Source organism: Bos indicus x Bos taurus, chromosome 5, assembly GCF_003369695.1.
Source record: "Bos indicus x Bos taurus breed Angus x Brahman F1 hybrid chromosome 5, Bos_hybrid_MaternalHap_v2.0, whole genome shotgun sequence".
NCBI lineage: Eukaryota > Metazoa > Chordata > Mammalia > Artiodactyla > Bovidae > Bos > Bos indicus x Bos taurus.
Genome location: NC_040080.1, coordinates 109,699,734 through 109,906,971, shown reverse-complemented (window position 1 = coordinate 109,906,971; position 207,238 = coordinate 109,699,734). Strand labels below are relative to the sequence as shown.

Sequence of the window (207,238 nt, the reverse complement as noted above, 5' to 3'; positions counted from 1 at the left end):
TTTTCCAAGTCTTCTAAATAGACACTTTAATAAAGAAACCATACCAGTGCATAACAACCTATATAAACTCTTCTTATATCAATATTACCCAATCTGTTATTAGATCTGACCCAAAGAAGGAAGGGTTGGGATGGATTGGGAGAGCAGGAAGGTGTATATGAAGGATACTTAGCAGACTTACTAAAAACCCATCAAGTTCATACAGCACTCTGACAAAGGGCTTCGTGAAGGCTAATTGGAGTATACATCTTTCCCTACTGCCTCAGTGATCATTTAGAGTGCCCCTATAAAACTGACACTTCCCACATATTATTCATACTCAAGACATCTTTGAGGAAGACCATGGTAAAGACACATGAATATAATGATTTCAATCCAAGAGCTTATTCCAAGTTTATTTCAAGGCCAAGAATAGGTGCTCATAATTTGCAACTCCACTATCTCTGACTCTCAATATTTAGCCTTTAGCAATCATTAGTTTTAGCTTACTGAAGCATGATAGTTTATGCCCATCCCTCTGCATAATTTGTATTAATTTTTATAATTAAAGACAAGCTTCATTCCTCCAGCCATACTTTAACATTTAGATGTACATTTATTACAACTTTATCCCTCCCTCATGTATTTTTTTTTCAGTAGAGAGTCATCTCCCCCTGAAAAACATAGATGGTCAGAGATATTTGGAGAATATTCCAGAAGTCCTAGGAAAATATTAGTCTTCGCTGAAGACTGGAAATGAAGGGCATGTAAACCTTTAACAAAATTCTAAAGCAATATGAAGATGCACACTTTATGTTACTTTCCATAACACATTTACAGAAGTTTTTCTAATAAAAATGATGGGCTGGCTATAAATTAGTGATAAAGAAGAGAAACTCAATGATGAAAAATTTTTCCATGGGAATTGCTGAAGTGAAATACAGGGGATTATCAGAGATGAAATAGCATGGCTTCATAGAAAGTCTGACCAGAGGAGGGAAGAGACATGGAGCCACCTGGAACACATTTCTTCGTTGTTCTTCTCCTCTACCAAATCCCTTCCTATGTTTTTGCTCTTGATTTTACTGTAGCGGCATATACCCTCACATTTCAAACATTCTCTCAGTGAATTATGAACCCTACAGGGCTCTCAGTAATATCTCTAATGCTTGCCTTCTAAAGGACTTAAGCTGGGCTGCATAGTTTACAGCTGATAAACTGGGAGTCAATCTTTCACTGCAATGATGTATTCACCGTACGAAGAACTATTTCCATTGTAAATTAATTCTCAAAATGTTGGACCATAAATGTCATCAGCATCATTACCCAATCTGCTCCCAGAAGCAGTGGCTCTGTCAGCCCGGTGCAGGTGCTGGCCTCTAAAAGCAAGGTGCTCCAAACCAAACACATTAAACCATGACTCCATTCTTAAGGGCAACTGCTTTCAAAGGCCCCTTTGCTTCATGCTACTTGGCAAAGAGATTAATGGATGCCATTTCTGATATGCAACTGGCTTCAGGGTTTTTTGTGGGTTTTTTTTTTCGCCCTTTTAGAAGGAGGTACCTTTGAGTGTCTCTTTAACAAATATATTTCCCAAATGTTCCTTCTTTAGAAGGCTATGCTTGTTCAGTCAGAAGTTTTTCTAATAAAATGCCTCTTTATGCCTCTGCTTGGAATATACGAACCTAAAATATAACCAGTTGTCAGGTCTTTATTGAGTCATCAATGTGCAGAAAACTTATGTGGAGGCATAAAAGAATCAGGCAATATAGGGCTGCCCATGAGGAGGTTAGGTTTTTGTAGGATGAGAAGCAATCTGACCACAATGAATCAGGCAACGAATAATATATAAAAACAATCTCAGGTTATTAGTTACTCTTTGTACATTTTTGCAGCATTTACTAGGGGAAAAGGAACTGTTCTTGGAGAAACCAGAGTAGCATGAAGGTTCAACTTTGGACGTACATCTTCTTGAATAGTACATCTTCAGAATATTAAACTGATTCCACAATGGCTAGGCAGAGTTGAGAGAATTTAAAGGTAGTTTTCTTGTTTGTCTTTAGAAGACAGTCTTTCTTTTCAAACTGTTCAGACTAATTCAGTGAAGTGTGCATGAAACCTAAAGCTCAGGATGTATCAGTCTGGTGGAAAGCCTTAGGAGCTAAAGAAGAAAACTGTTACTTCTTTTAACTATCTTCTGATTCTATATCCCAAGGAAGGACTAAAGAAGTGTTCTGTTCCTTTAAGAAGTTTAGTCGCTAGGTCGTGTCCTTCTCTTGCAACCCCACAGACTGTAGCCTCCCAGGCTCCTCTGTCCATGGGATTTTCCAGGCAAGAGTACTGGAGTAGGGTACCTTTCCCTTCTCCAGGGGTTTCTTTAAGAATTTGGTTGGGAAATGTTAAAAACCTGAAAGCAAGTCTGATTGAATAATTCTAAATTGGTGTTCAATAACTTCAGTAATAAGTGGACAATTGGACCCCTTAACTTCTGACATCTATTTATACACCTACATCCTGTAGGACTTTAATGCTCTGCCTTGTTTTAATTTGTTGTTCAGTCGCTCAGTCATGTCCCAGTCCTTGTGACCCAATGGACTGCAGCACATCAGGCTTCCCTGTCCTTCACCATCTCCTGAAGTTTGCTCAAACTCATGTCCACTGAGTCAGTAATGACATGCAACCATCTCATCCTCTGTCATCCCCTTCTCCTCCTGCCTTCAATCTTTCCCAGCATCAGGGTCTTTTCCAATGAGTCAGTTCTTCACATCATGTGGCCAAAGTATTGGAACTACAGCTCAGCATCAGTCCTTCCAATGAATATTCAGGACTGATTTCCTTTAGGATTGACTGGTTGGATATCCTTGCAGTCCAAAGGACTTCCAAGAGTCTTCTCCAACACCACAGTTCAAAAGCATCAATTCTTCCATGCTCAGCCTTTTTTATTGTCCAGATTTAATATCCATAGATGACTACTGGAAAAACCATAGTTTTGACTATATGGACCTTTGTAGGCAAAGTAATGTCTCTGATTTTAAATACACTATCTAGGTTTATCATTGTTTTTCTTCCAAGAAGCAAGTGTCTTTTAATTCCATGGCTGCAGTCACCATCTTCAGTGATTTTGGAGCCCAAGAAAATAAAGTCTATCACTATTTCCACTGTTTCCCCATTTATTTGCCATGAAGTGATGGGACCGGATGTCATGATATTCTTTTTCTGAACGTTGACTTTTAAGCCAGCTTTTCCACTCTCCTCTTTCATCTTCATCAAGAGGTTCTTTAGTTCCTCTTAGCTTTCTGCCAGAAGGGTGGTATCATCTAGATATCCGAGGTTATTGATATTTCTCCCAGCAATCTTGATTCCAGCTTGTGCTTCTTCCAGCCCAGCGTTTCTCATGATGTACTCTGCATATAAGTTAAATAAGCAGGGTGACATATACAGCCTTAATGTACTCCTTTCCCGATTTGGAACAAGTCTGTTGTTTCATGTTCGGTTCTAACTGTTGCTTCTTGACCTGAATACAGGTTTCTCAAGAGGCAGGTTAAGGTGGTCTGGTATTCCCATCTCTTCAAGCATATTCCAGTTTGTTGTGATCCACACAGTCAAAGGCTTTCACGTAGTCAATGAAGCAGAATAGATGTTTTTCTGGAACTCTCTTGCTTTTTCAATATTTATTGACAATTTTCCTAAGGAGAGTCACTGCCATCATTCCTCTACATGCATTATTTTACACATTATAAAGCTAGTTAGATTAAGAAATTTACTCAAATATCAGACTAGCATTCAAGCTCAAGGTGTTTGACAAAATCCCTTCCTTTTTTCCTATAGTAAGATTATTTACATTCAAAAGAAGGCAGAGTAAATCTAATTATATCTTATCTGAATAATCTACATGTTGATCTTTTTTTTTCTTTCCATTTTCCAAGTTCTGACCGCCTCCTCTTCATTATCTCCACCCAATCTCATCAATTCATAATTTTAAGGCCAACATAAATGTGATGTCAGTGCTACTTGACTTGTGCACATCAATAAACAGGTAAAATAAGTGCAAAGGCAGAGTCAGTTATTCTGGGCACTTTTTTCCCCTAACAAATTAACATTATTCAAGTGTTAAAAAACATGTTATGAGCCCTTTAAGAATGAAAAAATTGTGGTATCTACTGTATTTTCAAGATGTGTACAATCACATGTGGAGGAAAGAAGCCTTTTTTTTTTTTTTTTGCCTTTGAGCTTCATCCTGACTCTAACAATGATCTTCAAGCACTAGTTACTAAGCTCACTGATTAATAACACTGTAGGAAAAAGAAGCTCAGAACACTCTTTGATCACTCCATCAATCAAAAATATTTACTGATGTTTCTTAAAAATTCAATGATGAAATGATGAAAGGCAATTGGATCTATATGTTTAAAGTTTTAAAAAAGGACTACGATGGAAGTAAAATTTTGAGATTTTAAATTAGCTGAATATTCACTGAAGTGATGAAGATACCAAAAGGAGTGTAGCTTAAAGAGAAAATGATTATGAAGGATCCTTTTAAGGATCTTAAGACTGCCAATATTTCAAGGAAAGGAAGAGAAACTGATGAAGGAGGCTGGGAAAGAGCAGTCTGAGAAGTTTAAGAAAACTGGTAAAGTGTTGTATGAAAGCCATGGGTACAGATATAATACATGAGGTTGTTGTACTTTGTTTGGTTTTGTGGCAAGTTAGAGTATCAGTTGATCTTGATTTGATGGTGCAGTCAACGTGAGCTTATTGCCAAGCCTGTGCTCCATGATGCCTTTCGCTCTCATGCTCAGTCGCCAAGTCGTTCCCAACTCTTCTGTGGCCCCATGGACTGTGACCTGTCAGGCTCCTCGTTCATGGAATTCTCCAGGCAAGAATACTGGAGTGGGTAGCCATTCCTTCTCTTGGGGATCTTCCTGACTCAGGGATTGAATCTGGGTCTCCTGTATTGCAAGCAGATTCTTTACTGTCTGAGCCACCAGGGAAGCCCTCAAAATGCCTCTAAGTAGATAGCATTTGGGAGTGGATCCCTTATAAAATGGGTGGCAGGGGAGTGAGCAGCACAGGGCTCTAAGAAAGAGCTGAACTTCTGGTTTTAACTCTGACATGGAAAAACCTGGGAAGTCACATACCTGTCCTTTGTTTGCAGAGAGACGATGACTGTATATAAAACTTAAATATACAAATTATTAAAGTTCAGGTAGGTGGCTAACTGTAAGATCAATATCTAACAATTCCTTACTGCTTGGCATAAACCTATAAAACTGTCCTATAAGACGTGCAGACGTATCTGACTAAAAATAAAGGTATACAATATTCAAAAATAGGGGACTATGATTTTTTAATGTCAATTTTTATCAAATTTAACCTCTAGAGTTAATATAAGAAGGCAATGGCACCCTACTCCAGTACTCTTGCCTGGAAAATCCCATGGATGGAGGAGCCTGGTAGGCAGCAGTCCATGGGGTTGCACAGAGTCGGACACGACTGAGCGACTTCTCTTTCAATTTTCACTTTCATGCATTGGAGAAGGAAATGGCAACCCACTTCAGTGTTCTTACCTGGAGAATCCCAGGGATAGGGGAGCCTGGTGGGCTGCTGTCTATGGGTCACACAGAGTCGGACACGACTGAAGTGACTTAGCAGCAGCAGCAGAGTTAATATAATTTCATTGGGAAATAATATGACATAACTTTAACATTTATGCTGAATGACCAGGATACAAGTGAAGAAGCCAAAGGTGGGGTTACATGCTCTACTTGATATTAATATTTACTATGAAAGTTATAGTAATTAGACAGTTTGGTATTGATTCAGAAGCAAATAGAGCAGGGAGGCAGAGGAAGTGTCATACCGTTAATGTATAAAAGTGGTGGTATCATAAATTCAGTGGTGAAATGGCTCTTCGACAAATTGTGCCTGGACATTTTATTATCCCAGGAGAAAAAGAAAGAGATAGAGGAAGGAAAGAAAGGAGGGAGAAAGGAAGGGAGGGAGGAAGGAGGAAGGAATGCTTCTAGGTAGAATATAAATGTGAAAAGTAAAGCTTTTAGAAGAACATATAGAAGAATATCTTTATGATGTTCAGATAACAATGGATTTCTTACAAAAGGCCCATAGCACAAAAAGACAAAGTGATACATTTTTCTACATTAAAATTTTAAGTACTGTTCATCAAAAAACTTGATATGAAAGTGAAAATATAAGCCACAAATAAGAATGTTTTATAACACATCAACCAATAAAGGATTGCACGTAATATACTTACATAAAAGTATACTATAGATTTTTATATATTCATGTGAAAATATTTCAAATAAATAATGAAAAAGACAACCAAACACTGGACAAAATATATAACCCTGAAAAATCATTAAAAAAGGAAACTGATAACTTGAATGGCCAATAAACATAGAAAGCTGCTCAACTTAATTTGTAATCAAAGAAATACAAAATGAAACTATAATTGGCTCTCATTTTATGCATACCAGATTGACAAATGTTGAAAAACCTGACAGTCTCAGGTGTTGATAAGGATGTGGGCTATTGGGAGCTCTTAAATGCTGTTGATGGGAGTATAAATTAGAATAACTATTTGACAATCACTTGTCCCTCAAATAATTATCTTAATCATGCACATTGTTATGATAAAACAATCTCATTCCTAAGTATACAAACCCTAGGGCAGAAGTCTTCAGGCTGAGTCACTCATGTAGCTCAAAGTATATGAAGATTTTTCAAGATAATTTCAAAGGAATAGATTTTCGGGTACTTAATTCCCATATGCCCACTTGTTTAAACCATGTGTGCATAAGAACACATCTCAGCAAGTTTCTGACGTGTTCTTCTCCATCTCTCCTCTCACAACAATCTGTCTTCCATTTTATGAGCCAAAGATATCCTCTCATCCATCCTGAATCTTACTAGGGTACATTGACCCCCAGGTATAAAAATCATCAGGATGCCAAACAATGGAACAAATTTAAATACTGTTGTATATTCAGTGAATGACTGTAATGACTGACTTAGACAGCCTTATGATGACAGGTGGTTTCTAATTGTCCCCTTTCACTTATTTAATGGAGGATTTAATTAAGGCACTTATTGATAGGTCATTAAAAATAGTGTTTTATTATAGATCACTGTGTGATTTTGATATATAACTTAGAAACAATTCAATGAACTAAAATACATTAGTTATTAGTTACCTTCTTCCATTCATACTTAAGTGAATAAAATGTCTTAGTGCTTATTTTTATTAAAAAATGGATCTGAATCCCATTTTATTTAGTGATAAATCATAGTCATTCTTGGATATATGAATTGACAAGAATGACTGCCTCAAAACAAATATGTACTTCATTAAGGGATACTTAGGCTTCCCTGGTGGCTCAGACTTTCACTTAAGGGATATTTACAATATAATTTTACTTTTTATGTTTAAGAATTATCAAAATATGTAAACATTAGCTATTTTCATCAATTATGCATTACTACTAGTTGTAAAATCATAACTTAATCCCACATAAAAATTTTAAAGGGATTTTATAGTCAGAGGAAGTCTCATTTTTTAAATTTAAATTTTATATGTACCTTTATTGCAGAAAATTGTAAAAGTAAATCAATAAAGCACACTGAATCATAACAATTACAATGCATTAAGATTATATGAGCAAAATAAATAGAAACAGGAAGTTTGAGAACAAAGGGATGCTTTAATGTTAATGTATTTTAAAGTGGAGTCAAAATACGAAGTAAAATGCAATACTACTTCATAGCATTTTAAAGAAAGCAATACTTACTCTTATTACATATAATCAGATCATACTATATGTAATGAGAATAAGTACTGTTTTCTTTAAAACACTACTTCAGTTATATGTGTGTGTATACATCTATGGGCTTCCCTGGTGGCTCTGAGCTAAAGAATCCACCTGCAAGGCAGGAGACCCAGGTTCGATCCCTGGGTTGGGAAGATCCTGTAGGAATGTGTGGGTATCTATGTGTATAATGAATCATGATGTAAAATAATTTTCATGTGAGAGTAACAGCAAAAATCACCCCGATTCAGGTCATTCTGATGCACCAATCCACATAGTCAGAAATAGTAACCTAGGAGCAGAAAGAGTGAAAGATTAAAGGACTTTGTCCTACCAAACAGACATTTTAACACACATGCACTGGTATGTGTATGCATGCATAAAATTATTTAAGATCTCAAAATATTTATTTGGGAATCAATCTGAACTCTTGAGGAAGAATTGATAGTGAATAATACAGTTTTTAGGAGGCTCTGGAGTGCAAGACACAGTCAGTAGCAAGAAGAACCCTAAATTTTAGAAATAAATTTCAAGAAAAAGAAACAAAAACACAAACATACCACCATAGTATGAATTAAGTTGATGGGGAGAAAAATCCTACTAAAGCAAACAGATCTAGCTCATTCAAAAACACAGACACTTAGGTGAACATTGAGTTTGAGAAGACTCTTGTAAGAGTCTTATAACTCTGGTGGTCCAGCGATTGGAAGTCTGCCCGCAAATGCAGGAGACACGGGTTGGATCCCTGGTCCAGGAAGATCCCACGTGCAGTGGGGCAACTAAGCCTGTGCCACAATTACTGAGCCTGTGCTCTAGAGCTTTCGAGAGGCGACTGCTGAGCCCACTGCTGCAACTACCGAGCCTGTGTACCTAGAGCCCGCTCTCCACAATGAGCAGCCACCTCAGTGAGAAGCCCAAGTACTGCAGCTAGACAGGAGTCATCACAACTAGACAAAGTCATACAGCAAGGAAGACCCCGCGCAGACAAAAATGAATGTCAAATTAAAAAAAAAAAAAATTAGCCCGATGAAGATCTGTTCTTTCATGTCTTAGGTTAGGAAGTTGGCATCTCCAGAAGTAGATCTCAAAATAGGGCTTCATGTACAAGTAGTTTATTGAAGAAGTGTTCCCAGAAAAATGTGGATGGAGCGAGAGAATCAGAACAGGGAAGGGGAAGAAGCCAAGAAAGGGTGTGATTTCAGACAAAGCTCCAGTCGTGCCTGAGCTCATCGGGATCTCTGGAATGTAAATTCTATCTCGGAATTTGTCCTCACTGCAGGCAGAGGATCTGGGCTTTCATATAACAAGTCAGTCATTGCCTAACGGCCCTGCTGGTGACTTCCCAGGAACCTCCTGCTCTCTGCATTTGCAGGGAAAGTCGTTCTAGACAGGGCACGCACTTTGCGTGGAAAGGCACATAGAACCTGGAGATGGACGCACAGATCAGGAATGTGAGGGGGCCTGGGTAGAGCTAGAGTACCACTGATGATGCCCACTATCCTTTGAAACAGTTTTCTCTCAGTAGGAGACAATGCTATAGAAAGGGGTAGTTAGGGTCTATCAGAAGGGTAAACTAGACCACAGACAGGAGGGTTCCCAGGGGCTTCTAGGGAAAATGAATAAAATTAAAATCAACCATCTACCTGTCCCTTTCATAAAATAATTTTTTTAAATACGAGAATGGGAACTGAGCTAGACTGTTGTTATTTAGTTACTCAGTCATGTCTGACTCTGCAACCCCATGGACTGTGTAACCCATCAGGCTCCTCTGTCCATGGGATTTCCCAGGCAAGAAGATTGGAGTGAGTTGCCATTTCCTTCTCCAAGGGATCTTCCCAACCCAGGGATCAAACTCACATCTCCTGCATTGTAGGCAGATTCTTTACTGCTGAGCCACCAGGGAAGCCCCCTAGCTAGAGTGTTTAAGAATATATTATTCTAATCTTCTATATTTTCTTTAATGTTGTAGGAATGAAATAAATTTGGCATGCCAGTCATAATATATAAATATGAGTTAATTAAAACTATGGTCAATGGGGTTGCAAAGAGTCGGACAGAACTTAGTGACTAAACAATGGTGCACTTTATAAGCTTTAAAAAGCAGTGTTTGGCTTAATTCAGAGGGCTAGGAGAGGGTATGCAGGAGAATCCATCTCCTAAGCCTAGCCTGAACTCATGCTATGATGAATCTGTCAGTTTGCCGACTGTATCTCTAGCTACAGAAAAGAAGACATTAGGAAAAGTACAGAAGTACAAAGGAAGGTATTTTTCAGGTTTATTGAGATAAAATTGCCAATAAAGATTGTTTATATTTAAGGTGTACTGCTTAATGGTTTGATATATGTATACATTATAAAGTGATCACCACAATCAAGATAATTTAACATATTTGTCAATCCATTACCTCACATGGTTACCTTTTTTTTTTCTTGTGGTGAAAATCTACCTCTTAGATTTCAAGTTTACAAATATTTCTTGGCTGCTTCCAGCACCAGGTGAGAAAAATGCAAGTCTGGAATCTATGACTTTATAAGGATGCAGATATAAAAATGAAATACCAATAGGAGTTGTAATCTAACAGAGGAAGATATGAGTAATGGTGCATATTAAATAGCAGTTTGATGAAAAGGTTTAAAAACTCACTTTCTTTGGAATGTGCTCAGTTGCTTCAGTCATGTCCAATTCTGCAACCCCGTGGACTAAAGCCTGCTGGGCTTCTCTGTCCATGGGATTTTACAGGTAAGACTACTAGAAAAGGTTGCCATTTTCTCCTCCAATTTCTCTGGGATAAGCAACTATAATTTTTAACTATAACTTTAAAGTGATCAAGGTTGGCTCTTCCAACCATATACTAGCTAGCAATGCTTTGGGCTGAAAGAATGGTTAAAAAAATGGATACTATAGTGGTCAAAGAACAGGCTATGAACATGAATCTTTTAGATTCAAACCTTAGGTAATAAATTTACGCAGACTAGTTAATTTCTCTGTGTCTCTCACTGATGTAGAGAACAGTCTTATGGACTCTGTGGGAGAGGGAGAGGGTGGGAAGATTTGGGAGAATGGCAATGAAACATGTAAAATATCATGTAGGAAACGAGTTGCCAGTCCAGGTTCGATGCACAATGCTGGATGCTTGGGGCTGGTGCACTGGGACGGCCCAGAGGGATGGTATGGGGATGGAGGAGGGAGGAGGGTTCGGGATGGGGAACACATGTATACCTGTGGCGGATTCATTTTGATATTTGGCAAAACTAATACAATTATGTAAAGTTTAAAAATAAAATAAGAAAAAAAAAATTTCTCTGTGTCTCAGAATCCTCTTCTAGAAATGCAGACAATAATGGTGAGAATTGCATTAAAGTGAATACTTGTAAAGTACTTGAAGGACACATGTACATAAAAGGGTACCTGAAATACAGTGAGTAATATATAAAGAAATAACTTAAAATTTGTCTTACATAAATAAGAAAATGGTTTTATTGATATATATTTTTTTATTGATTCCTAGAATAAATTTTATTTTAATAAGTTTTATTAATTCCTATAATAAGGTACCAAAGGAGGTAGAGACTGTGTTCCCTCCACCTCTGACAACAACCTGGGCTTTATTTGTATGAATGGGATAATAAATTCTGTGCCTATTCATTTTTTATACAAGTAGAATACCACCTATTTTTTTGTTTGTTTGTTTCACACCTTGCTTAAAACGAAATTCAGACATCTTTCCATATCAGCACACGTAGGTCTTCCTCATGCTCTTTAAAATCAGTACAGTGTCCCATTATATGACTATACCATCATTTACTTTACATTTTACAAACTAATGGGCACTTGCTTGTTTACAAAGCAAGTGCAATGTATACTGTAATGTATACCATTTTGTATATAGATCTTTGGATATTTATATGAATATACTTGCATAGTAAAATTGAGATGAAGCACTTGATGTGACCCCACTTTGTGTAGACTATTATGGTAAGCATTAAGAGGAATTCAGGAAGATGGGAAAAATGATTGAACATGTTAAAATGAGAAATTTAAATATATTCCACATGACATAGAACATTCTGTGGTTAAATTAAGTAAATGAGAGTCCCAGGGACGGGGGAGCCTGGTGGGCTGCCATCTGGGGTCGCACAGAGTCAGACATGACTGAAGTCAGCAGCAGCATGCTAAAAACTATGACTGAATATTTTAAATTCGATTTGACTAATCCTATAAGGAAATCTACCATCAACAAGTTCTTATGTCCATGGACAATCATTAAACAGCTATCTCAGTGCCTTCTATGTGTCAGGCACTATGAATTCAGTACTAAGTAGAACAGACAAAAGGTTCAACCTCTGTGATTCTTAGAAATTAGTATACCATGAAATATAAATAGTCCTACAAAAAAGGAATGTTTGGACAGCAAAAGAGATCATGGAAATATAAAACATAACAATGAAATTTTTAAGAGAAGGACTGAATGATCAAATTAAAGATAGTGGAAAAGAGAGAAAATAGCATAGAAAAGATTAGACATTTTTTTGAACCAAGTGTTTTAACATGCAAATAATAAGAATTCTAAAAATGGAGAATAAAGAAAGCAGTAGAAAGAAAAATATGAAAAAAATTCCTCAGAAATAAAGAACAGGGTTTGTCAAGTTGAACTGACATTGGTACACGATGGGGAGTATTAGCCCAAATCAAATAACATCAGTATTACAGTTTGAGAAGATGGAGGGCAAGAGAAGGTTCTAAGACCTTCCAACAGAACAGAGATTTATTCACATGATCGATATCTAAAAGGCAATAAACATCTTAAGAGTAATATTGAAATCTAGAAGACAGCAGAAGAATACTTCCAAAATTCTGTACAATTATTTTTAATCTAGATTTTTTTTTCAATTAAGTGGGAAGGTAGGAAAAGGGCATTTTTAATAGACATGCATGGCTTCCAAATTTCACCATCTTGCAAAAAGTTTCTAAAGGATGCATTTCCCTAGTAGGAGGGAGTTTTCTAAGAAAAAGATAATATCCATGAAGGGGAGAAACAAACACAAGAATGGGTTAAGGGGAAATTTCAAGGGGACAGCCATTCTTCTGACCAATCAGATTGGAGCAAGTCAGAATTCACCAGAGTAAATACCTTCAGGAAGAGAAAACTGGAGAATACCTTCTGTTTTTAAATGTATCGAGAAAAAATAATGTGGGAGAGTGGGGATGGATGAACTTAATATAAACTACGTACCAAAAAAATCACACAAGAATAAAAGAAAACAGAAATGAATTCTATGGAAAACAAATATTGTACAGAGGGGAGAAAATAATTTATGTGGTATGGGGCCTCTCTGTGAGCAGCATTTACAGAACCCCAAGACTTAAGTCTAGGAAGATGACATCATAGGCTGGTAGGTGGATTTTAATTCAGATACTGGAGGTCAGTTCTCAACTGATTTTGACCACAAAATGTCAACAGTTTATTAGCTGATTGGATGGACTGAAAATATGGCCACAATATTTTGCATCATCCGTGGGCTGATCTTGTAGCTTGTTTTGGCAAATAAAATGTCATGTAAGTGATGTTGTACAGGTTCTTGAACCTAGGACTCATGAGACCTTGTAGCTGTGCCCCCTCACACTTGGAAATCCAAGACTGTGTAAAGAAGCTCTATCAAGCCTTTTTGAGATAAGAGTAAATGGAGAGAAAGTGCCTGTCATTCCAGATGCGTCAGCTAAGCACAATCCCCAAGCAGTCCATCAATTGAATACAGTCCCGTGAGGAAGCTCCAGTGAGGCCAGCAGAAGTCACCCACCCAACTCACAGAATCATAGAGTAATAAACTTCTGTAGTTTTAATCTACTACATTTGGGGGGCACACTGATCTGCAGCAGCAGACAACAGACACAGCAGACTATATGTATTTGCCACTTCCAGTAACACCTCTTCCCTTCCCAGCTCAGTTTTATCAATCTTACTGTGAATATTGCTAACTGCCGCTTTTCCCAAGACATTTCACCAAGAAGAAAATATTTCCATTATTAAAACTTTATGTTAAAAAATGTTTATTTTTTGGTTTCATATTCCCTTCTAACATACACTCAGTATGTTGTACTGAGTGTAAATACTGTAGATCAGGCTTTTTTTTTTTCTTTTTTAACATGAGATCTAGCCTCTGACTTCATTTCTGGTTATTACTTTATTCCATCACTTGATCTAGTTGCAATCTTCCAATTGTGACATTTATCTCATGCCTCTTAGTCTTGAAGACACTGTTCCCTCTCTCTGGAAAAATTTTCCTTCCTAATTAACCTGGCAAATGCTTGGCTAAACACACTGATACTGCTATTTCCTTGCAAAGTCAAAAAATTTGCAATGTGGGATTCCCAGTGATCAGGTCTAATTTGTTTTTGCTCAGCATATTCAAAAGTTCCTTATTTCCATCTCCCACTGGAATCTGTGCTTCTCATGTTGTGATTCTACACTAAGTCTCCACTTCCTCCTGGGTCCAAGCGCAGTGGCTGCTCTCACTGTTTTTCATTGTATTATATTTTAGGCTTGTGAAACCAGCATGCTTGGGAAGGTTATCACCTTTGATCTCCACATTTGCTCAACCACAGACTCTCCTTCAGCAGATTCCTGAACTGATGCTGCTGTCGAAATTTTGAAGCTCACGGCTCAAGGTCCAGTAAAGGCCAATACCTCGGCCATGTGCTCCCCAAAACGTTGTCTTCTTGAAGCTTTTGAAAGTTCCAGATATTTCTCATGCATACTTTTCTACATAGCTATTCATTTTATTTTCCCTTTGATATTCTCCTACTCTGCTTAGTCCAGCTTTTGTAATTTACCTGACTCTTTCCCAGTTTAGAGAGGTGGAGCTAGCACTATCGGCCTAATTTGAACGCGTTGTTCTTTGTTTTCCCATCTTTGTTTCCTGGCTCAAACTTTATCTTTCATCGATATTTTTCTAGATTTTGTTTTCCTGGTGTCTGCTTTAGACAAAAACATCAAGTTTATGGGGCTGCTAAAAAAACTCCCATAATTCAAACAAATTATATCCACCTTTATTTTCCCCAAGTCGGTTAATCTCACCTAGGAGATGCTCTTCTATCAGGCAAACACTCAGAGCAGTCATGGACTCTATTCTCATTCTGCCCAACTTCCCTGAGTCTATCATTCTGTCTGTGTCTTCCTTTGGATTCGTGATGTTCTATCCTTTAAGACAAAGGCAATATACGCAGGCTTGGTGACAATAGCTGTCACCTTGAAAGCTAACCAAGTAATTCTGGAGTTTCTATATCAGTGTCCCTAGTTTTCTCTTCTCAATAGGTTCAAATCCTCTATATTAAAACTGTTTGATACAGCTATTCAGGGGTGTGTGTGTCCAGGTGGGCTCACTTTGTGTAGCTTTACTTGAGTAACTGTGCTGATCAGCGTCAGCAATTTACTGGATCCTTCACTTGGTGTAGCGTTTTAACCTGCTCGTTAAGATCTTGCCTCTCTTCCTCTATTAGACGTTACCTGATCCCAGTTACTCCTTGTGAGTAACAGAAATAATTCCTTTTATTTTATACTTTCTCAAGAAATGAGACCAGGAAGCATTTTCTTTTATTTTTTAAAATATGTTTATTTTAGCCTTGAAGATCTAATGCCATTTTTCTCTTCCTGTCTAAAATATCACCTATGATTGTAAAATTAAAGAATGTTTTCTCTTTCTCAAGTATACTTGTCTTTCTTCTTTATTTGTATTCTTCTCTTGCTCCTTTCTGAGTATATATCTGAAACCTATTTTTCCAAACCATTTCTTGATTTCTTGGGAACTGTGATTCCAAGATATGCTGTTTCAGGCACAGGCCTCTTTAATTACTTTCATAACTTTTGGTTTTGCAATGTTTCTTTGGGTTCTTTTCTGCCTCCAACAAAGAAGAAGGAATATTCTCTTTAAGTTAAAAAAAAAAAAAAACTACTTAATTTTACTTTTTATTCCATAAGTTCCAAAACTGACCAACCTAATATACATAAAATCAGCTTGGGCCTCTGAAATTTAAACTAAGCTCAGAACGTCTGTAATGAATAAAGGCCAAGCCATTTTGAGACCATGTAGTGATGGTAGTGAAGGGTGTATGTGCAGGAACATGTGGATAAGCAACATGAATCAAAAATGTTAGCTCTTCCTCTTCCAGGAATGCAGTTAAGGCCACAAAAAGAAGGATGGAATTTCAGGCAGCTGATCTAGCACTGTCTGTTCAGGCCTGACACTAATAATTTAAAGTTTGAAATTCATTAGTGTAGTTCATTTAGAACTCAAGAGCCTCTACTATTCAAAGTCCCAATCTGAAGGCCTGGCTGAAAAAGCAGAATATAAGCGGCAAACGTTCTCTCCTTATTGAAGTGCAGAAAATAACAAAGGCATTCTCCATGTCTTTTGCAGTGCCATGGCGGCATTCTGCTTACAGTCAAGCTACGCGGCAGCTTGCATTCTAGAGCCCAAGCAGTCAACATGTGACAAGGCCATCGTGGCCCATTTTTGCTGAGATACAGTCAACTGACTGCGGATAAAGCCACCTTATGCTGCGATGACCTGTCAAGATCAAAACAACACTGGAGTCTGCGCTCACAAAATCCCGAGTCCTAAAGCCACTTGCCTAAATCATGCCAGTTTAAAATAAAGTCAACTGTGTGTGCATGTGTGCAGCTCAGTCATGTCTGACTCTTCACCACCCCATGGACTGTAGCCCACCAGGCTCTTCTGCCTACAGCATTTTCCAGGCAAGAATACTGGAGTGGACTCCATTTCCTCCTCCAGGGGATCTCCAACCCAGAGACTGAACTCAGGTCTCTTGCGTCTCCTGCATTGCCAGGTGGATTCTTTATCACTGGTGCCACCTGGGAAGCCAGTGTGACCTTTAGAGCATGCCATGGTAGTACAGATTTGACTACTAGCTAGCTCTGACAAAATGAACACTTGATTAAGTAAATCGCCACCAAAATTGCAAGCTCCAGCTGGAGTACCAGAAGTAAGAGCAGACCATGGTTATGTTCTCTGGCGGCAAACAGATCCCAAAGGGAATCCAGAAGATGCAGGCCACGCATGCTCCATTCCTTCCCTCCAAGTCTCCGCACAGCCAGGCCACTCCCCCTTTATCAGAGGCCTGGGATTCTACTGCAGCACAGTCACACGGTACCGCTAGTTCTCACCCGAGGGTAATTTTGCCCCCGTGACAGTACGAGGAGAAATTTTCAGTTGTCAAAATTGGAGGGTGTTACTGGCATCTAGTGGGCAAAAGCCAGGGATGCCGCTTGTCATCCTACAAACCACATCCTCCTATGACAAAGAGTGTTCAGGCTCAAAATGTCAGTGGTGCTGAGGAAGACGGCTCCATACAGAAATACAAAAGTTGGGAAATGATTTTTCTCTCTAATATCAAATTTGCCATCTCACCGACATTACACACAGGGGAGTCAGACGTGACGCTCCACAGACAGCCATGCTGAGAGGAAGGGGAAAGACACTAGAGGAAAACACGGCAAATACCCTTTTCACACTTATGTGTGCACTTGAAAATTATTAAAAGGAGCTATATAATGGCAAAATTTTAGTCGATTTTAATTCTAAAATTTCTGTTTACAAAAATATGAAGCTTTATTTATATTAAAAATGTCCACAATGGATTTCTACAGTGATAAATTTTAAGGAAGATGTCACTTCCTCTACTTGAGACATCAGTCTGAGGCCAAGTCAGGGAAAACAGAATAAATCCTGACACGATTCTGAGCCTCCCCAAAACACCAGGGAGCCTGTATCCCTCATTGCAAGATTGTAAAAGGTACTGTTCAGATTCTGACAGCCCTGCTGGGGATAAAGAAGAACTTACTACAATTATTATTATTTATCTTCCAAATGGCAACAGAATTCTCTCTGCCCTGCAGAACATAAAGGAACACATGACTCGGCGTATTCTTCATCATGAGTTCTCTGGTGCCTGTATTTTACCCTTTTGTGTGGCATAACTGGGAAGACAGAATTGCTTGATTCCTACCATATTATTAACTCTAAATCACATCTGAAATGAAAGCCCTGCAAGGAGGATTTAGATAACGGCACATCAAAGAATAAATGCAGTCTAAAAATATTTGGTTTAAAAGCTCATTCACAATGTGCCAAGTATTATTTTCCTTGACATGCTCTCTTGCTTGCCTTTGCAAAACTATAATCAGAATAATTCCTCACTCATATTTAATGGCGAAGAGGGTGGGGATTTTTTGACCCAGCTGGAAAATTTGTAGAAACTAAGGAAAGTCCAGTTCAAAGAACTCCTGAGTCATAAAAGTCTAGAGCAAAGAGAAAGTTATGGTCATCTAAACTAAATTTCCTATTTTTAAAAACACAGGAACTGAGACCCCAGATGGAGATGCATCGTGCTGAAGATCACGGTTCATTAACAGAAGAGCCAAATGTTTTAACCAGTCCTTTCTTCACTCCATGCCACTTTCTAATCTACTGTATTAACTTTTCATCAAATATTCATTGAACCTCATTATAGGCCCTTTGGAAATCAAAAAATGAAGCAGAGATCTCATAGAGCTAACAGTTGAATGAGAGGAAGGACTCGTATACTGACAACTACAAGAGCAGGCACTGTGATACATGAGAGATACGGGGACTAAAAGAGAAAATCAGAGAAAAGAAATTCAAACTCCTATAGAAACAAAACATAATGTAAACATGTAAAAGAGTCTGTGTGTGATTGAAGGGATTAGTGAGGATCGGGGCAAAAACAGAATCCAGGGAGTTTACACTGTCAGCTCTAACTATCACCAAGTAAGAATGAAGGCCTGTTTTTTTTCAAGAGAAACTAAGAATCTCAATTGTTGTGTAAAACTGTCACATTTTTAAATGGTGTCAACTAAATGAAATTGTGTTAAAGTTTCTAGTTTTGTATGTGCATTGTCAGGAAAAGGGAGGGAATGCTAAGGAAAAGAGAGGAAAGGGATAAACTAGACATGATTAAAGGCTGTGGGGCTGAGATGGCCATTCAGGTAGGATGTTAAATGTTACGCAAGTTCACGGCTGACCTTTGCCTGGCAGCCCCTTTCCTCGGGATCCTGTTATATGCCGTATGATTTTGGTGGTTTTGTTTTAGAGTGAAGTAATTACTGAACTATCTATTTTGAATGTCTTTTCATTATCTCAATAATAACACACATTTTCTGACTCTAACAGGCTTCATATGTACCCTGGGTACAAGCATTCGCATTTTTCTTGCAGATTGAGATGTGAAACATCTCTCTGCAGCTTTCGTGACAACTCCTTTAAATCTTAGGTGGGCAGTGAATCTCTTCTATGACAAGTTCCTACTGAAACTACAAAACAGATGGGACTTGGCTAGAAATCATAAAGAACAGAGAGAAGCCAGCCATGAATTACATTTGCCAAGAAATCCTCCAAAGTTATTCTGCATTAACTAGCATGGAATATACTGAAGACCCAGAAGACTGAAAGAATAATCGAGTAGTTGTTTTTGCCAAAGATTAGTGAAAGCTTTTTGATAGATATGAAGCACCTGCTCTCCTTCTCCCAAGATAGAGGTGGATGAAGCTTTCCCTTTAGACATAGGGTAGGTTAGGGTACAGCGCTTCCCTTGCGGCGCAGCAGTAAGGAATATCCTGTCAATGTAGAAGACTCAGGTTCAGTCCCTGGCTCTGGAAGAACAAACAGTTAGGGTCTAGGATGGGGAAATGGTTGGTACTCATGTCCTTTTTCGGAGAAGGCAATGGCACCCCACTCCAGTACTTTGCCTGGAAAATCCCATGGATGGAGGAGCCTGGTAGGCTGCAGTCCATGGGGTCGCGAAGAGTCAGACACGACTGAGCGACTTCCCTTTCACTTTTCACTTTCATGCATTGGAGAAGGAAATGGCAACCCACTCCAGTGTTCTTGCCTGGAGAGTCCCAGGGACGGGTGAGCCTGGTGGGCTGCCGTCTATGGGGTTGCACAGAGTCGGACATGACTGAAGTGACTTAGCAGCAGCAGCAGCATGTCCTTTCTGCCACCCACGACAGCAGGTGCAGTGCCATTCAAATGTGAAGTGTGGTGCAATAATGGTTCCACATCGAAGACACAGATTCTGTCCTTCGTGACATTTAAAATAGAATATGGGTAGGAATTAATGCTATTTCAGCCGTGTATTGATGTAGCAGGAGACAGAAATGATACTGATTTTAAATCAAGGTAAGGAAAGCACAGCATAACTCAAATTATGGATGATTTTTTATTTTCCCTAACTATTAAGTTTTTCAATGAAGAAACCATACAACCGCTGGGGTAAACCTTTACTGAGTACTTACTGGATGCACGGTATTGTCTCTCTGCTGGGATCTGTCAGATGAAAAATGCAGCTCTTAACATCTGCCATGCTCCTCTTCAGCCTCTCAACCTTACAAATGATGTTTCTTCTTTCTGTAATATGATTCCCTTCTACTCGTTCTTTAGACCTCAGCTTAAAAGATCTCTTCTCCTGAAGGCCTTTCCTGCCCCTGCAAGGCTGGATTAATAGCTCTTTCCTATGCACCCTCATAAATGTCTGTGCACATCTCTACTACAGGCCTGCACTTCCTGTGTCCTCTCTAAACGGTAACTGCAGCCAGTGTTATTCAACCATAGAGCCTTCTTACTTCTCACAGTGCTGAGTATACCCTCACACAATCAATGAATGATTGTTACAAGAATGAGTACACGAAAGAACAAAGGAATGAATAAATATATGAATGAATGACTGCATGGGTGAATGAAACATGCTTAAGAATATACTTAGGAGCAAATGACTTACTTCCTCTAAAGGAATCAGGAAAGACTTTACAGAGAAGAAAGAAATATTTGTGGGGACTTTAATCACTATTTAATTCATTTAGAAAAGTTTTCTTGAGAGTCTACTCAGTACTGTATGCCTCTCTGGGTGATGGGCATACAGTCCAGCACAAAACCATCAAGGTCTCTGCTATCAGAGCTTACAGAGTAGGACTAAAGAGACTATAAACAACAAACTGATAAGCAAATAAATGATAAATAATAAGAACATTTTTGATAGTGATACATACTATGATGAAAATAAAATAGCATATGTGAGAGGGCATGAATAAAGGCAAAAATGGGTACAACTTTTCCAGAGTTTAACAAATCAAAACTATAATTTTGTTAAATGATTCTGTTCAACTCAAGCCTGTAGCTTACTCGATGTTACAGCTGTCTTCTGGAAGGCATGCTGCTCTAGCTGGGCAACGTCTTCAGTCTTTTGCTGCCCCATCCTCTGCTTGCTTTAACGTTTCTTCCCTTTTCTACCCTCAATCAACAAGATCCCTTCTTCCTACTCATTGGAGCCTAAAATCAAGCTCCAAATTTCTTATCATAGAAGCTGTACCCTCTTTTGTCTCTCGAATCAAATGATGCAAGGAGAAGACAAGAAAATGAAGAAAAAGTGTGTTATGATTGGGTTTGCTGCTACTGCTGTCACTTCAGTCGTGTCCAACTCTGTGTGACCCCATAGACGGCAGCCCACCAGGCTCCCCTGTCCCTGGGATTCTCCAGGCAAGAATACTGGAGTGGGTTGCCATTTCCTTCTCCAATGCATGAAAGTGAAAAGTGAAAGTGAAGTCGCTGGGTCGCGTCCAACCCTCAGCGACCCCATGGACTGCAGCCTACCAGGCTCCTCCATCCATGGGATTTTCCAGGCAGGAGTACTGGAGTGGGGTTAGAGTTAAAAAAAATAGGTTGTGGGGGTGGGCAGTCAGCAGGCACTGAAGCAACAGTGTCGTCTTCTTAGATGGGAAAAACAATACTGTGGCTTTCGACATGGACATGTAATAAATCTTTGGGTAGCATGAGATGGATGGCAGTCTGAAGTTCTTCTTCAAACCTATTTAACAATAATCAAGGAATGTGGATGCTAGTCAACCCAGAATACATATTATAATCTAAAAACATCGAGTGGAAGCATTGAAGTGTCAACAGAGTTGTCAAAATTCTTTGATTGAATGTGAGCATATTCAATTCAGGCATTTCATGACTCATACCCACAGGCATTGTGGTTATGTTCTATAAAAATCCCAAAACTTATTATAAGAACTATGGATGAGTCAAATTCCACTCACATTTATTTCTTAGTAAGCTGTGCTTTTCCAAAAAGTAATGTATAGATTTTAGATACTCAGACAAACAACAGGTCACATTTGTTGTCTGAAGCATCACTGAGCATGAATTATAATATCCATTATTCTAGCTTCTGCATCTCTAAGGCAAAAAATTCAGTTTCATGGTAAATTTAAGATGCCCATATTACATGCGGAATCTCTTAATATAACATGCTGCTTCCAACTTGGATTTTTTTAAGTGGAAAAAATAAGCACTTTAAGAATGCCGTGCCAAGAGAATAGATCTTAAAAGTTCTCATCACTAGGAAAAAATAATTGCAACCATGTATGCGGATGGATGTTAGGCTTACTGTGGTGATGAGACATGGGTTTGATCCCTGATCTGAGAAGATCCCGTATGCCATTTGCCACAAATATTGAGCGTGTGCTCTAGAGCCCCAGGGTGTAACTACCAAAGCCCATGCGCCCTACGGCCCATACTCCACACGAGAAGCCACTGCAGTGAGAAGCCACGGCAGTGAGAAGCCCACCCTAAAACCAGAGAACAGCCCCTACTTGCCACAACTGGGGAAAAGCCTGAGCAGCAATGCAGACCTAGCAGACAAAAATAAGTAAATAAATAAAGTTATTTTTAAAAAGGGAAGAAAAGAATAAATGCAAAAAGAGGAGGAAAAGAAAGCTGTTTTCTGTTCCACTAAAACACAATGACAAGTACTTTCTATTTACTGATTCACTCAACAAATATTAATACAAACCTGCTATGTAAACTGTCATTATGCTCATTGCTGGAATGAAATGGGACGTACTTTCTAAGTAGGAAGATATTGCTCAAATAATGATTCAGATAAAAATTAAATTACAAAGGATACAATGGTTAAAAAGGAAAACCATATGGTGCTTTAAGAGTAAATGACAAAAGTCAGGGAAGGCTTCTCTGAGGAAGAAATAAACGCTGTGAGATTTATGGGAGTTAGCTGGGTGAATGGAGGGTAGCTGGGGCGTGGGGTCACAGAAGAGATTTCCAAGCAGAGGAACTGCATAAGGTTCCATCAAAAGGGGCAGGATGGATGAAAAGGATCATTGTGAGGTAAAGGTGTGTTGAAGCCAGACCTTGTAGGACCCTGGTACCCACTTTAGATATTTCGGTCTTTGTCTTAAGAAGAGCAGTACACCCTTGAAGAATCTGAAGCAGAAGAATGATAATATGGTCAGTCATGTGTCATGTTTGAAATAATGTTTTGTTAAGTATGCCTCATCCTTCATTTTAATCAAATGAATAAAAATCTCTTGCTGTGCTTAAAGTGGTAAACAAACTTCCCCACCAAAAGTGTTCTTTGCTTATAAAAATGTTTTTCTCACTAGTTGTTAAAGTTGTAAACATGTTTACCTCATTTTGGGTGAGCATAGAGCACCTCAGTTAAAGAAGATAAACATCTGCTGTGCCTCAAAGATGTAAACATATTTTGAAAAGTAAAGAAAGCTCTGGAATATCATTATAAGGGGTGATATAACTTGCAAAAACATTATACAATCAATGATGTAATGGCTCGTGTAACCTTGGGTCTAACCAATCAAAATGAGGTTGATACAACTGCAAACTAATCAAATATGAGGCCCTTCCAGAGTGCCTAGTTCCCCCAGTTAACATATAGGTCTTCTGTCCAGACTAGGAAGCACATTGACTCCCTGAGGCCTCCAGAATGTGCAGAGCCACCTACAAATTACCACATGCAGACCATCAGGTGAGCCTTGCAATAAGACCAGGAGACAAATCTGCTGGAAGTGAGCAATGGCTGAGCTACTGAGAAAGACTGTCAATCACTGGACAGGTATCTTGTGCCCTCTACCCCATTCCACTTTGCTTGCTTGTGGATGTTGCTTAGCTTCTTTACCAAATTTTTAAAAAGTGACAGCTTTTTGAGCTCAGTGGTGTTTATCTGCAATTTCTCTTGGTCTTTTCAACTCATCAAATCCCCAAACCTAGGTCCTTGTTTTGACCTGAGGTGTATTTCCATAGACTAAAAAATGACATGCCTTTAGAAAATCTCTTTTAGACTAGATGAAGAACTGCCTCCCAGGACACCCTTTACTTTTTTTTTTTTTTTTGCTGGTTTTTCTTCATCTCTCTGATCTAAAAATGTTAGAGCAACTCAGGCATCAGTGTCTTTTTTTATTGATATAATTACTCCCTCAGTGAAATCATTCAATCTCATGGCTTAACTCATTATCAAACGGTGAAGGCTCCCAAACTTCTCTTTCTAGTCTAGCTTTTTCCCTCTGAACTATAAGTTCATAAATCCAACTGTCTGATGGACCATTCTACTTAGATGCTTAATAGGCATCTCAAACTACACATGGACAGACACAATTTTTTATCTTCCTCATGCAGTAAATGACAATTCATTACTTCAGTTACTCAGGGAAAAAAAGAAAAATAAACTCTTTGTGTAATCTTTGACTCTTATTTCATACACTATAATGACTTATCAAAATACCCTGTTGGCTCCACATTCTAAATATAACAAAACCCAAAGAACTTCTTATCATCTCTATTGGTACCATGTTGGTTTAAATTACCATTTTCTCACACAAGATTATTGCAACACTTGCCAACCTAGTCTCCTTGCTCCTGCCTTGCCTCTTTCAGTCTATTCTCAACGTATTAATCGGAAAGTTCCTGATGAAGCATACAGCTGATCGTGTTATTCCTCTGCTTAAATAATTCAATAGTTTCTCATATAATTCAGCACAAAGATTAAATTCCTTAAAGTGATCTACAATGTCCTTGAAGAGGCATTTCCATGTTATTTCTTTTACCTGTACTGTTCTTTCCCCTCCTTGCTGTTTATTGCACACATTTGTTCACTCCTACCTTGGGACTTGAACTTAAGTTTTTCTGTACCTAGAATAATCTTCCTCCAATTACCCGTGTGGCTCACACCTTCATTTCCTTTAGGCCTTAACTCAGATGTCACCTTCTCTGAACACAGAGGTGCTTGACATCCCTAATCCTTGCACACATCTTACCCCTCATTTCCTGCTTTATTTTTCTCCAATATTTATCACCATCCAACATCATCTATATTTTACTTATCTTTTTTTGTTACCACTGGTATAATCTTGATTATTTTAATTACTTCACAAAAACTTACAAAGCAATTTCTATATGTCAAACACTATATTATATAAACACTAAGTTCTTTACATATTTTAATGTCTTTAATATGATTATTATGCTGCTGCTGCTGCTAATGTCTTTAATATGATTATTATGAGATAGGGACTATTATTATCCCCATTTTACAGTTGAGGAAATGGAGGCATAGAAACGTTATTTACTTATTTATCTTGTTCATTATCTGTCTCTGCCACTAGAATGGGCCTTCCCCAGTGGCTCAGCGGTAAAGAATCTGCCTGCAATGCAGGAGACATGGGTTCAATCCCTGGGTCAGGAAGATTCCCTGGAGGAGGAAATGGCAACCGACTTCTGTATTCTTGCCTGGCAAATCCCATGGACAAAGGAGGCTGGTGGGCTACAGTCCATAAGGTTGCAAACATTTGGACATTACTGAACACATAATACCACTAAAATATAAGCTCTTGAGGACATTTTTTGTCCACTATATTTCCTCTTATTATCTCCAGCAGCCTAGAAAATTGCCTGACCCTTAGCTGTTGCTCAATAAATTGATGCTGAACAAAAGAATTTGGATTCAGGGCATGGAATAGGGCAGTGTGATGTTTATACACTTTTTAAACTCATTGCATTGAAATAATATCATATTTATTAACAAGTATATCCACCTACATGAATTAGCAGAATGAGGGAAGAAAAGAAGGTAATGGGAAGTACAGGGGGAAGATAATAAGATATGAAATAAGAGAAGCACATTACAGGGACTGATGCTGACAGTGTGCCATCAACTGAGAAATATGAGCCACCCGATTCTCCACACCCGGGGTCCCAAAATAACCACACACACCATCAGGAACCACTCTTACCACAGAGTGGAGGATGACTTGTTGGGGAAGGAGTCAATGTAAAATATCCAGGTATGAATCCATAGAGATTGTCCAAACGAGATATGGTAGATGGGACTAGAATAACAGTAGAGATGGAGATAAGTGGATGCATTTAAAAGACACTCTGGAGGTAAAAGTCTATGGGATCTGATGCTTGATTGGCTACTGGATGAGGGGAAAGATAGAGAGAGGTCAAAGAAAATTTTAGGTTTCTGATCTGATGTTATCATTCACCAAAAAAGTGAATATTAGCATCGGAATTTCTTCATCATTTTTGACCCGGTTATATATTTATAATATTTATTATCTATATAAAATGCATTCAGACAGCAATGTTTAATGTTAACACTCTAGTATTTTTTATCAGTAGATGCTTGAATTATGTCTTATATGGAATTCACATTCTATATTTTCTCATTCATTTCAACTTCACATAAAATGATGAATTAAATTGAGTCCAGTTAGCACTTTAGATTATGGAAAGTTACTAGATTAAAAAAATAATCTTTAAAGCTCCAAGATTCAGGGCTTTGGACTTTGTAAAGCATTACTTAAATAAATTGAGGTAGTGACAAATGAAGAGTATAGAGTCTGATAACATAATATAAAACCCACAGCAATTATTGGTAGTTGGCAGAGGTCAATTTAGTTGAAGCATCTTGCAAGTATCTTGTGATAAACACATACACAAATTTAAACTGAAATTTAAAAGTGAATATCTCTAAGTATTTAATCATTCCTATCCCTATCTTTCTATTGTATGCTGTACCTTTATGATAGCACTTATCACTTTCTGCAGTGAATTATAATTATCAGTGTTACATGTCTTGTGTCTCCTACTCAATTATAACCTCTTACTGAGAAAAGACAATGCCTCATTGTTTTTATCCTACTTGTCACCCACACATTGCTTATACATAATGTCCACTCAATACAGACTCAATGTTTTGTAGAATTCAGTTATCTTTTAAATTATCAAGCTTAACTTCTGCTGTGACATTTTTAAATAATCTGGATCCAAACCAGTTTTCCTAAGGAAATGAAAATGACTTTATAAGCACGAGCTTGGATTTGACAAACCTAACTGCTAGACTCTGAAGCATTGTAAGGCTATACTAATGCACACCCCTTTCAATAATTTTTCATCTTCTTTTCTTTTTTATTTCTCCCCCCATTCTTGTTACTGTTACTGTTCTGTCCCAGCTACATATAAAACATGACTACTGTATTTCAGCATCTGAAAAGCAGCTCCTTGGCAAGAAATGATAATAAGAATATGTGTTAACAGAAGTTTGACTTTTGCCAATCTCACATAAAAGAGGAAGCCAAGGGAATTTGTATATGGAAGTGCTTAGAACGATGATCAATAAATCTTCAATGTATCTTAATTCCTCTCTACATACTACTTTTCCCCCTAAACTCCAGTTTAGTTTCGGGAAATAATGAGTATTGGAGGTAGTTGGACACATCAATAAACAAAACAAAAAGAAAAATACCTTCCTCTGTGAAACTTACAGTCAAGTGGAGGGAAATAGACAAAAGAAAATAAGCAGCATAAAAGATGGAGAGAGAAACAGAGGGAGAGACAGAATATAGACGCAAACGTATGATACCAAGGAACAAACGATTAAGTAAAACCGGGAAATAGGGGCTGAGGATGTGAGGGGTGTGGACAGGCAAGTGGCAATATTAAATCAAGTGGTTAGAGTGAACCACACTGTGAAAATAAGATCTGAACGCAGTTTTGAAAGAAAGATCTGCAGGAATAGGTCAAAGAGGGGAGAATGTTTTGGGTAGAGAGTATAGCTAGCTCAAAGGCCTGGAGGTGGCCATGCCTGATATTATTGAGGAACAGCACAGAAGCCAATGTGATCAAAGAGGGGTGAGCTAACGGTAGGTCTTAAGGCAGAGAAGTGAGAGCTGGGTCACAGGAAGCCTTGAAAGACATTTTAAGAACCTTGGCTTCAATTCTAGGTGAAGAGTCATCACAGAGTTCTCAGCAGAGGAATGACACAGTCAGATTTGGATATTTAAAGAATCTGGCTGCTGTGATGAGAATAGACTGGGGTTGGCAATGCAGAATCAGAGAGACTGGTTAGGAAGTTATTACAGTAATTCAAGTGAGAGATGGTGGCAGGGACCAGGATGATGGGAATATAATTAGTGAAAAGTGGTCAGCTTTAGGATATACTTTGAAGGTCCAGGCAACAGAATTACCTAACACACTGAATGTAAGATGTGAGAGAAAGAAGGAAGTTAGGGGGGTCCCTCCAATGCATATGGCTTACAAAACTGGCAGGTTGGAGCTGCCATAAATTATGATGTGAGGGTGCTGAATGGGGGTGAGGTGGTCAGTTCAGTCTGGATGTGCTGGGTTTGAGATGTCCATCTGAGAATTTACTTTTGAACTTCTTAATTGAAAAACAGCTTTGAGATTACAATAAATAGAATATTTGTCTGTCTAATCAATAACATGTATTCACAAAGTAAGAGGTTCATTTGTAGAAAGGATTAGATGGCTTGTGCAGGGTTCCAAAGCATGACGATTGTTGTCATGAACAGTTGTTCTTTCAAACTGCAATCTAGGCATTAAGTCATAGCTTTGGTCCGAATCCTCTGACCTATTTAAGGGAAAACCTGTCAGGGGTAATGATTCCAGTCACCGGAGAAGGGGCTTATGAAAAGCCCCTTGTAATGAAGACATACAACTAGCACTCATTAAGAGTTTGCATCATGCCAGACACACTGTCCCATGATCTCAGTCAAAGCTCACAGCCGTCCTGTGACGAGGTCCTGGAACTATTTCCCAGCTTACATAAAAGGAAAAGAAATCACATAGAAGTTAAGCATTTTGCTAGTAAGGCACAGAGCTGGGATTTAAGTCCAACATTCTGACTTTTGAGTCTAAAAGTTTTGCACCTTCTCCTTGCAGCTCAAGTGTTCAAGACCTGTAAAAATACAGTCAGCACTCAGAAGGTAACTTTGAAAGCCAGTCACCATGTCTTTTATGGCAACTGAGGTTAGAACAACAGGTGTTGCGAGGGCGGGAGGAGCAAGCATGTGACCAGTTGGCACTCAGGGAAGATGGGGGTGGGGTTACAGAGAGTATAAGAGTTAAAGACCTGGGAGGGGGAAGATTAGAACTCCCAGATATCAAAGACAAGTTTTTCAGCTTGATTCTACCTAAGATTAATTGTCCTCTGGAGAAAGCCTGTTTCAGTAAAAACCCAGGGGAGGTTTTTATGACATTAAGTGATTGTAATCGTACCTTGGATAGATTGCAGGTTCAGCTCCACCCCACCTCAAGTCACAGAATTTTTAAAGCAACTCACAAATTCTTTTGATTTCCCAGTGCATATAAAAGTTATGTTTATACTACTGAGTGTACAATAGCATTATATCTAAAAAAAACAACATATCTTAATCAAAAAATACAATTGATTGCTAAAAATTACTAACCATCATCTGAGCCTTTTGTGAGTCATAATCTTTTTGCAATAGCAACATCAAAGATCACTGATTACAGAGCACCATAACAAATATACTAATAACAGTGGTCAAAAAGTTTGAAATTTCAGAATTACTGAAAAGTGACACAGAGGCATGATGTGAGCAAATGCTGTTGGAAAAACGGTGCCAACAGACTTGCTCATCTCAGGGTTGCCTCGGATTTTCAATCTGTAAAGAAAGCAGTATCCACAAAGTACAATAAAATGAAACACAGTGAAATGAGGTATGCCTGTCCTTTAAGTTAATGAAAAGTACATACATGGTGAACTTGTGTATAAAAGGATAATTTGTTTAAAGTTACCTAGAAAGAAGAATTTTATACTGAAATTCTATTTATTTTACAGTTGGTGAATTGGAGTCTAATTTAAAATCTGCCGATGGCTAAACCCTTTATTAGCACTTACACACTAGGTTTAATTGAGAATTCCCTTTTTCTCTTTTTACAGCTAGCTTTATTATGACTTCCCTGGTGGCTCAGATGGCAAAGAATCTGCCTGCAAAGGGGGAGACCTGGGTTCGATCTCTGGGTCAGGAAGATCCCTGGAGAAGGGAATGGCAACCTACTCCAGGATTCTTCCCTGGGAAATCCCAGGACAGAGGAGCCTGGTGGGCTACAGTCTGACTACAGTCCATTGGGGTTGTAAAGACTTGGACATGACTGAGCAACTAACGCTTTCATTTTTCACTTTATTATGACTAAAGAGAACTTCTAGGGCAGTCTCTGTCAATAGATTAACTATGGTGACATCCACAGTGTTCCAGGAAGCAGGCAGGGAACACAGGACGTCATTCCTTTTATTAGTACTTGCTCACCTTCAGAGAGAGGAAATCTCACTTCTTTAACCCAGACCCACAGAGTAAATGACAGTTGATAAAATCTTTAAATATATTTAAGATGGAAAATGGCTGAGGTGTTTTGTTGTAGCATATGCCTTCTGGCATCTTTTGTTTTTTAAATGAAAGAGCCACTGTGCTTATCAATCTCTTTATGTCTTTGGCGTTATTTACATTCCTTTTGTTCTCAGTTTTTGACATTTTATGTTCAAGTGATTGAAGAGCCTTTCTTGCAAGGCATTTGTCTGCTACCTGGTGGTCAGACAGAAAAGTGCACTTTCAAACACTGAAAAATCATATGTCTTCTGAACCACATTAGAAAATAATAATAATATTTCAAATTGGCATTCAGAGGTCCATTGTCTCTCATCTTATCAGCAGGTGGGTCCTGCATTAGGTTAAATCATTGTTTTTGTTTTTTTTTAATTTCACTGAGGCTTCAAATACCCCTTTCATTATAATATCCTAACATTTATACAGAGAAATTTTTGTTTCATTTTTAGTGTGCAGAGCTATCCTCTGGGACATCAGGTGTTAGGGAACCAAAACGGGGAAAAGAGAGATTGAGTCATTCTTGGAACTGGGAGGAAGACTGGTGTTTCACAAGACGTTTCTGAATTGCTGGAATGGTAGGGTAAGATCTAGGCTTTTCCCTGGTTCATATTCTTTGTATTACACACACACACACACACACACACACACACAAATAAAGGCTTGTCTTGGCAGTAATTATTCACTTCTTATGATTTTCCGTTTTGATATCCAGGCCCAAAGCAGTGTGGCAACTGTTCAGTCTACTCCAGCATTCCTAGAAAGACAACTGCATCAGCTTCTCCTCTCTAGGTTTTCTCTCCTGTAAGTTAAGTCCGGAAATCCCCTAAATCATATGCACACCCAACAGGAGGTAGGCTTACTCTACCCACATGCAAGTAACTCTGAAAATCTGTAAGCAGAAGCAGGATGACTGTGAAATTAATGAGACTTAAGCTTTGGGCTCCCCACAGCAGCCAGCCCTGCGAGGGGCCCTAGCAAACGTTTCCACACCATCATGTGTTTCTATACGATTTGCAAAAAATAAAGTCTTTTAATGTAAGCTGTTAAAACCATTTTTCACTATGACTGGTCCTTCTTTATATTTCCCCTCCAGTGGCCTTGGGCATTTTGAGTTTAGGCCAACAGTACGTTGAGTTACAGATACTCCATTTTATCTGTAATTTATAAAGACAGCTTGGAATGTTTCAATAAAGCGAGAAATTATAAACTCTTGATATGGATATTTATGGATACAATTTTGTCACTTTAAAATGTATTTAATGATGAGCTGAGAGGACATTCCAGTTCATATGACTGAAATATGAAAAGAAAAGGTCACAAAAATGAGTGATTAAAATCAATACCATTTAATCTGACATTGAAGAGAAAATTATAGCAACAGAAACAATAAAATCAGATCCTATCCAAAAAAGCAATTCATTAAGAGGTAAAGATAAAGATAAGCTTGAATGGAATTAGTAAGTAAGCTCTTGGCTTGCTAGATAATCCAATCAAAAGAATGTTTTAATATTTCATATGAACAGAGTGGGAAAAGATTTGTTTTTTTGTATATTTGATAAGAAACACTGACAGAAGAAGAAACCTTTAAAAACTTGTAATGTACTACCACTATATCACAGTGAGGACACCGATATCAAAGTGTTTACAGACTGTTGTCCTAAAATGAATCAACTGCCCGGTATTTCCGCAGCAAGGATGAGTTTATTTGTGATCAGCAGAGAACTGCAATTTGGGGTCTGCAACCATGGTGAGCCACACACAAGTCCCTGAATAGCAAGAGAAGAGCACAGAGGGAAAAAGGAAGTCTAGAGGGCTGTGCCAGAGTCCAGAGCTTTTCACTGGCTAAAGCCCTCTGCCAAGAAAGAAGGGGAGTCTTTCTCCTTCCAGATGGGCTCTGCTATACTTGCAGGGCATGAGAGCGCCTGTTCTGGCTTCCAGACTCTGTGTAACTGATGTTCCTCTTTGTTAATTTTTTATGAGTATTGTCAATTCAAATAGAATTAATATTAAGATAAATCACTGAGCAAAAACTGTCCTGTGAATTTATGACTTATATATGACAGAAAGTTTTCCAAATGAATCACAGCCCTAAAAAATTAATTTGATGTTCCGAATATGTTATAAAGTTGTAAGAAATTCATCTCAACTTCCAAAAATTTAAAAACAAAACAAAACAAAGTTTAATCAACCAAATTTCAAGGAGATGGCTGAAAGATCTAATTTTTTCATGGAAAACATTTTAAAATCAATGTTGTATCATGAGGTGATTCAAAGAGTAGACACCAAAAAGAAAAAAGAGAGAGAAGAAAAAGAACAAAAGATCAAGGAAGGGAAAAGTTAGGAATTATGTAATATCTGGATTTTATGGTATTTGTCAAGTTATGACTTTGTAATTTCTTGTGATTTCTATTCTCACACTAAATAAATATGCAGATTTGCACATAGTTTTTAAATTACTTTTCTTAACAAGTTTTGTTTTCCAACGCTCCTCAGTATAAGTTTCAGGCCCCTCAAAACCAGGATCTACCCTTATACACACCTTCACTGTAACTGTTACCAAGGATGAGTTCCTTCTCAATTCTTACAAAGCAAGGTCTCTTTCTCTCTCACACACTCAATAGTAATTAATTTCCTCTAAGAATAAAACCCAGGGGGCTTCCATCACTAATTATTGGAGAAGGCAATGGCACCCCACTCCAGTAGTCTTGCCTGGAAAATCCCATGGATGGAGGTGCCTGGTAGGCTGCAGTCCATGGGGTCGCTAAGAGTTGGACACAACTGAGCAACTTCACTTTCACTTTTCAAGTTCATGCATTAGAGAAACCAGGGGGCTTCCATCACTAATTATTAGAGATATGCAGATCAAAACTATAATGAGGTACCACTTCATACTGGTCAGAATGGCCATCATCAAAAAGTCTACAAATAAATAAATGCTGGAGAGGGTGTAGAGGAAAGGAAACCCTCCTACACTGTTGATGGGCTGTAAGTTGGTGCAGACACTACAGAGAACAGTATGGAGGTTCCTTTAGAAACTAAAAATGGAGTTGCCATATGATTCAGCAATCCCATTCCTGGGCATAAATCCAAAAAAGATGAAAACTCTAATCTGAAAAAATACATGCACCCCAATGTTCATAGCAGCACTATTTACAATAATCAAGATATGGAAGCAACCTAAATTTCCACCAACAGATGAATATATAAAGAAGATATATAAACATATATATAATGGAATATTACTCAATCATCAAAAAGAACCAAACACTGCCATTTGCAGCAACATGGATTATCACACTAAATCAGACAATGACAAATACCATATGATATAACTTACATGTGGAGTCTAAAAAATAATACAAATGAATTTATTTACAAAACAGAAACAGGCTCACAGACATAGAAAACAAACTTATGGTTACCAAAGTGGAATGGGGAGGGGAGGATTGGGAATTTGAGATTAACAGATATATACTAATACACACACACACGTGTATGTGCTATGCTAAATCACTTCAGTTGTGTCTGACTCTTTGTGACCAATGGACTATAGCCTGCCAGGTTTCTCAGCCCATGGAATTCCCCAGGCAAAATTACTGGAATGGGTTGCTGTGCCCTCCTCCAAGGGATCTGCCTGACCTAGGGATAGAACCTGAGTCTCTTATGTCTCCTGCATTGGCATTAATGCCACTTGGGAAGCACACACACACGCACACACATAATAGATAACAATAAAGATTTATAAACAACAGAAAACTGTATTTGATATCTTGTAATAACCTATAATGGAAAGGAATCTGAAAAAGATTCTAACAGATCTATAACTGAAATCAACTTTGCTGTACACCTTAAGTACTGTAAAAAAAAAAAAACTATACTTCAATTTTAAAAAGTTTTTAAAAATCCAATTGTTTCCAAAAACTATTTCATTAACATAACAAAAGACATCTTTGTTCTCATCACAGGAAACACCAAGGGTTTTAGGGGCTTTATGCCAGGAAGGGGGTTAAAGACCAAATACAGTCCTAACTGTGTATTCAAGAGAGATTGGTTCCAGGACGCCCAAGGATACCAAAACCCAAGGACGCTCAAGTCTCACATAAAATGGTGTAGCGTTTGCATATAAACTATGCAGCACATCATTTGATTCACTTTAAACCACCTATATTTTACTTTTAATACCTATTACAATGTAAATGTTATGGAAATAGTTGTAAATAAAATGTAAATGCTATGGAAATAGTTTCAGGTGTGTGGCAAACTTGAGGGTTACTTTTTTTAATTTTACGAAAACTTTTTTCCCAATATTTTCTATCTGAAGTTGCTGAATCCTTGGATGCAGACCTAGAAGATATGGAGGGATAACTGTATTTTTTGTTATAAATAATATCATTCAGGGCTGTGTCACAGGACCCAGAGGTAAGAATCAGGAGATCGGAAATATACAAAGGGCAGTGAATATTCAATTTACCAATATACTCAGTTTATGGCACACAATGACACAACCTTGCACAAAGTTGCTGCTGCTGCTGCTGCTAAGTCACTTCAGTCGTGTCCGACTCCGTGCGACCCCATAGACCGCAGCCCACCAGGCTCCCCCGTCCCTGGGATTCTCCAGGCAAGAATACTGGAGTGGGTTGCCATTTCCTTCTCCAATGCATGAAAGTGAAAAGTGAAAGTGAAGTCGCTCAGTCGTGTCTGACTCCTAGCGACCCATGGACTGCAGCCCACCAGGCCCCTCCGTCCATGGGATTTTCCAGGCAAGAGTACTGGAGTGGGGTGCCATTGCCTTCTCCTGCACAAAGTTAGTCATGCAAAAAAAGAGAAAACAAGGTTACAAACCACTCTGGAGAGAGACCCAGCAAGTGGCATCTCAGCCTGACAGAAGGTCTCCAGTTCAGCAACAGGTCTCACGCTCATCCGGAAGATGCCTTCTGTACCGACAGAGCTTCCGGCAGCATCCCTTTGGAACAGCTCTCAACAGCTTCAAGTCTGCTCAATTCGTTCATGGCCTCGTTGTAACGAGTCCGTTGGTAGGGTGAAACAATTATGCCCTCCGGGGTCTTGCCTCTATGAGATCCCCTTCAGTTTCAGTGAAGTCTTTCCATGGACATTACTGGACAAATTTATTATCTAAAACAACACCCTCACCGTCCTATACTGGACGTTTCAAAACAACTAACAATCGCAGTCCACACTGGCCGCTGTGACTCCATTTTGAATTATTGTTGTACTCAGCTAAAATCCTCTGAGTTTCACACACGACGAGTAGAAATCATAACGCAACGGAAATCACATCATACCAGGCTTCTGTAACCACAGAAAGTGAAAGTTGCTCAGTCGTGTCCGACGCTTTGTGACACCGTGGGCTATACAGTCCATGGAATACTCCAGGCCAGAATACTGGTGTGAGTAGCCTTTTCCTTCTCCAGGGGATTTTCCCAACCGAGGGATAGAATCCAGGTCTCCCCCATTGCAGGCGGATTCTTTACCAGCTGAGCCAAAAGGGAAGCCAGTAACCACAGAACCAGCCCCAAACCGGCTCAGTCCTGTTCTAACAAGATGCTGCGGTGTTTTGCAGAAAAACAACAAAATTGCAAGTCACACAGCTGGAGCATGCATGGAGGAAATATTATAACCTTAAACACTACCTGGAACCAAAGTTATGGGGAGCCAAAGGTCCAGAACTTGACCGGAGCCTGAAGAAGTGAATTGTCTGAAACCTCGTTAGATTGTGTGCTGAAGCCTCTGTACTGTGTTGTCGTTTAGTTGCTGAATGGCCAAATCCCAAAGCCCTCCAGTGGGAACCTGCCCCGCCAGTGCTTCTACACACTAGCCCTGCTCTCCAATTCATAATATGCTTGAACTCATCCCAGATTGGGAAGACATATTTGAGCCCCGCCTCCCGTCTCCTTGCAGGTGGACCTCTCAAAAACCAGTGCCATAATACTGGATTCTGTGAGCCTCTGGCAGTGAACGCTTGGTTCGGTCACACTGTTACCTGATTGATTAAATTTTGAAGCAAGTCCTTTGTTAGGACTTTAATCTGAGGTAAGCACTCACAATGGAGAAGGAAATGGCAACCCATTCCCATACTCTTGCCTGGAAAATTCCATGAACTGAGGAGCCTGATGGGCTACAGTCCATGGGGTCGCAAAGAGTCGGACACGACTGAGTGACTTCACTCACTTCACTCAAGCACTCACAAAAGGATTTTGTAAAAGTTCAAAATTAGAATGTAACAATTATGATAGGTTTATGGGTTTATTGAAGAATCTCTATACCTTGTGGGGTTTTTTGTTTCTAATCTTTTTTTTTTTTCCCCAGCAATGTTTTGGTGACTTTCTCCTTTGCAATCCTTATTGGCAATATCATCGACAGAATCTACAATTTTCTGGTAGCTTATTTTATTGAAATTAAATCTGATTTTACTTAAAATTGGCAATCTTTATGTTTGGTACACAATTCTACAGAGTGTACATAAGCTGATGTTCAAAGTGTGGTTGATAGATTCTTTCTGGCCCATGAGGTTTGCTACTGGTCAGAGGCAAAGTCAGTGAGAATAAGCATTTAGCAGCTTGTAAGGTTACCTGACAGGGCTTCCCCAGTGGCTCAGTAGTAAAGAATCTGCCTGCAATGCAGGAGCTGCTGGAGACTCGGGTTGGATCCCTGGGTTGGAAGATCTCCTGGAGAAGGAAATGGCAACCCACTCCAGTATTCTTGTCTGGTGAATCCTATGTACAGAGGATTCACTTAGTGGGGTACAGTTCATAGGGTCTCGAAGAGTTGGACAGGACTGAAGCGACTTAGCACGCACGCACGTAGTGACCTGACACTGATATAACAGCCAAGCCCCTCCTCTAAGTTCCACACTTCATCACACGGACAAAGTGATACTTCTGAGGCCGCCCTCATCTGTGAACCTTGAGGGTCAAAGGGAATTGGGATGAAGTGGACATTTGTCCGCACCTTCTTCTCAGGTACCACATTCCCTGCAAATCCTGCTGGCACAAACCTTGCATGGGGCCCCACAATCTTCAGTCTCTTTGTTTATGTATGTCCACACTCCTCAAGGAACCTGTCTCAAAATTCTCCTAATTCTCAAGGCACTCAGCTGCAGAAGCAATGGCAACATTGGGGAATGATAGATTTCTGCAATCTTCCAGCTGGGGAGTGAGTTTCTAGCGATTTTTTTCCCTTAAAGTCACCTCTGCTCTTTATGAGAGATTGTCTTGAAGCTCCCCTCTCTCACATAGCTTGGCCTGGTTAAGAATGGAGGTGGAGATTGAAAGCTCTCTCTCCAAAAACTGCATTTCCTATATCTCTCTTTCCCTCTCTCCCCTGTTTGGTGGTACCTGAGGGGTTGAAGTGAGTTGGGCTAGTTCTACTACCTCTTAGAAAGTCCAAGGTTTTCTTTAGATTATGGGACCGTATGGTAATTTCTGATTTCGGCTTTGGACTTTAGCCATAATTCTAGCCAACAGAAAACCAAATTCTCTCAACATCCTATTATGTCTGCCTTAGTGGATTGCATTCTGTTTGAGAAGAAAAGGTTGAAACCACCTGTGATGATTAATTTTATCTGTCAACTTGACTGGACTAAGCAGTTCCCAGAGACCTGCTAAAATGTTTCCTGGTGTGTCTGTGAGGGTGTTTCTGGAAGAGGTTAGCACTGGAATCAGTAAACCAAGCAATTATCACTCTCACCTGTGCAAGTGGGTAGTCATCCAATCCATTAAGGGCCAGAGTAGAACAACAAGGCAGAGGAAGGGTGAATTTACTCTCTGCTTGAATTGGGACATCTGTCTTCACCTGGCATCTAACACAGGTGCTCCTGGTTCTCCAGTTTGCAGATGGCCAGTCTTGCAACTTCTCAGCCTCCATAGTCACAGGAGCCAATTCGTATAAGTCTCCTCTTATATACATCTATATTATTGGTTCTGTTTCTCTGGAGAACCCTGACTGATACATCATCCTGTTCGCTGTTGCTTTCTACACAGGCTGCTGGGAACCCAAGCAGCAGCTATGCAGAGTAGTCTGACTTCTGATGAGGGACAGCAATCCAGAGTCCAGAAAATTCCTGACCTTTACTCAGCTGCTTCCTTTTCTAATAAGGAAGCCATATCTAGACTTCCATATGCAGGCAGTCTATTTCTCTGAAAGACTTTGCAAGGATTAAAATGTGTTAATATCCATGAAGCTCTTAAGAGTACTTGGAACATGGTAAGCACTTAATAAATGTTACCTGTTAACTCTGTTAACTTTGTCTACTGAGGATGCGTTTCCAATCATCTTATTTCAGTGAAAGGGTACTCGTGGACTGACTGCAAAAATGGCTCAGTTTTCTGTCCCTCTGTGCATGCATGCCCTTCGCAATGAACTTCTCTTTTTGAAAGATAGAGTTCACCCCTGATCCCTGGACGTGGGATGGTCTTGTGACTTGCTTTTGTCAGAAGAATGTAGTGGAGGTGACATTGTGTCAGTCTGAGTCTTAACTCTCAAAAAAGGTTTTATGGACTTTTGCTTTTGCTATCTCTCTCTTTTTTTTTTTTTTACATTTTTAAAAATATATTTTAATTGGAGGCAAATTACTTTACAATATTGTGGTGGTTTTTGCCATACATTCACATGAACCAGCCATGGGTGTGCATGTGTTCCCCATCCTGAACCCCCCTCCCACCTCCCTGCTATCTCTTGATTTCTTTCCCTTTGCCAAGCCCAGACTATCCTGATGGAGGATAAGACACCATGTACAGGACTGCTGAGGCACCTCAGTTGGGAGTCAACCAACCTAGAACCTCAGCTACTGAGCCGATGGACAGCTGATTACGGACAGTTGGAGAACCACAGACAGCCAAACCTACAAGGACTTCCTGTTGGAGCTCAGCATAAGCTGGTGGGCTTCAGAGTTAAAACTGATGCATGATTCTTGTTTTAATCCAAGATTGGAGATAGTGCTCCTCCTCCAAGCAATGTCTGTCTCAAAGCTATTCCAGACTCCTTCCATACCTCTCAAATCAGATTTTACCATCCATTTAAATTGGTATCTAAGAAGATTCTTCAAATTCACTGGGTATTGTGTTATCTCACCTGTAGGTGAACCCCCTTTTTGCTAGCTGTGTTACTTTGTGGTTCTTTTCGTAACTTGTCTTGAATAGAACTGTTTGTATGCTACTCTTCCTGGATTTCCTGCAGCTAACAAATGATACCCAGTAGGCATGTGGGTGTGACCTAGGCTAGCCAATCATGCCACCTTTTTCCTATAGTGCCTCAGGAGGTGAGCACCAGAGCCAAGCACGGCCATTCAGAGTCTGCCTATATGATACGACTGTAAGAATGAGAATCCAGTTTCCTTTTTAGATTAAGAGCTATAAGGACCTATGCCGGATGGTGCAAAGACTCAGGGAGGAACAGACAAGGAAGAGAAACCAAGTTGCAAGGAGAACAAGGGTCACAAACAAAAAGAGGAGGGACAAGCAGAGCTTAGGAAAGAGCTGAGAAGAGCTGAGGATTCTGTCAACAGTGAGATCTCAGACCTGACCTGCTCTGCCAGTAGTGAATTCCTTTTTCACTCAAGCTGTATTGAATCTTGTTTTGTTTACTTGCAATGAAACAGAATCCTCCCAATCAACCTGTGAATTGAAGAAGGTTAATAAAAATCATCATCCTAGGGCTTTATCATTTCTAAGTAGGTTGACAACATCTTGTGTTGTCTAAATTGGGGCACTTCTGAGTGTTAAAGGGGGTGCTATTAGTAATTATTCTGAAAAGACAGATGTTAGCTGAGACTGTCCCTAGATTTCCTAGGGAAAAAAAAATGAGCCTGGGTCTGCAAAGCTAAGGACCAGATGCTGGAAAAGTTGTGCTATCAAAAATTGAGGTATAGACCCGGTAAGGGTCTCCTTCTATGGCAGCCATTAGCCTCTCACTCTAACAGCTGTTTAGATAAAATGCAGTTAATGAAAAAAAAGCCCATAGGAAGCAAGATTTATTGGACAGGTAGCAATTAAACACTTTGAAATTTGAAATTGTATTCATGTAGGATATTTCTTGAAATTCTGTTTGTAATCATTCTAACACAAAGAAAGGGGAAAAAAAAAAAGAAGTGCAGTTCTTAGTCTAAGTGTGGGGATTTTCCTTTAGGATACTGTGGGTTTTTCTTTGGGGTTTGGAGGGAGGGATTAAATAAATATCATATTTAAATTAAGTGTTGAACATATTGTTATATAAACGTCACACACAGATAAAACTTTGTGCTGGCCCCACCTAAAAAAAAAAACACACTACAATATGTGACTAACACTAGTGAAATATTATGATTTTGATTAACTTTTATTTTTCAGGGTAAACTAAAGCAGTTGAGAAATAGTAATTATTCTCTCAAACCCCCATTCCAAATGCAGTGATCTGGGAGAGTCTGGAGGTGGGGAAGGACTAATGAAGAGTAGGTAGTTCTGTGTTCCTTTGGAGAGCAGCCATGGAGAGGACCATTAATATAGGACTAGAGTCCAGTTGGAAGTGGTACCATGGTGCCCATCTTGTTTGGCTGTTGACTTTAAACCCAGTTTTAGCCTTTATCATTTCTCCCATGGAATAAGCAACCAAATATGTGGGGATAAGCCAGCAATAAAACATTGGGTACGTGTGCAGAGGGATTGGTGGTGGTGATGGTCATCAGTCCTTCCAGTGAATATTCAGGGTTGATTTCCTTTAGAATTGACTGGTTTGATCCCTTTGCAGTCCAGGGGACTCTCAAGAGTCTTCTCCAGCACCACAATTTGAAAGCATCAATTCTTCAGTGCTCAGTTCTTCATGGTCCAACTCTCGCATCTGTACATACTACTGGGAAAACCATAGCTTTGACTATACAGACCTTTAGTGATGGTTGGCAAAGTGATGTCTCTGCTTTTATATTTATGTTCTATTTAAAAAAAATAAAAATTTCTCAATAGTTAAGACTTTTTTCTCTTTAAAAGTTCTGGTGTCGAGTTCTCAGTTCACATGTACTTCATGAGTGAGCTACTGAGAATTGAGATAAGCCCCCAAAATAATCTGGAAGCTACTCTGTGAAGTTGACGAGTGAAAGGTAATTTCTTTTATGAAATATTAAGCACTCATGCCATACGTAATTAGTCATTTCAGGGGAAATTGAGATATAAAGACACAAATGGATATACGTAAGACAAGCAAAGAAAACCACTAAGGAGGGGCACAGACACCACAATGAGATTTGATGATGGAGAAGATAACATCAGACCTGGAAAAATTAGAAAAAGCTTCTTGGAAGAAGCACCATCTGAAATGGGCCATGAAAGTTGAGGATTTTTTTTCAGGGGAAGGAGAGGCATTTCAGAAATAATCAAAAGCTCAGGGGAAGAAACGTTCGGGAGTTTCCAGGAATAGGTAGTGGTCAACTTGGATGGCAAGACAGAGAATGGGTAAAAACAGTGCTATATAGTCAGGAAATATGCACCTCAAACCATGCATTAGGCCCAAGTATGGTTTGAGATGCGTATTTCCCAACTAGATAGCGCTTTTACCCATTCTCTGTCTTGCAGCATGGGGTTTCCCTCATAGCTCAGTTGGTAAAGAATCCAACTGCAATGCAGGAGACTCCAGTTCGATTCCTGGGTCGGGAAGATCTGCTGGAGAAGGGATAGGCTACTTACTTCAGTATTCTTGGGCTTCCCTTGTGGCTCAGCTGGTAAAGAATCCGCCTGCAATGTGGGAGACCTGGGTTGGGAAGATCCCCTGGAGAAGGGAAAGTCTACCCACACCAGTATTCTGGCCTGGAGAATTGTTGCTAAGAGTCAGACATGACTGAGCGACTTAAAAAAAAAAATGTTAGCATAGGGCTTCCTTAGTGGCTCAGTGGTAAAGAATCAGCCTGCCAATGTAGGAGGCTTTGACCCCTGATCCAGGAAGATCCCCTGAAGAAGGAAATGGCAACCCACTCCAGTATTCTTGCCTGGAGAACATTGTGAAGCCTGCTGTGCTACAGTCTATGGGGTTGAAGAAAGTCAGACATGACTTAGCAACTGAACAAATGTTAGCATCTTAGCCTAACCCTGCACATTCTCTCTCTCTCTCACACACACGCACACATACAACTATCATCACCACAAGCAAATATTTTGGAATTTTTAGGTCATAATCTAATATAGTCCTGTATCTTCACCACAGAACACTGGTAGTCTCTCATTGCATTTGATTTCATCTTGAGGAAAACTTGCAATATTTTTCAGTGTCATAGAAACCCATGATGGTATTTCATAGACCATGTACCAGATTTTCATACCATCACATTTCATGTTCTATGTTTTGCCTTTGTGAGGGGAGGACACTATAAAGTTCTTTTCCATCATCATGTTAGTATTTTGGTTTAGAGTCTTGAGTAGAAATCTTACATTTGTTTTTTGAGGGACCCCTTGGAAGATTTTGAGCAAAGGAATAAATACAGGGGGAGTTATCAAGCATCAAGATATAGAGAAATATATATGGGTATACATGCTAATTGGGAAAAGAGTTTAAAGCTCACAAAAGAGTGGGTTGCCATTTCCTTCTCCAGGGGATCTTCCCAACCCAGGGATCGAACCCAGGTCTCCTGCATTGCAGGCAGACGCTTTACCATCTGAGCCACCAGGGAATCCCATTCATAGGTAGGAATATTAAAAAATGTGTAAGAGAAGACAGTTGGAGACCTTCCCAAAGTAAAAATCTAAAGAATCTAAGAACTGACGTGAATGACAAATAAGGAAGATCAGTAAATCTGTACAGAGAATAGCAGTATCTCCAGTAAAAATAAAGGTGTTGAGAGAAGTAGAAATAAAGTATGGCTTTAGACAAAAGACTTATGAGTTTCCTTAGTGCTGTATTACATGTGAAGTTAAACTTTCCAAAATTTTAATTATTTAAAGGAGTAATTAGTTGGTAATAAGAAAGAATGAGGAGATAATAAAAAACCTTCATAAGAAGACTCCTTGCTTCCACAAATAGGAACCAGCATTTAAGTTGCATTACATGCTCATTTAACTGTGAGGGGCCAGAGAGAGAACAAATTTAAATAATGAATATGATTCCTCTTGTTTGATGACTGAGATGGGAGCTGTGAATTTACTCTTCCCAAAGGCATCAGTTCTTGCTCACCTCTAGAAGTATGGACACTGATCTACATGATTGTGGTAATAATGTTAGCCCAATCTCAATTTCTGCCTTTCACATTGGTTTTAGAACCTAACCCCTCAGTAGCATGATCTCACAGTGTGGTCTGTAAAGGAGAAACATGAAAAACTTAACATCCAAATAATCAGGGGTCTGGAGCATTTAAAAATCCCTCTATATTCATGCTTTAAAGGAATTTAAATTTGATAATGAAGACAGTACTTCCAATCTGGTATCTAGTACTTTTACTTCCCAGCAGCATAATACCACTTTGGTCAGGTTGAACCACTGCACAATTTTGCAGCTCTTTCAGAAAAATAATGAAAACAATTAGAAAGACACAATCACATGCAATGGTGAGAAAATAGTATTACTATCGCCCAATCTTTCCCCATAAATGTGAAACATCCTTGACTCATCTCCACACTGTGTAATTATGATAAGCCCTTATAGCAAGGGATTTTGTTTCTTTCAGATTTTTTTGTAGCACCAAATAGACACAGTGGCTAACAACAAATAATTCTGAAAAGTCATTGCAATATTTATCGCATGTCAGAAACTGTCTGAATCTGTATGTTTATCCATTTCCCTGGCTTGATATATTCTTCATGAGAGTAAGCTGCAACATAAGATTGAGTTCCCACTCTGTTTCTGCCACTGCTGTGGTTTGCTGATCACACTTCACTAATCTCTTTGTATACTACAATTTCAAAGTACTTTTTATATACAGTGACACATTTATTTTAATGTAATGGTATCCCCCAAGCCACAGAAAATGCGAAGACATATGAGCTCTCGTGTTACACTGTGTGGGTTCAAATCCCAGTTCCATCTGCTGTGTGACCTTGGACAGGTCACAAACCTGTGCTTCAGTTTTCTTGTCGATAAAATGGAACCTACTAAAGAGAGTTGTTGAAGGGATTCAGTGATAGAGTCTATGAGTGTCCTGAGCACAGAACTTAGTAAGAGCTATGTGTCAGTTATGAGTAAATTAGTACCTACCTCAGTGGCATCTAACTATGGTTTTGGATTCCTTGAGCAGCATATTTGTGTGGTATTTTAGAAAAACAAGCTTACATAAATATGTGCAGAGAGCCTTTTATGATTTCCATGGCATAAGGGATTTCATTTCTCCTATCAGCTGTGAAGAAGGAACCATGAGATGGTAAACTCTAGTTAACTGCTAGAGCAAGTGTTGAGTTCCTCACAGCAAACTCCAAGGGGTGGCTAGATTTGTCTTGTTTGCCATTTTACATCCAAAACCTAGCATATAGTAGGCACACAATAAATGTTTGTTAGATGAATAAACACATGGAAAAGTCTTAATTGCTATATGATTAATCTTTAGCTCAGATATATTCTAAAGATCAAATGAGAAAGGAAAAGTGATTTTTTTGAAAGCAGGAGATTTAGAGATGGTGTCTCTAATCACAATGAATTGCCTTAGAGAAAAGTTGTTAATGAACATTGAAGGACATATTATTAATAATACGCTTGATAATTTAAATTTTCTTTTTTAAAAATTAAAATATTATATTTTACAAAGTTTATAAATGGGGTTCCATGTATGGATCATAACTCAGGGAGCTTTCAAAAATAACAAGAAAGGCTGAGTTTTATTCATTGTAAACACTCTGAATATGCAAACATGCCTATCTGAGTGTTCTCAAACCCTTGAACCCTTGGAAGTAACTGATTTCAAATTCATATATCTAAAAAGTATGAAGAGTCAATTCTGGTTCTAATTATGTAATTCAGAAATTATAATGCCCATCAGTATAAAATAAATTGGTGATTTTTTTTTTCAAATTATCAGAAGGTAAAACTCATTTATTTAATTTCATTCATTTATGTAATTGTTTATTCATTCAATAAATATTAACTGAGTGCCTCTATTGTGCTGGGCATTTTTCCAGATGCTAGGAGACAGCAGTCCACAAGGCAGTCACAGCCCTTTCTCAGACATTTTATATTCTAGAGAGGGATGAGATGGGTAAGACTACCTCCATGTTTTGGGAGATTTTCCCTTATGTTGGTCTCCCTGAATCTCTGGAGCATTGATTTCTACTTCATGATGCTCTGAAAGCTGGTCTTACTAAAAAGCTGTGTTCAAGATAAAGCCAAAAGATGAGAAATTCAGACATTATTGACACATCCACAAATACCTGTAGATGTTAAAAAATAATGTAGACAAAATAGCTCAATATCTCAGAGTCCTATGGGCACAGCTTAGTAAAATGAACTGAGATCAGATCACTTTGATTTGTCACGGTTGAAAACTGCATTTGTAAATTAGTGTAATCCATCTCTAGCTAAGTTCCTCAGAGACAGCCTTGAATTCTTAAAAGGCTCCTGAATGATAGATTTTGCATTTAGATCTCAGCATTGTCTTAAAAGATAGTGGTAGTTCACATAACTAGAGAATTCCCTATTGATTATATGATTGAGGAAGCACAAAATCTGTTATTCTTTCCAAAGTCAATTGTAATTTCAGCCCATTATCTCCCTGTGGATGTTCTATTTCAAATAGCAACAGAATCAAAATGTAAATGCCTCAATGAAAAGGTTTGAGGATTCTTTCAGTGAACTATGCTTTGTGTATTTTGCCTTCAAAAATCATAGCAGGAAAGAGTTTAGAAAAATCTGGCTACCAATCAGGTCAAGGGAAACCACTAAATTTCACGAGGATCACTGATGAATAGTTACAAAACATTTTCACCCTTTTAATACCTCATTTGTTTATGATATTAAAGTTTGAGCTTCATATAGGAGCAACCTATGTCTTTATTTTGATATGATTTTGGACATCTCAGTGGCTCCAATGTGATCAGTAATAATAAAAGGCATTAATACAAATTGTAGTAATTTTTTTCCTTTTCCCTCTGGCTTCAGTGAATCTTTAGGGAACCACAAGGGACCTCTCTAAGTCTTAGGGATGGCTACTTTTGATGTAAACTTCACAGGAAGGCTTACATTTCAACAACTAGATTTTACTAAAGAAAACTGTCCATTTGGCTGGTCATTTGTAAGCAGAACCAATGTGACATGTAATGTGCCCTTAGATGCCTTAGGTGTGATGGACTACCCCTTCACTTAGATGACTTGGCATACATTTATTAGCACTTAATATTATGCAAATGAAGCATAAAATACAAAGACTTCTAAAAACACCAATGTAAGCTATCTGCTCATCTGACAGTTGCTTCTGTAACACCATGACAATATTTATGCTGATGTGAAAACACATGATAATTTAATATTAACCAACCACTTACAGCTAAATGAAAATATACCTTAAGCTCCAAATTTATACAATGTACTGAGATGTGTTGAAATGACCATTTCCTCATTATAAGGGTGCAATGATTTCCCTTTATGAGAGTATGTGGCATAGCCTGAATAACTTTTAATATTTTTCTGTTAAATGATAACTAAAATATATGTTTTATTAAATTTTTCTTATAAAAATGAGAACTACCTCTTTCAAACTGAATACTACTCACATATTCTCCATTCATTCCCTTTAGTCATGCTTATCTCTTTTGTAAACCTATTTTACATAACATTCAGGGTCCTCACCCTTGCCCCCCTCCCGCCCCTCCCCCAGCTCCATTCTCTCTAGTAAAAAATGATATGTGTGCAGGGATGGGAATCTGTTACCATGGCAGGACACTGCTGAAGCAGGCTCACCTCCTGGTTTCCTTGCTGTCTGTCCTCTGCTGAGTGATGGACTATGAATAGGAGAATTTGATACTGACTGGAATGACCACCGGAAAGGGCAAAATGAAACGTTTCCTAAACTGAGCTGCTTAAATTTCTAATTTGGGGGACTATCTGAAATGTGAAATATAATTGTCTCTTGGGGAGTCAATGGCTGCATTTGAGGAAAGGGAATATTCAAATATTTCCCTCCGTGTTAATGCTCTCTCTAGAATGTTTCAACTGGACATTTATTCTTTCTTCGGGTACATGTGTGTGGCTAAGGTATTTAAGTGCCCAAATAATTATTGCCTCCTGCTAATGCCATAAAGTAAAATCAGACTTATGTGCCTAGATTCACAAGTTAAAAGTTATGATCAGTATAGGTGCCTCCAACAGGTAATTTTCCAGTATATGATACTTTCTGAAAAAGATGTCTCACTGTCCATTCACCTACATGAACATGTGTAATGAAGCAGGTATATCTTCACCCTGGAAGCAGCAGTAACTTTTCACTCACAATATTAATATCACTGGTTTCTATATGCCTAATTTGAAAAGGAATTACACTTTTGATCTTATATTGCCAAAAACATCTATTGTATATTTGAGAAAACTGATCTAGATTTTGTATGATGTATTTCTGTATATATATGCACATTTATAATTTGGTTTTGTAAAGCCCTAGGCTTTAAAATATCAGTGTAGGTAAAAACAGTTGAGATTTCTTCGGTTTTTCAGTCAAAAATATAAAGTTAACAAAAAATATTTAGAGAAGGGTTATATATAAATATTATACGAGGATCAGTTCATCCTTGTTTGTATTCTCTTGCCAGATTCATAACACTTGGTAAGAACCTAATTTTGTAGCAAATATACTCTGATAATATTTACTTTGTGGAATAAATAAACATTATCTTCTGTTAGAACTAATAAGAATAGATACAAAACTTAAATTAAAAAAAAAAAACAAATAGTACTAGCGTTCTCTATCCTTGCTTCTAACGAACTAAAAGTTGAGCTGAAATTGCCTATTAATGCATAATAAAATTCATGGAAATGGAAAATAAAAAGCCAATTGATTCTAGAACCTGAATAGAGTATAAATACAGTATAATAACTTGCCATTTTCAGGAGGGAACAGAAGTTGAATTTGCAATTAACTGGAATTCTCATTTGGACAACTCAGCATTACAGATGCGGAACAGGTCTAGGTGAGGGGCAATGTGTAGATTTCTTTTAAGTAGCGACAACCTTGAACTGATGCAGTTTGAACTATAGCCTACTAAGGGATTTATTAATCTCTGGAAAAGCTATAGACCCAAGATTCACTTAACCCTGGCCTTGGTGATTTATGTGAAAGTCACAGACTTTATTCTTCTTGTACTGTTTCCATCTGCAGACTGGAAAACCTCTCCCTTCACACACTGAGAATTCTCACTGCCGTGAATGGAAGGTCGGTGTGTGGAAAGAGCACGTGAGCGGCGGGGGTTCAGCCCCAGAGAAAGAAGGTGTCGAGTTGTCTTGGTAAAGAATTTATACACCACGTGTTCACAGTTTCTTGACAGGTATAATTAGTGTTGTCTTTTCCTTTACTATGTGCTGGGATTCTGAAGCACGGTTTCAAATTTGTGACAATCGAGTGTTTGATCAAGGAGCGTCAAGGACCTGAAAGGGTGGAGGGAGAGTGAAGAGAAATCAGTGATTAGTATTCATTTGTCAACTACAATATGCTAAAAATATCAAAGGAGCACCTGCTTTATGAGAACAGAGAGGATTATTTTAGGCGCTATCATTCATGCAGTCTTCCAGAGGCAAAAAAATTGATGTTTGCAAAGGAAGTAATTATCAAATGAGGATGGAAAAGACACAGTTATTCCCTAAGATTAAATTCTTAAAAAATCAGTTTGGAAACATCTCAAAAGTAAAATATTTTTTCCTCTCAATTCCAGATGACTCTGTTTTTCCTCACGAAGGCAAAGGAGAGATAAGCTTTATATGTTCTGATTCTGAGTAGCGCCCCTGCTGAGGTACACGCAAGCACAGCCTCTCTCTGACAGGCCGATCCTACCAATACCCCTCCTGTGACGCAGCCTGCTTCTCCTCCCACGAGGTCAGCCTGACACAGAGTGGAGCAGAGGAAGCAGATGCCCCAGGTGGTCAGACCTGCGGGAGCAGCATCCCCGAACACTCCCCGAGACCTGTCACTGGGAACACTGTCATTTCTTTCAGAAACAACAGTGGCTTCAATCTTTGTTTTTAAAGCTGTGGATATTTTTATTTCAATGAATGCAGAACACCATATTAAAACAAAAAATTAAGGAATTGGTTGGGTTGATGTGAAAGTGTGCGCTGGGTGTAGGTTTGCAATCTGCCTCCTCTGCATCAGTACTCTCCAGCTCAAAGCCTTCTAGAGAAATGCCCAAAAGCACCCTGGGCCTACAGAGTGGAACTGAAAGTCAAGCATGAGGCCCCTGTACTTCTTCAGGAATCACTTAACAAGATATTGCATAAAAATATCTGCCATTAATATTGTGACTATTATACCAACACTACTACTGTTACTCTTGCTGCTGCTGCTAAGTCACTTCAGTCACGTCGGACTCTGTGTGACCCCACAGACGTCAGCCCACCCAGCTCTCCCGCCCCTGGGATTCTCCAGGCAAGAACACTGGAGTGGATTGCCATTTCCTTCTCCAATGCATGAAAATGAAAAGTGGAAGTAAAGTCACTCAGTCATGTCCAACTCTTAGAGACCCCATGGACTGCAGCCCACCAGGCTCCTCCATCCATGGGATTTTCCAGGCAAGAGTACTAGAGTGGGGTGCCATTGCCTGTTACTCTTGAGTGCTCATCAATTGCCACATATTTTAAGTTTTGCATATTTTTTCTTATTTAATTTCCATAAGAGGCCATTTTAATGAATCTTACATTGAATAACTTCCTCCAAGTCCCTTAGCTTCCAAGTGACAGAGCTACCAAATGACTGAGTTTTTAATTACTTAACTTATCATAGAGTTACATGTCCCAAGGGAATGGGACTCGGCAGGTGAATTTTAGTAAGAGGTTTGGGTCTTTTCATCTACCCAGAGGGGAAGCAGGCCTATGGGATATGCCAGCAGCTGAGAGAACACTGGGCCTCTGAAGGGTGCATCACTGAAATACCCACTGGGAAGAACCACTTGCACAGAATGTTCTCTATTTCCCTTATTCTCCTGATTTATAATTGAACAGATTAATGATTCTTTAAAAAAAAAATGCCTTTCCCACACAGTTTAAATTTTATTGATCAAATTGCTTTCCAATTTTTGAACGAGGCATTATAGTAGGCAGAATAATGACCTCTGAAATATGTCGATGTTCAAATCCCCAGAACCTGTGAAGGTGTTAAGATTCCACGGTAGAGGGAAATTAAAGTTGTAGATGGAAGTAAGGTTGCTAGACAGTTGATGTTAAGAGAGGGAGAGTGTCCTGAGCTGTCCAGGTGGGTCCATACCTTGTAATTAGAAGTGGAAGAAAGTGAGAGAAGAAAGAGTCAGGGAAGGGGAGGTGATGGTAGGAGCAGAGGTGAGAATGGGCGCAGTGAGAGGACTCTCCTGTCACTGCTGGTTGGGAGGACGGGGAATGGAACCAGGAGGTAAAGAGTGCAGGCAGCCCCTAGAAACTGGAAAAGGCAAGGAAATGGATCTTCCCTGGAGTCTCTGAAAGCCCAGTGAGACTGTGCTGGGCTGTCTTATAATACTGCTAGAAAACTAATTTGTATTCTTTAAAGCCAGCGGTCCCCAACGTTTTTGGCATGGGGAACCAGCTTCACGGAAGACAGCTTTTCCACATACGGGGATGGGGAGTGGTTCAGGTGGTGATGTGAGTGATGGGGAGCTATAGGGAGCAGCAGATGAAGCTTCCCTTACTCACCCCACTGCTCACCTCCTGCTGCGTGGCCTGGTTCCTAACAGGCCATGGACCGGTACTGGTCCACAGCCCAGGGGTTGGGGACCCCTGTTTTAAGCCATTAAATTTGTAGTAATTTGGGGGGCAGCAATAGGAAACTAACAGACCTGTGATGATGAAGTACTTTGAAGCATAAGGTACTGTTTTAGAGGCAACTGGTGAGGGTTAATGTCAGCTTGGAGCGGTGAGAGACTGAATTCCTGGAAAGGTCATGCAAACGTGTCTACAATGAGGGATGGGACACGTAAGGGCAGGTGCCACTGAATAAAGAGGTAGAACAGCACAGTTGTGAAAAGAAAGAGGCTCTGTAGCCCATATCTCTGAATTTGAATCACAGCCCTATAACCTCCTACCTGTGAAATCAGTACACTTGAAAAAAAAATCCTACATGACTCAGTTTCCTTCTTTAAAATGAGATTTAAAATAGTATCTAATACTCAAAGGATTATTGTAAGGGTTAAGTAATTTTACATATATGAAACATCCAGAAAAGTTCTTGGTGTACCATGATTCCTTAACAAATTTTATCCAGCATTATGATTATGTTCTGGTTCAGTTTTCTGCTTGATGAGTCTGGGCTCCTTAAATTCAGTGTTTATCAGAGTCATCCTTTGGGACCTCTCAATAAGTGGGCTGGCAGTTCTGGCAGTGGTTCCCAGGATCAGACCGCAAGGCCCGTGACTATGGCAGAGGAAGGTACAGAACAGGAAGTAGTGGGTACAATACGGGAAGGGGGGGCCTGAAGAGCAGGAGGAGAGAGTCAGTGAGGCTACTGGCAATGGTCAGCTGCTGTGTGTTAACAGATCTGCTAAGATGCTGCCTGTATTTGAATGTAAATGACCTCTGGATCTGCCAACAGAAGGTCAAGGACATTAAACAAGCATTTGGTCTTGACTTCCTCAGAATGCTGACATCTCAAAAAGAATTTCTCTGTTCTTCTCACTTTTATTCTTTGAGAATCTGAGTGAAATATGGATTTACATAGATTCACACTTTTAAAAATGAGATGCTTATGGGATGGAAAGCAAAATAGGTGAAGGGGATTAACAGGTACAAACTTCTAGTTATAAAATAAATAAATCATGGGATATAATGTACAGCACAGGAAACACAGTCAATAGTACTATAATAACTCTGTATGGTGACTGGTGGTAACTAGACTTACTGCAATGATCAATTTGTAATGTATTATAAATGTTAAATCACTATGTTGTTTGCTTGAAAGTAATAATCAAAGTCAACCACACTTCAATTAAAAAAAATAAATGCTTAAAGAAATATAATACTGTTTCTCAAAAAAGTGGTTATAGTATTTTTTAAAAATCCTATATTCATAGGTTTCTATAATATAATTATAAAGTGATCATACTTACTACATTTTAGAAAATGTAATCTATTCTTCCAGATAAACAAAATGGAAGTTAGGAAAAAGACAACTGAAATGTACTTCAGGGAAATTTAAAATTAAAAGTAGGCATAAGACACATTGTCCGCACACTACTTGCATTAAACCTATTTTCCATCTGTGTGCACCACTGACCATTGCTAGTTATTTCATAACTTCTACCATCTCATATAAAAATATTATTTCTAATTTATAGAATAGAAATATTTCATGTGATAAAAATAAGATAGGCTCTGACAAGTAATTTTGCTTTACCTGGTCTTTGCTTGACTTGTCAAAATTTAAAAAAAATTTAGCAATCTATTCAAAGTAAACAGTTTCAGATCTCTTCTCAAAAGCAACCAGAGCATGAGTTAGCAAGTGTAGATGAATTCCATTTAATCCCTAAAAATCTAATTAATTAAAAGTTGAATAAGAGCTAATGTAAGTCTCTTTGACTGAATCCACCATAAAATCCATGGATGATATGACTTAGTTGTACTTTGCTTGTACTTGAAATGGACACGAGCTTCATTTCAAGGGGCCATTATACCATGTATTGCAAGTGCTACCTTGGCAGGCATAAATATAAATTTCACGTTCACTTAAATAGAACTTTACCCTATCCTGTGTAACAACAACAACAACAAAAACATGGTTTTAAATGCTTTTTATTAAAACAGTTAGTCTTTGATAATGAGACAGTAGGAAATTCTCAAGTGATTTCATGAACACTGATGGGACAGAGAAATGGTCCATCAGTATTTATGGCCAAGTTGTATACTTCCAAAGATGACTGAATGAGCATAAGAGGAAGCTTTTAGTAAGATCTTAGAAGTCTGAATGGCACACTTCTTTCAAAACACTTTTAAACAATTTTACTAAGGGCCAGTGTGGTAAAACGGTTAGGAGAATTGCTACAAGTCTGTATTATTGTGAATGGAAGAAAAAACGAGTTCAGGAAAAGAATGCCAATGTTTGGCTGAAGAATAGTGAATTGTTATTACTAGCAAAAAGACATTTGAAAGGATTCTGGAAGTACAAATGTTCAGTACCTTTGTATTTGAAATGGATTAGAGAGGAGGAGATGGACAAAATGACTTGTCTGTATGCATCCAGATCATTCCACCACCCCAGTCCAAACCACCATATCTCTCGCCTATTATATAATCGTATCCTAACTGTCTCTACTTTCACTCTTATCCTGCAATAATCTGTTCTCCCTATAGCACCCAGAGTGATCTCTTTTAACACATAAATCATGTCGCTCTTTTGCTTAAAAACCTTCAGTGGTTTCTACTGCAATAAAATCCAACTTCCCTCAGTGGTTTGGAAAGCTCTCTGTAACCTGGCCTTTGTCCGCCTCACCATCCCCCTCACTCTTTATCGCCTCACTACCTCTGCTTTCTTTCTATTCCTCAAACATCAAATAGCCTCATATCTGCCACAGAGCTAGTGCACTGGCCTATTTCCTTCTCTTCTGATGCCTGTTTCCTGGCTTCTCCTTGTCATTCAACCTCAGCTTCAGTGTCACCTCCTTGGAGAGGTCTTGCCTGATCATCTCCCAGAAAGTCATCACCTGGCCAGTCTCTATTAAAACACACTATTTTGATTCTACCAAGTACTGGTCTCAATAGGATATTTTTTACCTACTTGTTAATTAACTATCCCCTCCAACCATAATGTAAGCACCTGGATAGCAAGGACCATGATTTCTTCATGCTGCTTCCAAAGCCCATTAAATAGTGCCTGGCCCTTCCCAGTAACAAATAGATATTTATTGTTGAGTAAATGTAATTTTTGGAATGGAATGTAATTTCAGACAAAGACACCAAACTATGGTATCTGTAATAAAACTAGCAGGTTATAAAAGAAAGATAGTTGAATTCCCAGGACCCTCTGAGAACAAGTCCCATACTCTGTTTAACTTCCTCATGTAGCTTCTTTTCATGAGTGTCACCAAAAATTGAAAATCTCTTCTCATATCCAGTGTTTCTCATTGTGCAAATAGTAATCTGATATTGAATGGGTTAAAACCACTATTACCCACTGTCATCTTCCCAAGAATGTTTGAACCTCATTTTAAATACACATTTGCAGACATTATAGTATAGAGGTATCAAAGATTCAAACTGTCTCTTCCAAAAGATAGCAAGGAAAGTGTATGTAACTCCAGAATTCCTAATGTTGGCAGATGAATTACTTGGCAGAGTAAGAAGGAGAAATAATTCTTTGCTACTTGTAAGTGTGGCTGTGGGGAATTCATTGAAACTATGGCAGCTTCATATCATTCATCTGAAAAAATGGTGTTTCAGTGATACTTGCTGTGAAGGGTTTTTTGAGGATTAGGGATAACACATGAGAAGGGTCTAGCACACAGCAGGCACTTCAGAGATGATGACTCTTTAACAATTTTTCCTGAATTTTCTCTCTTTTTTTTTTGAATTTTTCTAAAAACATGAAGCAAAACCTGACTTACCCTTGTCACAAAGTGGAATTTAGAAAGACAGGTATACCTGAGACACATTTTAATGAAGACCCAAAGAGAATTCCAAAATCTCAGAGCGTAATTAAACACTGGCAGGTTTCTACTTCGTCCTCTTCACTGGAGCAGTCTTCTAGTAAACGGTTTCAGTATGGTAAAGGGGATCTCCCCAGGGCTAGCACTATATGGTTGATTAGTTTGTACACTGTGCAAAGGCAACTAGCCAGGGAGGCAAGCGGGGCTGGAATGTGGCCCACAGTCTTGTCATGAAGCCGTGTGCCAGAGGATGTGCGTCTGCACAGATGCCGCAGTTCTGTAATCTGCACAAAGGCATCATATCGTCTGTACCTGGCCCTCCTCAAGTATATAATTTTTTCAAAATAGCGTACATTTCCAGGGAATATGGCTAAATGAAACATAATATAAGCAACTGTCTCATTAACATTTTCTGAGGTCACTGTTTTTTGTTTGATTAATTTTTTTGGATTATTAAATCTAATGATTACATTCCAGCTGTCTAAGAAACTATACTTTTAAAAAAACCAAATTCTGTGCATATGGGGCTTCCTTGTGTAGAGGGCACCTCTTACCTATGACATGTGGTTTTGCTGTGTTTGTTGCTGCTGCTGCTGTTGCTGCTGCTGAATTAGCAACTGTTGCTGTTGCCGACGCCGGGCTGTCCGTAGCTTTTCAAAGCGAGCCTCCATTTCTTCTAGGACTTTCGGGGTGTATCGCACCACCAGCTTGACACTGTCCTTGGCAGCCTTAAGCAGTTCTACGGCTTTTTCATGGTGTTCTCCTTCCACACTCTGAAACGACAATGATATCTCATAAGGGGAGAGCTTCCATGTTCTTTTCTCTGGAGCGAAATGCAAAATGAGTATTATAGTACAACCTCTAACAACTGGAAATTTAAAGAAGGTATGGCAGATTCATGCCCTCAATGTTATCATTTAGTGCATTTGTAGTTGAACCACGAACAGGTTAGCTGCAGTAGATACAGGATGGATGGAATGGAGGTTCAGGATGGGAGGAGGAGAGATAATGAAGACCTTAAAGATAACACTAACATTTAGAACAGGACTTCTAAATTTCACCTGGCAGAGTAATTTCACTGGTCCAGAAACCTTAGGAAAAGTTTAAAACGAATAATGAAGAGGGATAACAAAAAAGAATTCCTATCTGGTATTAGCACTTAAAAAGAATCTACAATGCTTAAAGTAGTGTCTTACTGATGTAGTAAGAGGAGAACAAGACAGAATCTAGAAGCGGATCCACCGCATAAAACATATGTTACATGATAAATGTGAAATTCAGACTAAAGGAAGAAAGGATTGTTAAACAATGATGCTGGAACAGATAATAACTAAATAATACAAAAGAATGTGGATTCCAGTCTCACAGTCTATGCTACATATAGCAGAGTGATTAACAATTTCAATGTAAAAATAAAACCATTAAACAACTAAAATAAAGCATAGATCACTGTTCATCATCTTGCAATGTAAAAGTAATTCTTAAGTAAAAATACCAAAAAAGATACCCCCACAAAATCAGATTTAAAAATTGGAAGTTTTTAGACTGAAGAGAAAAAACTTATGGTTACCAGGGGGGACTTGTGGGAGGAAGGGGTAGTCAGGGAGTTGAAGATCAACATGTGCACTGCTAAGTCACTTCAGTCGTGTCCGACTCTGTGCGACCCCATAGACGGCAGCCCACCAGGCTCCCTCATCCCTGGGATTCTCCAGGCAAGAACACTGGAGTGGGTTGCCATTTCCTTCTCCAATCCATGAAAGTGAAAAGGGAAAGTGAAGTCACTCAGTCGTGTCCGACTCTTTGCGACCCCATGGACCGCAGCCTACCAGACTCCTCCATCCACGGGATTCTCCAGGCAAGAGTACTGGAGTGGGGTGCCATTGCCTTCTCCGAACATGTGCACAGTGCTATATTTAAAATGGATAACCAACAAGGACTTATTGTACAGCACAGAGAACTCTGCTCAATGTTATGTGGCAGCCTGGATGGGAGAGGAGTCTGGGGGAGAATGGATACATGTATATGTACCCCTGTGTCTGCTGTGCACCTGAAATCACCACATTTTTAATTGGCTACATTTCAATATAAAATAAAAATTTTTTTTTAAAAATGTAAGTTTCTATGTCTCACATACTATCAGTTCAGTTCAGTTCAGTCACTCAGTCATGTCTGACTCTTTGCAACCCCATGAATCGCAGCACGCCAGGCCACCATGTCCATCACCAACTCCCGGAGTTTACTCAAACTCATGTCCATTGAGTCAGTGATGCCATCCAACCATCTCATCCCCTGTCGTCTCCTTCTCCTCCTGCCCCCAATCCCTCCCAGCATCAGAGTCTTTTCCAATGAGTCAACTCTTCGCATGAGGTGGCCAAAGTACTGGAGTTTCAGCTTCAGCATCAGTCCTTCCAATGAACATTCAGGACTGATTTCCTTTAGGATGGACTGGTTGGATCTGCTTGCAGTCCAAGGGACTCTCAAGAGTCTTCTCCAACCCCACAGTTCAAAAGCATCAATTCTTCGGTGCTCAGCTTTCTTCACAGTCCAACTCTCACATCCATACATGACTACTGGAAAAACCATACCTTTGACTAGATGGATCTTCGTTGGCAAAGTGATGTCTTTGCTTTTTAATATGCTATCTAGGTTGGTCATAGCTTTTCTTCCAAGGAGCAAGTACCTTTTAATTTCATGGATGCAGTCACCATCTGCAGTGATTTTGGAGCCCAAGAAAATAAAATCTCTCACTGTTCCCACTGTTTCCCTGTCCATTTGTCATGAAGTGATGTGACTAGATGCTATGATCTTAGTTTTTGAATGTTGAGTTTTAAGCCAGCTTTTTCACTCTCTTTCACTTTCATCAAGAGGCTCTTTAGTTCCTCTTTTGCTTTCTGCCATAAGGGTGGTATCATCTGCATATCTGAGGTTATGGATATTTCTCCCGGCAATCTTGATTCCAGCATGTGCTTCATCCAGCCCCACATTTCACATGATGCACTCTGCATGTAAGTTAAATAAACAGGGTGACGATATACAGCCTTGATGTACTCCTTTCCCAATTTGTAACCAATTCATTGTTCCATGTCTGGTTCTAGGTGTTGCTTCTTGATGTGCGTACAGATTTCTCAGGAGGCAGGCAAGATGGTCTGGTATTTCCACCACTTTAAAAATTTTTCACAGTTTATTGTGATCCACATAGTCAAAGGCTTTGGCATAGTCAATAAAGCAGAAGTAGATGTTTTTCTGGAATTCTCTTGCTTTTTCAATGAACCAACGGAAGAGCTCTTACAAGTCAATAAAGATCTAAGCAAAATGGGCAAGTGAACTCTTGGACAAACAATAATTTTTTTAAATGGTCAATGAATCTATGAAAAAAATGCCCAACCTCCCTCATAATCAAACAAATGCAGATGAAAAAATATTTTGTTTTTAATTTAAAAATGGTGAAGATGTATTTTAAAATATGGTGTATTGACAAGGATGTAGGGAAAAGGTACTCATACACTGGTAATATTGTGACAAAAACTAGTACAGCTTTTCTGCTGGGCACTGTTGTTACGCAATGGATAAAACCCTTTATAAATAAAGAATTTTACTTTAGAGAAATGTACTAAGGATAAAATCATACATACATACATACACACATACCTGTAAGACAGATATGATATGACAGAAAACAAAACAAAAATTAATTCTTAGCTTTTGAATCTCAAAATACTCTTTTGAACATAATGGCATAGACAACAGTTGGGGTAAGTAAGTTTACTATAAGTAAACACCAAGAGGCTTCTCCCAGAGCTTCGAAAGTATCTCTAGGTTGGGATTGATGGTTTAATCGTTAAGTTGTGTTCGACTCTTGCAACCCCATGGACTATAGCTTGCCAAGGTCCTCTGTCCATGGGATTCTCCAGGCAAGAATACTGGAGTGGATTGCCATTTCCTTCTCCAGGGGATCGTCCCGACTCAGGAATTGAACCTAAGTTTGCTGCACTGCAGGCAGATTCTTTACTGACTAAGCTACAAGGGATTAGGGAGAAATAAAACAGAAGAAAATTATAATCAGACATCATAGAACCCTGAGAAGAGGAGACAGTCCTTTCCTCTCAGCTGACCCCCAGGGCAGATGACATAAACTCTATTTATAGGATCAATGTACAAAGGCCTTTTTTGACTTGTTTCCCAGGTAAAGCTCAAAGAAATGTGTGTGATGTGACAGACAGGGATCAAGACAGGCTTAAATACTGCCAGAACACTGAAGAGTGGCACTGAAGTGGCAGAAAAGGCTGCCCCAAAATTGGTTTAGGTTACATTTTCACAACCCAAGCAGAAGGGAGCCTCAAATATTACACTGAGTTACCAAAACAAGTTATATCTTGAGATTCATAATTATAACTATCATACATATTTGAAGATTTAAGAAATTGTGTTCCATTCTATCATTTGCTTCAGCAAGGTGGACGTGGACTGAGGAGAAAAAAAAAAGCTTTGAGTTAAACAGTGTCATCGGTAGCCTTCAGTCATCTGTCTGAGAGCCAGGCAGATACTAAAGGACTTAAGAAATGACTGTGGAGAGCCCTGGAGGCAACTTATATAACCACTCCTTTGCCAAGTCTGGACTAACTAGAGAGCAGGGGGTAATAAATAGCTGTTGAGCAGAGTGAATTTTCATCTGCAGCTGAAGCCTAGGAAAATAGACTTATTCATTGATTAATTTATTCATTTAACTATTCACTCAGTCACTGACTTGGTCATTCAGCTGATGTTTATTATGCATTTATTTCACTAGTTATACTCTACTAAGTTCTTTGGAAGAACGTGCATAGCGGAAAACTTTGACAGCTTTGTACAGTATAAACTCTCTTCCAGTGTACTTGAAATTTCTTTGTAATTTGCCCCAAGGTGAACTATTAATATATGGAATTCCCCTTTAAAAGGAAAACTGGATGATTTGCTTGTTCATACCCTTCCCTAATTTCTTTTTTAATATTAAAACTAACAAGTTCTATGTTTTAATAACAATGGTTCACCTGTTTTCTAGGCCAGATGATTAGTCTCCAGACTTCTTTTTGGCTTTTGTCCTATTTGCTTTCATTTAATAAGGTTGGAAATTCTAGGTCAGACCTTTAGATGCTCATTATCCCCGGGTAGGCACTCTGCCTACAGTTTAGAGTTGCCCCCGGAGGGCTGTGGGAGTAATACATGGAGCCATCAGGCTCTCACCACAGTGGATGGCTGGGGTTTCATACTCCGCCCTGCAGAACTGGCAAGGCTGCCCCACTCACCCTCAGCCCTGTTCTCCACCACGCGTGCGTGGTTGCATACTGTCACTTCGGTCATGTCCGACTCTGTGATCCCAAGGACTACCTACCTTGTAGTCCAAGGACTAGCCTGGCTACCTGCCAGGCTCCTCTGTCCAAAGATTTTCCAGGCAAGAACACTGGAGAGGGTTGCCATTTCCTTCTCCAGGGATCTCCCACCCGGGGATCAAACCCCGTTTCTTACATCTCCTGCATGGGCACTGGCAGGCAGGTTCTTTACCACTAGTGCCATCTGCTCTCCACCACACACTTAGCAATTGATAAAAGGCAGACTCCAATGTTCTTTGAATCCAGAGGTTTTTTTTTTTGTCTCAATGCTCTATCTTTGGCTCAGACAGTGACTCTGATTTTTGGGGGCTCAGCAGAGTTAAGGGGTCTCTTGGTCTGAATGTACCTTTCACTGTCTTCTCCACCAGGGCACAGAATCCACATGGTCAGAGTGTCACGCTTCAACATTTCCACTACTAAAAATGCTATGTTAAAAATAATATACATTACATGATTAAGCAGTATAATAGAAACCAAGAGGTCACTCAGAGACTTGAAGAAATATAAGCATCTTTGTAGAATGTATCATTTCAAACACTTGTTAACTTTGTTGTTTAAATTGTTTTCAGAAAATCTGCATCTAGAGGACTGTTCTGGGTGTCTCTCCTTTTCCACTGGCTTTGTCTACTTTATTAATATTTTTAAGGGCATATGTTTGTCTTCTTAATCTAAAATTTATCTCTGAAGTGCTTTCAGTCCATCAGTATAACTTCTTAATAAGAATAATGCAGTTTTCTCTCCTTTCTTTCCCTTTTAAAGTAAGAACAAAAAAGCAGGCAACCTTTCAATGGAGTTCCTGTTCCATGAATTAAGAAAAGGTCAGGCTGTCTGCTCTGTTAGGATACACATGCTGATGAACAAACACCCATCAATAGGTTTCCCTAGCCCTGAAAGTTTATCATTTATTCCTAATTTTGACTTTGTCTTTTTCTCACTCTTAATAAAACTAAGCCTTATTTCAAGCTAAGTATTTAAAACATGTTTTGAAATATGAGTTTATTTGTAAAACAGTTGAGCTGTCTTTCTATCACAGATATTTTATACACACACACACACACACACACACAGATACATACACACCACCCTCTCCTGATTCAGGAATTGTCCTTTATAAAAATTAGCCCAGTTTGAGAAATCACTGAAAACCTGTAGCAGTAGCTTTTCACAAAGGATGAAAACGTGGCCCTTATGTGATTTGAGGAGACCTAGGAAAACTTCTGATTTTAAAGTGGAATCCCCTCCTCCATTAAAAAACCCAAAATTGCATACTTTCCATAAGAACTTTGCATACTTTCTAAAACAAATTTTGCAATTTTAGATTTCATCCTCTTGCTTTAAGAGTTCTGTTGTAGCTACTGCAATCTGAGGAAGTCATTAGAATGGATTAAGTTAACAAAGCTTTCCAACAGACATCTGATAAAAGATGTATGTCATGAAGGAGGTGAGGGGTGGTGAGGAAGGCATGGGGTAAACTAGGTATCCAGGAAATATTCAGGTCAAAGAGAAGTGGTCCAAAAAGAGAAAAGCCCCCCAAAATATTACCTACCCCACAGAAGCACCTAGTCTGGACAGGGGTCTTCACTGAATCGAAGTGCACAAAAAGGGATGGACATTCCCATCTTGAAAATACTTCTTTCCCTTGCTAACGTTTTAGAAAGTACACATAGAAATCAATATGAAAAGGAGAATTCAAATGGTTCTATTACCATTTCCAAAGGCTTAAGAACTGGGTCTTCTATAATGTTAATATAAAAAGGAATATATTTTCATTCAGGAACGTGAGAAAAATTAGCTCAGTAAGTAACGAGATGCATACTTGTTTCATTAGTAATCTCATGCAGCAGTAGAGAGCTCTGGAAAGCTTTAAAGTTAATCTGATTGAAGTTTAACAAATCAGTAGATGGTGAATGAACCAACTTTTCAACATGGTGGTGTTCCGATTTTTCACTAGTTTTTATTTCCACACATTGTGAATTATCAAAATGGCTGCCATTTCTTGGTACCCCCAGTGTCCTGACTGATTAAGAATCTTAAAAAGAGGGAGCTCTGGATTACATTGCATACTTGCTCATGATAGGTACTCTCTTCTCTCTTCCCTGCTATAGAGAAACTAGCTGCTAAATTTTGATCTCAGACCCCCAGTGGAAGAGCTGCCTGCCTGGAAAGGGACCTCATTATCTGAGCACAGTCAACTGCCAAATGAGAGGCACCCAGGACTCCATGGAGTTCTTTCTCTGTGAGGATTACACGGACACAATCCTGACCCAGCTTGCTGATGAGCTGTTTAAACACTCTGTTGGATAACCAAGAGTTGGCTATTCCTCTCAGTTACTGTAGGAATATCTACAGCCAAGTTCATGTTTAGGCTCCTAAATACATCAGCCACTCTTTTGGATTAAAGGCCAAATGATGTCATCAAGAAAGAGATGATATCAAGGATATTGGGTTACGATATTTGGGTACAATTATGCATCTCAGAAAACCAGAACCTTCTAGCTGTAAAGGCCCTTAGAAACTACCTCATTTGTCTCCTTGCATCTTAATACATATGAAAATAAAGACTTAAGAGTGGCCGTGACTGGTCCATTTTATAAATTTGTTAGTTGCTATGCTGGATTAGAACTCATTATCTTTGATGACAGCTCTTTTAACAATCTCATTCTGCTTTTCAAGATTAACTAATTTAGATTGTGGTGGGTCAGTTTTTACAGAATGTGAAGGATAGGAATTAATGATGAGTATAAGATGTGTCAACTCCCAGCTCTAAAGCATATTAAGTTGGCTAGCGAAGAAGCCCTAAGAAACCACATGCTCACTATTAGTGGATTATAGTTCTCAACATTGAAAAGGCCCTCTATAGCCACAGACCCACTTGTTTCCTACAATGGTAATTGTGGAAAATTATTTCATTTGAAATGAAATGATCACTTATACATAATAAACATGGGTATATGTGTGTGAGCCTGTGTGTGTGTGTGTGTGTGTGTGTGTGTGTGTATTCTAACATTCATTGAGCACTTACTCAGTGCAAGGCCCTGCTAGCTGCTTTGTGTGCATTATATCTAATCCTTATAACACTATAAGAAAGGCAATACAGAGCTTAAGAAATTTGTCTCAGGTCCCCAACTACTCAGTGAAACAGATCGAACTTACTGAGATCTGTTTCCAGAGACTAGACTCTTACTGACTAATCCATAACCTTGAACAAGATAATAGAAAGTAAATATCATATCAGTGGCTCTCCTTTTCATGGGTACTTTCAGATCAGTTGTTCTTGAAGTTGAATGTACACAGAAATCAATTTAAGTACTTATAAAATACAAAGACCTAGGCTGTACCCTAGACTTGCCATATCAAGATCCACAGCAGTATGACCTAGGAATGTGCGACATCATAAAACTCTGATAACAACCAGCCAGTCATTGATGTGAAGATTAGTGTTTAGACATGGTGCCCTTGACTATAACTACCTCGAATAGTAAATGTCCTCTTTAACAGTTCCTTTACTATGTTACTCCAGGAAGAGGTCTGGGTAGGTGAGGGAAATCTTATAATATTGTCTTGGTGTAGTATTTTTGCCTCTAGTCAGTATTTTTGGTCATTTAAAAAAGGCATATTGATTGGATGTTTAATTAAGAACAGAATATCCCCACACAAGTTACAGGATATATTCAGGAAAAAAACAAAAACAAAAACCTTTATGACTCTCTGATCCTCTCCTTTTCTCAAATAGGTTAATATCCTTTCTAAATGTATTCTTTTTTCCTGAAGAAAAGTGGCAAGTATAAAAAGTATTACATTTATCCTTTGGAAAAAACATGCTAATTCTCTCCCATAGTACTGTGTTCCTGCCTAAATGCTAATATCTATTTCAGTACACTGTAATTCATCAGTTTACAATCATTCTGCTGACACCAGACCATCCTAAAGCAGGATGAGTCTTATTTATCTCTGTGTAGCATCTATTGTGTGCTCAATAAATACTTAGTCAATGAATAAGTCATACATACACACATATATATTTCCTATTAAGCTAAGGAGCCAGTAGCACCTAGGTTTGAATTTGAGCTTCTTCACATAGCAGCTTTGTGAGCTCAGACAAACTGCTTAGCATCCCTGAGTCTCAATTTTCTCATCTGTAAAAAGGGTATCAGAGAGTATCTACTTTATAGAATCATTACATTTAACATACACAGAGCACCTGGAAGACAGCCTGCAATTTAAAAGGGTCCAACAAACACTGGCTCTTTGCGGAACTGTTTCCTGTGCGATCATGTTACTGTAGGGCTTCAGGCATTCAAGGACAACAGAAGTAACAAAATATAATTTGCCTTTGGAATAGGTAGAATTTTCTTTTATATTTTCTAGGAAGTAAAAAAATGTATTTACTAGATTAATAAATAATATACGGAATTTGTTGGAAACAGGTTTAAAACTACTTACGTAAATCAACTGCTTCTAATCACAGTCAATTTAGAAGCACCAGTTCCCTACATAACAACTGTTATGCTAATTAAAAATGAAAATTCATGAAAAACTGCTCTCTCAGTCCCTCCACAGTGCCACACTTTGTTAGGGAAAGAAAGAGTGTGCTAGAGATTCACCTGATAGGAGGGTGCATAACGTGAGCAACCCTGAGAGGGGAGAACTATTAAAGAACCAAACACTGCAAGAGAGCAACGTGATTACTTGCTTAGAGCCAGACATCCTGGAGCGTGAAGTCCAGTGAGCCTTAAGAAGCATTGCTACGAACAAAGCTAGCGGAGGTGGTGAAATTCCAGTTAAGCTATTTCAAATCCTAAAAGATAAGGCTGTTAAAGTGTTGCACTCAGTGTGCCAGCAAATTTGGAAAACTTGGCAATGCCCACAGGACTGGAAAAAGTGTTTTCATTCCAATCCCAAAGAAGGGCAATGCCAAAGAATGTTCAAACTACCGGACAATTGCACTCATTTCACATGTTAGCAAGGTAATGGTCAAAATCCTTCAAGCTATGCTCCAACAGTTCATGAACTGATAACTTCCAGAAGTATAAGCTGGATTTAGCAAAAGCAGAGGAACCAGAGATCGAATAGTCAACATCCGCTGGATCACAGAAAAAGCAAGGAAATTCCAGAAAAAAATCTACTTTTGCTTCATTGACTACATTTAAACCCTTTTACTGTGTGGATCTCAACAAACTGAGACTTGTTGAAGGGATGGGAATACCAGACCACCTTACCTGCCTCCTAAGAAATTTGTATGCAGGTCAAGAAACAACACTTTGAATAAGACAAGGAACAATGGACTGTTTCAAAATTGGGAAAGGAGTACATCAAGGCTGTATATTGTCACCTATTTATTTAACTTCTATGCAGAGTACATCATGCAAAATGCGGGGCTGGATGAAGCTCAAGCTAGAATCAAGACTGCCGGGAGAAATATCAATAACCTCAGATATGCAGATGACACTACCTTTACAGCAGAAAGCAAAAGAGGAACTAAAGAGCATCTTGATGAAAGTGAAAGAGGAGAGTGAAAAACTTGGCCTAAAACTCAACATTCAAAACATGAATATCATGGCATATGATCACATCACTTCATTGGCAAACAGATGGGGAAAAAGTGGAAACAGTAACAGAATTCATTTTCTTGGGCTCCAAAATCACTGTAGATGGTGTCTGCAGCCAGGAAATCAAAAGACGCTTGCTCCTTGGAAAAGCTATGACACACCTAGACAGCATACTAAAAAGCAGTGATATCACTTTGCCAACAAAGTTGTGTATAGTTGAAGCTATGGGTTTTCCAGGAGTCATGTACGGATGTGAGAGGTGGACCATAAAGAAGTCTAAATACCAAAGAATTAATGCTTTCAAACTGTGGTGCCGGAGAAGACTCTTGAAAGTCCCTTGGACTGCAAGGAGATCAAACCAGTCAATCCTAAAGGAAATCCATCCTGAATATTCATTGGAAGGACTAACGCTTAAGCTCTGATAATTTGGCCACCTGATGCGAAGAGCTGACTCATTAGAAAAGACCCTGAAACTGGTAAAAATTGAATGCAGGAGGAGTAGGGAATGACAGAGGATGAGATGGTTGGATGGCATCACTGACTCAATGGACATGAGTTTGAGTAAACTTTGGGAGATGGTGAAGAACAGAGAAGCCTGGCATGCTGCAGTCCACAAAGACTTGCACACGACTGAGTGACTGAACAACAATAACAAAACATATACATGGCTTCCCAGGTGTCTCAGTGCTAAAGAATCTGCCTCCCAATCAAGAGACTCAGGAGACACAAGTTCAATCCCTGGGTCGGGAAGATCCCCTGGAGCAGAAAATTGTAACCAACTACAGTATTCTTGCTTGGAAATTCCATGGACAGAGGAGCCTGAGGGGGTACAGTCCATGGGGTCGCAAGGAGTCAGAGATGACTGAGTACGCACACATGCACACATATATACACACACACATATACACACACGCACACATATAAACACATGCATACACATACATGCACATACGTATAGCCATCTTCAAGAGTACAAATGTGAACACCAGAGATGTGAAACCAGAACAAAGCTGTCTGGAAAAATATTCCTAGAAAATGAGATCTTTAAATCAGTCTGTTAATTTTTGAGTGTAGGCTTCATGTGGGAAGTCAAAATTACAAGGAACCCTACCAATCATGATTCATACTGATTTGTACTTCCAAAATACATGGTCTGCCCACCTACACTCTCCCAAGCCATGACACCCAACCCCAAGCAGGGCCTTTTGCAAGTGTTCAGAAGCAGGGACATCAAAACTGCTGACTCTCAATATTTGCTTCCAGGTCTGGTTTGGTACCTTTTTTGGGGGTGTTAGTTCTAGAAGGTCTTGTAGGTCTTCATAGAACTGTTCAACTTCAGCTTCTTCAGCATTACTGGTCAGGGCATAGACTTGGATTACTGTGATATTGAATGATTTGCCTTGGAAACGAATAGAGATCACCTTGTCATTTTTGAGATTGCATCCAAGTACTGTATTTCAGACTTTTTTGTTGACCATTATGGCTACTCCATTTCTTCTAAGGGATTCTTGCTCACAGTAGTAGATATAATGGTCATCTGAGTTAAATTCACTCATTCCTGTCCATTTTAGTTCACTGATTCCTAGAAAGTCGATGTTCACTTTTGCCATCTCCTGTTTGACCACTTCCAATTTACCTTGATCCATAGACCTAATATTCCAGGTTCCTATGCAATATTTCTCTTTACAGCATGTCAACAGTCACATCCACAATTGGGTGTCATTCTTGCTTTGGCTCTTGTCTCTTCATTCTTTCTGGAGTTATTTTTCCACTGATCTCCAGTAGCAAATTAGGCACCTATCGACCTGGGGAGTTCCTCTTTCAGTGTCCTATCTTTCTGCCTTTTCATGCTGTTCATGGGGTTCTCAAGGCAAGAATACTGAATTGGTTTGCCAGTCCCTTCTCCAGTGGACCACGTTTTGTCAGAACTCTTCACCATGAACCATCCATCTTGGATGGCCCTACACGGCATGGCTCATAGTTTCGTTGAGTTAGACAAGGCTGTGGTCCATGTGGTGAGATTGGTTAGTTTTCTGTGATTGTGGTTTTCAGTCTGTCTGTCCTCTGATGGAAAAGCATAAGAGTCTTATAAAAGCATCCTGATGGAAGAGACTGACTGAAGGGGAAACTGGGTCTTGTTCTGATGGGCAGGGCCATGCTCAGTAAATCTTTAGTCCAATTTTCTGTTGATGGGTGGAGCTGTGTTCCCTCCCTGCTATTTACCTGGGCCTAGTCTATGCTGGAGGTAATAAAGATAATGGCTACCTCCTTACAAAGACCAGATGTATATACTGCTACACTCACTAACCCCAACCCTGCAGTAAGCCACCACTGGCCCACCTTCTGTTGGAGACTACTGGACACTCCTAGCAAGTCCTTTTCATTATAGAGGACTGGAATGCAAAAGTAGAAAGTCAAGAAATACCTGGAGTAACAGGCAAACTTGGCCTTGGAATACAGAATGAAGCAAAGGCTAATAGACTTTTGCCAAGAAAACGCACTGGTCATAGAAAACACCCTCTTCCAACAACACAAGAGAAGGCTCTACACATGGACATCACCAGACGGTCAATACCGAAACCAGACTGATTATATTCTTTGCAGCCAAAGATGGAGAAGCTCTATACAGTCAGCAATAACAAGACTGGGAGCTGACTGTGGCTCAGATCATGAACTCCTTATTGCCAAATTCAGACTTCAATTGAAGAAAGTAGGGAAAATCACTAGACCATTCACGTATGACCTAAATCAAATCCCTTATGATTATACAGTGGAAGTCAAAAATAGATTCAAGGGATTAGATCTGATATACAGAAGGCCTGAAAAACTATGGACATGACTATGAACATGATGAATTATGACATTGGACAGTCGGCAGTGAACAAGGCCATCCCCAAGAAAAAGCAATGCAAAAAGGCAAAATGGCTGTCTAAGGAGGCATTACAAATAGCTGTGGAAAGAAGAGAAGCAAAGACCAAAGGAGAAAAGGAAAGATATAAGCATCTGAATGCAGAGATCCAAAGAATAGCAAGGAGAGATAAGAAAGCCTTCCTCAGTGATCAATGAAAAGAAATAGAGGAAAACAACAGAGTGGGAAAGACTAGAGATGTTTTTAAGAAAATTAGAGATACCAAGGGAACATTTCATGCAAAGATGGGCTCAATAAAGGACAGAAATGGTATGGACCTAACAGAAGCAGAAGAGATTAAGAAGAGGTGGCAAGAATACATAGAAGAACTGTACAAAAAAGATCTTCATGACCCAGATGATCATGATGGTATGATTACTCACCTAGAGCCAGACATCCTGGAATGTGAAGTCAAGTGGGCCTTAGAAAGCATCACTACGAACAAAGCTAGTGGAGGTAATGGAATTCCAGTTGAGTTTTTCAAATCCTGCAAGATGATGCTGTGAAAGTGCTGCACTCAAATGCCAGCAAATTTGGAAAACTCAGCAGTGGCCACAGGACTGGAAAAGGTCAGTTTTCATTTCAATCCCAAAGAAAGGCAATGCCAAAGAATGCTTAAACTACTGCACAGTTGGACTCATCTCACACGCTAGTAAAGTAATGCTCAAAATTCTCCAAGCCAGGCTTCAGCAATACGTGAACCGTGAACTTCCAGATGTTCAAGCTGGTTTTAGAAAAGGCAGAGGAACCAGAGAGCAAATTGCCAACATCCACTGGATCATGGAAAAAGCAAGAGAGTTCCAGAAAAACATCTATTTCTGCTTTATTGACTATGCCAAAGTCTTTGACTGTGTGGATCACAATAAACTGTGGAAAATTCTGAAAGAGATGGGAATACCAGACCACCTGATCTGCCTCTTGAGAAATCTGTGTGCAGGTCAGGAAGCAACAGTTAGAACTGGACATGGAACAACAGACTGGTTCCAAATAGGAAAAGGAGTATGTCAAGGCTGTATATTGTCACCCTGTTTATTTAACTTATATGCAGAGTACATCATGCGAAACGCCGGGCTGGAAGAAGCACAAACTGGAATCAAGATTGCTGGGAGAAATATCAATAACCTCAGATATGCAGATGACACAACCCTTATGGCAGAAAGTGAAGAAGAACTAAAGAGTCTCTTGATGAAAGTGAAAGCGGAGAGTGAAAAAGTTGGCTTAAAGCTCAACATTCAGAAAACTAAGATCATGGCATCTGGTCCATCACTTCATGGCAAATAGATGGGGAAACAGTGGAAACAGTGACAGACTTTATTTTTTTGGGCTCCAAAATCAGTGCAGATGTTGACTGCAGCCATGAAATTAAAAGACACTTACTCCTTGGAAGAAAAGTTATGACCAACCTAGACAGCATATTAAAAAGCAGAGACATTACTTTGCCAACAAAGGTCTGTCTAGTCAAGACTATGGTTTTTCCAGTAGTCATGTATGGATGTGAGAGTTGGAATATAAAGAAAGCTGAGTACCAAAGAATTGATGCTTTTGAACCGTGGTGTTGGAGAAGACTCTTGAGAGTCCATTGGACTGCAAGGAGATCCAACCAGTCCATTCAAAAGGAGATCAGTCCTGGGTGTTCATTGGAAGCACTGATGTTATAGCTGAAACTCCAATAATTTGGCCACCTGCTGCGAAGAATTGAAAAATTTGAAAAATCCCTGATGGTGGGAAAGATTGAAGGTGGGAGAAAAAGGGGACAATGGAGGATGAGATGCTTGGATGGCAACACTAACTCAATGGAGTTTGAGTAAACTCCGGAAGTTGGTGATGGACAAGGAGGCCTGGCATGCTGCAGTCCATGGGGTCACAAGGAGTCGGACACGACTGTGTGACTGAACTGACTGAGCTGAACTGGTTTGGCATAAGAGCAGGGTTTTGGGGGTGGTGATAACATACCCACCTAAAACTACCTCCCTCATACTCATACGTGGTGCTATTACAGCTCCACTTAGACGTGCAAATACATCTCAGTCACTAAAATCAAGTGTGACTCCTTAATCAAATCATCAGACCAGCCCTCAGTACAGCCAGTGTGAGAGTGTGACAGGCCACAGAGGCCAGGGGTTTGAGTCATAACAGATCACTGTTGAAGAGTGTGACCTTTAGAAAATGACCTCTTGTCTTTGTGTTTCAGGTCCTAGATGGACACTTTCCTAGTTTACTACTGAAAGTCCCCCAAAATGCCTTGGTCCTGGGCAAGCCTAAACAGTTGGTCACTGATTAAGACACAGGCTGTAATGATTGAAGGATGCATAACTGTGCATGGTACATGCTATTTCTTCAATAAATGTTGTCTTTATAGTATCCCTTGTGGCATTTGAATTTTCGATAGATATGAAGGGGAGCAGTTTTATTAAAGAAGGAAGCATCTACTGAACCCCAAAGGGCAGTATGAAGAAAGGGAAGGAGAGATCTGAGATAAAAGAAAGGTTTGGAAGAATAGGTTCAAGGGCAGATGAGTCATTTTTGTTTACTCTGAAATTCTGCCAACACCTTAAAGACAGAACTAATACTGTGGAGCAGCCTCGCCTTCTGCTAGTGCAGAATCCTGGGGATAATGGTTTAAATCCCGGGGTGTCTGGTTTAAATGGCAAAGCTAGTTTAGAACAAGTACCCAGATTCAGTTTCATTAAATGTTGCTGAATCAGGGCAGCATGCTGGACACAGGCTGGATCCCTAAGGACAAAGTCCAAAGCCCATCCCTCAAATGGATTCCATTGTTTTTTATGGCAGGTGAGTTCTGATGTGCTGGAGACAGGACTAACTCTGGAAGGTTCTTTGACAAACTTTGCAACCTAGACAAAAGCTTAGCCTATAAGAAGTTTTGGGAACTTTCACTAAGTGTGGCATACATCATGCCATCTCCTCTCCTTAGTTGTCAACTGTATCAGGATTCTGTCAAGCAGAATAGCTTTCTTTTTTCCTTCAGTATCTTATTCCAGTGATTTCACAGACACCATTGTTTTCTAAGGAGTATCATGGAGACAATAACAGGTACCTGAATTATTCAACAAACCCATCAAAGGGTGCCCTTTACTATCTAACCTTTTCAGAATCCTAAAGGCCCTACCAATTATATAAAGCATAAAGGAGAAATACAACAAATCTACACAGAAGTTGCCTGAATCCAGAGCTGTCCAATGTGTTTCTTGTACAGTGTAAGACAACAGGGACTTTTATGTTACTAGGTACAAAAAAGATCTTCATGACTTAGATACTCACAATGGTGTCATCGCTCACCTAGAGTCAGACATCCTGGAATGTGAAGTCAAGTGGGCCTTAGAAAGCATCACTACGAACAAAGCTAGTGGAGGTGATGGAATTCCAGTTGAGCTATTCCAAATCCTGAAAGATGATGCTGTGAAAGTGCTGCACTCAATATGCCAGCAAATTTGGAAAACTCAGGAGTGGCCACAGGACTGGAAAAGGTCAGTTTTCATTCCAATCCCAAAGAAAGGCAATGCCAAAGAATACTCAAACTACTGCACAGTTGGACTCATCTCACATGCTAGTAAAGTAATGCTCAAAATTCTCAAGCCAGGCTTCAGCAATATGTGAACCGTGAACTTCCAAATGTTCAAGCTGGTTTTAGAAAAGGCAGAGGAACCAGAGATCAAATTGCCAACATGCACTGAATCATGGAAAAAGCAAGAGAGTTCCAGAAAAACATCTATTTCTGCTTTATTGACTATGCCAAAGTCTTTGACTGTGTGGATCACAATAAACTGTGGAAAATTCTGAAAGAGATGGGAATACCAGACCACCTGACCTGCCTCTTGAGAAATCTGTATGCGGGTCAGGAAGCAACAGTTAGAACTGGACATGGAACAACAGACTGGTTCCAAATAGGAAAAGGAGTATGTCAAGGCTGTATATTGTCACTCTGTTTATTTAACTTATACGCAGAGTACATCATGAAACGCTGGTCTGGAAGAAACACAAGCTGGAATCAAGAGCTAGGAGAAATATCAATAACCTCAGATATGCAGATGACACCACCCTTATGGCAGAAAGTGAAGAAGAACTAAAGAGTCTCTTGATGAAAGTGAAAGCGGAGAGTGAAAAAGTTGGCTTAAAGCTCAACATTCAGAAAACTAAGATCATGGCATCTAGTCCCATCATTTCATGGCAAATAGATGGGGAAGCAGTGGAAACATTGGCTGACTTTATTTTTCTGGGGTCCAAAATCCCTGCAGATGGTGACTGCAGCCATGAAATTAAAAGACCGCTTATACCTTAGAAGGAAAGTTATGACCAACCTAGACAGCATATTAAAAAGCAGAGACATTACTTTGCCAACAAAGGTCTGTCTAGTCAAGACTATGGTTTTTCCAGTAGTCATGTATGGATGTGAGAGTTGGACTATAAAGAAAGCTGAGCACCGAGGAATTGATGCTTTTGAACTGTGGCGTTGGAGAAGACTCTTGAGAGTCCCTTGGACTGCAAGCAGATCCAACCAGTCCATCCTAAAGGAGATCAGTCCTGAGTGTTCATTTTAAGGACTGATGTTGAAGCTGAAACTCCAATACTTTGGCCACCTGATGCAAAGAGCTGACTCATTGGAAAAGACCCTGATGCTGGGAAAGATTGAGGGCAGGAGGAGAAAGGGACAACAGAGGATGAGATGGTTGGATGGCATCACTGACTCGATGGACATGGGTTTGGGTGGACTTCAGGAGTTGGTGATGGAATTCCAGGGAGGCCTGGCTTGCTGTGGTTCATGGGGTCGCAAAGAGTCAGACACGACTGAGCGACTGAACTGAACTGAATCATGAATAATAAACATTAACAATAGCTATAATGCTTAATCTAATTACAGATGCCTTCTTGCAAGAGGAGGAGTGAAAAGTTAAGGGATATTTCAGGTTTAAAGTTTTTTAGTTAACTCCAAAAAATACAACTTTACTGATTTTAAATGCTCTAACTGGTTCTAACCTCCAAAGATTATTTTTACCCCTCCCCTCTGACTCCTGTTGTCACGAGCCAATTACTTACTAGAAATACTTTGAAATCACAGTTCAACATGATTTTGCTGTATGGCATTTCATTGTGTGGATAAATGATAATTAACCAAACCTCTCTTTTTGAACAGTTGTGCCCATTCCCTCAGTCATGTCTGAGTCTTTTGCGACTCCATGGACTGGAGCCCACCAGGCTCCTCTGTTCATGGGGTTTTTCAGGCAAGAATACTGGAGCAGGTTACCATTTCCTCCTCCAGGGGATCTTCCTAACCCAGGGATGGAACTTGTGTCTCCTGCATTGGCAGGCGGATTCTTTACTGCGGAGTTCAAGGAAGCCCATCACTTACCTTGCAGCCACCCAAACCAGGCTTCCAGAGGGTGCTGTTAACTCTCCCCTCCACCCACACACAGTTAACCGCGGATACTGGTTGATGTTTATTCCCCATTTACCATTTCATCTCATCCTCTCCTCCCTCTTATTTCTTATGATTTTAATATATCCTCCAGTTTCTCTCTTGTCTAAATTCTCCAGATTCTAGCCTGAGTCACTTGGTCTTCCTGTCATTGCTGAAAATTCAGCAGAGCGCAGAAAGAATACAGCTCTGGTGGACTCTGTCCTTGAAGGCAGGGACTGATCTACACTGACTGTTTCTCCCCAGAACTCAGCACACTGCACAGTCCCCACCCAGTCTGGGGAGCACTGGCTTTGAAGCTTAGGCCCAAAGATTACCAGCTGTACTTCAAGACAGGCAAGTTATTTCCTGAGCCTCAGTTCCCAACATGCAAAACAGTATGAATAACACTGCCTTTAAATATGTCATTTAAGATTTAATCAACCACCCATGTAAAGTGCCAAGTGCTACATACCTGGCCCACAGAATGCACCAACAAATGTGGGTCCCCTTACCCCAGTGGTCCTCAACCTTCTTGGCATCAGGGACCAGTTTTGTGAAAGACAACCACTCAGTTCCTGCTGTGCAGCCCAATTCCTAACAAGCCACGGATCAGTACTGGTCCACGGCCCATGGGTCAGGACCCTTGCCTTACCCATGAATATTTCTCCATTTTCTGGAAATGAAAATAAAAATATCCCATTGCATGCAAAGCACTTCCATCACACAGGCATGCCCAACTCGTATGTCCTTATACTCGGCTTCAACATGAGCCTGAGCATCATGCTCTTGAATTCACTACGTATTTTCGTGTTTCTGTAATCTCTCATTGTATTTCCCTCAGACTCAATTGTCCTGCCTCCTTCTCCTGTCTTAGTAAACCTCCACTCATCATTCAAAGTCCATTCCAAATAGCACTTCCTCTCTAATATGGTATTTTCTTGCTCAAAGTAAAGTGTGACCACCTTAAGATGGCCTGTAAGGACCTTCATTCTCCACTCCCAACTGGCCTCTCCAATTCTACCTTCGAAGACTTTCTTTCCCCTCATTCAAACCCCAAATTAAACTGGAGTTCTTTTTTGTATTATACATGCCTGGTTCATTCCTGCCAGGATTTTGTGTGACTAGCTCCCTCTCATAAAATTCTCAGATAAAAGATGTTCGACTTTACTATTAGTTAGGGAGATCCAGATTAAATCCAGAATGGAGTAAAAATTGTTCACTTATTTTTAAAAATTGATAAGGTACTGCTGGGGATTTGGTGAAATTCGTATTCTCCTACAATTGAAATATAAGTTGGAGGTCAATTTGGCAGTATCTATTAAAGTGTGCCCATATTCTCCTTACCTGGTTTGCCACCTATTTATCCAAAGACACAGTCATTCATATACATGAAAATTTTCAGTGAAGCAGTGTTTACAAGAACAAAATGAAACAATTCAAAACAAAAAAACTCAGTTGGGTAGCAAGCTAAATGTCCATCAACAGGGGGATGGTTGAATTAATTCTGCTACCCACACACCATGGAATACTCTACAGCAGATTAGAAAACATGAGTATGTAATAAGAAGACAAGATATCCAAGGTAGTTCTAACTGAAAAAGCAAGTCATAGCAAAGTACATATGGAAATACTCATGTATTTTAAAAACTTAAAATAGTAAGAACTAACATTCACGATAGAAGAGTGACTTCTATCAAGTACTTTTCTAAGTGATTTAAATTTATCAAAATAGTTACTCTTCCTGACAACCTGGTAAGGTATGTAATGTTGTCCTCCCAATTTTATACATGGAGAAACGGGAGCACAGTGAGTTTCCATGGGCACACCATCAGAGGATAATAAATCTGTGGCCAAGCCTGGCCTTACTTATGTCTCTGTATTGTCTTTTACATTTCATAGCTAAAAATGAACAATTGACTGTGTGTGTCTGTGCGTGCGTACTTGAGTACCAAGGCAAACACTTGAATAAATACCCACATCACATAGTGTTTCCTCATGGGGGAAAGGAACAGGAATGGAGTGACGGAAAGGAAAATGGTTAAGGAGGCTTTTAAAAAATCACATTTTAGTGTTTTAACATTGAATTCTTTGGAAATTTATAAGGATTCATTCAACATATTTCTTGTATAATTTGTTCAGATACAGTATCCCAGAATCATCATGAGGAAAGTGAGAGGGAAAGGCATTCTAGGATAAACTGAAGAAGGCGGGACAAAGGGTAATTTTAAAAGTGCTTTGAGGCACAGCTTTAAAGTAATTTGAGCAAAAAATAAATTCTACCTGCAATTGCCTGGGCAATTTAGGTGAAATGAAGGTGTTTTTACGACATTACCTCAGAGATAATGGACACAGAAGAGTGGTTTGTGGGAGCTTAAAAACCCCAATTGTAAGGGAATGCCACTGAGATTCCATTCAAATGGTCATGACTGAATGCTTTCTCTCCTGGCATCACTGTTAATTTGTTGAACCCTGAGTTTTCCCTTCCCTCCATTTCCTCTTGGTAGTGTATCTGTCCATGCTAGCTTCAGTTGTATGGCCTGCTACATCACTATGCTTAAGTGTGAATCTATAAATCCGGGGTGACATGTGACTGAGAGATGGTGAGGAAGGATTATGAAATACTGCACAGCCAAGTGTTTGTTTCTCACTAATGACTCCTGAAATGAAACCCACAGTGACTTCAAGCTTGACGGGTATGAGATCCCAGAGTGAGTTACATATCAGTTGACCTAGAAATTCTTTTGAAAATGAAAGGAATTGATTTTATATTTTTTCTTTGGTATGATTATCTCTGATCCTCTCCTCCCATTTCCCCAAATAACAATGGGTTGCAACAAAGAAATATAGCTGTTACCTACATAACAGGTTCATAATATCTGTTTCTTCTCTCATTCAACATTAAGTTACATCTATCCCTGGGTTGCTGCTGCTGCTGCAAAGTCACTTCAGTTGTGTCTAACTCTGTGCGAACCCATAGATGGCAGCCCACCAGGCTCCTCCGTCCCTGGGATTCTCCAGGCAAGAACACTGGAGTGGGTTGCCATTTCCTTCTCCAGTGCATAAAAGTGAAAAGTGAATGTGAAGTCACTCAGTCATGTCCGACTCCTAGCAACCCCATGGACTGCAGCCTACCAGGCTCCTCCATCCATGGGATTTTCCAGGTAAGAGTACTGGAGTGGGTTGCCATTGCCTTCTCCGATTACCCTGCTTCAAATTCCAGCCTCTTCTAGACCACTGCTCAGATTGTATTCACAGTAATCTTTCTAAAATGCAAATGTGATCATGTCATTCTCTTGCTTACAATTCTTCTAATGCCCATATGGCTTCCCCCAGGGCTCAGTGGGTACAGAATCAGTCTGCAATGCAGGAAACACAGGAGACACGGGTTTGATCCCTGGGTTGGAAAGATCCCCTAGAGGAAGAAAATGGCAACTCACTCCAGTCTTCTTGCCTGGGAAATCCCATGGACAGAGGAGCCTGATGGGCTGCAGTCCACGGGGTTGTGAAGAGTTGGACACCACTGAGAGACTAAGCCTCCAAATCTCCTTATTGCTCAGATACAGCCCCACGTTTGCAATCCAGTTTGCTTTGCATTATGATCTGGCCCCAGCTTATATTTTTAGCCTCACTGGCCAACTCTAAAGGGTCCAAAGAGATGAACTGGCAATTTCCTCATGTCTGGACTCTAGGATTGTTTGCTCTGACATGGCTCTTTCACCTTACTTACTGCCTCCATTCACCTACCCAACAGCTACTTGCCTGTGAATTTTCTTCACAGAAGAAACCATCTCTGGCCCTCCCGTGCCTGGGTGAGATGCTTCTTTTATCATCTCCCGTGGAACCCTATACTTAACCTTATTTACAAAATAACCTATGTTGCAAAGATAATCTTCTTCCCTGCGTATTTCTCCTCATACTTGTAAGGGTGAAATAAGGGGTATTTATTTTTTTATTTCACCAGTGACTAAAACAATACCAGGCCCAATAATACTTTACCAAATGAATCAATGAATCCATATCTAAGTTTTATGGATTAAATGTCATCAACAAACTTGTAAGTTAACTATGTTGTCACTTCTCTGAGAAAACATAATGATTTCTAATTTAAACCAGTGGCTACTCCCTTAATTATGAACTTGTGACAATCAACACAACTAACTTATATAGTACCTACTATGGGTCAGGAACTATGTCATGTCACTTAACCACCAAAGCATAAAAACGAGGTAGCCACTGTTACTATCATCTCTTAGCAGTGAGGAAACTAAGGTTTAGACAGGTTACCAGATTGTTCCTCAAATTTCATAAATTACACTGAATTTGTTTATGAGACTTAGACTGCCCAGTGCATTTAGAGTGCTGAGCGAATGCCTGGCCTGTAAGCTCTCAGAGGAACTCTTTTCTGTTACTTCTGTTATCAGCTTTGTTACTACACTTCGGGTCTGCCTGCTTTATTTCTAAATCTAATTTTTGGGGATCCTCAAACTACAATGCTAAATGTGGCATATATATTGAGTAGAAGATACATATTTTAAAAGTTGCATTTTTTTTTTAATTAGAAAAAACTTTTAAAATGAAAAATGTGAGCTACTACTGCTGAACTCATCTCTAGCTTCCTTGGTGCTTCTCCAACGTGCCAGTGCTCTTCCATCTGAGTGTCTTTGCACCGATTCCTCCCACTGCCTGGAACGTTTCTCCCTAGATACTCACATGACTCCCTTCCCTCCTTCATCTTGATTCTTCTTCTCAAATATCTCCTTCTCACTGAGGCTACTCTGCCCAGCATCATATCCTCCCCTCTCTACCCTGTCACTCCTTGCCCTCCTTCATATGTGCTGATTTCTCTTTTTCCTTAGTACTTGCCACCATCGAGCATTATATATATATATATACACATACTATATATATATTATACACACACTTATTATTTACATGTTTATTGCTTTCTGCTCTACTGAAATGTAGACTCCAAGAAGGAAAGGATTTATCTCTCTTTTTCTTTTTCACTGAAGAATCCAGATTGCCTCAAGTAATGCCTGGTACACCGAGATGCCTAATAAATTTTTTTCAATGGCTTTTTTTGGGAGGGTTATTTTAATTGAAGTGTAATTGATAATGAATACTTTTTGAATGAATGGATGAATATTGCCTATGTCCAGGCAATGCTGTATAACCTCATTTGGCCACATATGTGCTCCGGAAACAGGGTGTTTATGTATATTTTGTCAACATACTGCCCTATTCAGTAGCTCTGAGACTTAGGGTTTGGTAAATAGCTGAGCAGGTGCTCCAGCTTTGATCTAGGAAGAATAACACAACCAAGAAAGGTAAAGCTAAAAGCTCAACGTAGGTTACCCATGTTCCTATAAGTATCAGTAATAAAAAGTGCGTCAAAAGGAATTTTCATGATTATATTTGACTTGTTTTCTTCACAGAATAGAACATGCTTACTAAAAACTGAACATAATTAAACCCTGATGATTTCCTTAAAAATTAAATAAGTTTATTAGAGGTGAAGAAGGTTAAAGTGATTGGTGACTTTGTGGAACACTCAAAATATGTGCAAAATTATATTCAATGCAACTGGGGGAAATTACATTTTAATACCTATACATGTTGACACCATAAAATGATGTGAGATCTGATAACTAGCATCAGAACGTTCTTGCATTATTCCTTCTGCCAGTTGCACCCAACAAAAGAGGACCCATGTGAAACAGTATGCATAGTAGGTCCCTGTGGTAATTAGCTGGGAATTGCTACAGACCGGTCAGTAATATTTAAAACTGTTTCTAAGGTTGTGTAAGAGTGAAGAGCAATATAATAGTGATCATATCATATAAGCTGTAAAATAATTTAAACAGATTATCGGCACCAAAACACAGAGAATTTCAGGACTAGAAGCTGTCTCCCTCCTAGCCTTGTGGCCTGCCTTATTTCAGATCCATTGTAAAACTCAGAGGGCTCATAGGCTCCCTGTAAACTTCATTTTTGGCTTTACTGAGTAGTCAGATAGATACTGTGCCTTCTAGACTTAAGCAGAAAAGTAGTGAGGGCTTATATTTCTGTTTATGACATATTGACACAGAATTTCTACAAATCACCCAAAGCTACAGCTCAGGCCAATTACGAGTAATATGGTCATCTCCATGAAAAATTTACATTGAGGTTTCTAGGAGAATTCAATAAAAGTGAGCTCCTTTAAGGTATGCTATATGTTTTATTAAACTGTCCCTTCCCAGTGCCAAGCACATGGCATGTGGTTAATAATTCTTTTTTTGGCAGTCTGAATGAAGCCTTTAAAATGGTATTCTTAAAGTACTGTTTGCCTGTAGAGACAGGTTCAATAATGGTGGGCTGTCAATCTCCTTGCCTTTGTTATAGACAGTAATTAGGATCAACTGCAGGGCTCTTCCTCACAGATCCTCAATTCAGAGACAAGCCTTGGATAAAGTCTCTGCAAGAGTTGCCCTCATTTGTGGAATCCCCCGCATGCTGTGATTTGGGAGAAGTCCATTCTATTCGCATACACCATACCGTGTATAATGTACGCAATTTAGATTTTAATGGTGCAGCTAATATTTGGTTTTTATCAGTCTCCAGGAAATTGTACCAGTTTAGTTTAAGGAAATGGTTCTCAGCTAGGCATGAGCTGACCACTCTGAGGAGAGCTGGCAATGTCTGAGACTCTTTCAATGGTCACCATTGGAAAGCGGAGTGTGGCCAAGAGAGCTGCCAAACATCCAACAATAGACAGCACAGCCTTTCCAACAAAGACTTACCCAGTTTAAAACCTCAACTGTTCAAAGGCTGAGAAACTCTGATTAAGGCAAATTTAGAGAAAACTTTACAGAGTAGAATTTTAAAAAATAAAGTTTTCTACTTTAAAATGCTGCCAGTTTGCTAGAACTCAGTTACTGCATTTAAAATTACCCATGGCCCAAAATCTATATCCTTCTCCAAAACCAGATGACTCATTCTATTTTGTACACTTTCACATGGATGACCCACAGATACCACAGTTTCTGAGTCCTGGGCTTCTCACTTTCTTACCTGAAACATCTTTCTTTTTAATTGCCAAGCCACCAGAACACATTTTAGATCATCAAGTGGAAAGGTACTCTTAGCCTGGAAAAGCAGTTTTCTTTACATCTGTCCTTGATTCCTGTGGGTTCCTGCCTCTGATCCGAGGCCACCGAGAGCTCAGGATGAAACATCTTTTCTCCTGTACCAGAAGGAGGCAGGATCTATGCCAGAAGCTTGGGACTTCCTTGGTAATTCCCTCTCCTTTATCTCTCACATCCAGTCAACCACCAGGTCTTGCTTATAGTACCATTATCTCATTATCTCATAGGAGTTCTCTAGTTGATCTCCTCACCTCCAGCTTTTCTCCACTCCTTCACACACTCCCACAGTCACATGCTGGCAGTTGCCAGAACAATTATCTAAATGCAGATAAAAGCATGTGATGCTGGCCATTTTCTACAACCTTCAAATGACAAGTCCAGGCTCTTTATTGTGGCTTATGGGGCACACGACAACATAGCCCTGGCCCATCTCTCCAAGACCAATCCCACCACACTGTGCCTTACTCTTTAACTGCAAACATCATGCTGTTCCTTATATGTTTGTACATATGTTTTCTCCTCTTCCTGGATTAACTCTCCATCATCCTACTCGCTCTGACATTTCTATCAGTTCACTTCAGTTCAGTCGCTCAGTCATGTCTGACTCTTTGCGACCCCATAAATTGCAGCACGCCAGGCCTCCCTGTTCATCACCAACTCCCAGAGTTCACTCAGACTCACATCCATCGAGTCAGTGATGCCACCCAGCCATCTCATCCTCTGTTGTTCCTTTCTCCTCCTGCCCCCAATCCCTCTCAGCATCAGAGTCTTTTCCAATGAGTCAACTCTTCACATGAGGTGGCCAAAGCATTGGAGTTTCAGTTTTACTATCAGTCCTTCCAATGAACACCCAGGACTGATCTCCTTTAGGATGGACTGGTTGGATCTCCTTGCAGTCCAAGGGACTCTCAAGAGTCTTCTCCAACACCACAGTTCAAAAGCATCAATTCTTTGGCCCTCAGCTTTCTTCCAGTCCAACTCTCACATCCATACATGACTACTGGAAAAACCATAGCCTTGACTAGATGGACCTTTGTTGGCAAAGTAATGTCTCTGCTTTTCAATATGCTATCTAGGTTGGTCAAAACTTTCCTTCCAAGGAGTAAGCGGTCTTTTAATTTCATGGCTGCAGTCACCATCTGCAGTGATTTTGGAGCCCAAAAAAATAAAGTCTGACATTGTTTCCACTGTTTCCCCATCTATTTCCCAGGAAGTGATGGGACCAGATGCCATGATCTTCGTTTTCTGAATGTTGAGCTTTAAGCCAACTTTTTCACTCTCCACTTTCACTTTCATCAAGAGGCTTTTGAGTTCCTCTTCACTTTCTGCCATAAGGGTGGTGTCATATGCATATCTGAGATTATTGATATTTCTCCCGGCAATCTTGATTCCAGCTTGTGCTACTTCCAGCCCAGCGTTTCTCATGATGTACTCTGCATGTAAGTTAAATAAGCAGGGCGACAATATACAGCCTTGATGTACTCCTTTTCCTATTTAGAACCAGTCTGTTGTTCCATGTGCAGTTCTAAGTGTTGCTTCCTGACCTGCATACAGGTTTCTGAAGAGGCAGGTCAGGTGGTCTGGTATTCCCATCTCTTTCAGGATTTTCCACAGTTTATTGTGATCCACACAGTCAAAGGCTTTGGCATAGTCAAGAAAGCAGAAACAGATGTTTTTTTCTGGAACTCTCTTGCTTTTTCCATGATCCAGCAGATGTTGGCAATTTGATCTCTGGTTCCTCTGCCTTTTCTAAAACCAGTTTGAACATCTGGAAGTTCACAGTTCACATATTGCTGAAGCCTGGCTTGGAGAATTTTGAGCATTACTTTACTAGCATGTGAGATGAGCGCAATGGTGCGGTAGTTTGAGCATTCTTTGGCATTGCCTTTCTTTGGGATTGGAATGAAAACTACTATTTATCCTTTTAAGATTCTATTTATATATCATCTCTTCTACAAAGCCAGAAGGTGTTTTTTTGTTTTCAGGAATTCTGAACTATTAGTCAACCCTGTCCATGTTGTCCAATGACAATGACTAGCTGGAACTGTGATGGGGCATTTCCTCTCTGGACTGCCACAGCTCCCACTTGGTCATCCCCAGTTATGTGCATAATCTCTTCTTGGTCCTCACTGTAGTTACATTTATCACTCCTACTTCTACTTCAAGGAAGCCAAACGTACTCTTACAAAACCAAGTCTACTAGTGCATCATGCTCCATTGGCTTTCAGAGGTAGAAGCTCAGTGACGGTCTAGAAGCCTCAAGTTTTCTAATGTCACAGTTTACTAAATTTCTGAATATGGACTGACTGCTGCATAGTGGTGATGAGCTCAGAACAAAAAACTGAGTTGAGATGCTGATGCTGGGTGATGAACTAGGCTCAGGCCGATGCTAGGAGATCAGATCTTGTGTATACCAATCAAAGAAAGATTTAAATTCCTGTTCCATCAAAAACATAACTGCAACATATTCAGACTCTAACTCCAGGATGTAAAAGTCTCAAGCCTTGCTTCATATTCAAAGTTACATTCTTAAATCTTAAGCTACCTTATATTTGCATAGTTGCTGGTGATGCCGGGCACACCTATGAATAGAAACAAGATTTCTGAGAAGCCTTTAGATGCTACTGAAGAGCTACAATGTAATCTACATTTCAGAGTAAAGTCAACAGTAATAAAATTACCAACAGATGATTCTGCCTCCATGAGAGAAGAGAGAGCAAACCAAGGAGGGAAGGCTTATGGTTCAATATGACACACTTTGCAACTGTATTAAGACTGTCCACACCCCATGACTGAACTTAGAAAGGTGTGGTTCTGGTACCACAACTTCCAAGACTCTCTCACTGAGGTTCCCATGTCTGAGACTCAGCAACTAACATCTGACTTAAAGTTTAGGCGTGAACTTCTCAGTGATCACATGCAGTGTGATCACTCATGCAGTGCTACGTGAGTCCCATCTGTATCGGTGTCATCTCTCTTTGAGTACAAGAGAAGGAAGTTCTTGTTTCTTTAAGAACCAAGTTCTTGTTTCTTCGAGAACAAGAGAAGATCAAAATCCATTCTAGAAAACTGTACAAACTCTGAGATTAACTTGGTTTGAATTTTATTGGGTAGACCTATGGAGCTATGGCTATTAAAAATTTTCCAACTTTGCTTTAGGCTGGTACTAGTAGTCTCCAGGCCAATATTTAGTTAAGTTAGAAGAATGGTCCTTCTCAAGCAAGTTGGGCTTAAATCGAATCATAAAGAACAGCTTTTAGGCAACAGAAATTGGCTTCTCCAATAATGGTTAAAACAATAACTGATAATTGGGTTTCAGATCAGATCAGTCACTCAGTCGTGTCCGACTCTTTGCGACCCCATGAATTGCAGCACGCCAGGCCTCCCTGTCCATCACCAACTCCCAGAGTTCACTCAGACTCATGTTCATCAAGTCCGTGACACCATCCAGCCATCTCATCCTCTGTCGTCCCCTTTTCCTCCTGCCCCAATCCCTCCCAGCATCAGAGTCTTTTCCAATGAGTCAACTCTTCGCATGAGGTGGCCAAAGTACTGGAGTTTCAGCTTCAGCATCATTCCTTCCAAAGAAATCCCAGGGCTGATCTCCGGGGAGGCCTTACAAATAATTGGGTTTAGTGAGTTCCATAAAGAATAAATGATGCCAGAAAGTGACCTAGCACAAAACTTGAGGGCAAACCCTGTATTCCTTCACACTGAACTGCCTGTTTCTCAGCCAACAGAACAGTCCTTGCTCTGTTTACATTTTCTGCTTTTGAAAATTAAGACTCTGCTGCCACAAAAGATACAAAGACTGGGGATTTTATGAAAAGGCTGTTTAATAATAATATACAGCAATAATGCTTTATTTTTGTGGAAAGAGAAAGTCATATGTTTTTTCCAGTGCTTATATTTATCAATTCCCTTTTATATTCATTAGGAAAGGTAGTTAGAACAGGTGTCATTACATCAGTTTTGCAGATGTAAGGACACCCAAAATTTCAATGACTTGCCAATAATCAACAGCACACAAGTGGGAGCCAACTGCCTCTGAAATTAAAATCTTTAATGGGAGACTTTTATTGTCTCTTGAAAATAAACAGAGAGCAGAGGAAATCACTTAGTCTGAACTAAAAGTTTAAATCTACATGTAGGCAAAACTGTAAGATAGGAAGGAGACTATTACCTCCTTACAGAAAAGAAATTTACATTAACAGTTAATAATAACTAATAGTTAGCAGCTATTGCGGAGAGGGCAATGGCACCCCACTCCAGTACTTTTGCCTAGAAAATCCCATGGACAGAGGAGCCTGGTAGGCTGCAGTCCATGGGGTTGCTAGAGTCGGACATGACTGAGCGCCTTCACTTTCACGCATTGGAGAAGGAAATGGCAACCCACTCCAGGGTTCTTGCCTGGAGAATCCCAGGGAAGGGGGAGCCTGGTGGGCTGCCTTCTATGGGGTGGCACAGAGTTGGACACGACTGAAGCAACTTAGCAGCAGCAGCAGCAGCTATTGAGTTTATAAAAGTTATCTGCCACAGTGACAGATACTTTCACATACTTTCTTTTATATAACCTTCAGATCAGCCATGAGAGAAAGATATTATTATCTGTTCTACAGATGATGAAATAGAGTCCCCAAATTGTAAATAGTCATATTATAGTTAGACTAACCTCAAACTCTTCAAAAACTTGAAATGTAACAACATTTGATAATTTGAAAATAGCAATTGACAATAAGGCTTTCTAATTTTCATTGAAAGTAGAAATAGAAAGAAAATGACTTGTAAAGTTGCTATCAGACACTAGATCTTATTCAAGTGGTTTAAGGGTTTATAAAGAAAATTTCAATACAGAAAAAATAATAATACTATACTAAAACAGAAAATCTATAATACATTTCATTTTGCAGTGACTAGCCATAGTTGTTGTTGCTCAGTCTGTAAGTCATGTCTCTGCAACCCCATGGACTGCAGCACGACCGGCCACAGTATGTATCAGAAACTCTTGGCACATGACCAGATTTTAGGATTGATGGACAACACAGAGATTCCTAGTGCCCTTAAAATAAAACGTAACCTTTCTGGTAGCACCTCTAAGAATCCGACCTGTCTGGCTCCCACCACTCCTCAGCTCCTTTTGTCCGTCTCTCCATGACCCAACCCCCAGCTCTTCTTTCAGCCAAGGCTGAGACAACCTGGGACCTGGGACCCCTTGCTTCAGTGCTTGCAAATAGACAAATATCTCCTCCAGCAACAAAACACAAAGAAACTATAAAGGACTAAAAATAACTGTGTGCGTGAACAACTGGGGCAGATTATGGACAACTAAATATACAAAGACCAAAAACACACTGCCACTTTTGAAGAGCCAGGAGCAAAAACAAGGTGCTGGGAGCTAAAAACAGGGTACTGAGCATGAACCCTGCACTCAACATCACAAGAACAGGTGGGCAAACCCCCTGATCCACCCCTCTGGCCTGACCCCTGCCCTCACCTTATATAAGGAGCTGGCTTCAGCCCGCCGCCTGGGGGAGTGAGCGAGGGAACCTGTTACTTGTTTTCACACCCACCACCCCCCTGCTGCAGCGAAGGCCCCAGTGAAGGCTTTCCTGGATTTCTTCTCTGGCTTCTTATCAATCTGTAGTAAGGAAGGCCAAGAATCCTGGTTGGTAACAATCCTACATGAAAGTCATGGGCTTTCTTACCCGTAACTTCACACCAGCTCTTATGATGATGACTGACTCTGCCTTGCCCTTTTTGTTTTTAGTCACTAAGTCGTGCCCAACTCTTTGCAACCCCATGGACTATAGCCCACCAGAATCGTCTGTCCATGGGATTTCCCAGGCAAGAATATTGGAGTGGGTTGCCATTTCCTCCTCCAGGGGGTCTTTCTCAACCCAGGGATCAAACCTGCATCTCCTGAATTGGCAAGCAGATTCTTTACCTGAGCCACCTATAAGCCCCGTCCCTGCCTTTAGTCTCAGCTTAAATGTCTCCTCTAAAAGAAGCCATTCCTAACACTATCAAAAGGAGCTGCTCTTATTCTTTTACGTGGCACCTTGTTTTCTTCTCCTTTTCCCCCTTTAACCCTTCTTATAGTATTTAATTATGAGGCAGTGTTATACTATGAAGTATAAATCTGTGGGTTTTTTATGTACTTCCCTGCCCCTTTTGCTTCTGTCAGCCCACACCTAGGAACAAACAGAACTCAAACCTAGCTGAGGCAGAAGGAGAGGGTTGCATTTTCCCCCCATTATCTAAAGGCTAGGTGAAGGCTGGGGTTGGGGTAAGGAGGAAGAGAAGGAGGACGAGCTTCACTGACTCTACAGGCAGAAGTAAAAGCAGAAAAGTACTCAAAGTGGGAGGGGGAAAAGGAAGTTGCATTGTCAGAACCAGGAGTAGAGTGGAAAATACTCAGCACATACTATCCCGAGGGTAGAAAAACCAGTGTGCTCATGGGCTGTGGACAACTGATCCCTTTTGACTGTCCTGGAAACTCACAAGTCCTCTGAATTTAGAATAACGGTTTTCCATGACCAAGTCTTCTTCACTGGAACTTGTAAACATTGCCTTGTATGGAAAAGAGACTTTGCAAATGTGATTAACTTAAGAATCTTGATCTTGAGATAAGGAGATTATCCCACCTTATTTAAATGCTAAGACACTTCAGTCCTGATGGACTCTTTGCAACCCTATGGACTGTAGCCCCTCTGTCGATGGGATTCTCCAGGCAAGAAAAATGGAGTGGGTTACCTGGCCCTAGCTCAGGAGGTCTTCCCAACCCAGAGACTGAACCCACATCTCTTACGTCTCCTGCTCTGGCAGGTGGGTTCTTTACCACTAGCACCACCTGGTAAGCCAGGGGAGATTCCACACAGAAGCTACAAGAAGAGAACTGTCTACCAGAGCCTCTGGAGGGAGTACAGCCCTGGCTGACTTCTAACTTCCAGTCTCCAGAACTATGAGAGAATAAATTCTATTCATTAAACCATCAAGTATATGGTAATTTGTTACAGCAGCCATAAGAAACTAATACACACATGGAGCAAAAATCTCATTACTATGACCAGCATGAAACTGAACTGAATCTCTGGGAGAATTTCCTTTATGCTGGGATAAGTGGTGGCTATGTCAACAGTTTCATATACATTTATATGTACACAGGCATACCTCAGAAATACTAAGGTAAATGTCTCCTTTTCCAAAATGCTACTGTTTTTAGGAACGGTTTTCCACTTTTTAAAAGTCAAAGCCCTTTATAAGAAACAGAAAAACAATACTCACCCCAACCAAAACTGCTTATACAAACCTATAAAAGTGAAAAAACCTTAATCTTTTCTATACCCATACAGGAAAACACTAGTCTTTAAAGGACTAAGAGATTGACCCTTAAATTAGGATGACTAAAGCCAGACTGCCCAGATTAGACTCTCCAGCTCTGCCATTCAGTTGGCTGTATGACCTTGGGCAGGTCACTTGATCTCTCTCTTCCTCAGTTCCCTCATTCATGAGAGTGACAGTAAGAACACTTACCACAAAAGGGCATTATAAGGAAACAATTAATTCAATATGTAAAGTGCTTAGAACGTTGCCTGGAGGTAAATACATATGGAGCTTTGACTACGTAGATAGCTGCTGTTCTAAGCGGGCTTCTCTGACGGCTCAGTGGTGAAGAAGATGCCTGCCAAAAGGAGATGAGAATTCGATCCCGGGGTCAGGAAGATCTGGAGAAGGAAGTGGCAACCCACTCCAATATTCTTGCCTGGAGAATCCCATGGACAGAGGAGCGTGGCAGACTATGGTCCGTGGGGTAGCAAAGAGTCAGACACAACTGAGCACACCCACGTGCTGCACTAAGACTGCAGAGAAGGCAGTGAAAAAATCATCCCTGTCAGTGGGGTATGCGTTTTAATGCAGCACTTAAATTTTCACAGAAATCTTACAGTGTATTTCAGAGTAATTTAAAAACATCTTTGTCTTTTCTCTTTGTTCAGATAATAGATAAATAAGATTTAACATAGATTTCCCATCTGGACTTTGTAGTTTCACAAAGCTCAAATCTAGAGAGTTCTAATTTTTGTTTCATCCTCATTCCACATCTGACAGCCTTTCTGCATAAATAATTTGGGCTATGAGTACTCACCCTTAACTTGGCAGAAGTACTTATAAAATGGGAGAAAAGCCAGGTTCCAGGAAAACAATTTATTCTGTTCCATCCCTCAACTTTTACTCATTCATTTGTTATGCTTAAAAATCAATTAGCACTGTTCATACACTGTATCGACAGCTTTATTTAGGATTAACTACAGAGCTGGGCAAATTTAACTGCAATTTCCCCACCAATGATGCTCAAAAACAATGCCTGGATTTCAGGAGCTAATGAAGGTCTCTTTTTCACTATGACATAGTTTTAAATTTCTTGTGCTTTTATTTTATCTTTCTCTCCTGAGCCTCCCTGTTCCCCACCTGCCTTCTCTCCCGTCAGTATGGGAGGCTATCATACTGATTCTTTTGGACTTTCTCCCTTTTAAAATATTACTAGGAAATAATTATTAGGTCAGAGGAAGTTGAAAAGAAATGTACAAGGAGACCCTGCTTTCCTCAATACAAACATCTTGTAAAAAACAACTGTATACCTGTGGCAGATTCATTTCAATATTTGGCAAAACCAATACAATATTGTAAAGTTTAAAAAAAAAAAACAAAAACAGCTGTATAGTATTAAAATCAGGGCACAGTCCTGGAGCTCACTCAGATTTCACTGGGATTTACTTTTTCAGTAACCAAGTATTACACTTAGTAAGCATCAGTTATGGTCATAATAAAGGCTGAAATTCACTGTTTATGTATGTATTTGGTGTGGGCTTTGGTGTGCAAAGGTGTATCCATTTCTCTGTGTGTATCTGTGTGTGTGCGTGCATGTGTATACATGTAAAAGAGAAAGAGAGAAAACAAACTCTGGCCCTATCCATTCATAAGACTTTTTTGAGGAACAGATGAGAGAATTTTAGGTAAATACTGTTCATAAACTGTAAAGTACTAAATTAAAAAACAATTATATTGTAGCCCATGTCTAATACTTCTGTTTAAGAAAAAATTCTCATTAGGAAGGTACACAGAGAGCCTCCTTACGTGTATAAGGAGAGTGTGTGTGTTTGCGTGTGTGGAGGGGTATACAGGAGCCTCAGCAAAATACCATCTGGAAACACAGAGTCACAGTTAGAATGGACCTTGGGTCAACTCTTATAGCCCTCTATATTGTACTCATAATTTGAAATATTCTTGCCAGTTGGTCCTCTAATCTTTGATTAAAACTTCAAATGATGGGCACATTATGACTTATGATTCCGTCCTTCCCTATGTGTCTAACGGCTCTTTCTCACAAGAAGCCCTTCCTAAAATCTGCCTTCCCTGTGGCTTTGCCCCACTGGCCTTGGCTCTGCCACCTGGTGCCTCGCACGATGGAGGACACGTGAAGGCAGCCATCGCTCCCCTGAGTCTCTTCTCTGTCCCAAACAAGTCAAGTCCTTCTTCCTGTACAAGACTGCTTGACTCGGGACGAGCTCACTGTTCTTTGCAAAGATGGAATCAGGATCAGAGCACAGTGCGGTGTGAGCCAAACAGCACGTTCAGAGCTGAACCCATCTCTTCTTCCTTCCATGTTCATACATATTTGTATTAATGGCCACTATAATCACATATTTTTTTTCTTTTAACTTGCTTCAGATTTCTCTTGAAATCAATTGAAACCCCCAAGACTAGTTTTTGCTTCAGGTTTTTTGTTTTTTTCCTTCAGGTTTTGATATTTAACCATTCCTTCCTGATTCTGCCTAATTTTGGTTTTCCCTGCCTGATTCCCTGGTGACTCAGACTGTAAAGAGTCTGCCTGCAGTGCAGGAGACCTGGGTTCAGTCCCTGGGTTGGGAAGAGCCCCTGGAAATGGCTACCCACTCCAGTATTCTTGCCTGGAGAATTCCATGGACACAGAAGCCTAGTGGGCTACAGTCCATGGGAAAGAGTTGTACACAACAGAACTACTAACACACTTCCTGATTCTGCACAAAGGTAGAATGTTTGGCAAATGGGCAGAACTTCACATAGATTCTTATTAAATTTAGCTTATTGTATCATTCCATTGGCATTAAAAAAATACATATATATCCAGACCCAATCAATAAATGTATTTACTGTTCCTGCTGGCTGCAACCGTTATATATGGCCCTTTAGTTCCTTCTTGAAATTGCTGATGAAACACTTGGGTATAAAAGAGTGAAAAGGAGATCATTAGAAAGCTATAAATTCTAACTGTAACATTTTGACTTCCTGTTAACTTTAAATTTAATTGAACATTCAGTTCTAAGTTTTTATTGAGGGTTGACCTAAGAAGTAGCCCTGCGCAAAAGGCCTCTGCATTTTCCATAAATTTGTATTAGGTAATTCAATATCTCATTTGTAAAAATCCCAGGGGAAGTTTCTCTGGAGCTCAGGGACAGAAAAAAAGTCTCTACCAATGATGGCTAAGCTGGTATGAGTCTCCTTCTGTTTTGATTTCTAAGACACTAAGAGAAAAAAATATTACTTGCTCTATTGCTGTATCTTTTAAAAATTTCTATTTATTGATTTTTTCCCTAACATGCCATGTTAATAATTCTTCATTAACACATTTACTTTTTATCAGATCAGTTTAGTTCAGTTCAGTAGCTCAGTCGTATCCAACTCTTTGCGACCCCATGAATCGCAGCACGCCAGGCCTCCCTGTCCATCACCAACTCCTGGAGTTCACTCAGACTCACGTCCATTGAGTCAGTGATGCCATCCAGCCATCTCACCCTGTGTCGTCCCCTTCTCCTCCTGCCCCCAATCCCTCCCAGCATCAGAGTCTTTTCCAATGAGTCAACTCTTCACACGAGGTGGCCAAAGTACTTGAGTTTCAGCTTCAGCATCATTCCTTCCAAAGAAATCCCAGGGCTGATCTCCTTCAGAATGGACTGGTTGGATCTCCTTGCAGTCCAAGGGACTTTCAAGAGTCTTCTCCAACACCACACTTCAAAAGCATCAATTCTTTGGCACTCAGCCTTTTTCACAGTCCAACTCTCACATCCATACATGACCACAGGAAAAACCATAGCCTTGACTAGACAGACCTTTGTTGGCAAAGTAATGTCTCTGCTTTTGAATAAGCTATCTAGGTTGGTCATAACTTTCCTTCCAAGGAGTAAGCGTCTTTTAATTTCATGGCTGTAGTCACCATCTGCAGTGATTTTGGAGCCCAGAAAAATAAAGTCTGACACTGTTTCCACTGTTTCCCCATCTATTTCCCAGGAAGTGATGGGACCAGATGCCATGATCTTCGTTTTCTGAATGTTGAGCTTTAAGCCAACTTTTTCACTCTCCATTTTCACTTTCATCAAGAGGCTTTTGAGTTCCTCTTCACTTTCTGCCATAAGGGTGGTGTCATCTGCGTATCTGAGGTTATTGATATTTCTCCTGGCAATCTTGATTCCAGCTTGTGTTTCTTCCAGACCAGCGTTTCTCATGATGTACTCTGCATATAAGTTAAGTAAGCAGGGTGACAATATACAGCCTTGACCTACTCCTTTTCCTATTCGGAACCAGTCTGTTGTTCCATGTCCAGTTCTAACTGTTGCTTCCTGACCTGCATACAGGTTTCTGAAGAGGCAGGTCAGGTGGTCTGGTATTCCCATCTCTTTCAGAATGTTCCACAGTTTATTGTGATCCACACAGTCAAAGACTTTGGCATAGTCAATAAGGCAGAAATAGATGTTTTTCTGGAACTCTCTTGCTTTTTCCATGATCCAGGGGATGTTGGCAATTTGATTTCTGTTTCCTCTGCCTTTTCTAAAACCAGCTTGAACATCAGGAAGTTCACGGTTCACGTATTGCTGAAGCCTGGCTTGGAGAATTTTGAGCATTACTTTACTAGCATGTGAGATGAGTGCCATTGTGCGGTAGTTTAAGCATTCTTTGGCATTGCCTTTCTTTGGGATTGGAATGAAAACTGACCTTTTCCAGTCCTGTGGCCACTGCTGAGTTTTCCAAATTTGCTGGCATATTGAGTGCAGCACTTTCACAGCATCATCTTTCAGGATTTGAAATAGCTCCACTGGAATTCCATCACCTCCACTAGCTTTGTTCATAGTGATGCTTCCTAAGGCCCACTTGACATCACATTCTAGGATGTCTGGCTTTAGGTCAGTGATCACACCATTGTGATTATCTGGGTCATGAAGATCTTTTTTGTACAGTTCTCTGTGTATTCTTGCCATCTCTTCTTAGTATCTTCTGCTTCTGTTAGGTCCATACCATTTCTGTCCTTTATTGAGCCCATCTTTGCATGAAATGTTCCCTTGGTATCTCTAATTTTCTTGAAGAGATCTCTAGTCTTTCCCATTTTGATGTTTTCCTCTATTTCTTTGCACTGATCACTGAGGAAGGCTTTCTTATCTCTTCTTGCTATTCTTTGGAACTCTGCATTCAGATGCTTATATCTTTCCTTTTCTCCTTTGCTTTTTGCTTCTCTTCTTTTCACAGCTATTTGTGAGGCCTCCCCAGACAGCCATTTTGCTTTTTTGCATTTCTTTTCCATGGGAATGGTCTTGATCCCTGTCTCCTGTACAACTTCACGAACCTCATTCCATAGTTCATCAGGCACTCTATCTATCAAATCTAGGCCCTTAAATTTATTTCTCACTTCCACTGTATAATCATAAGGGATTTGATTTAGGTCATACCTGAATGGTCTAGTGGTTTTCCCTACTTTCTTCAATTTAAGTCTGAATTTGGTTTAATAAGGAGTTCATGATCTGAGCCACAGTCAGCTCCTGGTCTTGTTTTGGTTGACTGTATAGAGCTTCTCCATCTTTGGCTGCAAAGAATATAATCAATCTGATTTCGGTGTTGACCATCTGGTGATGTCCATGTGTAGAGTCTTCTCTTGAGTTGTTGGAAGAGGGTGTTTGCTATGACCAGTGCATTTTCTTGGCAAAACTCTATTAGTCTTTGCCCTGCTTCATTCTGTATTCCAAGGCCAAATTTGCCTGTTACCCCAGGTGTTTCTTGACTTCCTACTTTTGCATTCCAGTCCCCTATAATGAAAAGGACATCTTTTTTGGGTGTTAGTTCTAAAAGGTCTTGTAGGTCTTCATAGAACCGTTCAACTTCAGCTTCTTCAGCGTTACTGCTTGGGGCATAGACTTGGATTACTGATATCATGATAAAAAAAAGTAGTTGTTCAGTCATGTCCAACTCTTGCAACTCCTTGGACTGTAGCCTCCTCTGTCTATGGAATTCTCTAGGTAAGAACAGTGGAGTGGGTATCCAAATCAAACGCAGGTCTCCTGCACTTCAGGTGGATCCTTACCATCTGAGCCACCACAGAAGCCCAGATAATCATGATATATCCTTCCTAAATACAGGTAGAGCATAAATACAAACATACATAATTAATACATCTTTTCAGGTGTCTTTTCAGATGTTAAAAGGTCCATGCAGCAATTTCCTTACTTTTTAAGTAGGACAGTAGGAAATTTTCTCCAGAAGACTTGTACTGAAGTAGTAAGGTTTGCTTCATCTATTCAAATCACTCTTACAGAATTTGTTCTCAGTTTAGGATGGTATGTTCTAAAAATATCCCATATTAATTTTCCCAAATGGTACTTTATTTTAAAGTGTAAATTGATCATTTGCTAACATTTTCTCTTTTGTGGTCCTTCCATTACAGAACAATTTTTTTTTTCCCATTAAATACTGCTATCTGCCTGGAATTATTTATATAGAGAAGACTTGTGGATTCAGTGTTAGCAGCCCAGGGTTATTGCATTGGATTAACTACTTTGGCTGACAATTGGAAACCCACTGGGTCATGAAATTTCTCACTTACAGAATGAAAACTACCTTTCGATGAATACCTGATAAATACTAGGTGCTGTTAAAATGTATATAACTTACCTTTAGGTACTTTAAAATAGGTAGTTTATAATGCATAGTTTGATTTTATAGATATGCAATATTTTACATTACACACTGAGAAGCCTAAATCAGTCTAGGTGGTCAGCAAACAGTACATCAGAGAGGTACTCCAGAGGCTGGTCGCACTACAAAAGCTTCTGTTATACCCATCTTAAGGATGTTTTGTTTATTAGCAACAGTTTGTCAGAAATGGATTCTTACTGGCAAAATTAGTGACTTATGAATTAGCATGATAAATGGAACTTAATCAACAAAATTAAAGGTTTTAAATATAAGTGGAATACTAAAGATTCTGGAGATATTTCCCACCTTTGCATGACCAGGTTGCAAAAATCTTAAGGAGGCTCACAGCTTGCACCAAAAGATTAGTGGTGTAAGTTTGATCACTAAAGCTTCTTATTTCCAACTGCCAGTTTAACAGAATTTCTGATGCTGACTATAACAAAAATCTTGGCTCTGGCATGTTGTTTCATCTGCCTCAAATAAACCCTTTTTTCAAGGTTTCAAGGTTTCAGGGTTTGGAACATCTGAATGGACCAAACTAGGATGTTATCAAACTTAACAGAAGAGGTTGTATGAGTCTATTAATGCCTTTTTGCTAATAAATGTTTGCTAAAATATGCTTTTATGGACAGCAGACTTTGCTTTAAAAGTTACATAACTAGCATTAGCAATATCATAGGGGGACTGCTAACTCTCTTCAAGTTTCTTCACTAACCACACTTACACACTTAATTTGTGTGTGACCAAATTATCATAGGATAGTTCTCAACAGACATTTTGCCTCATTTTAATTTTCATTCAACCTCTTAAAATTAGTCCCTGCTCGCCTTATTCAGATTAGGAAATTCAGTTTAGGGGTTATTAATCCATTAACTAAATCCTTTTCTACTGACTGGAAGAGGTCAATCTTCGTACTTGAATGTTTTAACCATCGGACAATTGCACTCACCTCCCATGCTAGTAAGGTCATGCTTAAAATCTTGTGTGCTAGGTTTCAGCATTACATGAACCAAGAACTTCCAGATGCCCAAGCTGGGTTTCGAAAAGGCAGAAGAACCAGAGATCAAATTGCCAACATTTGTTGGATCATAAAAAAACCAAGGGAATTCCAGAAAAACATCTACCTCTGTTTCATCGACTATGCTGAAGCCTTTGACTGTGGATCATAACAAACTGCGGAAAGCTCTTAAAGAGATGGGAATACCAGACCATCTTACCTGTCCCCTGAGAAATCTGTATGTGAGTTAAGAAGCAACAGTTAGAACTCTGTATGGAACAACTGATTGGCTCAGGACTGAGAAAGGAGCACGGCAGGCCTGCCTGCTGTCACCCTGTTTATTTAACCTACACACTGAGCTTCCCTCGTGGCTCAGACTGCAATATAGGATACCTGGGTTCAATCCCTGGGTCGGGAATATCCCCTGGAGAAGGGAATGGCAATCCACTCCACTATTCTTGACTGGAGAATTCCATGAACATAGGAGCCTGGCGGGCTACAGTCCATGGGCTTGTAAAGAGTTGGGCACGACTGAGCGAAGTCATGAGAAATGCTAGCCTGGATGAGTCACAAGCTGGAATCAAGATAGGCAGGAGAAACATCAACAACCTTAGATATGCAGATCATAGCACTCTAATGGCATAAAGCGAAGAGGAACTAAAGAGCCTCTTGATGAGGGTGAAGGAGGAGAGTGAAAGAGCTGGCTTAAAACTAAATATTAGAAAAACTAAGATCATGGCATCTGGCCCCATTACTTCATGGCAAATAGAAGGGGAAAAGGTAGAAGTAGTGACAGATTTCCTATCTGGGGGCTCTAAAATCACTGCAGATGGTGACTGCAGCTATGAAATTAGAAAACAACCGCTTCTCAGCAGGAAAGCTACGACAAACTTAGACAGTGTGCTCTGTATAGTCAAGGCTATGGTCTTCCCAGTAGTAATGTAAGGTTGTGAGAGCTGGACTGTAAAGAAGGCAGAGTGCCATAGAATTGATGATTTCAAACTAGGAAGGCTCGTGAGGGTTCCTTGGACAGCAAGGGAAATCAACTCTGAATATTCATTGGAAGGACTGATGCTGAAGTTGAAGCTCCAGTATTTTGGTTACCTGATGCAAACAGCCAACTCACTGGAAAAGTCCCTGATGCTGGGAAAGACTGAAAGCAGAAGAGGATGTCAGAGTAAGAGATGACTGGATGGCATCACCAATGCAATGGACATGAACCTGGGCAAACTCTGGGAGATGGTGAGGGCCAGGGAGGCCTGGCATGGTGCAGTCCATGGGGTCGCAAAGAGTTGGACATGATTGGGTGACTGAACAACAACAACAATCTATCAAATCCATGGATATTGAGTGGTAGAGTCTGATGTGTCTGATTCCATTGCACCTGCAATCTGCCAGATAAAGTCCCAGATCATTGTAAGGAATAGCGGAGTGATTATTAAATGCCAACAGCTCTGTTCCCTACAAACTTATGGGTTAAACAAAGGTTCTTTTGCCCTTTTGACAGATAGCTTAAATGAAGTCAACTAAATATTGATTTAATATAAGTTTTCTGTAGCTTTACATAAATACACTTACTATGAATATATTTTTGGTTCTTTTAAAAATATATATCTTTTTAAAATATTTTTATATATATTTTTTATATATTTAAAAAAATATATCTTCCTTTGATCTACCCAATACATTCAGAGAAATCATAAATTCACACAGTGAGGCACAGATTACTTTGTGACATAATTGCATGACCTAGCTTTAGAGTCCTCCCCTAGAAAACTTAACTATGAAATTATCAGTTGAAACATGCTTTGAAAAAGTCCTAGTTATCTAAAGGTCAATAAAAAAGCTCATTTTAAAGCATTGTTGCTTAGAAAAAAGTAAATGAAATGGTAATTTTAGAATTGGAATGCTGAAGGGATATAAAATATTCATGGATTGGTGATTTTGATGTACATGAGAGATCTGCAGAGTTGAATAATTTGGGGTTCTATAAAACTACTAGTCACGCCAAAAAAATGCAAGATATAAATACAGAAGAATTTATTCCATGGCTATAAACAAAATATCACATTTCAAATGCATTTATTTTGGATATTATGTCCTTAGCAGAAATCACTATACCACAAAGAACACAAATCTAATTTATTTTTTTAAACCTTAAGTTCTTAGAAGACAGATCCAAGGTGAAAAGAAAAGTAAGCTTTGATATGTTTCTATTCATACTTCTGAAATTTTTGCTTTTGGGTTATTATTTTTGATTTAAGTAGAAGGGAAGAATTATGCATTTCACATGAAGCCATTTCATTAACAACTCATTATTACATGTAAAGGTAATGGCATCCAAAGAATTTGAGACTGTGAAAAAATATATGTTCATACTTTTCACTTCATGTGAAAACTAAGATAAATATAATGAATAGATACTCCCCCCCCTTTTTTTTTCAGGAAAGGGGCTAATATATTTTTATTTTACTGTAGCTGTTTACTTGGCTTAAAGAATTACCTGTGCATTAGCCTTTTCCATGTGTGTTATTATTATACATATTAAAGGGATCCTTCTTCTATAATTAAAATGAAAAATAAATAGGGTAAAAGTTCTAGCTTTATTTTTTAAATGTGTATATTTGCCTACAGTAACTTTGAATAACTCAATGGACATGAATTTGAGCAAACTCTGAGATTAAAGATGAATTTGAGGAAATTCATTCATATCTCTGAAGGATAGGAGAATCTGGTATGCTGCAGTCCATGGAGTTGCAAAGAGTCAGACAAAACTCAGTGACTGAATAACAACAAACTTTGAATAAAAGTAACTTGAAATTATGTTCTTTTAAGTATTAATTCAATTAGAGTATTATGTGGGGAAAATTCTACTAGCTGGAATAATATCTTGGGATGATTTTCCCAGGAGGTCCTCTTTATTATCCCTGAACAAGACAAAATGATAAATCAAAGCTATAAAATTATCTCTTTTGTAGGTTTGATATCCATCAATGCTTAGGAAGTTGTTTGGACACAATATAAAGATTTGCTCTAGGATTTCAACACTGATTCAATAACAGCGATGGGGGAGGGGAGGATGTACTCAGAGTGAAAAACCTCTGATTATGTTATGAACATACCACTCCATTCACTGATAGCAGCTGGTCTCCTCTCTTGAGGCCTCCGTGTCTTTCAGCCACCCCTCCAGGAATGATGCGAGAGATATAAATGGGAGAATTTTGCTCCTTTCCTCCCATCACGTTAAAACCAAGGCCTTCATCTGTCTTTGGCAGTTCGACTACCCGAGGGTGGGAATGGCCTTCACTAGCTGCAAAAGCTGCAACTGTAGCCTGAAAGAAAAGATGATCATTTGGTGATAAAACGAGGGAAATAAGGCTATTCACACGATTTGCAGTGCGTAGACCGGGCAACTCCTCCTATTTTATAGCATTCTCCTGTGAAAGAAAGAATACAAAAGGGATGGAGGGGGCTTTCTTCATTTGCTGCTGCTGCTGCTAAGTCGCTTCAGTCGTGTCCGACTCTGTGCGACCCCACAGACGGCAGCCCACTAGGCTCCTCTGTCCCTGGGATTCTCCAGGCAAGAACACTGGAGTGGGTTGCCATTTCCTTCTCCAATGCATGAAAGTGAAAAGTGAAAGGGAAGTCGCTCAGTCGTGTCCGACTCTGTGTGACCCCACAGACGGAGCCCACTAGGCTCCTCCATCCATGGGATTTTCCAGGCAAGAGTACTGGAGTGGGGTCCTTTATAATTCCTTTCTTTGGCAAAGCTCAGCCCAACTATTTCCACCGTTCTACATCTTACCCATTATGACAAAGTTTTCCCTTTTTCATAAAAATCTTTCCCAGAGGTCTTGGTTAGATGCAATTCTTCCTATCCTTGGATTCCAAATAGCTTTGGTGCATATAATACCTACATACAGTACATAAACTACAATTATTGCATATATTATATACGTGCTGATCACCAGCACCTTAAGGGCTGAGACTGTGGCTTCCACTTTTTTGTATTACACAGTCTAACTTGGTGCTTGTGCATGCATGAAGTAGCTTCAATTGTGTCTGACTCTGTGACCCTATGGACACACATGGGGTCAACACATGGGGTTCTCTAGGCAAGAATACCGGAGTGGATTGCCATGCCCTCCTCCAGAGAATCTTCCTGATCCAGGGATCGAACCTGCATCTCTTATGTCTCCTGAATTGGTGGCCGGTTCCTTTACCACTAGCGACACCTGATAAATGTTCATAAATAATAACTCAATACACCAAGGAGCACTGTAACCACTGGCTTAACAAATTTACTACTTTTTTCCTAAATTGAAAATGCCTAAAAGAAAAAAAGCTAAAACAAAATAATAGATTCAAACAGATTATAATTATTCCACATCAGTATTCCATATTATATGAGAGGTCCTCTTATCTGGCACAGGTTTTTTTCCCCTTATATTTAAAATTGATATTTCAACTACTCTAGCAATGTAGGTAAAATGAGAAGTCCATGGTTTTATACCTAGATGTACAAAATACAATTTAATATGGACATACGTTTATTTTAAAACTCATATATATTAGTTTTAAAAAATAAGTTAAAGAAATAACTTACCATTAGTTTTCACCCCCTCCCTTCCATTGAAATAAAGTAAGAATATTGCCTGCTTCTTATTTTCCACCTCCAGTAACCTGCCTTAACCACAGCTGGTTAGATGTCTATTATAAAGCGATTTACTCAACACTGTGAAAATACTGATTCCCAAAAACTGTACATTCTTTTTCACACACAGCATTAACACATCAACTTAGCATTATGCTACTGTCTGCATTTAGTGAAAGATAGTGAATGAAATGGAAATAATGGCTTGTTTTTAGCTACATGCATTTGCTCATGCAAACCCTGTTGTCATGCATAGGTTTTAATGGCTGACATGGATGCAATGCAGACAGCCCAGAAACAACCAGAAAATATTGTGCTATTGCAACATTATGCTGCTATCCTGCTGTTCTACATGAATAAGAAATGAGAATGGTAAAATACTACATAATTCACTTTCCCCTTAATTAAACCATGTAGGGATCATTTTTCTGTGTGTGTTTCACTTCAGTACAAGCAAAGCATGATGTAATGATAATAATACCCTTTTTGTGCCTGGGTTAAAAAAAAATTAAAAAACAAAAACGAAAAAATAGTCACAAGTCTACAGTATTCAGTTACAGAATGAAAACTTAAAAGTCAGGAGAGAAACCAATAAGAGGTGATGTAACACAAAAGAATTAAATGGAAAATTCTGATTATTTCCAACAGTTATTTCTTATATATTATTGGAAAGAGAAAAGCTTTTAAAAAGCAAATGTATATCTACTATAACATTTCTGCACTTATAAAATAAGAACTGCAGTACTAATTTTAGGTTAAAACTGTTATTTCCTATGGTCTATTTTCCATATAATCTCATGATCCTACTGCTGTAACATTTTCATTCATAGGGTCTCTGCAATCTCTGGATTGGAGTTTTTCAAGAGCAAATGTAGTCTCTACCACAACAGCCGACAAGCCTTCCCTTTAGGTCAATATCATATTCGTTCAGCTGCTCTGCTGAGTAGTACATGGAAAATCCTCTATCAGTGGGTATCAGGTGAGTTCTTGCCATGTCTAGCTTGAGTCAAACCTTTAGACTTGTGCAAATAAATTTCCATGCATTGAATAGTGAACAGGTTCTTTTGGATCAGAAGAATGTGTCAGAAAACCAAGAAGTATTTCATACGATGAACCAGTAGATTTGCTTGTGCCAAATGAACATTTAGTGAGTTTAATGAAATCATTCTCCTTTCTTAAGCTACAGAAGCAGCAGAAACGTTCAATTTTTCCATTAGGATTTTTACCTGGGAAGTAGTACTGGTTCTAGACTCTGGGCTGCCACTGATGTCTAAATTCTCTTACAGTGTACACACGAGAATACCTGAAACACACACGCGCACAATCAATTACTAGATCACTGGGGTTAAGTATATTTTTAAAGTTACTCAAGTCTTACCTTTGCTGTGGCCCTGGCACGGAATTCGGGACAGCCATTAACAGTTATCGTTTCATGCATATATTGATACACCTAAAATGTTCACATAAAAAAAGAATGTGTAAGAACATTAAGAATATCAATTCTTTCATTGCAGATAGGACAATAAATTTTCATTGCTAAGACAGAAGTTCCCTATCACAAAGTGAAACAGGTCTGGATCAATTATCCTGATGATTTGATCTAAAAATCCCTCCTATTTTTTTGGATGGGTTGGAGGAGGTTGCTGTAGAAAAGATAAGGCAATCATTTTTATTCAGAAGTTTTAAATTTGGCATTCCTTGTTTATCAAGTAATAAAACTTCTATATCTGGTTTTATAAAAAAACCCTTTGGTAAAAATGTTTACCATTATTTACAGTTCTAGCTCTCAAATATGTAATAAAAATGATGTATATAGTTATTTCCTGAATCTAGGTGATACTTTAAAAACAGTTTTCAAAATTCCACAACACTGAGATGACAATATCTTTTCCTTGAACACTGGAAGGTATGCATGTTGGAATGTGTTGCTGATACACAGTCATAATTTGGAACTACAGAGATTCAAGAGCAAAGACAAGTCAAGTAAGAGATTCTCGGAACTGGTATACAGAACAACATATCCACTACAGGTTCATGTTAACACTTAGGTGAAACGGAAAGAATGGAGGGTAAAATCTGAGTCTAGAATGATGTTACAGTAAGCATACAGGTTTTGCTGACTAGTGGACCTGTGTTTGAGCCTTTTAATATAATTTGGGAACTATGAGGTCTTGGTTGAACCACTTTACCACTTGGATTCTTTTTGTCCATCTGAAATATGAGTAAATAATAATTATTTTGTATGGATCCTTTTACTGAAGTAACACTCTCAGAACGCCAACCCCAACAGGTTACTTCCTAGAAAGAACATATTATTACTAAGTATGATTCTAGACACAACTATATGAGATGGCTGGATGGCATCACTGACTCGATGGACGTTAGTCTGAGTGAACTCCAGGAGTTGGCGATGGACAGGGAGGCCTGGTGTGCTGCGATTCATGGGGTCACAAAGAGTCAGACACGACTGAGTGACTGAACTGAACTGAACTGAGACACAACTATACAGACTGTTGAAACATAACAGAAATATTGTTATATTTTTCCTCTAAACTACCAAGGATGGGGTTAGGAAATCAGTTGCTAAAATATATTGCTTAATTTTAAATAAACTGAAGTGTAGAAGATAACTTTTAAAGGACAGTTTGAAGAAGATGTTTTGAAAAATAACATGATTAAATATGCTTGATTATATGCTCATTTTGAAGATTTAAATAATAAATCTTCCCATGGTGGGAACTGATCATGCATGCTACATCAAGCCTCTCATTTAAGTTGCTAAAGTAAGAGTCCTATCTTTCTCTTACTCTCAGCTTAGGTCTGTTCCTGGATTCAGTGTCCTCAAAGTGGCACCTCCCTCTTCCCATGGTGGTTCAGATAGTAAAGAATCTGCCTGTGAAGCAGGAGACCTGAGTTTGATCCCTGTTTCGGGAAGATCCCCTGGAGAAGGAAATGGCAACCCACTCCAGTATTATTGCCTGGCAAATCCCATGGACAGAGGAGCCTGGCAGGCTACAGTCCATGGAGTTGCAAAGAGTTGGATATGACTGAGCGACTAAGCACAGTACAGCAAACCACAAAGGTAAAAGTCCATTTGGTATTATACTGGAATATATTTCAGGAGTGACCCATAAGCTATACCAATAAAAGATAAAATAGGAAAATTTAAATTGAAGATTTCTTTTCTTTTCTATTAATCATACTTTATATGCTTAAGTTAAAAGTTATTAAGGTCAATTCAAAAGTTGATTAATTCAACAACCATTCATTGAGTGTCTGGGACTAATTTCCCAACATTTTTTTATTGGCTCCTTTCTCAAATAGATTTGGTTGAATTCCCCACTAATGCTGATTCATCTTCCCCAGGTAGCATATTTAAGGAGAAGAAAGATAAAACAGTCTGGACTAGAAGGGCAGGAGGACTACTCAGAATCTACCTTTTATCTTGTACTTCCACTAAATAACCATGGTATCCAATTTCTGTAGGAAATCTAAACAGGGAGGAGCACAGTTTTCTGAAGAGCATTTTGTGTAACTGGGACCTGCTAATGCAAATTCTTCAGATTATCAAAATAGCTGCTATACATGTTTCCATACTACTTCCTAGACAGTACATCATTTTGTTTTGTAGAAATAGCCCTTCTACAAATGCCACTTATTTGCTCTTACAGCCTATTTAAGAGGAAGATTTTCTCTAGCCTGTTTCACTTGTTAAAACTCTCTCAAATTTGACCCCTTTGCTCCATTCTGACTTACTATCTGTTGCTCAAAGCACTGCATTAATGTCAACTGGGTCTTTCCACCAACAAAGCACTGTGGACTTTAGTTATCATCATCAACCAGACCATGCTGCTTCGGTGCTCCTGGCTGCCTCTTGCCCTTACAGTAAAGGTTGCAAAGTCAAATGCTTACAAAAGTCTAGCTAGCAAAACAATGCAGAACCCAGTCTGCTCTCTTAGTCTTGTTTTCGTACTTCCTTTCCTCCTCTCTGAGCATTAACCAAACATATCACACCCTCTGAGTTGTTCAGGCCTTTGCACATGCTGTGTGTTCTGTTTGGAATGCCCTTCCATCAGGAAGACTCTCATCTAAGTTTAACACAATCAACAGATTTAATGCAATTCTTATCAAAATTCCAAAGACATTTTTCATAAAAATAGAACATAATCCTAAAATTTATATGGAACCACAAAAGACCTTGAATAGACAAAGCAATCTTGAAAAAGGAGAACAAAGCTGGAGGCATCATCCACCTTGGTTTCCAACTATATTACAAAGCTGTAGTGACCAAAACTGTATGGTGTTGACATAAAAACAGACATAGATCAATGTGACAGAATGGAGAGCCCAGAAATAAACCTGTAGTGTATGGTCAATTAATTTATGATAATGGAAATAAGAGTACACAATAGGGAAAAGACATTCTTACAAATAAACACTGTTGAGAAAACTGGACAGCCACACGCAAAAGAATGAAACTAAACAATTATCTTAGACCATATGCACAAATTTATTCAAAATAGATTAAACACTTGAATGTTAGACCTAAAACCGTAAAACTCATAGAAGAAAACATAGGTGGTAAGCTTCTTGATAGTGATCTCAGAGATAATTTTTTGGATCTGACTCTAAAAGCAAAGGTAACAGAAGCAAAAATAAACAAATGCTGCTACTGCTGCTGCTGCTGCTGCTAAGTCACTTCAGTCGTGTCCGACTCTGTGCGACACCATAGACAGTAGCCCAATAGGCTCCCCCGTCCCTGGGATTCTCCAGGCAAGAACACTGGAGTGGATTGCCATTTCCTTCTCCAATGCATGAAAGTGAAAAGTGAAGTCGCTCAGTCGCTCAGTCATGTCCAACTCTTTGGGACCCCATGGACTGCAGCCTACCAGGCTCCTCCGTCCATGGGATTTTCCAGGCAAGAGTACTGGAGTGGGGTGCCATTGCCTTCTCTGATAAACAAATGAGACTACATCAAATTAAAAAGCTTCTGCACAGCAAGGGAAGCCATCAACAAAATGAAAAAGCAACTTACTGAATGGGAGAAAATATTTGCAAATCACATATCTGATAAGAGGATAATATTCAAAATATACGAACTCATACAACTCAACACCAAAAATAAAACAATCTAATTTAAAAATGGGCAGGGTATCTGAATAGACATTTTTCCAGAGAAGACGTACAGATGGCCAACAGGCACATGAAAAGAAGCTCAACATCACTAACACATCACTAATCATCAGGGGATGCAAATCAAAACCATAATGAGATATCATCTCACACCTGTTAGAATGGCTATTACCAAAAAGAGAAGAAATAGCAAGAGTTGCAGAGGATGTGGAGAAAAGAAAACCCCCGTGCACTGTTGATGCAATTGTAAATTACTGTAAAGTGAAAGTGAAGTCGCTCAGTCGTGGCTGACTCTTTGCGACCCCACGGACTGTAGCCTACCAGGCTCCTCCATCCATGGGATTTTCCAGGCAAGAGTACTGGGGTGGGTTGCCATTGCCTTCTCCAGAGGATCTTCCCGACCCAGGGATCGAACCTGGGTCTCTCACACTGTAGGCAGATGCTTTATCGTCTGAGCCAGCAGGGAAGTCCTATTAGTGTAACCACTATGGAAAATATTGTGGAATTTCCTCAAAAAATTAAAAATAGAACTATATTATGATCCAGTAATTGCACTTCTAGGTATTTACCCAAAGAAAATGAAAACACTGACTCAAAAAGATATATGCACACACATATCTATATATGCACATATATGCAATATGTTCATTGCAACATTAGTTAGGAGAGCCAAGGCCTGTCATGCTGTGATTCCTGGGGTCGCAGAGTCGGACACGACTGAGCAACTGAACTGAACTGAAGGTATAGAAACAAACTAAGTAGACATCAATGGATAAACAGGCAACGGAATACTAGTCAGCCAAAGAATAAAATCTTGCAATTTGTAATAAAGTATATAGATCCTGAAGGCATTACGTTAACTAAAATAAGTCAGAGAAAGATAAATACCATATGATCTCACTTATATGTTGCATGTAAACAAAAAAAACCAACAACAAAACAAGCAAACAAATGGAACCAAGCTCATATATACAGAAAACAGATTGGTAGTTGCCAGAGAGGGGGTGGGCAAAAAGGTACAAACTTCAGTTATAAAATCAGTCATGGGAATACAGTGGACAGCAAGGTCACTGCAGTTAACAGTACTGTGTATGTATGTGTGCTTAGTCATGTCTGACTCACTGTGACGCCATGGAGCTATGTATTGTACATTTGAAAGTTGCTAACAGAGTAGATCATAAAAGTCCTCCTCACCAGGAAAAGAAGAAAAAAATTTGTAACTATTCACAGTTATGGATGCTAACTAGACTTACTGTGGTGATTATTTCACAGTATAGACAAATACTGAATTGCTATGTTGTACATTTGAAACTAATATATGTCAATTATATTTCAATAAAAAATAAAAGGAGGAAAATTGAAGCACAAAAGCAAAAAATAATTTTCTAAGAGTCTGAGATAAATACAAATTAAGAATAATTATCCTAATACCCCAGTTTGAATTGTGAATTTAAAAACGGGCCATATAAGAAAAGTAGTGTGTATAGATAACTGCACATACTCTGGAGGAAACAAACCCTAAGCCTTGATCAGTTACTTGATTTCTCTGGGCTCAATTTTTAGTTTGAAAAATGTGCTTAAAGCAGCAACTAACTTGTAGTTCTTCTGTTGTGAAGATTCAATGAGATAAGAGCTGTCCATGGGATATAGTAAATGCATAAGAAATTAATTACTATTATTAGTATTTAATGTTTCCCAATGTATTTGACCCTGGGAACTTTGAGGAAGAATCTTCTAGGACTAGGAGGCTGTGAACACTTTTAGGAAGAATTGATCAAGACTGTGGTTCTCGACAAGGGACAATTTTGTCCCCACCTCCAGGAGACACTGAGCAATATCTGGAGACATCTTGGGTTGTTACAAATGGGGAGAGTGATGGTGTTGCTGGCCTCTAGTACGTAGAGGCCTGGGATGCTGCTAGACAGCCTACAATGGTCAGGGTAGCCTGCCCCACTCCAGTAATGAATTACCTACCAAAATGTCAATGAAGCTGAGATTGGAAAACCCTGAACTAGTAAACAGAGATACCGATTTTCTTTTGATATGTAATAATTTGTGAGCTGGAAAATGTAATTTGTATAGCACTGAGTAAAGAGTCTTCTAAATGTTCAATAAATAATTTTTGGAGTCAAATATCAAGTGTAGGCCAAGTGTAGTGCTAAGCATTTTATATCCATGAGTTCATTTCATTCTCACAATTTGTGGTTCAGGCATTCTGCACACAAGAAAACAGCCATGGAGATGGCAACATGCCCATAATTACACAGCTAGTCAGTGGTCAGTTTGGTACAGAAATTCATATCTAACTGCCTCCCAAATATTTCCTCTTTTAACCACATCAGGTTCTCTTATATTGAGACAACATCAGACCACTACTATTTTGACAGCATGTGTTGAAACAGATGTGCAGATGTCACAAGTTCTTATATTCAGAATAAAAGTTTCTGAATTTTTTATGTTTATACCACTAAACAAGTGGTAGCTGTAAATTTACAATATGGTTCTGAAATCAACAAATATATCACTCCAAATGAAAGTGAAACAGCACTTTAATCCTCTTTTCTGGTTTTAACATACAAAGTGAAATCGAGTATTATTGTCAGCTTTCATCCTATAAAATACAATAGATTCTGATTACTTGGCTTTCAAAAGTGAGCTATAAAGGTCATGCTCGAAGTCAAAGCCTGGAGACATTAATTATCTTTTCATTAGCTGTGTCATCTTATGAACATTTCTTAGCCTTTTATTTCCTAAGGGGCAAAGCCTATCCCTGCCTATCTTACTTTTCAAGGACAACTGTAAAAGTATAAATTTTTGAAGAAAGTTGTTATGGAAAGCTAAAGTACTTTCCAGATACCCTGAGACAGTTTCTGATGGGAAACAGAAAACTCTTGTATGGGCTTCTTGAAGGGACAGTGGGATGGGGCTTATGGTCCTCGGAATCTTTTGGGTCCCCAGACGTTTGGCAAACTTTACCTACACTATTTCTAAGCATATTCTATTGGATATGATACATTTAACTCCTAGTGAAAAGTCAAATAATTTATAAAAACTCTTCCCACAGGGTTTTATTTTACATTTTAATCAATAATTCCCTAACCTTGAGTAAATCCCACAAATTCAACAAGCATTTTGTGTATTTAGAACCTATTCTGCCGTGCTGTGCTCAGTCATGAGCACAGCTGCTTAGTTGCTCAGTCGTGTCTGACTCTGTGCAACCCCATGGACTGTAGCCCACCAGGCTCCTCTGTCCATGGGATTCTCCAGGCCAGAATATTGGAGTGGGTTGCCATGCCCTCCTCCAGGGGATCTTCCCAACCCAGGGATTGAACCCAAGTCTCCCGCATTGCAGGCAGAGTCATCAGGAAAGCCCAGAATCTATTCTAACATACTGAAAATCGACAAATACAGATTAATTCAATAAAAGCATTGGAAGTGTAGTGAGTTGGTTCAAAAAGATTCATTCATTAATTCATTCAGCTAATATTCACTTATGGGCTATTCTACTCAGTATGTTAGGCATATGGGCCAAAATATGAAAAAAAAAAATACTGGCTGCTTCTAAAACTTTGAGCTAATATTAGTGTTTACCAAAGAGGGGCTACTTTAAAATATTTTAAGTGAAAAGTTTAAATTTTACTTTTTCTTTATATTTAAAAGCAGATAGTCTACTTTTTCTGGAGAGAAAAAATGTCTCTGAGAGAATAACAAATTCAAACACAGCAAAAGCTTCTCTTGTGTACCAAGTTTATAGTTCCCACTTAGATAGAGTTAAAACAAATAGCTAAAATTCAAGTGCAAGAGGATTTTTGCCTCTGAGCTTTCATTTATCACAGACTATGTTGTTGTTGCTGTTGCTAAGTCGTTTCAGTCGTGTCCGACTCTGTGCGACCCATAGACGGCAGCCCACCAGGTTCCCCCATCCCTGGGATTCTCCAGGCAAGAACACTGGAGTGGGTTGCCATTTCCTTCTCCAATGCATGAAAGTGAAAAGTCAAAGTGAAGTCGCTCAGTCGTGTCCAACTCTTAGCGACCTCATGGACTGCAGCCTACTAGGCTCCTCTATCCATGGGATTTTCCAGGCAAGAGTACTGGAGTGGGGTGCCATTGCCTTCTCCATCATAGACTATGTAGACAGTATCAATATGAACTTTACATTGAATCATTGCTGTTGATCTTGAAAACTCTGATTGGTACAGAGATATAGGAAAGGGATGACCACTCTATATCATGAGTTTCTTGTTCTCAGTCCCTTTTCTCTGTGACTTTAAGGAATGTATTACCTATGAATCTTACTTTTCTACTATGTAAAACACTATCTTCAAGAGTTAGCCAAAGAAGAAAAAGTTATGTGGCTTCATGAACCATGACATCTTATTCTTATACTTTTATTATAATAGCTGCCATATTTTTATTATTACTATTACATGCATGTCTAAGATTCAATTGGAAAGATGCCGTTAGAGTTTAGCTGCTTGGCCACCAAGTATAGAAAAAAAACTTTTAAGTTCAAAACTAGATTCCGATTGTTATCTTCTGCTCTTGCAGACAGTTTTATTGACTTGTGCATTTGGGTGTTATTTTAAAGTTGTTGCATGAGACAGACACAAGGAAGGCTTGCCTTACGCCAGCCCTATTTTCAACCCCCTCCTCCCAGCACTGACTAGACACACGACCCAGTTCTGTCCAGTGAGAATTCAACCAGAAGTAGATGAGAGGTTTCTGTGAAGTGTTGCTGTCTTGGTACAAGTACTGTCCTTTTTTCTCCCTCTGTTTCTTGTCTGAGGGAATATTATCAGCTGTGATAGCAACCTTTAACTACAAGAGAAAGGCCAACAAAACCTATAGACATCAGCTCTGATCACATGGGCCTCCTGAATCTCTGTGATCAGCTGCCTACTCTCAACTTCTTGTAATGAAGAAAAACAGTCTTATTTGTCTAAGCCATTCAAGTTGGATTTTATACTATTTTCGGCCAAGAGAATTCCTCATTGCTATATTATTCAAGTAAATGTTATATGTAACTATGCTATATTTGGAGTCTGTTTCCTTCTAGCCTCTTCCAATTCCAAAAGTTGCAAGTTTTGTTAGAAATCAAAGTAAATTTGTTAATATGAGGGTTTAGAAACTTAGAGTAAAGGATAAAAATACAGTTAAAAATGCAGAAAATAACTAGGAAAATGAAAAGACAAGCTGACTGAGAGGAAATGTTTGCAAATACATAGCTAAAAATGGCCTCCTATCCACAATATATAAAGAGCTCTCCAAAGTCAATAACAAGAAAACAATCCAATTAAAAACTATGTAAAATAGAGAGAGTTTTGGTTAGGATTCCAGACTTTCACTGCTGTAGCCCAGATTCAATCCTTGGATGGGGAACTGAGATTCCATAAGCCTCCCGGCAAGTCCAAAAAAAAAAAAAAAAGGGTAAAGTATCTGAACAGGCATGTCATCAAGGAAGATACATGGGTGGCAACTATGAAAACATAGTAAACATCATTAATCACTAGGAAATTCAAATTAAAACCATAGTTAGATCCATGTACACACTTACTAAAATGTTGAGATTTCAAAAAATCCTGACAATAACTAGTATGGCTGCTGCTGCTGCTAAGTTGCTTCAGTCGTGTCCGACTCCGTGCGGCCCCATAGACAGCAGCCCATCAGGCTCTGCCGTCCTTAGGATTCTCCAGGCAAGAACACTGGATGGGTTGCCATTTCCTTCTCCAATGCATGAAAGTGAGAAGTCAAAGTGAAGTCGCTCAGTCGTGTCCAACTCTTAGCGACCCCATGGACTGCAGCCCACCAGGCTCCTCCATCCATGGGATTTTCCAGGCAAGAGTACTGGAGTGGGGTGCCATTGCCTTCTCCTAACTAGTATGGCAAGAGTGTTAAATAACTAGAAATCTTGTACATGGCTAGTGGGAATGGAAAATGCCACATCCTCCTGAGAAAACAAAATAATAGTTTTCTATAAATTTAAACCTAATCTTGTAAGATTCATTGCCTTCATTTAGCTATTTATCCAAGATAAATAAAAATGTAAATTCATATAAAAATGAGATGCAAGCATGCTTTATTCATAATCACCACAAACTGGTATCAACTCAATAGCCTTCAAAGGTAGATGCATAATCAAATGGAAGCACATCTGTACAATGGACTACTGCTGGGCAATAAAAAGGAGCAAGCTATTCATACATGCAACCGTGTGGATGAATCTCAACTGCATGCTGCTCAGTGAAAGAAGCCAGACTCTCTAATGATTTCATTTATATGACACTCAGGAAAAGGCAAAATAATAAACAAGGTCAGAAAACAGATCGAAGGTTGTCAGTAGCTGAGGGTGGGAAGAGATTGACTATTAGGCATGAGAAAATTGGGGCGGGGTGTTAGAACTGTTCTAATACCTTGATGTAGGTTATGGTTAAGATGACTACACAGGATTATTAAAGCTCTGAAAGTTTACACTGAAAAGGGGAAGTATACTTTATGGCAATTATACGCCTGATTTTTAAAAAGGCAGAAAATATTTCTAAAGAGATGAAAATATTCAGAAACTTAACTTTTATTTTGGAAACTAAAAATAAAAACATCAAAACACAAAAACCTACATATATTTAAAGTGAAAGTCACTCAGTCATATCCAACTCTTTGCAACCCAATGGACTATACATATACAGTCCATGGAATTCTCCAGGCCAGAATACTGGAGTGGGTAGTCATTCCTTTCTCTAGGGGATCTTCCCAACCCAGGGATCAAATCCAGGTCTCCCACATTGCAAGCAGATTCTTCACCGTCTGAGCCACCAGGGAAGCCCTACATATATTTAAGAAAGTATTTATTATAATAAGAAGATGACATTAGCCCCCATTCCTCAAAATTTATAAATGTGGAAAGCAAGGCATACTTTAATGAATGGTAATATCTCTGTCAAACATAGAATACTCCAGTGCCTGATTACAGACAAGCTAACTACTAAAATGTCAATAGAATTATAGTCAAGATTAAACAAACTCCTCCATATCAGTGACTGGAAAAAAGAAAGAAAACTTACAGCAACGTTGTGAAAAATGAAAATGACGTTAAACTTCAAGAGGGAGAAAAGCAAGAAGACATGAGATCAGATTACAGAAAATGAATGAAAAAAGTCTAAATGGGAAAATTACATGGCCCAAATCCTACCATATTATTGTGTTCATTATGTAGGTTTTTATTCAAAAGCAAGCAGGAAAAAAAATGCCATGTGAGTACTGAGACTGATACTTATATCTACAGCTATCTATAATTTTTGAATGAATTTCTTGATTTTTCAGAATTGGAAACTCAGATAAGAGTTGAATAAAGAAAAATTATTTGATGTGGACTCTGATTTTAAAATATTAAATACTTTCATAACATTAAAAGTGAAGGTTGAGATCTCTCATGTTCTTATATAATTAAAGGTCACCTAGGTTTTTGGACAACATTCACAATGCTAAGCCAGTGTATTTATCAAAATATAAACTCAGCAGTTTTTATCTTAGTAAATTTTAGGCCAAGGGAGGTATTAATACATAAAACAAATCTGTGTGGCTCTAAATTTAATTGCATTTAATGGAGTCCATGCATGCAGAAATCAAGTGCCCTGATGTGAATAAGTATACTGTACTAGATGTGACTAGAATAAAATAGAAATTATGTCACCAAATACACAGTCTACTTATTTTAGGAGGTTTTGTAGAAGTAATTTCAGATCAATTGAAAGTGGCCCATCTATTAAGGAGGAGATTTTTTTTAAATATCTAATTTTTGTCTAGAATTTTTTCTTTCATTTTGGAAAAACAGTAGCCATAATTAAATTGTACACATTTAAATCTATAGCTATCCATGTATAGATATAGTCCCCATATGCTTTTCTAACTGTGGTAATGTTCTGTTTAAAATCACAGTGTTAGAATTCCTATAAACCACAAATTTAGGGCATAAAATTTAATGTCTAGAACCAACCACTTTTTCAAAAGAAAAGAAAAAAGCACACACTGGTTACAAGTCATGTCTACTACAGTAAGATCAAGGGTCAAACCAATCCTGTGAAAAAAATTCTTGAGTAATATCTTTTCTGCTTGCAATGCAGGAGATACAGGATCGATCCCTGAGTCAGGAAGATCCCCTGGAGGAGGAAATGGCAACCCACTCCAGGACTCTGCCTGAAAAATCCCATGGACAGAGGAGCCTGGCAGGTTATGGTCCAAAGGGTTGCAAAGAGTTGGACTGCTACTGCTAAGTCACTTTAGTCGTGTCTGACTGTGTGACCCCATAGACATCAGCCCACCAGGCTCTCCCGCCCCTGGGATTATCCAGGCAAGAACACTGGAGTGGGTTGCCATTTCCTTCTCCAATGCATGAAAGTGAAAAGTCAAAGTGAAGTTGCTCAGTCGTGTCCGACTCTTAGCGACCCCATCGACTGCAGCCTACCAGGCTCCTCCATCCATGGAATTTTCCAGGCAAGAGTACTGGAGTGGGGATGCTACATCTCTCTAGGACTATCAACTTTGATGAAAACATGCCACCCTTTTGGACAATAAAAATATTGACAGGTATAGAGAAGAGATAATACACCTCTATTAGGCTTAAATGATTTAAAAACAGGGTTCAGTCATTAAAGCAGATGTTTGATGGTATTACTGGTAAAATCAATATGTCAACTGACATTCCTGCCAGAAATCATGGCATTACTTATAACCAAAACCAAAAATAATAAATGCTGAATTTGAAGACTGAAAACAAATGTGACATGTGGGGGAACTAAATGTTACTGGTCCTTCCCTTCCACGTGTTAGCTTCTGTACAACTGTCTACTTATTGCCTCAATATCCCCAGGGAAAGACCTGTCTGCTCATGTGACTGGTCAACTTTTATTAGGTTATGGTTACTGATAGGGTCTCTAAAAGGTCAGGAGCCATGAGACCCATCTTCTGCTCTTTTTGCACCCATGTCATGGGAACTCAGGTAGGGGCAGCTGGCTTGGAGAAGATGGACCTGTTCCTCTCATTTTCTATTCTACCTTCTTAAGCCAAACCTGACATCTCAGACTCAGACTGGAGGAAATGGGGAGTTCATTTGGATATCTAGGCCCAGACTTCATTCTCCAATCTACCTTTTACCAGAAAGAGACAGGCTAGAGAGAGGATTTGGGTGCTTTCCATGCCAATAACAAAGTGGTCATTTGTTTTCTATTTAAGTCTTTCACCTCGGTTGGTACCCCCTTCAGAAGATGGATGGAATGCAGGAGAGGATTTGAGCACTCCTGGACCACTGGCTATGATACCATCTTGTGGTGGTGCTTTAGTCACTAAGTCGTGTCCAGCTGTTGTGACACCGTGGACTGTAGCCTGCCAGGCTCCTCTGTCCATGGGATTCTCTAGGCAAGAGTCCTGGAGTGGGTTGCCATTTCCTTCTCCAGGATGCTATCATCTTAATAGCACTGAAATCTCAAGTCTACTTCTCATGGTTCTCATTTCAAATCTCATTTCAAAACTCAACTTCGTAACTCAAGACTTTCTGCTGCAATGTGATACAAGCCATTTGCGATTTGCTTTAAAGGACACAAGGAGGCTACAACAGCAGAAAAGCTAGATTAAAATGGTCCATAATTTGTCACCTAACTCGTGCGTTACAGTGAATTTATGAAAATGGTATTACCAGGCTTAAGGAAAATACAGTCTCAAATTGCAAGTGATCATCAATGCTTAGATATAGATGAAGGTAAAATTGATGGCTTTAAATACCTATCCATCCTCCTAGGCAAGTTTTAAAGGGATGGGAACTTTTTCTAAAATGTTGTTCATGGGCTAATTCTAATGAGAAGTACACATTAAGAAAGTTCTCTAGCACTCTACTTCCCAAATGATGTGGCAAGGATGCGAGGACCCTCAAGGAGGGTAATGCTGGATCACTTCCTACAGAGGATTAAATGCCTTCTGATCCCTGATGGTAATGGGATGGCATATTGTATTTTTTTTTCTTGTTTTAATTCTGGAGGAACTCAGTAGGGAGGCATAGAACTATTGGTTTAAGTTACATATCACAGTCTTCAGAATCTCCATCATTTTTAAAATTACCATGTTAGTTACATCATTTGTTGTAAGTGAATTAAAATGATTCTGAATATACTTAAATTTTCCAAAAGGAACAGACAATATTTTGTTCAGTTTTATAGTTTCAAAACTAATTATAATTATTCTGTTATAAAAAGCAGAAGCATTAGTTGTGAAACTATAAAAGTGAAGGATGATTATAATTTTAAAAACTATGCCGTTAACTATTAACGTTTCTATTTATTTTTATAATTGGTTTATATTTCCTAGTGGTTTCTTAACACACAGAACTTTCATAAGGTTGAACAAAATAAATATTTTGTACAAATTATTTAGTAACTTTAAGGAAAAAATGAAATCACAATGGAGAATTTCCACAGGGTCCACATGACAGGTGGCCAAGCCACCAGGGAGAAATATCCTTCCTTACTGTTGTCTAAAAAAGAAATCCCTTAAGGCAGCTGTTCCCATCCTGTCCTTGTTACACAACCAGAGTCCCCTGTGACAGGAAATGCCTGAACAAAATTTTGGGAAGATGTCATTTCCGATTAGTATAGCACCATTCAAAGGCACTGGATAATCTCTATGTGCTTATTTTGGGTAAAATTCAAATAAAGTTTCGGGCTTAAAATCTTTTTTTCTGATTGAATTAAGACAATGTGAAATCTCATAAAGGATCCCAAAATTCTAGGATATTGGCTAAGTAGACTTGAAATTTACCAGGGTACTTACAAGTCTGCCAGATTTGTAAAATCAACTTCTACTTTTTAAATTATGCATTTATCAGGAAAATGAACTGTACATTTTGGATCAATTAGGTATATACTGTCATTGTCATATGAGTCATTTCAGCTAATCGAACGAATAGTAAAGAAAAACTTAACCCAGTAAAAGCCAGCCTGATTATTCAGTTGATTGGAATAAAATTATTATAGCTCATAATAAAGTTGCCAGAGGTAAAAGTGAAAATACAGGATGCCTCATTAGACTGGATTTTCAGATAAACAATGAATAAAATTTTAGTTAAAGTATGTTCTGTGCAATATTTAAGTTGTTATAAATGGATTATGGTTGAAAATGAGACTATAATTTTCTGGCAAGCATGCGATGCTGGATATACTTCAGAGCAGGATGCTAAATACAATTAAGGAGTAAACCGAACAGAACTGGGTGTTGGAAGCCTCCGGGTGAGAAAAGATGGAAAAGGGTCTAGTTTGGTGGCATGGGCATGGATGCAGGATAATGAGTTTAAATCACTGTGTCATCTCCAAGAGATGCTCAGTAGGCAGTTATATGTAGGTCTGAAGACCAGAGGAAGAATACGGGCTGGAAGATATAATCTGTGAGTTATCTATTTGGTTAGTTGGTAAGTGAAGTCCTTAGTGTATATGTTATCCTCTGGGAGAAACTTAGAGTCAGAAGATGTGAGGGTCTTGAGGGATCCAACTTCTATTTATGTAATTTATATACTAAGCCTTAGTCTTATATTTAACCTATAGAGTCAAGGCTTCTTTTTGACTTTAAATAATTCATATATTTACCTTTTTCAAAATATATTCAGGAAAGAGGGAATATCAAGAGATAAATCTTTAAAAAGTGATTTGACAGTAAAAGTAATCAATATACACTACAGAAAATTTGTACAATACAACTGTACAAAAAACTAAAATTATTCATAATTCCATATCAGGGTATAACCACTATTAACATTCTGGGGGATTTATTTCTAGTCTGTTCTATTTATTGATTTTAAGAAATCAGTACCAAGTCAGTCACTGAGTATCTTTTATAATCTGATTTTTCACTTAAAATACTGGAAACATTTTCCCCATGTATTTATTCTTCTATATTATTTTAAGGTGCCATCATATTTAATCTTATATATGTGCCACGTGTATTTATGAAAGTGACTGAAAAAATGAAAGATGGTCTATGTGTAGATTTTATCATCTGTTCATGTGAGAGATCTGTTCATTCATCAATTACCCTTTTACCATAGTTTATATACTTCGTACTCGGTTATTCCTACCTCTGTCTTGTGTTCTGACAGACTAAAGAAAATACAGGCCCATTTACTAGTGGTAACTAGAACCCTGATAAAAAATGAAAGAATGGGATGGGATTGATAAAAAAGAAAAACAGTATTCATAATTATTTTCTGATCTACTTTAGCATATTCACTGCCAAATTTATATTAACTCCTGAGCATAAAAGTATACACTGTATAATTTAACTCAGTATTTCACCAATTAGATCAGAGCCAGACATTAAAAAGTAAAACCAAATTCTATCTATAAGCATTACTCATCAGAATCCTAATGGCACAGACATGCTAATAGTCTTAAGAAAATATGACTGATATGATATGATTTCTTCTGATAGTCATAAGAAAATGTGAATTAGGAAAAACCCTACTGAAGACAGACATAGATTTTTAAACTACAGAATTTTAAGCCTAACCCACCCACCCCCAATTATTAGAATCAGCTTGTGTGACTTATTTTATAAACTACTAATTATTTTTGTTTTGCTTTTTTTTCTATTTTGATTACTTGAAAGTTAAATGAAGTTAAAACGGAGTTATAGACAGGTCAATAAGAAGAGAAGATATTAACAAATTATAGTTCAAGTAATTCCCTATCTGATTCTCTGCCAAATTATGTGTACATAGGAACAAAGTTCTTATATACTTACATAGGAAGCAATGCTCGTGATAGATAAATTTTTCTGTAACAATTAAATGCTGAAAATTACTAAAACATATTATTTCTGAAATGAGGTCAGTACAAAGAAAGACTATTTAATAAATAAAGCTTCAGAGTGGAAGAGGTTATCATGTTGAAAATGAGTAAAAAAGAATACTGACTTCTGGTCTGGATTTTAATACCAAATGATTTCATCATCACTTAAACTTTCCAAAGGTTCTACAGATTCTCCTACTATTTAGAAAGTGTTTTTAAAACATGTGCTAACTCACCACGTAAACACTTTTTAGACAGTAGTTGTGTAGCCTTCAAAGTAGGTCTTTAAAACACAGAAGCAGAAGATTTAGTCCTTTTCCAAATAAGTTATCAGGCAGAAGCTATAACTGTCTTGGTTACAACCAAATCCTTCAGCGTGCACTACTCTACAGTGAGGCACATTGTGGTAATCTCTGTGACCTTACAAAAATAGCTTAATCATGTTTCACAATGTCTAGATATCTGGAGAATTATGAATTATGATTCTTTATATTATACAACTGCTTTCCTAGGCTTGATCTCTCTTCTTGGATTGATTATATTGAAAATGAGCACCACTGATTCCTTTAGTTGCAATATTTCTAGTCTATAAAGTCTATGCAAACACTGAATTAGCAAATACTGAACCACTCAGTTCAGTTCAGTTGCTCAATCATGTCTGACTCTTTGAGAACCCAAGAACTGCAGCACACCAGGCCTCCCTGTCCATCAACAACTCCCAGAGCTTGCTCAAACTTATGTCCTTTGAGTCTGTGATGCCATCCAACCATCTCATCCTCTGCCATCCCCTTCTCCTCTCGCCATCAATCTTTTTTAGCATCAGGGTCTTTTCCAATGAGTCGCATCAGGTAGCCAAAGTATTGGGAGTTTCAGCTTCAGCATCAGTCCTTCCAATGAACACTCAGGACTAATTTCCTTTAGGATGGACTAGTTGGATCCCCTTGCAGTCCAAGGGACTCCAAGGGTCTTCTCCAACACCACAGTTCTAAAACATCAATTCTTTGGTGCTCAGCTTTCTTTATAGTCCAACTCTCACATCCATATATGACCACTGAAAACCATAGCTTTGACTAGATGGACCTTTGTTGACAAAGTAATGTCTCTGGTTTTTAATATGCAGTCTAGGTTGGTCATAGCTTTTCTTCCAAAGAGCAAGCGTCTTTTAATTTCATGGCTGAACTTATGCTCTACCACTGCTCCTATGGAAAATTCAGAATTGGGATCCTACAAGCCTCTGGTTACATTTCCATCAAGCAATTATTAGTCTTTTTATGTGAGTTTTTGTTTAAAGACACCTTATTCAATACATACTGTTGATCATTAATATCAAACTCAAGGCTAACAGCACAATAACTCATGCCTAAACAAAGTTAATCTAGCAAGAACATTCTCTGTGAAAACTACCTCATAGCTTTTGTCCTTAAGAACACTGGACATCAGCTACCCATAGATGCACATGAATTTCACCAAGCTGCTACTGATGGCAGATTTCATTTGACTTGAGTTATCCAGGCTGCTCAGGTCCCTTCCCGTTCTACTCTGATGAGTTCTTTATGTAATATGTCCTAATGACTATGATTGCACTGTCAACAACAAAGGAGAAAGAAGGCTCAGAATAACCCCCTGGCAGTAAATAAGTCTTGAAAATGAGAATATTTTGATGCAGCCCATCTGATGTCCATTTTGACATAATCTTATAACATAGACAAGTAAATATAAAACACTATTTTTTAAAAATGACCAAACAGTGGGTATAATGCACATCTCTGGTGCTCATCCATCCTGTACCCCATCTGGGGGTCTGGTCAGGCTTATGGTGATGCTCAGGAATAAAGCTATAATGACTTTCATGCATGCACAATGCTTATGAATAGGATAAGTGCTAATACCGCTTCAAGATCCTGATTTCAATTCTTTTGGATAAATACGCAGAAGATGGGCTTCTGGGTCATATGGTAGTTTATTTCTAATTTTTTGAGGAAGCTCCATATTGTCTTTCATAGCAGGTGCACCATTTTGCATTCTTAGTTACACACTAACACTGTATAGGAATTCCAAGTTCTTATTAAAAAGCCTAGACCTGAAAATGAACTGAACTTCACTTAACTTTTGGGAGAACACTTCAAAATGCTCCTCTGAGGATAGGGCAACAGCAAACATTCACTTAAATACCAAAATATATCTAGAGTTTAGGTTGGAAAAATCTCTGCATTTTTGCAAAATTTCAGATTTTTAAAAAATAAAAAAGATTTGTTAAATTATACATCAATTATACTTTAATTTTTAAAAAGTTATTTAAGATTATTTACATAGATCTTTCATTATTTCCATCTCTGCAAATCTCTAAAGACAAAGTTACACTCTTAAGTTTAAGGATATAATACTAAGAGCAACTATATTTATTTATTTATTGAAACCAAATGAGCTTACCTATATATAAGGCTCAAGATGGCATGGCAAATCAATTTCATGAGTCAATTCCCAAAGATTGATGCCATGCTCTAATTATAACCTTCAGTTCAGTTCAGTTGCTCAGTCACGTCTGACTCTTCAAGACCCCATGAATCACAACATGCCAGGCCTCCCTGTCCATCACCAACTCCCAAACTCATGTCCATCGAGTCAGTGATGCCATCCAGCCATCTCATCCTCAGTCGTCCCCTTCTCCTCCTGCCCCCAATCCCTCCCAGCATCAGGGTCTTTTCCAATGAGTCAACTCTTCGCATCAGGTGGCCAAAGTATTGGAGTTTCAGCTTCATTATCAGTCCTTTCAATGAACACCCAGGACTGAATCTCCTTTAGGATGGACTGGTTGGATCTCGTTGCAGTCCAAGGAACTCTCAAGAGTCTTCTCTAACACCACAGTTCAAAAGCATCAATTCTTCGGTGCTCAGCTTTTTTCACAGTCCAACTCTCACATCAATACATGACCACTGGAAAAACCATAGCCTTGACTAGACGGACCTTTGTTGGCAAAGTAATGTCTCTGCTTTTTTAATAAGCTATCTAGGTTGGTCATAACTTTCCTTCCAAGGAGTAAGCATCTTTTAATTTCATGGCTGCAATCACCATCTACAGTGATTTTGGAGCACCCAAGAATAAAGTCTGACGCTGTTTCCAGTGTTTCCCCATCTATTTGCCATGAAGTGATGGGACCAGATGCCATGATCTTCGTTTTCTGAATGTTGAGCTTTAAGCCAACTTTTTCACTCTCCGCTTTCACTTTCATCAAGATGCTTTTTAGTTCCTCTTCCCTTTCTGCCATAAGGGTGGTGTCATCTGCATATCTGAGGTTGTTGATATTTCTCCCCTGGCAATCTTGATTCCAGCTTGTGCTTCCTCCAGCCCAGCGTTTCTCATGATGTACTCTGCATATAAGTTAAATAAGCAAGGTGACAATATACAGCCTTGACGTACTCCTTTTCCTATTTGGAACGAGTCTGTTGTTCCATGTCCAGTTCTAGCTGTTGCTTCCTGACCTGCATATAGGTTTCTCAAGAGGCAGGTCAGGTGGTCTGGTATTCCCATCTCTTGAAGAATTTTCCACAGTTTATTGTGATCCACACAGTCAAAGGCTTTGGCATAGTCAATAAAGCAGAAATAGATGTTTTTCTGGGACTCTCTCGCTTTTTCGATGATCCAGTGGATGTTAGTAATTTGATCTCTGGTTCCTCTGCCTTTTCTAAAACCAGCTTGAACATCTGGAAGTTCACGGTTCATGTATTGCTGAAGCCTGGCTTGGAGAATTTTGAGCATTACTTTACTAGCGTGTGCTGCTGCTGCTGCTAAGTCACTTCAGTCGTGTCCGACTCTGTGCGACCCCATAGACGGCAGCCCACCAGGTTCCTCTGTCCCTGAGATTCTCCAAGCAAGAATACTGGAGTGGGTTGCCATTTCCTTCTATTAGCGTGTGAGATGAGTGCAATTGTGCAGTAGTTTGAGCATTCTTTGGCATTGCCTTTCTTTGGGATTGGAATGAAAACTGAACTTTTCCAGTCCTGTGGCCACTGTTGAGTTTTCCAAATTTGCTGGCATATTGAGTGCAACACTTTCACAGCATCATCTTTCAGGATTTGAAACAGCTCAACTGGAATTCTATCACCTCCACTAGCTTTGTTCGTAGTGAAGCTTCCTAAGGCCCACTTGACTTCACATTCCAGGATGTCTGGCTTTAGGTGAGTGATCACACCATAGTGATTATATGGGTCATGAAGATCTTTTCTGTACAGTTCTGTGTATTCTTGCCACCTCTTCTTAATATCTTCTGCTTCTGTTAGGTCCATACCATTTCTGTCCTTTATGAAGCCCATCTATGCATGAAATGCTCCCTTGGTATCTCTAATTTTCTTGAAGAGACCTCTAGTCTTTCCCATTCTGTTGTTTTCTTCTATTTCTTTGCACTGATCACTGAGGAAGGCTTTCTTATCTCTTCTTGCTATTCTTTGGAACTCTGCATTCAGATGCTTATATCTTTCCTTTTCTCCTTTGCTTTTTGCTTCTCTTCTTTCCACAGGTATTTTAAGGCCTCCTCAGACAGCCATTTTGCTTTTTTGCATTTCTTTTCCATGGGGATGGTCTTCCTGCCCACAGTAGTAAATATAATGGTCATCTGAGTTAAATTCCAGTCCATTTTAGTTTGCTGATTCCTAGAATGTCGACGTTCATTCTTGCCATCTGCTGTTGGACCACTTCCAATTTGCCTTGATTCATGAACCTACCATTCCAGGTTCCTATGCACTATTGCTCTTACAGCACTGGGCCTTGCTTCTATCACCAGTCACATCCACATTATAACCTTACAGCTCTATAAATATTCCCACTCCACTTGGAAACTACGTAAGATTTTGGAGAATTTGGTTCCATATCAACACCAAAAAGAGAAGTTTCAGAAAATGACTTTATGGCTACAGCAGAATACAGCAAAAATGATGTGGAGAAAGTAATGGACTGTTTACATTTGCCGTCTTAGGATAAAGGCATCTGAATTTTTCTGTTTTGAAAAAATGGTATATTTTTATTTGCCAGGAAATAGGCATGCATTTTCATTAGGGATATTGTTGGAACATTCCCACAAAGACAAACATCTGCATCATTACCACTACTGTCAGAAAAACTCTATGGCATGCAAAGCAGTGAAGGCCACTTGTCTCAGGCAGCAGAGATGCTAACTCATTAGAAAGCCCAGACCTGAAAAATGAACTGAAATTCATTTAACTTTTGGGAGGGATATGCCAGGTTTAATTATAGAATGTAAGAAGAAAGACACCAAAATGCAATATTTTTAATGTGAAAATATTTCATAACGCATTCTCTCTCTGAAGGAAAAAGTAGGTCAATTTTATCAATGTGGAAGATGAGTTGAATCTGAATGTATAATTAACCTGTCCTTAGGCATGACAAAAACCTGCCTTTGTATTTCATATCCTTCAAATTAAATACTATAAGAATCTAACTTTTGAAAGGAGGGCAGAGTGGAAATGCTCAGAAAGTTTTATTTAGGCTGAAGTGCTCCATTGCTATCTACCCTTAATCAGGTGATGCAAAGAATCTCTTTCTCAGCCACTGATTATTCCCATCACATTGCTTGTTCATTTTTATCAGAGATAATTGTCAGCATAACTCAGCATCAGAGGAAAACAACCTGAAACCATGCCTGGTTCAAACTCTATAGTGTCCTCTTTATTTTCTTACTGCCTATATAAATGTATATTTTTAAAAGTATTTAAAGAATAAGGCTGTGTAGTCACTTCTGCCCTCTGTTAAGCAAATTATCACTATGCACTATAAAATTAAAGAAATTTTACATTAATATGACTAATAAAATGAAAAGCCCATATACCTGTCAATTTACCAGGCTTATTTTTTTAAATTGAGTGGTGTATTCTCTGCTGTCTAATGAGACTAGAGATGCTTACTTATTATATAATATCTATATAGTTTTTATTATCTTACATGAAGACAAAGAAATCAAAACCCAAGTACAGTGACTGAGCAGTGGAAAAGAAGGATGGGGTCAATGTTAGCTGTGGGATATCAAGAACATCTTTGAAGAAACCAGAAGTCTGCTCTGGCAGCTGTCATATTTGATCATGATGTAGTGTCATCACATACATGGTCAGGATGGAGAGCGCCCAAAATATCTACTCCTACACAACACGGTGACACTGAAATTCTCAGCAAGATTCGGAGTTCAGAGCATAGTGTTTTATGGAAGTGTGAGAAGAGAAACAGGCTGCTGTTCTCTGGCTCTTAGATAAGGAGATGAACTGAAAGAGTTACTCCTCTGTGATCTCCACCCTGTAAAGGCAGATGACAAGAAACTACCCTCCTCAATATAAGAGGAAGTGCAGCCTTCCAGAGAGTGGAAAATGTTTCTTCTATAAAGTGGTTGAGTCACAAAACTGGCCACGATTCACCTTGAGCTGTTAGGATTGCTGCCTGTGTCTCCCGACATGGGGCATGAGTCACAGTGGACCATTTCTTAGATGCTTTCTAAATTCAATATATGATAATCATGGGCCAGGTAAGAAGATATCAGACGGTCTTAATCTAATTCACCAGTGTCAAGTAAAACTGTGTGTGTGTGTGTGTGTGTGTGTGTGTGTGTGTGTGGTTGAGGAGATTGGTAACAGCTGACAAGAAAAATAAATCTTCCTTTCTTGAAATTACATATAATAAAAGCCCATATTTGTTTCTATTATGTAGACATATTCTTCAAAGATTAAATGTAATAAAGATGAAAGGATTCTCTCACTTTTAATTATTTTTACAAAAATTAAACTTCAGGTTATCAAATAGATACAAAGCTTTATAAAATAGGAAATAATCAGTTAGACTACTCTATCAAGAGTTGTAGGTACTTAATTACATTTGAATATAGTTCAATTAGATTGCTAAGTAACTGACTTTGCAAATCCTTTCGCTAAGTTCCTTTTGAAAACTATTAAAGCATTTTTTCTGACTTTTTATTATAGTTTTCTTACTGTTGTTTCTTTTTTTGTAATCCAGTATAGTTATTCATACAAATTATGTTTTTAAACTTTTTTTAGTTTAAATTCTGTTGTTTCAGTTAGGGAGCACTCAGATGGAAATAACAAAAGAAGTAATTCAAAATGGCTCAAACCAGATGGTTCCCAAATGGTGCTGCATGATGGAATCACCGGGGAATCCTTAAAATATACTCATGTCTGGCTTCCTACCCAACACTGATCAAACTTCGGTGGGGTGAGAGCCGGGCATTAGGATTTTTTTAAGTGCTCCAGGTAATTCTTATCGTGCAGTGAAATTTGGCAACCATGGACTCAAGCACTGAGAATATCTAGTAAGAAGAGATTTCAAGGTAAGGTGAATCTAGACAGGACAGAGTCTTCATCTTGTCATCAGAGACCCAGGTTTTTACTCCTCTGGCATGCTCAGAATGTCAGCTTTGTCTTTTGGAGGCCTGTTCTCTTTGTAATCCTCAAATGACTGTTATAGTTTCAAAAATTATATCCAGACAGGATAGTATCCAGTAGAAAAGAGGGAATTACTTGCTCGGATGTCTCTTTTTAATAACATTGATACCTTTCTCAGAATCTCGTTGCTGGACTTTGACTCACGCCACTTCGGCTAGATTAGGGTCACTTTCCCATCTTGCTGGACTTCCCTGGTGGCTCAGAAAGTAAAGCAACTGCCTACAATGCGGGAGACCTGGGTCTGATCCCTGGGTTGGGAAGATCCCCTGGAGAAGGAAATGGCAACCTACTTCAGTACTCTCGCCTGGAAAATCCCATGGGTGGAGGATCCTAGTAGGCTACGGTCCATGGGGTTGCAAAGAGCTGGACACGACTGAGCGACTTCACTTTACCACCTTGGTAAACTAATCGCTCACAAGGGATACCCCTGTGGCATCTGCCTTGTATTGACCCTTCTAGCTGGGGCTTGGATCCCTCTTTCCTGAGTCTTGCTTGGGCCAGGAGTAAACAGGTAGGGGTGCAGCACCAGAAGGAAACTGTATTTCTGCCAGTTAGAGAGAAGTGAGGGAAGTTGTTTGGTAGGAAACCTGGAGGATCTGCCGGGCTCCTTTTTACCATTTTCTACTTCACAGCATGCCATCTACCTCAACTGGTTTCCTCTTATGCAAGACTTCTGTGCATTTTCCCCTTACACTCCTTTCTTTCTATGAATAGTGTGCTCCATAAACATGAGAAATCAGAAAGACGTCAGGGCTCAGAGGAATACCACCTAGAACGTCTCATTCTCAAAAAATGCTTCCGTGATATAAGGCTTATTATAGTAATTTTTCATTCTTTTCAGTTTACACTTTTCTAGTACTTGCAACCTACCCTCTTCACACCCAGAAATGTGTAAAACACTTTCGCTGCATGCATCTTATATTGCCAACTTAACATATTAGTAGTATTTCAACTTTCACTTAAGCATACTTCAGATTTACAGTCCACATGAAAATACTTATCTTTGAAGTGTTACTACACTGAGAGCAGAGCAAGGGAAAGCTGGAAACAGCTATTTTAAGCCCTGTGTGGTGAAATTATGGATGGTTAACAACTTGACTGCACCTTGGTAACTTTTCTTTCCTCTGATAATGCTGAAGTTGCCTCCCACAAGATTGTAATAATAATTATGGGAGGCCATTCGCCTAGGAGCAAGGTAATCATTCACAAAGTTATTCCAATATGTCAGTGTTTTGTCTACTCAAGGATAAAGACACACTAGCCCTGCTGATAATGAAAGAAACTGATGGAGTTACACAACTGTGTGTTATTTGTCTTTTGGTATCATTTGGGGTCAAAGTTGCCACGAACTAACAGATTCAGAAACTAAAAAAGTGGCTAGTAGTATCTCACTGAACTGTCCTCTGACAAGACAGATCAGAAATGTTACCCACCACAGCGCTCAGCAGACCCACTGCTGAGCTTTAGTTTACTAAGTGAGCATGTACAACCTACTGGATGAGATCCCTGGAGGCAGCACCTGCCTCTGGGCTGGATTCACGAGGGGCTCCAATCAACCATAATGGCTATCAAGTCACAGGACACACACACCCTTTAGGAAACCCTAGAGAAGACACTGCCTCCAGGGTCAAAAACCTACTCACTGTATCTCAACTGCTCTGCACTTGACAACTTAGGAAGACTGATATGGATGTGATACCCAATCTAAACAGTGACACAATTCCCAGCAAAAAGCTGCAAGGTGAAGCATAAGGAGAACTGGAGGCGGCCTAAATTGTGGCTTAGGTGGAGAAAGGATGCTGGCATTCAGCAATGCATATGTTTTCTGGTCCCACATAAACAGAGCATTCAATCTGATTAGAGGATTCCTCAGTGGAGGCCATTCTGTGGACATCTGGATTGTCCACCCTTTATACCCAATTCGGTCAGAATGGTCAGAGTGTTTAGTGTGCTGTGTATAGAGTCATCCTCAGGCAGAAGGCACTGTACTCCATAAGAGCACCATGGGATATGCTTGGTAAAGGGTCTCAGAAGTTTAGGTCAAAAACCAAATTTGCTGGCACCTCTTTATTTTTTTTTAATTTACCTTTCAAGTATCCTCAAATAGCCATATCCTTAATTTTAAAACTGCTGGGTCATTTCACTGCATAACACACTTTGGAAGATTCTAAGAAGTTGATAGCCATACAATAGTATTTTGTTGTTGTTTAGTCACTAAGTCGTGTCTGACTCTTTGTGACTCCAAGGTTGTAGCCCACCAGACTCCTCTGTCTATGGGATTTCCCAGGCAAGGATACTGGAAAGGGTTGCCATTTCCTTCTCCAGGGGATCTTCCCAACCCAGGGATGGAACTCACGTGTCCTGCACTAGATGTGGATTCTTTACCAATGCACCACCTGAGAAGCCCCAAACAGTATAAGTATTGCTATAAATTTAAACGACTATACAGCTACTAAGAGCCTAACTCAGTTGGATTATTCCTTATGCAAATTTTTTTTTTTTTTTTTTTTTACAAATTTTCTTTTCTTCAGTCTAAGAGAAGGTCACACTTGAATGCTCTTAAATCTTGCCCATGGGTTACTGAGAGTAAGTGGACGTGAATTATATGACTGTGTTGTACATAAAACAATCATACAAAATAGAAAATTATAGAATCAAATGTTTCCAGTAAGCATTTCTTATAAGCTTTGGAGTTCTTCATGGAGAAGAAATAACTAGATGATTGAAAGGAAGGGGCACCATGCTGTAAGGGGAAAGTTAAAAGAAATGATGTTTAAATCAGGAAGAGGAAACTTGCCTGTTTCAAGGCTCCAAGAACTGCTAAATCCTAATTTGTGGTCTCTCTTAGAATGTCAGTGTACATAGTATTGCCTCTTTGTGATAAATGCACAACACGACAAAGAAAATGTTATGAGAAATCCAGTCCTATTCTTAGCACAATTGCTGCTTCTGTGCCTATTAGAAAGAGCTGGCCCTTCCTCAAGACACAGCCATCTGCCAGGAAATTGTAATGATATTTAAATTCAGGACAACCACAAAATTGAATGGTGCACCTAAAAAGTTCAGTGCACATTTTTACATGGTACTCTTGAGAAGTTCAGGAGACTTACTAATGTAAATATACTCTCCTTTTCAATAAAAAGGAGGGTGAATCCTGCTATCCCTATAACAACTGGCATTACATACAAAAAGTGCCCAGAAGTACTGGGCAGAGGGCGAAGGACAAGCAGTTGCTGCAAAATAAGCAGAAGTGGGGAGCACAGCAAGCACAGAGGACTCAAGAAATGTTCTAAAGGTACACTAAATTATGGCTATCATCACAAACACCTACCACGTTTGGCACCATCATCGATGGCCTAGTGGGAGGCCACAAAGGAAGACAAAGCCCTTCTGTAACTAGACATTGTGAGCAGGAGGTAACTCTCCAAGTTTCAGCTGAGCCAAGACTATGGCCAGGCTGTGTAGAGATGCATTATGAACTTCACACCAAGAGCGCCTCCAGCTACTAGCTGCATACTGAAAGTTAGTATTTCTTTGCATAGGGTATAATATTTTTGTTGCACTATCATAGGCACATTCAGATTCACTAATTTTGAGCCTAAATTACTGTTGTATCTGAAAGTGTAAATGTAATATATCTGTATCATTTTAGGCACCAAATAAGGTTTCTAAGGAATTATGTGTATACTTTAGGAAAGGTCAATGAAAAATTCTGCTATAAATGGAGAAAGCATTCATATAAAAAATGATCTAAGCCCCAATGTCAGAAACGCAGGACTGCTACATTAAAAAAGAAGAAGAGGAACCACTATCATACACAGAATTAAAGAACCTTAGGTAAAAACAGAGTGGAGGTGGGCTGGAGGGGAGTGCACCCATCTCATTCTGTTTGTTTCCCTCTTCCAGACACTAACAGGAAAGGCTTTGGGAGGATGGAAGGTAAAGAGAATATATCAGTGGTTACTAGGCTTTCAGAAGCCAAGTGAATGGAGAAGTGGAGAAGAGTGGGAAACAGGAAATGTCCCTCAGAGTTAACACAGCATATAGTTTATGTTATTTATTTCCTAAATAACTTGCTCCATTAATATAAAATTACATATGTTGAATTTCAGTATCTGAAATGATATCTCTAAAAGGTTATTCCTCTAGTAGGAACAATAGAGGAATTATTAAGTAAATCAACAAGCTTAATCACCAGGCAACTACTTCTGAATCCAGTTAAATAGTTTTATACATTCAAATTAGCCATTGACGTGAGGAAAACTCTCTTTTTGCTTCTTTGCTAATATGTACACTGATATACTTCCCCGGTGGCTCAGTGATAAAGATTGGTGTGTGTGTCAGTCTTTCAGTCGTCTGCAACCCTTCACAACCCCATGGACTGTGGCCCTCCAGGCTTCTCTGTCCGTGGGATTTTCCAGGCAAGAACACTGGACTGGTTGCCATTTCCTTCTCCAAAGCAGTGATAAAGAATCTGCCTGGAATTCAGCAGACAAAGGATATGTGTGTTCAACCCCTGGGTCAGGAAGATTCCCTGAGGAAGGAAATGGCAACCCACTCCAGTATTCTTGCCTGGGAAATCTCATGGACAGAAAAGCCTGGTGGGCTACACAGTCCGTGGGGTCGCAGAGGGTCAGACACAACTTAGCAACTGAAAACCAAAACAATGTACATTGATACCAAACACATTGAAATATAGCTCAATAAGCATGTGTTTTTCTAGTAATTGAAAATACTGCTTTCCTCAAAGGAAACCAATATTTGTAAACATCTGAACATTTAACATTAAATAAATAAATAGCCAGATAAATGATTAAGTCTTTCGCCTGTAAACTCATATCTAATTAAGCATCCATTGTAAAACATCTCTCAAAATTATATATAAGTATTTGATGATCAAAAACTTTCTGGAATCTTATAATAAATGAACAAACGTAAACATTTAAATCACTAGAAGTTCAATGACTGAAAAACATTTTATCTTCTACAGAAGATAAATATTTTATCTTCTGTAATATTTTAAGAAATATAATCACATAGTCAATATTTATTTTTCTCACTATTAGATCATTACAACTAGCTAACTAAAGACAGAATAAATGTTATGGGAATTTTTTTTAAGCTTTTAACATCACAGGGTCTAATTTTAATTATACAGAAATTCAAATTGGGGAAATTCATATGTGTAGTCACATGTTCAAATATTTGGACACTTCAATCTGTCTTTGTATTTGGCAATGCAAATACTATTAAAGTTGTAATTATAATAACAGTCAATTTCATTTGCTTTTATTTTTATACCATGATGACTAAATCATATTTTATATGGATTCTTTATTACCCAAGTTTATTCTTTCTAAGACGAAAATCTGAACATCAGGTACGATGCAGAGCAGGGCCCTGTGGGGCTCCTAGGCATGAAGGTCTTTTTGTCCCCCATTTCTTACAGGCAAGACTCCAGACTTCAGGACCCAAGTTCCAAAGGGCAGAACAGCTCCTAATCAAAGAAGCAGCAGCCAGGAAACCATCTGAGGCAAGACTAACGGACCAGATAATCTCACCAAGATTAGGAGGCTGATCACCTAAGACCTTGCACACACCCTGTTCTTGTCAGCAACCTCACCATTTTGAAACTTTGCAGAAGAAAAAATACAAGAGTCTTACTGCCTTGATCCTTTTCACATACTCCTCCCCAGACTATATAACCTCTCAGGAGGTGGGGGGAGGAACGGAACAGTTCTTGAGGCGCTAGCCTGCTGTGTTTCCTCTTTGCCTGGCAAAGTAATCAAGCCACTCTTTCCTTCTCCTCCGTAACTCTGCCTCTATATTTCTATTTGGCATTGGCCCACAGAGAGCCAAGATTTTGGCAACAGGTATGATTCAGCAATTCTATTACTTTTAAGTCCTTAAGTCATAGAAATCTTCACAATTCCTCCCTCAGCTGTAGTTCTCTGATATAATTAATCGAGGCAAAAGAACATTCTAAATGGATTTGTTCTTTAACTATTGTTTGAATAATTGCCTATTCTTGACAAGGTATTTTGCATGAAGTATCAACAGTGTGATTTAAATCATACTCATGATTACAAAATCTTCAACCACAGTAATTAATACATTACTGACCTCTCATGGGACTATCTTCAAACATTTAAAGTATTTATTATTGATAAGTTCTACCGAACTATTACAGGGCTTCTATAATTTTCTAAGTCCTTTAATTTCTTCCAACTTAATTATTTGGATATATTATTTATTGAAATATAAGTGACATGAGTCTTTGTCATATCTGGAGGAAGGACATATTTTATAGCTTGTTGACACAAGTCTAATTTACTTAGCTAATGTCTGGCAATACCAATTCTCTCAATGTGCAGTGATAGTTATTTAATCTCTATCCTAGACACAAAAGTAACTGCTGTCCCATCTGTGAGGAAATTGAATGATTTTCAAAGAAATTTTTAATAGAATCCAGTTATAATTCACTTTCTGAAATAAGGAGTCAAAAGTATCTGGCAGTTAAGTAAGTAGTCACAGAGTAAATCTAACAGAATACTGTTTCAATCAGAAACTTCAGGAGGTAGTATTCTTTAATTTCATTACACAGCCAGTAACCTTTCCCACGTTGACTCCATATGAGTTTGTAGTTCTCAGAATAGTTAGCCCTGCATATTCTTTAAGAAATATGTGGTACAGCCCCGTCATCTTTGTGCAATTGCATGCCTACTGATATTTCCAAGTGGACAGGATCTAAAAATTGTATATCAAGGTGTGTAGAGAAAATGATATCAAGAAATCAGTGAAAGAGAAATAATCCATTCTACTGGGTGTTCCAGAGAGGCTAATTTCCCTTTCTTTTCTTGACCTTAAAGAAAGAGGAACATTATTATATTTAGTGCAGAAGGTACACATCTGTCCACTATCATCAAAGTGATGCTTTTGTAAGCTATCCAGAAGTCCATGGTTTTCATTACTGGTATTTCTGGCAAGTCCCATCTTTCCAGTAGCAAGACAGAGGAGAGGAAGAGAGTGTGTGACAGCAAGGCCTTAATGGTTTACTGAGTTGCTTTTCCTGTTGTCTAGTTAGTTCTTTGTTTATTTGATTTTTATATTCGTGTATGTCTTTGCATAGCCCCTGAGAAACTTGGAAAGATGCCTTTAAAAATGACTGTTGTCAAAAAAAAGACTGCCATCAGAAACAGACCCAGAGACAGAGAAAACAAACTTATAGCTACCAAAGGGGAAGGGGCCAGGGGAGGGATAAATTAGGAGTTTGGGGTTAAATTATATACACTACTTGATGTAAAATAGATAACCAACAAGCATCTATTCTATAGCACAGGGAACTATACTCAGTGTTTTATAATAATCTACAAGGGAAATGAATAGGAAAAAAATAGATATCTATGTACATATAATGGAATCATTTTGCTGCACAGCTGAAACTGACATCAACATTGTAAAGCAACTATGCTTCAATAAAAATAATTAACTAATTAATATGACTGCTGTTTCTTGCTTATTAACTGGTAGGACTAGATGCTATGATTTCACCTCCAGTTGCTGGCAATTTGGGAATGGAGAGCAAAGGAATTTTTGGCTGGACTTTAGCCAGTCGGCCAAGTCTGGGATGTGCTACTGCTGATTTATGGGAAACAGCACCAGAGAGAAAATGCAATTCAAAAGTTTTTCAAGTATCAGGCTTAATAAATATTAGGGGTCTCTTATGATTAACAGGCGCACATGAGGATACAATGTAGTTCTGGAAGATAAGATTACCGGTAACAGGTTTCTTTTCTCTTTATCTAGGAAAGCAAGCCTTCTCCCTAAAGTTGTGGCTATTGGTTGAAATGGCTTCCCTGTATGTAGAGCTGAGGCTTCCTCAGTGGTTCAGCAGTAAAGAATCTGTCTGTAATGCAGGAGCCGCAGGAGACACAGGTTCAATCCCTGGGTCAGGAAAATCCCCTATAGGAGGCATGGCAACCCACTCCAGTATTCTTGCCTGGAGAATCCCATGGGCAGAGGAGCCTGGTGGGCTACAGTCCATAGGGTTACAAAAGAGTAGACACGACTGAAGCAACTTAGCACACACATGCATGCGTAGAGCTAACTTAGAAAAGGACTATGGACACATCCGGAGAAGGCAGTGGCAACCCATTTCAGTACTCTTGCCTGGAAAATCCCATGGACGGAGGAGCCTGGTAGGCTGCAGTCCATGGGGTTGCTAAGAGTCGGACACGACTGAGCGACTTCACTTTCACTTTTCACTTTTCACTTTCATGCATTGGAGAAGGAAATGGCAACCCACTCCAGTGTTCTTGCCTGGAGAATCCCAGGGATGGGGAAGCCTGGTGGGCTGTCGTCTATGGGGTCGCACAGAGTTGGACATGACTGAAGCGACTTCGCAGCAGCAGCAGGGACACATTTGAATAGACATAAATATGTGTGATATATCCTTAAAGACTTTCTAAAGCTTGATCTTAAATACTAAATTAAAACAGAAGCAGACTCACAGATCTAGAAAACAAATTAGTGGTTACCAGAAGGTATAGAGAGGTTGGGTAAGGACAGTATAGGTGAAGGGGATTAAGATATACAGTTTTATAGAAGGCATAAAGTAAATAAGTTATAAGAATGTAGTACACAATATATAGCACTGGGAATATAGCCAATATTTTATAACTTTGGAGTATAATCTATAAAAATATCAAATCACTATGTTGTGCACCTGAAACTAATATTCTTATAAATCAGCTATAGTTCCCCCAAAACCCTAAGTTATTCCAGAAGGGACTCAAATTTTCTGGGAATGTCATAACTGTTTTGGTGATTTAATGCCAATTATGCCATGATTAGTAACTAAATTTTTACACTGCCTTCTGGAAATTTGTATAATAAATATATGATATAATACATTATGAAAACACCATGCATTGTCTCATGCTAAATGAAGCAAAGAAAATAATTGGAAACAAAATTTTTAAATAATGATGTTGGCATACATGGAACATGATATGAAGAGGAATTATGGAAATGGAATCATGCATGATGCAATTTTCCAATTATTTTAGCTCATTACCAATAAGTAGTGAAACAAATGTTTCACTGTTTCCACATTTCAGAATATTCTGTTTTTGCCACTGCTCACAAGTGAAACCAGATTAGACTAGGAATCATGAAATTTGATTCTATACTAATTCAGGCTCTAACTAGCTTGAAAGACAATGTAAACTTTACAGATCTTATTTTCTCATCTGTAAAATTAAGAGATTTAAAAAGATCAAGACCCCAAATGGATCAGTTATAGAGGGTTTATCAGCCTCTGAACTAAAAAAAAAAAAAAAAAATTGCACATTTACATATTCTGGGAAAAAAATCGCACATATATTTTACCAGATTCACAATCATCAGAATCACAAAGAAGTTTATAACTTCCTAAAGGTAAGAAACACATGTTTTAGCTGGGATTTGTAAGAACTCAGAGTCCTATTTGAAATTCAAGACTTATGAAAATAAAATATATGTTTATCTAAGCCATCTTAATGAATTTCTTCATGCACTCAACAAATAATTATAAATACTCATTATTTGGCACACATTATATACTAGATGCTAATTACACTGTGATGATTGAAATAGACATTCGCTTACTTCATTCTAGTAAGACTTTAGTTAAAACTTTAATTAACCTTGATGAAAGAAATAGAAAGAGACCCACAAATCGTGAGTGTGAAACTGTTCTCTGAGACCATTTGGCTGTGTGCTTTCTTTCTTTCTTCCTTCCTTGGACCTCAGGTGCAAAGACCAGAATTGGAATTATCATAACCTTTAATTTATGGCATATACTCATCATTGTCCACTGATCCATGAATGGCTTGCTCTTATTAATTTACTTTTACACACACACAAAAGCTAGGATCAAAACTAGATAGAATTGAAACTATTCCTCATGCCCTGTTCTCCCCACCTCCAATATTTATTGCCTTGGATCTCCCAATGAGCAAATAGGGAAATAATGTAAACTGACCAATGAATCAGAAAAACCAGAAACAGATCCATGTGTATAGTTTTTGGTATATAATGATGCAATAAATCAGAGGAAACCATGAATTATTTAATAAATAGAGCTGAAAATAAAGTCATCTTTACATATTAAAAACACTGGATTCCTACCTCATACTAAGGACACAGATTTTAAAAATAAAAGTTTTACTTTTAATAGAAAATACAGGTGCAATATCTTTTAGAACCTGGGGTGAGGTACCAGATATCTGAGGTGATATACCAAAAAAGCACTGATTATTTAAAAAATGATCAATATGAATATTTAAAAATTAACAATTATAAGACATCTTAAAGATAAGATACAAAGTAGTAGAATATATTCACTATATATACCAGTAAAGAATTGAAAACAAGAATATACTAAATATATATGTATATATACATACATATATAAAAACACAAACTCATAGGAAAATACATAAACCGATGTTTCACAGATAAAGAAACATACATCACCAATGAAGGGACACTCAGCAATTTAGTGATCAATTAAATGCAAATGATGACTGCAATGAGATCCCATTTTAGTATATTCAGTTGGTAAAAATTCAAATGTTTCATATGCCAAGGATTAGAGGTAATGTGAGTACACAGTTTCTATATTGCATTTGGGGCATAAATTAGAGCAACCAAGTTTAAAAACTGGTGTTATCTCATAAAAAGTTGAACATTTTATACCTTATGATCCAGAAATTCTATATCTACATATATATCCATGAAAAGTCTTAATCATCTAATAAATACATGTATGTTAATAGCAGCACCAATGATCATAAGTGAAAAAGAAGGAACAACTCACATCCTCACCAATGAGAGAGTGAAAAAACATTTACACAATGGACTATCACACAATAGTCAAAACAAGTGAATCACAGCAATATACACAAAAAAAGTTTGAACTTAAGCCCTATAATATTATTCCCTGGAGAAGGGAATGGCAACCCACTCCAGTATTTTTGCCTGGAGAATTCCATGGACAGAGGAGCCTGGCAGGCTACAGTCCATGGATTTGCAAAGAGTTGGACATGACTGAGTGACTAACACTTTCACTTTAAGTGGAGAAGAATATATTCCTAAAGATTTCATCAGCACGATACCTTTTTATAACATTTTAAACACATAAAATTAAAATAAATGTGCTTCAGAATTAAACACAAGCACTCAGACTATATAAAAATCAAGGAAATTATGCATACAAGATGCAGTGGTCAGTTTTCAGCCCTAAATCTTGTATGAAAGAAAAACAAAGAAGAAGGAAGAAGGGAAAAAAGAAGAGAGGGAGGAAGTTAGTAATCGCCTTGCATATATTTGAATTATAAGTGATACTAATTTCATTCCCTTTTCTGTGTGCAAATCACACTCAGGGATAACAGCAATCTTGTTAAAAACATGAATTGTAACTTAACATTCATTTTAGATGGCTTGTACAAATGGACTTGTCTCCACATGTGTTGGCAATATTGAAGCAAGGAAAGGTTAAATGATTTGCTCACTGAGAAAAAAAAACTTTATCATCACTGGTGCCAAAAATAGAAGTTCTGATTTCCAGTCCTATGATCTCAACAGAAGACAGAAATGTTCATTTTCTCTGATATAAAACACAACTTCTCTGAAGACTCTATTATTTTGAACTACTGTGTAAGTATTACATGTAATTACAAGTTTGGGGAAATCTGTACTGTTTATTTTATCACTTGTAGTAGCAAACAGAAAGGATGGAGCTGAGCATTTACCCAACAGTGATGCTAACAGCCTTCAGAGTCATTACAGATGATTTGTAAGGGTCTGTTTAGATATCTGTAAGATCAATGACCCATTAGTGCAATTATAGTCTAAAACGGTTCCTGCCACACAGACCCTGTTCTTGCCACCAGAAAGTGACATGTTGATGCTATAAACACTCTTCACATTGTTTAAAATGTGTCTTCTCTCTGAAAAAGCAACAGGAATAGAACTATAACTGTAGTTTACAAATTCTGTTTCTCATTGCTTTTGCAATTTCCTGTGATAAAATGATATTAATAGATTAGGTTCTCCAAAAAAACTCAATCAAATGAGGACACATGTTACTCTTTTTATCAGTTTGAAAATCTTCATGGTATCTGTCTTTCCCATATCTAATTGATACAGTCTCACATAGTCTCATATTCCTACCATACATACATGCTCAACTTTACATAATTCCATATAATCTACACCAAGGAAAACATTACTTACTTGCTACATAACTATGTATGGATTCATAGAATTGGAGGGACCTTAAGTCAGATAAACTAGTCATGTAGTATTTCTCAACTGATACCATCACCCTTTATTAGGGAGTTTTCTTCATTTTTTTGAGGAGTGAGGTGGGAGGACATATCATGGGCTCTTTTGAGAGTCTAATGAAGTATATGGTGTTATCCCAAGATAAACAGACATGTAAATAAATGTTCATGCCATTGTTTTGCCTTTAACATTGAATCACTTCACAAACGATACTATGACTTTTTTTTTTTAATTAATCATTTCCTGGAAAATATAATAATTCCAAATTAAACAATTCATATAAAATAGGAAAACTTTGTGTCTACTTAAAGTATGCTTCAATAAGAAGACTGCTTTATTTGTTTAGAAAAAGGGAAAATTTGGACTCATCTTTTACAAATATTTAGGTCATTTTTAATTTCCAATCCATTAGTGTCTGTTCTCATAGCAGCAAGTGCTCAAAGCTTCAGTTCAGATCAGTTTCAACAGCAGTGGGTTAAATTCTTCATCAGGGCAGAGTAGGACTTCTGACACCTGAGCTTTCTCTAAGACACTTCAGGTTGAATCAGGTTCTAGCAAAGCCTTTATCCTCAGGTCAAGTGATGTTAGTTTTGGAAAGGCTGGCATCAGCAAGGAGGCTTCTGTCCGCAAAGAATGACATTTGAATCCTTTTTTCATTTAAATCTAAGTAGAAGTAACCTTTAAAAGAGTTTTGCAGGCTTTCCAGTTGTTGCAGGTCTTCCCTGTGGATACACTGACAAGGCTTTCTCCTTTTCAACTCCCTTCCCCTCACAGACACCCTTTTAGCACTGGAAACATCACGAATTTTCAGCTCTAAATCTCTCCCGCCAAAATGGCAGCTGTTTCCAACAGTAACCACAATAAGATCAGCAAACCTGGAATCTAGGGACCACAGCCTCCTTCTTATGCCCTAATATTGCTACAAGAAAATCCAGCCATGAATGAGAGTCTTCTGTCACACTTTGCTAAGATATAGCAATCCTTTACTTAGAAAAATAAACATTGAAATTTCTGACCCAAGTGCAACCAAGCATATTAACACTTATCTTCTGGAAAGCCAAGAATCTTTTGTCAAATAAAAAGAAAACATTTTGCTCCATTCCTAAATAAAACCTTGAAAATATACATTCCAGGCTAGAGCTGTGAGATTACTGGACCACTTTCCATAGAGCAGGGAAGGCCAGGCATCTTTTAGGATAATTATTGGAGTCTGTGACACTAATTTACCCTGATGTTAAAAGAAGTAAGTCTCTATGAATAAAGTGGGAATGCCTGTCTTCACCAGAGCAAGCAAGCTGGTTGCTGGACCCAGAAACTCCATATGCACTCCACATGCGCACACGGTATCAAAGAGTTTTCTCCCATTAGAAATTCTGCTTGACAAAGAAGCTTTTCACTGTTGGAACAACTGGCCTTGAAAATATTCACGGGGTATACAACACACACACACATTAGGGTATCAGCATTCACGAGACAGATCAAAATCAGAACTTCACTGAAACAATCATAGTTTTCACCCAATTGCATGCCAAATGGAAATGTACAGCTATTATTTTCACCATAACTGGTTACAAAACATTAGCAAAATGTCAAAGTTCAGAATTAGGTGAAGTGAACACAGACACTCTTTAAATTTTTTTGTTGTTTTTCTGAGCAACCCACCAGTTCAAACATTTCTAGAGTACATGATTTGATCAAGCTTTTTCCAATTATTCGGTGGTTTCTTTTTGCTTGGAAATGTGTCAAGATACACTGGGAAAAATAGAAGTCTTGGTTAAATTTTCAGTTTTTAAAAGCTGAGCTTTTTCTGTAAAAAAAAGGAAAAATTCTATAATGTGTAATGTACTTTCAAGATGCTCAGAAATAAGCTTCCTTGACTTCATGCTCTCATTGGCAGGAAACTTATCACAAAAGAAAGTTTGACTTTTGTGCCCCATCATATTTAGCAATGCAAACAAAATCAAAGGAAATGTAAGAGCGACCAAGCTTTCTTTTCTTTGTCATCTGCCAACTTATGCTAAGTTCAATACAAACAAAAGATATGCATAAACATAATTTCAGATACATTTTTGTTAATTCTGATGAGTGTAATGCTATTCAAGATGCCATTATATAACAAGGATGATAAATTTATACAATGAATCCATGCCACTCTATTCATATTTGAAGTAAAACTTTAAAAACATATTTTGCCGTAAAATTTTTGCCAATAAAGGGAAAGAAATAAAAAAATATATAGTTGTTCCTCATCTACAACATGAAGCCTATATATGGTGTGTATTAGTCATTCAGCTGTGTCCAGCTCTTTACAATAGAATGTGGCTTGCCAGGTTCCTCAGTCCATAGGATTTTCCAGGCAAGAATACTGGAGAGGGTTGCCATTCCCTTCTCCAGGGGATCTTCCTGACCCAGGGATCAAAACTAGGTCTCCTGAACTGCAGGCAGATTCTTCACCACCTGAGCCACCAGGGTCTATATATTACATTAAATTAAAAACTCTTGTTCTAAAATAACCTGAAATATGACCAAATAACCCCTGTTGTTATTAACTTCTCATCATATGGCAAGGTTTCCAGATTCCTTACTATATTTGTTTATTCTAACACTACTAGACTGTCAACATTTAACTTAAAATGTGGATCCTCCTCCTAAGGAAAAAAATTCTACATTTGGATGATTGATAACTATAGAACTATTATTCTCTATATTTGTAAATAATGTTTCTATTAAAACATATTAAAATTTTGTATTATCACTAAAACCACTAAACTTTTCACCAAAATAAGCACCATTTCCTAACTACTTCCTCTTTTAGCTAGGTATATTAGTCAAGGTATTTTGGAGTTTTTTTTTTTATCTTATTTGATCTAATCCTCCCAACAGTCCTAGGAAGTTACCTTATTTTATATATATATATAAAAAAGAAAGAAAAGCTAAACAAACCCAAGACACAGAGTTTAAGTAACTTGCCCAAGATCACACAGTTAAGCGGCCAAGCAAGGATTTGAATCCAGGTTGTCTGAATGCATTGTCAATGTTCTGACTCCATGCAATGTTCCTCTGTCTTTCCATTATAGTACACTATGCCATGATTAACATCAACCAGCCTCCCTTCTTGCCTTTCTTCCTTCATTCCTCTCACTCTCCCTTTCTCCAACTCTTCTTTCTCCTTCTGTGTATCCTTGTTTCATCTCATCTTGTCACTATTGATGTGAGGATATGTTTTCTTAAGATAATTAGAAATCTATATGCTATTAGATGACCAATCATTAGCCTTCTCATAAAGGTAATAACGTTTGCTGTTTGTGCTTTCATCCACACAGTAAATTAAGATGAACAAAAGAGCATCAAGAACAAGCACTTGTGTCATAATGCTATGACCCATATGATTGTGGAATTAGGATGCAATGGCTCAATTTAATACATGGCAGTGGGGGTTAGATGGGGTGGGAGGTGGTGCTGGAAGGTTAGTAAGCTCCATCCTAAGGAAGAAAAAAAAAAAAGAGTGTAAGAGCAAATGGGAGCTAGAAGCAAACAAAATATGACCAAATGCATGCGACACCTAATGTGCATTGGTCCTTATATCAGATACCAATTTTACATAGTTTCAAACCAATTTATCACTGCTTACTAAACATACAACCTAGCTTTTAAAAATTAACTTTGTTTTATAGCAGTGAAAGGGCTGATAAAAGCTTATAAGCTTTTGCCAAGGTAAATTTGGCTTTGTAACTGTTTTAGTATCAATCAGGATAGCTGGGTATTGCTGTGGTATAACCCCAACGTCTTGGGGGCGTAGAGTAGCAAAGATTTATTTTTTTGCTGAGCCGATATGTTCATTAAGAGTTAGCTAAACCTGTATTTCTGGTTTTCTCACTCTGTAATCCAGGATGATTGATTATCGCATAAAACATCACTTTGTTGTTGTTCAGTCACTAAGTTGTATCCAACTCTATGCAAACCCACGAACTGCAGCACATCAAGTTTCCCTATCCTTCACTATCTCCCACAGTTTGCTCAAACTCATGTCCATTAGGTCACATTGAAAAGGGAAGGGGACATAGCAAATACTGCACTGACTCAAAGGCTTCCATGAGGAAATGGCACACATAACTTCTACTCACATTTCCTTAGCCAAAGCGGTTCCCATAACCCCATGGAGCTTAAAGGAGGATGGGGAAGTCCAACTGCGTCATGGGCTAAGAAGGACAAGAGAACTACAATGTTTTTCAATGATCCACCATCACAGAACGATAGCTGCTATGTGTACTCGGTTTTATTTTCTTATTCTATAGTTCTACTACATTAGACGTTACTAACACATACCATCTGGTGATCGCCCAAGGAAGGCAGTTTTTGGTGACTATGGCATTCAGTTCTGTGTATTTGGTGCAAACAAGCAAGTGACAGGCATAATAGTGGGAGTGAGTGCTCACCACAGTCTGCATACACAGGTCAATAAGCACATGACTCTGAAGAGCAGGAAGCCTAAATGCTTTAAAACTTGGAAGATAATGGTAGCAAATGGATGGCTAATTCTGTTTTTTTAAATCATTTTCGTTTCGGAAAGAAATTTTTGGTATTCTGTTGCAGAAAGTGGATGCCCTTTTAAAATATGACCATTCCTATACTCTTGATGAAAGTGAAAGAGGAGAGTGAAAAAGTTGGCTTAAAGCTCAACATTCAGAAAACAAAGATCGTGGCATCTGGTCCATCACTTCATGGGAAATAGATGGGGAAACAGTGGAAACAGTGTCAGATTTTATTTTTGGGGGCTCCAAAATCACTGCAGATGGTGACTGCAGCCATGAAATTAAAAGACACTTACTCCTTGGAAGGAAAGTTATGACCAACCTAGATAGCATATTGAAAAGCAGAGACATTACTTTGCCAACAAAGGTCTGTCTAGTCAAGGCTATGGTTTTTCCTGTGGTCATGTATGGATGTGAGAGTTGGACTGTGAAGAAGGCTGAGCACCAAAGAATTGATGTTTTTGAACTGTGGTGTTGGAGAAGGCTCTTGAGAGTCCCTTGGACTGCAAGGAGATCCAACCAGTCCATTCTAAAGAAGAACAGTCTTGGGTGTTCATTGGAAGGACTGATGCAAAAGCTGAAACTCCAATACTTTGGCCACCTCATGCAAAGAGTTGACTCATTGGAAAAGACTCTGATGCTGGGAGGGATTGGGGGCAGGAGGAGAAGGGGACGACAGAGGACGAGATGGCTGGATGGCATCACTGACTCAATGGACATGAGTCTGAGTGAACTCCGGGAGTTGGTGATGGACAGGGAGGCCTGGCTTGCTGCAATTCATGGGGTTGCAAAGTCGGACACGACTGAGTGACTGAACTGAACTAAACTGATACTATTGATTTCTTACTCTGAGGCACAAAGAATACAAAGTGTCGGGGGAAAGTCCATATGTTGCCAATTGAACTATTCAAACTGCATTGCAATTATCTTGGGAAATTCTCTTATCAAAAAATCAACATTTAATAATCCTTTTATTTCAATCCTTATATTCCCCTATATTTTAATTTATAAGTTTGGATCACTCAAGTTAATTAACACAGGGATGAACTAAAACTTGAGAAAGCCACTTAAAGTCACAGAAATAGTTTTTGCTGGGAATGTAAGGAGAATAAATTTATAAATTTCACCTCTCATTCTAAACTTTGTATGAACTTTCTTTGTGTGCCAGTGCCTTTCACTTTGGAAAAGCAGCATCACCTGTCACTCCAGTTTTCTGTCATGTACTCCAAAATTACCTGTCCTGAATAGGTACAAGCAAATTATCAATCAGTCCTTTTAAAATCACTGAGCAAAAAAACACAATCAAGATAAGTATTGCCAACCACTATCTGTATTCTATGAATAAAGCTCTGCATGCACTGTCATTCAAGTGTAACTCATTTATTAATAGATCAGTGCTTTATTTGTTGTATATACAGATGGTCTTATTTCAGTACTGATCACAACAAAACCTTTTCAGTCTTTTTTACAGACTAAATAAAATTAGTTAAGCAGAGAAAACATGTAATCTCTTTTAATCATCCATTTTCATAAAAAAATTAAATTTAATTAAATTATTCTCCCCATATAATTGCTACACATATGCCAGAAGCTGATTCAGTGGCTTTATCTGATGGTAAAGCAAAATATGGGATTGCCTCAACATAAAATAATAATTACTATTAACACTTATGTATGGGGAAAAAAAAACCCTACAAAAAACTGCAATAGGTTGTTCTGCTTTCTTTTTAAGCATAATTTGGGTTTTACAGTCTTGTTGGCAATGGCATGACCTGTACCTATTTTTGCTCCAGTGAATGCAACTAAGAATGATGCCTCAGACTTCCCACAACAGACAGGAAGCCACCTGCCAGTGCAAGAGACGTGAGTTCAATCCCTGGTCCAGGAAAATCCACATACCGCAGAGCAATCAAGCCCATGTACCGCAACTACTGAGCCCACACTCTAGAGCCCGCAGGCCACAGCTACTAAGCCCGAGTGCCACAGCTACTGAAGCCTAGAGTCTGTGCTCCACAACGAGGAGCCACCACAATGAGAAGCCCGTCTACCATAACAAAGAGGAGCTTCCACTCACTGCAACTAGAGAAAACCCACACACAGCAGCAGAACCCCGACACAGCCGAAACATAAACAAATACATTTTAACAAAGAATGATGCCTCTATAGTTCTAGTTCTTTTTTCCTCCTGTGATGACAACATTTATAACTTTCACACTGGAAAGTATTAACTGGCAAATATTTCTGAAAACTCAAATAATTTAATCAGAGAGACTCTGAGTATTATTCCTATTATGAATAAGAAACCCACACTTTAATGGTTTCACTCCAGCATAACAGTCAAAACCGAAGAGACCAGGAGTAAAATTAAAGCTAATTTTCAGGTAGTTAACACCTTACATCATAACTTCTTCGTTGTACTTTACTTGCTTGTGGATTCACCTATCCATCAACATGCATTCATATCTTATATTTTACTGAAGAACTTTCACTAGATGAGGTCACAGTGTTATTCTATGAATCAGAATTGTTGTATACACATTGGCTACTCTTATCATTACTTCATATGATTAACATAAAAATACTATGAGGATAATAAAAATTCCAAACTTAAATATAAACAACACCATGCAACTACTATGAAATATTAGCTGAGAAGAAGGGACAAAATCAATGTTTATATAACATGCATTGCCTTTAAAATTATTACTAAGGACAGTAATGTGAATATAAACTAATTTTATTAGTGAAATTTATAAAATATAAGGTAGATAAACTACATCATCTTTTTTCTCCCTTCTACAACTTCTGAACTGCTTATTCATCAGTTATAAATTCCAAGGGCCACTAATGACAGCGTACTTTACCACAGAGCTTGTAAGATGTGTTTACAATATCTATACAATGGCTCCACATTTCTTTACATTTTTCTTTTTTTTCACTTGAATCTTCTCTTTCCTTAGCAAACTTTTTAAAGAAAAAGGCCTGTGTGTTTATTTGAACAGGTATCGACACTTCATTTACACCTCGAGCATCAGCTTCTCCCCTAAGCTTCAGACTTAGATGTCTACCAGACATCTCTAGGTGGATTTCTGAAAAGAATCACCAGTTTGCTATATCCAGAAGAGAGTGCTTGTATAGTCGACTCCAAACCTCGTCCACCCCCGAGGATTCCCATCTCGTTACATCACATTGATCCAACTGTTCAGGTCCAAATGTAAGAATCCGTTGAGACTTCTCTCATTGATATACTCTGTATGTCAATTCCCACTGTCTTTATTCTCAAAACCATATATATTGAATCTGACAACTCCCTACAACTTGCACTGTAGCCACCTTCATCTGGGCTGCCATCATCTCACCTCCTGAACTGCTCATTACCTTATGACTGATCTCTTTGTTTCTACTCTTGCACAGACCCATGTATTCTCAGCAGTCAGAAAAACATTTTTCAAAAGCTGAGCAGGTGAGGTCAAAATGCTCCAAGGGCTTCCTATCATGCTTAGGATAGAATCCAGTGTTCTAACCATGGCCTGTGAGGCCTTGTGTTTCCTGCTCCCTAGCCCAGGGGCAGGGGAGCCTGGTGGGCTGACGTCTACGAGGTCACACAGAGTCGGAGACGACTGAAGCTACCTAGCAGCAGCAGCTGCCTCTAGGAAGCCTACCTTTCTTATTTCACTGAAGGCATAGCTGGCTTTTGGACTGTTGCGTCCATGGATTAAGACAATTCTTGTCTCTGGGTTTTTTCACTTGTGGTTTGCTCTACTTGGAACACTATCCCCTCCAATACCTGTGTTCCATGACTTAAGTTATATTCTGACCACTCTAATTTAAGAGTCCTACCCGTACTCCCCTAATCCTGCTTCATTTCTCTCCATAGTGCCATTTTCTGACATTGTATTATATATTTATTAATCATCATTCTTGCACTGGAATTTAAGTTCCGTAAAAGTAGAGACTTTACATGGATCACAAGCCAAATTCCCAGTGAGCAGAGACATATATTTAATGGATACTATTCTTTACTTAATTCTGTAGAAAGTAGAAAGGGGACAGAATAAGATGAAAAGTCAGCCACCAAATCACAGGGGAGTAGCACTCTGTGAAGGAAGAAAAGAGTGTATAGGGGATGTAGCCTTAGTCTACAGAGTGACTGTGGGAGGCCCATGGGGTTTCTATGTATCTTATACCTTTCCCACTGAGCAGTGGATGGCCGAAAATTCATACACTTGGAGAAATTTTCTTTTAGTCTTTGGTACAATTCATAAATTAAAATTTAGAGATAGAATTATGGCTACTTCCTTAAACTGCATTCACTGTAAACACAAATTAAGTAGTTAACAACCTCATGTAGTGAAGATTTAGCACAAGCACCGTCTAAGTAAAATCCTAGCAAAATTCAAATATTAACCTCATTGGGTAGGCATGGCTAAAATATGCAGTGAGACAGGTTTTGTGTATTTTAATGTCACATGAGGCTTTCTACTTAACGACAACTCAGAAACTAGCGCTGTTCAGGTGGAGAACATGCATTAACCACAAGTACAGTTGCAAAGTGGAAGGCTGAGGACTTCCTTCATGGTAGGGTGGATAAGAATCTGCCTGCCAATGCATGGGATGCAGGTTCAATCCCCAGTTTGGGAAGATCCCACATGCTATGGAGCAACGAAGCCCATGTGCCACTACAGGCTGGTGCACAAGAGCCTGTGAGTCACAACCACTGAGCCTGCGTGCCATGATTACCGGAGCCTGCACTCTCTAGGGCCTGCGAGCCACAACTTGTGAACCCTTGTGCCACAGCTGCTGAAGCCCACAGCGGGGCAGCAAGTCACACTGCTGAGCCCTTGTCTGCAACAACTGAAGCCAGCACCCTTAGAACTTAGGTTTCACAACAAGAGAAGTCACTATAATCAAGAAAGGTCACTCAAGAAGTCACTACAGACAAGAGAAGCCCGCAAACCACAGCTAGAGTAGAGCCCGCTCTCCACACTAGAGAAAGTCCACCAGCAGCAAAGACTCAGTGCAGCCAAAAATAAATATATAAATAATACATAAATATAGCAATGCATTTATGTAAAAAAAATTTTTTTTTTAAAGAGGAAGGTTGATACAAGCATCTCTGAGAGATGCATGCCCTCTGCTACACAGACCCTCTTGGCAGCCATTGGGTTCAACTGACTTTGGAAAGGATGACAGTACGTAATTTACTATTGAGGACTTTGGGCAGGATAAATAATGCTGGATATATGTACTTTAGGTGCTAATTAAATGCAGAAGAGGTGATGGGCTTACTGAAGAAAGCATTAAGTGAACTATCTTATAACCAGTGAAATTCATTAACTGACTAGTCAATTTCACCACAAATTAATAAAAAATTCAAACAGTCATTTTGAACTCACTTATTCTACCTCAGGCTTTTTGAAACCATTAACAGGAAAGCATTACAAAGATTTGTTGAAGAGCATATCAGCCTGTGCCCATTACTTTACTAGACAGTAATTTTCAAATAACTATAACTTTAGTCAGTAGTGAGTTACTCTTTCAGATTTACCTGAGAAAGATTTAGTCAAGTGTTCTTTTAAGAAAAGCTCAGTCCCCATTAATGATGACTACTTCTACCTGAATTTCCAGACGACTTCAAGTGACTACTAAAAAGTTTAGACTACGTGTCAGAGTCACCCACTGAAGTAGTCACTTCATGGGTACCATAAGCTCAACATTTGGTTTTACATGAATGCAAAAATCCTAACTGAATCTAATTTTGGAATTTAGCAGACTAAATTATATTTTATCATCTGTCTAAGCAGTTAAAACCAGAAAGCTTAAGATGCAGTTACATTCTTAACTAGTTCAACTGTTTGTGTGGAAAAGACATGCTTTCTATTCAGAAGGCATAGAGCAGAATATAGTTATAAAAATATTAGTCCCATACCTCTCGAATAGCAGTACAAAACTCACTCTGAAGCACTTTTTTGAGGGATTGTAGCTTGTGCACTGGTACTTCTCCAGATTCCTGCAGTTTTTCCAGTAATTCAATTGCTCTGGCAACATCTGAATGAAAAAAAAATAAATCAAAATGGAGAGAGACATGGAGTAAACTGTATCTTATCAAAAAGTACCATTACTCCAATTAAACAGTGACTATGAAAAAGTAAGTGGAATTTATTGCAAAATCAGAATTTACAATTCGTAGTCTTTTGATCTCATCTTTTGGTAAAAGGTCATTTAAATTTGTTCCACACCATTTGTCACATAATACATCTTCCTCAATGGTATTTCTCATATGTTATTTCTGTTACACAAATTAGTCTGAATATTCTTTCAAAAAAGAAGAGCAGGAAGCAGGTCTTTTGTATATTCTGATACCCCAATAACGAAATGAATTCTGTCCATTTTACCTCTGAGAGGCTTTTTTTCAGTTTTTCTTTTCTCATTCCAAATTTATCAAACCTGCATTTTTACATTTATTAGTATGATGATCTGATTTATGTGCATCTTCTCTACAATCTATAATCTCCTTGAGGGTAAGAATTTAATTGGGCTTATTCACCACTGCATCCTCAGAGTCTGGTGTAAAACAATAAATAAATACTTCATATTTATGAATGAATGAACAAGTACTCTCCATTTTACTGCCATTGCATTAATGCAGACCCTCAACATCATCTGTCCTCTGTCCAACTGGAATCATTTATTCTCTTCCAGCCACTTCATATGATCCATAAAGTTATCTTCTGAAAATAAAAATCTGATCATGTACCCACCTAGCCATCTCTTAGCACCAAATATGTTTTTCAACAACAATTAGCTTAAATGCTTCTCTTTCACCTGATGATATATATCAAGAAACACAGTCGTTTATAACCATAGCTTTAAAATTCCCAGGATGGTTTTGTACTGTCAAGAGAAAATGATAAGATGAAGGCCATTTAAAAAATATTTACAGTGATCTCTTCTACCTCTGTTGCTGTGGCCAGTAACTCACTGAAAGACACTGAGACGTTACATACAGAGATTTTCAATTCCTACGTGATTAACCCCAGGAAGTACCCATATCCCTGCCATCAGATTATTAATTAATTAAATAAATAATTCAGCCATCCATCCATCACTTTGTATACTTGGCACTAAGACTGACAAGAATAATAAGACATGCTTCTTTTCTGAACACAGAGTCAGATGAGGGAAGAAAACATAACAGTATAGTCACCCATAATAAGACTGAAGGTGAAAGTCGCTCAGTCGTGTCTGACTCTCTGGGACCCATGGACTATACAGTCCGTGGAATTGTCTAGGCCAGAATACTGGAGTGGGTAGCCTTTCCCTTCTCCAGGGGATCTACCCAACCCAGGGATTGAACCCAAGTCTCCTGCATTTCAGGCATATTCTTTACCAGCTGAGCCACAAGGGAAGCCCAAGAATACTGGAGTGAGTAGCCTATCCTTTCTCCAGGGGATCTTCCTGACCCAGGAATCGAACTGGGGTCTCTTGCATTGCAGGCAGATTCTTTATCAACTGAGCTATCAGGGGGAGCATTGCTACCACCTAAAATTTCAGGTGGGGTTGGCATAGGTTTATGTATGTAATCAAAGACAAGAACCAAAAAGTAACTTTAATGGAGACTCCCTTGAAGTATTGCCAATTGTGGCCCAAGGAAGCACAAATCATGAAATCAGTAAGACACTGTCAGTTTCAAAAATCTGTCTTTTTGTACATTAACTGAAAGTCAATATAGTCTGTTGGACAAAACCAGTTGCATCCACAATCAATAAGATACCAAGCTAAGAACTGTATGCACTTCTAACCACATGAAAGACTCTCTAGATTCCAATAGGTACTTGGAACTCTCAACATGTTTAAAACTGTTCTTGTTATATTTTTTCCTGAAAGTAGCTCTTCTCTTCTTACACTCCGTATTTCCATTAATAGCATCTCCACCCAGCCGTATTTCCATTCACAGCATCTCCACCCAGCCTGTCTTCCAAGCTAGACCATGGCATCATCTTTTACATTCACCCCCACATGTAATTAGTCAGCAAGTGCTATAGGTTCAATCTCATAATGCCTTTTGAATGGAAACCCTGTGCTTTATTGCTTCAGGGAAGCCTTTATTATTTTTTACCTAGGGACTAGAATATCTCCTAATGTTCTTTAATGGCTTTTCTTTTTCAGTCCACTCTTGTAGAGTGATAAACCTCATTATTATACTCCCCTGCATAAAACATATTTCTGGCTTCCTGTTGCACAGGGTGAAGTTCAGACCATTTAGGAATACATACAAAGCCCTTAACAATCAACCTCTTCTGACTCATCTCTAAAAACCTCCTCCTGCCGAACCTATACATTGATTATCCAAAGTTTTTGCTATTCTAGAACACAACACAGTACATCATGTCTCTGTGATTTTGAACATATCATCCCCTGTTCCTGGAATGCAATAATTTATTCATCCAGTAGTGCCAGGCATGAGAGACACTGGCAATAGAGACCACTGGTTGCTCTTGCTTTCATGGCATTCACAGGTCTGAAGGATCACAGATACCTAATAAAGTGGGCATGAGCTATAAAAACAGCTCTATAGGCTAGTACACGGATGTCTAACCAGGACATGTATCATCATCCAGGAGGTCAGTGAGGGGCTCTTTGTGAAAATAACAGCTAAGCGGAGCCCTGGGTAGGAGGTACAGATGAGGAAAAGGAGAAAAAATTCCAGGCAAACAAACACAGACTACTGAAGTTTTATCAAGAGAGTGTGGGGCATTCAAAGAACTGAGAGTTTAATGTGATCGAAGTTGAAACCAGGTCAAGAGTAGCAAGAAATGCAGTAGAGAGGAATCACATCATGGAGGGTGTGACAGGTCACGCAGGGAAGACTTGGCCTAGATAGCCTCTCCTTAGACGTGTCTTCCCTGACTCTCCAAGGCAGATTTAGTTGCTATCATTTGGTATTCCCACAGTCCTTTGTTCACTTATCCATTGTAATAATTACTACTCTCTGCTATAGCTCTTTTTGTATGTATGTCTCCCTCCTTCACCCTGCAAATACATAAGATTTTTGAGAGGTCAGGAGCAGTGTATTATTTATCATCGTATCCACAGTTCAATGAAGAGTCCTTGACAAATACTGGGTGTTTATATTTGTTGAATGAATGATAGATTAGTTGATGAGCCTAGAAAAGAAGGGGGTCGAGGCCTATGTCTAGGTGGACATATAACTAACTTCTCATGAGAATAAGCCTCCAGATCACTATCAGCTTTGGTCAAGACTGGGTTGGGTCTGATGCGCAGGAAGGATGAAAGCCTGAATGTGTAGGCTAAAGGGTATCAAGTGACTGAACTGGAAATTCAGAAAGCTGAAAATGACTATTTAGGAGTTCTTATCTTGCACTGCACTTTAAAATTACCTGGGGTACATTTAGAAATTATTTATTTTCCCCTCAGTTTCATTGAGACATAGTTGACACAGAACATTGTGTTAGTTTAAGTGTACAACATAATTATTTGATATATGTATATTGCAAAATGATTGCCACAATAAGTTTTTAATGCCTGAGACTCACCCCAAATGAATTAAACCAGAATATATGGTATAGTGGTTCTCAATCCTGGCTTCAGACTGGAACCACGTGGAGAGCTTTGACAACCATGGATGCCTAGGTCTCACAGAGAGATTCTAGTGTGACTGGCATAGGGTGGGGCCTGAGCAAGGGCTTTTGGAAGCCTTCAAGGTGATGCCAATGGTTGATAAAAGCCATGTTTGAGAACCCCTGGTTTAGTTGGCACGGGTGTTTTTATAGCCCTATGTGATTCAAATGTGCATGTTGAGAACCTCTGCTAGAAATGAATGGTGCCTAAGTATCACCTGGGGAAATGTATTAAAATATAGGTTCTTGACATCCCCCCCCCCAACTGCCACTTGAGGGACATTGACTAAGGAGGCATGAGGATAAGGCTCAGGAATTTTAAAATTATCAAGTGATTTTTTTTTTTTTAGTTTTAGCTTTTATAAAAAAAAATTTATTAGTGCATGGTTGATTTAAAATGTTGTATTAGTTTCTGCTGTACAGCAAAGTGAATCAGTTACACATAAACATATATCCACTCCAAGATTCTTTTCCCATGTAGGTAATTACTGAGTATTAAGTAGAGTTCCCTGTGCTATACAGTAGGTTCTTATCAGTTACCTGTTTTCTGTGGAGTAGTGTGTATATGTCAATCCCAAGATTCAAGTGATTCTAAAGTTGTTGTTTCACAGATCCTGTTTCCAAGAGATATGAATGATAGTTCAGGTTTCCTTTCGTCCCAGCATTCCCAAAACTCCTGCACTTTCTATTATTCTTTGACACCCTATATAACAGGATACTGAATGGGATTCTTTTGAGAGTCTGGAATAATTGATCAAAGTCCATAAATGAAAGTAAGTAGTATCAAGTATCTACCCTATTCTGCAACAGTGCTCCTAGCAAAGGCTGGTCACCCTGACCTCTGTGGAGTCATAAAGTCAGCCTGCTCCCCAAACTTGTATAATTGTATTCACAATCTCTACGTATGAGATTCGGTCATCAGGTTCTTTAAGACTCCAGATGATTCCTGTGACCATTCAAAATTGAGAAGTACTGTTCAAAATGAGCTATCAAAGAAACTAGTCACCCTTCACTCCACCAAAAATTACTAAAAGCTGGGCCAGTTCTGTTACATTATACCATAGGCCTTTTCCAGTATGTATGAAGAGGTAACTGTGAGATGAAAAAAAAAATGTATGAAGAATTGTTGACTCATTAATTTTGGACAAAATATTAGGTCTTCTCTCCAATGAGCCAAGCAAGGAGTGCTCCTGCAGGCACTGGGGGTCGCCTGAAGAGGGAGACAACTGCTTTCCTGGTCGCTCAGGTGATCTGCCTGCCCCTGCCCATCTGGTCAGAGGCGGAGACGTGGCGGGCACTGGCACCAGAGCCAACTCGCTGGCACCCACCTAGCGAGTCTAGCAATGTGAGGTCATGGGGTTATACGGCAGTTGGTAAAAGCCAAAAGAAGCCCCGAGACTAAGAATGGCAGAGATCGGGTCCTTCCAGCCTAGCTCTGACTGGTGCTGCAAAGATGTGGTGAGTGACAAATTGGATGTTAAAATGCAGTTTAAATGGAGTTTAAAATTAATTCTGATTCCCTTTAGCTCTATAAAAGTACCAGAAACCTGCAAGACCCAAGATCTATAAGGAAGTCAAGTAAACCTTTCAATAAGTGAAATAATTGTTCTTAAAACAACTATAATAAATTGTGTGTAGTTTATTTACAAGTCCCCTTAAGGTTCTTGCTGAGAACTTCCTTACATTCACTTTATGAAATTTTCTACAAAATCTGGTTACTAACACAGAAGTCTGGGTTTACCAGGATAGCTCACATTGGAAGGAATATTAGAAAAGGACTGGGGAGGCTGCTTGATAAACACTAAGCAAGCAAGGAGATCTCAGAAGTTTTTCCTGAAATGAACTCCTCCTCTCGTCTACCAACTCTCAGGTGCACACCTCCATTGTCTATCCTATTATCTAAGCACAGTACTTGGGCATTGCCTTTGCCCCTCCTCACTCTCCTTCACACTCTGGATCCCATTAATCTCACTTCAAAAAGCAACCATAACGATAAACCTTTATTTAATGTCTATGGAGTAGGAGTCATTACTAGCCAAGAGCTTTCCATCTCTTTACCCACTGTATCCTTCTAACAACCTTGTGTGCTGCATGCTTGCTAAGTCACTTCAGTCATGTCTGACTCTTTATGACCCCATGGACTGTGGCCTGCCAGACTCCTCTGTCCATGGGATTCTCCAAACAAGAATACTAGATTGGGCTTCCATGTCCTCTTCCAGGGGATCTTCCAAACCCAGGAATTGAACCCTGTCTTTTATGTCTCCTGCATTGGTAGAAGGGTTCTTTATCACTGAGCCACCTGGAAAGCCCGTAACAACTTTGCTGCTGCTGCTGCTGCTGCTAAGTCGCTTCAGTCGTGTCCGACTCTGTGCAACCCCACAGACGGCAGCCCACCAGGCTCCCCCATCCCTGGGATTCTCCAGGCAAGAATACTGGAGTGGGTTGCCATTTCCTTCTCCACGTAAAAACTTTACGTGGTAGTAAATATCCACATTTTACAATGAGAACATTGAGGCTTATAGTGATATTAAGTATTTCATTAACAAATAGGAGACTTGGGTTTGGAGTCTGGATCTAAGTGATTCCAGACCCTATGCCCTTTATTTTTATTCCAGTAATAGATTTTCTTTTAGAGGCTTTTTCCTTCAACATTCAATACTTTTATAATAGCCCTGTGTCCTGCAGGCTTTCTTGGTCAGAGGCTGAGCTCTTATTTTCCCTTTCTCAATAAAAACTAACCTCCAATTCATTTACCAGTATACCTCTCTCAAGGAATATTCAGTGATCATCAAAATTATCTGGAGAGCTTTTATTTAATTCATTTATTTATTTTGGCTTATGGGATCTTAGATCCCTGACCAGGGACTGAACCCAGGTCCTGACAATGAAAACACTGAGTTCTAACCACTGAACTTCCAGGAATTCCCTGGAGAGCTTTTCAATGAGAGGGAAGAATTTTTATCAGCCTTTGCTACCCACTGGAATCACCTGCAGGAACTGAAAATAAACAAACATACAAACAAAAACCAGATACATAGATCCTAGCTACATATTATTTCTGATTTCATTGTTCTCAGGTATGGCCTGGGCATCAGAATCTTCAGAGCTCTCCAGTGATATAATGTGTGGCTGTGTTGAGAATCACTGATATGTCCTCTAAGGTGCACCCTATGGGTTCTAAAAACAATGTTACTTATAATACTAATTGCTGTCATGTATAGACTTTGGTATAGCATGAATGTTCAACATTTTCCTTCTCTGAGCACTATGAGGTACGTAATATTATCTCCATTTTACAGGAAAGGAAACTGAGACCCATAGAGTTAAAATTACTTCTCTGGAGAAAGAGCTAGTAAGTTGTCAAGTTAGGATTTGAATCCTGGCAGTATGGCTCTAGAATCTGGACTACATTTAAGACATGGCTCAGGAAAGCATATTCTTAAAATCATTCCCAGCACTTCTTATCCAAGCCTTTAACAGAGATTAAGCTAATCTGATCAATAAATCCTTGCTTGGGACTGAAATCAGTGGTTCTCAAATTTTAGTCAACAACAACAAAAAATTAACCTTGTACCATTTATTAAAAATTAAGATTTTTTTTTTAAAAAGAGACTGACAGGGAAGCCTTGAAATTTTCTCTTTTAGTAGTCATCGTGGGTGGTGCTGATGCAGGCAGTGGTCCACAAATGCACTGTGTAGGTTAATGATAGTTTAATATGTGATCCAGAAAAAGGTGAGCTAAAGACCATCATTCACTTTTATTTGCCTTACTTAGATCATCTTATAAAATCCTCAAAAACATGTATAAGGATTACTTACTACTGTCCTCATTGAATAGTTAAAGAAATATTTTAAAAAATAGCTAAGGCTGAGAAAGAAAAATTATCTGGCTCAAGGCTACACAGCTAGGAAATGGTAGAATCAGGATTCAAGATCAGATGCGTCTGACTCCAGTGCCCATGCTTACTTATTTTTCTATCCTGCCATTAAAAAGGATTAGAAATAAAACAATAAAGGTATTGCAAATTTATTTTTTAAATACAGCATCATTGCAAACTAAGGCAAACAGACATAACACTGCTCAAAGTCCTGGAAGATAACCCTTCAATACATTACAGTATATCAACGTATTCTTGCCTTGAGAACCCCATGAATAGTATGAAAAGGCAAAAAGATAGGATACTGAAAGATGGAACTCCCCAGGTCAGTAGGAGCCCAATATACTGCTGGAAGTCAGTGGAGAAATAACTCCAGAAAGAATACAGAGACAGAGCAAAAGCAAAAACAACACCCATTTGTGGATGTGACCGGTGATGGAAGCAAGGTCTGATGCTGTAAATGGCAATAGTGCATAGGAACCTGGAATGTTAGGCCCATGAATCAAGGCAAATTGGAACTGGTCAAACAGGAGACGGCAAGAGTGAACATCAACATTTTAGGAATCAGCGAACTAAAATGGACTGGAATGGGTGAATTTAACAGATGAACATCATATATACTACTGTGTGCAAGAATCCCTTAGAAGAAATGAAGTAGCCATCATAGTTAACAAGAGTCTGAAATGCAGTACTCAGATGCAATCTAAAAAATGACAGAGTGATCTCTGTTCATTTCCAACACAAACCATTCAATATCATAGTAATCCAAGTCTATGCCCTGACCAGTAATGCTGAAGAAGCTAAACTTGAACGATTCTATAAAGACTTACAAGACCTTTTAGAACTAGACCCAAAAAAGATATCCTTTTCATTACAGAGGACTGGAATACAGAAGTAGGAAGTCAAGAAACACCTGGAGTAACAGGCAAATTTGGCCTTGGAGTATGAAATGAAGCACAGCAAAGGCTCATAGAGTTTTGCCAAGAGAATGCACTGATCATAGAAAACACCCTCTTCCAACAATACAAGAGAAGACTCTACACATGGACATCACCAGATGGTCAATACTGAAATCAGGTTGATTATATTCTTTGCAGCCAAAGATGGAGAAGCTCTATACAGTCAGCAAGAACAAGACTGGGAGCTGACTGTGGCTCAGATCATGAACTCATTGCCAAATTCAGACTTCAGTTGAAGAAAGTAGGGAAAACCAGGAGACCATTCAGGTATGACCTAAATCAAATCTCTTACAATTATACAGTGGAAATGGGAAATAGATTTAAGGGACTAGATCTGATAGAGTGCCTGATGAACTACAGGTGGAGGTTCATGACATTGTACAGGAAATAGGGATCAAGACTGTCCTCAAGAAAAAAAAAATGCAAAAAAGCAAACTGGCTGTCTGAGGAGGCCTTCCAAATAGCTGTGAAAAGAAGAGAAGCACAAAACAAAACATAAAAGGAAAGAAACACCCATATGAATTCAGAGTTCCAAAGAATAACAAGGAGAGATAAGAAAGCCTTCCCCAGCGATCAATGCAAAGAAATAGCGGAAAATAACAGAATGGGAAAGACTAAAGATCTCTTCAAGAAAATGAGAGATACCAAAGGAACACTTCATGCAAAGATGGGCTCAATAAAGGACAGAAATGGTATGGACCTAACAGAAGCAGAAGATATTAAGAAGAGGTAGCAAGAATACACAGAAGAACTATACAAAAAAGATTTTCATGACCCAGATGATCATGATGGCTTGATCACTGACCTAGAGCCAGACATCCTGGAATGTGAAGTCAAGTGGGCCTTAGGAAGCATCACTACGAACAAAGCTAGTGGAGGTGATGGAATTCCAGTGGAGCTATTTCAAATCTTAAAAGATGATGCTGTGAAAGTGCTGCACTCAATATGCCAGCAAATTTGGAAAACTCAGCAGTGGCCACAGGACTGGAAAAGGTCAGCTTTCATTCCAATCCCAAAGAAAGGCAATGCCAAAGAATGCTCAAACTACCGCACAATGGCACTCATCTCACACGTTAGTAAAGTAACGCTCAAAATTCTCCAAGCCAGGCTTCAGCAATACGTGAACCATGAAATTCCAGATATTCAAGCTGGTTTTAGAAAAGGCAGAGGAACCAGAGATCAAGTTGCCAACATCCGCTGGATCATGGAAAAAGCAAGAGAGTTCCAGAAAAACATCTATTTCTGCTTTATTGACTATGCCAAAGCCTTTGACTGTGTGGATCACAAAACACTGTGGAAAATTCTTAAAGATATGGGAATACCAGACCACCTGACCACCTGAGAAACCTGTATGCAGGTCAGGAAACAGAACTGGACATGGAACAACAGACTGGTTCCAAATAGGAAAAGGAGTACATCAAGGCTGTAATTGTCACCCTGCTTATTTAACTTATATGCAGAGTACATCATGAGAAACATTGGGCTGAATGAAGCATAAACTGGAATGAAGATTGCCGGGAGAAATATCAATAACCTCAGATATACAGATGATACCATGGCAGAAAGTGAAGAACTAAAGAGTCTCTTGTTGAAAGTGAAAGAGGAGAGTGAAAAAGTTGGCTTAAAGCTCAACATTCAGAAAACGAAGATCATGGCATCTGGTCCCATCACTTCATGTCAAATAGATGGGGAAAGAGTGGAAACTGTGACAGACTTTATGTTTTTGGGCGCCAAAATGACTGCAGATGGTGATTGCAGCCATGAAATTAAAAAGACGCTTACTCCTTGGAAGAAAAGTTATGACCAACCTTGACAGCATATTAAAAAGTAGAAACATTACTTTGCCAACAAAGGTCCATCTACTCAAAGCTTTGGATTTTCCAGTTGTCATGTATGGATGTGAGAGTTGGACCATAAAGAAAGTTGAGTGCCGAAGAATTGATGCTTTTGAATTGTGGTGTTAGAGAAGACTCTTGAGAGTCCTTTGGACTGCAAGGAGATCCAACCAATCCATCCTAAAGGAAATCAGTCCTGAATACTCATCCGAAGGACTGATGTTGAAGCTGCAACTCCAATACTTTGGCCACGAGATGTGAAGAACTGACTCATTGGAAAAGACCCTGGTGCTGGGAGGGATTGGGGGCAGGAGGAGAAAGGGACGACAGAGGATGAGATGGCTGGATGGCATCACCGACTCTATGGACATGAGTTTGAGTGAACTCTGGGAGTTGGTGATGGACAGGGAGGCCTGGCGTGCTGCAATCCATGGGATTGCAAAGAGTCAGACACGACTGAGTGACTGAACTGAACTGATAATCAGTGTGGTTATATTGATAACATGTTTTAATCATCAAAAATGATTAAATCATCATCAACTGCCTGATGATAGTAAGATAACATGTTCTTGAAAAACTTCCTTTAAAATAATTGAATATTATAACCAAAAACAAAATATTGAAACTTAAGTGGGAGGAGCTTCCAGTCATCTGGAATACTTCAATTATCATCTTCTCTTTCCTTAATGATGACTTTTTATTAACTTTGCTAACATTTAGACTGCAGAATTTAACCATGACTCATTTGCATCTGGAACTTGGATGAAGATGGAGCTGGGTCATTTAAGACATATCATCACAAATTTCATAAAAATTTATTGAGTACTATGGCAAACAACATGAATTATCTACCCCAAAGTCATCCAAACCCTCATGTTCCTTGCCTTCTTCTACTACAAAAGCTGGAAAGCAAACACACTTCTCTTGCCAGACTCTTCTGTCATTTGGCCGAGTTGTTGTAAGTGGTAAAGTCACTGGGTCTGGCTTCCAGGAAGGCTTCTTAAATGGATAAAATGCTGGCATATGCTTCAGCATTTTGGTCTTTGCACCCTTACTCTTTCCCCATCTCTTGCCAGGCTCAAATCTGCTGAGATGTGAACTGGCTATTTTGTGATCATGAAAAGACTATCATGTGCTGAGGAAGGTGGGGTATGAAGAAGGATGGGACCAAGCCCTTGATGTCATCACCAAGCTGTGCAGTGGCCTTGAACTGTGCAACCCCATGATTCTTGTCTATGAGAAAAATACACGCTTAACTATTTGGTTCTCTGTGACTTGCAGCCAAATACAAACTACTACCAAATGAAATGACTTTAAAGGCATTATTCTAGCAGGAATAAGGTTGATGTTATTCAGAAACTGTGGTCAAACATGGATGGTGGTCCTTTGATTAAGATAGTCATGGAGGGGCTTCCCTGGTGGCCCAGTGGTTAAGAATCTGCCTTGCAATGCAGAAAATATAGGTTTGATTCCTGGTCTGAGAACTAAGATCCCACATGCTGCAAAGTAACTAAGCCCACATGCGACAACTACAGACACCGCATGCCTCAACCAAGACCTGACACAGCCAAATAAATATATTTTTTTAAAAATATGGTCATGGAAAGCCTCTCTGAGAAGGTGACACCAGACTGAGACTTGAATAGTGACAAGGAGCCAGCCATATGAAAATCCAAAGAAGGAATATTCAGACAAGAAGAAGAGCAAGTAAAGACTCTAAACTGAAGGGAACAAGCCTACATATTAGAATAGATAAAACCAGTGTCAGTGGAGCACTATGTGAGACAGGAGGAAGCAACAGCCACAATGGTATGCTGGCAAATGATTAACCACCAGTTCTCTAAAACACAAAACAGAAAAAGTTTTTATTTGTAGCACGTTCTGATTTCTGTTCATGGGGTTCTCACTCAAAAAATGAAGATCATGGTACCTAGTCACATCACTTCATGGCAAATAGACGGGGAAGCAATGGAAAGAGTGAGAGACTTTATTTTCTTGCATTCCAAAATCACTGCAGATGCTAACTGCAGCCATGAAATTAAAAGACACTTGCTCCTTGGAAGAAAAGCCATGACAACCTAGGCAGCTCATTAAAAAGCAGAAACATTACTTTGCCAACAAAGGTCCATACAGTCAAAGCTATGGCTTTTCCAGCAGTCATGTACAGATGTAAGAGTTGGACCATAAAAAAGGCTGAGTGCTGAAGAATTGATGCTTTTGAACTGTGGTGTTGCAGAAGACTCTTGAGAGTCCCTTGGACTGCAAGGAGATCAAACCAGTCAATCCTAAAGGAAATCAGTCCTGGATACTCATTGAAAGGACTGATGCTGAAGCTCCAGTACTTTGGCCACCTGATGAAAAGAGCTGACTCATTGGAAAAGACCCTGATGCTGGGAAGACTGAAGGCAGGAGGAGAAGGGGATAACAGAGGATGAGATGGTTGGATGGCATCACCGACTCAATGGGCATGAATTTGAGCAAGCTCTGGGAGATGGTGAAGGACAGAGAAGACTTGTGTGCTGCAGTCCATGGGATCATAGAGTCAGACATGACTGAGGGACTCTCCAACAACAACTGATCTCTGTAGTGCAAATACTACTACCATGACCAATTTCAAACTACTGACATGTTAACATTGGCTTAAAGAATTCTTGACTACTTAACAATCAGCTCTCACAAGGCAGAAAGTACCAATTCCAACACATCACTGTATAGGAAACAGGTTAGACTTTATGCAAAGATCTAATAAGAAGATTTTATTTTCATGTAATTGCTAAAAAAAGTCATTGAAGAATTTTTGGCAGAAGAATGATATAATTTGATTCATGTTTCATAAATATCATTATGATTACTGTTTGAAATTATAGTTATAGCAGATATAACTATAGTTATATAGTTATATCTATAGATACAGTTATATCTATATATAGATATAGTTATATCTATATATAGATATAGTTATATAGTTATATCTATATATAGATATAGCTATAGTTATAGCAGATCAATGGTATACAAAGAAAACCAGTTAGAAAGAAGGCTATAACTGTGGCGTTGGCAAGAAATGGTGAAAGCTTAGATTAAATGGTGGCAGCGGGGACAGCAAGACATGGACAGCACAGGCAGGGAGAATAATCAGTGCCCCAAGGGGATGCACATCAGTATGATGAGGTCTCAAAAAAATGTCTCATCACAAAAGGATTTATTAGTGAATACAGTCATACATGTTAGCCTGCTTCATCAATAATTGTGTCTGCTGCTTTACCCATGAGCAAATGGTGTCAAGAAACTTCACAAGTAACAAGAGTAACAAGGTAAAAGAGAAGTATCAGAACCCTGAAGACAAAATTATTTTAAATAGACATTAATAACAGGGTGGCATTTTCTCTCCTGCTTAGCCTCTTCCTGTCCATTTAAGATCCCTCCATTCAGGGTCAATTAGGGATTATGTAAAATGTTTTATCACTGCACCAAGCAGTTGGAGAATATGGATATAAACCCAAAAGTCAGAGACCTGAGAACTATAAAATGTGGGATAACTGATCATATAGCTATTATGAAGTCTGAAAGAGAATATAATTATGATGAGATTTTCATAGAGAGTGCCTGGCACACGAGCTATATATATGAGATCTATACTTCTAATCCTTTCTTTCTATGAGTTCTCACTTCCTGTTCTATTTAGTGGAAATGTTTGAAGAGAAAATGTTAAATTATAGGAATGAAACTATGCTACTCAAATTACCTTTGAAAAGGTGAATAGATGTCCTCTTTTTTTTTTTATCCTTTTTTTAAAATTTTATTTTATTGTTAAACTTTACATAATTGTATTGGTTTTGCCAAATATCGAAATGAATCTGCCACAGGTATACATGTGTTCCCCATCCTGAACCCTCCTCCCTCCTCCCTCCCCATACCATCCCTCTGGGTCGTCCCAGTGCACCAGCCCCAAGCATCCAGTATCATGCATCGAACCTGGACTGGCATCTCGTTTCATACATGATATTTTACATGTTTCAATGCCATTCTCCCAAATCTTCCCACCCTCTCCCTCTCCCCCAAAGTCCATAAGACTGTTCTATACATCAGTGTCTCTTTTGCTATCTCGTACACAGGGTTATTGTTACCATCTTTCTAAATTCCATATATATGCATTAGTATACTGTATTGGTGTTTTTCCTTCTGGCTTATTTCACTCTGTATAATAGGCTCCAGTTTCATCCACCTCATTAGAACTAATTCAAATGTATTCTTTTTAATGGCTGAGTAATACGCCATTGTGTATATGTACCACCGCTTTCTTATCCATTCATCTGCTGATGGACATCTAGGTTGCTTCCATGTCCTGGCTATTATAAACAGTGCTGCGATGAACATTGGGGTACACGTGTCTCTTTCCCTTCTGGTTTCCTCAGTGTGTATGCCCAGCAGTGGGATTGCTGGATCATAAAGCAGTTCTATTTCCAGTTTTTTAAGGAATCTCCACACTGTTCTCCATAGTGGCTGTACTAGTTTGCATTCCCACCAACAGTGTAAGAGGGTTCCCTTTTCTCCACACCCTCTCCAGCATTTATTATTTGTAGACTTTTGGATCACAGCCATTCTGACTGGTGTGAAATGGTACCTCATAGTGGTTTACAGTTATCAAGACAGTATGGTACTGGCACAAAGACAGAAATATAGATCAATGGAACAAAATAGAAAGCCCAGAGATAAATCCACGCACATATGGACACCTTATCTTTGACAAAGGAGGCAAGAATATACAATGGATTAAAGACAATCTCTTTGACAAGTGGTGCTGGGAAATCTGGTCAACCACTTGTAAAAGAATGAAACTAGAACACTTTCTAACACCATACACAAAAATAAACTCAAAATGGATTAAAGATCTAAACGTAAGACCAGAAACTATAAAACTCCTAGAGGAGAACATAGGCAAAACTCTCTGACATACATCACAGCAGGATCCTCTATGACCCACCTCCCAGAATATTGGAAATAAAAGCAAAAATAAACAAATGGGACCTAATTAACCTTAAAAGCTTCTGCACATCAAAGGAAACTATTAGCAAGGTGAAAAGACAGCCTTCAGAATGGGAGAAAATAATAGCAAATGAAGCAACTGACAAACAACTAATCTCAAAAATATACAAGCAACTCCTACAGCTCAATTCCAGAAAAATAAATGACCCAATCAAAAAATGGGCCAAAGAACTAAATAGACATTTCTCCAAAGAAGACATACAGATGGCTAACAAACACATGAAAAGATGCTCAACATCACTCATTATCAGATGTCCTCTTTTTTAAGACATACCCATATCTGACCAACAGAGTGTAAGTAGGATGGCTTTGAACAACTAAATTTAGCCATACATTAGTATTTCAAGTACAGTATTAGAGAAGTCATTATTAAGTCTACATTTTAAATAGTGTACATGAAATACTGATTACTAGCTTTATGAAGTATCCAAAAATTGGATCAAAGAACATCTAGTTTAAAAACCTAATGCTGTACAACAAAGCATGTGTACCAACGAATTAATATATGTGGATAATAATGCTTTGCACTTGCATTGCTCCGATTTGGAAAGCAACTCTGCCAATTTACAAGTTATAAATGAGACATGACAACCAGTGTGTCCTTCTCATCTGACACTCATCTTTGTTTGGATCTACTCACAACTTGCCATGTTTTTTAAATGCAGACAATTTGGTAAACCTTAGGATGAACTAGCGGAGAAGGCAATGACACCCCATTCCAGTACTCTTGCCTGGAAAATCCCATGGACGGAAGAGCCTGGTGGGCTGCAGTCCATGGGGTCGCAAAGAGTTGGACACGACTGAGCAACTTCCCTTTCACTTTTTACTTTCATGCATTGGAGGAGAAAATGGCAACCCACTCCAGTGTTCTTGCCTGGAGAATCCCAGGGACGCGGGAGCCTGGTGGGCTGCGATATATGGGGTCGCACAGAGTCAGACATGACTGAAGCAACTTAGCAGCAGCAGCAGGATGAACTAGCTCAATTTAAATGTGCTCAAATTAAAAACCTTACTTAGTATGCTGTTAAAAAATAATCCCACTTTATATTTATTATCAAAAGCTGAATGAATTCTCTTCCCAGGATTTGGGACGACACTGAAGTGTCACCACAAAGAAGTTTGACAATACTAGAATCTTAAAATCATGAATTTATAGAGTGAAAACCTGGTCCAGACTCTGCTCAAAGTGTTTGCCAAACCTACTGCAATCAGAGGAACACTTTATGTAACAAAATGAAAAGCTGTAGTTACCAAGTGATTCTCTGAAGTAGTAGGTACATGTTTCATTTGAAAGTGACTGCTTACTCAATAAACAAATCTTTAGGTATACAAAGCTTAAGATACAGCTTTCTTTGTCAAACAATCCCTGTTACATGGTCTGAATGAACAACATGTTGCCAGTTTTTCCAGGAACTATATTCAATTCAGCTATATTTCTTCTCTTTTCTTCCTTTAAAAAAAAACTCATCTAACTTTCCCAGGCAGCTAAAATTGAAGCTTAATTTGCCTACCATTACCTGAAACCTCAGGAAATCAAAAGTTTCAACTTCCTTTTCTGTTTGAGCTTTATCTCTACTATATGTGATGTCTTTCCTTTTTTTCTATATTTTCACCTCACTTTTCTTTTTAATCTTGCCTCCATGTCTTTACATAATGAAAGCCAACTATAACCTTAACTTCTAATGACAGTGAAATTAGCTCATCTCATTTTCTCTTGTTTCCAGCCTTCTTGGCAGCTACAAAAATGAACACCTGATTTGACTGTATTGGGGAAATATATGAGGACTTAGACCTGGCCAAAATGTAATCTATTCTTGCATGTCTAAAAGAAGTGGGACAATCTACAGCCCTTTTTCACACTAAATACTAGAACACCAGGGTCCTACTAATTTCTGTATGCTCTGTTGTATCCACTACAGAATCATGATAATTGTAGGCACTTAAAAACTGGTTGCTGAATAAGACTGATTGTGAGGAATTAGATGTTGTTGTGAGATAAGTAGTATATATTATATACTTTTAATATTATATAAGTATTTGTCCTCACTAGTTAACAATGATACTATATCAAGCCCGATTTGACAAGATTTAGATTTTTTTACAAAATGTGAATTTGGAGAAAATTAGGGTTTAAGGGAGTAGACTCCATCTTTTTATAAAGATCAAATTTAACCTTCTACAAATGGGAGGAGTAAGAACCATGGGGATGACTTGGAAAGTAGATCAGAGTTTATTTTAGAACTTGTGAAAATTTTTAGAGAAGCCTTATTTTTAACTCTCTGGGAGGTATTTTAAAATACTTTGTCAAAACTACATTGTATATACAGACAAACTGTTTCTGAAATTTCTTTAAAAATGAATATAATGCGTGTTTCTTCATTAGCCAATTAAGTACTGGGAGTATAGTTTCAGGAATACAACTAGCACATACAGATTAGCAAGATGATACCTCAATAGTGCATCACAGCTAACCAGCCTGTCCATCCACTATCCCTTATTTATATTTCATCTAAGACCTCAACTGACTTTAGATGCTGTTGGATGAAAGAACAAAAACACTTTTCAAAAAGCTTTAAATTGAACTCTATGTATTTTACTTTTCCTTTCATAACTCCTTACCTAATGTTTCTCAATAAAAAGTTAAATCATTATTGTCCAACATCTTAAAATACTGTATATTGTCACGCTGCTTATTTAACTTACATGCAAGGTACATCATAGTACCTTCATACAGCCCTTCATCCTGGGCTGTATGAATCACAAGCTGGAATCAAGACTGCCAGGAGAAATATCAATAATCTCAGATACATAGATAACACCATCCTAATGGCAGAAAATGAAGAGGAACTATAGAGCCTCTGGGTGAAGGTGAAAGAGGAGTGAAAAAGCTGGCTTAAAACTCAGCATTCAAAAAGCTAAGATCATGGCATCCAGTCACATTACTTCATGGCAAATAGATGGGGAACAATGGAAACAGTGACAGATTTTGTTTTCTTGGGCTCCAAAGTCACTGTAGATGGTGACTGCAGCCATGAAATTAAAAGATGCTTGCTCCTTGGAAGAACTAGACAGCATATTAAAAAGCAGACACATTACTTTGCCAACAAAGGTCTGTATAGTCAAAGCTATGGTTTTTCCAGTGGTCATGTACAGGTGTGAGAGTTGCACCATAAAGAAGGCTGAGCACCAAAGAACTGATGCTTTCAAAATGTGGTGCTGGAGAAGGCTCTTAAGAGTCCCTTAGACAGCAAGGAGATTAAACCAGTCAATCCTAAAGGAAATCAGTTTTGAGTATTCATTAGAAGGACTGATGCCAAAGTTCTAATACTTTGGCTACCTGATACAAACAGCCAACTTATTGGAAAAGATCCTGTTGCTGAGAAAGATTAAGGGCAGGAGGAGAAGGGGGCAACAGAGGATGAGACGGTTGGATGGCATCACCGACTCAATGGACATGGGTTTGAGCAAACTCCAGGAGATAGTGAAGGACAGGGAAGCCTGACATGCTACAGTCCATGGGGTTGCAAAGAGTTGGACAAGACTGAGGAACTGAATAGCAAATCTTAAAATACTAGACACAAAAAAGATATGGATCCTTAGGCTCTATGAGTTTTAGTATATCTCCAGCTTAGTACATCAAAAATTACCAAGCTTTTACATTGGTAGTGATTCCACCTGAAGTAATTGGCAATGAAGGAGACAGGAGTACTAATTCCCTTCAGTTGTATCCAACTCTCTGTGACCCTATGGACCGTAGTCTGCCAGGCTCCTTTGTCCATAGGATTCCCCAGGCAAGAATATTAGAGCGGATTGCCATGCCCTTCTCCAGGGGATCATCCTAAACCAGGAATCGAACCTGTGTCTCTCAGGTCTCCAGCATTGGGAGGCAGGTTCTTTACCACTAGCACCACCTGAGAAGCTTGATTCCCCCTGTGTATATGGTAAAACTGGAATTTTTTCCTGGTAAGTATTACTAGCACATTCCAATTCCCCTTTTTATAGTGCTCAGGAAGTTGGAAGGGAAAAATTTTATCAGGGAATTGCTGGAGAGACACCCAATCAAGCTGGGTGTTTTCAAAGAGCTCATTATAAAGAAATCTTACAAATTTAACTTTTCATGTCCTCAAATATCTCCTAAACTAGAGAACAGATGAATGTTTTTCTCTAAACTGACACTCTGATATATTATTCTGCTATCAAGCTACTTAATACTATGTTTCCTCTGTTACAGTATCACTACTATATCATACTGTCACTCGGATTTTTAGATACTTTGAGAACTGTATGGTGAGGTTAGTGAGGTGCTATCTTCATCTTTAAAAGATGATTAGAGGACAAAGTGAAGCTTGGTGTTTGCAGCAATTGCTATGGTGAATGAATAGTTATTGAGAACGTGATTACTATCAGGCTGTACAAAAGAACGTGATTACTATCAGGCTGTACAAAAGATGACTTAAAATTCCAACTAAAAATGATGAAATAATGAGTTCCTCCTCATTATGTTAGACTCCCTGGGGCTGCTTTGTCAGATTTTTCATAGATATTTCTTTTCTAAAACAAATCTTGGGAATGGAGGAGGGGGAAAAATAATTATTGAGTAACTTACTGTATTTGCATAGCAAACTAATAGTAACTAATAAAGTGCTATTTGGTCATGAGTATAGTCAAGGCTATGGTTTTTCCAGTGGTCATGTATGGATGTGAGAATTGGACTGTGAAGAAAGCTGAGTGCTGAAGAATTGATGCCTTTGAACTGTGGTGTTGGAGAAGACTCTTGAGAGTCCCTTGGACTGCAAGGAGATCCAACCAGTCCATTCTGAAGGAGATCAGCCCTGGGATTTCTTTGGAAGGAATGATGCTAAAGCTGAAACTCCAATACTTTGGCCACCTCATGCGAAGAGTTGACTCATTGGAAAAGACTCTGATGCTGGGAGGGATTGGGAGCAGGAGGAGAAGGGGATGACAGAGGATGAGATGGCTGGATGGCATCACCGACTCGATGGACATGAGTTTGGGTGAACTCCGGGAGTTGGTGATGGACAGGGAGGCCTGGTGTGCTGCAATTCATGGGGTTGCAAAGAGTCAGATACGACTGAGCGACTGAACTGAACTGAACTGAACTGAAAGTTACACTATCTATTGAATAAATTTAAAGATGACAAGAAACAAATGGCTACTTTTCCCCCTAATTACAAAATAATTCACTTCTCAGGGTGGTTTACAGGTAAATATGAATTTTAGTCCTAGGCTTTAGGTATTTTTTAAAAATGTGTAAAATGTTTATTATGTTATCAAGACTATCACTAATCCTTCTAAAATTAAAACTTTCAAAGATGATTCAAAATAATTTAAGTGAATAACTGTAGCTTAAGATTGAAGTAGCTTTTTTATTTTTCTCTAAGCCCCCAAATTCATTATTTTACAAAGACTTTTAATCATGGGTATATGGCGATTTCATTTCTTTAAAATTTTAGTTCTATGATAATCATTTTCTTTATATTCAGATCATCCTTTATATAATAAATAGAATTCTATCTAGTATTTTACTTACTGAGTTACCAAATATTTTCCATTAATTTTAACATATACTTTGGAATAGTTACGGTATTTTTCTGTTATTTGAAAAATATCTTTGTAAATTCATCACGACCTGGGGCCTTTATTACAGATAAGTTTTACTTTTTTTCAATTTTTTCTGTTATTGGGCTGTTATGATTTCCTATTACTTCATAGTCAACGTAAAGAATTTCTATGGTCCTACAAGGTATTGTTGTTGTTTGGTGACTAAGTTGTGTCTGACTCTTTTGCAACCCCATGTACTATACCCCACCAAGCTCCTCTGCCCGTAGTATTTTCCAGGCAAGAATACTGGAGTGGATTCCCATTTCTTTCTCCAGGGGATCTTTTTGACCCAGGGATCAAACCTGTGTCTCCTGCTTTGGCAGGTGGATCTTTACCACTGAGTCACATGGGAAGTCCCCCTACAATGTATATCTATTTCATCTTTTCTTTTCTTTTTTTTTTTTTTTTGCTCTAAGGTTGTATACACCGCTTGATACTTAAAACAAACAAACAAACAAAACTCTTCAATATCTACAGCTATGTTCTAATTCTTATTTCAAAGTTATTTATAACATTGCTCTTTTCCTTGATCAAACATGGCAATATATTTATTCATTTTCTGGTCTTTTCAAAGATCCAGCATTTGATTTTATAAAACATATTTTGTTTCATCACTATTTATTTAGTAATAACTGCTTTTATCTATATAGCTTCCTTCTTTATCATTTGCTTAGATTTATTAATGTGTGTGTGTGTGTGTCTGTGTGTGCGTGTGTATGTTTTAATTCCCATTTTCCAGGGGATCTTCCCGACCCAGGGACTGAACTCAGGTCTCCTGCATTAGAGGTGAGTCTGAGACACCAGGGAATCTGTGTGTTTTAATGACCCTACTTTTTTCTCAGAATCCCATTATACCAATATCTTGCTTCTTTTGACAGATCATTTCTTTGTACCCCACCACTTGATGTATTAAAGTGAACACTTTACAGAAAAATGATTTTTTTCAAGGGAATGCTTTTAAGAGAATTGTACTTTACTCTTTACTTTTTGATTGCATCATATATTGATCAGAGAAAATTACTTGTGTGAGTTCTCATTTCACATTTTAACAAATTTTTGGAGTAATACATGGTAAATACGTCACAGATGGATGAAAATAAGAGACAAAACAGATACAGACATATAAAATGTGTGCTTGAGCTTGTTAAATGTTTTACTGAGATTTCAAATAGTCTTTATTGCCTATTAGCTGTCAATCTCTGAGAAAGTTGTGTTGAGTTGCTGATTTTTTCCACTAACAGTTTCTGACTCATACACATATACTTCTAAATTGATGCTAGGTTTAGGATTCTAATAGATTCTTACTAATGTTTCTCTACTAAATATCATCCTTTGTCATAGTTTTGGCTTGAATTCTATTATCATTCTGCCTATTTTTGTTCTAACTTTTCCCTGGTATGGCATTCTCTATCTTATTTCCAAATTTTCTCTTTATGACTGTTTTTCATATCAGCTTATTATTTTCTTGATATTCTTATATTTGTGATAGCATGTATTGCTTATTCTATTAACTCTATTTTCTGAGTAATATTTTTTCTGACATAGGTGCCTTTATAAAAATTGTCCTCAAAGAGGGGTGATTTTTTTGTTTCTACTTAATATTTAACTTTAGGATTTATATTAAATGGTATTATACTTCCATAATCAAACAGACATTCCCATTCATCAGTGAATACAGTTTCTAATACTAAAAGTCTATTTCCAGGACTAGGTATGCAAGTACCTGAGGAATGGCCACTTCAGCAAGGAGGAAGAGGGATGCTTTGCCACTGGATGTGATGGTTTAGTTACATTTGCTATTTTCTCTGTAGTCTGACATGTCAATGATGAAGTCAGAATTAGGAGTAACATACTCTGAACCCCAGGCCTGATCTTTATCCACTACACTACTCAATATTTCACTGAAATTGTTCAGACTTGCCTTCGTCACTTGGTCCTAATTAAAAATAGCTTATGGTATATGCAAATCTGTACAATTCATGAGAATGACTGCAACATTTTCAAAATCAATATTCTCATATCTGCTACATCCTTTCATATGTTTACCTGCCATCTGTACGTCTTCTTTTCTGGGGTGTCTATCTAAATATTTTTTTTTCCAGTTTAGATAGACAGTTTTGACAGAATGTGGTCCACTGGAGAAGGGAATGGCAAACCACTTAAGAATTCTTGCCTTGAGAACCCCATAAACAGTATGAAAAGGCAAAATGATAGGATATTGAAAGAGAAACTCCCCAGGTCAGTAGGTGCCCAATATGCTACTGGAGATCAGTGGAGAAATAACTCCAGAAAGAATGAAGGGATGGAGCCAAAGCAAAAAGAATAACCAGCTGTGGATGTGACTGGTGATAGAAGCAAGGTCTGATGCTGTAAAGAGCAATATTGCATAGGAACCTGGAATGTCAGGTCCATGAATCAAGGCAAATTGGAAGTGGTCAAACAGGAGATGGCAAGAGTGAATGTCGACATTCTAGGAATCAGCGAACTGAAATGGACTGGAATGGGTGAATTTAACTCAGATGACCATTATATTTACTACTGCGGGCAGGAATCCCTCAGAAGAAATGGAGTGGCCATCATGGTCAACAAAAGAGTCCGAAATGCAGTACTTGGATGCAACCTCAAAAACGACAGAATGATCTCTGTTCATTTCCAAGGCAAACCATTCAATATCAGAGTAATCCAAGTCTATGCCCCAACCAAGTAACGCTGAAGAAGCTAAAGTTGAACAGTTCTATGAAGACCTACATGACCTTTTAGAACTAACACCCAAAAAAGATGTCCTTTTCATTATAGGGGACAGGAATGCAAAAGTAGGAGGTCAAGAAACACCTGGAGTAACAGGCAAATTTGGTCTTGGAATACGGAATGAAGCAGGGCAAAGACTAATAAGAGTTTTACCAAGAAAATGCACTGGTCATAACAAACACCCTTTTCCAACAACACAAGAGAAGACTCTATACATGGACATCACCAGATGGTCAACACCAAAATCAGATTGATTATATTCTTTGCAGCCAAAGATGGAGAAGCTCTATACAGTCAGCAAAAACAAGACCAGGAGCTGACTGTGGCTCAGACCATGAACTCCTTATTGCCAAATTCAGACTGAAATTGAAGAAAGTAGGGAAAACCACTAGACCATTCAGGTATGACCTAAATCAAATCCCTTATGATTATACAGTGGAAGTGAGAAATAGATTGAAGGGCCTAGATCTGATAGATAGAGTGCCTGATGAACTATGGAATGAGGTTCGTGAAGTTGTACAGGAGACAGGAATCAAGACCATTCCCATAGAAAAGAAATGCAAAAAAGCAAAATGGCTGTCTGGGGAGGCCTTACAAATAGCTGTGAAAAGAAGAGAAGTGAAAATCAAAGGAGAAAAGGAAAGATATAAACATCTGAATGCAGAGTTCCAAAGAATAGCAAGGAGAGATAAGAAAGCCTTCTTCAGCAATCAATGCAAAGAAATAGAGGAAAACAACAGAATGGGAAAGACTAGGGATCTCTTCAAGAAAATCAGAGATACCAAGGGAACATTTCCTGCAAAGATGAGCTCGATAAAGGACAGAAATGGTATGGACCTAACAGAAGCAGAAGATATTAAGAAGAGATGGCAAGAATACACAGAAGAACTATACAAAAAAGATCTTCATGACCCAGATAATTACGATGCTGTGATCACTGACCTAGAGCCAGACATCCTGGAATGTGAAGTCAAGTGGGCCTTAGAAAGCATCACTATGAACAAAGCTAGTGGAGGCGATGGAATTCCAGTTGAGCTATTCCAAATCCTGAAAGATGATGCTGTGAAAGTGCTGCACTCAATATGCCAGCAAATTTGGAAAACTCAGCAGTGGCCACAGGACTGGAAAAGGTCAGTTTTCATTCCAATCCCAAAGAAAGGCAATGCCAAAGAATGCTCAAACTACCACACAATGGCACTCATCTCACATGCTAGTATAGTAACGCTCAAAATTCTCCAAGCCAGGCTTCAGCAATATGTGAACCGTGAACTTCCAGATGTCCAAGCTGGTTTTAGAAAAGGCAGAGGAACCAGAGATCAAATTGTCGACATCTGCTGGATCATTGAAAAAGCAAGAGAGTTCCAGAGGAACATCATTTCTGTTTTATTGACTATGCCAAAGCCTTTGACTATGTGGATCAAAATAAACTGTGGAAAATCCTGAAAGAGATGGGAATACCAGACCACCTGACCTGCCTCTTGAGAAATTTGTATGCAGGTCAGGAAGCAACAATTAGAACTGGACATGGAACAGACTGGTTCCAAATAGGAAAAGGAGTTCGTCAAGGCTGTATATTGTCACCTTGTTTATTTAACATATATGCAGAGTACATCATGAGAAACGCTGGACTGGAAGAAACACAAAATGGAATCAAGATTGCCGGGAGAAATATCAATAACCTCAGACATGCAGATGACACCACCCTTATGGCAGAAAGTGAAGAGGAATTCAAAAGCCTCTTGGTGAAAGTGAAAATGGAGAGTGAAAAATTTGGCTTAAAGCTCAACATTCAGAAAACGAAGATCATGGCATCCGGTCCCACCACTTCATGGGAAATAGATGGGGAAACAGTGGAAACAGGGTCAGACTTTATTTTTCTGGGCTCCAAAATCACTACAGATGGTGACTGCAGCCATGAAATTAAAAGACACTTACTCCTTGGAAGGAAAGTTATGACCAACCTAGATAGCATATTCAAAAGCAGAGACATTACTTTGCCAACTAAGGTTCGTTTAGTCAAGGCTATGGTTTTTCCTGTGGTCATGTATGGATGTGAGAGTTGGACCGTGAAGAAGGCTGAGTGCCGAAGAATTGATGCTTTTGAACTGTGGTGTTGGAGAAGACTCTTGAGAGTCCCTTGGACTGCAAGGAGATCCAACCAATCCATTGTGAAGGAGATCAGCCCTGGGATTTCTTTGGAAGGAATGATGCTAAAGCTGAAACTCCAGTACTTTGGCCACCTCATGCGAAGAGTTGATTCATTGGGAAAGACTCTGATACTGGGAGGGGTTGGGGGCAGGAGGTGAAGGGGACGACAGAGGATGAGATGGCTGGATGGCATCACTGACTCGATGGACGTGAGTCTGGGTGAACTCCGGGAGTTGGTGATAGACAGGGAGGCCTGGCGTGCTGCGATTCATGGGGTTGCAAAGAGTCGGACACGACTGAGCAACTGATCTGATCTGATCTAAATTTTATGTTTTGTTTTTTTTTTAACTAGGTCACTTATTTAAATTATTGAGTTTTAAGAGTTGTTTATATATTTGGGGTTAAAGTGAAAGTGTTAGTCACTCAGTGGTGTCTAACTCTTTGCGACCCCAGAGACTATAGCCCACCAGTCTTCTCAGTCCATGGGATTTCCTAGGTAAGAATACAGGAGTGGATTGCAATTTGTTTCTCCAGGGCATCTTCCCGACCTAGGGATCGAACCTGGGTCTTCTGCATTGCAGGCAGATTCTTTACCATCTGAGCTATTCTGTATACAAATCCTTTAACAGATATATTGTGCAAATATTTTCTCCTGGTTCTTGAGTTGGTTTTTAATTCTCTTAACAATACCTTCTAATTGAAAATGTCTTTAACAAACCTTTCTTGACAATACCAACAACTTAAAATTTATTATCATTTTCTACTATCATTCATGCGTTTTACATTCAGTCTAGGAAATCTTGGATTAACCCAAGCTCTCAAGCATTTTATTCTATATTTTAAAAGAGTATAATAATTTTAGCTCTTACATTTAGAATTATGGTGCATTTTTGAGTTGAGTTTTGAGTGTGAGTTTTGAGTATGATAGGAAGCGTCAGGGTTGATTTTTTGCATAGAGTATCAAATTCTTATAGTACCACTTACTAAAAGGACTAGCCTTTCTCCATTGAGTTTCCCCAGCACAACTATTGAATATCAATTAGCTATACACTTGTGGGCCTATTTCTGACCTTTATCCTGTATTTCATTGCTTGGCATATACACTAACATCATCTTGGTTACTATATCTTTATAGCAAATTATGATATGAAGTAGCAACATAAACCCTCCAACTTTGTTCTTGGTTTTCAATTTTGCTATTCTATCCTGTCTGTATTTTCATATAGATCTTACAATTAAATCATCAATTAAAAAAAACCACTAACATTTTAACTGGGATTGTGTTACAACCATGTAACACTTTGGGGAAAAATGACATCTTTAAAGTGTTGAATCCCTAACCACATGACCATCGTATACCATTCTATTTAAATCTTTATGTTCTCTGAGCAACATTTTGTATGTTTTAGAATCCAGTTCTTACACAAATTGTGTTAAATTTGACTCTAAGTATTTCATGATTTTGATGCTATCATAAATATTGTTTTTGAATTTTAGTTTTCAATTGCTCACTGCTGCTATATAGAGATACAATTGATATTTTCCTGGTAACCTTACATCTTCTCACCTACTAAAGTCATCTATTCATTTTAGAAGGCTTCCTTGGTGGCACTAGTGGTAAAGAACCTGCCTGCCAACGCAGGAGACATGAGACGTGGGTTCAATCAATCCCTGGGTCAGGAAGATCTCTGGAAGAGGATATGGCAACCCACTCCAGTCTTCTTGCCTGGAGAATTCCATGGACAGAAGAGCCTGGTGGGCTGTACAGTCAGTCCATAAAGTCACAAAGAGTCAGACACCACTGAAGTGACTTAGCATGCATACATGTAGGATTTTTTACACAGATAAGCATTTTGTCTGTGAATGAAGACTAATCACTCCAGTGTCTCCTGGCACCATGTTCTATTTTGAACTCTTACTATAGGCTCCCTCTCTTATTTGCCATGGTCCATCTTGCCACAAAACCTTGTTTTTCTCTTTGTTTGAAACTCTCTTTCCTATACTATTTACCAACTGAATGATTGATTGATTATGCTTCAGATCTCAGGTCAAATATAACTTCCTCAGGGAAGCTTTCTCTAGGATAATTCTCCATGTCATCCCTTTCATTCAATTATTTTTCATTAATCCAGCCAACAAATATGAAGTACCTACTATTAAATGCCTACTCTGTGCCATGGTTCTTTCATAGTCCATCTTTGTTTCCTAGTACTTATCATTATTATAATTTTATGTTTATCTCCAGGATTATTTGACCACTACTCCTCTCCTGTAGATTGTAACCTTCAGGAAAATAAGAACCATGATTGGTTCTGTTCTTCTTTGCTGTCCATGCCCAGTTGAAGGCTGTTAACAAGGCAGGTACTATCAAATACTTACTGAATAAACAAATGAGCCCAAAGAAAATACATGTCCAGAGATGGAGGAAACGTTTTGGAGTAGGGGTGACTTATATAATGCTATTCAACACACTGCACAGAAAGACCGTTCCACTGACTCTGTAACCAGAATTTAACTGCTGTATGTATGAAAATGGATCGGAAACATTTTTCAACTGTAATTCTAAGGAAGTTCTAGGAGATGGAATTTAGAGGTTGGGAGCAGACTCTAAGCATGAGGAGTTAAAAATTCACAAATAAAACATTTAATTGGATAAAAACAGATGCTGCAACTTCATATTAGACTAAAATAATAATATTTTCTTGTCAGATGAAAAAAAATTAATCCCATAGACCATTGCTAAGTCACTTCAGTCGTGTCCAACTCTGTGCGACCCCATAGACGACAGCCCACCAGGCTCCCCCGTCCCTGGGATTCTCCAGGCAAGAACACTGGAGTGGGGTGCCATTGCCTTCTCCATAGACCATTAGACCATTAGATGCCCTTAAAATTATACCTGTACCTTTTCTAGTTCATGAGTCATTAGGATCTAATTGACCTCAAAACAAACAGGCAAAGGCAATAAACTTGAAATGACTTGCTCAACAAGGTCTTGAATTTATAGGAAATAGCCGGGTTTTGTTCTATTTCAGAGAAAATTAAATAAGCTTAGCTTTGTTTTATCTTTTGAATAAGATAATATCCCAATACTTAAATCTGAGTATGAATTCACATGTTTTAATGCAAAACAAGCTACTCTTACATTAAAAAGTTTAATTTTAAAGGCATTATTTTTCAAGTGTCATTAACACAAGCCACACCTGCCATAATTTCCTGAGTAGTTTTATTTTATCTTTAATTATATATACACTGAATACCTTAACTCAGGTGCAAGAACATCATCACATTCTTATAATGCTTTAAACAAACTTACTTTCGGGACATTTATCAAGGATATCTTTAATGGGAAAGGAAAAAGATAAACATGTCTCTCTTAGGAATCCTTTTCTCCTACACGCATCTCAATGTCAACACTTATTACTGCATATAAATGAAGCAAAAGAAGGAGGAAATTGTGTTGGTTTATTAAGCTTGGATAGAGGTAGCGTTACTATTTTTATCTGACATTTCAATAACAGAATGCCAGTTCAAATGCCATAAAAGTCTGAAAGCAGTGGCTGAGAAAAACATATTGTTTACCTGAAAATCATTGTGTATTTAAAGGCATTATATTCTTCTTATATATGAGATTAGACGATGTACTTAACATCAGACTGTCACAATCCAGGAACATTTTAAACTAAATTAGATATGAAATCAGTACAGCTATTTTTATCATGAACCATAGATTTCCTTTAAAAATATATTCTACAGAAAAAAAAATTATATATACATACACAATTGAACAGTTCTTAAAAGCTACTCAAGCCAGTGTCCTGAGAAGTGCAAAAAGAAATGATTTATGTGAGTTGAACCACTATCATACCAGGCAATAACCTGTAAAATTCAAATAAGCATTTTAGAAATTCCAAAATATGAATAAGTGTTATTTCATTTCAAGAAAAAAAATAAAAAATATGGGGGTTTTGGTGGAAAAAATCAGAACTTATTGTTTTTATTTGCAATTAAATGTCAAATGTAAGAATTCACATGGCACAGAGTGAGTTAAAGAAAACACAGGTGCCTAATTCGCAAACTACAAAAAAAACCAGTATAAAGATGACCATCTGGGGAGAGCTGGCTGACTTAATTTTCCTATGAGCTTACCGTCTGCTCCATATTTTTCTTCCAAACTCCACATTCTGACCTTGAGAGTGCATCTACATGTTTTGCTATGTGCACCTCCTTCTGAACATAAATGCAGGCAGATGCAATTATGCAAAGGATATTAATACAACAAATGACATACTGTGTTTTGTAGTTTATTTAATCTCAATTTTCTGAGTTTTTAAAGGTTTTATTTCTGATACTTTTTCAGCCTTTCACAACCATTTTATAAATTCCTAGACTTTCCATGATACATCTGTAAGTATCGACAGCATAGTTCTAGAGAACAAGTGTTTCTTTGAGAGGCTCACAAGGAGGCCCAAAGGCAGACCCGTGAGAACGTCAAGGAAAGGAGCCATAAACCTAGGACAGTACTCCTTATACGGACACAATGGACAGACGACAAAGCTGAAAAAGTAAGGAGTTTCCAGCTTACCACAATATACCGACTACCCAAGTATGCAGAGGATTTTAACTGACATCCTGCAGGATTTCTGAAAGAAGCATCACACTTTATTGACATGGGGAATTAATATGCTAAGAATAAAAACAGGTTTTACATAGGTTATCTTTTTATATCTCAGTCTAAATACTGAAAATGATGCTTACTTTCAAGTACTTGCTGCCGCGTTTTTTCTAAAACTAGTCTTTGGCCGTACCCCACATTATTTTTCTGGGGGAAAAAAAAAAGGAAAGAAAACCTGCAGCTATACTTCTTCAGTATCTCTAATTCATGCTCTACTCATTTCAAGATTATCCTCGTGCACTATATGCTACATGGTATCTGCGCTCCTAAAACTTGTTTCCAGCTTTGAATCAAGCCTTCCAGGTTAAAGCCCTAATTTAATTGTTGATTTACAATATTATATCGGTTTCAAGTGTGCTGCATAGTGTGTTGCTACATTTTTTCATTACAGTCATGAACCTATGGTTTCAGACAATAAAAGTATTCTCGGGGGAGAGGAACCCTAATTTACTCTTGGTTGTCTTCCAGCATCTTAAAGTTCACTAGGGGCTAAGCTAAGCTCATCAAGGCTGTGGACCCACATTTCCCCTTTGACTTTTTCCCTCTCCCATTCTCACCACCGATTAGTCAATAAGGCATGCCTATCATTATCTCTTCCTTCTTTTCCATTCTCAAAACTCCTTGTCAAATTCATGTAAGCTCATTCAGATTACAACGGTAATATGACGACAGTCCAAAATCGTCAACTGTTTCAAAGAATAACAGGGTTCCTGGAATAAAGAGTTCCTAGATAGCATATTCAAAAGCAGAGACATTATCTTGCCAACAAAAGTTCGTGTAGTCAAGGCTATGGTTTTTCCTGTGGTCATGTACGGATGTGAGGGTTGGACTGTGAAGAAGGCTGAGCGCCGAAGAATTGATGCTTTTGAACTGTGGTGTTGGAGAAGACTCCTGAGAGTCTCTTGGACTGCAAGGAGATCCAACCAGTCCATTCTGAAGGAGATCAGCCCTGGGATTTTTTTGGAAGGAATGATGCTAAAGCTGAAACTCCAGTACTTTGGCCACCTCATGCGAAGAGTTGACTCATTGGAAAAGACTCTGATGCTGGGAGGGATTGGGGGCAGGAGGAGAAGGGGACGACAGAAGATGAGATGGCTGGATGTCATCACTGACTCGATGGACGTGAGTCTGAGTGAACTCCGGGAGCTGGTGATGGACAGGGAGGCCTGGCGTGCTGCGATTCATGGGGTCGCAAATAGGCGGACATGACTGAGTGACTGTACTGAACTGAATGATCTGCATATTCCATACAATTTGTAGATTCACAAAGTATCTTAAAGGCTACACATTAAAGAAACATCTTTCAGTTTGTTTAGCCTGATGTTTGGGAAACCCAATATTTCCTAATTCATTTTACCACAGAAAGTTTTTCAAAGAGCATCCAATAAAATCTTCCAGAGTTATGTTTGTAAAGCATTCATCTTCCCCGTATATTAAATCTTGCAGCCAATTTTCAAACTAACCAATAAATATACAGCTCAGATGATTTCACTTCCCTGCTCAAAAGTTTAAAAAAATTTTTTTAAATTTCCTTGTTCTAGATTACCCATCAAACAAAGCTAAGCGCCTCTCACTGCAACCTACATGTTTAATCTTATCTTCCATGACTTCACTCATCTCTGTAGTTCACCGTATGTCAAGCCTAGGATCTACTGTACTATAACTGCTCATCTTCAAACCAAATAAGTGTGTTTCATCAAATAAATGCATACCATCATTTAGCAACGAATCAACCTTTCACACACAACTCTGATACTATGAACATCTCTTTAAAGACTTAATGGTTTCTCTACTATGCTATGGAGAAGGTGATGGCACCCCACTCCAGTACTCTTGCCTGGCAAATTCCATGGATGGAGGAGCCTAGTAGGCTGCAGTCCATGGGGTTGCTGAGAGTCGGACACGACTGAGGGACTTCACTTTCACTTTTTACTTTCATGCACTGGAGAAGGAAATGGCAACCCACTCCAGTGTTCTTGCCTGGAGAATCCCAGGGACGGCGGAGCCTGGTGGGCTGCTGTCCATAGGGTCACACAGAGTCGGACACGACTGAAGTGACTTAGCAGCAGCAGCAGCAGCAGCAACTATGCTAAAGAAAAATGTATTTCCTTTCTTGTCTCCATGATTTAAAAAACTGTACTCTAGATAAAGTTCAGTTCAGTCGCTCAGTCGTGTCTGACTCTTTGTGACCCCATGAATCGCAGCACACCAGGCCTTCCTGTCCATCACCAACTCCCAGAGTTCACTCAGACTCACGTCCATGGAGTCAGTGATACCATCCAGCCATCTCATCCTCTGTTGTCCCCTTCTCCTGCCTCCAATCCCTCCCAGCATCAGAGTCTTTTCAAATGAGTCAACTCTTTGCATGAGGTGGCCAAAGTACCTGCACTGAATATTTTTAGCAAATTAATTTGTCATTATTGCACTGTTTTCCTAAAATAAAGGTGGTATGTGGTACTTAGCATTAACTAAGCCAGATAGGAAATTGGTAAGTAGATGTAGAATGATCACATTACCTGTGATCACTTCATTTCTTAACCAGTGTCAAAATACATATTCTTATCCAATTTAAAAAAAGTAACATCTCCTGAAAATACTTCTAAACCTTACAATTTTTTTAATTACAATTTTAACCGAAATGGTACTTACTGTTCAAGAAATAATTAGTTGTACATTTGCTTTTGGTCAGGCATTGGTACCAGGCAAAAAGCAGTCAATAAAATAGACACAGTTGTTATCAGTGTAGTTCTTACCATTCTTACAGACACAGGAGTTCCAGGCATGCTGAGTATTTTATCTCCTTCTAGCTACTACTATACTATTTCTCTGAAAGCAAAAGTTATCCAAAAAAGTTGTCCATACTGTCACTAACATCTCTCTTCTTATTCTCTCTTGAGCCAATACCAATGAAGCTTTTACCACTGTTTCAACCACTATTTCAACCACTATTTCAACCAAGTGTCAGGACCATCAGTGACCTTCACACTGCTAACCACAATGGTCAATTCCCAGACAATGTCTTACTTCACCTGTTATTAATACCATTTCACATAGATAAATCTTTCCATCTTCTTAAAAGATTTTATTTACCTGGCTTCTGATCACCTCTCTCTAGTTTTCCTCCCTGGCTGGTGCTTCCACATCTTCTCAACCTTTAAGTGTTATAATTACCCAGAGCTGAGTCATCAAACATCACATCTTTGCATCCTCCATATGCCTTTCAGTTCAGTTCAGTTGTTCAATCGTGTCCAACACTTTGTGACCCCATGGACTGCAGCACGCCAGGCTTCCCTGTCCATCACCAACTCCTGGAGCTTACTTAAACTCATGTCCTCTGATTGGTGATGCCATCCAACCATCTCATCCTCTGTCGGTCCCTTCTCCTCCCGCCTTCAATTTTTTCCGGCATCAGGGTCTTTTAAAATGAGTCAGTTCTTCACGTCATGTGGCCAAAGTATTGGAGTTTCAGCTTCAACATCAGTCCTTCCAATGAATATTCAGGACTGACCTCCTTTAGGATGTACTGGTTGGATCTCCTTGCAGTCCAAGGGACTCTCAAGAGTCTTCTCCAACACCACAGTTCAAAAGCATCAATTCTTTGGTGCTCAGCTTTTTTTATAGTCCAACTCTCACATCCATACATAACTACTGGAAAAACCATAGCCTTGACTAGACGGATCCCAGACAGCTTTAAATACCATCTGCTGCTGTTGCTGCTAAGTCACTTCAGTCGTGTGGGACTGTGTGTGACCCCATAGACGGCAGCCCACCAGGCTCCCCCGTCCCTGGGATTCTCAAGGCAAAATACCATCTATATGTTGATAATTCCCATATTTGTATCTCCATCCTGGCCTCTTCTCTTGAGCTCCAGAGTTTTATATACATCTGCCAATTCAAACTCTCCACTGGAGTGTCTAATAGATATCTCTACAAGTCCAAACTCGGTATTTCTCCTGGATGTAACCCCTTCCCTTCTATGTTCTTCTAGAGTCTTTTCAATATCAGGTGAAATGGCATCTTGTCTGATTCTCAAACCAAAGACCTGATTCTCTATTAACCGCTTTGTTTCTCCTACACGTTATACTCAATCAAGCCTTCATCAAATCCTGCTGGCTAAGTCTTCCTAGCAAGTGCAGAATTTGACCACTTATCACTACCTTTCCTGTTACTACCCAGATCTGAACCCCCATCATCTTTGATATGGACGGATTCTTTTAATTACTTTCTAATCTCCCCGTCTACCTTTTACCCCTACTGTCAACACAGCTGCGAGAGCCCGTTCAAACTAAAAACCCTACCGCCTGTAGCTTTATCATCTTAAGAATAAAAGTCAAAGTCCTCAAAACAGCAGGCGTCGGGCTCCGCTGGGCGGAGGGCCCGTGGCCTACCTCAGGCTCTGCTGGGCGGAGGGCCTGTGGCCTACCTGCAGCGCTCGCCCCGGAGCTCGCTCGTCCACGCCACAGTCTAACCTGAGGCGGCCAGACGGCCCTCAGCGGCCGCAGTCACCCCGCATGGCGGCGGGTTACCTACAGCACCTGCGTGCTGACCGGGCGGCCTGGGACCCTGCCCCAACCACGCTGGCAGCTCTGAAAACTGCTGCGGGCAGACCTTCTGCCGCGGGGGCTAGGCTGGGCTGGGACAACCACACTGTCCTCAGACAGATGGGCGCCACCAGGCTAGGCCCCGGACCCCCGACCAATGCGAAGCCCCTCTAGTCTCTCCGCGGGCCCACCCGCCGGGAGGCTAGGCCTGCCGGCGCCGACAATCCCGGATCCCAGCCTCGGGCCGCACTTCCGGGAGCGGCCTGGCGCCGCCTCGCGGCTGCTCCTGGGGCTGCACCTGGCTTTCCGAGGACTCCCCATGCAGAGTCCACACCCTGCGCCTTCCCCCTCCGCCCTGCCCGTCTCAGAGGTAACTGTGACAACTAAAACGACACCACTTGTCCGAGTGCGAGTTCGTGCTCAGTCGTGTCCGACTCTGCGACCCCATGGGCTGTGACCCGCCAGCTCTTCTGTCCATGGGATTCTCCAGGCAAGAATACTGAAGTGGGTTGCCATTTCCTCCTCCAGGGCATCTTTCCCACCCCAGGATGGAACCCAGGTCTCTTGCATTACAGGCAGATTCTTTACCATCAGAGCCACCAGGGAAGCCCCCTCACCCCCCGCCCCCTCTGAAAAAAACTGGAGGCCCAAAGTCTCTTTATCTTCATGGACTTCTACCCTTCCCATTGTTGACTGCCCCAGGCATACCAGGCCTCAGTGCTTTTCCTAAAATACTTTCAGAATATTATTCATTCAAGACCTTTACCCTTGCTGTTTCTCCTGGGCCACTTTTCTCCACTTATCCTCAGGGAAAACTCCTTATTTACTAATATCTAATGCAGGAGGACTTCCTCAGATCCACCCCTACTTTCCTTGCCCTATGTTTCTCCAGATGACTTAAAATGATAGAAAGTACTATGTACTCACTTGTTTGTCTTGTCCGCCCTCCACCCTCACCTCACTAGAATATATGCTTCACAAGAGTTGAAATTATGTCTATGTTAACTGCTGAATCCCCAGGACCTAGAACAGGAGTTAAGACTTAGTAGGCACTCAAGAAATACTGGAGTGAGTATCTGAGTGAATTTACAAAAGGGTGGGCTCCCCAGATATCTCAAATGTAAAGAATCCTCCTGCCAATGGGTTCAATTCCTGGGTTGGGAAGATCCCCTGGAGTAGGAAATGGCAACCCACTCCAGTGTTACCTGGAAAAGCCCATGGACAGAGGAGCCTGGAAGGCTACAGTCCATGGGGCCACAATGAGTCAGGCACAACTGAGTGACTGAACACACACACACACAAAAGGGCATTATAAACTGCTAAGGAAGCATGAAACAGAGGGAACCAAACTAGTCTTAGAGAACAAGAAAAGACTCTGCGGAATCTGAAACCCAAATGCTAAAAAGACAAGTAGGAATTTGCCAAGAAAAGGGAGGAAGAAGAAGGGAAAGTTTCTCCCCACACAGAGAACAGTGCTGACTCTGAGTTTGTTTCTTCAACAAACATTCATTAAACACCTGCAATGTGCCAGGCTGTGTTCTAGGCATTTGGGACGTACATAGTAAAAAGGAAAGGCCATACATAAATTATTTTTGGCATATGGTCAGTTCATAAAATTAAGAACATATTAAGATATATTTAAAATGTTGGAAAATGATAAGCCACCAAAGAGTTTAATGCAAAGAGTGACATGATCACTTTCACATTTCAGAAAATCAAAACTAAACATAAAGCTAACCCCCAGTTCCTGGCTGTTTTGATACTTAACCAACAATAGCTTCCATTCAGGTTCCACAGTCATTTCTAATATAAGCCTATAGTATCAGATAAAGCAAAACAGTGCTAATTTTCCTATATGTAAATTGTTTAAATGGTCTTATAAATAGAAGTTCTCAAGTTTTTCAAAACTTTAATATAATTTAATGTCATTTTATTTTTTGAAAGTCTTCTTTCTTAGCATACTTACTATTTTTCAGTGTCATATTCTTTCCTTATAAGTTCTATTTTTTTAGAGTACACTTTTAAATCATTATAAATATGTTTATGGTCTCTTTCTGATTTCTTCTATATTTCCCATTCTTCTCTATGAATTTCTGTTCCTTCTGCAAAAAACACAGAACTCACTCACCCCCTGACTTGTCAGCACTGACTCACTCCTATGTTCTCCTCATTTGTTTCTAATGTTTATTTGTGAGCTCCCATTTGGCAGGGATTATTTCTTTGATGAGAAACCAGTGTGACTGGACGTTTCTTAAGAGTGCTTTCATTTTACTTCCTCTAGTCTGTCCTAGGCTTAGATTCATTTTATCTAAGTTCCTTGAGAGAAAGTGTTCTAAACTAACTCAGTGGTATATATTCAGACTCCAAGCTAAGTAATACAGTTTAGGGTACGGGTATAATGAAAATTTAACATATTTCCTCCAGTACCTGCTTTGTCCCTAGCCATGGGCTTATTTCTCAGTCTATGACCACTTGGCATCCACTTCATCTCCCTCTGTCCTCACCTGCCAAGATGTCAGCTCGATATCAATGCCATTACAGCCTTCACTTCCCCTTTCATTCCTGGCACCTGGAGATTACGCTTTCTCACTTGCAATCCAAACTATAGAGAGTTTTTTAATTGTTAGATTTTTATCTGGCACATCTTGATGTTTGTGATCGGAGAGGTTCTGTGTTAGCTCAGTCTGCCATACTACGGATTCACTCAAATTAGTCTCTAAATAGAACTTTAATTTGAAATGTGAGCAACAACATAAAGACAGTCTGCCTAACCAAATAGTTGCCCAGATGTGCAAATAAATACCAAATATTAACCAGGCTACAAAACTGCTTTCAAAGTCTACCTCCCCAACTGGGAATACACTTTCTTACTCAGTTAGGTTAGTGTGAATTACAGCTCACATAAGGATGAGTTAACTTTGCACAACAGTAATAGTAAAAGGTATAGAAACTCATCCAAGCAAAGAGGGAAGGTGAGCCAGGCTCACACCCAGCATGGCAGGAGAGACACTAGGTGCCATACAAGTGGGGAAAGAGAATTAGCTAAAGTGTTTAACTGTCTGAGGAGAGTCCAAACATGAGCTAACATGACAATATAAAACCTCTGGAGTGGTGAATAATTCCAGACCTTCTTTTGTTCAAGATTTTTTTTTTAAATGTGGGCCATTTTTCAAGTCTTTATTGAATTTGTTACAATAATATTTCTATTTTATGTTTTGGTTTTTTGGCTGTGAGGCATGTGGGATCTTAGGTCCCTGACCAGGGATCAAATTGGCAACCCCCACTTTGGAAGGCAGAATCTCAACCATCGGACCACCAGGGAAATCTTTCACACGCTTTTTTCACAAACTTTTACTAGGAGCTGATGAGAAAGAATGGATCACAGTTAAGAGTAAAAGTAAAAACCCATTACAGCTAGGAGACAGATAAAACACTTCTACCCCAAGGTGGGGGCTTCCCAGGTGGCTCAGTGATAAAGAATCCTCCTGCCAATGCAGGATATTCGGGTTCGATCCCTGAGTCGGGAAGATCCCCTGGAGGAGGAAATGGCAGTATTCCCCCAGTATACTCCAGTATTCTTGCCTGGGAAATCCCGTGGACAGAGGAGGCTGGCGGGCTATAGTTCATGGGGTCTCAAGGATTTGGACACAACTGAGCATGCATACATGCACCCACCCCAGGGTGGAGTGAGAGGGAGGCAGGAAAGAGTGCTAACTCTGCGATCTTATACTGGTATTATTAGCAGCCCTCTACCACTGAAGAAGGGACAGGGAGCTCTCCCACCAAGACCCTCCAAGGATGAGGGAAAGGTTTAGTCTGGTAGACCGGGGAGAGACAGGATCACTGAGAAAGCCCATTCCTGAAACTCGGGAACAGGGTCTTCCTGAGACCAAGGCTGGGCTGGGACAACAGAGAAGCTCCTTTGTCTCCCACCACCAGGCTAGCAACTACCAAGAATCAAGCAACAGTAGTGTACCTCTGGGGGATTGGAGAGAGCAAAGAGCAAGAACCATCTGGGACACTGTGTACAAGGAAGACTGCAAGCTGAGGGTCAAGCAACTCAAATGGTTAATGCAAACTTAAAAGCCATTCTCTCTTTCCTATTTCTTTTAATGCTCTGAAAGGTTGGCAGGCATTGTCTGTAAAGAGCCTGAGAGTAAATAGTATTCGCTTTACAGACCAAATGGCCTCTGTTGCAATTATTCAACTCTGCCCCTGTGGCCGAGTTGGTCTCTCTCTATGGCTGCTTAGCCATAGACAAATGACCATGGCTGTGTTCCAATAAAACTTTACTTATAAACATGGAGATTTGAATTTAAAATAGTTGTCATGTATCACAAAATATTTTTCTTTTTTATATTTCCAACCATTTTAAAATAATATAAAAAAACATTCATTTTTAGCTCACAAGCTGAATTTGGTTTTGGGTCTATAACCAAGCCCTGGTTTAAAGCACGATTAGTAGCATTGACTTTTGCATTTATGACACAGAAATAGCAATAGCATAAAAGCCAAGAGGGAGCAGCCGGAAATATATTAAGGAAGACTGTGACAAGTTAAAGACAAATTCCGTAAACTCTACTCCCAACATTAAAAGAAAGACTTACAGCAAAAAGCCTTTCCCTTCTCCAGGGGATCTTCCCAACCCAGGGATCAACCCAGGTCTCCCACATTGTAGGCAGATTCTTTCCCATTTGAGCCACAAGGGAAGCCCAAGAACACTGGAGTGGGTAGCCTATCCCTTCTCCAGCAGATATTCCTGATCCAGAAATTGAACCAGAGTCTCCTGCATTGCAGGCAGATTCTTTACCAACTGAGCTATTATGGAAGCCCAAAATAAGCAAAGGCTTATTAAATATTAGATCAGTAAAATATTATTTGAATGTAATATGCTTAGTTACAGCTCCTTTACATTTGGAAAAGGCATAATTTACAAATCTTTCACCTTGAAAGATACCCAGGAGAAACCTATAAGAAAAAAATAATTAAATGTATTTAAATAATTAAATGTATTTGAAAACAATGGAGAAAAATCCAAGAAAAGAAGCTTTGAAAACATGTTAGAACTTGTAAGACAAAGATTTCTTTCTTTTTGGCTGTTCTGTGTGGCATGTGGGATCTCAGTTCCCCAACAAGGGATCGAACCTGCATCCCCTGTGCTGGAAGCTCAAGTCCTAACTGCTGGACTGCCAGGCAAGTCCCAAGACAAAGATTTCTAAACCCACTGAGGGAAGAAATTAAACTAAGCAGGAAATTAGGCATACTTCAGTGTATATCTGTGTACAGCTAATCTTACCCACTGCTAATTTATTCAACTACTTAGGATAGAGGGTTGCTAAGGCCAAGATCATGTGATGAGTGCTACAATGTCCTAGCCTGCTGCTGCTGCTGCTGCGTCACTTCAGTCGTGTCCGACTCTGTGCGACCCGATAGACGGCAGCCCACCAGGCTCCCCCATCCCTGGGATTCTCCAGGCAAGAACACTGGAGCGGGTTGCCATTTCCTTCTCCAATGCATGAAAGTGAAAGTGAAGTCGCTCAGTCGTGTTCGACTCCTAGCGACCCAAAGAACTGCAGCCCACCCGGCTCCTCTGTCCATGGGATTTGCCAGGCAAGAGTTCTGGAGTGGGGTGCCATTGCCTTCTCCTAAGCCTAGGTGGCTTAAAATACAGACCTTTTTTTCTCACAGTTTTGGAGTCTGGGGAGTTCAAGATCAAGGTGCCAGCAAATTCAGCTTCTGGTGAGAATCTCTTCCCAGCTGGCAGCCATCTGCCTCCTGGATGTATACACACTCACACGGCAAGGACAGGGAGGGCCCTAGTGCTCTAGAGGTGGTTAGACAGTATCACCGACTCAATGGACATGAATTTGACCAAACTCTGGGGGACAGTGGAAGACAGAGGAGTCTAGTGTGCTACAGTCCATGGAGTCACAAAGAGTTGGACGTGACTTGGCAACTGAACGACAACAGTCACATCATGACCTCCACCCTCATGACCTCATCTAGCCCTAATTATTGCTTGAAGGCGCCACATCCAAACTATACTGGGGCTTAGGACTTCAACATATGAAGGGGAAAGGGAGAGACAAAAGCCTGCAGTCCATAGCATATACAATCTTAATATTTTGCTACACGAAGTTATCATTTGATGCCAAATTGTCAATACTTAGAAGATGTAAGTCATCAGAAGAAATGAGTGTCTACATGATCCAGAATACCTTATTTATCCAGAGGTGTGTATCTGTCAACCTCCACAGACTAAAACAAGTCTGAAAAGCTGGTGGGATGCAGAATTTCCCTTTGAGCCATGCAAATAAAACCTCATCATGCCTTTAGTAACATGCACTGGTGTACTGCTTTACTTATTTTATGTTCCACTATATTTTTACAAGAACTTCATTTTCCAGAGAACATTTTCTGTACCCAGAAAAGAGAAGGAAATAAATCCTGTAATTTCAGGTGAAAAATGGTTAAAAAATTAACAATTTTGGCCTAAAGGAGTAATTTTCAGTTGCCTCACAGGAGGTTTGCTTAGGTGGTAGACAAATATGGCATAGCTTGGGCCACTGAAACACATGTTAAAACCCCAAGGCATTTAGTTTAATGATCATGGGTAAGCATAGTGTGTTTATACCCTTCAGGATATTTAGAGCCAATCTTGAAGGAAAAAAAAGAAGTCACAATTTTTCTCTTTGTGCCTGAAAAGTCAGGTTGTGCTGCACTTGTTCCACTTAAAGGAAAAGATTGTAGGGAAAGAGACCCAGGGCCCTGTTATCACTTTTTCAGCTCCCTCTGTGAGCCTGTCAACACTCCAAGTCTGTAAAGAAGTTTCACCTGTGCATGACAGATCAGTGAAAGAAAATCCAAATGTCACAGTCATTATCTCTTGGTTCCTTGGCACAGCATGGAAAGAAGGACCAGAATGTGGCTAGTACTTTCTTACAATTTCATATATTGGCATTCTCATCTTTTGTACTAAGAAAGTAATAAACATGATTAAGAGTAAGCACAACCATGTATGAAACACGTGCTCTTTTCAAATAATTGTGCTAGGCTTTTAAAATATATCACAATTAGTCTTTACCAACATCAGTATATGTCCCTTCTGTAAGCTTTGACTTTCCCTTCTGTCTGGACAACGGACTCTCCTGGTGGTACCTCCTATCCGTCTGTCTGCTCTTTGAAGCCTCTGCAAGCGCCTCTGTGCCTGCCATGCCTTACAAGTTCAAGTTTCCCAAGGCTTGTTACAGACCCTGTTATAGGCCCATGTACTTGCTCTCTACAGTGTATCACAGTGATTAAGCTCAAGGCCTCAATATCAACCAGCCTGAGTTCCAATCCCTTTATTTAGCCTTTTTCTGCCTCAATTCCTACGTCTTCAAAATACTAATAGCACCGACACCAGAGGTTTGTCTTCAGGACTGACTGAAGTCAAATATGAGAACCTCTAAGCACAATGCCTGGTGTGCAGTAAATACTCAATATGTGTGAGCTGTTGCTAAAATACTCAAATTATGTTATCATAAATTATCTGATAATGTCTATCTTCCCTGGGCTGCACGCTTTACCCCTAGCCTTGGACTCTGTGCCTGGCACATGGCAGATTCTCCTTCTGTCTTGCATGGCTAAGAGAGGGAAGAACCAAAGGAATGCATCACCATACGAAGTGGGCATCGCTATTGCTATATTAAGGATGAAAGAAATAGAATGCGGAGAAAGTAAGCAGCATTCTAAGCTCCCACAGATAGTAAGTGGCAGAACTGCAATTCAAATCCATATCTGTCTAAATCTGAAGCTTGTGCACTTCACATTTATTGCACTGGGAAAAATCCATGCCCTGGGGAGAAGGGGATGGGGAATAATCAATCAATATTGAGCAGCTTATTTAATAGTATGAACTTGGCGGTGTTCTAAGCACTTAAATACATTTTCTCATTTTTACAGTAAATTTAGGAGGAAGAGACTACTATTATTTGCAACTTTATAGATGAAAAGTAAAGGAAAGAGAGAAGATTTTAACAGGCTAAGGTTACAGAGCAAAGGAAGGGGCAGGTAGAGGTAGGATTTGAACCCAGATGTCTGGATCTAGTGCTCGCACCCCTGACTGGCACCTGTATGCCTCTCTCAGCATCATGGGATGCTTCACAATTAAACTGCACTAAACAAGAGTCAGAGAGTCACTCTTGGTTATATATTCCACAGTCAACTGTTTAATTATTTATTTTTAACTTTTTAAAAATAGCCGATTGTAGTACAGCTGATTAACAATATGTTGATAGGTTCAGGTGAACAGCAAAGGGACTCGCCCATACATGTACATATATCCATTCTCCTCCAAATTCCCCTCCCATCCAGGCTGTCACATACTATTGAGCAGAGTTTCATGTGCTATACAGTGGGACCTTGTTGGTTATCCATTTTAAACACAGCACTGCATACCTGTCCAACCCAAACTTCCTAACTATCCCTTCATCCCATTCTTCTCCCCTGGAAACCATAAGTTTGTTCTCTGAGTCTGTGAATCTGTTTTTGTTTTATAAATAAGTGCATTTGTATCATTTCTTTTGAGTTTCCACCTATAAGGGATGTCATACGATACTTCTCCTTCTCTATCTGACTTCACTCAGTATGACAATCTCACGGTCCATGAGATGTTAGTACACAATCCATGTTAGTACACTTTTGATATCTGCAGATAAATAGAATAAAATAAAACCCCCAAACATCTACATAAATTCTGGTCCATGTCCTTAACAATTACTGAATCTTAAAAGTCCATCTATAACAACTTTTCCAATTTGTCATTCAACTTTTGCCTGTACTTTTCCAGTAATCCAGTAATAGGATGTTCATGAATTCCCGGAAGGCACCTGTTCTAATTTTAAACAGAATGAATGCAGGAAATTTTTTCTTGAATAAAAATTCTGTCATCCTGTATCCTTTGGTAACTTACCTAGGTTTATCCCCTGAAGCTATGTGGTATTTGAATGAAAAAAAAATTAATTTATTCAGCACACCTTTGAGCACTTATCTTTCAGGTACTGTGATAGGCAATGCATACACAAAGATGAATATAAATAACTTATGCTGCTAGGGTGACAGTAGTGTAAATGAAATTTTTCTATATTGTGTGGTACAGTTATGAAAAAATAATGTAACAGAAGCATCAAGAAAGAAGTGATTTGGGGAAAAAGGTAGCTGACACATTAGTAATTGTACAGGAAACTTTTTATTTTGACCTCCAGGCATCTCCAAGTGCTCCTTGCTTCTACAGAATACCAAAATAAACATGGTCTCTGCCTCTTAAGTGAATAATGCAAAGAAATAAGCAAAACAATGGAACGGGAAAGACTAGTGATCTCTTCAAGAAAATTAGAGATACCAAGGGAACATTTCACGCAAAAATGGGTACAATAAAGGAAAGAAATGGTAAGGACCTAACAGAAGTAGAAGAGATTAAGAAGAGGTGGCAAGAATACATAGGAGAACTATACAAAAAAGTCTCAATGACCAACACAACTACAATGGTGTGTTACTCACCTAGAGTCAGACATCCTGGAGTGTGAAGTCAAGTGGGCCTTAGGATGCATTACTATGAACAAAGATAGTGGAGGTGCTAGAATACCAGCTGAACGATTTCAAATCTTAAACATGATGCTGTTACAGTGATGCACTCAATATGCCAGTACATTTGGAAAACTCAGCAATGACCACAGGACTGGAAAAGGTCCATTTTCATTCCAATCCCAAAGAAGGGCAATGCCAAAAAATGTACAAACCACCATACAATTGTATTCATTTCCCATGCTAGCAAGGTAATACTCAAAATCCTTCAAGCTAGGCTTCAACAATATGTGAACTGAGAACTTCCAGATGTACAAGCTGGATTCAGATGAGGCAGAGGAACCAGAGATCAAATTGGCAACATCTGTTGGATCATAGAAAAAGCAAGAGAATTTCAGAAAAACATTCACCACCTCATTGACTACACTAAAGCCTGTAACTGCGTGGATCACAACAAACTGTGGAAAAGTCTTAAAGAGACAGAAATACCAGACCACCTTATCTGCCTCCTGAGAAACCTGTATGCAGGTCAAGAAGCAAGAGTCAGAATCAGACATGGAACAACAGACTGGTTCCAAATAGGAAAAGGAGTTCGTCAAGGCTGTATATTGTCACCCTGTTTATTTAGCTTATATGCAGAGTACATCATGAGAAACGCTGGACTGGAAGAAACACAATCTGGAATCAAGATTGCCGGGAGAAATATCAATAAGCTCAGAAATGTAGATGATACCACCCTTATGGCAGAAAGGGAAGAGGAACTAAAGAGCTTCTTGATAAAGGTGAAAGTGAAAAAGCTGGCTTAAAACTCAACATTCAAAAAATGAAGGTCATGGCATCCAGTCCCATCGCTTCATGGAAATAGGGAAAAAATGGAAACAGTGACAGACTATTTTCTTAAAATCACTGTGGACAGTGACTGCAGCCATGAAAAGAAAAGATGCTTGCTCCTTGGAAGAAAAGCTGTGACAAATCTAGACAGCATATTAGAAAGCAGAGACATCACTTTTTCAACAAAGGTCCATATAGTCAAAGCTATGGTTTTTTCCCAATAGTCATACAGATGTGAGAGTTGGACCATAGAGAATGTTGAGTGCTGAAGAATTGATGCTTTTGAAATACTGTGGCACTGAAGAAGACTCCTGAGAGTCCCTTGGACAGTGAGGAGATCAAACCCGTCAATCCTAAAGGAAATCAACCCTGAATATTCATTGGAAGGACTGATGCTGAAGCGGAAACTCCAATACGTTGGCCACATGATGAGAAGAACCGACTCATTGTAAATAAGACCTTGATGCTGGGAAAGACTGAGGGCATGAGGAGAAAGGGGTGACAGAGGATGGGATGGCTGGATGGCATCACTGACTCAATGGATATGAGTTTGCGCAAACTCCAGGAGATAGCATGGAGAACCATCCACGGACAGGGAAGCCTGGCGTGTTGTAGTCCATGGAAAGATTAGGAAACGACTCAGCAACTGAACAGCAACTGCCTCTTGGTACCGTATGCTTGAAGATAACAAACCTTATCTGGCCCTGCCTCCTGGCAGTATGGCAGGAGTACAGTTGACCCTCCATATTTGGGGGTTCAGCGTCTGCGGATTCAGCTGGGTTGAATCACAGATGGGTTGCTTGAATCTCGGAATGCAGAACATAAAGGCCTAAGAATACAAATGATCAACTGTACCACACCTTTTTATATAAGGGACTAGAGCACCCAAGGATTTTGTTATCTGCAGGCAGTCCTGGAACCAATGCCCTGCGGATATCAAAGGATGCCTTTCTGGACTTTGAGGACTCAGAAAAAATAACTATCATTGTTAAATGGTTCCCATGTGTCAGGCCTGTTTTAAGTATTTTGCACATTTTAACTCATTTAAAGTCCATCTAACTTGAGTTTAAATATTATTGCCATTTGTAATTCCCATTACCCTATCCCCTTCCCTTCTTTTGGTGAAAGATGATTCTTGGATAGAAAAAAAAAAAAAAACTAGATCATAATGAAATTTCATTAACTATCACCACAATAGGCAAGTAAACAAAAATAGCAGAACCAGTTGGACTTGAAAGAGCTACTGTGTTTCTAGAGGAACTTGAAAGTGAAAGTGAAGTCACTCAGTCACATCCGACTCTTTGCAACCCCATGGACAGTAGCCTGCACCAGGCTCCTCCGTCCATGGGATTTTCTAGGCAAGAGTAGTGGAGTGGGTTGCCATTTCCTTCTCCAAGGGATCTTCCCAACCCAGGGATCGAACCCAGGTCTCCCGCATTATAGACAGATACTTTACCAACTGAGCCACCAGGGAAGTGACCACCAGTTTAATTTAGAAGCCCTTGTTTTCCAAGATAGATACCATCTGAGTATAACTTCAGTTTAAGTTTCAATTCAGCATAACTTTTTTCAAGTAGTCTTTGGGCATATTTACTTTTAATAGGCAAATCTTCAAATTCAGCTAGCACATTAGGTAGTAAAACTCAGTCATGGAGAATAAAAAACAACTCTATCACCTAGACCAGAGTTACCTTTGACAACACTGATGTAATCAACACGACTTAAAGGTTGTCTTTTCATTTGCCAACCCAGAGTCATTTCAAATTAAAGCCATTCTAACTTGTTTATCAGGACACAGCTCTATCATTCATCCACTTGTGGTTAAAAGAAAAATAAGGCAGTATAGTTTACATGTGTGTTTGGGGTTGAGGGTAGGGGAAGAGGTGGATTCTGCTTGGTTCTCATCCTGTCTCTTTTTGTAACCTTTTCAGTTGTCTTCTGGCATTAACTTCTCTGGTTCAATTAACAAGTTAAGATGGCAGGTGGATGTCGGCAATGGAAGTAGGGCTACAAGCCTCAACACTGGTAACTCACATCCCTTCTTGGCCCTGGAGAGCATTCCACATTTAGGTCTGCTACACACACACACACACAGAGCAACATGATTAAGGATGATAGCTACCACTTTTACGTTATAACAGGTTGGAAGGCTTTTTTTTTTTTTTTTTTTAGCATTAAGAATGACTCTAAGCTAGCTAGTCCAACTAAGTCAATTTCATTCATCCATTTATTCAATCAATCAATATGAAGAGTGCACCAACCATGTACCAGACGATGCATTGAGCTCTATTCAAACAAATTCAGGATAGTCTCTGACCTAATGAAGACTTCATCCCAACAGACAAGTGTCAGAACTAAGTAAAGAGCTTTCTCCAAGAGAAAGCTTAGAATAGCGCCCCTAAAACTCAGTATATATCTTCCAATTTGATACTACTCTCCAAATATTCTCTATTCCCTAATAAATAGCTAAACTCTACCTAGCAATTCTGAAAAAGGACTCCAAAAGCAAAAGCATTGCTTTCATAAATGACCAGCGTGCACCAAATACACCTCAGAGCTTAGATGGCTGGTGTAGGAAACTAGAAGGTATGCACCAAATTTCTGTTTCTTTTTCTGGAAGTTTGATCCTTAATTTTCAATTTCAATTCTAAAACTCTCATTAAATGGAAAATACCTTTTTCAATAATCAAGACTTTTTAGAAGTTTGGTCCCTTCTCTTTCCAACTTTTCATATCAGACAAAAGAAAAGATGAATATGACACAATTCTGATTCCTGGAAAATATTCTCTAAGTATAGTGGAAAAAGAAACTCAAATATTGATTTCCAAAGAAAATTCAATACATGTATATATTTAAAGTGTTTAGTGAAACTTATGGAAAACAGGAGAAAGAGTGCAAATACTTAATGTTTGTAGACTAAAATATACCTGGCTGTAAAAAGATTTTAGGACAAGAGTCAGAAAATATAGTTAAACCCTCTTTCTGTCCTCCCCACCACGACTATCAGGACATACAACCTTAAAACAACATAAAGGCTAGTTTAATTTTTACTTTCCTTCTTCCTTAATCTCTCCTCATACTAAATAAATAAAAAACAAAGAGAGAAAGAGAAGAGGAAAGTCCACTGGACTGTGAACAAAAGTAATTTTCAGGCAAATACAGATTTTATATAAACTGGTGAATATAGCTGATTAGAAAATCTATAGGTTGCCCAAGGCTTGAATTGGGAAATACATAAAGTAATAAGCTCTGCTTGCCTTGGAAAGGGAAAAGGGAAGAGAGAAAAAGTTTAATGTATCACAAATTTTATGAAAAGTATGGCACTCATGGGATTTTCATTTGCAGTCAACTTTTGCGCTCATTTCCTTTTCATGAGGTTGAAACCCACAAAATAAAAGCTCTTGGTTTTCTATTAGAATTTTTAAAGGGCAAAAGTTTTAATTTCTTACAGTAAAAACACATCAAAATTTGTTTAATCAATATTTTAGATTACAACTTATTTTAGAATTCAAGAAATCAAGATTTACATTTACATTTTTGCAAGGTATCCAAGTTGAATTTAACTCACAGAAAAGTTTGGTGGCTGTAACACCAGCATTTTATTTTATACTGGTGCCTAAATGCAGACTGTAAACCATTGATCACGTTATAAGGTCTCAAGTATTGAATATTACACAACTTCAATTACTCTTGGAAACTATTTTAATTATCCATTTTTCTCCAAGAGTTCATTTTTTGAGTCTTATTTATAAGTCATGTAAACACTTCCTTATAAGTCATGATTAAAAAAAATTCTGCTTAAAAATAAGGGTAAAAAGATAAGCTGAAGTAAAATTTTGAAGAATTCCATTGTATTATCTTTTCTGACCTTGAGATGGAAAGTGAAGGAGAGTTAGAGCTACTGGACTTAAGAAAAGTGCCTGAATCCATGCAATTCTTAAGACAGTGAAGTATTCCTATGTTCTTTGCTATGATGGTATTAAGTACATGGATTGGACACTGCTTTATTCCCTTGATTTTAGTTGAAGGTCATTCCTGGTGTAGAGATTAAGATCTGGGCAAAGGTGTAGGAATTACACTGAACATTATTCTGGAAGAGACTATTCACACTAATCTCCTTATCAGCATCTTCTCTTGGCCACAAGGGTAAATTACAGCTACTACTTTCTACATCACAGTCTAATATAAAATATTACACTGAAAATGAATATATCTCATCACCACTTGGGTTCCACATGTAAATCTACATATAGTGACATGTACATTATAATGTTCAGGATATCTTTGAAAATCTAATTATAATATACAGTGCTTTAGTCTAGCAATAAGAAGCAACCAGTTGCTCTATAGATTTTCTTGGTATCAGAGAAGGCAATGGCAACCCATTCCAGTGTTCTTGCCTGTAGAATCCCATGGACGGGGGAGCCCGGTGGTCTGCAGTCCATGGGGTCACTAGGAGTCGAACACAACTGAGCAACTTCATTTTCACTTTTCACTTTCATGCATTGGAGAAGGAAATGGCAACCCACTCCAGTGTTCTTGCCTGGAGGTATACTTATAACCAAATGCCTACTCCAAATACATCCTTAGTGTTGTTATTTCTTGGTGGTTTTTCTTTCCGATCATTTGCTTGGTTATAGATGTACTCATGGGATGGTGGCCAAGTTGAAGATGTAGAACTGCTCTTTCATGTATTCTTTGCTCTATTCATAATGTTTTTCCTAAGGGTCTTATTAACACATCAGAACGCAGATTAGATTTTACTTTCTCAGTGAGCCATCTAAGTAGGTCCTTCCTCATTATTCTCTATCTTTGTGTCATGTTCATTGTTTTCCGAGCATGTCATATTTTCAACTAACCTAAAATCCTAATTATAAATTACATCATCTGGCCCCTGGCCAGTTCACAAACCCTTTGCTGGTTTTTTTGGGGGGGCTTTTTGCCACTCTTCCCTGTGTTCACATTTTCACACTGACTTTCTTGATGCTCCCAGGACGCACACGTGAGGTCCTTCTCTCGAGCACATTCCTCCAGATGTCTGTAAATTTTGCTTCCTTACTTTCCTCAGGTCTCTCCTCCCATGGCACCAATTCTTGACTATCAAGTTTCAAGTAGCACCACATCCCTCTCTTTGACCCAGTCTTAGTTCTTCTCACCAGCACTCATATACCTATGTGTTCAGTGTGTGGCTCTCATTGGTATGTCAACTCCATTAGCCTTTATCTACTTTGTTCATTAGGACCACCACATTGCTTACAACAGTGCTTTCCAAAAGGCTAACACTCAATACTTAGTTGTGGAATGAACGAATTTCTTACTGATATTTTTCTGTGACTAGATTCTTAAAGACCATAAAAGCAGAAACTTTGTCTCTGGCATTCCTGTAACATCTTGTATACAGAAGGTGATAAATGAATATTTATTCAATGAATGAATGAATGATTTACATGAGCATGGGTGTGTGTGTTAAATCTCTTTCCCTCCTTAGATTCTAACTACCATGAAGACCATGAGGTAGTCTGTTCAGCTCACCAATATGCAGCAATCCCACAGTAGGGTCTGATTTGCTGTAAGCACTCAATGAGTAATCCTAAGGACAGGGGCAAGGAGGAACAGGAACTTACTATGACCAAAGCCACCAAGAGGCCCCCACAGAGTTAATCTGAGGTCTTAGTCGCAGAAGGAAAAGAGTTTAGGATATACACAGAGCAGTGAAAATGTGAAGCCATCCTGTTTGCCCTTTCAGGGGCCATCCAGGTTCCGGCAAAGGCTTGCTTCCAGCACAAGACCCAGGAAGCTAGTGCAGACTACTGAGCTTTACTTTCAGATGATATCTTTGGAATTCTGGGGGTGTTCCATCTTAATTTCAAGCTCTAGCTGTGATCTGATTGCTTAAAACTGCTGCCCTAAAGATTCCAGATGAATCCGTGGATAATGCCAAAGGGCATCAAACAAGAAAAATTAGATTTTAGCATAAAATCTCCCATTGACTAGCAGAGTAACCTTGAAAACATCTCTTTATCATTGCTTCTTTCATGTTTTTCACCTGAAAAATGAAGATGCTAGAAAAGAACCTGCAGAATACACATGGATTATGTATTTGGGTTTGCTTGATAAGATGCCTAGGAAGGGGGCTTTATAAGGCATCTTCTTCTCTTTCTCTCCTTCGCCCACCTGCCATGACCCTCCTTGCTCAATAATCACAGAGCTCTGGTTGCTGATGGAAATCTGTCAAGAGCATGGGAGAAAAGAAAGCTTAAGAATCATTGGCCTGTGTTCTCCCTGCCTTTCTTCCCAGGGTTAAAATGTTGTGAATCTATGACCTGTACTTTTCTGTTCACTATGAAATCCCTGTATTTTAACAGTGCTTAAATTGTTGCAATCCTTTAGTTCACGTACATTAATTTTTTTTTTTTTTTCTACTGTGATCAGGGACTATGGAAGGCTTTGAGAATGCAGAGATGAATTTAGAAATGGTCCCTTCCCTCAGGGAGTTCCGTTCGAAAGGAGATAGATGCAACAGTTTGAGAAATGCTTGGATGAGGCCAAAGTAGTGGGTGACCTCAGAGCACGTCAAAGAACACCTGGAAGAGGTGGGCGAGGAAGTCATCTGTGAAATCCTCCAGTAGGTGACCAGAAACTGAGTCCTAATTTTAATTCACCAAATTCTAGGCTCTTAGAGTTGCACATTGTCTGAATCCTTCACTCCAAACTCCTTATGTGCCAAAAAGGAAAACTGCTCCCCAAAGAGGTGGACCAACTCCTCCAAAGTAAGTATCAGAGTTACGCCCAGGAACCAGATAATTACTATCTTTTCAGAGATTTTTTTACTTTTTGTAGGAAATTTCTCATCAGTTTACTTTATCAATTTTATTATATAATTAACAATCATACTTTAAAACAACTTAGAGGGGAAATTATGGATATGTATTGACTTCATACACAGTAATGACGTCAATAACCCACCATCCATAAATTACAAGACCTCAAAGTAAGCTGCTGGTGAATTTATTCCGATACATTCAGTCTCACCCAACTTGCCTCTTGAGCTTCTGAATCACAACTGGGAAGGACAGGTACAGTCTGGCTGTGAACAAGAACAAACTCTAAGAACAGATCTTAATCTGATTGCACTTCCCCTCCACAATTGACCAGGCATTTAAGGTAAGCCCTTCAAAGTGAAATGTTTTTAGTAGTAGTAGTAGTATATAAAATTGCTCAGGTACGCAATTTTCTTGGAGTTTGCTTGCTTTTTTTTTTCCCCCTTTCTTTCCTAATGTAGTCGTTTTACTTGGGATGTTTAAAAACGGTGATATAGGAATGGGACAATATAAGATCTCATTACATTAAAACAGAAATACTTGGGAGTCCATAATTTCTAATAGCTTGCCATCTGTTAGGTTCTTAGAGGCAGTGGGTTTATCCTGCTTAGTGGAGATGATGATACTGGGGAGAAATCATGGATTATGCAATAGATTTCTGAACTCTTTAATTATATTATTAATTTACTAGCTGGCAAACCAACGTTTCCCAACATAAAGTCAATTATTTTTTGTCTTTCAACTCGTACCCCGAGTAAGGTTGCTATGGGCACCACATAACATTTCTTCTGGCGCCAACAGATTGCGTTAAAGTCACCCCACAATCTCTCCAAATTAAAAAACCTCCCTAACTTTGCACTGGCTTTTTCACTGTACTCGCAGCAGGATGCTCTTTTGCCTTGCCCCACAGTCCGGTTTAATCCTCCAGAAAGAATATTTTTAGAGGCACATCGGATTGAATCATTTTCATCTGAGCACACCATTTCCAAATGGCCGCACAGGGTCCTAAATCCGACCGCTGCGGACCAGGACAAGCAGGTGTCCTCCGCAGCAGAGTCGTGGGACTCCTGAGCATTCATAACTGGACGTCGGAAAGCCAGAAAGAAAAGTCGAACACGCAAGGACAGGTATAACCCCGCACCCGTGCGCGGGAGAGGCCGCGATCGCAGCGAAGGATTCCATCCTTGGGCTTGGGGAGGTCCTAGAAAGGAAGCAAACGCTGCTTTCCCAGTCAAGTCAGAAAGCAGGACGCACAGGGTCGCAGGTCAGAAGTTGAATTGCAACCCAGCCTGCGCTACGTCCCAGCGCCTTCCGCAGCCCGGGTATCGCCGTGGCACCGGGCTAGGAGAGAACAAGGCTGGCTGGGGCAGGAGAAACTGTGAGTTGCCACGGCCGGAGAGCCGCCCCCGGCGAGGGCAGACGCGACCCCCGCCGCCTTCCGAGCGCGAAGCCAGGAGAGCGGGGCGCGGCTGCCGCGACGCTGCGCCCCGACCCCGGCCCCGCTGCCCGCGCTTCGCTTCGCCCTTTCCACGGAGGGCAGCTCCCAGCCGCCGCAGCCCAGCCGCCGTACGCCCCGGCACCGGCCGCCCGGGGGTACGCCTGGCCCGCTCCCGGGAGGCTGCCGGGGTCTCCGCAGCCGGACCGACCCTCGCCCCCCGGCGCCGGGACAAACTTCCTTCGTCCTGGGCCCCCAGCCGCGCAGGCTGCCAGGCGGCTCACTCTGCAGGCTTCCCTGGGCTCCGGCTGCAGGCGCCCTCGCCCGGCAGTGCGAGCTTTCCTCCCTGCCCCTCTCCAACCCCGAGCCCCGGGCGAGCGCCTAGCGGTCCCCGCGCCTCCGCTCCAACAAAGCCGGCGGCCGGGAGGCGAGCCGCCGAGGGGCTGAGAGGGGCGCCGTGGGCTGCAAGAGCCCCGCAGAGGCATCCCTGGGCCGGGCGATGGTAGCGCGAAGGGGCAGCGGGGACGTGGCGGGCGAGAAAGGGGAAGAAAGTGTCCTGCTCTCGGCGCGAAAGCCCTCTCCGAGGCTGATCCTCGCTGCCCTGCTCCCCCTGCCCGAGCGCTGCCTGGCGGTCTGGGTGGGAGTTGGCGGCGCCAGAGGAGGAGGCTGGCGGGGGACGCAGCGGCCTGAAGGGCGAGCCGCTCCCTTACCTCTGTCCAGAGTGAGCGGCTGGACCACTGTCAGTGTCGCCATGTCTGCCGTGGGAGCCGAAGTGACGCTCGGCTTCAGCATCAGCAACCGCTTGTAGTGAGAAAAAGAGGAGGAGACTGGGGGCGGGGGTGGTGAGGGAAGACGGAAAGGAGGGGGAGGAGGGAAGGTGGTGGTGGTGGTGGAGGAGAAGAGAGCCTGGGTGGGTTGGCAGCCAGATGGAGACGCAACTGTTCCGCGGCGGGCAGACCTTCAGATGCGGCGTGAAGCTGAGCAGGTATGGGAGAGCGAATGCCTCGCTGGCTCTGGGAAGGAACTTTGGTGTTCGACCCGAGGAGCGCCGGATGGGTGTAGCTAGTGTGTTGCTTTCTTTCAACTTTCCACTCGAATAAAATGGTCACGGCGTGCGGGCGTTCGGGGGAAAGGAGAAGAATGAAAGGGGATAGAGGGGAGGAAGGCAGAGAGATTTTTTTTTTTTTTTTTTAATTAAGAGAGTTTGTCAATCCTCTAGTTGTAATCGAGGGGATGTAATCCCATCCCCCTAGAGAGAAAATGCTTCTAGTTCAGAAATGTTGGGTTTTAATTGTGGTTGCTGTTAATTTCTGTTAAAGTTTATTTTGGAACGTTGACTCTTAAGAGTACACAAGATAACTGACGTAAAGCCAGGGTTCCATCACCACTAGGTCTCCATTAAGGACCTGAGTATATTGCCTAGAAAACAACTTATTTTATAAGTAAACTTCTTTAAAATGGTTTTAAATTAAAAATCGCAAAGAGAAGTTTCTATCACAAAGTTTGAAAGACACGTACCTAGCACTTTTCCAGCTTGTTCTATAGCCAGTGGTTACTCAGGGTTGCCACTTGCTGGTTAATTAACATATTTGACAGGAATTGGGGAATTCAGTACAGTCCCTGCCTTCCAGTAGCCAGCTATCTAGTGGGAGAGGATGTTTTTAAAAGGGTGACTTTAGAGTCAGTCAATCAAGATTCAATGACTAGAACTTTCAAATATTGGTTGTGACCCCTTCACCTAACAGATTGCTTTCACTGTCTTGCCACATAGGGACTCTCATTTTGATCAAGAAACTAAGATATAGATATCTTATGTAACCAAAATGGTGATGACTATGAGTTCAGGATTGGAAATGACAAAGCTGCCTCCTTCCCTGTCCTTATGACAGGGCAGAATTGTTTTGGCTAGCAGTATACTCCAGAAGACAGACACTGTTTTACAGCAAAATATTTGCACATAATCTACATCATTGTCTTCTGATTACAATATGGATGGTTTCTGAAGACCTTTCCCATCTCATGGTTTATGTTTGAAAAAACAAACAAACAAGATTTCACGAGTGATTTGAGAAAGTCAAAGATGATTGGTCAAACCCTAACAGACCTTAAAGACATACCTAAAATAATAGTTCTTGCTTATAATAGCGTGCTTGTATTTTCATATAGTGTCTAGAAAGAACCCTGATCTTGAAATTCAAGTCTTAGTTATATGCTCTCCAGAAACCACATAATCTCTCACTGATCCCCAGTTTCTTCATCTGTCAAACAAGGACACTTTTAATCTTCAAGCTTATTGAGAGTCTGTAAAATGAGGGAATTAATTCTTGCCTGCAAGCTTACTGAGTTTTGTGAGGGTCTAATGAGATCATGCACATGTATGTGCTTTGAAAACAGTAAAATATATACAAATATATGCATACAACAAACACACATTACACCTGAACTGTATGGCAAGCACTGTGCTAGGTGCTAGCCAAACAAAGTTGAATAAGACATGGCCCTTTTTCTAGACAGTGCTCAGTACAAGTTGGGAGACAAATAATGAGCAGGCTGTGAGAATATGAGTAAGCTCTGAGCAAAAATGAGAGCAGTAAGTACTCTAAGCACCATGGAAAGGATATACTGGGAGAGAGAGAAGAAGCAACAATTCTGCCTGATTATCATTATTCACATCCCCTAAATTAAACAATAGAAAGAAGTTGAATTGTGGACAATAGCAACAGAGTATGTGGCAGGGCTTTGCACAAAATATCAAACCTCATTCAATAATTTAGGGTGAAAAGAATATCAGATCCTTTGACCACTTGAGTAGTTCTTAAAAACATATGGTATCATGAATATGTATTTGAGTGGCTTGATTCATAATTCTAAAAGCCATTTCAATGCAAATCCCAGACTGTGAAGTCCAAGAAAGTTGGCTTTTTGTCTTTTGGTTTCCTGATGTATTCTCAGCACCAAATATTTAATAGCATGTTTCTGGACTTAGGCTTTGAGCTCCCTAATTGAAAATTTATTCTACCATTCTCCCTCTGTGTTGACTCTGGAGAGTTCTTTTAAGAATTGAAAGAGAAAGTAAGAGGAAGAACAAATCACCATATATCTTTGCAAAGAGTTGGACATTTTAATTATTGTTTCTAGTAGTGGCAAATTCAATGCTTTTAGCTTATGTCTGCACAGGTGTAGAAAATGAATAGTAAATAATTTATTATCTGTTATGAAGGATGAGTAGCTACTGTCTTTCCAATAACATTTGTGAATTTCTATTTGAGATATGTATAAATGTAAAGTGAAAGTCACTCAGTCATGGAAGAAAAGCTATGACCAACCTAGACAACATATTAAAAAGCAGAGACATTACTTTGCCAACAAAGGTCCATCTAGTCAAAGCTGTGGTTTTTCCAGTAGTGAGAGTTGGATTATAAAGAAAGCTGAGCACCGAAGAATTGATGCTTTTGAACTGTGGTGTTGGAGGAGACTCTTGAGAATCCCTTAGACTGCAAGGAGATCCAACCAGTGTATCCTAAAGGAAATCAGTCCTGAATATTCATTGGAACGACTAATGCTGAAGTTGAAACTCCAATACTTTGGCCACCTGATGTGAAGAACTGACTCACTGGAAAAGACCCTGATGCTGGGAAAGATTGAAGGCAGGAGAAGGGGATGACAGAGGATGAAATGTTTTGAAGGCATCACCAACTCAATGGACATGAGTTTGAGCAAGCTCCAGGAGTTGGTGATAGACAGGTAAGCCTGGTATGCTGCAGACCATGGGATTGCAAAGAGTCGGACATGACTGAGCAACTGAACTGAACTGATTTGAGATATGTATAAACATTAAAAAAAAAAAGTCCTTAATCTCTTTTATTGCTTTGGTAGATAATTACCATTCTTGTGCTGTGTGCTGTGCTGTGCTTAGTCTCTCAGTCGTGTCCAACTCTTTGCAAACCCATGGAATGTAGCCAGTCAGGCTCCTCTGTCCATGGGGATTCTCTAGGCAGGACTGCTGGAGTGGTTGCCATACCCTCCTCCAGGGGATTTTCCCAACCCAGGGGTCAAACCCAGGTCTCCTGCATTGCAGGGGGATTCTTTACCGTCTGAGCCACCAGGGAAGCCATAGGTTCCTGAATAATCAGGTTGCTTGAATAACT

At 39.2% G+C, this 207,238-nt stretch overlaps 1 protein-coding gene across 1 annotated transcript; it reads right to left on the bottom strand.

Moving 5' to 3' along the window:
- Positions 1 to 43,746: 43,746 nt before the first annotated feature.
- LIN7A (lin-7 homolog A, crumbs cell polarity complex component) lies at positions 43,747 to 204,211 on the bottom strand. The gene is made up of 6 exons (XM_027543270.1): positions 203,801 to 204,211; positions 149,279 to 149,397; positions 102,458 to 102,529; positions 99,548 to 99,757; positions 55,628 to 55,846; positions 43,747 to 48,885 (listed from the first exon to the last, which is right to left on the bottom strand). The coding sequence occupies exons 1-5, from the start codon at positions 203,880 to 203,882 to the stop codon at positions 55,628 to 55,630; spliced, it is 702 nt and encodes a 233-aa protein (XP_027399071.1). The 5' UTR covers positions 203,883 to 204,211; the 3' UTR covers positions 43,747 to 48,885.
- Positions 204,212 to 207,238: the final 3,027 nt, after the last annotated feature.

Excerpts from the sequence above, each read along its gene's own strand:
- LIN7A (XM_027543270.1), bottom strand. The coding sequence starts at position 203,882 with ATGCTGAAGCCGAGCGTCACTTCGGCTCCCACGGCAGACATGGCGACA. Across the intron at positions 102,530-149,278 it reads TTTGTACTGCTATTCGAGAG|GTGTATCAATATATGCATGA; the intron begins GTATGGGACTAA and ends TGAACATTTTAG. Across the intron at positions 55,847-99,547 it reads TGCTATCAGTGAATGGAGTG|AGTGTGGAAGGAGAACACCA; the intron begins GTATGTTCATAA and ends TTGTCGTTTCAG.